The following is a 288,358-nucleotide window of genomic DNA, read 5'->3' as shown; positions in this document are numbered from 1 at the left end:
TACAGACCAATCATCCTTTCTATTAAAGATCCTTGAAAAGCTGTTAGACAGCTATATAAGAACGACAGCACTGGTATAAAGTATAACAAATAACCAAAAAGAAAGAACTCACAAAAATACAGACTTGTATGCATCTGCATAACGGGAACAATGAGAACATGTCCTACAATTAGCATGGAAAAAATACTAGGACTAATCCCTTTACATCATTTGGTAGAAAGGACAGCACAGAAAACCATCATCAACTTTATCAAAGAGAAACCTCCAACAGGAATAAAACTGAAATGAAGAGATAGCAACAAACTATGGAAAGACCATCCGTCACTCATGGCTCCAAGAGACGACACGGTTTGAATTTAACCAAAAATTCTGAATATATCTGGGTACCAAAAAAGAATGGGAAAGAAAGGGAAATAACTCCTTTAAAAATGGCACCATCCTCTGGTACACATATGGATCTAGAACACAAGAAGGTACGGGGGCAGGAGTATTTGGACCCGGAACCAAATACTCAGAACCCATGGGAAAACACACCAGTATCTTCCAAGCTGAGATTCATGCAATTGAAAGATGTACCCAATTCAATCTAAGTAAAGGGTACAAAAACAAGAATATAGCAATCATGTCACATAGCCAAGCAGCCATCAAATCACTAAGCTCAAGTACCATTAGTTCAAGGATGGTGCTGAACTGCAAAACCAAATTAAACATATTAGGTATGCAGAATAGTCAGCCTCTGCTGGGTCTCAGGACACATGGGAGTAGAAGGCAACGAGAAAGTGGACACCCTTGCAAGAAAAGGGGCTGCTACACCGCTGATACGACCCGTACCCTTCTGTGGCATAGGAATCCACAGTATTAATGAATATCTCAGACAGAAGGACAAAAAGAAAATGAAGGAACAATGGAATTCACTCATTGGACATAGACAATCCAAGAATCTTCTAACCAATTTTGGTAAGAAAGAAATCACAAAATGTGTCAAAGGAAGCAGGAACAGACTGCAAATCCTAACAGGACACTGCAGATTAAATGGTCATTTAAAGAAAATTGGAACAATCCAAGATGGCACATGCAGATTCTGCAAGGAGGCAGAAGAGACACCAACACATTTTCTAACAAACTGCGGAGCTACATTTGCCCGCAGGAGGAAATGCTTTGGGATGTATAATGTGACCATAGAAGAGCTTCAACCACTGAAACTGGGCCTATTAATCAAATTTCTTGGTGAAATAGGACTCACCGATGTGCTTTAGACTGAGAATGGGGGATGATACAATAGCTCTTAAAGCCATACCTGAAAAATTACATCTACATCTACATCTCTACATGTACTCCCACAAATAAGTCCTACAAAATAAGCAATAAGAAATAAGCAAGAGGAAAGCACTTTCAGTTTGCTAAAGAGCATTTAAGTAAGCCTGATTCATTTTTAGAGACTGTTATTTTCACCAATGAGATCAAATTTAATGTACTGGGGTCCAATGAAAGAAATAATGTGGTGGAAGCAAGAGTATTCTTTAAATTCAAGAATACTCTATCAACAGTTAAAATTGGGGGCGAATGGGGTGCCTGTTTGGTGCTGCATAGGCTATAAAGGAGTTGGCAAATTATAATTGATGGAATGATGGACAAATATGTTTACTTCGATGTTCTAAATACATACCACATTACTAAGAAGATTTTTCAGGTTTTTCAGATCGACTAAAAAAAAACAACATTGTATTGAATAAGTTTATAGTTGCAAGACGTATTGATAATCAATTTAATCCCTTATTATTTTCATTTAAAAGGTTTGCTTCTATTTCACTGAAAGTTTGGAAGCTTTTTTATACTGGGTCTACACAAATGAATGCATACTCAACACATGTATATCATGTTTTAGCCGAACAGAGCTTTTCACTAAGCAAAACCAACATTAATTTGACAACGAGCCAATGTATACCATTGTAATTTAATTTGGGTCTTCACTCAACTTATATTGCACCTGGATTATCTACTTTGATCTTAAACATCATCTAATGCTTAATTCAACAAAGCTGTTTTTTTGTAAAATGAAATAAATTTCAGTTAGTGTGAAAAAAGTGTGATATTTAATATTTACCATTAATCATGGTATACAAAGACCGTCAAACATTTTGACAAACTTGCATGTCTAACATTAACATTTTTCTTCAAGTTTGTCACAAATTTAAATTGCGGGTTTTAATGAAACAAAAATCGATCCTTTAAATTGTTCGAGCGTTATCAATCGGTAGTCCCTATTCTTTAGAGTTAAATTATTTTCTTTATAATTTGCTAATTTAAATGTTTTTTAGTGGCAGATCTCATTTATAAGTTTAAGATTTTATTTTTTCTTTGTTAATTTGAGTTGAACTGAAGATATTGTGTACTTTTTATTATCATCGATGTTGTTGTCGATATGTCGTTATTGATGCTTTGCAGGATTGGCAGATCAGCTGGATCAGCTGTAGTTAATGTGGTTCGGGGGTCCTCTGTCCACAGCCGACTGTCTGGTCGATGGTCGAGAGGATTTCGGCCGAGTTATTCGGTGGAAGAGGATTTCGCGGGACTCGGGCCATCTCGCTTCTCGGAGGGAAGGTCCATTCGACGGCTGGATGACCCGGGAATGCTACTTGCCAGTGAAAAGGGCTTAAACTTACGACGCTTATACCCGATCTTTCGTCTTGGCTTGTATTCACGGACCTTCTGACTCGTAGAATGCAGTATCAGTGCTTTGCCGAAGGCGGGGACTCTGCAGAAAGCGGGTCGGCCGACATCAAGGTGAAGATCGAGGCCTGCAACCCGGCCTTCCTTGACCTCAGGCAGATGTTCCCTGTCAAGGAGGAAATCCAACAGACCGTCTTTTCCAGTTCCGATCAGTTGGCCGGCCTCGTCAACAGATCTTTGCAGTAAGGCAGACCCACAGTTATTCTCTAACGTTACTGCTAAAAAAAGGCTCGGGGAATTTTTGTGGAATTTTAACTCCAAACACGTTTGGAGGTCACGATCTTGACATTGACAAATCAAGTCCGATTGTCTGCGTGTTTTCCAGCATTTGATTATAAATGACCAGTTAAACTTGTAACCCCAGCCTTATAACAATAAAATGAGGCTATGCAGTTAAAAAGAAAAAATCTTTGTTTCATTCTAAAAGCCTTGTAAGATATAAGAAACACATCTCTTTTTTCAAGAACGTTCACTGTAAAAATGGTCACAATTACTGATTTTTAAACAAAATAAACACTGCATATTATTGAGCAAAGTGTTTTTGCAGAGATGAAGATCCTAAATGGTGTCTTCACTTCATCTTCAAAGTTTAAAAGACAACAAACAGCATGAGTAGGCATTCCAAGAGGTGACCAAAAATAAATCTTGCAATGACAAGGCTTCATTCAGCTTGTACACTACACAATCCAAACTTAAAAGGAAACAAGTTAAACACAATTTAAAAANATATATATAAAAAAATTATCCCAAGATGGAAATAAAAAAAAATTGGTATTTAACAAAGAAGTTAAAGATACAGAAACATTTTACATTAATTCTCAAATTTATTATCTGAAATGTATTGACATGTATTGTTTCATTTAGATCTTCCCATCAATTGTAACCAATCAACTGTTTATCCTATCTGGTTGATGGATTTACACCTGACGTTTTTGAGTTCTGAGGTTTTTATTTAGATCTTTTCATCAATTGTACCCAAATCAATTGTTTATCCTGTCTGGTTGATGGATTTACGCCTGACTTTTTTGAGGTCTGGAGTTTTAAATGATTAAACAGCATCCTTGACTAGTACATTTTTAGGAATTTCAGCACATTTTCCTTGTTAATTTCTTTTAGTATTGTCAATGGATTTCTGAACATCCCAGCTAATGCTTCTTAGTACAAAAGATCTAACATCTCTGATTCTGCTGGTACAAACAAAAAATTGCATCTTGTCAAAGCCAGTAAATTACTGCCTTAATTTTAGGTGATATTCTGATGTGGGTGATATGTTTGCCATGCTAATGTTCTGGGTTCAAATTGCGGCACATACCATGAAATTTAATTGAGAATAGTATGAAAGAACTTTTTGAAGTGGCTTGACCGTTGTCCGGAACACCAAATGTGTAGTGCTTTGTTAAGCCCTCCTGTAAGATGGGAATTACGTTGCTTCATTTTGTATGTGACATTTATTTCATGGTAACTACTTTTGTCCTATTTCAGTAGGTGTCCTCTAAAAAAAGATAATTATCATCAGATAACACATAACTGTATTTATATGTACAGATATGTTGATTTAGAATCACATTTGCTCATGACTTTACCATAATTTAAAATTTTTAACAACTTCAAAAAACCAAAATCTGCTTCATGTCAAAGCCAGCACATTACGCTCTCAATTTTAACCATTTTTTTTACAGGTGATATTCTGAATTATTTGCCATGCTAGCGGTTCTCGGTTCGAATCCTGGCACAGACTTTGAAATTTAATTGAGAATAGTACACCTAGTGTGTAGTTGGACTTCTGTAAGACAATAATTTCTTTGCTTCATTTTGTATGTAATATTTCTTTACAGTTATGTAACTATTTTTGGCCTCTTTCAGAAGGTGTCCTTTAAAGATAGATATTTATCATCTGACATAACCGTCTGTGTATGTGTTCAGATATGTACATTTATAAGCACATTTGACTTTACCATCTTTTAAAATTTTTCCTACTTACATTTTGCTCTAAGCTTTAATTATCTATCAACTAATGTTTTTACACCAGGTCTCCCAGATGTTTCGTACAAATCAAGCACTTATTTTCTTTCCTTTTCCGTCTTGGGCAGGTCGGAGCCATGTTACATGAAAAAATTGAATGAAAACAAAATTTGAAAGATTATAAGATTGGATGCAAGGGGAGAAGTTAACAAAATCACAAAAACTCTCCAATTCATTAATTTTAATTTTAATTAATTAAATAATTAAATAAAATTTTAATCATAATTAAAATCAAGTTAAAATTCACACATTATTTATCCTACCTAAAAAAACTTATCTGCTGTCTCCTACTCAGTTTTCTGTACCATTTAAGAATGTAGGACGATTGACTTTAAGATGAGACAATGGTGTCCTTGTCCTTTATTTAGTTATTTAGGATGTTGTCCTCTAAGTAAAGTTTAGATACACTTAAAGTGAATCTTCCATGTTGGTAACTGTTCTGAAAAAGGAAGGATCCCCTGAATAGAAAAATCCTTTATGTAGTAAATTTTCTAATGTGTCTGTTCTAATCTGTCAGCATGGTTTTGACTCACCTTTAAACTCACTGAGTAGTTTAAAAGGCAAGGATTGCACAGTAGTTTTTTCTCAATTCCAGTTGAGGGAAAGATACTTGACATCCTTGGTCATGTTGTGGTTCTGTTTTTCTACTTATTTATGTTGTTCCATGTTCAGCAGACTCAGCATTGTGCTTGATTGTAGTTCTTGTCTGATAGGTGTGAATACTGCAGTTTTTTCCCCGAATCAGTTGCCTAATTAATTTCCTTCAGTTTTTGATGACCTGGGATTTCATCCAGGAGCATTTTTCCTCTTCCGAGATTTATTTATTTTGTTGTGAGCTTTAGAAGTAAGTAGATACTTAATGTACTAGAACTTCTTGTTTTTCAGAATAGAATTACCATCAAATTTGTGTATTGTTATTACTATTAATAGATTAATGATTTATATAAGCTCAAATCTGCACACATACATATGTATACATACATAAACATAACATATAAGTACAGAGTTAAGCCTATTAGTTCTCGTAGTTCCCTGGCAATTTCAACTTTAGTAATTTATAATAAATTACTGGTAAGCCTCGAGTATCACCTACCCACAGGTGTCAGACCTCAGCCTTATTCGTCTGGCCGAATACCAACAGCTAGGTCCTTACAGCCCTACTGCAATCTTCCTAAATCCAAACTCATTCATATTCTCTCTCACTCTTAAATACATTTTTTTTATTCACTCAGGGTGGTGGAGTAGTCGATATTCCTCCATAATCATTTTCACCTATTATACAGGGTGTCCCAGTTCCTTCTGACGAAACTCAGGGAATCGATTCCCTCTTCGTTTGGAGCAAAAAATGCTCAGGAGAAAATTTTCGGAAAGTTCTCTATTTTGAAGATATTTGTCAATTTAGGTTTTTTCAACTTTTCATTACCTCACCACATAAAAACGTTTACAACTTCCAAAATGTTGAGACTAAAACAAATCCAATTACACCATTTGAAAGAACGCTAAATTTGCTGTAAGATACTTCTATTTGCAATAATCTGAATGACATAAAATGTTAGCCAATATCAGTTGGAACATGTCAAAATTACAAAATTTAAAATTTTGGTCATGATTGCACGTTCTACTGAGGTTACAAAAAAATACCTACAACTTGTCAAATTTCACAAAAACTTCTTCATCTAATATGCTTTACGTTGATATATATATCCAGGTTTTTAAATAACGTTCTAGTAGAGTTGAAAAATAACAATTGAATGTTCGAAAACGTGAGCTAAGATAAATTTGAAGGGGGGGGGGGTAGAAATAAATCAATTAGAACTCGCTTTGTAAAATAAAAATTACATCTGTAATCTCACAAAAACCATACCAGAAAGCTTCATACAATAAAATGCAATGGTTCTTCTTGTAGCAAGCACCTAACAACAAAGGAGGAACTTTTCAGATGAAATGCTCAAAGTGTTTTCCCTCTTCTCGAATGCATAACTGACTTCTTGGACGAACTGAACTTACAGCCCTCGCAATTGGTTGGTTACTTCCTCTAACACTGTCACAAGCTTCTATTATCCGCAGCTCCAGCTGATTTCTGTTTTCTATTGACACGAATAGACTTTAACCTTCAAAGTTCCCCACAGATAGAAATCTAACGGTGTTAAGTCTGGGCTCCTTGGAGCCCTGCCAATCCATTTTTCCTCATAATTTTGTATCATCCAATGTGTCACAGCATTGTTACTGTGAGCAGGACAGCCATCCATCTGGAACCATGAATTCATTCTTTGCGCCAAATTAACATTTTCCAATGCAGTAGGTAGGTCATGTTGAAGGAGGTGAAGAAATGCATTTGAATTAAAACGGTCGGGAATCACAATGGGTTGAAGAAGATTGTCACCTAATATTCCAGCCCACACGTTGACTTTGAATTGGTATTGAAAGTCAGATTGTCTCACACCGTGAGGATTAACGTGGCTCCAAGTGTGCAAATTGTGGTAGTTGAAAACTCCATCCCGTGTGAACGTAGATTCATCTGTCCATAAAATTTTACTCCCGAATTGTGGATCTCTGTGAAGTTGGAGGTACAACTGGCAGAATTGAATGCGAGGTTCCCAATCTCGTTCAAGCAGCAATTGTAAAGGGGTGTCATGGTATGGTCCTATGCACCGTACTGTGGGGAATGTTAATTGAAGAGCTGCTCTCCTTGTGCTTGTGTCGATGATCCTCCGCAAATGTTTGAATAATTTCATCTTCCTGCCGGATATTTCTAATATGTTGTCCACTGCTGAAATTTCTACTTGGAACGGCACCCGTCTCCCATAGTATTTGGCAAGTCGACACAACAGTGTTTTTACTAGGAACTCGATGGCTAGGAAAACGACGAGCGTACTCCACCACTGCCGCAGTACTTCTGCAGTTACAGTACCCATACACCAGCATCATATCTCAGTACTCTTGATTTGAATAGTAATGCGGCATAACTTCTACCTCCATATAACACATTCAATTCGACTGACGGAAGAGTAGCGTTCTGTTGCAGTTTGATAAGAGCGAGGGCCGAGGTTCATAATTTTTAAGAAATACTTGTGCAAACAAAATCATGTTTCGGTAACACACCCTACCTGATACATTCTGTGATGATTATTGTTTAAACTTCGATCCCATCCAGCATTTTTCATTTAACCGGTCAAACAAGTGTCATTTTTATTTTACAAAGTGAGTTCTAATTGATTTATTTCTACCCCCCCTTCAAATTTACCTTAGCTCACATTTTTGAACATTCAATTGTTATTTTTCAACTCTACTAGAACGTTATTTAAAAACCTGGATATATCAACGTAAAGCATATTAGATGAAGAAGTTTTTGTGAAATTTGACAAGTTGTAGGTATTTTTTTGTAACCTCAGTAGAACGTGCAATCATGACCACAATTTTAAATTTTGTAATTTTGACATGTTCCAACTGATATTGGCTAACATTTTATGTCATTCAGAGTATTGCAAATAGAAGTATCTTACAGCAAATTTAGCGTTCTTTCAAATGGTGTAATTAGATTTGTTTTAGTCTCAACATTTTGGAAGTTGTAAGCGTTTTTATGTGGTAAGGTAGTGAAAAGTTGAAAAAACCTAAATTGACGAATATCTTCAAAATAAAGAACTTTCCGAAAATTTTCTCCTGGGCATTTTTTGCTCCAAACGAAGAGTAGAATCAATTCCCTGAGTTTCGTCAGAAGGAACTGGGACACCCCGTATAACTGACCTAATTGAGGTTGTTGAGGTACTCAATATTCTACCATTGACCCTCTCACTACAAATTCACACTGATATGTACGTGCACTCTCAACACACACCAGGGTACGCAACAATATCAATACTCACAACTATTTTCCACAAAACCATTATGACATTTCAAGAATAGCACCATACTTTATGCCCTGATGGTGACCCGAATAAAGGTTGAAACTCGGCAAAAAAAACTCATTACTATATACAATAAAACAACCCTGTTCATTCCAAGAATTGGAACAGGGGACCCAGATACTTGTTGCTGTGCTCAAGAGCACAATTTTCATATCGGGTGGTATCCCTACACGCTCTCTATATGGAGCCAAGGAGTTGCGCCCTTCAATTAGGTGTGACACATCTATGCTGGACACTTATGTGGAATTTGGCCCAAAAGTGTGTATGAATCAATTATTAATAGAGTTTATGACTAAAGAATGATTTTTACATTTCAACTCATGCGGAACCTCAGGGATTTCTGCTCAATCAGCTATAAAAGCCACTGCCCCAATATAATTTCACCTCTTATTTTCTTGTTTCTACAAGCAACATAAATATTTATGAAGCAAAAGGACATTAATACAGTACAAAAATTTGTGATAAACATTCAGTGAAATCAAATCTTAGACTAAACATATAATGTAAGACTTATGTAACAGTGTAGATTTGGACTTGTCTTTCCATTTCTTGTAAATTAAAGCTCTGGTCATGTTAACTTAAAACTGTGGCTGATGTCCAGTTGCACAAGGCAAACAAAACTTAAAATTAAACTTTTAAAATATTGGTTAAAATATTAAATATATATAGTTAGGTAAACAGTGTTTCTTTAAAAAAAATGTCATTCTACCTTTTAGCACAAGTGAATTATACATACCCACACATACATAAAAATTATATATATATANAAATATATAATTTTTTTTTTTAAATTACAGGCAAGAGTCAAAGAGAAATGTTGAATTAATTTTGGAACAGATATCAAAATTATCACCTTTAGAAAAGCTACTTCTATACCTGAAGCTCCCAACTGGGAAGGAATATCCCGATCCTCTTAAACAGTAAGATATTTACCTGTGGTTTACAGTCAATTTTGAAGGATTTTTTAAATATTTTTTCTCCAGGCCATCAAATCCATTAGGAAGTAGGCCAGAGATTAGCCAAACGATAGCTTGGATTAAAACCCACCTAAAAGAAGACAAGCACACATCACTTCCTAAACAGGATGTTTATAATGAATACTTGTAAGCTATTTGTCACTAGTGTTTTTTATAAGAGCGAAAACATAATCACATCGTTGCGTTTTGTTAACAGGGAATTCTGTAATGCTAGCAAAGTCAAACATTTATCCACTGCTGACTTTGGAAAAGTGATGAAACAGGTTTACCCAAGTGTTAGGCCTAGAAGGCTTGGAACCCGTGGCAATTCAAGATACTGTTATTCAGGAATGACAAACAGACTATCACTGCCATCACCCCAGCTCCCAAAAATAACAGTAATTTATCTGATATTAAAATTACTATTTGGATTATTAATTGTTAAACTAATTTTAGGGGAAGTTCTCACCTGAATTAGCACAGAGTATTTGCAAGGAAACGTTGACTTCTAGCGCTTCTTCGGAAGGGTCAAACGATTTAAATTGCCCAGTTTCTAGTGGTAAGTATTTATAATAAGGGTAATACATTTACCCTTGTATTAATTTTTATTATGGTTTTAGAGCTCACATTCATGATGAGTTCAAAAATTTGTCGACCAAATGAAGATAAATGTTTGCAGACTGATAGAAGGAAGCAGGATGTAAGTCATTGCATTGCTTTTGTTTTATTATTTAATTATTTACTATTAATTGTATTTGTTAGGATGAGTTAGTGAATCGCTCAACAAAAACACCTCCTGAAAGATGTAAAGGTAGGAAAGGATCCACAATTCCTTTGTCGGTAGGAAAGAAAGGAGCGGGTGGGAAGAAACCGAGATTGGAAGAAAATAATGAATCAGGACCATCAGGTGTCAAACTTCCGATTCCGAGACTCCCTAAAATCCCAAAGGTTGTGGACAATGCATCTTCACAGTCAGTAAAGAAGCAGAAACCTTTGCAGCCAAAGCCGGCAAATGGGAGGGAAACGGAATTTTTGGAAAGCGGTAATTCACTGGAGCAAGAAGAAGAACTTATGAATTACTTTAGAAAGTCTTCAGAGGAAGAACCAAAAGTGTCTCAACTGAGGATGTTGCTGGAAAGGAATAAAGAAGACAAATGTGCCAGAAGAAGGGTCTCTTTTGAGACTGTACCTGAAAGCCCAAATTCACAGAAAAAGTTTAGCTTCGTACCTATCTCACCGATATCTAGTTCTCCCTTTGCCCCTCCAACATCTAAAACTTTCTCCTCTCCACATAAAATGGTGCAGAGGTCTAATTCAGTAAGTTCGCCTTTGTATAAAGGTTCTAGAAAAGAAGCGGCTCAACTACTCCCACCACCAGTGCCGCAACAACAAATTCAACCTGTTTATTCGAACATGAACCAGTTCAACGAAACTGTAAGATCACAGAGTGTTCCAACGTTAGCTGATCTACCGCACATCACACCTGTGCCCAGTGATGTCACCGACTTTACCGATTTAGACACAGATTCTTCTAATCTGTTAGGCATCGACGAGTCGTCAAGTTCGCTCCTTGTTGATCAAGTTGGTACAGATAATTTAAATTCTATTTTAAACATAATCAATAATATCGATCCCAAATTATCAAGATCATATCCTAACACACCAACTTGTTCAAAAACCTCCGATCCGATTATAAGCGGGTTTATGACTAATTCAAAATCATATCCTTGTACACCGGTACAAACTATTTCAAACATAGAATCAAATTTTGACATGAATCATATTCCAGTGACACAACCCCCTCCTTTATTTGAAGGCACAATTAACCTTTTTGATGATGGTCTCAATCTTGACTGTGAAGACACTTTTAACGACTTGGCTAGGGAAGTCACTCAACAACTAAATTCTGATGTACTCTAGAATTGATTAAACCCTTCAAGCCGTTTTAAAAACTATGCAATTATTAATTTCTCCTTATGAATGACAAAATAAGCATATAATTATAACTATGTTTCTTTTTTTTAATGATATTATCTATAAGTTATTTTATAATGTTAATTTGTAAAACTATATGTGATATTTTTAGATACTTGTTAGCCTGTTATCACAATGTGATATTTGAGTTATATATAACATTTTGAACATTGATATTTTCACTTGTAGTGTGTCGAGTGGTTTAATTTCTCTGTTTAAATGTTCTGTGTATTCTTTTGGTAGTCTTGGATACTGAGCTTGTTTACTAAAATATTTCTGTACTAATCAACTTAGATGTGCCATATTGTGTGCAAAAATGATTTTATGGTGATAGAATTGTATTACTATTAAATCTGAAGAATAGGGCTACTCTTGGGAGAAAAAAAACTTTGTGTGTAGACTTTGTTCACTTTTCATATCACTATGTAGTTCATTTATAAAATTGTTGGCATCAAACAAACACTCATTGGTCCAAATCGAGGAAGGGAATTCTTTTGATATTCTAACAAAAATGTTATATTATAATAAATCTTAAAAATGAACCAGTAAGCATTATCTGCGAAAATCCGTTCTAGACTTAAAAGTATAATTAATTGCTATATGATGCTGGATATCACGTATGTGAGGGTCACCGTTCACATTGGCTATGTTTTCAAATTCTAATCAAACAGAAAGTCCTTGTACTTAGTCCAGTACTCATTGAAAATGTAAACCTTTTTCCAGGTAGGCCATCGTAGATCTATTTAATATATATAAAACTGTTAATTGCTTCTCAGTACATATTTCATTTTAATTGGGTAAATCCTCGGTTATTTGTGTGAGAGGAGTAAAATAATTACTTTTTGAAATTTTTTATTTGTCTATTGGATAAATTGAAATAATAAATGGCCGAAGAATTGCTCAAAATTTAATATTAATGTTACGTGTAAAATGCTTTTTCTCTCTCTATGGAATAAAGGGTATCTTTGAGGGACCAAAGGCAAAATTACAGTATCTACATGGTATATGTTTTAATGCTCACATTATTGCTGCATATACGAAAAGGCAAAATATTGGTGGGTTGGATTTTTGTAATTTTAACACTGGGTTAGTGCACACACTTTATTATTAATTTTAAATATAACATTCTATTCTAAACACATGAAAAAATTCTAAAAATTTACTCTAAGCACAGAAAAATACTTGGTGTTTTTACATACTGTTTTGAGACTTTATTTTATAAGACACCATATGCAATGAATTTATAATTAAGAAAATGTTTTCTCAATTTATTAGAATGAATTTTTAGCCACCTCAAAACAATTACAATTTTTAAATTAATAGCCAAAGGTGTTAAGATTGTTTTTCTCATAGACTGATTTGTTCTTGAAAACAGTTTTGTCTTTCCTGAATTGTTGACATTTCAATATTCGTATTTATTTTGTTAATTTATAAATAAACTGTTAGTACAAAATGCATACATTGTAAACAATATGGGGGGAATAATTAATTAATTTTAAGCAGGTACTGTAGGAAAATGTATGAGTTTGTGTGGTTGAATGTTGTATGTTGCAATTTATTTTATGCTATTGAGAAATTTTAAAAAGTGACCACCGGTCCGTCATATTTTTTGGAAATTTATTTTGATATTTTCCAGACTATAGGATTTAAGGACAAAAAAATAAATAAACAAATGCTGAACAGTTAAAGTTATTACTATCACACTTTGTCGTAAGCATTATAGTACTAATATAACCGATGAAGAAATTTAGCTACAAACTATGTACCTTTAACCATTACATGTTATTCCAAAAGTTTTTTGTTTTAGTTGTTAGTTCTTTTTCTCACTCAAACTTTTTGAACCCTTTTCTTTACAGAAAAAGCATACAAAAATAACAATTTTGTTGGGCTAAAACAATTTTGATATATCAAAATTTGTGAAATATGATGTTTGTGAGGCTTATGAGCTTGATCACCTATGATCCTGGCATGCTTATTCTCAGTGACTGTGAGTTATTTTGTTAATAATTCAACCAACAGTGATAAACGTTGACCAGGATGAACAGAGGCAATCAAGGTAAATATCAGAACAACAAAGTAATTTGATAAGAGTATGTAAATATTAAAATCTGAGACATGTAGTCACAAATTTTCATACTTTATTTTGGTTTTGGTTTTGATAAACTAGAACCTCATACTGAATTCCATTCTCTTCCTGCATACCTTGAGGCACTGCGTCGTCTCTGAAATAAACGATAAAAGCATTTATTAAAAATATAAAACTAGGTTTATTATAATTTATTTGCCTACTTGGTAACATCAAAATGTAGAGGTAATTCTGGAAGGAATGTATCACATTCAAAATTTTTGTAAATCTTAGTCAAATAAACTTTATCGCAACTTGGATGTTCCAAAGCTTCCTGAAACAAGTTATTTGTGAAAAATACATTTAAATTATTTATATTTAAAAAAAAGAGTACTTTATAAATCATAAGGCCACCAATGACCCACAGTTTGTTTAATTTTTCTCGCATGGTGCTCAATTTTTCAAGTGCTTGGGGGAAGCTCTGTGCATAAAGAACATTGTCAGTATCCTCATTCCTAAAGACAAAAAGTGATCAATGAAAAGGTATATGCCTCTTTTTTTTTCCTGCGTACTTTAGAGAATGTGATAAAATGACGTTCAATCGTCGTGGCAGTGGTTTGAACTTTTTCGGGATTGAATCCCACGTCTTTCTTCCCATGAGAACAGCATTTATCTTACCCGGCTTGTCGCATGCTGTCGTTATTTCTGAGAAGTACTCCATTTCACTCCTATGAAGTAAAAAATTAACATATGAATGTGAACGTACACTTACAAGAATAAAATTATTTAAATAAAATTATAATAATTGGACATATAAAGTGATTCCTGTCATACAGGAGAGCTTAACATCCAACTACCCATTGGGAGTCATGTTCAAGGGATCAAACCATTTTACAATACATGTTTCACACTACTTTCAGCTGTTTTCATATGTATGTACTTTTTCTTGACACAAATCATATAATTTTTACTATTAAGTAGATGACAATGTAAGGTGGACTAAGAAGCCCACTGGAGTATGAAGTAAAGATACATTAATCGCTTATATTTAATTTCAAGTTAGCAAGACAAACTTAAAAGAGTTTACACTACAGAAAAAGTTCATATTTCATATCAGATATGAGGTCTGCTGGGTGACAAACCTGAAGTTCGGTTTTTCCTTGCTTGTTTTGGTCTGTCAGACTGCCTCTCCCTGCATTATATCCTTGATGCCATGGACATACTCAGTACTGAAGATGGTGGGATGCCCGATAGACCAAAACAGCGAGGAATTGGCGAAAGCACGAGAAATGTTAAAAAAGTAATTAGTACTTTAGCCTCCATGGTAGTTTCCCTTTGTTTCCAATTCCTCTGCTCTCACATATAGCTACAATGAGGTTCAATTTCATGTTGGACTGCAGGAACTACACGGAAAAAATCTACGTTTGTGATTTTTTCTTACAAAGGTAAACTGAACCAGAGAGATAATGAAAGTTTATCAGGAAAACAAACAATTATAACGTAACAGCATATTCCCGGGCAAAATGATAAGAGTGTACGACTATGCTCCAACAGAGGTCGGTATGCAAGAAGACATGCCACTGAACTAATTTTTGAAAGTTTGGCGGCCAAACTTTGGCCATTACGGGTAACTGTCGACTGTTTCTTCAATTATCCAAATTTTAGTTGCAAATAAGTCAGAAAATTCCATGTAAAAGGTAAGATTCAAAGCTATATTGCACATATTAGATGTAGGAAAAAGGAGAATAAAGACTTACAGTTGTAGCAATAAAGCCAATCAAATATTATGTTACCTTTAAAATATCAGAACAAATTTACACTGCAAAGAGTATCAGCATGTTTCACTCGCGCAAGACTTTTTTGGTCAAGCCGTTGCAGGGGACAGTCAGAGACAATCTTTGTGCAAATATTGATCATATCGAATAACATATTGGTAATACCCAGCAAAAATAAACTTTCATGTTTGCTAGTTATTTAGATATCGTGAGATGCGGTCGGGAGTGATGTAGGTTTCAGAAAAACATTTTCTTTATCGTGCCAACGTTTCGATCTTTTATTGAGATCATCTTCAGGGCTCAAAGTGTTTGTNACGATAAAGAAAATGTTTTTCTGAAACCTACATCACTCCCGACCGCATCTCACGATATCTAAATAACTATAGATTAACGGTCACTAATCTCTACACATTTCATGTTTGCGTTTGGTTATTAAAACGAATATGCCATAAATTGTAACACTCATGACAAAAACAAATATGAAAGCTTTTAATTGCAATCAAACATTAGAGAAGAGGCAGCATTGGTGGCTGCAATGTTTTAGGTGTTGACACGGTGCTCATCACTGTAAGGTAAAGGACTCGGGTTCAAATCCAGCGGCCCTGCATTTTAACCCGACATACATACAAGTGTTGTTTTTTTCAAAAACGCCAGGATCAATTACTACTCCAATAGTGAAACTTAAATTTTACATGTTTAAGAAATAGAATGACAAAAGAACCTGAGTACCTGGCAAACAATTCTTTCAATTGAATGTGAAGTAGGTGTGCAGTCTTAAGAAAATTCAGCTGAACATAATTTTAAACTAATGTTAAAACAAATACGTAGGAAGGAGACTGCGGTAGCTGTGTAGTTAGGGTATCTGAGTCGTAACCATACTGGTGGTTCTGCCGGAGTATTTTTAATTGTAAATAATATGAAGAAAGTATTGTATGTATACAATCCCTCGACTGTGATACCCAATACTGTAGAGATGGGCAAAAGAATCGACTCATCTAAAAGAATCGATCCCCCAATCGATTCCTTTAAGTGAGTTGCGGTTCAGTTCAGGTAACTGGAGGGGACGGATACGTCATACGTTTCCGGACGATTCTTTTTCCTGTAACAACTCTTTTTGATTCTTCTAAGAAAATCTTCAACTCCCGGAGTCGGATTTCAACTCTTCGATTCTTTTGATTCCTTCGATTCCTCAACTCCCGGTGTCGGATTTCAACTCTTCAATTCTTTTGGCGACTCATCAACTCTGCGATTCCTTTGATTCTTTCGATTCCTCAACTCCCGGACTCCCAGTTTGATTCTTTCGATTCCTCAACTCNAAAAAAAAAAAAAAAAAAAAAAAAAAAAAAAAAAAAAAAAAAAAAAAAAAAAAAAAAAAAAAAAAAAAAAAAAAAAAAAAAAAAAAAAAAAAAAAAAAAAAAAAAAAAAAAAAAAAAAAAAAAAAAAAAAAAAAAAAAAAAAAAAAAAAAAAAAAAAAAAAAAAAAAAAAAAAAAAAAAAAAAAAAAAAAAAAAAAAAAAAAAAAAAAAAAAAAAAAAAAAAAAAAAAAAAAAAAAAAAAAAAAAAAAAAAAAAAAAAAAAAAAAAAAAAAAAAAAAAAAAAAAAAAAAAAAAAAAAAAAAAAAAAAAAAAAAAAAAAAAAAAAAAAAAAAAAAAAAAAAAAAAAAAAAAAAAAAAAAAAAAAAAAAAAAAAAAAAAAAAAAAAAAAAAAAAAAAAAAAAAAAAAAAAAAAAAAAAAAAAAAAAAAAAAAAAATCAAAGGACCATCACAGAAACTAACAGCATAACTACTAAATTTAGTATTAGAATATTTGGACTGCTAAATTTTCACTGCAGACTCCGTTGACATATATAAAGTGGCTGTTTCTGCACTTTTTTCTTGTCTGTGCAGATATTGCCAAGAAGAAACAGCAGAACGCGTCCTCTGTTGGTGCAAAGGCCTCTGAAGGCTGAGTGCTGAGCTTCCAAATCCAGGGCCTGAAGGACACATGGGAGCCCTTTGAAAAGCTTTGGGGTCTGGTAAAGAGCCTCGAGCTTAATGAGGAGCTCTACATTAAAAAAATGAAGATACACAATAAACAATATGGGTCACGGTGCAAAGGTCATAAAGAGGCCGGTTCCTATAAAAACTAATCCCTATAATAGACACTTGGGGAATGAAATATTGTGTATCATAGAGGTGATAACTGCTTTGGGGTAAGAGTGAACAAAATGTTTACTATTACAGATGGGCTTTCAGTAAATAAAATATTTTATCTATCACTGCCAACTGCAAAATTGAAGTGGGAAAAGCAGAACATTTTTATATAAAACATTTCGATCTGAAAATAAAAAAAATAGAAGGATATCAACAAATTTTGAGATAAATTCATTTATAAAAAAAATTTGAAACTTTTGAATCAAAATCTGCTTGATGATGTCATGTATTTTATTAAATTGTACTCTTTTAAAAACAACTTTCATCCTCCTTTATTTCTGTCGTCCAATTTTATACACATTTAAATATAATAATATATATATAGGGAATAACAAGTCTCAATCTCAAAAAGTACTTTAAGAAACATCAATCTGTTTGTGCTGTTGTTTGTTTAATGTTGAGCGTTTAATGATCATAGAAAATAAATTCATTCTCATCAAACAAAAATTTTGAAAATCCCATTACTTTTTAAAATGAAGAACAGGGCAAAATACATTTGAACAGAAAGAAAAATAAAATATATAGCAAATTTGAAAATAAATGTTCGACTGTGTCCTTCTACAGTTATCTCATTTTAGTTATGTGATCCAGTACACATAAATAAGAGAGAGAAAAAAAAAACAGTCATACTGATGAATATCGTATTTCGTTAACAAAATATATACACGTGTATGATTTAAATGCATATATTACACAATTAATCCTACAATAAACTATTACATTGATGTAGGACTTTTATTTGTAAATAAACATTTTTAATTGAGGATTTTATTTAACAATCGTCGTTTCAACCAGACTCAATTTTTTGCTCTTACAAAATAAAAAATAACTAGAACCAAAGAACTTTTGCTTGATACGTATAAATGTCCAGAAAAAAAGTTACATGAGGGAGAAACAAGATTTTTTTTTCCGAGGCAATTGGTAAATTATGTCTGGCCGGTGTGGAATCAGCTCTATTCGCTGTCAAGAGCTCCGAACTTGTTGCCCAATGCCAACGAATCTCCTCTGGCAGGGGCAGTGAGAAATGGTTCATACTTAGCTGTATGCGACCTAGAATTTTTCACTTCTTCAAATCCACCTGCACCTGAACTAAATTCATCTTTGCCTTTTCTGTTAAACAAAAAACACATCGTTAATAAAAATAATAATTTAAAGTACTCAAATGAAACTCAATAAAATAAAATAATAATTTAAATTGAAATTACACTAACCTTTTTCCCCAAGAAGAAGAAACGGCTGATTCCTGAGTATTGGCAGCTGATAAAGTAGGAAACAGTTCTTCACTTCTAACATCGGGAGCTATTTTTCGTCGTAACCATGCATCTAAAATTAATAAAATACATTGTTCAAATAAAACTGATATGGTTTTAACCTTTTTAACATACTGAATGGCATTTGTTGTTGTTTTGATGCAAGATTCCTCAAAGCTGGTGGAACGTAGCTCCCTGTGTTTTGAGTCGGTGGCGGAGCTTGATTCGGTGTGGATTCTTCTGTGTTCCCGTCATCGCCTGCGGCCGGGTTCGGAACGACTCTCCAAGGTCCATTTTTCTTTTTAGGCACTAGCTCTCCCGCTTCGTTCTCCTCCATTCCACCCTCATCTTCCCCTGGAAATGCCATAATTAATTTAAAGAATCAATATGTGAATGGAAAACTATAAAAAATACCTTCACCTCCAGAACCGCCTTCGTCCATGCTGTCATACTCGGCTAAAGTAAGATTCTGTATTTTAAGTCCGCTATAATCCTTCTTCTCTTCTTCAAACTCCCTCCATTCATCTTCATCCTAAATTAAAAAAATAAATATGATTAAGTTATTAAATTTGAAAAGCTGAACAAAGAAAAATAGCACACAATAAAATTCTCTATATCAAGGTACAATCTTTTGATCACTGATAGATCTAGAATGTTGATAAATACAAAATGAATTACTCCAAATTAATGGGCATGTACTGTATCTTTCAAGTAAATTTGGTAGAATTGAGGGATTTGTAGATACAAAACTAAAAATACAGCCTTAATGGAAAATAAGGCAATCCCTCATTTACTGAAAGATTAATATAATTGAAAAACCAAATTCAACAAGCTAAAAATAAAGACATCCTCCCCTTAAATCCAGGACACACAATAATGAACAAATGAAAGGAAAGGTCCTGCCATATTGCTAAAGGTGTGTTGAGCCCTCGTCCGGGATAGGAATGTAAAATGTAAGACAGTTTTGGAACAAAAGTCAAGGTTGTAAAGTAATAAGCATTCTGAGAAAACTGATTCAAGATACGAGCATTTTGACTTATGAGCTCAGTCCTGGAACAAATTAAACTTGTAGGTTAACGGCCTGTAAACTAGAGTTTAAGTATACATATTTAAAATTAAATCAAATGAATATCCTCAATATGTGTCAACTTTTTGACCCACATTCTTTAATCTAACGCACCAACCATATTCCAAGCCTTCAACACTCCTCTAAAACTGTAGCTCCTTCAGAGTTGCAGGGTCAAGACCTCAAGACTAAGGAATTTGCCTCTCCGGGAAGTACGCTCTGCTTCCTCGCTCGCTTGTTTCAGGTCCATGGCGTCTGAGCTTGTAAAAACGACATGAATCATCTCCTTTTCTTTTTTCAGTTTCCTTTTTTTCTCTTGCTGCTTTTCTTTCATAATATGGTTTCATCATTCGATTATAAATAATTAATATTTTAAAGAATGTATTATTGTCACTATTGTTTTGTATATTTCATTATCATTATTGCTGTTTTTATTATTTCATTATGTTTATAAAACTTAATTTATTTCTCTTATAATTACATTTAAGGGGGCCTTAAAGCCCTTATTTGTACCTTTAAAATAAATAAATGAACATTGAAAACATTAGATTTTTAACAATGTTAGAAGTGAATAGCGACTTTCACTTCTTTTCAAAAAGTTCAGTTTTTTTTTTTTTTTAAATAATAGTTTTTCTGAGAACACTTCTATTTTTGTCTCAATTAGTCATTTACATTTGACTTCCATGTGCCATATTTAAATGTTCAATGTGGTTAATCATGTCGGGTTAAATTCTCTTATGTTAAAAAAAAGAAAAAGTTAAACAGGAAAGTCAGGGGGTCGGTAACGTTTTGACATGTGAGAGAGAGAATATTTTACATAATTGACGTTGTAATGAATTAATCGTCGTCTTTATTCATAAAGAGAAAGCAATACTTCCCCGCTTATAGGTTACGTTCTGTAAATTCTTCCGACAAATCTGTAAAGGCGGCGTGTTTTGTCTAGCATGAGCACAAATCTTGTTTCCAAATTTTCACCCTTTTAAATATTAAGGCGTTCTTTAAGGGAAGCTTTTACAGCCATAAAGTTTTAAAAGTGGATCAGGACCATATGGAAAATTTCGCCTCTCGGTTAAAACCGTCTATAAAGTTTGACATTGGGGTTTGGACACTGACCGGAAATGTCGGGATCGAGAATGAGTACGAGATTAGATAGAAAGTAAAGGAACAATTACAAAACTATTTAAAATTAATTAATTAATAATAATAAGTAATAAAAATAGATAATTACTTGAACGGTGTTTCCTTGTTCGTCGACCTCCTGACTGCCGAGCTGGGATGTCTGGAGTTTTTCCTTTTTCAGCTTTTCCGTCCTCTTCCCTGTTTCTTCGAGTTTTTTCGCAATTTCATCGGCTGTCGCGAATTTCTTGCCCTTCGACTTTTTCCTGTCCTTCTTTGCGAAGAAATCGTCCAGGTCGGCCATGTCGAGATACCGAACGAGAGACGGTGGACGACTTGACAGAAAAGTGGGAACGGGTCCCTAAAACTGAGAAAAGGGCTGGGTGTTTGAAACGGAAATTGGAGAAATTGAAAACGGTGAGAAGCCGAAGCGCGTGCCGTCGCCTCGTTTCTCACGGCGACGAAGAAGAGCTCTGAGCGGAACTTGAACCGAGTCGGAAGGGGGCGAAGACGGGCGACATCAAATGTTCAGAGACGGTGAAACGGGCTCCACATGGGCCAGAACCGAGATGGGCCGAGACAACGACAAAGCAACCCTATTTGCTATTCGCTACCGGAGCAGATCCGCCATTATAACTTTTAACACGAAACAAAACAACAGATTGGCTCTAACATGTTTTAGATGGCGACACCGGCGTTTTAATAGCGGAAACATCTATTTTTCAAATTGTAGCGATTTTCTTTTTGCCCAATTTCAACAAATATGCCTTTGTATGAGACCTTTGTCCGCCTTTCATCTCACGTTTCAACTCAGTCCGTCTGTTAAGGAGAAAAATCACAAGTCAATATTCTAAAAAAACTTTTTTTTTTAAATTGTTATTTTTTGTACTGGTCAAAACCAATTTCTTAAAAAAAAGTATACACAAGTAAGGGGAAAAAACAATTCAATGTTTATAATTGACTGAACATTAGTAAATAATAGAACAATATGCTACACATCAATGAAAAAGGTAATAAAATCCTGAAAAACAAAACAACATAAAAATTTAATTAAACACCCTGTCTGTATAATTATAACGACTATAAAATAAGATACTATTTTTCTTTATATTTTTATTTATTTTAGGGATCAAAAACCAATTTCTTTAAAAAAAAAGTATACACAAGTAAGGAGAAAAAATATAATAAAATGCTTATAACTAACTCAGCTAACTAAAGAACAAAACACTATACTATGCATCAATCAAAAAGAAAATAAAATTCTTATAAATAACACAACACAAAGATTTTATGAAAAATCCTGTCCGTATAATTGTAACGATTAAGAATCATAAAAAAATATAAAAATAATATGATAAAGCATTATAACTACATACATAGTACATTTCTATCTTTTTTTAACTAAATAAAATTATTATGCTTTAATTAACTGATATTTTAATCACAGAAACATATTTTTATTTATTTTTTTAAAATTTTTAATGATTTTCTTTTTGCCAAATTTCCACAAGTACGCCCTTGGATTAGACCTTTGTCTGCCTTTCATCTCATATTTCAACTCATTTCATCTGTATAGAAGAAGAAAGGACACAAGTCAATATTCTTAAAAAAATATATATATTTTTCCAATTTTATTTTTTTATTTTATTTTAAGGGAAAACTAAGGAAAAAATACAATACAATGCTTATAACTAACTCAACATTAATAAAGAATAAAACACTATGCTATACATGAACGAAAAAGGCAATAAAATCCTGATAAATAAAACAACTTAAAGATTTAATTAAATACCCTGTCTGTTTAATTATAACGAGCAGGAATTATAAAAAAATATAAAAATAATATGATGAAGCATTATAACTACATACATAGTAAATTTTTAACTTTTTATAACTAAATAAAATTATTTTGCTTTGCATAACTGATGTTTTAATGAGGAAACAGAAGTAATAAATAAATCAACAGTATTGCAAATTAATCCATTTATGTTTATTGGTCTAATTAATTACTTCAGTTATTTATTCTTTTTATGTTAGGTCTTGGTTGAGATGAAAAGGTTTTTATTTTCAAATTAATTAATAATTGTATAGATTCCTCAGAAATCCTTGGTAAACTCCAATTTTATGTACTTCCTTGCCACCGCAGAAATCATAAAAAGTTTTTTTATTGAATATAAAGGAACAAATTTTTCACTCATTCCCTGATGCATTATTTATCAGGTGTAATACAAGCCTCCCGTCTTGGTCCTTTTCTCTTTCTCTTCCTCATTAGTGATATTCACCTTGCTCTATCTGGAACCGAGTTTCTTCTATTTGCTGACAACCTAAAAACATATACAAAAATTTATTCTGCCTTAGATTGCATCAATTTACAAAACGTTCTCAATAATCTTTCTGACTGGTGTTAAACTAACAAACTATTCTTAAATAACTCTAAATGTTTTACTAACACTTTTTCTTAAATCTCCTATTTTCCACCCTTATAAATGGTATAAGTTATTCCACCCTTATAAATACAGCTTGTGAACCAGAGTATCTTATATTAGAGAAATTAGCGTAGTGATCTTATCTTTAAGCTAAATTTACAAGAAATAAAAAATTGCCCCTTTAAACTGCTTGGCTTCATCATCCAAAGTACCTATCAGTTCAAAACTCCTTCATGCTATGTCCATCTATATAATTCACTTGTTCAACCGATTCTTCAATATTCCTCAACCATCTCGAATTCGCTCTACTACACTGATATAAAACTTCTTCAAACTGTTCAAAATAAATTCCTTCATAGATTATATTTCAAATTAAACTGTCACAATGATAAATCCTCTCATACTCCCATTAAATCTTAGTTCAATATTTCCAGTGTTAGCTGCAGAAGAAAGTATTTTGAGATTATTTTATGTCAGTTTCCAAATAAGCAAATTATGATTTTTTATAACTCTGCAATAAGATTGTTCAATTCTAATATAAATGGATGGATCCCAACAGTAATCAATTAATGTGCTGTTTTTTTGGTCCAATGTCCATGTCTCATGACCATACATTAGTACTGAGAGTACTGTAGTGTTCCACATTCTAGTCTTCAGCCAGACATCAGCTTCTGATCTAAAGAAGTTTTTGTTACCAAGCAACTTCTTCCAAGCTAGAGTGCACATAAAATAATATCTGGCAGTTATGAGTGTTTTGTACCAGAGATCTCACCTGAAAGTCCATCTAATGAGATTATGGCTGAAACATAAGTTAATCCTTCCATGTTTTTGTATCATGTTTACAATACAGCATTGATAGTCCTGTACAATTCCAATATACATGTACTAATTTTTTAAAATAATTTATTTTTATTTGATTTATTGCTATCTGTAAAAATATTGAGGAATTAGTTTAGTTATATACAAATCTGACTGATCTATCAGACCAGGAGGCAGTGGGTAGAGAAACCAACCAGTGCTGGAAATCTTTTTTATTTAGTTGGGTGGATTAAGATAGGTCACAAAGCCATTGTCATTTTAAACAGCATGGAGGATTTTGGTGAGACATTGAGGAAAGAGTTAGGGCTAGTGGGTTACAGTTAGGGATAGTTTAGAGTGGACATTGAAGAAGATGTTTGGATAAGATTTTCATGAAAGACATTTTAAGATCTTTATGAATTGTTTGATTGGTGACATAGAAGGGAGCATTGAGGATACAGTGGAGAACTTTAGATTAAATTCATTGGATACTGGATGATTTGGCAAAGCCCCACAGTTCGACTCCATATGTCTAAATAGGTCTTTTTTTTGTCAGGTTCGAATGCAGGGCCTCTGGATTCGAACCCAGGACCTTCACCTTACAGTGATGAGCGCCAAACCGTTGTGGCCACTGACGCCCCCCCAAATAGGTTTGATGAGTATTTTGTAAGCAGTTAGTTTGTTATGTATGCTTTGTGGTGATTTTGGTCCCACTAGGTGTCTAAGTGTCTGTATCTTTTGTTAAGTTCTTGCCATTTTAATCTTGTATTCTGTGTAAGTCTACTATCTAAATAAAGCCCAAGGTAGCGGACTTGGTTCGTGGACACTTGTTGTTAACGTTCACTGGTAGGCAGGTTTGACATTTGAGCGTAAATTTAACTCATTGGCTTTTTTGTTAGTTTAACCTGATCTGCCACTGATTGCACCAGTCGGTAATGATGTTCATGTCATTGGATTGTTTCTGTTGCTAGGATAGGATTGGAGTGTGTTTATAAGATTGCAATGACATAGGTTGTGAGTTGTGTGTTTAGATGAGTGGGTATGTCAGCAGTATAGATGGTGTAGAATATAATAAATACAAACAATTTTTTAACTGTATCTTCTTCTTTTTTTGGAGTATGATTAATATTTTGTTTTTTATTCTGTTGATACCCCCTAAACAACAAGGTTCTCTTTTTGAGGACATGTACAACAAATAAAATCACTATTATGTTAAATAATTAATGTTAAATAATAGATATAAGATGAAATGAAATTAGTTTCATTAAAGGATAATGGAGCTCCATTCCTCCCACTTTCCACGTAGTTGCGCAACAAAGATCGTGCCTTTCTGAGACCGGTGGGGGGAGGACGTCTAGTTCCTTTTCCAGGCGTCGTCTGCGTTTCAGCCGGGCCAACGTTCCGACAATCCGACCAGTACGTTCCAGATCCAGTTGCAGCAGTCGTTCTGTCGCCCTCTGATCCGTCATCTGGAGTCATTCCGAGTTTTTTCCTTTCCCCTCTTCACCGTATCTTCTTTCTTTTCCGGGCACAACAAGAGCCGTTCGGGAACGTCAGTGTTGAACTTGTGTTTTTCTTTTGCCCGTTCATCCGACCGTCAGAGGTTTTCTCCCTTTAAATTCTTCATTTAAGGTAAGATCATTTTTGTGAAAATTAAAAAAAAAAATTGCAAGAATTTTTCTATTTTAATTATGCCGTTAAAAACAGGATTTTTACACCATCTCTTTCTTGGCTTCTTGCATGCTTGTTCCTGTCCGGTAGTTCGATCTCGGACAACTCTTAATAATTTGAAAGAAAACTTTTTTCTCAACAAATTAATTTTTATTACACACCTTTTATCGAAAACCTTGTGCTGATTCTTCCATGAAGGAAATATCATTCCTTCCATGAAGGAAATGAACGCAATGCTATCTTACTTCACGCCCATTGTAACTGGAGTTACATAAAAAAGGGAAAAAGCCATATCCTCATTTGAAAATAGCAGTTACAATTTTACCGGCTTTCTCATCTTTTTTTTTAAACTTCACTACACAGGAACAGCAAAATAAATTATGTCGCTGTCCCAGCAGGGTGAGAGGTACCGGACGGACATGATACAGTTCAGTAGTTTAATTATTTAATTGGCCTAGTAAAGTTTAACAAAAAATTAATTTGGCAATTCTTCATTCCGAGTAAGAAGCCTTCCGGCGTCCAAATTTTTAATATAACCCAAGACATATTTTGGCCATGGTACAATGTAGAGCGTTTTATTTCAAAATAAAACAAAAATAACATAAAAAATTTGTTTTTCACAATAACAATTACATCTTGTCATATTTTCACCCGGTGTTGGTTCAGAAATTCAGAAATGACCTGTTTGGGTTTTTGAAAATTATACCTTTACACGCGACTAGCCGAGGGAGAAAAAACTAGTTTGTCTGAAGGATTTTTTTTTGCCTGCTGCATCAGAAATACCAAATCATAGAGTTTTAATAGATTTTGTTTTCTTCTCGTGTTTTTCCTCCTATGACAAATAAACAGGACGAAACACGGAGTTTTCAGTCTTTTCGCGTAAGAGTTTCTGCTCTTAACTTTTCAGCCTGAGGAACGAACCTGTTCGAAACAGCGAGATCACCAGTTTTCAGGCAAAAATATATCTTTCAGGGATTTTCATGGATTGGGATTTTCATTGTTTTCGTCTGGTGTTGAGGATTGTCCAGAAAAGATCACCACCTTTTCTTCTGGTAACTTTTATCCTTTTGAGAAATTCCTTCTATATCCTAACCCTTTCAGTCTCGAGGATCGTCAAACCTGATACAACAGGTTAAAAACAGCGAGAATATACGGACCGTCGATCAGACAGTATAACAAATACTTACTCATCGGAGTTTTCATAGTATTTCATAGATTTCTCTTCTCTCTTGAGAGATCCTTTTCTAACTTTATCAGCCTGATGATCGTTGTCATGTCCAAAAAAAAAAAAAAAAAACAAACAAAAAACAAACAAAAAAACAATAAAAAACAAACAAAAAAACAATAAAAAACAAACAAAAAACTGCGAGAATGGACCGATCAGAGATCCCCAATTTTCAGCCAAACTCTCTATTTGGTTTTTCATAGATTTTGTTTTCATTTGTTCATTCTTTCGATTGTTTCATTGTACGCTATGTCTAGAGTATCAAAAGGATGTTAGAAATGACAGACCTGAGATCATCTTTTCTTCTGGTATTTTTTATTCTTTTGAGAGATAACTCATATAAGCTAGCCCTTTTAGTCTTGAGGATCGTCAAACTTAATACAACAGGTTAAAATAGGAAGATGGGTTGGACAAATAACAATCAGCGTTTAGCAAATACGCAACCTTCTGGGTTTTCATTTAATTTTTCTCTTGAGAGATCCTCTTATATTTTTTAAAACCTGAGGATCGTTGAACCATATCAGAACAGGAGATTCTCTTAAAACATTGTATGATCTAATTTGAGTATCGTCAAGCCTGATATAAAGGCAGCTTTATCTTCAACCTTTGAATCCTTCAATAAGCTAGCCCTTTCAGTCTCGAGGGTCGTCAGACCTGATTCAACAGGTCAAAATAGCGAGATTGGACGGACTATCGAGCAATCAGTGTTTAGCAAATTACTCAGTATTCTCATTGTTGGTAGATTTTCGCCTAAGAGTTTCAGTTCTTACTTTGTCAGATTTTGTTTTCTTCTCATGTTTTTTCCTCCTATTTCAAATAAACAGGACGAAACGCGGAGTTTTCAGTCTTTTTCGCGAAGTTTTTTCTCTCAACTTTTCAGCCTGAGGAACGTCGAACCTGATCGAAACAGCGAGAATGCAAGGACCAGAGATCACCTGTTTTCAGCCAAAACTAAATCTTTCTGGGTCCCTTTAAAATATTCATTGTATGATCTAATTTTAAGATCATCAAGGCTTATAAAAAGAATAAAAGCTGGAGTGAATGGACCATAGTCGATTAGCTTTTATCATGTGTTCTATGTTCTGCGTTTTGGCCGATTTTTCTTTATTGAAATATTCCTTCTATATATTACTTTGCCAGCCTTTATTCTTGTTTTGAGTTTTTATTCTGTATCCTAGCTTTGTCAGCCTGATTGTTAAAACTTGATCAAAGGGAGAAACATGAGATTGGACGAATCAAGTTCCATTTCCTGAGATTTTGTTTTCCTTTTTTTTCTAATTTTTCCCTGAGATACATACAAGAACGATGGACGCAAATAAGCAGGACAAACAGCGAATGAGGACGTACCAGAATTCATTAGGATCGACAATTTTTAACAACTATTCAAGTTTCTCAGTTCTGGTCGGTTTTGTTGTTCTGATTTTTTTTTATTTTCCTATTAAGTGATTCCTTGTATGATTTAACTGTCAGCCTGGAGGATCATCAACTTGAAAAAAAGGTCAAACTGCGAGCGTGGACGGACCACATAGTTTTTAGCACATAATAACTGTACAGCGTTTTCATAGATTTTATTTTTTTCTCTTCAAAGATTTCTCATGTGTTTTAACGCTATCAGCCTTGATGGTCGTCAAAATCAGTCAAGATCAACCGCGAGAATGGACGGACCGCGAAGCAGTGTCGATCAAATTGGTAACGAAATAACGTTTGATTTCCAAGAGTGACAATGATTTTTGTGTGGTGATTAGTGACCATTAATCGATAATTATTCAGAAATCGTGAGATGCGGTCTGGTGTGATATAGGTTTCAGAAAAACATTTTCTTTATCGCGCCAACGTTTCGATCTTTATTGAGATCATCTTCAGGGCTAAAAGTGTTTGTCTTCTGTGTAATTGTGCCATTCTTGCGTGTCGTGTTGTTCTGTGTGAGTGCACTCTCAACACGACACGCAAGAATGGCACAATTACACAGAAGACAAACACTTTGAGCCCTGAAGATGATCTCAATAAAGATCGAAACGTTGGCACGATAAAGAAAATGCTTTTCTGAAACCTACATCACACCAGACAGCATCTCACGATTTCTGAACAATGATTTTTGTTCACTTTACTTGTATTTCTTTACGGTGAGTTATTAAAGTCCAAAAACTATTTCTCCAGCGGATGAGTTTTGCAGTCCCATTAAGGTTGTAACGGATATGTTGTAATTTTCACACCAGAAAAAAATGTATGTTTTATGATTCGCTTAGTTTTGTTTACACAGGATATTACACTATAGATACATTTCAGTAGAGGAAAGACCAAGCTATCCCATATAAACAACGATAATGGACGGACTAGAGACAGCTTTTGTACTTTAGAATTTGATAAAAACTGGCATGCTTGGTATTCGAAACTTGGACTTTACACCTTGATAAAGAAAACAAAACCTTTACACTTTTCTTCTGATTCTCCCCTTTTTTCTGTACATGTAGCTTGTCTATTTTAACCTTGTTAGCCTTATATGTTGAAAAATTTATCCTCCGTATCAATGCATTTTGAACAATTCTGTGTCTATCTGTCGTTCGTGTATGGCAAGGATGACGCAAGATTTTTAATTTTACGTATCGTCTTTAGTTCAGTGCAAGGAGGAGTATGGACGGGCCAGAGTTGGCCAGTTTTATTCAGATCGACAACAATAAAGCTTCTTTAACATCGAGGGTTAAAACTCTTCTTCTGGCATCAAAGTTTAGCAGAACTCTGACAGAAATTGAGCATGACGGAAGGTAGGATTGGTTCACATATTAGTAAAAATGTAAGTCTAGCTTTAACCGACATAAGTTCAAAAATGATCTACCAACTTGTACGAATAAAAATTATTTCTTCTTACTGATTTTCTCTACTCCTTACCTTTGTACTTAGACAGCCTTGAAGGACGTTAAAGAAATTGTCCACCGTATCGATATGTTTAGCATAATTTCACGTTTATCGGCCGTTCGTATATGGTAGAAGTGACGAAATTTCTTTTCATATTTAATAATTCAGGAAAAGGAGCAAGAACGGACGGACCAGAGACCGGCCTAGTTTCGATTGAATCACTTAATCTTTTGAGTTTAATTAATTTTTTATTTTCTACCTATGAGGTTTCTTTTATATGTTTAATTTAAATCTTTATGATCAACTAACCAATCAAACTAGAAAAACAGCGATAATAAACGAACAAGGGACTACCAGTTTTAGTAAATACTCGATTTTTTGGGTTTTCATAGTTTTTTGATTTCTTTTACTGTTTAGATATTCCTTGTGTGTTCTAACTTCATCATCCGAGATCCTGATTAACAGGTCAACAAGTGAGAATGGATCGATCATGTCAGTTTTGTAGCACATACTCAATTTTATTCTTTTCTATATATTGTTTTCTTCGTTTTTTCCCATTATTAATATTTTCCTATGAGTTCATTTAAACATTAAACCAGATAAATGGGACGTACTGCTAGATTGTGCACGGGCCATAAATCATCAACCTATTTTTAGGAAATTCGGTTTTCATAGATTTGTTTTCTTCTGATATATTTTTTCTCTTAAAAGATTCGTTCTAAATTCTATCTCTATCAGCCTCGAAAATTTTCATGGCAAAAAAAGCGAGAATAGAAGGACCAGAGATCATCAGTTTTTAGCAAATACCAAACTTTTTGGATTTTTACATATATTTTTTCTTTTAAGAGATTCCTTCTACATATTAGTTCCTACCTTCTAGTCACTCTCGGGGATTGTAAAATCTGTCAAAACAGGTTAAAAAAGCGAGAATGGTTGAACCAAATATCAAGCAGTATTTAGCAAATTTTGGTTTTCATAGGATTTTTCGTCTGGTTATTTTTATTTTCTTAATAAATTCCTTGTGTGTTTTAACGATATCAGCCTTGATGATTGTCAGATTTGACAAAACATGTCAAACACCGAAAATGGACGGACCACAGATCACGAGTGTTGAACCATTGTCAAACTTCCGGCGTCGATTTAGTTTACTTCTGATGTCATCCTCTAGAGAAATCCTTTTGTATCTTAGCTCTCTCAGCCTTGAGAATCGTGAAACCTGATACAACGGTTAAACAGCGAGATTAGGCGGACCAGAGATCACGAGAATTGATCATGTTTCCATCTTACAATATTCCATGTCGGTCCTAAATTGAGGAGCGTCAAGCCTTAATGGAAAACAGCGGGACAGAACATACCAGAGATCATCAGTTTTTCTCTGGCATCTTTTATTTTCTTGAGAGGTTACTTCTAAATCTTAGTTCTTTCAGCCTCGAGGCTTGTCAAATCTAATAAAACCAATTAAAAAGGCGAAACTGGACGTATCATCGATAAATCAGAGTTTTTCAAATACTCTTGGGCGTTCTTATATTTTCTTCTTCTGGTATAATTCATTCTCTGAAGAGATTACTTCTATATTGTAGCTCTTTCAGGCCTCCAGGATCCTTATAAAAAAGTAAGAGTGGACTCAATCTTCGGGATTTTCGTCGAATTTGTTTTCTTCTGCTATCTTTTTGTTCTCCCTAGAGATTCTTGTTTGTTCTAGCTTTGTCAGCTTTCCGGATCGTCAAGCCTAGATAGGTAAAAAGGTCAAATAGCGAGAATAGGCAGACCAGACTTTTACGAAACACTCAATTGTTTCAATTTTAATTGATTTTGTATTCTTTTGAATATAATTTTATATTTTCTTCTTAAAAGATTCCTTGTCAACCTGAGTGATATTTTTATTTTTTATTTTGGCCTTATGATCTTGCATATTAGCCATAGTACGAATTCTTGTGTGTTCAAATTGGGGGTTATCGGGAAAAAAGGGCCAGAGGCGACGGTGGGAATCGAACCCACGACCGCGGCGTGAGAATCTCTCATGCTAACCACTCGGCTACCGCGGTCCTCAAGAGTGATATTCAAACCAGATAAAAAGGACAAATAGCGACCATTTAAAAAAAAATCAAAAACTCAATCTTTGTTTCCGTCGATGTTGTTTTCTCTTAACAGATTCCTTGTGCGTTATATCAGCCTCGAGGATCGTTAAACCTGGTGCAATAGTTTAAAAACAGGGAAACAGATGGTCCAGAGAAAAACCAGTGTAGTCAATACTCAATGATCTGACTTTTCATAGGATTTCAAAGATTTTTCTCTGTAGAAATTCTGTTCTACCTTTGTCAGCCTGAGGAGTGTTGACTAAAAAAAAAAGAAGCGATAATGGACGGACCATTGATCACCATAGTTTCTAGTTCTTCTAGCATCTTTCATTCTTTTGACAAATTCCTTCTATATGCTAGTCATTGCAGCCTCGAGGATCGTCAAACCTGATACAACAGGTGAAAAGAGTACGAGGTTTCTAGAACGGACCAGATATCAATATGTGATTAGCAAATCCTAAACTTTTTGAGTTTTGATAGATTTTTCTCTTAAGAAATTTCGTTTTTCCTTTGTTTGCCTGAAGATCGTCGAACCATACAGGACAAAAACAGCGAGAATGGGTGGACCAGAGATAAACCAGAGTGTAACAAATATTCAATCTTCTGAATTTTCATAGGACCAGTTTTTTCAACCAAAACAATATCTTTTTTAGTTTTCACAGATTTTGTTCTCTTTTCGGTTTATCATTTAGTAAATCTACGTTTTCATCGATTATGTTTTCCTGTTGTGTTTTTGTCAAAATGATTACTAGTTTTTGCCAAATATTCAATCTTGACTTCTTGGTTTCGATTTCTTTGACAGATGAACCAGAGAACAATAAAACTCGTACCGAACAAGTATATTTTTTTACCTATTCTCACTGTATCGACTTCAAATACACTTACATTTATTTGATAACAACGTTTATAGAAAAACCATTGCTGGATATTTAAATACCAGTGCACGAAGGGTTTTTCGAGTCCCATGGGAAAATGTAACGAAAAACCTTTTCCCATTATCGCCTGTTATGTCAGTTCTGCATTACGCTTCAAAGAAGGCAAGGCGTAACGTTGAAACGGTTCTAACGAAAGTAAAAGTAAAGATCGAATCTCATTTCCTTGTAATAGCCACGTCTATATGGAATCAAGGCAACTGACCGAAGCCGTTACCGTTAAATAATGCTTACAAATATCTTCATATGAAAAAGCCTCAGGAGTCGAGAGGTCGCCATGACCTATCTCGACCCTAAAAGTCATATTGGGCAATGCAGAAATCGTGACTATAAAATACCATTATTAATAAAAGCCAGTTGTCTCGATACAGCACCAGCCTATTTTGCCGTTCAATTAGAGTTGATTTACGAACGGTTTCTCTCATTGTTAATTACTTTCGATGTTTGACACCTTTTTTTCGTCTTTCTCTCTGAAAAAGTGAAACTTTTGAGTTTCAAACCAAGAATGAACCGTGCCATCTTAAAAGTGGGACGTGAGTAAACTAACCGAATCCAGAATGAACGCGGTGATTTGCAATCTTTCCGTTCAGTGTAAAAAGCTCGTCCTGGGTGGAATTTTCCTCAAGGGTTATTCAGCCATTATTCACGTTCAAATAGTTTTATACTGGAAGAAGTCAATTAATCAATAGATGCATAGAAATTAATTAATTTAAAGATAAACTGTTCAAACTGCTACTTAGCACTTACACCTGATATATCCAGGCCAATTTGTAACTGCCTAAAAAAATTATAATCAAATCAAGAAGTGCACAATGAAAATTCTAAAACTTTCTTAAATCTGGCAATTTTAATAATCCTCTGCTTGGTAGTTTTTTAAAAGTACTCAATTAAGAAAAAAGTCTAAATCTTTTTGCACAGCACTCCCATACATGTTTTCATCAGATATTAAGGTAAAACCCTTTTACTGTGGAAGGCCCACAGCCATGTGCATGGAGGCAGATCATTCTTGAGACGCCATCCCTTGAAATCCCTAGGAAAAAATATGAGCATGGATAGTAATTATGTAAAAAGAAAAGCGACTAAAACAATGCAGTATTAAAGTTAGAAAGTCCTCACTGAGTCAGACATCTACTTTAAAATCCGTTGCGTTTCTCCAATTTGCAGGGGTTTTTTTAATACTAAAAAAACAATTTTCAAAAAATGCTTTAAAAACTGGATAATTCATCGTTTTTCCATTAGAAAATTGAATTTTCTGCTTCATTTATTTAAAACTATGTCAATAAGATTAGAGAATTATTTTTTATTTATTTATTTTTTGTTGAAATATAATTGGTTTTTAGCCCAGATTTATTAGACTATTTTTAGTTGAATAATTAAAAAAATTATAATGATAAAATTAAAAGTAATACACAGGTAAAAAGTATTTTAAAAACAAGAAAACTTCTTTCGAATCTTCTATCTTGGGTTTCTCTAAACGCAATTCTTTTCAGCATTTCCCCAAAATGATAAAAAAGCCAGCTTATCTATTTATAACTACTAGAATGAAATATAGCGACGAAATTAATAATAAAACGTAAAGATAGAAACACAGACTATATTGGTATAAATTTTGTTTTCCCTTCCTAACTTGCATTTTGCCCAGGACCAAGTCGATTTTAAGTTCGGACATTTTTCCAATTATATCAAAATTGACAATTGAAACGTAGTATAGTAAAAAATCCTCATTGACCCGCCAAACCTTAAGAATCTGCTGATCAGTAGCAGAGCAGCAAATCTTAAAGACCTTTCAACAAATTTCACGTACTGGATAAAGCCATATTAAACTATAAAAACTTTATTACCTTATCGTGATAATATTGTTGTTATCCTATTCTGTAGGTTGCTATTGAAATTTACTTTTTATTTAAAAGAACATTTTTGGTTTTCCCTATCTGTGGACTAGCATGGGCCTTATTAATCTATTTATTTTTTATCTAAATCCTGATCGATATTTTTGGATTATAGAAATAAAATCTGGTTTGCATTGAATCTAAAGTTTTCCCGACTGCATCGTAAATAGAATAAATAATTGGGGGCGTCGGTGGCCGCAGCAATTTAGGCGTAGACATGGCGTTCATCACTGTAAGGTAAAGGTCCCGGGTTCGAATCCAGTTGCCTTGCATTCGAACCCGACACACTTACAAATGGGCTTTTTTCAAAAACACCGGCACCCTCGGCAAATGACCTCTGCTGTTGCGAACCCTCATAAAAAATAATAAATTAAAATCATATTTACTGTCATAGTTCAGTTACGAAACGGTCAGTTTAATACAAACAACAAATAAAAGATTTAATTAGATTGAAAAGATTACGAACAAAAATACCCAAAGTTCTGCGTTTCAACCTGTATTAAAAACAGTTTAAAAAATTCGAAAAGCAACAAAAATGTTTGTTTCTCTTGGAATTTAGCAGACTACTGAAGAGATTCCATTTGTATTTTAACTTCGCCAGACCTGAAGAACGTTAAACCAGTTACACGCCGGATCGTTGTGTTTAGCATAATTTCACGTCTATCTGTCGTGTATTGAGAAAGCGATGCAACGTTGTTTTTATCTTCTCGATTTTGCGTCTTCATCTCGTTGTTCAGAAGAAAAAGGGAGAATGAAGCACCGGTAACGACCAATTTTTATCTACACTATTGGTTTCACTTTTCTTCTGATATTTTGATACTTTTCTCCTTAAGAGATTCCTCGTTTGTTTTAACTTTATCAATACACAAAAACAAAACCACATAAACAGCGAGTACAGACGGACCAGCTTAGTTTTTGACAATTATAGCTTTACAACAAGTTAAAAAAACAACAAACAGTTTGACTGAAAGGCACACGGGCAACAAACGAAGTACTCAATGTTCTGGATATTAGGCTGTAATAAAAGCAGTTAAAAATAATAAATTAGTCTTGAGTAGTAAGTCGATGATTTGTTTATTAATTCTGCACCGGAAAAGTATTTTGTTTCCCTTAGAAATTTAACAGCCTCATCTTCACTAGAAGCCCTTGATTAGAAAACGCTATGGCAGTAAAAAACTAGTCGATTGGAAAATCGTTTTCCCTTTGTACTGTTCCATTTTTTATTCTTCCAATTCGTCCTTTATTTTCTTGAGCGATTCCTTTTGTATTTTAATTTCGCCAGCGTTGAGGAACGTTAAGCCAGTTACCCGCCGTATCGATTTGTTTAGCATAATTTCACGTCTGTCGTCCGTGTATTGTGAAAGCGATGAAATGCTTTTTTCTCTTCTGGATTTTGTGTCTTTATCTGTTCAGGAAGAAAAAGACAGACTGACCAATGTAACTTTATTTTACTACCTACGTTTTTACTTTTCTTCTGATGTTTTTCAGTTTTCCTCTTAGGAGATTCCGTGTTTATTTCAACTTCATCACACATAAACATAAAACCGAATAAACAAATATAGTCAGTTTCTAAGAAATTCTTGTACACCAATATGCACAGGAAAATACTAAATTTTCTGACTATGTTTATTTAATTTCTTTTGAGGATTTTGTGGAAAGACAAAGAAAAGAAAACGGTACTATTTTATAATTTTTCTTACAGAGATTTCTTTATATTAACTTGGTCTCGACAAAAAGAGAGTATGAACGGACCAGAATCGACCAGCTTTTTTAAAATTTGTTCTTTTAAAATAACCAATCTTTTGGGTTTTCATCGATTTTTTTGTAACAGATAAACATACAAACAGATAAAGCAGATAAAAAACAGATTAAGATATTAGAAAGCCCTGACTGAGTCAGACATCGGCCTAAATATACTCCCTAATGATTATCTGAAGTCACAAATCTCATACAATTTTAACAAATTTTCAAACAATTTTATGTTGCTATTATTTAATCAAAATTTTTGTTATAAATTCATTTAAAAAAATAAATAAAAATCATGGTTCCAAGTTTATATTTTTAACTCAGCCTTGTATTAACTGTGCTTTTTTTTTAAATTATTATAATCATGTTAAAAATTATGCTTAGTTTAGAAATAAAATAACTATTTTCTATTGTAGTTGATAGATTACTTGTCTAGTTCAATGGGAAATTAACAAATATCCATTTTGAATTAAGTGAAATTGTAAGTTGTAGATAAGCCATAAAGCCTAATTTAAACATAAAAATCAATTACAAAAAATATATTTCGGGACACATTATACTATAAAAAAGAAAGTGCTACTTTGTTTTAATTACATGACGTCAGTTAATACTTATAAGGACCGCTATTTTACATACCTCACTTACCATTGTCACGTAACGTTAATACGGGCGACTGATGCCAGCTTTCCATTTCCTGGATGGGGTACAAAAATACAACCGATGTAGTTTATTTTACTAGATTTGATTGATCGTGATTTGCACCAGTTAAACAAACGATTTGCTTAACTAACTCAATTGGATCGTATAATGGTATAATATGGGTCAAATATGATGGTGCTGGTCGTTTTTTCTGGGGTGATCTATTTTGAATGTGAATATTTGCAAAATTTATACATTAAAGCTGAATTTGTTTTTGACCAAATTGGGCAAATAATTGTTTACTGATAGTTACTAGTATCGATGCTTTCAATAGTGTTTTTGTTGATTCTAAGCTATCTGTGGTCATGGGTATGTGTTCCTCTCCTAGTTAAACCAATTATCGACCAAACTCGTCCCTTTTGAATAATACAAAAGTAAAAGTCAATAATTGATACGACTGTCGGCGGTGTATATGGCTTTCAAAATAAGTGATCTTCCGTCACCGGATATGCTGGCGAATCATCAGATAAGGGCTTCCGGATGTCGAGTGAAAACGTCCTGTTATTTTCGGGGCGAAGTTGATATAAGGTTTTATGTAATTGAGCCACCTCGGACTTGTATAAAAGCATCAACATTTTCTTAAGACCACTCTGAAATTGGTCAGATGATGTCGTAAACAAAAAGTTAATTGTTTGATAAATACAGCCGTTTGGATAACGTTAGTTTATGCGGCTTTCTTTTCATAACGCATTCAAAATGAAATAGCGTTTATGAGACCCACGGATTAGAAGGATAAATATTGTAACCAAATTAAGCTTGGGCAAAATAAAATTCAAAGGTTTGCGAGTTATAAAACTAGAAAGTTCAATGATCTCTTCAGTTTCACTCATAACAAAACCATTTGACAAACCATAACCCTTGCATGTTTCCCACATAATATGATTTTGTAATGTAAAAGTTTTTGGTCTTTATATATCCTCCATCATGCTATTCAGTTGTTTTAAAAATTAAGACGCTTGGTGTGTGTCTTCGCGCTGTTAATAATATATACTCCACTCATAAAATGATTGCATATAATTACTGTACATACTTACGTCGATTATTTCAAGAGGGCATGTATAGCATTTACTTCACGGATTTAACATTCGTATATTTAAATAGTTTTCCATTTCTATGGCATGTATATCCGAACCAGAATTTTGAACAGGCCAGAACTTAAATGACCATGTAATTTATTATACCTCGCCATAGCTCGTTTTTTACTTTTCCACGTAACTGCTACAATACTCGATTAAATTGCTAAATCCAAAAGTTTAGCCAAATTAGGATTTGAAATTTGGTCTGCCTATTTTCGCTGAGTTGGACTGTCAGACGCATTTTGGCATATGCAGTGGTTTCATGTTTATCAGCCCGCAGACAACTTGGAGAAATTTCAACTTATTAAAATTATATTTTTCTCATTTTCGTTTAACCCTCTACATTGATACTGAGACTCTCCACGCTGTCTATGATATGTCTTATTCAATAAGCGTATTAAAATTGGCGCTTTTTCTAATTTTCGTTCTAACCTCTGAGAACTACTGTACTGCTAGAAACTTATGTTCAGACTTTACAGCTCTTGGAGCAAAAATTCCTATGTACTCCCTCTATTGCCATAAGTTTCATAACAACTACGTCCTGGACCTAACAATGAAAATGGAGTTGTGTCTACCAGCTCTTGGAACAAAGATCCCTATTTCCACCATGATACAATGCCATTGCAATACTTCAAGGACCGTTTTTTTCTCTTTCGTAATAGCAGCTATGAACTTGATGCTAAATTTGTGATATACCACTAAATTCTGTTGTTATGTCTGTAGCATGCCATTAAACCATAGGTTTTGACAGTCCAACTATTTAAACTAAGATCCCTTGTCCTCCATGATATGCCATAGCCATATTAGAAGGATGGCTAGTTTTCTAATTTTCGTTTTAACTGCTATGAAATCTTAGACTTGATATTGTGCTGTCTGCAGCATACCAAGGAACAAGAGGTTCCGACTGTGTAGCAGTTTAAACTAAGATTCCTTTGCACCCTATAAGAATGGCTAGTTTTCTCCTTTTGGTTTTAATTGCTACTAAATCCTATGCCTAAAGTTGAAACTGTCCAGCTCTTAGTACAAAGATCCCTACGCCCTTCATGCATAGCAACACTTTCAGCATAGACGTGAGCAGTTCAGTATTGAAGATTTTACAATGGCACAATAGAGAAGTTCTGGTTATTTATACATTTAACGAACCTTCAAAATAGATGTAAAGGTTCTATTAGGGTTATGACCGATCTGGTTCATCCTTTACACTTCAAAATTTTAACTTTCATTTTAGAAAATAAGATGGCAATAAAAAAAAGAAAAAGAAAAAAAAAACTACACCATCTGTAACAATCCTTTTTAAAAAGATAGTTCCTACTCACATAAAGTAAATAATACTAAGTACTTACTGTGAGTAGGAGCTAACTGTTTAAAAAGGATTGAACATCGCACTCACTCCACCATTCATCATTTCCATCTTAACGTTTGTTGGTCTACCAGTTTGCTGATCGACTGTTTCCTTCAGCTTCATTACTATTATGAAGCTATGTGATTATATGTACAAACGAAGCGTTGTACTTTAGACGTATCTCCTTCAGTCTGTCAACCTGAATAGATTTCGTTCATTTCAACGTCGTGGGGCCTGGTACTAGGACGTAAACCTGTGCCCCCAATCTTTTGTCTCCCGAAGAGGCGGAGGTCACTTTTTTTCTTATAAGTCGATGTTCCTCCATTTTTTTCCTATTACACATGCACACATTATGCAACAGATAAACCATAAAAAACACCTGTAAAGAGTTCGATTCGATAAAATGACTAGTTACTTAGGATAAATTGTGTGCATGAATTATGACGACCATTGCGACTGTCGAATTGTGCAGTCATTATTCTAAACAGCAGATTGAATCGGAACAACGTGGTTCTTACGAGCAATTTAGCCATTTTAAACGGAACGTTTAACAAGCCAAGAAGACAGCCAAACAAACTAAGACTGACGATACGTTTCCCTATCGAAAATAAAGAGACAGGCTTTGACGACAGCCTGGTATCGTCCCAATTAAATTAAATTATCCATGAATGACCTTTTACTGCGTTCTGCCCTTCGAATATAACAGCATTAATTCAATTCGTTAGGTAGTTACTGTTCAGATGGTGCGGTACTATGGTACGATGAGAATTTGTTCCATAGTGGATGTCGTTGGTGTTTGAATATTTGACTTTGAGGCAGTTGCCTCGACATTGTTTTAATCAATCCGCGTAGTTTCCAAGCAGGATCTGGAGGCGGAAAGATTTAAAAAAAAATGGGAAAACAAAAGTAGTCCATTCTATTAAATTTTGCGAAGGATTGCGTAAAGGCGAGCCGTGTGGCCGCGGAGCCTGAAGTGGGGGCCAATTGGATCTCTCTCCGTTCCTCCCAGCTCCGTTGGGAATAAGAGACGAGGAAGGAGTGGAAGTGAGCCTGGTACTGCCTTGCACCCCAAGGTCTTGTTGTGAAATCGAAAAATATAAATCTGCCCTCTTTAAAAATTACTGGCTCCCCCCGGGCTCCTTATCACGAGAGAGTTGTATCGTGAACTCAATGAGCGGGAATTTTATCTCCCTGTTTTTGGCATGAGCCTTTATCTCGGCGGGAGTGGCATGTAAAATAGGAAAATTCCGGGAAGTGTTGGCTTGATGTGATACAATTTCTGCTCTGTTTCCACTCAACCTCTACGTGGTTTGATAATATATTACACAAAGCCATAATTTCCATAATAAAACATATATTTTTTCATTAGTTTATGTCAAATGGTAATGTTACTAATCAAATGTAATTATGTCTAATAAATATATTGTATGATTTCATTTTTGTAGTTTCTTTTCAAAAGAAAATACGTAATACATATAATGTAATACGATTATACCTCCATTAATGGAAATAATTTCCAAAATTATTGCATTATTACTTCGGTTCATTAGTAATGCATACAATATTTTTATGAAAAAAATTGTATTTTTTGTAGTAGGATAAAAAAACCCACAATTATACACATACATTTAAAAAATATACTAAACTGCTGGACACAATTTCTCTCTCTCTCTCTCACTCTCTCTCTCTCTCTCTCTATATATATATATATANTATATATCAGTCTATCTTACTTCCACTCACACCATCACTCTCACTCATTTTTTTTCTCTCTCTCTCTCTCTCTATGTATGTATGTATACAAATATATAAACAAAAAAGACAAGCACAGGCAAGAAGAAAGAAAAGAGCCAAATAAACAAAAACACAAGCAGAGGGAAAATTGGCAAATGCACAAACACAAGCAAGCAAAAAAAAAGATACAAGTGAAATTATAGACAAACAAAATCAGACACAGGTGTAAGAAGAAAGAAAACAGGAAAATACAAAAAAACACTAGTACAGTAAAAAGGCAAATGCATAACACAAGCAGAAAAAAATAGATGTAAATGAAAATATACAGACATGCAAAATAGCAGACACAGGCAAGAAGAAAGAAAACACAATTAAATATAGAAAAAACAACATAAGCAGGGAGAAAACAGGCAAATGCTCAAACACAAGCAAGATGTATAAGTGAAAATGCTGGCACAGACAATCAAAATTCACACACTGACACAGGCAAGACAAATAAGGCAAGAAGAAATAAAACAGGGAAAAACACAAACAGGAGAAAAGAGGCAAATGCACCACTCAAGTAAAAAAAAGAACAAAAAACGCAGATACAAGTGAAAATAGACAGACAAGCAAAATGCACACCCATACACTGAATGGAAGAAAGATAACCAGTTACGCAAAAACCAAGCAGGGGGAGGACAGGCAAGAAATAAACAACAAAACAATCAGATACAAGTGAAAGCACATGCACAGATAAGAGGACAAAAATGCTGGCAAAAAACACGAGCTGCGAATAAACAGATTTTTAAAAAAATGTACAGACCAAGGAACTAAAAAATTGTATATATTTTTCCTTGGGTTATTTCTAATATAATTTAAAAATTATTTGATCAATGTCAATATAAAAAGCAACAACATAAATAGATTTGTATATATTTTTCTTTTTAATTGTTAAATAACTGTTGTTGATGAAATTATGTAAAACTTTTAGTTTTATTTGCAAGTGGTTGGTTCATTTATAGGAATTGAACACATGAATACATTTGAATAATCACAGCTAAATGTTTGTTTTTTCTTTTGTAGAAATCAGTTGACAATGAGACAAAAATGCAGTGAATTTTTTTTGTTTTTGAAATGTTTAACCAAATAGATTTTTAACTTTTACCATGTCAATAATAAATATTTTAGGACATTAAAATGTATTACATTTTTTCTTTCTGGATAAAAAGTTCACCTTATGACATAGATAGCAAAGATTCTAATGTATAAAAATAAAAAAACAGCATAGAAAATTTCCAAATTCGAGGAATATAAACATTTATTCGTTCCAAGGCCTTACAATTTTGTGCTAAAAGGTCTTTTTTTAAGAAACAAATTAGCCGAAAATACATCGAGTTACAAAATACTTACCATGAATGAGAATAAATACAAATAAAATCTAAACACAGTACAGTCGTGTTTAAAATATGACATAATAAATCATCTCTATGTCGTGGCCCTCACCTTTTGTACGGCATTGTACAGATGTGTTAAAAAAGTGCTAGCAAATAAAGCTCTATGATTTTCAAGGTTTAACTTTTTTTAGGATGAAGGAAAGATAATTATACAAGATAGGTAGTTAAACTGGGAATTTATGTAAGAAAAGATTTTCATTTAATTTTTAAAATGATTATCACAGTTTCCCTTAATACTAGATATGTAATAATTTGCATAGATATTAAATTTGTCAGTTTAAAAAAAAATCTCTACTTCTTTTTCAGCGATATCATGCGGAATTCTGCGCTTTTGAAGTGGGCACAAAATAAGAATGATAAAGGTCAGATTAATCCATTTATAATTCTTTCTATACCATTGGTATAATTAATTTTTAATTATAGGTAACAGGAAATGGATACATCCACCAGACACTTTACAGAAAGGGCACATAGCATATCTAGTGAAGGTAAGGATTGATCTTTATTTTTATAAATGTTAAATAAATTATTATATTTGTTTTAAGTTTATGGGAAATACCGAAGTGGACCAGCCGAAAGGAATAGATGTAGTCAAAGAAGCCATAAGGAAACTGAAATTTAATCAACAGATAAAAAAATCCGAGGGTACAAAAATACCCAAAGTAGAACTAACCATAAGTATAGACGGAGTTGCAATTCAAGAACCAAAGACTAAGGTATTACAGCGATATCTCTTCGCATTTATCAATCTGATGATTTGATTTTGCAGCGAATTATGCACCAATATCCTCTACACAGGATATCATACTGCGCAGATGATAAAGGGGAGAAAAAGTCTTTTTCATTCATCGCCAAAAATGGTTTAGACTCTGAAAAACACATGTGTTTCGTTTTTGTGAGTGATAAGCTCGCTGAAGAGATAACGCTCACTATTGGACAGGCTTTTGATCTGGCCTATAAGTAATTTATTTTAATTTTCCCCCCTGTCGTTCTGAAATTCAAAATCCAAACTTTCAGGAGGTTTCTTGAAACGTCTGGTAAGGATTTAGAAGTGCAGAGGAGGATAATCTTGCTCCAACAGAAAGTGAAGCAGCTTGAAAATGAATCGTCTGTCCTTAGGGAAAGACTTTCAGATGTGCTGAATGGTCAAGCAACGGTATGTTTGTTCCATATTCTTAAATATAATTATTCAAAAAGCCAGTTGGGAGTTTATGTTGCATGTTATGATAATTTCTTGTGTTTGAATTAAGACTAGGGCTGCTTGATTTTCCCTGATCATCCTGGCCTGCCTATTATCCCTAGTTTCATCTGTCTGACTTATTTCTGTGATTGTTCTCTGTTATATTGTCAATTAATATTTTATGCTTACAACAAAACAACACAATAACACAAAATAACAAGAGAATAGACAAACAAGATGATTAGGGATAATAAAACAGTCTCTTACCTGGCAGACCTCACATTGATATTTAATTGCAATTTAAAAATTCCTTACCCTAAACATGTTATAGAATTCATGTTGAACGGCATTGGGTCCAACTTCACTTGTGGATTGATTTAACAATTCAAATGCATTTTGGTATTGTGCCATCTTCAGTGAGGAACTATTAACTGAACTGAAACAGTTCCTCACAATGCCAAATTGCTTTAAGCAGTTCAACAAACCCAGAGTGAAGATGATCCAATACTGGTACAGCATGAGTTCACAGAGTCGTAGACCAACACCCAGCATATTACAGAATGTTATAAAGTGTGTAATAATCGAAATTATCTGTTAAAAACACTTCAGGACCTTGAAGGATACATGAGAAGGAATAAAATCACTAATATGTTAGTGGTTGATGAGCTACCAGCTGAAGGAAGCACTCCTGAAAAACTTAACGGAAACACGACTGATCACACCAATGGTGTGTAACAGTAATGTAATTTTATTTATAGTTGAATATTAAATTTTTTAAAAATATTTTGAAGGCCTTTTGTTGAATTTAAATGAAGTCCCTTCTGCACCAACTGGGCAGTCGGTACCACCAGTCCCACCGAGATCATTTGAGAGCTACAGCAACGTAAAGTGAGTCATCGCTTTTTAAACGATAAAGATAAAGACGCCAAGTAAATTTTATTTTTCAGTGATACAACACCGTGTGTCGGAACGAAGCTTGAAGGACTGCTTTTGGACCAACTGGACGACGATTTCAACCCCAGAGCAACAGAGGTGGAGCAAACTTTGCCCGTCTTCCCCCATAACAATCACAATGGGATGAACCATCAGAAGGCAACACTTCCAAACGCACCATTCCTGGCACCCCCTCCGAAAGCCGGAAGTAGAAATAAATTCAATTCGACATTTCCCACTCCGGTAAATGCGCCTTCGCCATTTCGAAACCAAGACAACTTTTCATCAGCAGAAAGCAGTTCGGATCCTTTCGGCATGGGAGATTTTAGTAATGCTCCTGTTGACCTTGAAAATGCCATCGGAATGCTCGACAAAAGGATTTTAGAAATGAAAGTAAGTCATTCAGGACTAATGTAATTAATGTTATTAATTTATGAATAATTTTCTTTTCTTTTTTACAGGATGGTTTCAGTCGGGGTTTGTCATTTGGCAATGAAGATTTTTCTATCGAGAGTCTAGACCCACTGAGAAAATCATGAAATACAGTGCTAAACTCTGGAACATATGAGAATCTCCAAAATAGAAATAATCATAGTATAAATAACTATATATTGTTCCTTCGCAGTGTAAAAAAAATCTATATAACTTTATGCTTTAAATGCAATATATAATTAATTAATTAAACAAAATTTATATTAAAACACAAATGGAAAAAATACTAGGGACCAATGAAATGCATGTCTTTGCCCAAATTTTTTCTTTTTTTTGGCAAAAGCATTTTATAAAAGTGCAACAATTTATTATATTTTTTTAATGTATAACTTGTTATAAAAAAAAATATTGTTACTATATTTATAAACTTTTTGAAAAGATAAATTAACTGTATAAAATATATTTAAAAAAAATTTAAATTTGTTGTGTGAGAGTGAAACTTTTTTATTTATGTTTTCACCTACTAAACCCATAGTAAAAAAAAAATAAAATAACACTAATGTTGAGTTTATTAAATTATTTATTAAAATTATGTTTTTGGTATAGTTGTCATTAATGTTTTTATTATTATCCATTGAACGGAATCTCTTACACCAAAATCATTCCTGGTATTGGATGGACATTAATATAATTGTGAGGTTAATATTTTCTTTGGTGATTGATCAGCCTTCTCAGTTTAAATCTACCTTTTGGAAAGAGAAAAAAATATATTTATAATTGAGGTGTTTAGCGACCGTTAGTTATGGTTATTAAGAGATCATGAGATGCAATATCACACCTAACCACATCTCACGATCTATAAATAATCATGAATATAATTCTGATACATTTTTTAAATTAATTAGACTTTGTTCGTTGTCATGGTTGAGATGAAAAAGCAGTGTCACGAGTGGGATTCGAACCTACGACTTTCGACTAAATACTAAATTGTTATACTTTTTTATTGTTATAAATAAAAGTAAACAGCAAAACTAATTATTGTTATGCAAACATATTTTACTGTACGATCTGTGGGACACGTTTTTCCTGGCAATATCTGCACAGACCCGTTTCCACCACTTAGCCATTACATACGCCAGAGTGCAATGCCCAGTTGGCAGTTAAACTATTATTCCAGACCTAGTACATCCTAGATTTAGTAGTTATACGATGGTCCTTTGATAAACTTTTTCGCATGCCTCTGCCCGGGCTAAATTCCCATTGAACGTAGGATTTATTTTTAGTGTTGTCTGATGGATCCAAGTTTTGGCAATTAGGTATCTCAAAAGGGATCTAGGCCAATAGGAGTCCTCATCGAACTTCCCTTGGACAATTTATCACCCTCTCCTTTACCCCTCTGCCATATATGCCCTGGTACCTACTTGCCCTGTCAATCAATTACAAAATAGCCTTTATTCAGTCAAATCATCAAGATAATCATGTACAGGATGAATGAGTGTAATTTATAATACTTAATTTTTAAATATTTATTTTAGCTTCTGATGGAAACTAGAACATTAATTAAATTGTACAAAAAAAGAAATAAAACTAGTTAAAAAAAAAACATCAATTCTAAAATTAAAAACTTTTAACTTTGGCCTAGTATATTACGGACAATGTGACAAAATGCCATAAGCAATGGAAAAAAAATTAATATTAAACGATAATACATTTTCAGTCATTATCTGCAACTTTTTTATTGTATACATTCACGAATGAAGAAGCAGACAGATAAATTAATAGTTATAATAAAAGTAAAAAATAAAAACAACATAAAATCAATTTAGATAATAGTCAAAGGTAATATAAAAATATTTACATTTTTTTCTTGTGATAAGTGAATGCTATTTACACATAGTGGTAATATCATACCAAAATGAATATCTAAAAAGAAAAAAAAAAAAAAAAAAGAAGAAAAACATAACTTGTTAAAGAATAGCACAACATCTGCAGTAGCGCTGTCTCGTACCGCCAGTGGAAGGAGGAGGAGTGACTGGGGCGAAATAAGCGTGCACCTTTATATTCGGCAAATGGCTCTGTAACATTAAATTAAATGGAACGTCAGTCATTATCGACACAAACGTCCCGTCGAATATTTACCCTGAGACGTCTAATTCCTGCCCTGGTTATCAGTTGACAATCGTACAATTCTACACGTTGAAGATTATGGCATGTGATGAGGTGCTCGAGTGATGAGTCGGTGATAAGTGGGCAGTTATCCAGCTCGAGTACAGTCAAATGTTCAGCTGCACAAGGGGAAGTGCCTAAATGTCTGATTCCATCATCTGTTATCAATTCGCAATGTGATAGGCTCTATTCAAATTATATGAAAAATTTAAAAAAATTCTCAATTTTTATTTAAAAATATTTGTCTAATAAACTATACCAATTTTTCTAAATGTGGACAACCCATAGCAAGGTGAATTAATGTTTGATCTGTAATAAGGACGCATTCTTCTAAATCCATCTTTTCGAGGAGTCGACAGCTCTGAAACAAAGAGAAAAATAAATATCAAAAAAATTCACTTAATAAATTTTTTTAAATACCCTTGATAGTGCTTGAAATCCGGTGTCCGTGAACTGATTGCACCTAGCAGCCTCGAAAGTGGACAGAAGGTGGCAATGTTGAGCAAGACTGACCAATGACAAATCTGTCAATCTTGCACAACCCGACAGGCTCAAATTATGGAGTTTGGGACAGTTGACTGCCAGTTTCCCGATCCCGTTGTCTTCAACATTCTGTTAAAATTGTATTAGTCGATGTCCTAAACAATGTTGAAGGTTCAAATGAGAAAAGATACAAACCACGCATTCCTGTAGGTTCACGACTTCCAAATTTGTGCAGTATTGAGCAAGGCAAGCAACAGCTTTGTCCGTCAACTGTATGCAGCCTTTAGATACAAAAGATTTAAGCTTCGGACAACCTCTAGCCAATGCTTCAACACCTTCAAACCAAAAAAGATTCATTCAAGAAAGAACATTTATTTTTTTAAAAAAAGTTTATATATACCATTATCAGTGATGTTGTCACACCAAGAAATATTTACATGGGTTAAATTATGCTGCCCATCAGCAAGGGATTTTAAAGATAAATCTGTTATTTTACAGCAAGAACCGACATTTAATCTACTCAGCTTAGAGCAGTACCTACTGAGTGCTTGGCAAGTACTGCAATAAAAAAAAATAATAATAAAAAATATATATAAACACATTTTTAAATTAAATAAATAAATAATAAATACCTATCTGTGATTTTTTTGCATTTGTTGAGATTTAAATCTTCAATGTTCGGGCAGAGTTGAGCAAGAGTCTTCATTGAGCCGTCTGCGATTGACTGGCATCCGTTGAGACTCAGTTTCCTGAGAAAGCCTCCACATCGTATAGAGATGTTCTCTATCACGGGTCCCTGCGCCAAATCAAAATCAATTTTTTTTAAACAATTTTTTTTTTTAAAGCAAACAGACCTCGACATCTCTCTGAAAGTTGAATAAGTCGATCCTCTGCCAATTGGATCCGTCAAGTGCTAGGATATTCCAGGATTTCGATACCTGGGCGCACCGACATAACGAAACAACATCGAGGTAAGAGAAAATCCTTAAAAATAAATTTGTTTAATAATCACTAATATCAATGTAAAATATAAGTGACACCAAGTAAAAAAAAATAAATAAATAAATAAAATAAAATAAATACCTTAGAAGTAATTCCTTTGGGAGTTTTTTATTTATTTGAGCATCATCCTCAAGGAATACTCTAGCTAGCTATAACACAACAAATAATAAATAAATAAAAAATAAAACTATTAAAAAATACTCTGCTGTTAAGTAGAAAAATCATCTTTAAGTAAACACACAGGAATAAGGCACTGAGTGGAAAATTGGAAAATGTACTGGATGAATTAGTAAAAAAGAAGAAAAAGAAAAAAAAGAAATGGTGTTTAATAAAGAAAAGGGATTAGAAAGAGAAATAAAAGTGTAATATCAAACCCACATGTATGTTTCTGTTTTTATCCTTCTTCTTGGCCTGGAAACGAAGAATCAATTAGCGTTACTAACACTCAAAACAATCATAATAAATAAACAAATCAATCAATTAAAATAAATAAACAAAGTGGAAAAAAGCGTGTACAAAAAAAAAAAATTAAAACAAATAAAAGTAAAAATGTATTTGTAACAGGTTGTAGATGTGATTGGGAAAACTTGGAGTAAAATAGTCGATCAGTAGGATGGGCTGGCCTGAGTTTGTTTAATTAGCAAACTTTCGGTAGATCAACATCATCATGGCTATAAAAATTTTGCAATTTCATCAGTTCTTCTTCAATTTCCTGTTATTTGGAAAGACCTTCACACCCATTAATTAATTGTTTTTAGAGCTCTGATGATGGTGATGTAATTACTGAAAGCTCACAAAGTAAAAACAGTCTGTTTTTGTAGGTCATTGTTAAATCCAAATTTTTAACCTATTACATAAAGCTGTTTTATTATATATTCAATAACTTCTTGGCTATTACGCTATTTCTTGATGGATTAAGTTTTAACCACTGCTAAATAAAATAATACACAGTGTAAATTCAATATCAGAAATTTTAATACACATTTATTCACTGTTTATTTGGAAATATTTTTAATTAAAAATTTTAATTTCAGACATCTCGTTAGATTACTTCAGAGATTTTACAAACTTCAATGAAAGTTATACATTCAGAGGACAGTATAAGTAGCAAAGGAACTTTTTAATGTTGAAATAAAGCTAGACTTAAGAGAAAATCATCAGAAAACCATGGACAGTAAAAAATTGGAGATAGCTATAAATCTGACAAAATGAATGCTAAATTATGACAAATTGTTCCTAACCATTCTGGAAATCGAAAATCTTGGGCAGATAAGACCCAGAATGGAAAATTAGTTTTATATAGTGTACTGATTGATCCAAATGAAAACTGGAGTTGGAGCTTATTTTTTCCTTATGTTATTCTACGGATTTGCTCCATTAACATGGAGACACACAGGAACCAATCAGAAAGAAGCGCAAGTAGTGTTAAAGCACAACATTTAGTTCTAAGCTGGTCTAATAATCTATCTGATGCAATTTTGATTAATTAGATATAAAATGAGTATGAAGGATTGAATTGAATAATTCAGTTGCCAACTTAAAGAAGAATGGAGAGTACCTCTTGCTAAGCTGAGAAAAATCTTAACACTGAAACAGATCTGCTGACAGCAGGAAGAAGCAGGATCATTGTGGCTTTTGCTTTCAAAAGTTAAAGATTGGAATCTGGCAATGTGCTTAAATTGGTAAAGAGGTAGGTAACATGTAGAATTGAGTCAAATCACAAATAGATGTTGAACCGCCACTGGGTTAATTATTGGGTCTGTCTTTAACTCTTTACTAACGGATTTGTTGCATATAACCTAGCCTGACTGGCTGGTCTAGCATTGGTGAACTAATGTTGAAGCAGCCCCCACTTATTGGGGGTCTGACAAACCTCGAGTAAACATGGACACCAATAAGTAAACTTTCAACGTAAGTTTACAGACTCGCAGACCAATATCCAGCATCAGATATAATTGAGCAGAAACAAGATCCTAGAAATTAATAAAATGGGGGATGAAGGAAACCTTTAGTTTCCGCCCATATGTCAAATTTTGTATTATGTACTTCCTCTTTGGAAATATGATACCTGAAGATGTTTAAAAAAAAAGGGGTGAAAGATGAAAGAAACCTTTTGATTCGGCATCATATTAATAATCGATGTCACACATCTAAAATTTTACTTGGGTCTGTCTTAGGAAAGCCAATAATAACACCTAAAGAAATTAATGAGGAGGCACTTATAAAAGTAGTCAAAATCTTAAAATATACAAGTATATGAAAATGAAATTTTTTAAGTTGGGATAACAAGCGTAATAACACATAATATTTCTTTACTGGAATAAAATAAAAAAGTAATATCAATTTTTAGGGCAGTTGTGAACGTTTACCCCTTCAAGAGCCAAAAATTGATAACAATCAAATAACTAAGTAGATTGTAAAAAGTTAGTACATGAAATATATTAATATTAAAAAAAAAAACTGATGTTAAAATTTGAAAAATCCATTATTCCTCCCTTCTGCATTGAACAAAAAATTGGAGTATCCATTTTCCTCCTCTTGTGAACTGAATGGCACTTTTATTCCGAGGGAAAATATATATATTTCTTTAAAGGGAGAAAGTAAAAAAAGGAAAACAACATAATAACACATAATATTTCTTTTATGGCATAAAGGAAAAAAATTACTAATTTTCAGGACAGTTGTGAACGTTTACCCATTCAAGAAAAGCCAAAAATAGACAGAAATCAAACAAATAAGTAAATTGTAAAAGTTAGTACATGAAATAAGTTTTTGTAAAAATAACTGACGTGAAAACTTTGAATATCCATTCTTCTTTCCTTCTGAATTGAATGGCACTTTTATCCCAAAGAGGCAAAATAACGTAATATTTCTTTAAAGGAATAAAGTAAAAAAAAGCACTAACTCTACCAATTGTCAGGGTAGTTGATAACTAACAGTTAATAAAAGTGAACAATTGACAAAAATCAAACAAAGTACATGAAATAAATGTTTATAAAAATAACTAACGTAGAAAATTTGAAAATCCATTCTTCCTCCCTTCTGCATCGAACAAAAAATTTGTGTATCCATTCGTACTCCCTTCTGCACTGAAAGGCACTCGTGTTCCAATAAGAAAAAACCACTTTCATAAACCGAAATACAAACAGAGGAAAAAATATATCGGGTTTGTTTTTAATTATCTTCGTTGCACTTTGAACAAGGGTCAGAAATAATCTGGCGTCGCATTTTCCAGGCCGGGTTTTCGTCGAAAAATCAACAATTACGACTTACTACCGACGTGCGGACTGCGGACAAAGGGATTTTAAAAGCGGAGCGTTACGCGACAAAGTGATTTTCTTTACCTGGACTACTGCGGAATAGCGGACAAAATGATATTTACCATTTTCCATTTGTGACAAAATAACTGTTCTCCGTCCTTTGGCGATTTTCCGTACTTGATACTATTCGTATTGCCACTTCTGGCCGGAAACAGAATAGTACTGGTAAGAAAGAAAAAAAAGAAAATAAAGAGGAAAAAACTAAAAATTAAGCAAATCGAGGGGGAAAAGGCTTAATTCCTTTCTGAGCGATGAGCGTGTCAAAGAACTAAAAATGAAACTAAAGGAAAAAACAAATGGAACAAAAACAAGGAATAATAATAATCTGAAGAGGTCGGGGGAGAAGTCCTTGGAACACAGCTGAGAAATTCCATTATCAACAAACGGACACAAACACAAAGGATAACGATGAGAGGGGAAATTAAAACGCAATTGGAAAATCGAACCGTCACCGGCCCGGGAAATCAATGGGGCTCGTTTGAAATAACAAATCTCACCTCGATCCTGTGTCTCGACGTGTGGATCATCGTTGTTTTTTTTATTTTCCCCCCGTTTCTAATCGGACGACGGAAGAGTGAAGGCGCCCGTCCTTTAAAGGATTCCTTCGACCGTTCACTTCAGGACCAGTCCTCTTCGGAATCCATCGCCCTCCTCGGCCCCTCGGGAAAATCTCTATTGCATGTCACAAATTCAAAAGAGACGTAGAACGTTCAAGTTCTCGGGCGAAGGCTGGCCTCTCCTTAGTGACTTCATGACGAGTAGCCGGGGCCGGCAAAGTTCCGCCGACTGTCAGATTTCATCCAGGGGAGCCGCTCGCCCTCGTCTCTGATTAGTATTTTTTCCCTGAGAACGTCCAATGTTATTACTACGCCAACTGAGATCAAAACAAAAACTATAATCAGGTGATAACAGACGACACTCCAGAGTCTCCCGGCTCTGGCGAAAGAGCGCACTTAAAATTACCCGCTTAACTTCAAAATCCCTGAAAAATGTTTTATTTTGTAACATACGGTCGAATTTCCCGATTTTGACGATGTATTTATAAATAATACATAAACTATTCACCTTAATAAATTATAACAACTATTTAATACAAAATAAGATAAACGGATTTTTTTTAACAGTTCAGCACAGCCATTTTACTTCATGTTTATTACAGTAATCCCTTAACATTCGCGGATGTTTGGTTCCAGAAAACCGCCGTGAATGTTAACTCCAGGAATGTTGATTCTATTTTCCCATGCTATAAAGGAGGTTTACATTACATGACACCAAAAATTGAGTTACAATTTAGTACCAAAAAATCAGTTTATTCAAATAAACTGAATAGAAGACATAACAGTGTTTGAACATGTTTTCATTGTTTGTAATTTTTGATGTGCAAGGAAAGAAATAACTATAAATTGTTCGCTGTTTCGCCGAATAATTAATTTCTTTAAGAATTTCCACATAAGGATTTGAAGCGGCCTCGACATCCCATTTAAACTTAAAACTTCGATTTATTATAGAGAGTCGAAAACCATTACTTTTTTTTAATAAGTTTGTCCCTCAAGGTTAAAATTTCCCTGAGCTGTTTTGAAGAAAAACTGGCCTGCATGGAAAATTTAAAAAATGTAACATGTTCAAATTTTTACTTTTTCATCAAGGGTCAGGACGGTTTTTCCGTTTTAGAAGAGGTGGCATTTTGCGACACAACTGCAACGAGAGAATAAAACAAACTGAGAAGAAATTAAGAAAGAAGCGACAGTATGCTGAAAGCAGGAAAAAGTCGACTGAGAATCAATTCTGAGCCTTGTCATCAGACTTCCGCAAATGTCAAAACTTTCCTCATTTTTCATACGAGAATAGTGAAAACTGCAATATCAAAACCGCGAGTGTTAAGGGATTACTCTATTTATAATTTGTTGAAGTTGTGAAGAGCAGTCAAGAATGAGGTAGTTTAGAAAAAACACCTTTTTCATTTTTTTTTCGCCGACGTTTCGATTTTTATTCGGGTCATTTTCAGGGCATAAAATGGTGCCATCCTTATGGTGTCACAACCCCAAACCCAATATGACACCACAAGAAGAGCACCATACTTTATGCCCTGAAGACGATCCGAATAAAGGTCAAAAAGTCAGGGAAAAAATGAAAAAAGTGTTTTTCTAAACTGCCTTGACTGCTATTCACAATTTCAACAAATTATGAAACAACAGGTCACTAAGAGACACACATTCATTATTTATTTTTCTTTTATTTGTTCTAAAGTATAAATAGGGCTTTATGCCTCCTTACATGTATCTATATGTACCCGAATAATGGTCGTAACATCGGCAAAAAAAAAAAAAAAGAAGCTTCTCGCGACTAAAACAAACTTAAGAAATAAACACAAATAATAAACAAAAGAAATAACCATAAAAAAACAAAAAGTTCAACAAATTTCACAAATACTTGTGCAGTGGTAATATCGTAATTAATGAAGTTCTACTGAGATGCTAGTTGAAACAAATTATTATTATTTATTTTAAGGATGTTTTAACGGCTAACATCATTTCACATCCTAACATTTAAACCTATCTTAAGTTTGCTATATCCCTTCTGAGTGCTATAAAGTTCTGACTACAAACATTAACTCATAAAATAATCTATCCTATTGCCATCCAAAGCTTTAATTTATCTTTTTAAAATACTTAATTTGGAAGGCCAAATGTTTGCAAAAAACCCATTTTAAATTATAAAATTTATTCCTGTTCTTGAATTAGAATTTCGAATTCTTGTTCCATAATTTAAACATTTCCGATAGGCTTGTATGGCCAATAATAATAATAATAATAATAATGGAGTCAGACTAGCAACAGTATGAGTATAGGCTTGATACCCTTTTATTCTTCCATTCAAATACTATAAATAAACTAATGCTTCTCAACAATAAATAATAATAAAAAACACAATAACACTTCTTTTCTTTATCTTCCTTCGGCAGTGTTCCTTGCCTGTTTCCAGAAATGCCGACATGACTAGGAACTCAAACAAATACATGATTGTTAAGCTTTGATTTCATAGATGTATTTGTGAATTTCTAAGAAGTATGGGTCAACTGAGAATTTATTTTTGATCGCTTCGAGACAACTCTTCGAATCAGAGCAAATAATGAAATTACAAATTCCTTGTGATTCCTTTATAAAGTTCAATGATCTTCTAGCTATTTAAAATTTGCAAGAATTCTTCCTCGATCATCAGAGAAGGTGTTTCATTGATTCAAAACTATATGAACAACAATTTGGTTTGACTTTGATCAATCCTGGTTTTTACCTATTCATGCTGGTTTTGTTTTTCAGATGGAATTTGTTATTTCGCCATTTACACAAGTGGGTTTGAGTGAATAAAGGAAATTACTGACAAAATATCACACAGACCAACCAGTACAGATGTTGGAATTCTGTAACAGACTCTGTCAGACAATACAAGCAAGAGTAACATCAGGATGATCACAGACAAACCAGCTACTGCCTTTTAAGTCCTATGTACCAGCAAATTTATTAATATATTTTTTTAAATCATAATTTTATAATGAAACATAGATTTTTAAAATATTTATTTTCTTTATTTGTGTTTAAGATTTATTATTTTTTGCATTAATTATTGATATAATTAATTATTATTTTAATTATTGATAAAATGACAAAAAGTTTACCTCATTAAATGTCAAGTTAATAGCCATTAATTAACACTTGTGGTGAAACGTAATTTAAGTTTTCTTCAAAATGAAGCCGTCGGCTGATAAAATTATCAACGCTGTTTCTAAATAAGATTATAAACTGTGACTTGGAATGATTAAATGAAATAAGGGCAAATTTTTTGAATGGGAATTTTATTGTACAATAGATATTTTATTATTTGACCTAATTGAACGTTCTAAAAATACTTAGCTTTGTTTTATTTATTTTTTTCTATCTCTTTTTCAAATTTATAAGTGGAATAATAGAATTTATTTTCATACTAAATTGCAAGTGTTAATACATTTAGAATATGACATTTTTTGATTAAAAAAAAAAAAAATTAAAATATTTATTCTTATAACATAACCATAAGTTGACTCATCCAACTCATCATATTCAAAAGCAAAGTACACCATCATTATTTACACATTGATATGGAAATGATTTGTCAAAATGGTTTTTTTTTCCAAAAACTAAACATTAATATATATTGATAACTTTTTATCTTTTCCAACATGGAATAAAGGTCATATTTTAATTATTTTTAATATGAAAGTGTAATTTGCCTTTTCACCATTCAACACAAAATATTAATAAAATTCAACCCAATTATCAATAAAAAGATAAAATCGTTTATTTATTTTGTAGCAACCTGCAAATGGACTAATTATGTAAATTACATAAATATTGCTTAATTAAAATTATTAAATTATTGCTAATATTTAATTTTATATACACAATTTTACATCATTCATATCTAAAGAGTATTTACAATGATAAAAAATTATTTTGGGGTATCTACATTTTTCATAAATTATTTATATAAACCTTACAATAATTAGGGGAGGGGAGAGGATTAAAAGATACATTTTTTCTTTTGAATACCTTCTATCATATTTTCTCTGTTTCAAAGAATAAATTTAGTAAGAATAAATAAAGTTTACTGCTTGGAAATAACTGAAGTGATTTTCAAATTGCAACTCGGCATGGGAGCGGGCGAACATTTATAAAATTTTTTATACAAATGGAATATTTTTTTGTTTATAAAAATCTTTTCAGAAAAATTATCACGATTTTCTTTTGAAGTGGATGAAGCTTGATGAGTAAATGATTAAAGCAAATGTTGAAGGAAAATTCTTTTCAATTATTTTTCCTATCAAACTATCAATTTACAATCGATACAAAATTGTCGAATTCGACAAATTCGTTTTTGCAAGTCAAATTTATGAAATAATCAAATTTAGCAATAATAGTGAAAATAATCCACTGAAACTATTATTAAAGTTATTATAATCAATACAAATTTTGCCCAGACAAAAGTACCAGATAGGTAATTTACTGCAAATAAGTTTTGAGGTATATTAGAAATAATTTAGGAAAAACTTGTAAGATCTGAATGTAATTTGTAGTGTAATTGATTTGAATAGTATTGAAAACAAGATTAGATAATTTGTAGAAAGTCAAATTTTAAAATACATAATTTGTAATTGTTGTGCAGAGTATTGAGACTGGAAACCTAAATTTATGAATGGAATATTTAATTAAAATTTTACGTTAAGTTTTATCATATAATCTATCATTTAACAATTTTTTTTATGTTGTAATATTTTAGTATAATAATCCTTCTATTATGCTCCATTGCAGGAAATACTGGTGCTTGATTTTGGAAATGGCTAAGATTTATTTAACCTTGGGTCTATTAAAATTTTTGAGTATCACAGAATGGATTTATTTGCTTTGTCTTAACCTTCATGAGGGCACACAGGCAGCATATCTACCGCCCTTGTCATAAAACGTGATCAACTCTTTTCTAAGTTTGTGCAGAGGGCCGTGTGAGGATTGTATTCTCAGCTTCCAATATATGAAACTAGATCGCAAAGAAGGTCCGGTATAAGGAGGAACTGTCAATTTATCATTTTGAATAAATTTAATGTTTGAACAAGTGTGTTGGAGCTTCTATCAAAATTACCCCTATTCAAAGGTTCGGGATGAGATATTGGATGAAAACATGCAAAAACGAGTTGGCAGTAGCCTACTGCCCTGCGCCCACGAGTGAAGAAAAAAAAGTTGCACCCACATGAAAGTTAATCATTTTATATTCTATAAAAAGTTTTCTGAATTTTTAGAAATCTATGATGGAAGATTTGGCATACTAGGTAACAAATAGAAACAACGTTTATCTAGATGGTAAAAAAATGTTTAAGAGAGTACTGACTAGTGACCTCTCGGCATATATACATTTAGATTGTGCCCTTTGAATTTAGGATAAATAAAAATTAAATAAACCCTTCATAGAAGGATTAGGAGTTGATTATATGTGATATCCAATCAACTGTGTTTGCGACACGGTGGTAGATTCCCGGCTGGCCTCTTTGAGCACAGGAATATCCCGCAGAAACGATCCCAATCAGGAACCATCTACCGCTTCTCTCCAGCATCAACGGCCCTCCCGAGTCACCCTGAAATAAAGTCGGGATTTATTATTTTGAGCCTGTGTTGAATTTAGTTTTAAAACATTTCTGACCTGGCAGGAATCTTTTCCCCCTCCTCGGTACCCTGCACACATCATCTCGTCGTAGATTACGACATTGATGCCATTAGATCTGTGCCACCTTTCACACAAGCGATTGTCTATTACAGGAACATCCACTGCTTGAAGTGTCTTTGGTCTCAATCTAGATCCTGTCAGTGTAATTTATTGTAATGAGCTGTTTAATCAATGATAGCATTGATTTATACCTGGCTGAAGAGCACCCCAGCCAGCTGCCCAGCCATACTGCCCTAGGAAATCTTCCCCTTTTGTAGGAAGGCAGATGGGAGCGATATGTGGCATGTACTGAACTGGCCTGTCCAATCTCAAAACAGCAACATCAAATCTAAAAATTATAATAAATTAATCATATTATTTTTGAATAATTACGGATTGCATCATATCATACCTATCTGCTTGGGGTGTAAATTTAAAATAAGGGTGCACTGAAATCTGCCTCACTCCGTAGGTGTACGCAGGTAGGGGTTCGACTGCCGAGTTGATTACATAGTCGCCAAGTGTGACCTGAACCTGCCTTGCATTTGCCCTTAAAATTTATAAATATTATACGTCGTCACTGAACATTTATCATGTGGAAATATACCGTGCTACACAGTGTCCGGCCGTAACAACATGGTATCGGTTGACTAGAGAACCACCACAGCGACTTGAACCAATTCTAATGTAAGCCTGGGTAACACAAATAATATTTTATCATTAAAATTTTCCAGAAGTTAAGAAATTGTAATAGATAAACAAACCTGCCAAGGGAAGCTTCCAAACCCTGCTTCATCTCCTCCTACAATTCTTCTTTGTGCTGCTTGATTTTTTACGGATAAACCACACCCTAAAGGACATTATTATTCATATTAATGGCATTTTATTTTCTCACTTGCCTTATTGTATTTACACACAAAACTCACAACTTTTAACATTCATAAATTCTGAAATGAACTATTTACTTTTCATCATGCTATTGAGCAAGAAGCTGTAGCCACTATATTCTTCTTTCTCATAGGAAAAAAAACGGGAAAATGTTACAGTTCCATGCTTTTAAGAGTGCATAGGGAATACAGTGACTGACAAACAAGAGACGCAAGTGCCTCTCTCCTTGTGACAAATAAGATTTTAGACAGACATGTTGCAATCGACCCCAGGAAGTGGTTTTATCTAGTCTCAAGTATAAAAAAAGTCAGAATTGAGAGAGACAAGTCCGTCATGTATATCATGCTTTAATGACATGCAAAGCTACTGTCAAAGTAAGTATTTCAAGCAGTTAAAATTGTAATTAATGACTGAAGACAATACAATAGCAAACTGGCATCTTTTTATCATCTATACATAATAATTTACAGAAATAAATTATAATTTTACAATAATCAACTGTAAATTTTAAAAAAAGTAATGTATGAGTCAGTCAGTATAATTAATGCTTAGAATTTCAAGATTTTAATTAATGTTATTTATGTACATAATTTATACATTTTTATATGATTTCAAGTTATCGTGAAATATTGCGTTGAGGTCTGCATGATGATGAACATGTAGCTTGTGTCTGAGAAACCAGGATGATCAGAGATTATAAATCTACAATATTTTAGTATTGTTACGATATTTATACATTTTTTTAAATTATTAAAATAAATTTTAAAATACTTACAAATATTGAAATATTTATTTTTTAAACAATAAAAAGTATTAGTATAATTTACGGTGATTTTTCAAGACATATCAACCTAGTTTGCCAATGTGATTGTAAAAAAATGCAGTTCAAAAGTTTGTGTCTACAGTATTATTATTTTTTTTAAAGTCCCACATCACCTTTTGGAGTGATTTATGTAATGAATATCAATCAGTTTCCTTACTGGGGTCGTTGACAACCGGTCCGTATGTCGGAAGTGGAGTTGCTTGTTGTTGCGAACTTCTGGCCGCATTCGTAGGTGAGTTAGTGCCGGAGTAGTCACAGCAATATTGGAGGAAACCATCACAAGGGGAGGTGACTCGCCCCCAGGACAACCAGCAGCCAACCAATGATTGACAGCTTGAACCAGCTTTGCAACCGTCACCTGCTAATCATACACAACTTCTACCCTTCTGAAAAAATCCCTTCTGCCAATTTGGCCTACTGCATGAGGGGGCGTTAGTGAAAATAAAGGTGGAGAAAATAGTATTGTGTATAATTGTTTGTATTGAGTATAAAAAGGTCTTACAATGGGAAAAAAAACAAAAAACTATTGGTATATATTTTTAAATTTCCAGTCAAATTTTCTTGCACACTATTTAGAACAAAAGTTTATAATTCAGCATAAATCAGCATCAAACTATTCTATTATTAGTGATGAATTAAAATACATACATATTTTTTAAGTGTGTAAAAAATGACAAGAGTAGTCCAACCTTCAAGAACAAAAAGTTACCTATTTTAAATTAAAATTTTATTTCATGAATTGCAATTTGCCCCTGAGTTATGAGGATTTCTTTGTTAGTCTTGGTTCGTTTAGAGATTAAGTACATGATAAGTGTGCACTTACCTTCGGAGTTTTCATTCTTCTTACCTTGAATATTGGTTTCTTCGATCAGAGAGTTATGGGACCAGGGAGCTTGTAAGCTTGGCTCGTGCTCTCTGAAGACAAGCCTTGGGCTCCTGGCCAACTCCCATGGTGGTCTTTGTGGTCCAGGAAATCTGACATATCTCCGTACCTATTATGGGGGAAAATCATCAGAGTTAATTTTTTATACAATTTTAGATCGGTTATTCATGAAAAAATTATTTTTATTTTTTGTGGTATGTATTACCTGCCAAACGGTAGCAGTAGCTCTTCTCCTCCTCTTTAAAATTTCATTTTTCACTGGTTCAGGAGGGTCGGTTGCAAAGAGCACTCCCTTCTGTTCCAGCATGAGCTTGTCCATAACATCTTTCTGGTCTACGTATATCTTGTCTTCGATGTTCTCATCGAACTTACTCGGTTTTCCATAGCTGGTCGGCTCCAAATCGATTGGGATGTCGGTTGTTGCAGGGGCGACAGTCGTGAAGTTGTCAGAGCTAATCGTGATCCCAACTTCAGTCGAGTTGTCACCAGAGCATCCTACTCCAACCGACAGGAGGCACCAGAGTCCCAGCCATGATACCAAACTCACCATCCCCTCCTTCAACAAACATATTTACTGATTAATTAAAGTCATACAAAGAAAATAATATTTTAAATTTAAATGTTCGGTCTATAATCATAGTTTAGTCAGGAAGACGCAGTCTAATTGTGGAGAGGTCAGCAAGTTAATGAATCTAAAGATTGCCAAAAAGGTCGTGAAATGGTACAAACCACAAAATAAGTGATCAGCGACAATCAAGCTACATTATATGATTATAACATCTATATTAATCAACACAAGTTGAGCTAGAGGGTTTAAAACATAAATTTAGAAAAATAAAACTTTTAAAGTTTTAGAGTAACAATAACCCCCCCCCCAAAAAAAAAAAAAAATATATATATATATTTTTTTTTAATTAAACTTTTTATTGTACTTCATCAACTAAGCCAAAAAAACTTGAGTAAATAAAATAATAATATATACTAAGATCATAAACCCAATTATCGTCGTGGTGTGCAAATTCTTGCTGGTTTAGCCTGACAGGCAATTGACGAGTCTGACTTACAGAATCAGCGAGAATGTGATGACCAGAAAGTTTACTGATTACTGTTTTATGTAAGGTCAAATCCGCACATGTTTGTTCAGAGTTGAGTCTATCATTTCTCACAGCTCATTAGCAATTCCAGCTTTGTGTAATTTACAATAATGCAGCCTCGAGAATCACCCACCCCCAGGTGTAGGCATTCTGGGGTCAGATCTCCGTCTTGTCTGTCCAGCCACTGAGGTTTGGCTCCAGGTGCTATCAACAGCTAGATAATTTCAACCCCCAATGCAATCAGTTCCCATATTCAAAACAACCCTGTTTCCTTCAAAAATGGGAATGGGGACCCAAATACTCGCTGCTGTTTGAATCAATATGTGAAAGCTTCTGTGCTGATCCTGTCCATTGATGCTGCCTCTTTCTTCTAATCATGTTTTTTATGCAATTTTAGCATAAAAGGGCTGGATTGTGGTAAGTTTAGAGGTTGAGAATGAATTTTATTATTCACTGTATTACTGATTTGTTCAGTTGATTATAATTTTTTTTTGTATATTTATTTCCTGTAATTATTATTGCATTTCGATTCCCAAATAAAAATTAAATAATTATTCAATTAATTTTCTGTATTTTTCACTATTTATTGCTAGATGATTATTAAGAAATTTTTTTAAAAAATATAATTCATTTCTTGCACTTACAAGCAAAGTGAACTTTGATTACCACATAAAAATTAAAGAATTATTCAATTAATTACAAAAAACTTTCTATTTCTTGAAGAAAGGAACAAAAGCCGCAGTGAAAAGGAGAACGAAGAATTTTAATGGTCTTAATTTTCACATTGATCAAAGAAAAGCTATTAGTTAAAAATTTTACGAGGTGTCATAAAATTCCAAGAGTAGGCGAAGTTTGAACCAAGGACCTCTATAAAAAATCTTATATTTTCATAAGCCAATGCAATTTCCTAGAGCTTTCCTAGTTTCCACATTGATTAGAGTATGAAATAATAATAATATTAACAATAAATCATTGTAACTCATGATTGAAACGATTTTAGAAATAGAAACTTTCGTTGTATTGATTTTTATATCTATCACAAAGTTTGTAATATTGAAGAAGAAAACAGCTTTGAAATACCCAATGAAGTGTTGAAGCATATTTAAATTGACAAATCCGCGTTGTAAACAAAATGATTCTGAAAATAGAAATGAGCCGATTGGTATATACGGCGAAAGAAAGTTCACGACTACTTTCACTCTTTACGCCTTCCCTTCACATCATCCTTTATTCTCTCTTTACGTACGTAACACTTCTCGTTTCCGTTTTCAAATACTCCCACGCTTTTTGGGCAGACTAGCTTTCTTGTGTGTGTGCTTTTTACTTTGTGGTCCGTACGGGTACCTCATTATCGGCCGATTTGTCGTTTTAGAGGAATAAATTTGGCGTTTGTTCCTCCTATTGCGTCCCAGCGAACATGATGACCAGCGGTACACAAATCTATGATTTCAGAAGTTCTATATATTTATTTAAGACGTGCAGAGGAAGGTTGCTGCCGGTGTTATGGGTATAATATAATATTATCAACTTATTAACAAGTAGAAAAGGATTAGGAAGGAAAGCAAAACTGAAATGAGAGCGAGAGGGAGAAAAATAAAGAGATAGATGTATAGAGAGTGTAAGAAATTGAGAGAAGGAGTGAAAGGAGAGAGAGTGTGAGAGATAAACAGTTAGATGTATAGAGAGAGAATGAGAAAGATAGAAAAAAAGGAGAGACCTAGAAGGTGAAAGAAGGAAAGAGGGAAGAAAGAGAGAACGAAAGAGATAGATGTATAGAGAGTGTAAGAAATTGAGAGAAGGAGTGAAAGGAGAGAGAGTGTGAGAGATAAACAGTTAGATGTATAGAGAGAGAATGAGAAATATAGAAAAAAAGGAGAGAGCTAGAGGGTGAAAGAAGGAAAGAGGGAAGAAAGAGAGAACGAAAGAGATAGATATATAGAGACTGGGAGAAATGGAGAGAAGACAGGAGAGAGCGAGCGGCTGAAAGAGAGAGCAAGATAGAGAGAGAAAGAGAGAACGAAAAAGATAAACAGAAAGATATATAGAAAGTGTAAGAAATTAAGAGAAAAAAGGAAAGAGCGAGAGGATGAAAGAGGGAAAGAGGAAGAGAGATAGATAAAGAAAGAGAGAGCGAAAGAGGGAGAGAGGGAGAGGGAGAGGGAGAGAGAGAGAGAGAGAGAGAGAGAGAGAGAGAGAGAGAGAGAGAGAGAGAGATTCTATAGTTTAATCCATTTTTTAAAATTATAATAGACAATTTACAGCCAATAAATATTAAGCCTAATGCCCAAAGGAGATAAGAAGAAAAGCAATACAACGAAGAGTGTGATATACAGATATATAATATGTATATTATGTACTATATGACAAAATTGAATTAAAACTAGACGAGGTATAAAAAACCTTACAATGAGACTCACCGAGACATTTATGTATATTAAATATAACTTAAAGTCTAAATGAAATAAGAAGATAACATAAGAATACACGTAGAAGAGACAGATAAACATATTACATATAGTATGTAAAAACATATTACCAATATGATCCTAAATCATAAGCAAGATTAGACAAAAAAAAAGAAGAAGAGGAAGAGTAATATATAGTAAAAAGAACAGGTAGACAATTATATATTTTGGATGCGCGTGTGTTGAACTTGAATGATGACTAACTCGTTTATGTTATTGATATAATAAAAAAAATTATAACCTTTATTTTTAGCCGATAAATGATTAATTATCACATTCAAAGTGACTAAAAGTTAATTAAAACAAGGGAGGAGAGTGCTAAATTATTTCTATAATTAAGAAATTCCTTTTGTTCCCTGTTAGTCCTGAGTTGAGATTCTCATGAGGGAAGAGGATTTTACATATCCAGATAAAAATCTGTTTAGGTACGAAGAATAATACATATGCATATAAAAAAATCTGCGTTGGCGTGTTTCATTTCCCAGAGAAAAAAACCGTTGCGAGGGTGGTGTTTATGAACAATATAAACGAAAGCCGAGTCCAAATACTTTCTAAGCTTTCACTAATGATGTCAAGGGCGAGAAGCTGGCTGCCGTCTTATGTTAGTATATCTTTATTTAATGCTTTCCTCCTTTGTAATAGCCGAAATGTTTTTTTTGAAATGAAACTTAGTGTTTAACTACTATTCAGACATTATTTATATATTCTTAAGTTTTTATAGATAGAAGTTTGTTTTCGTCCAGCCTTTAAATATTCAGATCAGAAAAAATTGGTTAATTGTTAAAAATATCTTGAAAGGTTTGGATCGTCCGGAGAAGTACTACTGTGAAGGAAATTTGGATCCGGGGTTATTCTGTTATTTTCACCTTGATGACTTTAGTTTGAAAACTGTTTAGATTCATTTCACCGAATTAAATTAAAAGGGCGAACGAAAAGGTAATAATTGTATATCATTAATTTATAGCTCAACTTGCAGTTTCTAAACTTAAAGGGAGTGAAAGAGCTTTTATTCAGTGGGAACACGCCTCTTACAATTCGACTTAATTACACCTCCAAAGCAACTTTATGCGGGTCACACTTTTACACACTTAGAAAATCCCATTCGTGGCAAGAAACCGTTTTGACATGGGAAGCACGCTAATTTTCTACGTGGACAGGCGCAGCCCGTAGCGTGGAGTGCTCTACGAAAGAAAAATAAATTCAAATAAAAAAAGTTAAATTTTGAACGGTTTAAGGGTGACCTTAGTGCCTTTAAGGGTGACAACACACGCGTAAGGCCTATCCTAACACCGTCAATCAATTTGTTAACGATTCTAACCTTGTTTCAGCCTATTGTTTAGTATCTGTGTATGTTTTTTTTTTTTTTTTTTTTTTTTTTTTTTTTGAAAAAAGCCCATTTGTAAGTATGTCGGGTTCGAATGCAGGGCCGTTGGAACTAAAACTACTCTAAACCTTGCGCAACAAGCAGCAACTAAAGGATTAAAGATTGAACCTGGAGATCCATAGAAAAACCACTAATGTAATCTACGGTAATATTTTAACATCCATCAATAACGGCTTGAGCTATCACTGAATCACATTTTCTTAGACTGTTGTCGTTAGCAGGAACAGTTAAGAAGGCTGGACTAAAGATTTAGCCTTGAACTACACCCAAAAATGGTCGCCTCTGCCAAATCTATCGAAATACTAAACAGCATGTGGCATAGTTAATTGCATAAGTTATCACTGAATCATATTTTGTTAGATGTTGTCGTTAGCGGAAACTGTTAAGAGGAATGGATAACGATTTAGCCTTGAACTACACCTAAAAAAGATCTATGTTAAATTTATGGCAATATATTAACAGCCAGTGGCATCAAAAACCTGAATCACATTTATTTAACCAGTTTTCTTAAACAAGAATGGTAAAGAAGGCCGGACTAAAGATCGAGCTTCAAGATACACCCAGAAAAATGACTATTGCTTTAAATCTATGGCAAAATGTTATCAGCCTGTCATCAATCACAATGTTACTGAATCATATTTTGTTAGACTCTTTTCGTTAATACGAACAATTAAGAAGGATGTAATAAAGATTGTGCTAGATACACCCAGAAATAGGACTATTGTAATTAATCTATGGCAATTTTAATAGTCTGTGGTATCAATCACCACAAGAGTCATCACTGAATCATTTTTTTAAACAGTTGTCGTAAATAGAAACAGTTAGGAGTGCCGGTCTAAAGACTGATCCTGGAGCTACTCTCACAGCATCACTTCTTTTATTAGATCAACGACTTTAATAAGTCGAAATTAATATAATAAAATTATATATTATTGGTTTATATAATATTTATATCTAACAATAATAAGAAATCCAATGTCTTCTCTATCTTAAGCCACTTCCGAAATCTTGTTAAGATTCACGAAATCGATAAGTGATCAATTTTCAATTTTTGGAATGTAAGAAGATAAAGATTATGAAATACGAATAACATGAGATTAAATTGTGCGAGCATATGTTTTTAAGCGCTTAAGCTTTTTTTATATTGTGCATTTCTTCTACTAATAAACATATGTATAAATTATCATTGCAGCAGGAAGAAAATCTCAGTGCAGGGCTCATTTTCTGTTACGTATTCCATTTTCTTTTTCTCTACGATTTCCTTTTATAAAACGCTCAATTTAAGAATCACTTCAACCGTTTCCTCCCCCCCTCTTTTTTTCATGAGATTAACAACAGTTAAGTTACGCAGTCCCGAATAATTATCAACAATTTATTTCTTTACGTGTATCTGTCCACATCGTTTTGCCCCACTTCGTTTGAGTCAAGAAAGAAAGAAGTGATTTCACGACTCATTTGTAAATCGCTATCAATTTTATTCACCATTAACCAATTGTCTGCAACGAGGATTTTCCTTTTTTAACAGAAAGATTATTGCTATCACCCCGTGAGCAAGCTGTGCCAACGTTAGTTTCCAGCAATGAACGAACAAATACCATCACAAATGTACATGAAACACTACTACAGATATCAATGACACAATCCCACTTACTCTCGAAGCTAAAACGTGATATCCTTAACGTGGCCAGAGTCGGTTGGTGGGGCAGAGAATCCTTTAAATGTTTATCGTTCTTCATGCAGACCAGTCCTGTAACATAATTGAAAAATAAAAATTAATATTTAAATTAATAAGTAAAACTTTTATGGACAAGCAATAAGAACCTTAACCATATTAACAACCAAAATAAAACTTCATTAATTGTGATTTGTTTCAGTTTGCTTTTCCCGTTAAATTTACCTTAAACTATTGTGACGTGTCAAAAATGAATTAGGAATATTATAAATTAATTGTTATCAAGCAGTACTTTTGATAAAACCAATTAACTAGTCAAAACGCAAGGGAAAGAGAATGCAGTGGAAACAACTTTGACTGTTTAACAAGACTAAAGTTATATGACACAATTAAGAAAAAACCTGGAGATTGGTAATGTTTAAGGGGTATTGGTGAGGGTTTGGTTAACCTCTGATTTAGCTTAGGAAGAAAAGAAGTATAGGAAAAAAGAAGACGTGACGGCTGATGGAGGTTTTTGCTAGCTAGTGGGTTTAAGGGTGTTGTGATAGTTAATCTATGATAGAGAGGTTAGTAGGATAAAATGAAGGAAGAGGGTTCGTGGTGAGTAGTAGTGGTTGATATTGGTTTGATGTTAAATCGGAGAAGTTATGGTTAGGAGTGAATTGTGACAGTTAACTTCCGATAGAGCTCTTAGTGGCTATGGCACATAGACCAAAATTCAAAAAGACGTAGTTGATGGTTTGGAGAGATTAGATCATTTATAGAAGACAGGTCTGGTATTCTGAGTGGTATATTGAGTGAAACTTTACAGTTCACCAATTTAATAAATATTTGATATTAATAAAACATTATCAAATAAGATTTTTTTAGTGTATTTTGAGTAAAATGGTTCTTTGAAAGGTTTTTAACAGGAGTCGAGAGAAAAAGTCGCATGTGAAAATGAGACGTGGATCCACGGATATCGGACAAACGGTCACGTATTATGCCGTATATTCACGTAGTTTAGACATAAGGCAGGTGAAGAAAAAGGAGAGCTAGGAGAGGTGCTACTTCGGTTTGACATTCAGCAACAACTTTTTTCTTTTCTCTTCATGTAAATGATAGTCCTGCTACAGATTACAAAGATCAGCATTTCGAGCTTTACACGCTCATCATCAGTTTGAAGGAGTTACAAACACGACATGAATTTTAAGAGTAACAGCTCAATTTTGAACATGCGAAAAATTATATTATTATAATTATAACATTATCCTAAACCTAAATATTATCCTAATAAATACCGTAAGAAAATAATTTTAAATTAGTGATATCACATTTATGATGATTTTAACCTGTCACATTTACCATTACATAGATTAAAATATGAATCAATTAAAATTTATTATAATATTTATGCATTTATCTTCATGTTTAATTTTACATTTTTTTATTTCAAATTTCTCAAACCAATCTGGTTCCCTCCATTTGTTGAAACTGTGCACACTGTTGTGTTTAAATTTTAATTTAAATTGTATTTCATTTAGATGGTCCTTAAAATCAGAAAATTGTTGCATTTAGCAAGTGTTCTTTAACTCTCGTTCTAATTTCTCTGCTTTGTCCTATTTATTTAATATCGCAATCATTACAGTTAAACCCAAAGTTTTTAACCCTGCTTTTTGACATATTGTCGGTATTGTGTTTAGATTTCGAGAGGATGTTTCTAAGTGAACACGTATCTCTAAAAGCTACTCTAAAACCTTCTCGTTTAAGAATTTTACCTACTTTTTCTGATAGTTCACCAATGTTTGGTAAGCAACGAAAACCTAATTATTCATTTTTGGTGGGGTGGTTGAGTCCGATTGTTGCTTCTTTTAAAGTTAATTTTTTAAGTTCTTTTTATTAGCAACCTATCGATAAACATTTCTTGATATCCATTGTTTTTAGATAAGGTTTTAATAGTTTGTAATTCTTTTTTATAGTTAGCAGGTGTTAGTGGGAGTTTCAACATACGGTCTATGAGCCAAATGAAGCCACCGACTTTTTGGGTCCAAGGTAAGAAGAATCTGCTGATATCCTAGTGTCTGTAGTGTGGGTTTTCTATTTATGTTTATTACAATTAGGTTATTTATTATGGACAGTTTAAAGTCTAAAAAATTTTAAAAAACCATCTTTATTTATTTCCAATGTAAGATTTATACTAGGGTATAAAGAATTAATTAATTGAAGTAATTATTTTCGATCCTCTAGTGTAGGAAAAATAGGACAGATTTAATTAATTTTGATTTGAAAATAATTTTTTCAAAGTTTTCCATGAATATTTCGGTACGAATGGGGGTAATGGAGCCCCATTTGTAATCCTTTCATTTCATAAAATTTATTATTAAATTTATAATAATTAGTTGGTAGGCGTATATTTAAGAGGTCTATTACATCATTTTTTACAAATTCGTTACTAGAGTTCTCCGTAAGTTTTTGTTTTTTGTTAGTTTAGTACATCCTTTAACAGGGATATTTGTAAATACATCAAATCACACTAAAACAGAGTTGTTAGGTATGTTTATGTTCTTTAACTATTTCATCAATTGTAAATTTAATAACGAATGTAGGTTTGGAATTGAGGTGAGTTTTAATTATTTTATCAATTGTTCTCGCTAGTATGTGGCATGGAGAATTATAAAAGACACTATTGGTCTTTTTTTTTATGCTTTTCTTGATGGATTTTGATATTACCGTATAACAATGGTAGGGAGGCTTCGGGTTCATTGGTATAAGTTTTTTAACCGCACATTGGTCATTTGAGAATAGAAAGTCAGTATGTTTTATATGTAGCTGTTTGAACTCTAGTTTTTACTTTTAATGATGAGTCTTTTTTTATTTCTTTACAATCGTTTATTGTTTAGAAATTCTTCAACTTTTGAAAAGTATTTTTGGAGTACAATGGTAATTATATTATTTCCTTTATTGGCTTATAAAATAACGTTGTTGTCACTTTTTAACTTTTTATCAATAGATCTAATTGTACTGGTACTATTGGTTATTTAATTTTTTTTTGGTTTATCAAGTTTGGTTTAATTACATAGCACATTTTATATTTGTATTTAGGGGTTGGTTTTAGAGTAGCTTTTTGAGCTCTGTGTTCCCATCTTCTCAAAAACCTCAAGGTTGACGGTATTTATCAAATACGGGGTTTACCAACTTAATTGTAATGATTGCGATATTAAATATATAGGACAAAGGGGCATAGAAAATTAAAACGAAGAACACTTGCATAAATCGAACAAGTTTTCTTCGCACTTTTGCTAGATGTCTAACGACGAAGCAATAAAAAAAAAATAATTAAAAAAAATTCTGAATTTAAGGACCATCTAAATGAAACAAATCGCAATTTAAATTTAAATCTAAATTTAAATCTAAATTTAAATGCAGGATTAGGTTAGATTAGATAGGAGCCGGCCTCTTTACGACCTGTGCACCGCGACCAGTATTTTGTGCATCTCCATTTTTTTTTTATTAAAAAGCTCCTCGTTAAGCTTGAGGCTTTTTACGACCTCAAAGCTTATTCAAGGGCTCCCGTGTGTACTCTTTAAAGGCCCTGGCTTTTCCTCTCCCAGGATTAGGAATCTCAGCCTACATAGACCTTCGCACCAACAGGGGACGTGTTCCGCTGTTTCTTCTTCTTCTTGGCAATTTCTGCATAGGCTTGTTTCTGTCACTCCGAGTCTGGAGTTACACAGTTGCAACAAAAGGAGGGAACTAGATTGATTACGAAATTAGAAATAAAAATTGAAAAAATAAACATGGAGATAAATGCCTAATAATACAATAGGTTATGATTTACCTCCTATTTTAATCATGTACCTAAATAATATTTGACATACAAATTAATCACTATTTTAAAATTATTTTCTTACAGTATTTATTAGGGTAATATTTAGTTGTGTTGTAACTCACGTTTTTCCCTAAAAAATTGAGCGAGATTAAAAACCAGCTTTTCATTGGAACGTCGCATTGGCGGGGTCTGGTTCACTCATTTCATGCCGAGAGATGTGTTTGTAACTCCTTCTCTCTGATGATGACCGTGATCGTTGTAAATAAAAAATCTGTGAGTAGAACCACCATTTATAAAAAAGTGAATCTACATACTCACCCCACCTTCATCATTTCTATTCCGCGACAACGTTTTAACCGTTCGTCACGAATACAGGGTTTCACTTTTTACCGATCCCGACGAGTGAAACATTTATGAGGGCCGAACGAAAGTGAAATTGACGACTGTTCGCCCACCGGAAGGAGCGGGCAGTCGAAAATTTTTTTGGAGGGAATTTTGACTCTTCGCTGAACTTTTTACAATGTCTTTTCGCAAATTTCTTTCAATTTCTTGTCAAACGTAAAACTTTTCTCTTTGCATTGTTTTTCCTAATTGCACTTAAACAATTTTCTCCTTTGTTAATTGTTTTGTTAATCAAAGGATCAAATCAAATCAAAACGAAACGGCTTATAATTGATAGTGGATTTTTGTGCTAAACAGTAAAACAATTTTATCCAAGGTGTCTTGTAAAAATAAAATATCACATTTTTTAACTGTCCTAATCTCCTTTCTAATAAATCTTCAGGCTGTTTATATGCATGGCGTATTATAAAGTTAACGCGCCAATCTGATAGAAAGTTATTGCGCGAACAGTGGTTCTTAAACATGTTTGTACTTTGTTTTCTTCAACTCTCGACCGAACGAGGGTTTTTCGTTTAATCTTCCTCTGTTTAAAAGTAACAAAAAATCTATTTTTCGCCTATAAATTTATTGGTTTTGCAATTAACCCTTAAAAAAAAGAAGAGAAATCGCAATGATCAAGTATCAAAGGATTATGAGTGTACACGAGTGCTTGAATACTACAGTGAGTGTGTACTTGTTTTCATCCACATACTCACGAACACAAGCACAAAGCATAAAACAACTATCAACTGATTTAAACATTAGTAATTAAGACTTTTTGTACCGCAGCTGGGTTTGCTGGGTTATCCACCAAGGAAAGAGTGATAGGAGAGTAGAAGTTCGAACCAAAAACAAAAGATTTTTCAGGCTGATTATTTGCTTGCTCGAACCACTTCGAAGAACAATTGTAAAGGCACTATGCCATGAGCACAGGATTACGTACAACAGAATAAAAAGCTTTGTCATATAAGGATGAACATCGAGTAGCACTGGTCGCGTGAAGAGTACGTACTCAGAAAGAAATAAAATAAACAACCGGCAAAACAAGGAATTTTGATTGGTATAAAGGCACAAGAAGGATTTAAAGACAGCACCACCTTGCTAAGAAGTCACCCACGTATGAAACCCTAAATGGGCTTACAATAGTGCTGCAACAAGCTGCATAAAGAGCTATGTACTTTGTAATGATTTTAACGAATGAAATTTGGGAGGAAGTGATGATTGGAGTAGTCATAACTGTTCTTTCTTTCGGTTCGTTCTAAGATGACTAGACATGTGCCATACAGAGACTAGATTCAGAATAAACAAAATTCGGTCAACAAATAGCGCATGTGACAACTTGGCTCAACACATCGAACACATCCTGTCTGATTAGGAACAAATTAGAGTGCTCACGAGGAAGATTGTTGTGTGTTAAAGAAATGAGTGATATATATTCAACAATTTATAACTTTTATTAAAATAAAAGAATGAACTTTTGAATTTTAGCTAATCCATTTTCAAAGTTTTGTGGATCCGTTTTTCCTTAAAACTTAACTAGTATTCCTTGCGAATTCATATAAAGAATTTTTCAATTTTAATATTTAAGGATTGTTTAAACAAAGACAGAAAGTAAAAAATACGTATTTTTAATAGGAGCGTGTAGTAATAAATTCTCCATCAGCAGAGTGTCCTGTTGCTGAGAAAACGGCACCCTGGGGTTGAATAGAAAACACTATATACAGAGTGGTCCCAAATGTTACGGCTAGAGATGTGAACTTGCAGTAATGATGGCGATCATGGGTATATATACTCTTACAATGGGTCAAAATCGCTACGTTTGATGTTTGTAAATATATCATAAATTGTCAACAGTTTTGAAAAAAAGAAGAAAAAGGTACAGAACTAAACGTGGTAGGGAATTAAATTTCATTTAATATGAACTGCTTTGTAAAATGAAGAGGGGTAAGATTTACTCAGTGGATTTTGGATTTAGAAGATGCAGGCAAGAATCCTTTGGACAGAGGTTAAACAGGTTAGGAAAGTTTTATTGAATTAATTTTTCAAAATGCGAATCATAAATTTGTTCGCATTTTTTATTTTATTGGGAACGAGATTTTTTTAGAATGGTGTTCCACAGCAAGAACGGTGTCACATTCAACATTTTTTAGAAGGGTAAAAAGGATGATTTTTAAAATAACAAATCAGTAGTTTATCAAAAATTTATCTTGTCATACATCAAGCATAGAAAGTTTTTCAGAAGTTTATTTTAACGAAAAATCTCATTCTCTATTACTTTTACTACACATTTGTTTAAATAGTTAATTTTTTCTGGTATATTTGCAAAAAAAGTTTTAAAAAAAATTTGGCCTTAAACGAATCGTTTTTGACCCAAGTTCATAAGATCTGGCCGAAACGTTTGGGACCACCCTGTCTAAAGGGCGCATAAAAGTACTGAAAAAAAACAATAAATACATTTTTTAGTGGGTGAGGGCGGATGACTTAGGAATATGATTTTTCAAACGTTATTTTTTTAAAGTACAATTCCGTTTGCTTTCAATTGATAATTAATTTGTTTAATTAATATGGTATTAATAATGGTTAAATAATAACTATGAATAACCTTGTGATTTTGAAATATGTACGTATATTGTAAACACATCCGCATATAAAGAAATGAAGTGGCAAGTAGAAAGTTTGAGGTAAGACTTTCGATTGACGATAAAATCACCGATTACTGTCGACAAATAGTGCCAAAAGTGCTAAAAACTATATAACGGCAGTAACAATTAAGGGTTCACGCAATACTAATAGCAATGTTAACAAAGCCGAGTTTTGACACCGGTTAAGAGAGAAGTGAGAGAGCGAGAGAGAGACGAGAAGGGTTTCACTTTCAAGGTTTGCTTCTTCCGTCCGTTGGGTACTCAAGGCAGTAATTTCGTTTCATCACCGCCACTTTTCCTTACTCAATTTCGGCAATATTCTGAACGAATTTCCCTTTGCCACACCTCTGCCGTTTTTGCCTCACGACCGGGTTGGTGGAAAGAAGGGGTGCTTTTCCGAAATTTTCCTTATTGAGACATACGGGGGGGGGGGGAGGTTTTCCCTGGCCGTTTTATATTACGTCCGTTCGCTTTCGAAAACTATTCAAATCTAACTTTATCAGCGAATTAAGGCTAAACAGGCCCAATGTTCAATTGTTTATATATATATATGTNGAGAGAGAGAGAGAGAGAGAGAGAGAGAGAGAGAGAGAGAGAGAGAGAGAGAGAGAGATCCAATTGATTGGTTGGACATTTTATTTAGCTCGCAATGTTAGGTCTCTTGATCTGTTAAATCCTTTAAGTGTGGGATTAATGCAAAAAATGATGGACAATTGAAAGCTCTAAGCCAATAATTTTAAATTCGGGATCAGAGGAATAAGAAGCTGTTGCTTGGAACGGTACAAAAGTGGTGTAAAATCTCAAGAAATATAGAGTAGAAAGCGATTTTCAACCTTGTTTGTGCAGACAAAAACCTAAAAATTTGATATAAACCAGATCGACGTTGCTTCACATATCAGCCTAATTTGTGCTGCGGTTGGCGTTTCTTGTTTCTCCGGGCGACCTTACGGCTTTCATCCGTGTCAGCATGCACGGTGGATGCCAGGAGAAAGTGAAAGTGATGAGGGCCGCCCTTAGAGCACACAGGTTTCTCTTCTCGATTTTACGCCGTTTCCGCCGTCTGTTCCGACTCCGGTCCTGAGAGGCTGCCTAAGGCGTTTTGTACGTTCCGTTCGGATGAGGATGATAAGGCAAACGCGGAAACCCGACCGGTGAAGAAAAGAAGAAGGAAGAAATGTCGAGGACCTAATCGAACGACTTGTTTTTTTCTTTCTTCTAAACTCTCTAATCGACCCATGTTTTGATTAGTTAAATAATCGAAACAATGGTTAAAAATAATGAAGATCAGCAGGCGTGAAATATCGCAAATTCTCCGCCGATAGTAACATATAATATTATAAGAATACAAGAGAAAATAAAATGTTTACATTAATTCATATGTTAAAGAAGACGCATCTTAAAACATATGAATGATAACAATGCTGAAAAAAGAAGAAACCAAATCAAACTATCATAAAATGGAACATATTTACAACCCGCCAGTTATAAAACCATTAAATTTACAGTAATGTCAATGACTATTAAGAGACCGTGAGATGCGGACTGGTGTGACGTAGGTTTTAGAAAAACATTTTTTTTATCGTGCCAACGTTTCGATCTTTATTGAGATCATCTTCAGGGCCTGGAATTTATAAACATTGTTTAAATTATACAAATACCTATAAGACATTAATATGAATTTCAACAATGATGTACACAATATAGGACTTTTAAGTTTAAACAAAGTTTTGTACTCACTCAAATGTGTGTTTTCTGTGCAGATATTTCACGGTTGTGTGTCGTGTTGAGAGTGTTCGTGAGATACTAAGATTTTTTGTTTATATTTATTTGCTTTTAAACGAGCGGGTAAAGAATTACGAGTGAGTGCGTACAAATCCTGTAATTAAACTTAAAATTTCTATATTGTGTACATCATTGCATAAATTCATTTATTCATATCTTATGTATTTGTATAATTTAAACAATGTTTATAAATCCCAGGCCCTGCAGATAAACTCAATAAAGATCGAAACGTTGGTACGATAAAGAAAATGTTTTTCTAAATCTACATCACGCCGCATCTCACAATCTCTAAATAATCGTACGAGAAATAGTTAATCCGCCATCGTAGGCGTCTGTCCTAGTGGAAATGACACATTTCTAGCGCCAAACATCTCCAATTTGTAGTAGGTTAGTTAATTTAAATAAACTAAATTTCAGTATGTTATTTTGTTGCTGTTTTATGTAACCTAGAAAACATTAGGCTTCTGATGGAAGGACAAAAGGTACGAGAAATTGTTGTTCCGTCCGGTTCGTCATCGTAGGCGTCTGTCCCAGTGAAAATGACACATTTCTAGCGCCAAACGGTCATTAAATATTACACAAAATAATAGCAATGCATTCCCAACAAAATGGGTTACAATAAACTTTACAGTAGAAAAGTAGAATAAGATATGTCGTTTTTAGCCAAAACCGATCCCGACAAATTAAGCAATATAAAGACGTCCTAGAAAATATGTGAAAGAAATAATTTTTTAACTTTACAGTTAGCATGAAGTCTATCTATATAATTTAATACAATTTAAAATGTGTAATTTGGTCGTTAACGATTTTTTTTTGTCCGCACGTCCTCGCTGGTTTGGCCCGCCAGACGCGTTTCGGCATTACGATATCTAAACTGTTTGTGCCTCATGCTTACATCCCTGACCCTACACTGAAGATGGTAAAATGCCGGAACAAGTTTGACCGATGTTGAAGAAAAAATGATCGGTAACGGCCAAATAACACGTTCATCACATTCAGACCACATGGAGAAATCTCACGAATTTAGAATGATTATAATGCAAACAAAATAAGAAAGTAAAAACGCGAAGGAGAGATTGACAGACAATTTATTTATCGGATAATGTATTTTAAGCCCTAAGCAACTAGAAGAAGGCAAATAATAAAAAATGCAAGAAATGATTGGAGTTCTGGATCAATGGATGATAAGTAAAGGATTGACTATATCTACACAAAAATCAAAGATATGCTTGTTTTCAAGGCAAAGAAATAATCCTTTTGACTCCAGTTTGGTCATGGGAAACTATAATTTTGAGGTGAAAGAAGCAGTAACCTTTTTAGGTGTACATCTGGACAGAAAGCTGAATTGGAATTTGCATATTAAGAATATAATATGCAAATCAGAGAAATATATAAATATTTTGCGAATGGTATGCCATAACAACTGGGGATCGGATCCCGACACAGCGCTTATGTTTTACAAAACGACGATACGAGCTAATTTGGATTACGGTTGCATGCTTTATGGGAACGCAAGTCCATCATTGCTTAAGAAACTAGATATCATCAACTCTCAAGAGTGAGAGAGAGGGAGAGAGAGAGTGTGAGAGTGGGAGGGAGAGAGAGAGAGAGAGAGAGAGAGAGAGAGAGAGAGTGAGTGAGTGAGTGTGTGAGAGAGAGAGAGAGAGTGAGAGAGAGAGGAAGGTTGAAGGTTGCTCATTGATTCCGAAAAATATTTAAAATTATTATTATAAAAGTTTGAAGAAGACTCGGCAAGAAACTCCCTACAAAACCTAGGATTTTAGCAACACTACGGTAACGAAAAACAAATCAAATTAGCCGGAAATAAGACATAATGAAAACTAGCAGTTATAAACATTTGAAATTTGAAGTCGTTTTTTGCAGACATTTTACAAATATAGATCAACTTTTAATAATAACTAATGCTTTACCAAAACTAAGTTGTGTGTATGTATACCAAATGTTTTTTGAACTTGACACATCACCTTATTGAAATATCAATAACGATTTTTTAAATATTAATGAGTCTATTAGAAATTATAATTTTTAGTAAGCAGATATTTCTGTAGTTGTGATTTTCTTTCGTTTTTCTAAACAAACTATGTATTTGTTGTGATAGTGTGGAGGCGTTTCCCAATTCTCCGATTTATCAGCTCTTATCCGAGAAATCAATTTTTTTGTTTCCTTCTCTAGTGCAACCGGCGGATAAAGGAATTCAGGAAAGAAAGAACGTTACAAGCTGGAAGATTTAGAGATTTGAGTGAGAAAGCTATTTGCCGGGGAGGATAATTATTTTTTGAAATATCCTGTGCGGTAGTGCGATATCGAGGGATTATTCGTGTAAAACTTAAAACTTGATCAAAGTTTTTTAACATAAATTTAAGGATCATTTCGCTTTTGGCAGAGGGATTTATGAAGTTCACGTTGGAAGATAAAGTTGTGTAAAAAGGAAATTTTCTTCTTCATCATTTTTTCTTTTCAGCTGGTTCATCTTAATCTTTCAATAGCTTCTTAAAAAGTTAAACCAAAACGTTCCGTTGATGAAATCCGATATACAAACAACATAACGTCTCTCGGGCGTTTTCAATATTTGAAAAACCTCAGAAAATTATCAGACTAATACTAATATATATAACCTTGGGGTGTCGGGTTCCTGACTTATTATGGTTTAGAAAGTTTTTCTAATAGGGCAAGGATGCGATTTCACATTTCTTCCGAGACACGGAAACTACGCCAGTTTCCTGAGCATGTCCCGAGCCCGCGAAGGATCCTCCAAAGGTCGGACAATTGTCTTTAAACTGAGGAACATACAAAATCGTTTTGGAACGAATTGAGGAGAAACGCTATTTTGGTCTCTTTTCTACTTGTTTAAACCGCGATAAAGAGTTATTATTGATAATAAATTTTATCGTGAATTTTGTCATAGTATGAAGATTGTTTCAAACAATTAATCTTTATATAAGGTATTGGTTGATATAAAAAAGTCAGTGTCACGAGCGGGATTCGAACACACGACTCTCGGCTAAATACGCCGCTGCTGTACCACTTGAGCTATCGTGACTTCGATCCACTCGGACACCAACTTCCCATCTCCTCCCCACCTTTCGAATTTTCCCTCCTTTTTGCCATTTTTCATTTTTATCTCAACCAATACCTTATATAAAGATTAATTAATTGAACAACGTTATTCGGTCAATCGGACCACGAACTCTAATGAATTGTTTCAAACATTTCTCTAGTAGGAGCGTATAAACATATTTCATCCCTTTATCGTATTACTTTTTTTAAATCTACATAGTATTCTATGTATTTTTTATATTTTTTAAATTAAATATTTTATAAATAGTTTCTTATTAAAATATTATGCTTATTTTTCAGAAAATCATAACAAGTAACATATACCCGATCAGGGTTTCATTTTCGACCACGTTCAGACAAATAATGAACATTTTACGCCATGCACATCTAGGTTTCGGTATAAAATATATATATATAAAAAATACACCACATATTTTTAAAAACAATAGCAGAATTGAACAATTGACGCTGATTACAGGTAGAATTTACCGAAACCCTTGCTCTTGGACCGATTGCGGTATTGCGGTCAAGTTACGCGAGCATGGTTTTGCTCTTCATATTATGTACAACTGTGTACTTAAATGTACTATGTTTGTCCTTTATTTGTGACGGTCTGATTGTTTAAGGACAGTGGGAATTTGAAGGTTTTTCCGTCCACAGGGCCCTCGTGGGCTTTGTTCGCCGACAAAATCCTCTCGGGTCATTTTTAAAAATCGTTTACTGTTTATCTTATATTTAAATAATCCTCTTACTCTTCTTATGATGGGGCACACGAATGAAATAATATGTTACGGAAAGAAGAGGAACAATCTGACATGTCCAACAGGATTTCAGAAGAACTTTCTTCTAGTAAAAGTGGATTTCTACCGACGTAAAATTTCGAACTCTAATCATCCTGATCCTGATTAAATTACACAAAAAAATAAATTATCAAGGAAAACCTCCATTATCAAAAACTGAATAATTAAATTTTCACTTCATGTATTTAACGATGTGATATCATACATACAAATCAGACGTTTCCTTTAACCGTGACGTATATTACTTTTGTTTTGTCATCTTGTGAAAGAAAAGAAAGTAGTATTTTTTTAAGAAAGTATTTTCTATCTAACTATCTTTTGATGAGTGAGCACAAGGATAATATAAGATCTATGTTTTATGTAACATGTAGGATCTCACCTAAGATCAAAGTATAAAAATAGTTAATAAAATATGTCCGTTTTTTGTTATTTTTTGGTGGATTTAAAACAAAATATTGAAAGATAGGATTATAGATCTTATAGAGCTGTGGTTTTATGCAAGACTAATAACTTAAGAAAACATCGAAATTAGAGTTAAGACGCGATAGTTGTCACATTTATTCAAGTTTATTATACACTCAAAGACAAAAAACTTGACACACGTATTTTTTTGTTCATTTCAAACTATATGTATGTATTTTTATCTTGACATTAATGACATCATACTAATTTTAATGTAAACCAAATTAAACGAGGTCAGAAATCTGTGAGTGTTAATAAAAAATAGTTAATTATAATGGTCTGAAAAAAATCACCAAATGACCGGAAAATCATTTAACGATAGATGTAAATTTTAATAACAATTTATTTTATCATCCAAGGATTTTCCGGTGTTTTGTTGAATTTTCTTTCAAACTATCATAATTAAATAATTTTTATTGAAACTCAAAAATTTCTGGTGTAGTGTAATTTGATTTACATTAAAATAAGTTTGATTTAATTAAAATAATGATAAAAATACATGTATAGTGTAAATTAAGCAACAAAAGACTAGTGTCCGGTCTTTGTTGTCTTTGAGTATATTTCATATAATATAAAACTTACTATTTTTTATGTATATATATTATTATTTTTATTGCCGAGAAAGAAAGAATGAGAAAGAAAATGATCAAACGAAAGAGGAAGAGGGTGAGAGAAAGTGAGTGAGTGAGTGAGTGAGAAAGAGAGAGAAAGAGAAAGAGAGAGAGAGAGAGAGAGAGAGAGAGAGAGAGTGAGAGAGGAGGAAAATAAAAAGAGAAGAAATTTATCTGTAATACAACAAAATAAGTAATAGTTTAAAATAATTATATAATAGAGTTTGTGTGTGTGGAGAGAGGGGGAGAGAGAGAATGTGGGAAAAGAAGGAGAGAGAGTGAGTGAAAGAAGGAGAGATAGATAGATAGAAGGAGAGAGATATAAAAAGTCATATGGCATTTAAAAATATTAAAATCTAGATTAAATCTACGTACATCTAGTGTGAAAACGATCTGTTAAATGCACAAACATTTTCTCCTGCTTGGTATTTTTAATTTTATTCCATCATTAAAGGAAACACGTGTCGATGATAGCGTAACTATCGTAATTACGTCCTTGCTTAACTACCTTGAAATATATGTCGAAAAATTTGTAAGTCAACGATTTCCTGAATGTCTTCACGGTCTACCCGATTGAAAATCAATGTAATTGCACCGAGTTAAACGGCCGGCCGGCTGAATTTAATTAATCGTCAGCACCCGTTGAAAACATTTAAAGGGCAGTGAAACACCCCGAGACCGCCTTTTCCCCCCCATTTTCTATCTGTCCCCTACACCGGGTTTTACAGTCGTAACTGCCGCCGGAGACAGTATAATTTTGAAATTGCTCCATTTTTCACGCTTTTATAGTTGAAGCCGCAGCGGGGATATTACTTTTCTTTTCCCGTTGCCCGTGACAATCGTTATTGTCCAGACGTCGGTGCTTTGTTGTTTGCAAAAACGAGAAAGAGTTCTGATCATTAACAGCTTCCTTTCGCTTTTATTCATCGGCAAAAGGTCCCTCTTTTTTCCACTCTGTCTCTCGCGAAGCGTCACTTTTCTCTGCAATCGTGAACAATCGTTTATTCAAACTTTTCATTTTTGTGGGAAACTCGAGTGGGATGAACCCACAATACACTCACATCATTTTACTATTTTTTAAAAATTTAATGAAAAAAATTATAAATGGGGTAATAGTACTTAAATGGGTCTTAAGAGCTTCAACGTGCCGGTTTATGGTAGAGAAGTTCATCGGTTCGATCCCAGTCGTTGCCATTGGAATTTTCTGACCCTCCACATTCATGACAGTAATAAAACTCCGCTGTTATTATTTATTAACAGGGCTATTGCTATTTTTTAAACACAATTATTAAACAATCAATTTATTTTTTATTCCAACTTTCGGGAAAGTTAATTTTTTATCATATAGAAAATAAAGTACGGAATGTTTAGATTTGATTTCCGATATTTACTTTAAACATTTCTTGTTTTCTGTTTTCACTAAGTCACGTTCTTCCAGAGAAAAAAAGTAGAGAAAAATATTTTTTACCATTGTCGAGCCAAGAGAGGGAAAGGTCTCTTCTCTCGATCCCCCAGTTTCCACGTTTTGCCTTTCACTAGAGCTGAATACCAACTGGCTTATCTGAGAACCCGAAAGGAGAAGAGTTTAATTATTATTTTTAGAGGTGCACAGACTTTCATTCTTACCGTGCTTAACAAAAGATCATCAACCGTCTTGATGAGAAAGACAAGACAAGAGCCCCCCTCGGCCCAATTTCGTTCTCGAAGTTTTAAAGCGTTTTCTGCTTGATCCCGTGTCGTAGCGTCAACTTGAATCGGACTTATTAAAATAGCCGATGATAAAATATAATTGCCGCTTCTATTTTATTTTAATTAAATGAGCCTTCGTTTAAGCAGTTCTCGTAGTATTTATGCACAGTGAAAACGAAATTGGAGAGTTAATGCTTTACTTTCCTATGAGAACATTCTGAATGCTAAGCAATCTACATTTTTTTCAATAAAAATGTATTACTGACTAGACAAACTTTAATTATTTCTCATTGAAAACTTTTACTCGGAGATTTCACTTTGATACTATGAACTTTCTGCGTAGTAGTAAACGATAATACAAATCACCATGCAACTAAAAACATTAAAAAACACAGTCAGTAACATAGAAACCAAGTTGAATGACATCAACGGCTAGGATGAACGGACGTGGATATGCCTCGTAAGGATTCTCATCTTTGATTATTTGTATGCGACGTGCAGGTGATGAGTAAGGGAATGTGCGACACGTACTATCATAAAACGTACAGGATGCGGTACGTTCAACGTGCGTGCATCCGTCCACATTCTCGTGAACCTTTCACCCCCCGCTGCCTGAACATTTCGTTCACCTAGGCCTTCTTTTATCTAACATTCGACAATATTGTCCGTAACAAAAAGCCTCTAAACTTAAAAACTATTTCCAACATTATAGGGGATTTTATAGAAACCAATAGATTGAAAATCCTACTTTTTCATCCTGTGGGCACGATTCAGTAATTTTTTGATAACTATTTGCTCGAAAACTTTCATAAACTTCTCCAATCTTCAAAATTCAACAATTTCGTAGCAGTATGTATCATGTTAATTATTCACAAATTCAATATATGTTTAATTTAATAACAGTAAGTATTCAGCCGATAATTTTAAAATCTTTTGTATATAGTTAAACATTTACTTTAACCAAGCAGAATCCCCTAAATATTTAATTTTCATGAAATGACATAAATAGTAATATATATATATAAATAGAGAGTACAGATAGACAGATGGAGAGATAGATGGATGGATAGAGGGAAAATTAGAGTGATTGATTGATAGATAGATAGATAGATAGATAAATAGATAGATAGAGAGTGTGACAGAAGATAGAGTGAAGGAGAGAGAGAGAGAGAGAGAGAGAGAGAGAGAGAGAGAGAGAGAGAGAGAGAGAGAGAGAGAGAGAGAGAGTAGAGAGAGGGAGATGTTTGCAATAGAGAGAAACATAAATAGATGGATAGTTAGTGATATATAGATAGGTAAATAGAAAGAGAAGAGAGATAGGTGGATACATAGATTGAGAGAGAGAGAAAAAAAAGAAGATAGAGAGATAGACAGATAAAGATAGAAAAATAGAAAGAGAAAGACTGAGAGAAAGAAAGATAGGTAGAATTAAACATATACTTTAACAAAGCAGAATCCCCTAAATATTTATCTATTTATCAAATAATATAAGAAAAAAGAGAGCGAGAGAGAAAGATAAAGCGATATACATATAAATAGAGAGATATAGATAGACAGATGGATGATAGACGGATAGATAAAGAGTAGATAGAGATAGATAGATAGAGAGGGAGAGAGAGAGAGTAAAAGAGCGAAAAGAAGATAGATAGTGATATATAGATAGATAAATAGAAAGAGAAGAGAAAGATAGATAGATAGATAGATAGATAGATAGATAGATAGATAGAGAGGGAGAGAGAGAGAGAGAGAGAGAGAGAGAGAGAGAGAGAGAGAGAGAGAAATAGATAGGTGGGTAGTTAGGTATAGATAGATAGAATAATAGAAAAAGAAGGGAGAGATAAAGAGAAAGATAGGTAGAATTATAAAGAGGTAGATATATATAGAGAGGGAAAGATAGATAAAAAAATGAACAAATATAAAAATAATAATATATCGTCATTCAAATTTAAAAAGTAATTTACACACCTGATTAGCAATAAGGGCGATAACTAAAAAAATGCATAACTTCACAAACACACACACACACACACACACACACACACACACACACACATACACACACACACACATACACACATATTATTTGAAATTTCTTTCTATTATTCTTTTTTTTACTTCGTCGTCTTTTTCTTTTTCTAGTCTCTATTAGTCATACCCAACATCCGCGTGCGTACGTTTGTATGTTTATATGTATATTATATTATCTGTTATTTCCACTCTCTCCTTCGATTTTTTTGTCACCTTCAGACTTAGGGTATAATCTTTATCTATAGTAGGGATATGTACATGGTTTGTGAGTGAATATGTGTGTGTTTTTATACATATATGCAACTGTAAAGGGATTAAAAGTTGATTTTATATTTATAAAAATCCACTAGCTTTGCAGCCCATTATATAAAGAGTTCTCTGACTGTCTGGCTACCATTCTGATTTGGTGTGTTTATTTAAATTATCCCTTTATATTTTTGTTCTTCTTATATCATCATGTATAAATTTTCTATGTCTGTGTCTGTTAGTTTGAGTCCGTGTGTGTGGGAAAATGATGGAACCGGGGGCCATCTGAATAAACAAGACATATTTTCACCCCTCGCCCCGCGAGAGTATAAGGATTTTTTTTTTTTATATTTAAAATCCATGACATTTTATATAATTATACACGCGAGAATCCCATTATAGACGGCTGAAATTTTATAACCATTAAAGAACTGTATAAACGCAATCTAACGAATTTCGTAGGAGACGATTTCCATTATTGGATTAATGCTTTATCCCTGACTGGAATGCTTCATGGGAAGAAACTAAAATCCACTTTGCTTCGGGAGGCACGAAATTGTAAAGAGAAAATCAAATGCAAACGTTTCTAAGGTACTTTTAACAATTTAAATATTTATATACATCTTGTATACAGATAGAGAAATAGGCAGGCACATAAACACTAAATGAAAATCAATTGTCAATGATAAATCTTTTATGATAATTTGTCATTTTTAGCGTGTTAAATGCCAAAACAAATCCTAAATGCAATTTACACAATTACATGCAGAAAGAACAATTTAGGGTTTATATATGACAAGAGGGCTAGAAAAACAAATAAAAAAGAAGAGGGTTATAGCGACGTTTACACAAATCTTAAAAGGAAATGCGAAGAATTGTAAGAAGAAAAATAATAATCAACAAAAACTACACATACACACACAAAATATACTTACATTAAACAATATAAAAATATTTTATTTTTATCAATATAATTATCACTTGTGTATTTATCACTTGTAACTCTTGAATTAGAGAAATTAATAAAACAAAAATAGGAAGAAAGAAAAAGACACATAATACAGTTTTTTTGTGTGTGAATGAGATAGAGGTATTGTTAGAAAAAAAGATAAAACGTAAGGGAGAAAATGGGGAAATTAATGTAAATTATTACATATTGTATATAAGCGTTCCTATATCTTAAAGACGTGTAGAAGAAAAGAATGGGTAGAGACCAATAAAAAATTATTATGTAATTTTTTGATTTTAAAGAATCCTAAATCCTGAAAGGAAAAAGAAAAATATGTGAGAGAATAATGTAAATAATTTTTTGAGAATGCGGTAAAATAGCAACGAAGAATCCTAAACCTAATTACGACCAAGAGAAGAAATTAAGAATACGAGCATGAAATATATANGAGAGGGTGAGAGAGAGAGAGAGAGAGAGAAGAAAAAGACAAATAGGAGCACAAGTTACTTTAGAAATACTTAGTTAAAAAAAGAATAGAGGATGAAAAAGGGGAAGAAAGTGACCAACAAAAAATGGATTAATTTATAAATATTGACATACAATACAAAAACATAAACGGGGAGTAGAAGAAGAATACGATTACTGAGGGAATATACACATAATTATTTTGATAATGATTAGAAGAAGAAAACAGAAAAATAAATAGAAAGATAGATAGATAAATAGATGTAGAAAGACAGAAAGAGAGAGAGAGAGAGAGAGAGAGAGAGAGAGAGAGAGAGAGAGTGAAAGAGATAGACAGAGAAAGAGAGAGACAGACAGACAGAGAGATAGATAGATAGCTAGATAGATAGATAGAGAGAGAGAGAGAGAAGGATATGAAACCGAAGGTAATTTATCTATAATAGTATTTAAATATATCTATCTTACTGCTATTTTTTTGCCATTTAAGTTTATAAGGGATTAGTCTTTTTATTGAACTTTACAGCGATTTTTACAGTAATTTATTTCACGTTTTGTCCTTATCCTCACCCAATTTTACAGTTTTTAGCCTTCCTCCGAGGAGATAAATTGATAAAGCACGAATCCAAAATATATTTGAATAGTACAATTATACGGTACTATAATAATAAATCTAAAAATAAAGGGAAAGTGATCGTCAAAAAAGTAAGAAGATCTGATACATCCTAATAAATTAAAATAAAGCTAGAAGAAACATACAACAAAAAACTTGATACAGCTACTATTTATTAAAATGTTTAAAAAAATGAAAAACCTGATATGAATGATAAATAAATACATATATAGAACATAAAGGTATACGGATTTATAATTTAATCGTCAATTTTTTCGTACGAACCAGAAGGATTTTAAAACCTTAAGGAGACAAACAAGATGAAAAGGAGAAAGTGAATTCAGACGAATAGATATATATTTATTTTTGTAATTAGGCAAAATAATGTAAGGAAGTATTATAATTATGCGTATTAATTGTTCATTTTTCAGACAAAATTTTCAAATTGATCAAAACATTATCAAATGCCATTTGATGAATTTAAGTAATTTTTTTAAATGGTTTCATACCTAAGGTAATACGGAATTCTGATAATTTTTTCTCTTTTCTGAGTATATTGTGAGACAAACGAAAACGTATTAAACTATATTACTTAATTGGTGCCACCAATGTTGATAATTACCTCAGAATTTTATTATCTCCAAAATAGTTAGCTGGAAGGCAATGTTAATCCTGAGTTCGACGGGATAGTGAGAGTGAGAGAGAGAGAGAGAAATAAAATATCCAGCGATGGGTCGTCGTCAGTGAGATCGAAGCACGACTAAATCAGAATCACTTTCTTCCCTCAGACGTCTACACTCACCTCTGCCATCGTTTGCTCCAACTCCGAAACAGAAGAGGGGATCGGCCGCGTACGGGGGAAGCGAGGGACCCCTGGATAAAAACTACTTTCACTCAAACCACGTGTTATATACAACTCTCGGATGTCACCTTTTGAATTATTTATTCTCTTAGTACATTACACCCAGCCTGTCAGATGTTTTTGTTATTGACGCTCACGAAGAGCCAACGTACTTGCTCTTCTGTCATGCTAATGTCTTCGTCCCTTGGTCATTTCCGTGTTTTAAGATGAGCTTTTCTTTAGGATTTAAGGACGAGACAAGTCATTCAAGAAGGCTTAAAATAAAGCCTTGTGTCTTCTTTTTATCTTATGTTATGAAAGTATTATGTTTCATAACAATATTGAAATTTACATCCTAGGATCATGCAATAGTCAAGCCCTTAGGTCATTTCCGTTTTTCTTATAACACGCGCTTTGCTTTGACCTAATGAAAAACAGTGCTTAATCATCAGAGGTTTAATTACATTTTAATTTCATATTATATTTACAAAATTTGTTTCATAACAAAATCCTGTTTGTATCCAACCTCATGTAATAGGCCTACGGTCATTTCCGTTTTCTCTTATAACACCAAGCTTCATATTGAAAAGATTATTTTTCGGATTATTTTTTTTAAGGGGCTTTTCATTTTATAAGAGTTCAATTTTATAACGAAATACCTCAGTTTCAGACTAGAACAACCTAATTGCATGGTTTTCGGCCAATTCTATTTGTGGAATTTTTATACCACGCCTATTACCTGTTTATGGTGTAATATGATTGATACCATAACTAGTAGTAATTAGCGATTTCTACGTCCGTTCAGCACCAGCAGGTATACCCGGGGGTTGATTTGAAATTATTAACGACACATGTTTCATGCGGTTTTGTTGTCGTTTTAAATTATAAACAGTGAGAATAGGCGGACCAGTTAAGTAGTCTAGAAAATGCGGGTACAAAACCTAAAAGAGATTTAATTTTTAATCTTACTTAATTCTAACATTCCGAGCTCTTCGAAAAAAGATCAAACCCCCCTGCCAAACGGCCGGAATTCGTAGGTTTGAAAACATTCAAAGGTAAATCTTGGGTAGTTTTTCCAGTTGGCCTTGGAATTTTGTTATAAAATGGAGAAGAAACAGCGAGAATAGGTAGACCAGGATGATCTTTAAATAAGTAGGTATCTTTAGGAAATACGGGTAAAAAATCTAAGAGACTTTAACTTTTAATTTTACTTGCTTCTGATTTTTCAAGCACTTCAAATAAAGATCAAATCACCACCAAATAACTGGATTTCGTTGGCTTTAAAACAATCAAAAGCCAAATTTTGGGCAGTTTTTGCAGTTGACCTGGTGTTTTGTTACAAAAGGGACCCGGGGGAAGACCGCGAGAATAGGCGGACCAGCATGATCTTTATATAAGTAGATATCATTAGGAATCAGGGGTATAATCCCTAAGAGATATTTTAACTTTTAATTTTCTTTATACTAATACCCCAAGCACTTAAAAAAAGGTCAAACCATCACAAAAATAACTAGATTTCGTTGGCTCTAAAACAATCAGAAGCCAAATCTTGGGCAGTTTCCAGGTGAGCTTATGTTTTGTTATAAAATGAAGCAGAAAGAGCGAGAATGGGAACCAAATAAATTTTGAGTAAGTAGATATCTTTGAGAAACACCATTATAAACCATAACAGAGATTTGAACCTATAATCTCTTCTGATAGTCCGAGACTTAAATAAACATATAAAAATCACCACCTAATAGCTGGATTTCGTAGATTCTAAAACAATCGAGTTTTTATAAGCGGACCAGGATGATGTTTACAAAATTAGATATCTTCATGAAACAGGAGTATAAACTCAAAGAGATATTTTAACCTTTAATTTCACTTTCTTGTGGTATTCTAAGAATTACAAAACTATCAAAAATTTTAAAAAAGAACCAAAGTTCCAGTAAAAATGATCAGATAGCTCAACTACAAAAGTTTAATCAAAACTGATCGTGGTCTGTTTCTCCAGTTGGCTGTGGAGTTTTGTTTTATCTTGGAACAGATATGATTCAAAAACAGCGATAGTAGGCTGACCAAGATGATTTGTAGATAATCAGTTATTTTTAGGAAACCACTATAAACGCTGAGGCCAAATTAAATTTTTAATTTGATCTGAAAGTCCAAGCACTTATACAACAAAAATTAACAAATCTGGGGGTTTTGATATGGTCTAAATTTACCAAATTAGCAAACCAATTGGTTAATAATTATTAAAAGTTTCTTTTAGGTAACACACTTGAAATAAGTAAATCTTGATGATTTTCTATTTTCCATTTAGTTCATGTATGGTTTTTTGCCACATCTTTTTGATTTGGAAAAAAGTCAGTACATAACACAGAACGCTATTGGAAATTTTGCTATGAATCGAACGTTAACTCAAATTTCTCTTTTATTATTTTTTAAATATGTATTGTATAATTAATTGGCATGTCGAAACGAATGTTTAGTATTGAACTTTAACTTTTTCCATGGAATCTTCTGCCACGTAATATACTTTGCCCAATTCTATCAGTCATGAAAATTTATACTGCTTTTACTGTTGGATGTATCTGTTGTGTAACCGATTGTTAAATTATTTTATGTGCATAGGCTCTTGTGCAATTCTTTTAGCATAAATACAGCATGCATAACAGATTTTCTTTTCACGTTTTTTCACAAAAAATCATATGAATGTAAAGTAATGGCTTGATCACATGACGATATATATAGTTGATAAAAAGTCTTATTACAATTAATTATTTTATGAAATAAAACCATTATTGCCTTGAACAATAGCTAAATAAAATAATGCATTTGGTTTATTGACTTTTTTTAACCAACATTCTACGCGAGACGCAATAACTTATCTTAGAGAGATAGATAACATTGGATCGAGGAACTGTTGAGTGATAGCACTCCTAAATCATTGATTAATTATCACTCTCTCCACTCTCTGAGGAAGAGTTCACCGTCTTTTTTAAAGGTCGGCGAGGATCACTGGGAAATAACCGGGAGGAAAGCTGTTGTACGTGAGGACTCACGAGATTAGAGGTTAGTGTAGAATTTTTTGTTGCAGGATTCCTAACTTAATTTGTAAAGGGAACATTTAGGTGTTAGTGGATGGAGTGCTGGGAAGTATAGAACGAGGCGTTGACGAGGGATCTAAGGAATCGTGATTGTAGGATCTGCAGAGATTGGAAGGTGTGGTATGTCCATCTTGGTTGCAATATTGAGTTTTAAATGAGTATTTTGTTGTAGAGGAGAATTAGATCCGTTGTCTAGAATAGCCTTTTAAGTGATCGGTTCATTTCTGCCTTTAGTCGTGAATGGGGAGTCCAGATCAGTCGCTTGTCTAGATACTCAAGATACACCAAGGTAGCTTGGGTAGGAGGGGTGCGGTTATAATAGATTGGAGATAGAGTGATGGGACGGAGAGAGTGGTGTCTTGTAGAAATGAGATCGAGAGGATCTGACCCTTACACTAAAGTACCTGTCCACCATACAGGATTGAGAATGAGGCAGTTGATGTCTTCGAGTTTCCAGAGCAAGCCAAATCCTCTCGAATCCTGTTCCGCATCGATGAAGACCCCTGAGCAGTATTGTTTCTTATCAAGGGAGGATGCGATGATGTCCATTACACCATAGCAAATTTAAACATTGGAATGTGGACGCTATACTCAAAATTATATTAGAAGATTCGAGAATTAGGAGTATTTGTTTACAAAAGACTTTTTCAAAGGGTTTATCAAGGGCCAATCATTTGATTGTGGTTTGTTCGTCGTTGTTGTTCGTGTAAACCATAGAAAACTTACGTAACGTTGGGAAATTAATGGATCAAAAAATTGCATTATAAAAGTTGGTTGGGTAAACTATGGTTTTTGATCATAATTTACGAAGGTTTGAAGGGGTAATTTTTGGTAGAATGTTTATAATGAGAAAATATTTTTGACCCTTAAGGAAAGAAATGATCCATATAGGAGGGTTTACCTTTTCCAGAACTCATAAAAGTATTTATTTCAGAAAAAAATTGAAAATAAGCAGTATAGATTAATGGAAACAATCCCGTTTTGTTAATTTAACTTTGCTGGAACTCGGAGTGTCAAAAGAAGGAGGTCCTAAATTGATCTAATTAACCAAATTGTCTCCCGGTCCGTCCCATTTCGCTATTTTTGAATCATGTCTGCTTCAAATAAGCCATGACCGACTGAAAAACCGACTAAGAAATTTTGATTCAACCTCTTCATTGTGCCATCGGTTCTCTTCTGGCTTTCTGGAGAGATGGAAGAAATGTACAAAAGATGCTTTGTGTTAATTTTTATTAAAACTTTGATATGATTCTTAAAAAACTTTTGAAACTACAAAAACCATTTGGTGGTAATTCGATCTTTTATTTAAGTGCTTGGAATGAACACGAAAGTAAAATTATAGGTTCAAATCTTGGTAGGGTTTATACCCGTGCTTCCTAAAGACATCTATTTATCTAAAAATCATCCTGGTCCGCTTATTGTCGCCGTTTATGCTTCCATTTATAACAAAACTCCTTGGTCAACTGGAAAAACTGATCATAATTTAACTTTTGATTGTTTTGGAACCTACGAAATCCGGCCATTTGGTGGTAATTTGACTTTTTCGTAGTACTTGGAATATCAAAAGAAAGTGAAATTAAAAATTCATATTTCTTTTATTGTTAATTTTCCTCCTTGGTTCCTATTGATACATAATTATCTAAAGATCATCCTGGTCCGTCTAATCTCGCTGTTTCTGCACCGTAGCATAACAAAACTTCTTGGCCAACTTGAAAAACCGTCCTTGGATCTGTTTTGATCAAGCTTTTGTCATCGTGTCGTCAATAATAAAAAAATCATTGTGACATATTTTGTCACAGACATAGAAATCGCCAATTACTGGGAATTAATTGTGACATCAAGTAATTAAATAATACATTAAGGAAAATTTTGCAATAAATAGAAATCCTTAATTTGTTATAAAAATTAGATTCAGGAATAGAATTGAAGTTTTATATATTTATTTGATATATGCATCAATAAAACCTCTTGGCTCATGTGCAGAATGAAAAGCTTTTTTTTTATTGTAGTACTATAAAATACATAATAATTAATATGACTTCCTGAATAATAAAGAAAAATTGCTAATAAAGTAAACGCAACTTGCTATTCTAATTCGAATTCATTGACGCCTAATTGGTATAGTTTCATACCACATATGAACAAGCTTATGATGTTAAGGAAACAGCGAGGAAATGAGGAAATAGTTATTAATTGGAAAAATTAAATAATTAATCATTGCTAAAGAAGAAGGAATATAGGCGAAGAATAAACACTCAGTTACTTCCATGATTACATTTGAAAGTGCAGGAATAGAGAAAGTTACATAACTTAACAGCCACTTTCCAACCTTTTCGGAGGCTAAACTTTTACCATACGGTCTTCCTCTTAGTGTCCGTCAGCCGAACGAAGGCAAATTTAGCGTATATCAATTTTCCCTTCATCGAGTCAATCCAGGTAAAAAATATCATTAATTTAAACCGTACTATTTTGTTTTCTATGATAATCTAACTGTAGTGTTGTTTAAAAAATAAAACCTCTGAAAGTATTAATTTTCACTTGACCCTTACAACTAAAATGTATTACATGCTTTTCTAACACACGATTGTAATGGTAATGATAGTTTTTTTAGGTCTTGAAATGTGTTGAATTGGACAGGACAACCTCTTAACCCTTTTATACCTGTGGTGAGGGGTACAGCTGGACCTTCTTATTCATATACCACAACAAAGACTTCATTGTCTCTAAATTCGTCTTGCATTTACAACCTCCTTTTGTTTTTAAACGACTTGTGCTTTCAATTTTCAATTTTTCAAAAGAGTATGTAGACGAATACGGTCTTTGCCCAGTAGTTGTTAATTTCACAATACAATATACTGTATGCCACCTGATTGTCTCACACTCCAAGCTACAGGATTTTATCTTCGTGTTTGTAAGGTTTATCTTATTTTGAATTTAGTTGAAGGAATGAGCAAATCTTCGAAGTTCTGTATAACAATTCATCATCGTTTGAGTTTATCTCGTAATGTTCAATCCGATGCTGGTGTATTTAACCATGTCGGACATGTCCTTGAATTTGTATGCCGTCTTGCAAACGATTGATCACATTACTGTCCCTTGCAACATTTGGTTTTTCAATGCTAGACTTTTTAATGTTGGCCGACATGTCCTTGTCAAAATTCGGTTTGGGTGCAGGTTTTGTGATGAAGGTAAATTTCTTATTACCCAATTAGAGATAATGGATGACTTCCGGTCCGTCGTGGACCGTGGAAAACACCTGTCTCTACTTCTCGATGTTACTATTGAAATATCAACTAGAAAATCTAAATCTAGTGCTTAAACTTGGAAAGCTGAAATTGATAGCCGTTTTCCAGGCAAGAGGGATGGTTTAACTTTCGCATTGTATCTCAAATCAACATTCTAAGTTTATTAACCGACGGGTTTCAACGGCTATCAAAATTGGTTTTCAATTTACCGCGAAACATGCAATAAATCGAAGGGGTGACAAGGACATTCGGTACAAAGCGTGGAGAAAGTAAAACGTTTACTCGGTTTCTGGCCTGGTGTGGAAAAGTTCTGAAAGTTTTTCACGGTAGTATAAACGCAATCCGAGCCTAGTGTCGGAGAGTGCGTTTCCTCGTCAATTAACAATTTCGACGTGCAGCCTGCCAATGATGTCGGTTACACTTCATTCCTCTGTTCTTCCAATGCGGAAAAGGCCGGGTTAAATCCATTTTGCCCCAGCTATATCAATTACGAGGATATGAACTATAGACCGGCATTTTCCGGCAGGAAATCCGCGACCTTTCCGAGGATTTAAACTTTCAATTTTCCAACAGGAAAATGACAGTGCTAATGTTTTCTAAAAGGGTTACCGATGATTTTTCAAATATTGCACACGGATCACATATGGGCAATCGGAAATCATTAATGTCCGTTCCAATTGAAAAACCAGGAGATTACAATATATGTAATATAGTAATCATTCTAATTAGTGCGATAGCAACAGTATATATTCACACATATTCTTCTATCACGCATCAATGATCATTAATTAACAAATCTAAAATTGTACACAAAGACAAACAACACACATTAATAATACTACTAATTTCAATTACTTAATCTTTTTATGTAAGGTTTTGGTTGAGATGAAAAGTTAGTGTCACGAGCGGGATTCGAACTCACGACCTTCGGCTAAATACGGCGCTGCTCTACCACTTGAGCTATCGTGATGTCGATCCACCCGGCCACCAACCAAAACCTTGCATAAATAGATTAATTAATTGAAAGAAGTAATTTAGTCAATAGGCCACTAAATATAATGGGTTTAATAAGTAAAACGAAGTATACATACGTTTCATTAACAGCTCCCCGTGGCCGCTTCATATGTCGCCGAGAATCGAATCCTGATTACACGACATTTGAAAAATGGCAAAAAGAGGGAAAATTCGAAAGGTTGTAGGTTGAGATGGGGAGTTGGTGTTCGAGTGGATCGACGTTACGATAGATCAAGTGGTAGAGCAGCGGCGTATTTAGCCGAAGGTCGTGGGTTCGAATCCCGCTCGTGACACTAACTGTTTCATTTCAACCAAAACCTTACATAAAAAGATTAAATAATTGAAAGAAGTAATTTGGTCAATAGACCACTAAATGTAATAGATTTACTATACACTACACACTACTAGTGCTAAATTTTAATACACCACTATAAAGCACACACACACACACTAATACTAATATCAAATCACACCATATTCTCACTGATGCTTACACTCATATTAACAATACAAATATCCTATAATACTATATATTATATTATCCTGATACTTGAATAAACTGATACTAATTTTAGTGTCTAATCACATTGATATCCATTACAATTATAATACACTAATATTAACACTAATTAATTAATCTTTTTATGTAAGGTTTTCGCTGAAATGAAAAAAGTTAGTGAGACGGGCGATATTCGAACCCATGACCTTCGGCTCGATACGCCGCCGCTCCAATCTCTTGAGCTATCTTGGCAAAATGGTTAGAGCAGCGGCGAATTGAGCCGAAGGTCGTGGGTTCGAATATTGCTCGTGACAATAACTTTTTCATTTCAACCAAAACCTTACATAAAAAGATGAATTAATTGAAAGAAGTAATTTGGTCAATCAGACCACTAAATCTAATGGAATTAACACTAATATCTACCAAGTTGACACTAGTTATAGGCCAATTTGCATCAAACCCCTGTTGCCAAAGGTTTGAAAGTATCATATTAAAATCTTTAAATCTAATATCTAGAAGCGTTATCATTTAAATTTTACATTGTTTAATTTGGAAAAAATAATAAAATAATTAACCGACTTGGCAATGTATTAAGACTCAATATTACAATATTTTTTCGAAGGTTTATGGTGTAATTTTTATTACATGGTTTTTTGCATCGTATTTAGGCAGTCAAAAGCTTAAAGTAGAAGTAAAATCAGTAACCTCATATAGTTTTTTAATATTTTTTTTATTGGGGCGTTTTCGAGAAAAATCTCGAAAGACCTAAACATTTTTTTAAGTTTCTCATGAAGCAAACAATTTTGATCTAACTCTTTAAGTTTTCTAGGTTCAGCGGATTCAAATCAACAACCACGATAAACACTAAAAAATTTTTTACATCTGTATCGATCCTTTTTCTTCTACGATTGGCTATTTTGCAGGCTTCAGTGCATAGGGTTTTAGTTTAAACTAACACAATCAGCGAACTAATTGCATTTTTGAAGCCTTAAAGGCTTCCTATTCAGAAATAACACAATTACATTTAAATTTATATGAGCCTGATTGTTTTTGTTCGAACGACAACCCTACATTCAGCATACCTTGGATTATTAAAATGAACTTTCAACTAGTTCATTTTTATATTTTTGTTATTATGTGCTAATGCATTTTCGGTTCATAATTTTCTTCCTATCATCAGGCTTTCATAGATATTGCAACCTACATCAAGTTCATTTAAAAAAACCGATGAAACATGAAGGAAATTGGAAAACAAGAGAAAAAAAAGAAGACGAGAAGAGAAAGAAAAAGCATATTTTGATATGGCCTAAACAGTAATTTCACTGCCATAAGACTGTGATTTTTATCCATTATTATAGATAAATGTTTCACACTTTTTATATAAAAAATAGTTGGAAATAGGACCGAATCTTGTGCTGCGTTTTTTACTGCAATTTCACTCAATCAGCGATGTCTCGGCGGCGGTCCTTTGGTCTCTATCATGGTGACGGGTTAAATGCCAAATTATGATTTGAATGCCGGAAGCAATTTTTTTGCCGCTTCCTAAAACGTGATTTAGCAATTGCTTTTTATAAAATTTCCGTATTTTTCATTCCGACAAGGTCTTAGAATTAAACTAGATATAGCTTTCAAAAAAGTGACATACAGTTTCTCACCTTATCTCGACTTTATTTCCGTAGGATGAAGGATGTAGCAAGGTCCTTGACGATGACTCTTTGATGTAAAAGTTCTTCTCCGAGCTTTTTAAGTATTAACTTGATTTTTTTGAGGTGGGAATATTAATTTTTGCGGTCTGAAGATACGTTCAACAGGTTTATTAGATTTTATGGTTTATACCCGGTTGGGAACAATTAAATTAGAAACGGTTAAGACGTGAAAGTGAATTGTAACCCGGATGAAATAATTATCATCGGTTGGTTGAATTAAAATTTTATAATGTGGTATCTACCTATTAATAATTTTCAAGTAAAAATTTATTCTTATTTATAGAAATTATTAATTTTCCCCCTCGTTTTTCTTTTCGTATAAAGTCAACTATTTGGAAAGTACAGCCCACCAGAAAGCTCTCCCTTTCAATTACGTCCCACAAACTGTTGGATTCGGTCTTGGAAAAACTGCTCTGTTCCGCGAACACCGCAGACCGGGATAAACAAAACGGACAATTTGCCGTTTATTAACGGGTGCAAGTATTAAAGTATAAACCGGTGGAGAAACAGAAGTGAATCAACACTTTCACTCGACCACTTTCTCTAGGCTTGACCTTACCACTCCTGACATAAACACTACTCACGGCCCGACTCCTTCGTCCGTGTCACCTACTACAAATTGGAGATATTTGCCGCTAGAAATGTGTCATTTCCACTGGGACAGACGCCTACGATAACGAATCAGACGGATTAACAATTTCTCGTACCTTTTGTCCTTCCATTAGAAGCCTAATATTTTCTAGGTTACATAAAACAGCAACCAAATAACATACTGAAATTTAGTTTATTTAAATTAACTAACCTACTACAAATTGGAGATGTTTGGCGCAAGAAATGTGTCATTTCCACTGGGACAGACGCCTACAATGGCGTATTAACTATTTCTCGTATGATTGTTTGGAGGTCGAGAGATGCAGTCTGGTGTGACGTAGGTTTTAGAAAAATTTTCTTTAACCTGCCAACATTTCGATCTTTATTGAGATTATCTTCAGGCCCAAAGTGCCTTCATAACAGGAAAGACAAGAATGACACATTTACACGGAAAACAAACACTTTGAGCCCTGAAGATGATCTCAATAAAGATCGAAACGTTGGCACGATAAAGAAAATGTTTTTCTAAAACCTACGTCACACCAGACCGCATCTCACGATCTCCAAATAATCATCAAGTAATGGTCACTAAACACCACACAAATTTCTCGTACCTTTCTTCCTTCTATTAGAAGCCGAATTTTTCCTATATAAAAAACAACATATGCTGAAATATAATTTATTTAAAGAAAGTACATGACTCTTTTTTGTAAATAAAAGCGTTAAAATAGTTTATGGCTACATACATTTCTTCTTATTTTCAATAAAAACAAGACAAAAATAAAATTACATATGTTTTCAATTCTATCTGAGAATATTTTTGGAAGACTTTCAGTCAATTTTCCGATTAATTCTAAAAAATAAGATCACATTTTTTCTCCTTATTCAATTTTGGATTCAGGACTTGTAAACAATACAAAATAATTTATTTTTATTAGTTCTCGTGGTCCGCTTGACCAAATATATTCTTTTCAATTAAATATAGCAAAAAGGAGGGAAAATTCAAAAAGTGGGGTTGAGATGGGAAGTTAGTGTCCTAGTGGATCGAAGTCACGATAGCTCAAGTGATAGAGCAGCGGCGTATTTAGCGGAAGGTCGTGGGTTCGAATCCCGCTTGTGACACTGACTTTTTATCTCTATCAAAACCTTAATTAATTGAATAAAAATAATTGAAATATGAAGATTCTGTGTGTTTTAACAAATGAACAAGTCAGTTATCAAAACTGACACGATTTCTTGGCCCAATTTTTTCGATAAGATATCGGAGTCAGGCGTTTTCTTTTAAAATATTTTACTTAAAACCGATGGCATTTGTTATTGGTTACGTATAGAATATGTACAACCTAAAAGCGTAACACAAAAAAAAGTACGTAAAAATTCAAAGATTGTTTCAAATCAGGCAAATTTTGAGAATTTTTAATATTTGATGTTTTTGGTGAAATATTGTGCTGAAGTGTGCGTGGTGATGAATTCAAACATCGATCTTCTCGAGTTACGAAATAACGCCATCTCCAGTGGTTGGTCTGTGCTTTATTATACCATTGGGTCCTTTTATAGGTTTACAACTTTGCAGTAATACACATTTTTTTTTTTTTTTATTTGTGCGAAGAAGTTATAATTTTCGAAAGATGGGTCAAGGTCGGAAATTCCAGTGGCAACGTTGGGAATAGAACCCACGACCGCGGGTTTACAAACCGAGAGCATGACGCGTTAACTCTCTCTCTCTCTCTCTCGTCTACCTCGGATCCGGAAGTACAACAACATTTAAAAATTTAAACTGAACTCTATACCAAACTTATAAACCATCACAAAATATAACTTTAAGTATTTTAACAGCTAAAAACAATTTCCAGAACAAACAACAACCCAATTTATTGTCAAACATAATTTACTTCAACTTTAAACATTAATTTAAATAATTGAAAAAAAGTATATATACACAGGGATGAAAGGCTGGGGAATATTTAAGAAGATAAAACCACTTAACTATCAGACTGATCAGTCTCTCTCTAGATCATATTCTTAAATAATTTTATTTGATTTCGTTCAAATACTATTTAATTCTTATTTATTTATATTTTTAAGCTCAAAATAAGTTTATTTGGTCTCGTTTTTTTAGAAAAAATACTGACTCTTCGTATCAACAGAAGGTTCAAGTTTTCTGTTACGTCAGTGACGTGACCAAAATTTTACGAGTGTGGCTAAATTTTGAGGGTCAGAATTTTTGTATTGCCTATCAAATTAAGTCAATCCAAAACGTCCACGACCCAAATTATTGGCTTTCGGTTGTTTTAAATGTCAGTGAAGAATAGGCCGGAGGGGATCGTGCCTGAACACAATTGTGTTGTTAATTACGGAATTCGTCAACAATTTTCTATCCAAGTCCCTCATCCTTGCCGTTAGACTTTCATCGTCCTTCACTCCGCCCAGACCGGCCTGTAAAACAAATTGAAACACGAAAATAGTCAAATCATTAGTTAACTCCTTGTGGAAAATCGTAACAAAGTACTTTTGTAAGAACATAAAAACGACATACTTACCATATTAAGTAAAAAGCGAATTATGCAATTAAGCACTCTCCCTATGGCTGAAATTATGCGCATATTCTATGTATTTATAGTCTATAGCTCAAAAGTAAAACAATTCATGAAATATTTAACCAATGTAGCTTTAGCATGGAAATCCAAAAATATCCAAAACCTTTTGAAAGGCAAAATAAACAAAAATTCCTAGCGAATGATTGCTTGAACAGCAATAATTAAGACAAGTAAAGTGTTCACTTGTAACCGAAAAGCCGCCTGGGCCTCATGTCTCTCCCTTGTGGTAGAAGTTAGCACTTTTATTTTTGAGTTATCTATATATAGTACAATTTAAAAAAGCTTAACTAATCTTAACTGTGATATTCTAATGTACCTGAGGAAAAAAATGNATTGTAATATATTAATTGGTCAAGCGGACCACGAAATTAGTGAATTTAATGATTTAAAATGAAGTATACTTCACTAAAGCTCTCCGTGGCTATTTCATTTGCCGTCGAGAATCCAATCCGATTACACGACATTTGAAAAATGGAAAAAAGGAGGGAAAATTCAAAAGGTAGGGTTGAGATGGGAAGTTAGTGTCCGAGTGGATCGAGGTCACGATACCTCAAAAGAAGCGGCGTATCTAGCCGAAGATCGTGGGTTCGAATCCCGCTTGTGACAATGACTTTTTTTATCTCAACTAAAAACCTTAATTAATTGTACATATTTAAAATAGGAGGTAAATCGAAATCTATTATATTATTAATGCATTTATCTCCATTTTCGATTTTTATATTTTTTAATTTAAAATTTCTCAAACCAATCTAGTTCCCTCTCTTTGTTGAAAATGTGTAACACTGTTGTATTTAAATTGAAATTGGGTTTTGTTTCCATTTAGGTAAGTTTTTTTTAACTCTTTAATTTTTCTACCGCTTTGTCCTATACATTTAATGTCGCAATTATTACAATTAAGTTAGTAAACCCCGCGTATTGCCAAGTTCGAGACGATGTTTCTAGGTGAACACGTACCTCTAAAAGCTACCCTAAAACCTCGTTTAAGAATTTTACCTACTTTTTCTGATAGTTCACCAATGTTTGGTAAGCAACGAAAACCTAATGATTCATTTTTGGGTGGAGTGGCTGAGTCTGAATGTTGCTTCTTTTAAATTTATTTTTTTATTCTTTTTACTAGCAACCTAACGATAAATATTTTTTGATATCTATTGTTTTTAGATAAGGTCTTAATAGTTTGTAATTTTTTTATAGTTAGCAGGTGTTAGTGGGAGTTTCAACATACGGTCTATGAGTCAAATGAAGGCACAAGCTGTTTAGGTCCAAGGTGAGAAGGTATCATGGTGTCTGTAGTGTGGGTTTTCTATTTATGTTTATTACAATTAGGTTATTTATTATGGACAGTGTAGAGTTTAAAAAATTTAAAAAACCACCTTTATTTATTTCCCATGTAAAATTTGTACTAGGGTATAAAGAACTAATTAATTGGAGGAATTCTTTTAGATCCTCTCGTGTTCCCGACCATATACATAAAATATCGTCTACATAAAAAGAACAGTTTTAATTAATGTGTTGATTGATTTGAGATTTTTTTTCAAAATTATCCTTGAATATTTCGGCACAAAATGGGGAGAATGGAGACCCCCTTGGTAACCCTTTCATTTCATAAAAGTTATTATTGAATTTACAATAATTATATAGGACGCATACATTTAAGAGGTCTATTATATAATTTTTTACAAATCCGTTAATAGTATTCTCCGTAAGCTTTTATTTTATAAGTTTTGTACATTCTTTAACAGGGATGTTTGTGAATAAATTGGTAACATCGAATGACACTAAAACACAGTTGTTAGTTCTTTAATTGTTTTATCAATATAATATTTAGTATTTATTAATATAACATTTAGTTGTGTTATAATTCCCGCTTTTCGCACGTCCAAAATTGAACGGCAATAAAAACCAGTTTCTCAATGGAACGTATCGTTGGTGCAATTTATGTCGAGAGACTTGGTTGTAAATTCCTTTAACCTGATGATGATGAGCTATAAGCATAAAATCCGGTCATTGAAAACAACTAACTGTGAGTAAGAACTATCTTTTTATAAAGATTGTACAACATACTCACTCCACCATTTATCATTTCTAATAAAGACACGTCTTGTCAATGTGTAATCTAAAATAAGTTCTCCTAAGACTTAATAACAATTAATTTTTAGCTCTAATATGAAATAAATACTTGCTGATCAGAAATTAATGTTTCTTCGTGATTTTTAAACTATTATTAATAAATAAATCCTAAGTTTTATTCGAAAACAGATTTAAAAAGGCTATACATGGCAATTTTGTTTTTTAATGTATTCCACTCACCAAAATGAATGGTTATATACATCCGCGTAAAACGGTGACTTAAACCCGGGCTTTAGGTGAAACAGTACTTGCCAAGTCACCTATAAATTGTATCTTACTTTTCACTGAGGAACACGAATCTAACTATATTTAATTGGTGCTTTTCCGTCAAAGATTTATCTAACCAACATTTAACTGGATGATCCGTAGTTTATTGGATAGTTTCTCGGCTTTATATAAAAGTTCATGCAAGTAGGTTAACTTTGTGGCTGTAATCATCTAAGAAATATAAATGTCATAATTCAGTTTTGATTCTAATACCAAAATTTCTTAAAAAGTCGAATTTCTAAAACGTGGCAAAACAACTCTGATACACCCACTTAATATACCACCTACCCAGTCCTTCATACTAACTCGTAATTTTTATGAAAAAGAAACAGGATCGAAAAAGTATTTTTAGGGCATACTGACGATTTTATTAATATAATTTAGCCTGATAAAATACATTATTCGCTGTTATCCTTACAGGCAATCAAATTTAGACACTGAAACAAGCGACATATGCTAAATATAAATTCACATACATTCAAAAACACATAGTTTCTGTGAGAGACTCAATACTCCCAATTGACTATCACAATATCTATTTACACTAATAAATACATTCACTCATTAGGTAAGCTATGTTTGGATCCAGAAGGCACTCTAATATTTCTACCTAGACTTGCTTATAATATCAATTTATGAGACTAATTTTATTCGTTTCATAATTAACCTAAATATGGTACTAGAAGGTATTCCATATTTCCCTTCCTTGTGACTTTCTCACAATACCAATGTGTGCTAATGCCCGCTCTGTACACAGAACAATTGTAATATAAAATCGTATGACTGACTAAATAGATCCACAATTTGACACCCTTTGTTTCTCGTCAAACTTTGTCTACATGCCGAATCAGATAAAACAAAAATTAACAAAATACATAAATAATCCGAAAATAAAAATGTCATAATTTCTAATCAACTTAGATCAAACAAAATATATTTTAAACTTATTAAAATCTTCTTATTTGTAAGAAATGGTAGTAAACTTGTTTTTAATATAAATAATTACCATTTGGCGAATGTTGTTCACAGTTTGATTCGTCATATTTCTCGTTATTTCTGCCAATTTTTGATCAACGTCGACCAAGTCTTTGTGTATCGTCTCTTCGACCATCTAAAATGTAAAAAATTGCAGATAGAGATTATACATCGTAATGCAGCTAATAACTTAAAGAAGTATAAACAAAAAATGGAGTAAAGAAATTATTGGAGAGAAAATGCTTTATTAAAAACCCAATAGATATAAACATAAATTTGTTGTCCTTCTAGCGGGATGGAAAGTTTGCGTTTTTACATTCACAGACTGTCAATATCAATAAACGCTGGATTTTTATCAAAAATCTAATCTTCACTTTGAATAATCGACCAGATGAAACATCAATACCGCTTTGTATTATTGCGCAGGATGACAGTGAACTATGATGATCATTTCAAAACTCCCAAAGGTCACCCTATACAAATCATTATCGGTGTTGCGATAATAAAAGTCATTACCCTAGACCCGGTTCAATTCAATTGATTGGCTCTTCCAACAAAAAGGATGGCATTGTAACTGTTTCAACCCTTTCGGCTTTAACCGTATACGTTAAATGTGACGTAGGGTAACTTTTTGTTTTTCCCTGTAACTTTTGAATTTACTCATAAAGCGAGACGAAAAATGTATACATATTTCTGTATACATTTGTACGCTTGTAATTGGCCTAAATGTGTTTATTTTAATACTAATCGCATGCCTTTCGTGTTTAAAGAAGCTTATTTTAGTGACCATTACTTATTCGAATAACCACTTAGCAAACTTAGCATGACGAAAACTCTGAACAAACATTAAACTCTCGTAACGTTCTACTATTACACAGTCCTGTATGTAAGCGAGAAAAGGAACAACTATTAAACACAACTAGCAAAAAAGCCTTGTTTAATTACATCGAGCATTCATGTTTTATGATGATTATTAATAAATATTAATAGTCTTAATAATTTTTAACGAAGGGATGTAAAGAAATGTTTATAGTTAGCGATGTGCCCAGCATAAATGACTTTAAATTATCAAAAGTAATACAATCAGTAAACGAATAATTTATAAATTTAGAAAGTAATTTTATCAGTATAGAAACAGTCATGAAATATATATAGCAATATCGTCAGTATAGAAATAATAGTCTTGAAATATAGATAGCAATGACGTCTGCATAAGAATTGATTTTAGGCAGCAGAGCCATCGGCATAGACCTAGAAATATAGACAACAGTATTTAGTGCGTAAAAATAATCTTGATATGTAGATAGTGATCTTGCCAGCATAGAAATAGTTTTGAAAGATAGCAATGTTGTCTAGAAAATCTGTTGTCTCGAAATGCAGACAGCAATGTGGTCTGTATTAGATTTTCTTTTTAGACAGCTGAGACATTGGCATTGAATATGTAAATATATGGACAAAAATATTGCGTAGAAATAGTCTTGAAATATAGATAGCAATGTAGTCAGTATAGAAATAATAATCTTGAAATATAGATATCTATGTCCTGTCCATAAGAATTGATTTTAGGCAGCAGTGTCAACCGCATAGAATAGTGTAGAAATATAGATATCAATATTGGCAATAGTCTTGATATATAGACAGTGATGTCGCCATCATGGAAATAGTCTTGAAATCTTGGTAACAATGTCGTCAATATAGAAATAATAGTCTTGAAATATAGATAGAGATGTTGTCAATATAGAAATAACTGTCTTGAAATATAGATAGCAATGTCCTCTGTAAAAGAATTTGTTTTCGGGCAGCTGAGATATTGGCATAGAATATGTAGATATATAGACAGCAATATTGCCAGCTTAAAATGTAGATAGCAATGTAGGCAGTATAGAAATAATAGTCTTGAAATAAAGATGACAATGTCCTATGCATAAGAATTGATTTTAGACAACAGTGACATCTTGTAATGTCAGTATCATCAGTATAGAAATTATATATATATAGATATATNATATATCTTAAAATATAGATAGCAATGTCGTTTGCATAAAATTGATTTTAGACAGCAGTGTCAACCGCATAGAATAGTGTCGAAATATAGTCAGCAATTTTTTATTCTTTTTATGTGAGGTTTTGGTTGAAATGAAAAAGTTAGAGTCACGAGCGGGTTTTGAACCGACGACCTTCGGCTAAATACGCCGCTGCTCTAACCGCATGAGCTATCGTGCCTTCGATCCACTCGAACATCAACTCCCCATCTCAACCTCCAACCTTTCGAATTTTCCCTCTTTTTGCCATTTTTCTCCAATTTTCTCGGCGACATATCAAGTGGCCACGGGGAGTTGTTAGTGAAGCTATACTTTTCCTTTTGCTTATTAAATCCATTATATACATTATGTACTCTAACTTTTTCATTTCAACCAAAACCTTACATAAAAATATTAAGTAATTGAAAGAAGTAATTTGGTCAATGGACCACCAAATATAATAGATTTAATAGACAGCAATATTGCCAGCTTAAAAATAGACTTGATATATAGATAGTGATGGCACCATCATGGAAATAGTTTTGAAATATTGGCAGCAAGGTCGTCAGCTTAGGAATGGTCTTTAATTATGTATAAAAGAATTTTTTTCTACACATTGATCACTCATGATGACAAAATTCAAGAGAATTTTCTTTGTTTTAAGTATGGATCTTCACATTGGCTTTCAGCATTAGTTACCAAAGCATCCCTTGTTCCACTATTTATTATTTTTAATAAAAGGACTTGTATTAATTTGTAATAATCATAAAAGAAATTATAGTAGGATTATTCCTGATCCGATTGATTAACTTGGTCCGCCTATTTTGTCCTCATACGTTTGGTACGTTTGGTCTGTTGTGATTCAACATAATTCTAAATTAAAAAAAAATAGTTTAATTTTTACAAACCACAGTTTGTCTACCTTGTTGATCCATTGGTAAAGGGCAGAGGTACGTTTCTGAAAGCTGCTGTAGACATTGGCAGCGTGCTTGTACCGTTCCGGTATCTGCATGTCCGTATAAAGGTATTCAAGAACCTGTAGTTAATATTTTAATCCTTCGAAATTAAATTTGTCATTTTTGTTTCAAGTGGTGGTCGTCACCTGGTGGACAGTTTGAATTTCCCTCTGTGAGCAATAGGGAAACTGTACGCCCGGAAGTACGGCCTGTCCTGCGTTAATGCAGAGCAGAGCCTCATGGATGCAATTTCTTGCCGCCTGTGCCAGCGTCCATCTGGAGTCTGTATTTCTATTTTTTAACAAAAAGTAAAAAAAATAATAATTTTATTACAATAATATAAGTAAACAAGTAGGCCAAATTATCAAGTCAACATCGTACTCAATGTGTTACTCAGCTTTATAAAAGAAAATTCTGAGAAAACCGACAACGTACACGCTCATAATAAAAAAGATAATAGTTATCCATTTGTATGTTGACAAGGCTCGTTTGGCCTACTTCAAGGGTATGTTTTAGGTCTCATCCTTTCCTCTCGTTGAGACGCCAGTGATTACCATTTCCACACATCCAATGTTGACTACCTTGCAGTTTCATAAACTTTTATCGTCATATTTAATTTTCTTAATTACAAGGATCAAACGAAGTTTAAGTAAAGAGTGGACATCGCCTTATTTATGTTTATGTTTATCTAGAATGAATTTGTGAATGAACTAGTATATCTCGTGGTCTTAGTTGACAAGGTCTAAAATGAAATTTAACAACTGGACTACCCTACTTACAAATGATCTCGGTTCTCTTTTAGTAATAAATGACCTGTATATAAATTAAACCCAATGGACATAAAACGATTGACCGCCATTGACAATTTACAACACGCTAAAAAATAGCCATGTTAATTCTTTAATTGTTTAAACTTCTTAAGTACAAGAACAACTCATTTGGGAACTGTTATCTCAGTTAAAAGGCCAGGCTGTGATTGTCAAGCGACCAGGTCAAATAATTGATGTTTTCTTTGAACGTTCCGAACCATTTGGTACTCACAGTGTGTCCTGAAGTTCTGACCAGCTGTCGACCCCTGACCTCCCCAGTGTGGCAGCAGCTTGGACGAGACGTCCTGCTTCCTTCCAGGAGAGTTCCCCGGAGTAAAGAGTGTCCCTGTAGCTCCGCAGACGGTCCGCTTCACCTCTAAGCTCGGATTTCGGAGAGCCTACACTGTCTGGACAGATATCCGGGGTTAATTCAGAAAAATAAATCCTCTAGGAAACGGTTTTATACTACTGACTTGTAAGAGTGTCGTGGTGTTGGTAGAGATTTTGAAGATGTTGAACCCGTTCGGACAACCTCGTCACCTCATCTTGGGCATCTTGTTTTCTCCTGTTCAACCAGAAAATACGGTGTTGCTTCATAGCCTATTTTCAAGAACAAAGCGTTAACTATCATTTCCTCATAATCACAATAATGAACGTTGTGCTCAAGAACCGTTAATTATTTGTCAATCCTTTCAAATAGAACTTTCTTAGTTGAAGCAAGATCTCAGCAACTCAGGCATTGTGGGATTCCATATAGACTTTTTTCGATCATTATTAATTTCATTTTAATCATTGATCTCTCTTGCACTCCTCATGGTATTATCACTTTACTGGAATGTTACCAGTTAATTTACTGGGTTCAAATGAGGTTATCGTCGGTGCTTCAAATATCGTAGGTCGCAGTACGAGCCTAGAATTGCTATTGAGCAAGCGATATGTTTGTATTTGTTCCAGCAAATTGAAAAGTTGGCTGTCTTCGGACGGTTGACATGACGCCTTTATCTTCAGTTGAAGTTTGCGTATATAAAAAAGATTTTTATTATCTAAGAACTGGTCGATTAGTTAACCCAATTGTGTCAAAAACAAATTTATAAAATAAGGATTGCAATCAACTTAATTAATTTAAAATACAATCTAATATTAGGAGTTCATATATAATTTATTATTTATGGGTATTGATATGTATTTTATATGGCTTAACTTTAGTAATATTAATCCATTTATGTTTAGTGGTCTAATTGACCATATTAATTACATTAATTAACTATTCTTTTTATGTAAGGGCTGGTAGAGGTGAAAAAGTGAGTGTCACGAGCGGTATTCGAACCTTCGGCTCAATTGAGGTTAGAGGTTAGAGCAGCGGCTTATTGAGCCAACCAAGATCTTACATAAAAAGAATATTTAGTAATATTGCCAATGGTTCAATTGTCCAAATACCTTTCGATTCAAAGTGGATATGAATTCCTCGTGTTCCATCGCCTGGTCTGGCATCCTATTCAAAGAAAGCTCATGTAGGACTCTCCTTATTGAATCGTCGTAGTTTTCCAGCCGACTTTAATTTAATTTTTTTTTAAATTTATTAATTTTAACAAATATTAAAATAACAAAACTCACGTCGTGTCAATCTCAGGGACAGTTCCTGGTACGGCTATGTGGTGTTCATCATGGTCTAACGACGCGTCCATCATTGCCAAATCCAATTGTGTTGTGAGCCTGTCCAACTTCACCATTGCATGGCCTTAAAGTTGTTTGGAAAAAAAAATAATAGAATGATTTGCTTTATTGTCTAATATAATTCAAGGCTGGTGTTTAGCAAAAATAGATTCACTATCCATTGATTTATGTTACAATTGTCTTGTCTTTTAAGTGAAACATTTCCTGTAGCTTGATTATCCTGCCTGGATTTTGTCTGTCATTCGCGTTTCGGTGTCATCTTCAATGAGGTTTTGGCATATATGTTTGGGTGTTTTATTGTGGTAACAGGGTCACGTTTGTCAAATTATGCTTCGAAAATTTTTTATAGGTCCCATTTCCCTATTTATCTGTTGGACTCAATCAAGGTACTTGGATAAACATGAACATAAATTGAATATATATCTGTATATCTGTCCTCGCTGTTTGTCGAATGTAAATCAATTTTCAACACCCACTGTCTTTGTAAGAGAGAATTCAATTCATCCTATCTTCGTGTACACCAAGTGGCAAATTGGCATGACCACTTCAAAACTGGGATCTCACGACAAAGATTAGGAAACCGAATTCGCAGACTGTAGTTTCACTCTCTTACGCAATTCCCCGACCAGGTCGTAATTTTGTGACATTTTCTTTTGATTTCCGGCCAAAAACAACGCTGCACACAGCAGTCGCGAAGATCCGCTTCCTGGTTCGTGCTGTTCGAAAATCCATCAGACGTTTCGCCTACATTAAATGGCAGGTTATAAAAGTCAAATTTATAGTGAAAAAATATGTATTCGTATTAAACATTTGGTCTTCTTGTACTCGATGAGGTACTCTGATTTTTTTCATATTTCTCCCCTTCCTATTTTTTTACATTTGCAAGCAATTCTTTTGCAGCAAAGCAGATTCAGTACAAATGATAAATGTTGGAGTAAGAGTGTTGTTCAATCTTTTTTTAAATAGTTCCTTCTCCCAGTTAGTTTTTAACGTATTTTTGATGTTCAATGTTAATTATACTATTTCCTTTTATCGGCTTTTAAAATAAAGTTAATAGTTACTTTTTAACTTTTTATCAATAGACCTAATGATATGTAGGATATTTAATATTTGGACGTTTAGATTTTTGTTTAAGTTTTGTTTAATTTTAACTTCTGCACATTTATATTTTATATTGTATTTACGTTACAACAATCTACCGATGAACCAAGGGATAGTAATTTTTGTATCTAATTCCGTTTTTTGGGACAAATTTTAAGCCTTTATTTAATAAATTGTTTTCTTCTTTATTTAGCTCCATGTTTGTTAAGTTTATAAACCTTGGGTAAAATTTAATTGGAGTTTCCTGGTCTTCAGGAATATTATTATTTTTAAGTGTACAGTACTTCATGTTTTTAATTTTTTTAATCCAATATACTTTGTTTTTTATCAATTATAAATTTAACTTTTGATCGCGTATCATAATCAAATTTATCCCATTCTACTGGAGACAATAATGAGGCAAATCTAATGCGTACAAGACATTGAAAAAAACGTTTTGTATCTCTTTGACAGTGCAATTTATGTAATTCATTATTTAATATGGCTTTTTGGCATTTATGTTGTAAGAGAGTTGAACAGTTCTTAATATTTAATTTAGCAAGAACGAATTCCAAGAGGTATTATTATTAATTGCGTTATAATCCATTACTGCTTTGACTAGCGTATTAATAGAAATGATAAATGGTGGAGTGAGTGTGTTGTAAGTGGACTAACTTTGAGTAGGAACTATCTTTTTAACAAGGAAATTCAGTTCTACTTCAGATCTGTTTTCTTATATTTTATGGCATCCCAGGCATATGGGAGGCATAGGCATGCAGTATGACACAATTGACAGGAAAGAGTTTTTATTTTTATTTTGGGGAAAATTTTCTTATTAGATTACTGAATAATCTTCAGGCTTTTGTTAACCCCTCTTTGATTTCCATATATCCATATCGGAAGCATTTCTTCTCTGTTATAACTCTGTGGTTAAACATTCCAATATAGGTTTAAATATGTGACTGAGGTCCCGGATTTCTCATGAAGACTGGGAGGTGATGAACGTTTACAGAAGAGAAGATCAAGAATTTAATATTTCAAGATTGGATTGGTCAGTTAAATTCAAGCATTAAAATTACACTAGAAATTTTGTTTTGCGAACTGACTTCCGACTTTTATACTTAAAAAACATTACCTAAAGCCGGAGCAGGAGGACTTCGCTCTTCCCTGAAAATGTCCCTGTCCAGTCTCATATAGGTGTCGAGCAAATCCGCTCCTTCCTCCGCCGTAAGTTTTCCCTTTATATATATTTAAACAAAATCATAAAGTACGGAAAAAGGAAACTACACACAGCTCTTTGATAATTACGTTCGTTTTACTCTTGCTGCTGCTCGTACATCCCATATCACGTATGGGAGAGATCCAGCGCGACGGGACGGTCGCACAATCGGCCGACAGAACCAGCACTGAGGTCTGCAGCGGTACGGCGTTTCCCAGAAATTCCTCCGCGTCTTGTTGTCATAGCAAACCGCAGCACAACATTTGGAGTCGAATCGATCTATTTGTTATCACCTATGATTCCATCAAGAGTCGCTTCTCAATTAAATAACTAATAAAAAAAGAAAATTATTACTAATTAACAGCGTTCAATGCTAAAATCGTGAATACTAACGATTTTTATTTTTCTACTAACATGTCTGAAGATCTGTAAGTGCTAAAAAGAAAAAAAGTCCTAGCTATAATCAGTTCTGGTACATAAGAATCAAAAATGAAGAAGTTTAAAGAAGCAAAAAAATATTGTTGTCGTTCGTCTTATATATATATATCTTATATTCTTCCTGTTTTATTTGCTGTTGTTTAACTGGCTATTTTTGTTATTGAATTTAGTAAATGTTCGTTTGCTAACTTTGTTTTTTATTGTTATTAACATACCAATAACTTTGTTCCAATGTTGCCAAATACCTATTCTTCAAAGGAGAAATGGAAAATGTGCTATAACCAACTGAGATAATTCAAGGTATTGTATGAAGATGCAAAACTTGATTTATAAAAGAAATACGATTTTAAAAAGCTGTCCTTGATTTATTATTGTTGTCCGTTAATTTTTAGTCCTGTTCTAGTTGTTGTTGGTGTAGATGTTGTTTGTTGTTCTTATTTTTATGGATTTTGTTCCACTTCTTTTTATAATAGCGTTGGCAACAGGATGTTTTTGTTCAAGACCAATGAACTTCGTATCATATATTTCTGATGTTTCGTATCAAAGTCTAAAAAAAGTTTAAAAAACGACGATTTTAAAAAGCATTGTTTATTATTCTTATTCTTGATTTGTTGCTCATCTTTTTCTTGTAATTGTTCATTTGTCGTCTTCTCGTTCTAATTATTGTTGATGTTGTTTTATTCCGTTTTCTTTTGTCAATAATTGTTAATAGGATTGTTTTTCACAAACCCCCAAAAAAATTTAAAACATCTGATAAAGCTAATTTTAAAATTCAGTAAAAACCATGAACGTCGTTGTTAAAGCCATTTCTGATATATAAAATTGCAAAAATTAATTAAAAACGACCATTATAAAAATATTTCGTTACTATTACCTTCTTGCTCTAGGTATTGGTGTCTTCTTACTGTTCTTAAGTATTGTATGGTATTGTTATTTTCTAGTACCAAAACGTCAAAACTTTTTGTTATAATATTTGTTCTTGTCAATTTATTGCAATCGAAAGAGAGAAGAGTGAAAGATTGAGAAAGAGGGTGAGTGAAAAGAGAGAGAGAGAGAGAGAGAGAGAGAGAGAGAGAGAGAATTTAACCAATCTGTCCATATAATATTCAGTAAACAGGTAGGGTTCATTACAGAACAAATCAATACTAACTTTTACCACTGAACGTGTCAAAAATAATATGACGCACGTCTCTTAATTTTACAAAAACATGTACATTATGGATCATTTGCTTGCCAGTTATTGATCATTTATTCATCCTCTTTTTAAGTCTATTTGGAATATATTGTGAATATCCTGCCACAAAGGTACCAACAATTCTTCTTGGCCTATCCATTCTTCCTTTATTTTGCCATCTCAGTAGTTGGTCTGTGTTTTATTTCGTTCTTTTTTATGTTCATCTCAAATCTAAACGCAATATTTATAACTTTTATATTGCTAACTTCAAAGAATATAAATTATATTGAGATTTCTCCGTGTGGTTTGCGGAATGATGAACCTGTAATTTGGTCGATACCGGTGGTCACTAATTAAATTTTTAAATAATAACACCCATTATCAGACTAAAAATTACTAAAATAACTAAATTCCCAAACGTGTTTGATAAACCGACCCATGGAGGATAGGCAGACCAAAATGATTGATAAAGACCAACATATAGAATATAATTATTTAGGCTGATTAATACTAACATAATAAAGCACTTTAATAAATAATTCGTACGGATAAATGTATTTACTTTTTTAAAACCCTTTTTGTAAATTTAGCTAATTTTAACTTTCCTTCAAAAGGAGACAGACCCGCTTAGGTAGTTTCAGAAAATTTCTGTTGCAAAGCTGGGATTCGAACTGCAACAAATTCGACCAGAAGTCACCAAAATTCCATATAAGATAGTTTTTTATTTATTAAATTATATTTTCGAATCCTTGCAATAAAAACATCTTACAGTAACATTAACACAAAAGTAGGAACTTGAGGACAGACAACAAACTATAAATTGATTTATTTAATATATTCGATCTTGGATAAAATTTAAAATGATATTTTTACATTAACTTACAACATTCATTAAAATAATAAATATAACAACATATTAAAAATTAATATATAGCATGTAAAATCGTGAATTCTGACGTTATTTTTAAATTACGTGTTATTTACATTAAAAATATGCAATTTATGGTTGTAAATTAAATGAAAAATACTACAGATAGTCACATATTATAATTTGTTTATATAAAATACCATATGGACGTTTTGAATATATAATTTCAACAGGAGATTTTTCTTTAATTACATCCTTTTTTACATTTTTGCAAATTATTATACTAGTCGTAATGATTAATTATAATGAATAATAACCATTTGTGACGATTACCGCAAGGATTTAATGAAAGGATGAGATTAAAACCGTATTCAGTTTTTCTACAAATGTTAAAATATCCCCTCAAATATATATAATGACTTTAGTTTGTAAATTTCTTGGGTCTCCAAACGAAAAACATTAAATATATTAGAATATTAAAATGTAGTAACAATTTATTTTTGGTCACTATAACAATTTAATAGATATCAACAAATCAGTTGCCTAATGGCAAAAAGGATAGTTAGGGCATTGATCTCTAGTCAGGCCCACCGGATATCCTGGGGGTGTGAAAAGAAAATGGTTTATTTCGATATCCCTTGCTCCTCCGTTGTTTCTTCCGCTACCAGAACCACCTCTGAAACAAACAAAAACATGATAAACTTATGGTTAAAGAACTCTTGTAAGTTGAGTTAAGCCTCCTTTGTCCCATACTGTCAGTAGTAGATCCCCATGATCTGCAGTCTGTACTCCATAGAGCAGGTTAATTAAAATCTTGTTGATTTGTATTCGTGTTTGTTTTTAATAAAGCGGTTACAATTTTTACCTAAGCAGTTACTTATGGCAATTAGGCATATTATTGACCTTCTTACTAGATCCATTATATTTCATGGTCCGATTGAACCCAGAAGGTTGTGGGTTCGAATCCCGCTCGTGACACTAGCTTTTTTATTTAAACCATTTCAACCAATTCCTTACATAAAAAGATTAATGAATCTTATTAGATTTAAGTATGGGGTAAATCAACTCCTATTCTGAGAGGTAGTTGCCCTAGATTTCCTTTGCAATTTTCTGCATTTTTTCAATTAATTTATTTTTTTATTTATTTTTATAAATTGCGACTTAAAATTCCCTTGAAGAAAAATTTGAATTAATTGAAATTTCTTTGTTGGTGTTGGTATTGTAGACGGTCAGCTTGTTCAGAAAATCGTTGGAATGTTTGTTGTAGATACCCCTGACGGTAAGGTTTAGTTTGGAGTTTCAAAATTATCATCAAATTAAAATCTTTTTTATGTCCCATTGACTATAAACTTTGTTTGATCCTGACGCTGTTACCAACAGACCATTGTAAAGTTTGGCTTGTAATCCCACCTCTGCCGTTGTCATCATTTTTTGTGTTTTCCACTAATTGGTTTCTCTAAGATTTCTTGTACAGCTACCAACTAATATTTGTCTTATCAAATCTTGGCCACCAATTGTATCGTTTGTTTTTCGATCCCACCGCTGTCACCAAACGATACGTTTTTTTATACCACAGTAGCCACCAATGTCGAGTGGTATGTGAAAGTATTGATAATTAATAAATCATATGATGACAAAAATATATGTTATGTACATTGTATGCATTAACACACAAACATATGTAGTGCCTTCGGAGTTGACCTTATACAAATGGTACTCCGTTTCATTTTAAACCGAATGATATTGTTTTGAAGATTATTTGAAAACTTTACCTCATGAATGGCAACGGGTTTTTACTAAAAGCTGCCAGGATGGCGTTGTCACACTGAGGATAGTTGGGGCAGAGCCTCGGGTCGATTCCAGCTGGGAAATGTGCTGCTTGGCTAACAGCTAACGCCAGAATCATCGACCAACAGAACGAACCCTAAAAAAATGACATATTTTTCATATAGGTTAAATATACTCATTTATGTACATACACAAAACTGTCACAATACAGGCACAATGGAACAATGACATACCAAACGAAACATAGCTTTCATATTATTAATCTTATTGCAAGTTTAAAGAAATATTTAATAATAATGTTGGAGAATGAACAATGAATCTGCAAATGTTTGGCCTTAAATGTTATTTAAAATAGCTAATATGTCACACATATGGTGTATGATTTATTTACAGGGATCTAATGGCTGACTAATCTGAAACATGTATAATATGACATGCTGGTCCTAGAATTGAGGATGTTCGGTTCCAGTCTAAGGATTATGCTATTTTGTAAGAACACGAATCTTATTACTTCGAGCGCGCAGCATATGTAAATGAGCTTTTTGGAATTCATATTGTCGTCCTGACAAGATCTTTATTATGGATATTCTATTCCAGCCTATTGTCTAGTGTAAGTCCTAGGTGAGCGAAAGAGAGAGAGAGAGAGATAGATAGAGAGAGAGAGAGAGAAAGGAAGAAAGAAAAAGAGAGAGAAAGAGACAGAGACAGAGAGACCACTCATAAAACACGCACGCACACACAAATATACTTCTAGATCACTGAGCGTATTGAATTCTGCTAAGGACATAGAATTGAAACGTTTCGGCTACTTACTATGAAAATTCCCATGGCTGTGCAGAAAGAAATGGTATCTGTAGACAGAAAGTCTCTTTATAAGTAAACCATGATTCGGATCATTGGGCTTGCCCAACATCCCCCTCCAAGTCTTTTAAGATTTTACGTAAATTTCACCAAAAAAAAAAAAAATTAACGTGTCGATTGTGCTGCACTGTAATGAAAAATATTGATTGAAATTGGCCTCTTGATTATGTCGAGCTCATCGAGATTAAGGATGCTGGCGAAAGTATCCTAATATCTATTCTGTTTTTAGTACCTGTGATAATCTGATCATCTGTACTTTTTTGTTCTTCTTCCGGATCACTGGTGATTAAAATTACTCTTTCTTCCACTAAGACCTAAAAAAATCTATTGTGGAATTGACCCTTCTTTGTTTCCAAGCCTCGAAAAAGGATTGTTAGCAGGTTGTTTAACAATTTCCGAGATTCCTCTTCGCTTATTTCTTTAGGCGTTAGTACCACCATTCCGAAGAGGCTGTATGCACTTGGATCGAATTAGTACCAGCCATCTAGCAAATACCACCATCGACAGAACCATCTTCTAAGAAATTTCAATTTATATCATTTGCTATCGTCAATTTTGTGTCATTTTCAAGAAATAACGCAAGAAGCTTTCATAATTGTGTCAAAATTTAATCTCAATAACTCCTTAATAAGTATTAATATTTTTACACTACAGAGAGCCTGCAATTTATCACGATCCTTTTTCTTTTTTGTCCTGGACGAACAAAATATGGACACGCTTGATCATAAATCCAACGATAAAACCATCCGATTCGAAAATCAATTTGTTTTATTTTTACTTTTATTAACTTTCGAAACAATCATTCTATTTTTATTCGTGAAATTTTGAAGCAATTATTGTTTAGCGTCGAACGAGAAATAACTTCGGTCAACCGCAAAACACGGGGCGAGTAAAAACTTTCAACGCTCGTTTTCAAATTGCGCAACCCCTATTGCGAACTTAATAAGAAATGGAAATTCGTCTTTTACTTTTTGTTTAAATAAATGGTGTTTACCCATTGACATTATAATTTAGAAATATAAATTATCGTAGACACAAGACGTTTCAACGCAACTTCAACTTTTCAAACGGGAGTTGGCTGTAATGGCCCAGTGCGCTTCTCCGGGACATGTATCCTCTTTTAATATTATTCAACCTTCAAGAAAAAAGATGTGGATAGTAAGAAGAAAATGAAGAAAGCAGTACACGTTCACGATAATGAAAGGTTATATGAAATTATAATAATAGAGATATTATGAAATTACAACTTATTAAATAACCGAACATGGTAATAATGTCCTTTGTGTACCATGGCACTGATTAGGTCTATTGTGCTCCTCCTTAATATTATTTAACGTCCAAGAGAAGATTTAGAAGAAGAAAAGATACAGCCAAGAAGGACAAAAGATTAAAGGAGAAGAAGGATGATAGGTGTCATTTCTGTTCCTACGCGCCCGTGAGTTCATAAAGAGAAGTAGAAGGAAATAAGGAGATAATAATAAGAGAAGCATAATAAGTAAAAGGTGAACAATGTGGTGAGGTAGAACCATTAGGAGAACATAGAAGTAACAGGTAAAAAATATAAAAGGTGGCTAATAATAAAAAGATTGAACTATTTTCGATATTTATTTATAAAAATTCAATCTTAATCATGTTCATAGTTCATGAGAAGAGAGGTAGAAGGTGAGAAAGTGTTGGGTTGTCCGGAAACTAATGCATAAACCTGCACCTGGTTATAAAATAAAAATAAAAAACAATTAGATAAATTATTTGGAATATTTTTTATTATTCACTCTCAATACATTTCTTCCAACATGAGGGCAACATCTCTAAACCCTTTGAATAGAATTTTTAGTCTTTATTATTAAAAAATTCTGTAAACGAATTTTCTAATTACTTTTGACTAATAAAATTTTTATGTTGTAAACGTTATCTAGGGGTCTGATAAAAATGGTATTCAGTAGGCAAGAGGTCTGCAGATTAAGGAGGGTTAGGAAGAACGAAGAGCCAACATTTTTCGTGTTGGACAAACATGTGTGGTGACATGGGGCCGAGCGTTGTCGAGAAACATAATCGGCCTTTTTCTAATGACCAAATATGGCTTCAATAATGCCAATTTCTGGTGCGTTGGTTCAATTTGAGAGCAATAAATTTCGGCATTGATGGATTTGTGATTCGGGGTTTATTCAATATTGGAAAGGAAGTTAATTAATATGGGAAATAACGAAGGAAAGGGAAATATAAAAATAAAGTTTAATGGTTTATTTGCTTTATGATGGCGTAGCTACGGCTAAGTTTGCATGAATCTGTTCTGTAATTAATGCTGTGAGTTTCTCTGTTAATGTAAACCATTTCTAGAAAAAAAGAAAATGAAATAGTTAGTTCAAAATTTATAATTACTTACATCTTTAGGGGTCGTCGGTGGCCGAAACGGTTTAGGCGTTGGCACGGCACCCATCGCTGTAAGGTAAAGGTCCCGGGTTCGAATCCAGGGTTCCTGCATTCGAACCCGACATACTTACACCGGTTTTTGAAAAACACCGGCACCCCGAGGGTTGATATAACCTCTGCTGTTGCGAACCCTCGTTAAAAAAAATTACATCTTTAGTGTACTTTTTCTAATTAACATGTTTTGTAAATCACCCAGGCCCTGAAGATGGTCGAAACGTCAGCCAAAAAATGAAAAAAAGTGTTTTTTAAAAAAATACTTCTTCCTTGACCGCTCCTCACGACTTCAGTAAATTAGTTTTTGTGTAATTATTTATTTTTAGGACGTTAGGAGGAACAAAATTGTTCAACATAATTAAATATTTATTTTTGACTAAATCGTATTGCAAACTAGTTAATATGATACAATTTACAATTATGACACCACGCTTTACAAAATATTTAACAATGGTATATATGTATATTAAGTTTATGACAAAAAGAAGATATTATAAAGAAAAAATAAGAAGGAAAAGTAGAAATACTGAGGAACAATTTAAAGAAGAAGAACATAAAAAGAGAAAATATCAGTGATGAATATTGTGAAAGAGGTACAGGTAAGTGTACAAAAATGAAAATGTTAGAAAAGGTTTACCACCATGATTAGATTTATGATAAGAATATGAAATTATAAAGAAGAGCATAATAATAAAATGTAGAAAAATGCTGAGGGCCAATTAGAAGGCGAAGAAAGCAAAAAGAAAAAAATAGAAAACATCAGTGATGAAGAGAATGAAGGAGGTGTATAAACTGAAAAGGATCTTAGAAAGCATTTAGTGGCAATATGGTTTACCACCTGAGACAATATTGGTGAGTTACACACAACTCAGTGCGATATGAGTTGCTTAGCTTTAACAGACAATTTTCAAAAATAAAACTCATATAAAAAAAATTAAACACCTCCATAATAAGTTATAAGTTGAACAAGCAGTGAAAATCTTTTTTCACTTTTTAATATACTTTAATGTACTAATATACATTAATTTAATACTATAATGTCAATGAGTTTTTAATTTTGTTCAATTTGTCTTTAGTTAATATGATAAAATGGCAACGATAAAAACAATGTAAAAGGCGAAAGCTGAAACAGCAGTCTGGGAAGCAGAGCTTTTTTCTTTTGCAGGGCTGACAAAAGACTGGGTTATCGCTTCGTTGATGGCTCGAACCAGAGGGTATTTGGGCTCAGGATCGCCTGGGAAGGAACAGTCTCCATGGAAGTCGTCCGTGTCAATCGACCACGTCAGGATACCAGCCAGGCCCATTTCCATGGCGTAATTGACCTGCAAAAATTTAAAAATTTTGTGATGAAAAATACATGACCGAATTGCAAAGATACGCACTTTCAACTTGATGCTCATGGCGTTGTCATACACGACAACTTTGCTGCCTGAACTAGCCCAAGGCGTGTTGGAAATATTGTCCCAGTGTCCTTTCCACTCAGGTGATCTCAACTCGTTACAGATCTTTGGAAAAAAACAACCAAAAATTAGTATATTTCTGATATATCTTGAGAAAGTTATGAGACTGTCATTAAAATCAACTGATGTAAAAATGCATAAGAAACATATAAAACACAAATAAGTCATATGCAATTATACACAGGCACCTAATTTTTGCCAAAGCATAAGGCCAGACAATAGAAAGGTTTCGTGCGTTGGCTATATACAGGAAGAAAGTAAGCATGACAATTATTATTTAAAACACCATGTATTTTTGTCATCTGTTCCATGTTTAAACTGGCTGTGTGTTTTAATCCAAGGAGAAGCCAGAGCAGCAGCTCACAGGCTCATAAATGGGCAACCATCTGCTAGGATAGGCCATGTAAATAATGCCATTCTATGGATGCCAATTGATGCCACTACTCCAAAGTACAACTTCGCCAAGATGTACAAAGTACTGATACCAGAACGGGAAGAATGGGCCAAAGGAACACCACTAAAGGCAAATTCCTGCTGGTATAATCACGGCTCCAAAACCGACAAGGGTACGGGAGCTGGGGTCTTTGGGATGAACCACAAGACCGAACTGACGGTAAACCTAGGCAAGAATGCTACAGTTTTCCAGTCTGAAATTATAGCGATTGAACAATGTGCCAGAGAAATAAAAAGGCTAGGTATACATTCCCGGAAGATAGCCATTTTCCCTGACAGCCAGGCATCTCTCAGGGCTTTAGCCTCATGCGGGCGAAGGCAAAGAGTGTTTGGAATTGCATGGAGGCCCTGATGAAAGTCAGCGACACTAATGCCCTGACACTGGCATGGGTCCCTGGACATTCGGGGTATAGAGGCAACGAAAAGGTTGACATGTTGGCCAAAATGGGAGCCAACATGGCTCTATGGGCCCAGAACCTTACTGCGACCTAGCAGCCTGCCGCAAAAGAGGATACATCTTAAAAAGGATCCTTAATGAGTCCAAAACCTGGTAGAACAATACCACAGGTATGAGGCATGGGAAGAGATTCATAAAAGGGCCATCCGCAAAACTTACAAAAGAATTACTGGAAGGCAACCGCAACCGAACCAGGATTCTGGTTGGACTCCTGACTGCCACTTAAGAAAATACATGCACCGGATAGGAGTACAGACAGAAGAAACCCTGTGCGGATACTGCCAGGAAGAGGAGGAGACCGCAGAACACATTTTATGTTTCTGTGAAGGTCTATGTAGGTGCAGGTTCTTGCAACTAGGATAAGAAAAGCCACAAGCAAGATCCTACACTAAGGAACTGCTGGCAAGGTTGTGTAGGCTGGTTGATAGCCTGAAGCTGGCCAGTGAGTTATAAATAACGGAGGACCACAATAGATCTATTCAGGTCGAGGTGTAGTAGGCCTTATGGCCGCCTCTCTTACCCCTATCCCTATCCCTAGCTGTGTCTTGTAAATGTAATTGTTCATCTTGTGTGAATGAATATATTGATTAGTATGAATTTGTGGAATGAGAGGATCAATGGTAGAACATTAAATACCAAATCGGCTTTCACCGAGATTAGTTAAATAATGGATGAGGAAATAAATTATGTTTAGCTTGTTATTGGAGGCTGAAATGATCTATTCTTTGATAGGTTCGAAGCATAACTTTGATGACCCCAGACTGCTAAGGACACTGAGTAGTTGATGCCTTTACTGCAATAAACTTGTAATTATCACAAGTTTGACCGTTTCTTTATAAAATAAATCAACTGTCATTACATTGAAATAGGGCTTTAATTATACTAATAATTTTTTATCGAAGTTATTCATTCTTTAGAATTAACGCGTTTTCAGAGACTGATTACACGCTTGAAGCGTTGTGTTTCATTATAGTAAGAAATGAGTTATCTGCCGTTTTGAATGTCTCCAGAACAAATAAAATATTTTGAAGTCACTGATGCAGCACGAAAGATATGCGAAGGTGAAGATGCCATTTCAACAATCTCTGTCCAGAGAACCAGTTTTCGAAATTCTGAGAGGGAGGCACGAGCCTTGAGAATATATTTATCCCAGGCTGTTCACAATATTAATAGCTTTGTTTTGGTAAATAAAAACAATCCTGATACTCGAAAAAACAGGAAATTCATATGTAATTTGTCAGACATTGAAATCCGAGAGTTGGAGAAGCAACCCGCCACAAGAGTAGGCACTTAAGTAAAAAAGTGGGTTTATTTTTACACCTCTAACGCCCTTCAATAGCCGTAAAGAAAACCTGGGCTAAGACAAGAAAGCTTTGCCAAAGAGGTCTTGTATAATAAAATTTGATGGATTTCTCAATTTAAAGTAAAGTTAGTTCAGGCTGACTACGATCTTTTCTATGTGCGATAGGTGAAAATGTCATGATATACAAAACCTCAGCTTTTGGAAAATGTGAAGGTAACTTATTTGCATGGCATGGAAGTCGTCAAACTGTCATAAATACGAATGCTCTGGAATTCGAGCCAGTCCAGCATACAGTATCTCATATCCCATGACTCATATTTTTCTTGGCCAAGCATTAAAGACATATGAAAGATTCAACTTGAAAATAAAGTTAGATTCGGCCTACTGGGATAGTTTGATAGGTGAAGACATTATGATGAATTTACATGACTTATGAACGAAAAAGCCAGCTTTTAGTTAATCAAAAGTTTCTCTCATCAAACCACTTCAAAAATAAAATAGCTCTGGAATTAGAGCTTCTCCAGCTCTCATCTCAGACACCACTTCAAAATACTGCTTCTCCGATGGATCACGTTTTTCAGGACCAATCATAAAAATCTGAGGAAGAAGTGAGTTGTGCCACGTTTTCCCCTCTAACGACTTACCAATGTACTGAAATTGAAATACTAGGATAGATGATTGAAAACAGCTACAGAATATCAAGGTCAACTAGGAAGTAAAGATTAATTAATTTATTACCCGGGATCTTTTGATGTGAAGATGTCATGATGACACTACACAATATTCCGGACGAAAACCCCATCTTTTCGTAATCAAAAGTTTCCTTCGACAAACCACTTCAAAAATAAATGTCCTGGATTCCATAGCGCTCTCATTCTGTCCGAGTACAATTTAACCGTTTTGCTTAGCTAAAGCTGAAGAACAAGGAAAAGCTGGTTGTATCGAGCTTCTCCAGAATACTGTTCTTAACTCTCTTCCGAACATCACTTTTCCTATTTCTCTCTTTTTTCTATGCAAAGCATTCAAGATTGATGATCTCAATTGAAAGTTAAAGTTAGCCCCAGACTACAACTGTACATGACATTATGGACGAAAAACCCAGCTTTTGGGTATATCGAAAGCTTCTCTCATGTTACCTCTCAATAAATGTTCTCGATTTTGAGCTTCTCCGGCATTCAGGCATGACATAATTTTGGAATAACCTTATCCGATCACGTTTTTCTGAGCCAAGCATTCAATGATTATGAGTAAGAAGTACAGTTATGTCACATTTTTCACCTTTATGACTCATCAAAGTACTGAAATTGTTGAAATTGTTCAAAGTACAGGTTTTTGAAAAGAACGGAACGTTTTCTCATCAAATCATTAAAAAAGTAATATTCTAGAATTCGAGCCTCTCCAGGAGACAACCCCTATTTTTATTCATCATTTCGCCCTACTAAATTATCTACTAAAAGCTCAGGTTTTATCGAGCTATGGCTGAAGAAGAAATAAAAGCTAGTTGTGTCAGCTCAAGTTGGTCAAAGCTCGCGTGATGCTTGAATTGAAATTACTCACAAAATGTTCAGGTGTTTGAATGTTGTTTTCAAAGAATAGGTGCATGATCGCCTCACCTTGACATTTTCATAAATAATTACTCATCACTAGTATAGACTGTAGTGCGTTCCGAGACAACAGCCACCAGTTTCATGGTTTTCCTATTAAATTACTTTTTTACTTAATTATTCAATCAGTATTGTAAAAAAATGCCAATTATTAACCGCATGTCTATTTTTCACCTTTATGTTTTGTATGTTTTACCTCATTGAACCCAAGGAAGCCGTTTGTTTTTGTAAACGGCCCCTGGAAACCCTCATTTTCCTTTGAAGGCTCTCCCAGTTTTCCGCTGGTCTCGTTCACTCCGTCAAGGATGAAGGTCCTTCCGTACAGTGGCACACCCATAACCAGCTTCTCTTTAGGTACCCCGTGATCCAGAGCGTACTCGACGCTCGCCTCCTTCCGAAACAAAACAAATTTGTAAATGGCGGATATGTTTTGTTTTTCTTTTTATAATTACTCACGACTGTCAGTAAATCCGTATCAGGAGTAAGTGGAGCGTTCGGCCCCGTCTTTTTCTCCCAAGACCCATGATAATCGTAGCACATCAGGTGGACCAAATCCAAATGTTTGTGAACCTCTGGTAAATCATATCCTGTCGATAGTGTGTCAATCGCAGCACTAACAGCCGCAGTTAAAATATAACCTTGTTGTCTTAACGACTGACCGAGTTCCTGAAAATACAAACCAAAAATAATACAAATAATTCAAAATGCTTACAGACTTAAAACATAAAAAAATTACAACTATATAAATAATTTCAATATAATAATTTTATGGATCACCACAAAATTTTTATTATCGCTGTATGTAATGACGCCATAATCGGTCTAAATACATGCATTATATGTTTTTTTTACAACACATAATAATATTTTAATTGTACAGGAAAACAAATGGAAAACAAAATTTATTACGACAGATATACACGAATGAACAAACAGATAATTGGTTCTTAATTATCCTCATTAGTTAAAATTAAACCGGCTTATTTATAATTACCTTTAGCAAATATTTACTTAATTTGGGTTATCTATTTGGGGTTGTAAAAATGTTGTTTTCACTAACAGGAATAAAAATGGGAAATGTGCTCGTTTCAATCACAAAATTTCTCATATTGTTTTCTATGTATATATTAATACTCGCTTTCCCTCAGAAGTTGGCCAATTCTTAGACAACACGTTAGAAACTCAATTAACTAGCTTTTAAACATTAGCTTTCGTTTTGTCGACCGATATAATTTCTTGGCTAATTAAATAAATAACGGATCGGTGCAACTTCTGACAAAAGGTGGACTTATCTCCTTTTCTCATGAATGAAAGGACTTGAAAAGAAAACTAATAAAAATTGTTTGAACCAAGAAAAAAACAATTAAATTAAAAATCTTAATGTTATTATATGTGGGAAACATATTAATCTTGCCTTAATCAACAAAACGAAATTAGTTTTGTCTTCAGGTTTTCCGCCTCGCTTTGTGGGAAACTCCCAATCTAGATCTAATCCATCGAAGTCGTACAGTCTGTAATTAATACAAAAATTAAGCAGTATTTTTTTAAATTGAAACAAAGATTTAACTTAGGCGTACTTCATAAACTCAAGAACACTTTCAATGAATATTCTTCTGCGATTAGGATCCTCAGCCAACTTTGAATAATTGGCCGACCCTTCGTTCCATCCTCCGATGGCCAATGTGACTTTCAAATGCGGGTGGGATTTTTTCAAAGCAGTCATTTTTTTATAATTGCCTGTAAATAAATAAATTTATAATCGATACAAAGATCATGTTGACGACGAGTTCTCACCTTTTCCAAAGTTTTCTTCAAGATCGTTATAAGGGTCTAAAGACATGATTGTCCAGTTTGAAGGGTTGAGCCCGGCAAAGGAGTAAACGAGGTGGGTGCAGAGGCTGGGATCGATGCTGTCAACCGAGAACATCCCCCTTCCTGGACGGTAAATCGCCCAGGTTCCAACATAGCATACGACCACTTTGCCTATAAATCATATTAAAAAACATGAAATGACAATTTTCAAAAAATCAAAAGTTAAATGTTTGTAATATCATACATAAGTGGAAATGGACCTTCCTTTAATGTAATTTAGCATTACCATTTAGCCCCCCAAGCTACCCAAAAATACTTGATCTTTTGAACTTTGCCTTCCATTCCGGATTTTTTCTCTACATTTTTAACACTGTCTTGATTTTCTAGATTTTCTATTAGAATTGTACATAATAACATATTCAATTTTATCAATCAACCCAACGATATTTTTAATTTACATATAAAACATTGAATCAAGCCTTAGTTTATGAAATTAATATTTATAACAGAAATTATGGAAAACCTCTGTTACTTAGTTGTTTCTTAGTTTTGTAGATAAATAGATAAAACAGATTAATACAAATTAGTGGTAGCATAAAATCCAAACAATCAGTCCTGTAACAATGAATTTTCCATTTTCTTACAAGATAATTATCTGGGTCAAAAGAGGCAAGGTTTATTTTTTAGATTAAACACGTTACCAACATGTAAAATGTAATATGGTAAGAGAAGGATAGACAAAGATAGACAAAACGACAAAGACAAACCATTAAGAAAATGTGATAATTTAAAATAAATTATAGAAAACACTTCTGAAGATTGTAATTCGTAAAAAAAATGACAAAACGTATGGTAATTTATCCAGATTTTTACTGTTTATTTATATTGAAGGATATCTTTTACTGAACATTTACAAAGAGGAATTAAATACTGAAAAACAATTATATTAAGCTTGAATCATAAAATGGTTACTAGTTTTTGGAATATAAAAGATATTCTTGCAAAGATGGTGGTGTCTGTTATTATTTTAACTGTTTTTTTAAGTTTAATGGAACAAAAAAAAAGTTATTGAGCTATGAGCATGTCTGTGAAAGGTTGCACGTTGCTTCGGCATAAAAGCAGGGCAAATGATATAACGTGACATTAAGTTCGCAGAAAAAGAAAAGAACCGGAAGAAACTCCAAAAGAATAAAATTTAAAAAAACACGTAAAAACCGTTAACTTACCATTTCTTTCGATGGAATCAACGTCTCGGTAACTTAAAACGCCGAGAATCAGCACTGAGGACAGGATCTTTACAAAAATATCCATCTCAAATTGGTGCCTTGGTGGAAAGGCGTTCAACCTTTCACTGTCCGGTTGTTAGTTGGGTACTATTCCCCCAGAGCCCTCCTCAGAACTTCCCAAGGCTTTCTACTCCTGACTGTTCTGCCCAAGGTCGGTGTTTCTCCCTTCACTCCTACGTTTTCGAGAAATTGTATCAACAGCATTTGTTGATGACAACAACAAACCGATTTGAGTCAATAATTGACAGTAGTGATCTCGTAGAACCTAAGATTTGTTCCGTTCAACAGATCGTGATTGGTCCAACTTGTTTTCACAGAGAAACGAAGAGACTTCAACGCCGAATCAAACAGAAGAGCGATGGGGGGAGGGGGAATATTTACTGTCTTTATTTATCATTAAAAAAATATATACACATCAGTAAATATTTAGCAAATAACATTCTAGCATCCCAACATGATAAAGATATCAACATTTATAAAAAATCCATACTGTGTCGACAAATCTCGAGAATAACACGAGACATGCACTATCCTAAGCTGAATCGACCCTTGATCCACTGGTCGTTCTACACTCTAGACCATTACCATTAAAGGATGGTCTTATCTTTCCCAGATATCTATCAATTGTGAAGAGAGTTATGATTTGGTTTCCTGCTTACTTTTATGTGTCCTGCAGGAAAATCAGATCGTATATCATGCCTCTGACAGTGTACGTGCATTTCTGGAGAACGGTTGATTTCCGACTATTCCTGTGTGTCCTGGAACCCAGGTCTTGCAATTAAGAACCACGAGTGTCGATGTGCATATTCGGTGACATCTGCTTGGCTTGTCACAATTGATAAAACTTTGAGATTTTTTGATGCAAGGTGATGAACCTGTAATTTGTTGGATTGCAGTCGACCAAATTTACAAATTTTTATACTTAAATGATATTAAAATTATTAAAAATTTTATTTGTGTATACCCTCTCGTCAAATTTAATCGCGTGAAAAATATTCAAATCTGGCGAATTTCGGCTTGTAAGACAGTGATAGACAGATAAAATAGAATCATTTATCAGTTTAGGTGTTGTATCGTAACATATTTGTAACACGCCGAGTTACAAATAAATTAATACAATTAGACTTAAAAGTAATTACAAAATTATCACAATAATCTCCTCGAAGAACTAAAAAATGCATTTAGATCACAATACAATTTTCTCTGGAAATGGATCTTCAAAGCCCTTTTAAACTATTAATCATTTTGATACTAACAGGGAGAGCATTGAAAATGTACGTTTCCATGTGGGAAACACATTTATTAGACCATCTAATATTATTTTGACCTGATCTAAAATCATTGTTAGAGAGAGTATTATAAGAATGAATTGTCAAATTAGTAGAGAAAAGGATATTATAGGGATAGATGTATTAGTCGGCGTGCACACTGCGCCCTTTATGAGCTATTGTATCCCCGTTCTGTGTTTAAAGCACGCCGGTAAGTCCTAGTTCATCAAGGAACTTCATTAATAGGCCCGGTTTCGGTGGTCTAATCTCTTCTATGGTACGTTGTATGTCCCAAAAAACTTCCTCCTACGAGCAAGTGAAACGCCATGGTTTGTCAAGCGGACCACGAAAACTAGTGAATTTGTTAATAACGTTGGTGTCTCCTCTGCACATGCCATGTTGTGTTATACTAATCTTCTTCAGATGTCCATTTAGTTTGCAGTGCCCTGTTAAGAATCCTGTTATGATTCGCAGTTTTTCCTGCTTCCTTTAATACATTCGGTTACCTCTTTCCTTACAAAGTTGAAAGACAGTGTTGTGAGTATTTGATTTTAGAACCGAACTGCCACTCGACCTTTTCACGTTATTGATCTAAAGATTCTTCCTTGGTAAAAGGGCTTGAACTGAAATTTCTGTTCATTCCTTCGTGCATACTTATTGAATTGAAACTCATTCCAGGTTTAATCGTTCAGGGTCAACGCCGGCCACCTCAGCCGTAGATCGTACCAACAAATAGTACCGTTTTTGGACAAGCAAACTTTTCCTCAGGCTTTTATTATTACTGAGGTAGTCTGGAAGTTTTACTTGAACTGGAATATGCTGTTCATCCCTTGGAACATCTTTATTGGATTCACCTCAATCCAAGTAGAATCGTTCTTGTAAAACGTCTGATAACTTAGAGCAGTAGATCTTACCAACAGATTAATAGACTTGAGACCTTTTTGACAAACTTTCCCCCCTGATTGTTTTATTACTTAGGTGGGTCAGGAGGTTTGAATTAGAATATCCGATTTATCCCTTGGAGTATGCTTACTCTAGATTAATCCACCTTCTTCCAATCGTTGTTGGTAAACGCCTGGAACCTTATAGCCGTAGGCGTACCAACAGATTAGTACCTTTCATGAAAAACTAGCTTTTTACTCTGACTTTCTTATTGAGTAATAAGATACGTGGGTCCGGAAGTTTGGTTTGAACTGGAATATCCTGTTTATCCCTTTGAATATGCTTACTCTAGATTAAACCTAGTTCCAATCGTTCTTGGTAAACGCCTGGAACCTTTCAGCCGTAGATCGTACCAACAGATAGTACCTTTCATGAAAAATGAGCTTTTACACTGACTTTCCTATTACCCAGTTGGGTCCGGAATTTTGGTTTGAACTGGAATATCCTATTTATCCCTTGTAGTATACTTATTGTATCTTACTGGATCCAACTTCATTCCAAGTTTAATCGTTCGTAAAACGTATGAGACCTAAGAGCAGCAGATCGCCCCAACAGATTAGTACTTTCTTGACCAATGAACTTTTCCCCTTCCTTTTTATTACTTAGGTGGGTTTAGAAGTTTGAACTGAAATATATACTGCTCATCTCTTTGATACTTAACTCAATACTAATTTGACCGTTAATGGTCAATGCCTGGGACATTACAGCCGAAGAACATACCAATAGATAGTACCTTTCTTGACAAACGAACTTTTCCTCTGACTTTTTATTAATTATGTGAGTCCGTAGGTTTCCCAAGTTATTCTTGGGTCATTCTTGGTCTTCACCTGGAACCTTGCGATCAACGAACCTTAAGTAACATTTTAAAACAGATAAAATATAAAAACAAAAACAACATAGGTTTATTTTTACTATTGAAAATTCTTTAAACATATCTTTCAATAACACAATAAACATTACTTTTTATCGATATTATTATGGCTTGGAGTTACACATCTTTGGAGTTACAAGCACGTATTTTAAATATTGTTATTGAGTCATGAATTTCTCAATTGACCTTTAAAACACAACAATAAATTTGCATTCTATGTAAACGTTAGTACAGTTATATAGAATGCAATTTATTGTCATTTTTGTATAGATTTTTAGCACCGTTTCGTTGCGTGCTCACGTGGCCATCGATGCGTAATGTTCACACACGACCTATTTCTGTTTGGAGTACTGTTTCTCTTGTCTCCTTGACAACACATTTTGTTTCTTTTGAGCAGTTCGCATGTCGTGATCAGTTTTCATCTTCTACCTCTCAATCTTCTCATAAACGTTTCCTAGAATGGAAGAGAATCTGTTGGAACAGGAAGCCGCCTACCACAAGCTCAACGCAGAATTGGAGCTGAGGACAAGAAGGCTGATGAAAGACGTCGAAGAAGCGATGAAAGGAAGAAGTGATACGAAAACATGGCCCAACTACAGCTATGACTATTACGACGTAAGCACTGCAAATACAGTAATGAAAAAATAGACAATAATAGGACCCTAAGAAGTAAAAACTGGGTTAGATCAATTTGTAGTAAATAAAACGAAAAAAATGAAGCCTTTTTTGACAGTATGTATCTTGAATAAGACAAAAATCACTTATCTTAGTGTTATTTTTTATTGTTTTCTAAATAAAATTTTCTTTTTTAATTAATTTTAGAATTTTACTATTTATTGATAATTGTGCTTGCCAAAATTATTTTACTAAACTAGTAAATGATTTTTACTAGGCCAATGTTTTGTAATGTAGGTAAACAGTTTTGAATTAAAAAAATATAAATAAAATACTACAAATAACCTATAATGGAATAGGAAGGACAATAAATGAAAACACTAAAATATCACTTTGATGTAGATTCTTTATTATTTAATGAACCAAACTATTTAATCCATGTGCTTATATATGCAACAAATATTTCTCTGCTTCTCTTTGTTTAATGTATTGGTGACCATGTTCAGTGTGTGTTTTCGGATCGTGTTTTAATATAAAATTAAATCTATTAATACCATATCTACCAGTGTATTGTGTTAAAATTGAATGAGTAATGTATATTTATCATTATAGGATTATGAAAATGTTGTAAAGCCAAGAGGGAGAGAGTTGACATCATCATCATGTGGGTACAAGAGGTAACACGCAGAAAAAAAGTGTACTACCCTACAAGTTTATTTACAATAATTCCTGTACATAAGTTATCTTATTTTTTGGCCAACTCTCTTACATTAACACTCAGTTTTATAGAGAAAGCTCTGGACCAAGTTTTCTCTTGTGCACAATGCATTCAAAAACCAAAGGGGGGGGAGCACAGGCTCTGACACAAAAAATTCTCTCTTGGCAAATAGGCCACATACTTCCCTTGAGAAAAACATGTTTCTAATAAGTTCTGAACTTAATTGTAATTTTGGAGTATGAATGCCGTTCTTAGCAACCCTGAAGATGTCAGGATGAAACACATAAGCAAATATAAAAATAGTATTTTGAGATTAAGTATGAAGTAGTTTACAATCAAATTCAGAGCTACTTAGATTCGAAGCTAGGACATTAGTGATGAATTCTGCCCCCCCCACCTTTAAAGTTGAATTTTGAATGGTTAAAAATATATCTTTAACAAATTTTGACTGTTAGGATAATTTGTAAACCAGTTACTTTTTTTATGTAACAATTCAAATTTAGTAATTTTGAATCACTGACCATCTAGTCTTCCTAGCCTAATTGTGTTGTCTGTCAACATTTTCTTCAGTATCGGGACAGTTGTCAGATAAATAAGACAGACAGTATGATTGGTACAGGTTCATCACCCTACAGTCTAGAAAGAGAGATCTCACTATTTTTCCATCATAATTCTTTTTAACACAATGCAATGTGTATACATTTTCAGCCCGATGTCGGATGTAACAAGTGACCTTTCAGATTTACGTTATGAGAAGAAAATCATGACTGTTAGTTCCATGTTGAAGAAAAATGCTCCTGTCCGTAAAAAACTTCCTGCAAATGAGTATGCAAACTATCAATCCGTTTTGTAAATTCAATTTGTAAATAGTGTGTACATTTGTAGGTCGACATTGGATTGCGGGGACCTTATTCCAATGAGCACTAAAGGCCTGAGTGCTGAAAGTGTGGCTAGGTTTCTCAAAGCTAAAGGTAAAATGTTACAAGAGGAACTGGCCAATACTAAAAGAGAGCTAACAAAGAAGGTATTTATATTATTAAGTATAAAAACTATAAGTACTATTAAGTATAAAAAAAAGTTTTAAAAAAGTATATAAGTATAAAATACTTAATATAGTATGTATGTATATGTATGTATGTATGTATTAAGAAGGTATTGATTATAATAATAATAGTGCTTTATTGTGCATAAGAAAAATGACAATTGTTCTTTCATAGCATTTATGCACATAGATCTTGGATCCGTCTGCCAGAGATCGTTAATTAAAGAATCAGAAATAATTTTTGTTTATGTAATCTGATTAAAAAATATATTTTAATCAAACAGACTGATGATTGGAAACGAATTCAGAAGGAATTGAAGGATTCTGAGGACCAAAGGATAAAACTGGCGTCGGATTTAATGAATGCAAGGGAAAAAATTAAAAGACAAGAAGGCAATTTAAATACAATCAACGAACGATTGTCGATGAGAGATTCTGAAAATGCTTTTCTAAAAAAAGTAAATTTTCATACTTGTAAAAATAGTACAAAAAGAAAATTTAATAACACTTTTACAGGAAGTAGAAATGTTAAAACAAGACTTGAAGAAAATAAATCAACAATATTCTAACAACGATGTTAAACTGAACAAAGCAAAAGAAGAAGTGGAAAAGTTCAAGAACCTTTTAAAGATGTCCCAACTCAATGAAAAGGTCTTAAAAGATCCCCCCCCTTTTTTTAAATTAAAATAAATCTATTGAGATAATTTGAACCCTTTTTTATAGGAAGCCAAAGAGAAATATAGAGCAAAAGAAGAGGAAATGAATCTCACTGTAAATAAACTTGAGAGGCATAAAAATGCTCTGCTCTCTGCAATTAAAAAACAGGTTTACTTAATAGACAACCTTAAGACACAAAAGGTAAAAACTTAAAAAAAATTATATGCGATATAAAGTGCTAATCATCATTTTTTTTAAAGGCATACTTAGAACTAAATGGTATCACAAATTATTGTGAAGAGGAATTTTTAAGGCTGTTAAATTGGAGACCAAATGAAGTGTAAAGCTCAATGAAAGACTTTTTTTTCCATACATGTAACTTATAATAAATGATCTGTTCGTAGAAAACTATATTGTTTTATTGGCTCATTGTTGGCTTGCTGCCTTTTTCTTTGACATGCCTTCTTTCTGTTTTTTCTGTTTCTTCGTTTCTTCCTCTTCAATAGGGGCAGCTTTCACAAACGTGATCTCGTGATACTCTATATTAAAAAAATAATAATAATAAAATAAAATACAAAATAAAAAATGAGAAAAGCAAATAATTATTATAAAACCAAATTATCTTTACCTGGTGGGAGGAAGGGATGAAGTGCAGCTGGAACTTTAATTCCTGTTTCAGTCTGATGGGTCTCCAGAATAGCACAGATAACTCTTGTGGTAGCACATGCAGTTGCATTTAGCATGTGAACATAATCAGGCTAAAACGGTAAAGTATAATTATTTTGTCAAAAAAAAAATCATATTTTACCTGTGCATTCATCTTCTTGGTTTGACCGTATCTGACTAAAAGTCTTCTAGCTTGATAGTCTAGACAGTTACTACATGAAACCAACTCTCTAAAAGCGCCTGGAAGATAAGTACTGCATGATTTTTTTTTCTTTATGGGTTATAATAGAAAAACCAACCTGATCCAGGGAACCAGGCTTCCAGATCTAACTTCTTAGAGGCGGCATTATTCAAAGCACCTGACACAATGTTGACGATTCTATAAGCAATTTCAAGTTCTTGATAAAATCCTTCAGCATTTGATATCATCTCTTCAAACATTTCCCATGATTTATTATCAAATGGTGATGTTAATGTAAATTGTTCTACCTATGTTAATGTATGAGGTGATTAGTATTTCCTTAGTGTCTTATATAATTAAAAGGTGTACCTTTTCGAATTGATGAACCCGGAAAATGCCTCTTGTATCCCTTCCATGAGAACCCGCTTCTTGACGGAAGCATGTGCTAACTCCAACGTATTTTATTGGAAGCGAGCCTTCTGAGATCCATTCGCCTTTGTGCAGAGCGGCTAAGGGCTGTTCAGATGTTGCAATAAGATATTGCTCCTCACTACCCTTGCCACTAACCTATGAGAAATCAATGTAAACCGACTTGGGGAAAAAATACAATTTGAAAAATACCTTATACAGTTCCTCGTCAAACTGTTGCAACTGTGCAACCTGTTGCATTACTTCTTTCCTCATGAAAAATGGAGTGTAGATCGGTTTGTAGCCCATCTTGCACCATCTTTGTAAAGCATAGTGTATAAGAGCATATTGCAAAAGTACAGCTGGCCCCTAATAAAGATTTAATTTAATATTTAACATAATTGATGAATTAACAATTTTAACCAAAATGTGAATTACCTTCAAATAAAATCCTCGTCCTCCAGCAACTGCAGCACCTGCTTCAGATTCAAGGCCATCAATCATATGGATCAAATCGACATGGGAATATTTCTTTTTTACACTTGTGTCGCCCCATGTTCGCACTACTGCGTTTTCATCCTAAAATGAATAATCCCTGTTGAATTGTGGGATTTATTCATAAATTAACAACAAAAATCTTACTTCATTGTCGCTTATAGGCACTGAAGGATGAAGATGGTTTCCTAGTTCGCTCAATGCTTTGGTTCTTTCAAGTTCAGTTTCCACAAGACCTTTTTCATTTTCTATCATTTCTCTATCAATTAAAACTCGAATCTAAGGACATTTTATTAAAATTAAAACAATGAAATTGATTTGAGAGTTTGCAAGTAGCACCTCTTTAATTTGAGCAACAGACATGTCTTTGAGATCATCTTGGCTTTGGATGCTTAATAAGTTGAAATCAGCAGCTAGGCCAACATCTCCACCATCCTGTTTATTCTGAAAGTAGTTATGATAATAATTATCAATTAACGTGTGGTCACTAATCACCACATTGATAATAAACTTATTTTAAAACACTATTGAATATAAATTAAGAATAAAAAATGTTAAAACTTAACAATAAAAATAGTTACAATAGAATTTTATGTAGTTTGGCTGTTTCTAAGTTTACGGCGAGCACTGAAGATAGCAAACTGCTGACCAATCCAGCGAGAATAAGCAGATAAAATGATCATAAACAACCAAACTACAAGTACATTACTCTGCCATAAAGAGACTACATAATCACAAAATCTCACAATATATTTTCATCTTAACTCATAAGCAAAAAAAGCTTTATTAAACTACAAATCTTCTCCTTTTTGTAGAAAAATGACCCAGAAATCAATTAATCAACCATTTTTAATGGAACTCGGCTGAACCAAAATGATTTCAATAAAAAATAGTGTATGAGAATTGTGTGTTATGGCAAAATTTAGCCGCTAATTATGGTGTTGGGATATCAACAGTATCAAAATGGGTAAAATCAAAATCTAAACTCCATAAATACAATTTTAAAGTGCTGAACCTCAAGACAATGAAGCTAGCTAATCATGAAAAAATTAATGAAGTTCCTACTTTTCTCTGGTTTATATTTTAGCTACAGTATATTGTATTTCACATTTGTAGATAAAATACATGTATTGTTCTGTTTTAATCGAAAATTAGGTGTTTTTGTACATCTTTTATCGCATGCCAACAGCCTCCATGGATTATATTATTATAAATGGCGTTATCCAAAATGGCTCCATCCCCTTTTTTTTTTTTTTTTTTTTTATATAACTTTCCTTTAAGGAAAGCTAACTTATGGCCTTACGTTAATCATATTGGCCAATGATTATAATTATGGATAATTTTATTTAAGAAAAAGCGTTCTCTTATTTTTACGTCTGTTATATTATGATTTTGTTGCGGTAAATGTATTTAATTAAGGGTTCAATTATATCAGATCTGTGGGAGTAACATAGGAGATTGGACACTGTGATGGGAAGAGGTATGCCGGCCATAATCAGCGACCTGTAAAATGCTTCTCTGCTTGAGGCGGTAAGAGGGCACTCAAGAAGGACGTGGTTGGCATTGGCCACTACTAAGTTGTTGCAGGAGCAGTAAGGGGAATTAAGGATTTTGATTTTATAAAGAAGGACAGGTAGACTATTGTGGTTTAGTCGGAGACGGATTATGGAAGTAAGGGATTGTCGGGGATAATTCATAGAATGGAACCACGAGAAGGAAGGAATATGGGTTTGAATTGATTTGTAAACCTTGGCATTACTTGTGGAGCTAAACTCCCTTTGCCAAGATCTCAAGGAGTGCCTATACAAATGAGATCTAATAGAAGTGATTGGTTTTAAGGGTACTGTGGAGGGAATGGACCACACTTTGGCTGTCAGAGAATATAATTAAGTCAGAAGGGTTCATAGTTTGAGCATACTTTAAGGATTCCAAGATTGCTAACGCTTCGGCAGTAAAAATGGAGGCGACCCCACTCAGTTTAATTTGTAAGGCGAAATTATTGCAGGGATCAAAAAATGAAGCGCCCACCAGATTGCCCTGCTTGGATCCGTCCGTATATAGGGTTAATGCCGCGTCAGATTGACCCCTCATGGCTGCCTGTTCTACATAAGGAGGGAAATGAGACCATTCAGGTACAGCTAAGGGATCCGGTATAGCGTAAGTATGGCTAAACAATAAAGGAAAAGTTTGGGTAAGGTACCTAGGATGATTTGGGGTTGGGGGGATGGAGAGGGTCAATTGAGAAAGTTTTAAGAAAGACTGGACCAGCAATGGAGTTCGTTTGTTTTGCCAGTATCGATTTGTGCTAGCAAGCATAGCTAAGTGTCTGATACGAGCAATAACAGGGTGATTTTCAATAATCATGCAGGAGGATAAGAATCTGCCAGCCACCAAAGATCGTCGCATGTTCAGAGGCATAATTTTGGCCTCCACCTGGAGAGCATTTATTGGTGAGGAATGCATGGCTCCTAGACATATTCTGAGACATTTATTTTGAATTTTGTCCAATTTCGACAGATGAGTTTTGGCCGCATCGCCGAACAATAAAAATCCATAGTCTAATCTAGATAGAATGATAGCTTTATACAGCATGAGAGCAATACTTGGGTGCGAGCCATAGCGGACCTTCATGACACATCTTATATTTACTGCTTTTTCGCATATATCGACCAATTTGGTTATGTGGTTCCTCCATAATAGTTTGCGGTCGAAGGTGACACCAAGTAACTTAAATTGGTCCGTTCTTTTGATCTTATGAGGCCCCAGTTCGATGTATTCACTGGAAATGATCCGTCTCTTCCTTGTAAAGATAGTCACTGCACTCTTAGACTCTGATATATGGAAGCCGCTGTTTCGATTCCATTCGTTGAGGACATTCATTGCTTCAGACAATTCAGACAGTGCTAGGTCTAAATTTTGGTTAGAGCAGTAAACAGTTATATCATCAGCAAAAAGAAGTGTTTTGATGCTGGGAGAAAACGCTGAATCAATCGACGAGACATAAATTGAAAAGAGAACTGGGCTCAAAACTGCTCCTTGAGGTAAGCCAGTATATACCGTCCGTGGGCCTATAATTTTGTCGCCGCATCGGACTAATATTTTTCTGTTACACAGTAGGTTAGTAACGGCTGTAACTATTCGCACCAGTATCTTGATATCTCTCATACGGCTGATTAAAAGAGTGATGTTGACACAGTTGAAAGCATTAGTTAGATCTAGAAACGCAGACACTAAACATTTGTTTTGCGTGAAGCTTTCATAAATATCTGACGTAAAGGAAGTAAGCACATCAAAAGTGTTATGCCCTTTTCTAAAACCTACTACTAAAAACTAACTGGAAGTTTCATATTTTTTTCTAACCACCATTCGATGCGTGCCTTAATCATTCGCTCGTAAGTTTTGATAAATACGGACGATAAGATTCTGCTTTGTCAGGAGGTTTACCTGCTTTTAGGATGGGTCTGATAATTTGAGTGGACCATTCAGGAACATAGACATCATTTATCCAAGCAGAATTAAATATATTGAGGAGATATGTTTTAGCTATCTGTGGAAGTTCCTTCAACATCACATATTGTATACCATCCTGACCAGGGGCTACATTTTTAGTATTTTTCATGGCGAGGTCTAGTTCAGTTGGAGTAAGGAGCCATAGGAGGAGCTAGAGAGTTGGTGAAGTCCTCAATCCAGTCTATATTATTGGTTGGATAAGAGCTGCGGGTTACACCGGTGGACAGTCGTTTCACTCTCTTCCATACCATTGATAAAGGGGTTTCTCTGTTCAGCGAGTCACAGAAGCTACGCCAGCTATCAACTTTTTTTTGTTTAAACAATCTGGAGCACTTTGCTGCTGCTTTTTTGGCCTCAATGAAGTTAGTTATATTGGGATGTGATTTATATAAAGAATATTTCCGTTTACTTTCATCCCAGGTGGATTTGCACTCAACATCCCAGCAGAATTTGGGAGAACGTGACTTGTTTGAAGTCTCAAACGTCGATAAGGAATCGTTTTATCAGCTGCTTTTTGGATTATTTGCAAAAAATTGTCAAAGTCTCCTGGCGGGTTTTCTGAACAAAGTGCACTGATTGTATCTCTGTATGTAGGCCAATTAGCTTTTCTTGTAATCCAGCCCTCCCAAGAGGTCGCAATACGCCCCTCGACAGCAGAGCCTACTTTATAATCTATGAGAATAGCTAAATGATCTGATCCTAAATGTGGTCCAACACTTTCCAGGAACAATGGGGAGTTAGAGAAGCGGATGTTAAGGTAATATCTGGTGCTGAGGGGTTTCGGTCTGGTCTAGAGACAAGGGTAGGAGTACCATCATTGAGGAAGCAGAGGTGATGCGTGTCTATAGGTCCATGAGGTGTCTACCTGGGTGGTCAGTATACGAGAACCAAAAGCTGTATGGTGGATATTGAGGTCGCCTCCGAGAAAAAATGGAGAGGGAATTAAATTAAGTAAGGAGGACCAATCAAAAGAAGATAAATTGAGAGCTGGTTTAACATATAATGACACAAAAGATACAGGGATATTGTTAATATTAAGAGATATTGCACATATTTGGACATTACAACCAAAATTGTGCGAAATATTTATTATTCTGTAATTATAAGACTGTTTTATTAAAATGGCACATCCCCCGTAGCCATCTTGGCGGCCATCATGGATAAAATCATAGCCACTAAATGTAAAATTATGGTTGTTGGTAAGCCAAGTCTTGGATAACAAGGCTATGTCAATATTGTGGGATGACACTAAAACTTCTAAGTTAGGCTTATTAGCTCGAACTGATCTAGTATTCCATTGTAAAATATGGAATTTGTTGCTTGTTGTCATTAATGAAAAAATAAAATAGGATGAATTATTGAAATATGGATAGAAGTTTTAACATTAGCTTTCGGCAACTTCTTTATGACAGTATCCCAGGTTTGACACGTAAATTTATTCCTGAGGTTATTGTAAACAAAGAAGATAGATAAGGGTTGAGAATTTCGAACTTGAGTTTGGATCCTGGTATTCATGAAATCTTCTAAGGGACAGGTGACGTCTATCTTGGTAAAGATTAAATTATTTTTAATCAGGATTCCAACACCTCCATATTCGTCCTTCCCATCCACTCTAAGAAAATGAAAATTTGGAAAATGAATTTTTTGTTGTGGGCGAAGCCACGTTTCAGAAAGAAGTACTATATTGATTGAGGAATTATCAATAACTTGTTCTAAAAGTCCTTTTTTTGGAATTATTGAGCGAGAATTCCATTGTAAAAAACGTAAGTTTAGGTGTGGTGTTAAACTCATTTTAGATTAGGTTTATTTATAATTTTTGTTTTGAGGATTAAGTTGTTGCAGTTCGTATATAATGGTTTGATAAGCTTTTGAGATAGTTTGAATTATATCTTCTGGGTCTATATAAGTTTCATGGTTTAAATCTGCTAGTGTGTTTTTAAGCATGTTTATGCTGTAAGAGAATTTTTCTTTGATTAAGGGATTAAGTTGAGAGTTGGCTTGAAGGCCAAAGTCAGGAGCTGCCTCGGGTTGGGTGGCGGTTTTTCTCAGTGTTTGAGAATTTGAAGACTCTTTGTTATAAGTGAGGAGAGATGGGTCTTTTCTGCCAGGTTCTGGTTGTCCTGGACGTTCGTATGGTTTTTTTTTATAAGATGTCAAGCGGAGTGTCCGGGATTTTGTGTTGTTTTGTTTAGTACTTGTTAAATGGGTTTCTATGTCAGGAAATTCCTCTATGTTTTCGAGAAGATTAAATCTATTTGAGGTGATAGTTGAATAAAGAGTACTAGCATTAGCTTTTTTCAGTTTTTGTTCTGTAATCCTGGAATATTCAGGGCAGGTTCTATCGCTAGATTTATGCCTGCCTGAACAGTTAGAACATTTCGTTTCTCCTTCACAATTATTGGTGTGATCATGTTGGAGTCCACAATTCTCGCACCGACTTTTGCTTTTGCACTGATCTTGCAAATCATTAAAACGGAAACAGTTGCGGTACTGCCTAATTGGAGGAACGTAGGGATCTACCCGGCATCTCATTCCATAGATAGATACATTCTCCGGGAGTTTTTGAGCGTCAAACGTAAGAATACATGTACCTAACTTGGATACTTTTATTGTGGAGTCCTCAGAGATTGTTTTTGTAATACATCTAACATTTTTAATTTTGATTGGAGATTGGATTACTGACAGAATTCCTTGATCTTCAAGATCTATATCGACATTTCGGATCACTCCCATCTTATTTATAAAAAATGAGGGGATATAAGCATAAAAATTGTGTTGGTTTAAGCAGGAGGCATCTACAAAATAATTAGCTGTTATCTTAGTTTTGAATTCAATTTTAATCCTATTCCGTCCTGTAGCGATCATATTTATTATTTCGTTATGTTTAAATCCTGATGAAAAAATAATTTTTCCCAATTTCATGGGATGAATTTTTCCAGCATTGCGGTCGGGACTCTCCACAAAAACAACAAACGGACCAACATCATCTGTCTTATATCTGTTTGAGGCTAACGATAGCAAAAAGGATTTTTTGTCTAGTTTATTTCCGTCAATGTTTATTCGTTTATCATTGGGTGTAACTACAGTGACTTTATTAAATCCTGTAACAGGTGAAGCGGGTCTTTTTAGTGAAGTTCTTTGTTTTTGATTGTTATTGTTAATAGAATAACCAGTACAATTTTGAGAAAGTTCCATGTGTTCGGAAAATTTGTCTGGAGGATCTTTCCCCCCGCTTGAACTTGACATGGCAAAATGAAATAGAAATTAGACAAAAATATAAATTAAATTAGAATAATTATTCTATATAATCCTTGTATGGAAGAATGATTTTTAGATTGTTCGAGGTAAACAGCACAATTATCCGTGAACGGAGATAAGAACAGAAACACGTCCGCACCTTATCGAATCCACAACACGACTTAGTTCAGTTAAAAAGGGTTCTACAGTAGTAAACAATGGCACCCTTCACTGGAAGTTTCAAAAGATTATGGTGGCTAAGTGGTCAGTATTACTCTTGTTGTGGGTTCAATTATTTTCAAGAACATAATTTATTATTAAAACTTCACATGGACATGTTATGCTGTCTCTTCTTCTTCCTGGCAATATCTGCACAGGCGCTTGTTTCTGCCACTCTGAGTTTATATACATGCCTCTGGCAGGGTGCAGTTAGCAGTCCAACTATTATTCTAGTCCTAACACATTATAGATTTACTAGTTCTACCATTAATATCTGGCATTATAAGAGATCCACCTGAAGAATTTATGAACTTATGAACCAAGAACAGAAGGCAATCCCTTCAATTTTTCATACATTACATCAGATTGACATAGCTGGTAGCCAATACATCAGATAGCCATGTCATGCCAATTACTCCTTGATTTGATTCCCTTCCTTCAATTAGTGGGTTTCAAAATCTAGTGAAGTTACTCCTCGATTTTATTTTGTTTATTTATTTATTCTTTAATAATTTCTTGCCAAAGAACTTTTATTATATAATAAAATGAATAGACTAACTTTAAAATTAACATCGTATAACATTTATATAAATGTATTATTATTGATAATAAATACCTTCATTTTTTCTCCGATCGCTTTGCTACAAACATTTTTCAGCCGATTCAGCTCATCTGCTCTGTGCCTCACTGAAAACAATTTAAAAATTGACGTCACTCGTGGTTTATGTTTACAGTAACAAATGCCTTTTAAGAAAACTTTATTGCTTTGATTAATAAAATAAGACAATTTTGTACTAATTTATCACAACAAATTTATCAAGTTTAATAATATCATTCAATTAATTAAGGTTTTAAGTTGAGATAAAAAAGTCAGTGTCACAAGCGGGATTTGAACCCACAACATTCGGCTTGTTACACTGCTACTCTACCACTTGAGCTATCGTGACTTCGATCTCCTCAGGCACTAACATCCCATCTCAACCCCACCTTTTGAATTTTCCCTCCTTTTTGCCATTTTTCAATTTATTAATTGAAGGTAGGTGCGTGAAGGTTTAGGTGCAGCGGATCACGAAAAATCGTGAATTTAATAATACCATTTTTATCAGATGCACCCTTTCTTTACCTCCTTTAATGAAATACACAATTTGTATGTTACAAGAAAACATACTGCCATGAGTATATCATCGATCGTCACTACCTACATCACTTGTTTATTGATTTCAAGCGTGCATACAACAGTCTATCCAGGCAGAAGATTATTGATATGCAGAAAGAGTTCGGTACCCCCACTAAATTAATCAACTTTATAAATATTTGCTTTTAGAAAAAGTAAAGGAAAATATTGAAATTAACCAGAAAGTATGATTTTCAAGGGATCATCCAGACAAGGTATGATTTTAGTGGTGAGGACTGTAAGGCTTAGGAGAGAACCACAAGCGACAAGAAAGAAAGCAAAGTCTATGGGATCAAGAGGTATTATGAGAAAACTAAGTATATGCTAGTTTGATGTTTGATAACAGAAATGTCCGTTGAAAAAAAATGGGAAAAAGATCAGAAATGTAAACACATTCAAGTATTTGGGCACCACATTCATCAAGCAGCAAGAGTTAAAAAGTGAAGTAAAAGAAATATTAACTGTATGTAGCAGATGTCTCTTTGCGTTGAATCCGTTAATGAAGACCAAGTCTATAAATTAATTTATAATTTTAATTAATTTATAAAACACTCCTCTAATTTTATATGCAAGTGAATCATCGTTACTTAGTCAGAGCGACTGTGACATGATTATAATTTGAGTAGAAAAGTATTGAGAAGAATATTTGGTCCCAAAGAGGAAAATAAGAGCAAATAGGGAGCTTAGCGAGTTGTACACGTCGCCTTACTTAGTGACAGATATTAAAGGAAAAAGGGTCAACTGGTTGGGTCATATTGAAAGAATGGATACGGACAAGACGATGAGCTAATTGTATAGAAATAGAACTGAAGGAAGAAGGAAAGCAGGAAACAAGACAAAGATTGTTAGAAGAAGTAAAGGAAGATTTGGGGAAGGCAGATAAGTAGACGGGGAATGAAAGCAGTTGAAAGGAATGAAAGTTCTCCTTCAAGGATTGTAATGCAAGAAAATTTACCATAAAACAAATAAAATTGTCAAAAGAATCATCTTGAAATATTAAAAGATTAAATTATTATTTAGTTTTAATACGTTTAGACTGATTTAATACAATTGTTCAAAAAGAAATGAAAAATGTTTAAATATACAGGGTGAATTGCTACTCGTGCTACAAACTTCTCCAGTAGATTCTTCACCCTAAAATGAACAAAAAAGTTCATATTGTCCATGGTCCNGTTGAGAATCGGACCATGGACAATATGAACTTTTTTGTTCATTTTAGGGTGAAGAATCTACTGGAGAAGTTTGTAGCACGAGTAGCAATTCACCCTGTATTTGGAAAAAGTTGAAATATAAATAGATAAGTAAGGTCTTCAGACCTATCTGTCAATTGACCACTAAAACATAAAGGGATAAATAGATAAGGTTTAACTATCATTGGAAAATGTTTGAAGTAATGTGAATTTTATTAATTTATTTTTATATTTTTTATTTATGAACTTATCTCTTTCTCTTTTTAATAAATAAAAATTATATTGATTTAATTAATCATTTTAACAGTAAAAAAAGTAAATAAATTAAGATTTTTTTTTAAACACTATGTAGACGATTTTTTATGTGTATGGTCGGGAACACAAGAGGATCTAAAAGAATTCCTTAAATTAATTAATTCTTTACAACTAGTATAAATTTTACATCGGAAATAAATAAAGATGGTTGTTTAAACTTTTTAGACTTAGAACTGATCTTAATAGATAACCTAATTGAAATAGACGCATATAGAAAACCCACAACGACATACACTATGATACCGCCAGATTCTTCTCACCCATAGACTCAAAACGCCATTGGATTCATTTGGCTCGTAGACCGTATGTTGAAACCCCCATTAATACCTGCTAATTATAAAAAAGAATTAGAATTACTTAACTAAAAACAAAGGATATCAAGAAATATATATCGATAGGTAGCTAGTAACAATACTAAAAAATTAACTTTAAAAGAAGCAATAATCGGACTCAGCCACCCCACCATAAACGAATCATTAGATTTTTGTTCTTCCCAAACATTGGAGAACTATCAGAAAATGTATGGAAAATTCTCGAATAACAAGGTTTTAGAGTAGCTTTTAGAGGTACGTGTTCACTTAAAAACATCCTCTAGAAACCTAAACCAAGACTGACAACTTGTCAAATAGCAATGTTTACAAACTTTGGGTTTAACTGTAATGATTGTGATATTAAATATACAGCACAAAACGGCAGAGAAATTAAAACGAGAGTTAAAGAACACTTGCCTAAATCAAATGGGCTTTCTGAATTTAAGGACCATCTAAATGAAACAAAACACAATTTAATTTAAATACGACAGGGTTACACAGTTTAAACAAATGGAGGGAACTAGATAGGTTTGATAATTTGAAATTAAATAAAATTTAAAAAATGTAAATTTTAAACATGAAGATAAATGCATAAATATGTAATATATTTTGATTTACCACCTATTTTAATCATGCACCTAAATAATATTTGCCATATAAATTAATCACAAATTTAAAATGATTTTCTTACAGTACTTACTGTACCAGTTAACTAGTGACACCTGAGGGATACACTAGAAGTAAAGGAAATAGCAATCTGCGCATTCTTTGATATTGAAGGAGTCTTTGATATTTGCATCTCAAGTATCCATGAAGGTCTGTTCATAAAAATAATAGAGAAAATCCTTGATAAATACATTAGACATGACTGTGGAATTAATCCCAATCAGCATGCCTATTTACCAGGAAAATCAGTGGAAACTGCTTTGCATTCACTGGTAGGAAGGATAGAGAAATCATTACTCAATAATGAATACACATTAGGGTGCTTCTTTGATATCCAAGGGGCGTTTGATAATGCAGATACTTCTTGTATTGTGTCAGCACTAAATAGATATAATGTTGACCATCACCTCACAGGATGGGTGAAAACCTACCTGGAGGGACGGATCGTAAATATGTGCTTAGGCAGTAGCATTCTTAGTACTAATGTCAAAGGAGGCTGTCCACAGGGACCTCACCTCTTCTGTGGTTAATCACAGTAAACAGTTTAATAGAACTTCTGAATAATTCAGGCTTCTACAGCCAATTATTTTCAGATGGTACCATAATGATCACAGGTAGAGATCCCCTGACTCTTTCACTGCTGATGAAGGATGCCATGGGGTTGCTTTCTGAGTGGTGTTGTGATAAAGGTCTTTCAATTAATCCAGCTAAACTGGAACTGATAATGTTTGGTAGGAGAAGAACATTAGGTAATTTCAAAAACTCTAAATTTCAGGGCATCGAATTAAAATTAAGGGATTCAATCAAATTCCTCAGGGTGACGTTTGACAGGAAACTTGATTGGAAAGGCACATTATCTATGGTGCAATGTAGGAGAATTGTTGGTAGAACATGGGGTATCAAACCTTGGGTGGCCAAATGGATATATACTGCAATTATTCTACCTAGATTTCTATTCGCAGCCCTAGTATGATGGAAAGGGCTAGAAAATAAAGGGAATATTACAAATTAAGGTCATTTCAAAGACTAGGCTGCTTGATGATGAAAAAGAGATCAACATCTAGGCTGGTAGAGGAAACTGTTGATCTTATCAATAGGATCACTTCTAGGTATGAGAATAGGGTAACCCTTATTTGGATACCAGCACATAAAGGAGACTATGGCAATGAAGAGGCGGATAGCCTGGCCAAAGAAGGCTCAAATACTGTGTTTGTCGGGCCACAACCGGTACTACCCCACTCTATAAGCACGGCGAAAGAGAGTAACAATAGCTGGGGCATGAAACAATTCCTTAAAGAATGGAATCTGTCCCCCGGACATAGGTAATCGAAGGAGTTTGTGAAGGAGATCAAACCAACAGAATCGAAATGGCTATTCTCTAACTCAAGGAAGGGAATTAGGAGGCTGATAGGTATCCTGACAGGCCATTGCCCTTTGAGAAGACCCCTCTTCGTAATGGATATTTTACCAGACCCCTTCTGCCATTTTTGTGAAATAAAAGAAGAAACCGCACGGCACTACCTCGCAGAGTGTGATAGGTACACCAGGTATAGATAACTTTTGAAGGAGAGGACATCACCAAATCACTCCCCGAGATAAAATGGTCCAAAATCTTAGGATTTGTGAACAAGTCCAAGAAGTTTATGTGAACATGTGAACCGACCAAGTTCCGGACCCTTTAGGGATGGGGAACGAGTCTACCCAGGCATTTAACCCCTCGGTATATATATATATATATCAAAACACGTAGACCAAATCACTCTAGATAGATTGGAGAAATGTTAAGAACCAGAAAAGCTGAAACAAGCGTAAGAAGAGACTATATAAAGTCAGCCTAACCAAAGGATGTCCGCAAGGAGGGGTACACGGTACACTATCATTAATGGATCCTAACAATTGACAAATTGCTCAAAACTCTCGACCGTAAAGGGATAAATTGTCAGGGCTATGCGGATAATATAGCCCTGACTGCTGGGGGAAAATTCAATCATACAATAGCTCTTAAAGGGCACGGTATAAAATACACACTGACTAATCATCTACATCTACATTGTTGTAATTCACGTTTTTCACATGTTCATAATTTAACGTTATCAAAACCAGCTTCTCTTCGGAATGTCGCTTTGGCAGTGGATCTGTGGGTTCACTCTAAAGCTGCGAACCCAGTATGTTTGCGAACCAGCGGAGAGCCAGGTTCGTCTTTAGTGTGTATGCTTCTGTGCTGAACTAACAGTTCGCGAACATTCAAGAGCGTTCCAATGGTTGTCGGTTTTTGGGTGAACTCAAAGGGAGCACACTAGGTGAAGAACGTTATATAGTGTGTACTACTCTTGTAACCTAACATCACATTGTGCAATCTCCAAAACCATGAAGTGGCCAGAGGAAAAATGTCTCACTCTTGTCGAACTGTACCAAAAATACTCATTATTGTGGGATCCTAAAGATTCCAATTACAAAAAACAAAAACCTGAAAGAAGACACATGGCGAGAAATTGGTTAAAAAAAATAATTAAATTGGAAGTCATGGTTAGCTCTCTTTTTATAGAAATTTGCTCACCAAAAATGACAGGGCCTTCTATAGTCTTCAGCCAAATAGTGGATAATTCCTGGCCAACTCCTGGACGACTCTTACTGCCTGTGCTCCACCAAGACAGCTCTACTCCAACTGTCTCAGATTCGGTAAGAAAACCAGACAAGTCCTCACCTCAGTTGAGGTCAGACCTGAGTGCTCAATGGACAACGATTTTACATTTTACGGGAATGATTTTCACTCAGAACATTTGAAACATTAATTGGTAAACTGAGAAGTGATGAAACGAAGTCCTTCAATTATTTTTGAACAACAGCATCATCTTTTGATGTTTTTGTTTGTATTCATCTAGGGTTTTATCCCACAGTACAGGTCTCTTTTGGACCAGCAAAAGTAAAATTTCTTCTGATAGGTCTGAAATACAGAATGCGAACACCAAAATGACCCGACGTGATTCTTATACCCTCTATACTCCTTCCAAACATTCTGAGCTACCTAATGAATGGGCTACGCAGTGCAAAGCTTGTTCACATTACACCAGCCCGGGCATTTTACCAGCTCTCCACAGTGACAAAACCTCTGAAGAAAATGCCGGACTCGGTATTTTTGCCGGATCCGGCTAAATGTGAACTTCATATAAAATGTACAGCCAATGGCCCTTCCAGCAGTTTTACCGGTCCGGTATAGTGGGAAAGGGGCCTTAGAAATGAGACCCTAGCCAGTTGAACCTCTGTATTGTCGACAACTGGAAAGTTAAGTTTCAGAAATTCTGTTTGCATTCAATCACACCTCATGGACTTCTAAAGCCTTTATCTTTATAAATACCTTCTGTAGGAAAGAGCGTGTTTAATTTTGTTATCATATCGCACCAATTAATCATCTTTGCGATGAGCGGTATTGTACTCACTCTGCCTCCATTTGACATCGTTGTCGACGACAGTATCGACGAGTCCGACGCTTTTAAATCGGTCCCGTTGGTTTTTGCGGATCTTCTCCGGGTCTCCGCCTTTCTCAGCCCTGAACAGGTCCAAATCCAACACCATGGTCGTATCTTATCTGACGTACCGGTGGCGAATGAAGATTGAAGTTGAAGAACGCGTGGAACCTCCGCCGCTAACCTGCGACCTGCCGGCCATCCTTGCTAACCTCCGTTCCAATTTCCAATCTACGTCGTCGCGTAACCATTGACATCGTGTTTTTTCTCTGGATCGCACTATTACGAAATCTTTTTTTTTTTAATTTGCGTTTATTTGTTTAACATTATAAATAATATTAAACGGTATATTGATTTTTTTAAATTGAATTGATCGTTGATGTTAATTTCTCTATGTACAATATTGATTTATTAGATAGACGTTTCGCGGAAAGACAAAAATCTTGTCCATTTCCTCGTAAAACTCATCCATTAACCTTGTTTAAACCTTGAAGAACCGATTTCTCATCTATCTTATAAATTAAAAAAAAAAAGGTAAACAAAGACACCATTTCCCCCCCAAATTGTTTTTAAAAACAAACGCAATTGTTCGTCCTTGGGATTGCAGATAATTGCCTAACTACGCATTTTTTTCTTTCAAGAAAACCTTATTTTTGGCGTTCGCACTTCGCAGAGTAGGTTAATTTCCGAATGGACGGCTCAAGGTCCGCATGCTCATGAGTCAAACCCACGGTTGACTATCTCACGGTCCCGTACCTTAAAATCCAATCAAAGCACGTTTTCTTCCAAAATTTATCTAACATTGTTTTTTACTCTGGAAACTATTGTTTAAAAATAAAAGCAATAGGTATAATAAATAAATAAAAGTGAAAAAACAAACGGGGGCACTCGCTACTCCTACCTCTTCCACAAAATGGACTCAAAACGTCGTAATACTTTTTTTAACTTTTTATTCAAAAACCAGTTTATATATTTTTTTTTACAAACAATTTACACTATTTGTTTAAATATTGTAGTAAAAAAAGTATGCATTTACATTTTTTTCTCTCTCTAAAAAGGATTAATTAAATACACATTTTTTTTTAAACTGTACAATTTGATTTTCAGGTGATCAATTGGAACAAAATAAAAATACAAGAGGTTAAAAATCATCGTTCACTTTATTATTGATGTAATATTTTATTCAAAATTCTTGACATTGTTTTCTCTTTATTTTTTTAATAATTTTTCTTGTCCTTTTTCTTCTTGTAAATTTTCGATAATATATACTTTAAATAATTAATACAACAAGTTCGCTTACAAATACAACTTGAAATAAACCTTCTAAACAACTTGCAGGACTCCATGTGTTTATATAAAAAAGCGTAAATTCGAAAGTTATCGTTTTATATATAATATATATATATAAACATATATAATATATAAAAGTTTAAGGAAAAAAATTGTATTCTTTGTGTCAATAATATAAAAAAGGAAATAAAACTGCTCCATACAAAAGAAAATTGCTTTTAATTATAAATTCAACGAAATGTGTAATTACTGGAAGGTTTAATTTTTAAAAAGGTGTTGGTTTTTTTTTTAATGGTTTTTTTTAAGTTTTTTTCTCTTCTCAAAATCTTCCTTCTTGATAAATCTTTAACGTAATATTATTTTATTTCAGCCGGTGCTGTTTTTATTGCATTCGCGGCTGATGTGTCCGGCCTTACCGCAAGAATAGCAGGACCTGACGGATTCGGGACAATCCCTGGCGACATGTCCCTGTTTGTTGCAAGTGTAGCAGGCGCCTCCGCCGCGTGAGTTCTCCCTCTGCTCGGGACAATCCCTGGCCATGTGACCGGTCTTGTTGCACGTGTAGCAGGACGGCTCGTCCGGGTTCTGTTGACATTCCCTGGCGATGTGACCGACGCCGTTGCAGCGGTAGCACCGGTCCTGGTCCTCCTTGCAGTCCCTGGCGAAGTGGCCGAATCTGTTACACTTGTAACATTTCTCCTTGCTCCTGAATCCTCCACGTTCCCGGTCTCCCGACTGAGGGCAATCCCTGGCGTAGTGGCCTGAGCGGTTACAACGGTAGCACGACCCGCTGTTCATCCTTCCTTCCGCGTCCCTCTCTCTTTTTTCTCTTTGCTAAAACGCAAAAACCAGTGTTAAACGGCTGAAAAGGCCCTTTCGCCGTCGTTCGGACCCGTCAACCCGAACAATCCGTAATACAGGGTAATACTCACGTTTCTTTCAGATGCGTGAACGCTAGGACAACACGTGCACTGTGTACGTAACGCGACTCAAAGGATGCTGTGAAGGCCTGGTTTACCAATCCGCCATTCTTCACTGTTTACGGTATTCACCGTTTTCATTTCGACGCGGGACAAACGGACGACGACGCCCGGGCCCCGGACGGATAGAAAAATAAAACCCTTGAGTAAAACAGACTCGGAAAATTTTCCCCACGGCTCTGAGGGTGGAAAATCCGACGTTTTTCCTCTGGGAAATTTGCTATTCGTGAAAATCAGAGCCACCTGGGCACGGAACGGCGCACTACAGCCCCGGTATAACAGTCCGTCTCCTCCTCCGGCTCTAGGGCCTTTCTTTTCCTCCGGGATGTCTCTCTTCCTGCTGCGGGTCGAACACCGATGCAGCCTCCTGGGCAGGAGATTGCGTTGGACGCCGGGGGCGAGGAAAAAACACTTTCAAACGGACGCGAGCCGAATACGGTCCGAGCCAAATGGTAACCAACGCACGCACTTTTATACCTCTTCTCACTCAGATCATATGAGATATGGTCATTTTCAATTTTCTTTTCTTTTGTTCGCCTTTGTTTTGTCACTTTGTCGTTTTTCATAGTCGGCTTACTCAATCAGAACGTTCAAATTTAGCCGGCCATGAACATAAATATAGACTAGCAAACGTTCAATTATTTTATCCCTTAATGACCATTCTATCAATATTTTGACGTTTGACAATTATTTCATTTAATTTGCCACTTCCTCCTTATATCTCAAACTGACCATTGCAGACATTCATTCCGCTCACACGGGTCAAGTTTGTTAATTATAAATAACTCAAACCAAAGTATTAAATCTCTTTTAAAAAATAGTAAATAAAAATATAAAATTGTATGCAACGCTAAACACATACAGTATTATCTAGAAATCAAAACAATACAGTTTATGTTTTGTTTTTATTCTACAAAATATATAAGACTAAAAGTAACACAAAAATTATGACTTTTTTTTGCCTAGTCTTGACTGTTTTCTCTAAGACACTTTTTCATTAGTTTAGCATTTTTCCTTCTTTTCTTCTGTCATGTCCATTTTATGCGCTTGTATAATGTTTGTTTTCTGTATACTTCTAGTACTACTCTCATCTACACAGAAAACAAACACATTGAGCTCTGAGGATGATCACAATAAAGAACAAAACGTTGGCACGAAAAAGAAAATGTTTTCCTAAACCTACGTCACACCAGATCTCATCTCACGATCTCCAAATAATCATTTATAGTTTACAATAGTTATTGGTGTATACATTTTTTAGATAACATTTTTTTCCAAAACCAACTCAACTGTGTTAAATGTCAGACCTTGCATTGTTGCTATACAAAGTTGAGTAGTTACCAATTATATATGATGATGTTTGCACTCCCATACAATGGTTTAAATTAAATTTGGGCACGGAGTAATCCACCCTTCTTTGTGAACTTGCCTTTTTTCTAAATTCATGTACACTCAAAGACAAACACCAGACACTCGTATTTCGTTGTTTATTTAAAACAATGTATTTTTGTTGTTATATTAATTACAATTTTTTTAAAAATTCATTAATTTTGATGACATGAAAGAAAAAACATCAGAACACGAGAAAATCATTTAGTTATAGATTAAAATTTAACTAACAATTAATTACCTAGTTTTGCTCTTACTAACACGTTAACTCCTCTGGCCTCACGGAGGGCCTAAAGTCTCCTTGGCCTTGAGTAAATAAGTGATCGGATTTTGTCTTGTGAAACTGAATCCTATTCTTAAGAGCAGTTTGAATCTGTTCAACTCTTGTCTCTGAACGTTGTCTAACCCATCTCTTTATCTTCCTATAAGTGTTTATAGGATTCATGTCATTTTGGTAATCCCTATATCCTTCAAGGAATGGGTGGCAACTCAAGCTAATGGTCAAGCATTATCATAAACACAAAGTTATCCCCAATAAATGGAGCGAATGCAACCACAGCTTCCAGAACTTCCTCAATGTACCTTTATTTCCATACTGTATGATAATCAGTTCGGTATGATGTTGATCCACCCTATACCACAACTGTCTATGAAAAGGCTTTTATGTATAGCACATAAAGCAAAGCGTTTCCACACACACACACACACACACACACACTGTCCCGGTCATCTGATTGACACAAACCAAACCGACATTCATCCGTGAAAAGAACAGCTGTTCAAGTGTCCAAGTGAGATACTGATTTGCAAAAAACTAGGCTGTTTTCACAAAGCCTTTTGATGACTGTTTTAGAGCTCGCCCTTACATTACGGACTGTTTGGAGTTGGCTTGAAGGAAGCCTTTAAATGAAAGGTAGAGCAATAAAATGAGCCTCTAGCTGGAGTACATCACGGTTGACTATTACCTTCTTTTTTTTTTTTTTTTTTTTTAAGCTTACAAGCTACCTACATCGGTCTTTGGCCAAAACATCTGCTTTTTTTAATGTACTCATTCATTTTATATATATATATTGTTATTTGAGTGTAAAAGAGATCAATACTTCATTCATTTGCCACTTATTATTATGAATTAACTTGCTCTGTGAATTAAATCAGTATATGTAAACAATAATCTGTTTCCAAATATACTGGAAGGAATTTTTGTTTTTTCTTTCTTATCGCCGATTCTTAATCGCCTGTCTAAATCCGATTATAGATAAAATATAACTTTGTTTTGTGACCTTTGAGGGTAAAATTCCTGCAAACAGTTGGAAGAAAAAATAAAAAGTAAAGTATACATAATATTCAATTTATGTACTTAATAAAAATATATAATTGTAATATATAAAATATTTATACAATATATTTTATATAATATTTTTTTAAACAAAGAAAATGTTCATATTATCCAATTTTATTGGGTATAATTCAGAAGGGATTGTGTTATAAAATCAATGTAAAATAAGTAGGGACATATCGTTTGAACAGTCGTCTCTGATTATCCTGATCTGAAATGCAAGATCAAAGCAAACCAACATAATCCAAAGATGATCAAGCTGCCGACCTCAGTACAATGTTTAACTATTATCTAAGCCTGAGGATAGTACTATTTTTCTACTTTTTAAAAATTTGAGTCATCATTTTTTATCTTCCCTCCCCCCCCCAAAAAAAATAAAGGTGTCAAAATAAATAAGTTATTTAAGTTGCCCCTCTATCGGTACAATAAATTGAACAAATTCTTAGAGATTTGCAGCGACAAATTGATTCCCCATTAACTGTATATACAGGATGGTTTTAGTCTTATATTACAACAGCTTAAAATGGACTTTTATGCAAGCAAAATTTACTTCAACTAATTATACCTTTTATCTAGAGGCTTGGTCGAGATGAAGTTAGTATCACAACCAGGATTCAAACCCACGGCCTTCGGCTAAGAACACCGCTGCCGACTTAAGCTATCGTGTCTTCGAGCTGAAGGTCATGGGTTTGAATCCCGCTCGTGACTCCAACTTGTTCATCTCATTCAAGACCTTAGATAAAAAGTATAATTAATTGAAAAAATTACATACATGAAATAATTATTAATAGTTAATTGTCTTGACTCATAGAAATAGAATTAATTAAATTATTTGAAAAATCCACTTAGGACATTATATTTAATTTTTTGGATAGCCTTCATTCAGAAGAAAAAAAATTTCAGCTAACTGTACTAGCTAATTTTCACAACTATCACATAAATGACCCGTAATGTGCCTAATGAGTGAGCCTATTCGTTTCCTCATTTTCAGAAAATCTTATTGTATTTTCTGATTCAAAATGGTAGATGACATCACAGATGATTGATTTATTTAAATTAAATATATTGCTTACTAAGTGGACATCACTGCTTAACTTGCTACGATGCCCAAGTTGGGAGTACTTGAGAGAATCCATTATTTCTTTATAAAGAAACTATTTGCCCTACCTTCTGCCACATCTCATTACGTGTTACATGTTGAAACTGAGGTGGATATTCTTTTTCTTCACAAGCATTCATAAAACACAAAAGTTCCTGATACATCCCACTGTATTATTATTTATTTATGGTTCTGGTTATTTTCTAGATTGAATTGATTCAGATTGCTTTTGACCTTAAAATTATGTTAAATTAGTGTGTGTTAATGTAAAGGAAACTTTTGATGTTTTAAATGTATTTTAATTATATGATAATTTTTTCTCATATATTTAATTCAATGTTCGAGCAGATGCGAGTGAAGCTAAGAACTCTTTTGTAAAATTTGAGGATATGCTGACAAACAGGAGAAGACAGGCTGCACAGAGTATCATTGTTCAAGTCCAGTCAGAACTTTCTTGCTCAGAACTGTATAACTTTTGCCAGACAATTTCCCCGGTCATCAGCATGTTCCATTACAATTTTGAAAAGAATGTAAGCCGTTTCGTTATGACAATCTCTTTTTGTTCAGTCATTTAATCCATTATTTCCCCTGCAGCACTTTGTCCTCGTAGAATTCACTGAAGACGTGGTGAACACAGTTTTGCCAAAATGTTCTCACGGGCCATTGAACACCTCAGGAGAGATCAGGGTCCCTGTGACATCGCCTGTTGTATGGTTTAAAGCTACCGCAAAGAATAAAAAGTTCGAACCTGCCGAATCTACCAGTCCACCACTCAGGCAGGCCGAAACTCCAATTGCTTGGCCCGAATTAGTCGAATTAATATCTGCTGCACCATCGGTGAGATGAATGTCACCCTTTTCTTAAACTTAGCAGTCCTTGGTACAAGGAAATGCATCCTTACATTGTCCAGGTTTCAGATGGCATGAAAATTTTGTTCGAGACGACTAAACTTGGTGAACTCGGGACCAGGCTGCGTTTCCTGACTGCGAGGCAGTTGGAATTGCCCTTCACTGGTCTTTTTCCTCACTGTGCTGCAATTCCCTTTGGTTCCTCTGTAAACAGTTTTGGGAGGCATGGGTGTGATGTGGATCTTGTATTTCAACACTATTTTCTCCTTCCGGTAATTATTGCATTATTTATCGCTATAGTTATAAATAATACTAAAATTTATTATTTATATTCTTTCCAGCATTGTAAAGACAAATACATATTTGATTCGCGGTTTATCTACCAATGTAAAATAAATTCAGGTGGCTCAAGAGTGCACACTCAAAGGCAGATGGAAGTCCTTGCTGATGTGATACAAGTATGTTTTATAATTTTATTTTATCAAATGCAACCTTCAGAATGGAAATGATTAGAATTATAAATGATTCTGTCCAGTTACCTGTAACAATTAGCCTGCTCTACCTGATATGGAAACAAAACATGATCTTTGTTTTGTAGAATTGTTCTCCAAAAGTCATTCAATTTATCAATTCTGAAATTTATTTGGAGCATATTTTATGATGCTTTAGTGAGACAACATTTTAAAACATTTCAGTATCTTACATCCACACTGCATTTAACATACCAAACAAAAAAATTTCTAAAATACCCATTCCTTGAAACTTTGTTGTTAATAAATATATTTTTATTTTGTTAAGGTATACCTTCCAGGATGTACTGGAGTGAAGCGAATATTGCAAGCAAGAGTACCCATTGTCAAATACACAAATGGTATAACTGGTTTAGACTGTGATGTTTCTATGTCAAATTTGTAAGTAATTTGTCGAAATAAGATTATTTATTGTACTTTTTTAATTTATTGTTTTTATCTTATAGAACAGGAGTGTATATGTCGGAAGTCCTCTACCTGCTTGCGTCGGTTGAACCTGATTTAAGTAGAGAGCTAGTCTTCACTGTAAAGCAGTGGGCGTTCTCTGTTGGTTTGACAAACCCGTCTCCAGGCAGATGGATCACCAACTTCACATTAACCCTTCTCTGCCTTTTCTATATGCAAGTTCATTCCATTATTCCCTCTCTGGATAGATTGAGAAAATGTGCAAGTAATTGTTGTTTATTCAAGAAATTTGAACAATAATCATTTATTCCATTTAAGCAAGAATCATTCTTTGTCCACAGCTAAAGACGACTCAAGGACAACAGAAGACATAGACTGCACATTTTGCCGGGACTTATCGCAGTTCAGCTGGAAAAAAAAGATCAAGATGGATTCTGCCTCGCTCTTGAGAGGCTTCTTTGAATATTACACAAACTTTGATTTTTCAACTCTCGCAATATCGTTGAGCACTGGGAATCCGTTCTCGAAGCCAGATTATTCCCCGATATACGTTGCGAACCCGCTTGAAAAGGGTCTCAACGTTGCAAAAAATATGAGTTCTGAGGAAGTTGAAAGGCTGAGAATGGCGATGAGAAATGCATACTGGAATTTAGAAACCAGCAATTCACTGCTGACGATAATCGGGACAAAATCACAGGAACAAATCTTTGAGAAGTTGATTAGAAATGATACCAAATTCATTCCTAACAGGATGGTCACAATAAAAGATCTCTTTGCAGAAAGATAGTATTTTCAGATTTTAAAAAAATTGAAAATAAATAAATTTGATTTAAAATAAATTGTAAATAAATTTATAGAACCAAAAAGAAAGAAACTGTGTTACTTCTATAAATACTATGAGATAAACCCTTATATATTTGTATTGTTGTTACAAAATATTGGTGTTTCATGAAGTTCGACTATTCTGATTAAATTTTTTACATGTTTAATAAAATTAAATTTTTGTTTTGAGTTTAATTATTTTGAAAATAATACTATTTTGAAAACTAAGCACTTTATTCCACTGAATACCAATTAAGATAATTATTGTATTATAAAGAATTTTATTTTTGATTTATTTTTCAAAAACAATAGCACCCCAGGGGTTCATATAACCTTGTAGTTGAAATACCCTCGTTAAAAAATAAAACAATACGCTAATTATTTATAAAAGTAAGTGAAACTGAAATTTCAAGGAAAATAAATTCCCTTACCCTCCTTTTAAGCCTCACCTTCATGAGGCAAGGCCTGAAGAGGATGATAAGCTTAAAATTTCCCCCTTTTCATGTGTCACACCCAGTTTTTAGTTTCGTGTGGTTTGTCAGAGTATAGTTTCTGCCTAAGGTATAGGGAAAAAAAGAATAAAAAAACTTGGTGTGTAATAAGTCAATTTACCATAATGATAGGTAGGAGTAAAAATGTAATAACAAGTATTTATTATTGGAACAAGTATTTATTAGCTGATTTTTTTTTTTTTATAAAGGATTGTTTACAATATCAAATAATTTAATTCTTCTTTTGGCCTGGAGGAGGGGGATGTGGGATGTTGAGGGCTACTTTAACAAAGTCATAAATAAACCACTGTAGCGCTGTTAAGGTACCTATCATAAAAATTCTCGTAGTAAGGCCCTTCCACAAATTGGCGAAGCCCAATTTTTTCGCTATTTGCATTGCAGTCAACCCCTTTTCCTGGTTTAATCTCGAGACTATAGTATCGGCCGGGTGGGAAACAATGGCGCAGAAAATTCCAGCAATGTATCCAGCAGCAAAGGTGACGACAAGCTGAAGACCTTTGGAGCACTGTTCCCGAGGTTTAGGTATAACTGTTTTGTAAATTAGCTCAACAGTGCGTTCAAAGCAGGCAAATTTCATCATCGTGTAAGGGATCTGCCTCCCCCAAAGCGGGATGAGGGATTTAAAAAAGGCATTTGCTCCTTCTTCTTGGTACATCTTGTTCAACGCCGGTAACAGTTTTGTTGGAAAGCCTTTTGTCGTCTGCATCTTGACTCTCGTCGCTTCCCATGGGCTGAGAGCAATATCAGCCAGAAACTCTGCCGAAGCTGAAGAACAGAGATACAGGGTGGTCCTCCAATCGAAAGCGATCTTCTCCCCGACGACATTTGCATAGAAAACCTTAAAAAACTCATAAAATCCAAACTTACAAGCACCCTGCATCGAGTAGCCGATGACAGTTGGGACCCATCCTTTTGTCAAAGCTCTGGGGCCTTCTTCTTGCACGGTGACCCTGAAGCCGTTGAAAAGACCCTTGTACTTCGCCGGGTTGACCTGCAGCCTGGTCTTGACCAGGTCGAGAGGGACGACTATCCCGTGAGTAACACCGCAGGACGGGATACCGCCCAAGGCGCATAAAAAGAAATATTTTGTACTACCGTACTCGACACCTTTCGACTCAGAAACCAACTTGGGCGAAGGTGCGGGTGCGGCAGCAGCTATTCTCCTCCCTGAGACAAGATTCAATCCGTCTTCGCCCTCCAATCTACTCTTGTAGCAGCTTTTCACCACTTCTCTTGACGAAAGATACATTTTTCTACTATATGCCTTAAAACCACCGCTACACACAAATTAAAAAAAAAACTATTTCACTCGCCCCTGAAACTACAGTATTTATTAAGAAAATACTTCGATTTTTGAGGCCTTAAAACTTCAATTTTGCAGTCCAGCAATCACATGTTCAATAATAGTTTAACCCTTGTCCAAATGCCTGTAAATTCATCAATTCGAAATTTAGACACATTTATTTTATATTTTTAACAACAAAATCAAAACAAATATTAAGAGTATTTTAATTACAAGGTATTTAAAAAACTAAATGAAAAATCCACCATTTTGTTAAAGACGTAAATATCCCTTTTTTTCCACTAAGTTCTCACATTACAGTACGATTATAAAAATTACGTATTGGTTTATTTATAATTTATTTATATTTCGTAAATAAAAACACTTTATAAATATTAAAACTATAGTCGTACGTAAATGCTTAAAATGATTAGAAATTATATTAGTCCTAGACATTAAAATTAAATGCAAACCTCTTGATTTGAAACATCGATTATTGAAAGTTGGAAGTTTGGCACTGTCTCAATCGTTTTTAAAAGTGAAAAAGAAATATTTAATTCTTTATGACATATTTTACTAAACAAGGCTAGTCAACCTGCGTAAAACAACTATAACTATAGGACAATTACGGATTCATTGGAAGGACAACTTAAAAAAAAATTTAAAAATCTGTTTATTGATTTATTTAAGCCCAAATCTACGTACACGTAAATACATACACGCGGGTACAGAGCTAAGCCTAGTAGCTCGTCTGCAATTCCAGCTATACAATACATTATAATTATTTTTAGTATAGTACTTTGGACAGTGAGAATGAAATTTGGTCTGTGAGATTATAATTTATTTGCGGGAAAGCAATCCTTGAGGAATATTGAGTAGTATGGGGCAGTGTGAATGAACTGTTGTGTTTGTGACTGTAATTTATTAGTGTGAAAGTAGAGACCCTGAGGAATACTTACAGGAAGTACTCTGGGGCGGTGTAAATGAGTCTGGTATGTATGAATGTAATTTATTAGATTCACTAATTTCGTGGTCCGCTTGACCAATTAATACTATACAATTAATTAAGGTTTTTGGTTGAGATGAAAAAAAGTTAATGGCACGAGAGGGATTCGAACCCACGACCTTCGGCTTGATACGCCGCTGCTCTACCACCTGAGCTATCGTGACCTCGATCCACTCGGACATCAACTCCCCATTTCAACCCCACCTTATGAGTTTTCCCTCCTTTTGCCATTTTTCATTTTTTTCATCTCAACTAAAGACCTTAATTAAATGTATAGTATTAATTGGTCAAGCGGACCACGAAATTAGTGAATTTAATTAATTAAAATGAAGTACACTTCACTAAAGCTCTCCGTCGCCATTTCAATTGTCGTCGAGAATCCAAACCGATTTCACGACATTTGAAAAATGGCAAAAGGAGGGAAAACTCATAAGGTGGGGTTGAGATGGGGAGTTGATGTCCGAGTGGATCGAGGTCACGATAGCTCAGGTGGTAGAGCAGCGGCGTATCAAGCCGAAGGTCGTGGATTCGAATCCCGCTCGTGCCATTAACTTTTTGTCATCTCAACTAAAAACCTTAATTAATTGTGTAATTTATTAGCGTGAATAGAAGGGGTTCTTTCTCAATCACCCCAAGGAATAACGAGTACTTTGGAATGAAGTCTGGTGTGGAAAAGTAATTTATTAGAGTGAATGTAAGGACTTCAAGTGAAGTTACGATAGCTTATGTGGTTAGAGCAGCAGCATATTGAGTCAAAGGTCATGGGTTCGAATCCTGCTCATGACACTTGCTTTTTCATCTCGACCAAGACCTTAGATTAAAAGTATAATTTATTAAAATAATCAATATGGTCATTATGACTGCTAAAATGCATATATGGATTGATGTATTATCTAAACTAAAATTTCATCCCAATGTATAAACAGAGGATTCTTATGCATTTGAGGTTAAGTAATAAAGAGCTGATTATAATATATTTCAAAGGTAACAAAATATATTAAATGAAAATAGCAATATTTTAATTTAAAACAGGCAAGAACCTGAAACAATTTCAAATGTCCAATAAGTCATTGATATTTTTGTCTTCACTATTATGGCTTCAAGATTATGAGCCTTCTGCTTAAAATGAATAATACACAAGTTGATAACATGTACAGGAAGAAAATTCATTCTTTATTTTACATTAAAATGTAATACTTGTTTATTTTATGTAACGTGTAATACTTGTTTATTTTATGTAACGTGTAATACTTGTTTATTTTATGTAAGTGTTTTTGTTTCATCCATGTAAATGAGGAATATTACATTCAATATCAGATATGAAATAGCATATATGAGACAGAGATTTACATGGCTTGTGATTAACATTGTGATCGGATGGAAGAAAAATCTCATGTAATCACTCAGGCATTTTGTTTTCTTGTAACTGAGATATTTACTTATAAATAATAAATAAATAAATAGTGGCAATGTGTCAGATATTTTATTTGCACTTTTAGAAAAAGTTTTGATTTGTTAATTTTCAAATAAGAAAGATTTTTAATGACTTGTAGAATAATTTGCAAAATACCTTGGATACCAGAATTAATTTTAGTTACCATATTAGTAAAAATGCTGAAAAGCATGGGCCATTTAAGGAGTTCAACACTGGTTATTAATAAGTGTTCATGTATGGTTGGTAAAAATAAAAAACTCATTTATGAACTATACATACATCTGTTAATAACTTATGGTGCTCCCATTTGGGGAAATATGTTTAAAACCGATTACACTAAGCTGCAGATGGTTCAATTCCCTACCGACCCCAACCGGGGGTATTTCATGTATAGACTCAATTGCAAAGGTTTTCTCTAGTCTGTTACTTCATCGCATGGAAGATTTTGTACACGAAAAAAATATTTTAAGCTAATTTCAGGTCAATTTTAGGAAAGGCTACTCCACAGTTGACCATGTCTTCTTGCTTATGAATTTTGTTAATCTGGAAATGTCAAAAAGGAGAAATAAAACCTTTGTGTTCTTTGTTGACTTTAAGGCAGCTTTTGACTCAGTTGACGAAAGGCTTCTTCTTATGAAGATCGCAAACTTAAGTCTCTTCTGCTATTATAACATGCTAGCTGTCTTATTTGACCATTCAAGTTTTGCTGTTAAAGTTGACAAGGTCTCTCAATATTTCCCGATATGTTCTGGGGTTAGACAGGGCTTCATCCTTAGCCCCTTGCTGTTTTTGCTATTTATTAATGATCTTCTTGATGCTTTAGAGTTTGAAATTTGCTGTTCTAGTGTAATAATTAAAAGCCTGCTCTATGCTGATGATGTAGTCATTCTGGCCACCTCTCCATCTGTCTTGCAAGCGTGTAGTAATTATAATAATATTATAATTATTATTGTAAGTAATAATTATAATAATATTATAATTATTATTGTAAGTAATTGATGCTTTAGAAAATTATTGCTCTCAGTAGAACCTGACAGTAAATTTAAATAAATCCAAAATCCTAGTTTTTCATAAAGGGAGCAGGATGACGAATAAGGAGCGCTGGTTCTTTGGTAGCAGATGAATTGACATTGTGAGTGAGTATATGTATCTTGGGGTTGTACTTCACCCCCAAACTCTCTAATACCTCACCTAAAAAAGAAATTTATACAACAAAATATACAATCAATTCTGGTTCAACCTTCTCTCAAACCTTTCAATTCCACCTAACGCTAAGTCCAAGGTTTTTAAGGCTATGCTTCCCAGGTTTGGGGGTATCAGCAGTTCAAACTAGTTGAATCTTTTTTTTTTAATATTTGTAAATTGTTTCACCTCCCGAATTGCACACCTAACTATATATTATTCTTAGAAACATTAGCATTTGTTTGTTTATACCTTCAAACTCCTATCATATCTAAGGACACTCTCACTGCAGACTATCCAAAATTACAACAGTTAAAATAATTAATGTTAATTTATCATGGTTTCTAATTCTCTAGCCCAAGATTTAATATTAAGTATTTGTTTTGGTTTAACTACATATCATGAAGACTGGGTCTCCAAATCTTTGGCTTTTGAATCATCCATTTGTTCAAGGCATTTTGAACTGGCTCTTAGATCCAATAGATTTCTACTCTACAAAGAACGTGATCATTCAGACATTTTATAATAATAATCTAAAGTTTTTCTCTATCAATTTAAGCTGGTTCTTCAAACTCAGGTGCAAACTTATCAACCTTAATTACTCCCTTGTGAGAGATGGTTGAGTTGAGTGCTGCTCACTGTCTAACTCCTGCATGAGGGAAGACCTCTTCCATTTTTTTGCTTAGTGTCCCATTCTCTCGGAGTTTCAAGTTTTTTTTGGGAACTATAGTTTTGAGGTCGCAAAGCTCAATTCACCAGATTGCTCAGACCTGGTCGGATTTGCAGAGTCCACTGGAGTATCGGAGAGAGCTCATGGAGCAGTTTAATTTTCTATATTTATATTGAGAAGCACTAACAGTTTTAATCTAATTTAATTTTGTTTACTTTTTATTATTATCTTTGTATGTGCGAATTACCTTCTATACAAGTGATTCACAGCCGACCACCACCTCCAGCAGACGGTTTAATAATTTATACTGTATAAGTACTGTTTTTATTTTAATTTCGGTTATACTTCCTTAAGTATATAAATGCATTTTCTTTTTGTAAATAATGTTCTTTTTTCGTTCATTGAATATTGAATAAATTCATAATTGTGTACGTTTTTTATTTGTTATCATCAGTAATAAAATTATAAGCTGAGTTTAGTTTGTAAAGTGGATTAGTAGAATTGAAACTTCCCACGAGGCGCCTTTCTGGATTTCAAGGTTTTCTCCAAACTTGACAATTCCTTCTAACAATGTAAAAATTGCCTTGTGAAAATTATCGTACGGTTACTTTCTGTATCGTCCATTCCTTGTTTTTTAATTTTTTATCTTTGTTAATATTTTCCCGAATAAAAATAAATCTAGGGCGAAGGTGGATTGTACAGACTTGTACCGAGTTGTACTCGAATCGGACCGACTGCGCACGGTGGTGGTGGTGTAGACTTGTCGAGGCTTCAGTCTCGTAATGTTATTGAATTGAATAATTCGTCCTGAGTACAGACTCGGTCAAATTAAAGTCGTGTCGTAACGTGCCATCTTCCCAGTCGAAACAGGAAGGACGGAGACTTTTTATCCTGCTGTCAGATATCAACTGCGAGGAAGACGGGTGGCGAGTCGGGAAAGTCGGCCTTTTCGAAACCTGCCAAGGGAAAATATGAAGAAGGATAAACTCATTCGGACTATTCTCCTTGATTTTATGTGCCCACCCATTTTTTCGATGTTTTGATTAAAAATCCGTTCTCCGCCGTTACAATCCCACTCGGAGGTCCGATGCGATGTGAAAAGGAGGAAAGGTGCATTTTCCACAGTACATTAATCGATTGTTTTAATTTTTAAAAATAAAAACCAAAATCAGATGTCGGCCACTTTTGACAAATTATCAACTTTTTCAATGTCACGCTCCGTTCGTTTTATTTATAAAATTGGCTTCTGATTCCGCCACCCTTTTTTAAATATTCCAGTTTTACCGTAAGCTAACTTTTCTTTTATGGACTGCCAGGGATTTTGTCGTTAGCGCGTGTTGAGTTTTTCGCCCTTGCGTCGCGGGTGCATTCAATTCCGAGGGGGAAAAAGGATGAAATGATCGAAGTCGACCGCTAGGGAGACGTTTACGCATCTTGAGTATTTTAAGTGTTCGCGACAGGCAAACCTCGTCCAAAATGGTCAAAGACATGGACAGCTATTTGCCATTGATCAGCAACACGACGGACACCAAACAGAAGCTGGTCATCGGACAGGAGCTGCTCCTCTACCTCCAGAGGGACGGGTCAATCGAGTGCCAGGACATCGGGCACGTCGTCGACTCCCTCATACCGTGGATGCAATGCAGCAACTCGAAGGTAACATCTCACACCCACCATAAAATTCAATCGACATATGTTATCAAATACCATTTTTCTCAACGGTTTAACACAGTTTCATGGTCTGTGCCATTTATTTACATTATAATAATCATCACAGAAGGTGGTTGGTGCAACAGATCCTTTTTTTTACTCTCAAGGCAACTGTCCTTCAATGAAATAAATTCAGCTCGTCAACTATAAAAACATGAGCCAAAGTCACTCAATTTTAATTAAACAATTGGAAATAAATTTACCAATCATAACAATATCCATCAAACTTCATACTGGAGTGTGGGCTGGCATAGAACCCGCCCATTATTGGTTAATTTCCAATTCAATTTTCAGTAGTTTCTTACTAAAAGATCATCTTAAAAACATATTTTCCCGTTTTTTATTAACATAAGGGACAACATTTTTGTCGTGAAGTATTGTTCTGAAGTATGTGGTACGATAAACACGTAGCTTGATCATCCGCGATTGTCCTGGTCTTCCGACTCCTGTAGTTTATTTTTTATTCGAGACAGCAACATTGAATGAATAATGGACAGTCTTGACGATAACCATCGCACATAGTACGATATGTTGGATCACATCTTGAGCATTGTTACTTAATATTTTTCAATTTTTAATTCCATTTTCAGTAGTTTCTTATTAAAAGATCATACTCGATATGTTTTTTTTTTTTTCATTTTTCACAAATAGAAGGTATAAATTTATTCAACATTTTTGTTCTATAATATTTTGCTGAGGTCTTTGAGATGATTGTGTAGTTTGATTTCCTTCGATCATCCTAGTTTCTAACCTCATGTAATTTATTTTTTATTCAGTACATGAACAAAGAACGTCTTACTTTATACCAAATGCAGGATGGCTTTAAAACTGTTCTGTTATTGATTAATTTCCAATTCAATTTTTAGTATTTAATTACTAAAAGATCATCAAATAGATAGTTTACCATTTTTCATAAACAGAATGTACAAATGTATTGAATATTTTTGTTGTGAAAATGATTCTGAGGACTATGAGATGAGTTATGAATAAATCCAATAACTTATTTCTTGTTTCGTACTGCAACATAAATGAACAAACAACAGTCTTATTATATACCGACTATGGGATATAAATGAACAACGGACAGTCTTCATGATAACCATCACACTTTACACCAAAATATTGGATCACATATCTCCATTGTTGGTTAATATTTTTCAATTTGCTGTAGTTCCTTACTGAAAGATCATTCTGAATACACATTTTTCATTAACATAAAGTATATTATTCATTCCATATTTTTATTGTGAAATGGTGTGCTGAGGATGGTAGGATGATGAACATCTATCTTTGTTGTCTCTATCGTCCTGATCTTCTGAAAACAATATTTTTTTTTTAAATTTGATACGGCAACATAAATGAACAACGAACATCTTACTTTATACCAAATTTTGGATAGCTTGAAACGTATCTATTATAGGTTAATTTCCAATTCAATTTTCAGTGGTTTCTCACTAAAAAATCATCGAATAGATAGTTTACCATTTTTCATAAACAGAAGGTACACGTTTATTCAATATTTTTGTTGTGAATTATGATTCCGAGGACTGTGAGATGATGATCGTTTATGGTTTATAATCATTCTGGCCTTTCTTAACTCCCGTAATTTACTTTTTATTCGGCTCTGCAACATAAATGAACAACATAGAACAACCTTAATTTCCAACATATGTGGGATGGTTCAAACATGTCTGTTAATGGTTAATTCAAATTAAACTTAAAGTAGTTTCTTACCAAAAGATCATGTTAAGAGTATGTTGTCCTGTTTTTCATTAACATAAGGAACATGTGTGCCGAAGTATGTGGTGTGATTAACATGTTGCATGCTTGTCTTCGATCATCCAAGTCTTGTGATAACTTGTGATAATTAATTTTTTTAAATTTTATTTGATACAGCAACATAAAAGAATAATGGACAGCCTTGATGATAACCATCACACTTTATATCAAAGTAGTTGATCATATCTTATTCATTTATAGTTAATATTTTTTCATTTTTAATTTGATCGTCTCTTACTAAAAGATCATCCTGAATAGATTTTTTCCATTTTTCGTAAACAGAAGGTACAAATTTATTCGATATTTCTGTTGTAAAATATTTTTCAGAGGTCTGTGAGGTGAAGATGTGTTTAGATTGATCTCAAATCATCCTGGTCTTTCTAGACGACTGTAATTTATTTTTTATTTGGAACTGTGACATAAATGATAAGAATGGTCTCGATGACTGCCATCATGCTTCATACCAAAGGGATGGCTCACATCTTGTCCATTATTGGTTTAGTTTACTCAATTTTTACACAATTTTCTTCATAAATTTTTACCCAATTTTCTTCGTAATTTTTAACCAATTTTCTTCTTAAGTTTTACACCAATTTTCTTCTTAAGTTTTACACAATTTTCTTCATTATCATAATTATAAATAGAACAAATTCTTAAAATAGTTCATCCTTATGTATATTTTTACATTTTTTTATTAACATAAGGTACACAAGTATAGTGTTTTGAGGTGTGTGAGGTGATTGTCTTGTTCCCGTTCAAAGAAATTTGCTGTTTTATTAAAATACTGGAAAGCAAGTTAATAATAAACAGCTTGGTGAATTTTGGGACAGTTCACATCTTGTCACATTATTGGTTAATTTCTAAATCAATTTTCATAGTTTTGTAGTAAAATATCATCCTAAATGCATGTTTTCCAATATTTCTCAAACGTAAGGAACAAATTTATTCGATATTTTTGTTGTGAAATATTTTAACGAGGTCCATGTGATTATGTACTTGTATCTTGATTGTCTTCAATCTGGTCTTCCTAAACTCCTGTAATTTATTTTTAATTTTATTAATTTTATTTAATTAATTTTAATTCAGTATTGCAACATGAATGGACTTACTAAAAGATCGTCCCAAAAACATATATTCACGTTTTTCATTAACATGAAATACAAATTTATTATATAGCACGATCATCATACAGTGTGATTTTATGGCTCACATCTTGTCTTTTATTAGTTATTATTTCTCAATTTTCTATAGTTTCATACCAAAGGCTCATCCTAAATATATACTTTTTCATTTTTCAATAACACAAGGTACACAAATGCACACCACATTTTTGTCTAGAAGTATTGTGTTGAATGTGGGATGATGATCTTTTAGCTTTATCATCTCTGATTGCCCTGGTCTGCCGTATTTTTATTTATTTATTTTTTTATTTGATACTGCAACATAAGTGAACAATGGACAGTCTTGACAAAAACATCATACTTTATATTGAATGTGGGCTGGCTTGAATCGTGTCTGTTATTGGGTAATTTTTCTCAATTTTTAACTCAACTGACTTCTTACTAATAGATCATCTTAAATACATGTTTTTCCATTTGTCATTAGCGTATGGTACAAATTCATTCTGTACATTTAATTATATCGAGGTCTGTGTGGTGATTGCGTCCTTCCTGTTTAAAGAAATTTACCTTTTTAAATTAAACACAGGAAAATAAGTTATAATTAACAGTCTTGGTGTTAATAATAACACTTTATATCAAATTTTAGGATGGTTCACATATTGTCTATTATTGGTTCATTTTTAATTAAATTTTTCTCTAGTTCTTTTTCTTTTACTTTTTCTAGTTCCTCAGATCACTTCAATTGACTCGATGGTTCTTTTAAGAGGTAGTAAGTAACTGACTGTCATTGTTTCACTTCTTTTTTTTCCTCACGTCTTTTTGGACCCATAAAAATATCATTCTAAATTCTTGTCGATAACCACTTTATATCAGTGTAGGATCATTTGATGGCTCACATCTTTTCTATTTTTGTTAATTTATGATTTTTCCTTCTTGAAGGTGGGATAATATATCTAAAACTGTTGAGGTCGAAATTTTTGTTAATTTTCATCAATTTTCAGTAATCTCTTACCAATAGAATACAATTTTCTGTTTTTCATTAACAAAAGGTACAAATTCATTCCATATTTTTGTTGTGAAATATTGTGCCGACGGCTCCGAGAAGAACCAGTAGCTTCATTATTTTTGTACTTCTAGGTCTGCCTCATTCTCTGTCTATTTTTGTTTAAAGATCTTTCTATTCATTTTATTTTATTTTTTTAGCTTAAATCTGCAAAATATCAGTCATGAATTTATTTTATTATTGAATAAAAAGTGATTCTGTAAGTTTTGAATGTTTTTTCTGAACAAATCCTTTAACAGCCTAGCCAATTACATAGATAGTATAGTATTAATAAATGAAAAGTATAATGTTACTTATAAAAAATAATGTTTATAATAGATGTATATAGATATAAGGAAATATGAGGTCAATTTTTTTGTTTTTGTCTTACAGGGATGAAAATTTTAATTAATACAAGAACCATTCTTAACTTATCGTGGCACAGTATGACCCATCCTTAGTTTTCTCCCATTTTTTAAATGTTTTTTCTTATTAATGTATCTTCCAGGCTGCACGTTTTTCCAGTCGTTTTTAATGTAAAAGGTCTTTGGTCTTGTCTTTCAATCAATATTGTTATTTTATTTACAAATCTTATGTTGGACAATTCAATCGTATTCTAACAATTTCAAAAAGAGTACAAAGCAATATATTAAAAGTATAATATTCATTGAATATTTAGTATTAAAAAAGTAAATAAATCATCAAATTTACCACTGCTGGTTGAACAGTATGTGGTGCCATACTTGTGTATGCTTGTACCTTACTTGTCCAGTCCAGTCTTGGTTGTTGTTTTTTTAAATCCAAATTTTACTTGTATGCATTTTCTTGTTAGAATATCTTCATGACAACATGTTTTTCCCTTTCTGCTAAGGTCTGTTGAATTTTAAATCAATATTTTCAATTGATTCCATTCCACTCAGTGTTTTTTTTCTTCTTCCAGTTTCATAAATAGTTTACATATGAACAGTAAAAGGTACAGCATGAGTGTATGTAAATGTTACAATTATTCATAATAAATATTTACAAAATAGCAAGATTATGAAATAAATTGTAACAATGGCGATTTTTGTTCCCATTTCAAAGCCATTCACAAAGCATTCTGAAGAATAAAGTAACATTTATAAACATGTACCTAGGATAAAAAAAAGAGCTATCTCTCTTTCAAAATAAATAAATAGTATCATCAATTATCTTTCATTCAACAAAATTTCTCTATTCAACAATATATGAACGTCTTAATTTTTATCATCATAGTTTGTAACCTTGTATGAAGTACTATCTGAATGTGATTAATGGCATACAAGTATGTCTGTACATGTGTCTGGTATAAGTTTGTTGTATGTTGCGATAAATAATTAAAATAAATAAATTGTTGGTCAGTTTTAATGGCTTGTCTCCTAATGGATTAGATAACTGCTTAGGTGGTAATAATAAAGTTTTTAAAAAATTGTATGGCAAGAGTGTTCTGTGAATATACAAAATGCCTATTACACAGGGAAGAACAAAATTTAAATGTATTTCTTGTACTGCAAGAAATTGAAATTTTTTTTATACTGTAGCATGAATGAAACATTCGTTCACTACTACACTTTAGAGAAAAAAAATATGCCATATGTCCGTGTGTGCCACATGCGTGCATGTGTGTTGTGTGTTTGGGTTTTACTTTTGTTTATGTTGTTTGATTATTATTACCTTATAAATTTTGTTTTCCCTTTCATTATCTGTATATTTTTATTTTCACTCAATATTATCACTTCTGTGTGTCCCATGACCAGAATTATTTTCAGCTATTTATCTTATTAGAAACTCTTCCTGAATAAATGTTTTCCTATTTTGTTATTAATGTACCAGGTACTCTTGAAAAATATTTTCTTTTTCTCTAGTCATTATTTTCTAGTAACTCCCTGATCTTTTTGTGCCATCAACCATTTGACTTTCAGAGAAAATTTAAGAGTATATGTAAAGAACATTATTTTTAAACTATTTATCTGTACAGATATTTCAAGATAATTATGCAAAGTACAAAAATCTTTTTGACAAGTCGGTAAAGGTGTTTTTATTTATGGCAATTTAACATTATTTGTACTGTTTAACAAGGTTTTTTCTTCTTAAAATCTAATTTTATGAGACAATTTCACAGATCAACATTAGATTATGATAAAAATTAGAAGACAGTTCTACAGTTGTTACAGTTGTAACAATAAACTACAAAATAAAAATTGAAAACTCAATTTTCAAGGACACATGCAAATTTAGGTTAACTAAAAAATAAATTCAGTTTTCTTTTGAAATTGAACAATAGATCTCATTACTTATGCAATACTGCTGTGGTGTGTGTGTGTGTGGGGGGGGGTGCATGTATGCAATTCCGGCTGATCTAGATTTAGTCCAAGAATTTTTTTTTTTAACTGCAAACGATCATGCATTTGACACGGTTAAGTACCTTTGGCAGAGTTTTAACATTCCGATGTCAGAATAACTACAAAAGGCATATGTCAAAAAGACAAGCCTAACGTTGACCACTTAAGAGTGGTTACAATTTGATGTGCCTGTCAGTCATGCGTTTTAATATTAGGTCTAATTGTTTGTGTTTCTCCTATCTTCTGTACAAATAAATATTTAGAGTTTGTAGGAAAAAAGAACTTCTTTTGAGCAAATAGAAATTCAAACATAGAAAAAACTAGATGAAATATGACATAAAAGTTATTATTTCTGTCAAACCAGTATGCATCCAGCATGATCTCTAATCTGAATCGCTAAATCTTAGTTGTTTACTTATTCATAATGCAACATACAATTTTAATTGTTATGTAATTTATTTGAAGTGTTTTATTGTTTAATTTACCAAAATTGTGTTTCAGGTGTCTCAAATGGGGTTAGATTTAATGACAGAGCTTGCAAAGAGAATGGAGCACTATTTTAAACCTTATATACCGACTGTAGTCCCAAGTGTTATTGACCGATTAGGTAATTTAAACAAAAGTCATTTACACAATTAACTCATAATGTAATTGTACTGCCTTTAGGCGATAGCAAGGAGTTAATTAGGGATAGATGCCAACTACTTCTGAGTCAACTAATGGATGTTGGAGTCATAACGCCACAGTCATTGTTTGACAGGCTACATCCGGCTTTTTCACATAAAAACAGCTATGTTAGAGATGAAATAATGAAATGCCTTAACAACACGCTTAATCAGTGAGTGCTTCTGTTTTATTTTTGTGTTTATTGTTTGTCATTGTCAATGTTACAATGACGGTCGTGTTGCAGGCATGGAGCGAGTTGTATCTCTGTATCACGTCTCGTCCCGAACCTGGTCAAACTACTGAGCGATCCAAATGCGGCTGTGAGAGACAATGCCCTGAGTACACTGGCCAATGTCTACAGGCATGTTGGAGAGAAGCTAAGGACAGATCTTATCAAGAAACAAAGCGTACCTCCTACCAAGTAAGTTGTTAAAATATAAATAATTTCAGATTTACACAATTTTCTTTTTGCCTTTATTGTACAATCTTACTACAACAATTACTACTACTACGTTCAGTAAAGGCCAAGGGTGTTTAGTAAAAACACAGAAATCACTTTTTTAATTTTGGTGCTGTTTAGATACTACTTTAGTACCTTCCTCTGGCAGAGGTACGCATTAAAGTACAACTTGTTATTTTGTTGTCAAAAATTCCAATTTTAAATTTCTGTACTTTACTTTCTTTCACACACTTTAATTTCTATTCAATTTCATTAGTGTGGACCCTAGTTCTCAGTATATAGGTTAATGATCTACTATAATCATTAAGATTTTATATCTTTATCGACCAAAAAAAAAAGAAAAAAAAAAGAAGGCACTGTTTGCAACGGTTCAGGCATTGACACTGCTCTCATCGCTGTAAGATAAAGGTCCTGGGTTCGAAGCCAGTGCCGCTGGACATTTTAATAGCATGCTTTTTTTTTCCTCCTTCTTTCTTCAAAAACCGGCACTCTGAAGGTTAATATAACCTTATAGTTGAAATACCATCGTTAAACAAATAATAATAATAAAATAAAATAATATAATAATAATTTAAAAAATAACAGCAATATATTTCTTTTACAGGATGCCAATTTTAATGGCAAAATTTGATGAAATCAAAACCGCTGGTGACTTTTTTCCCACAGCTACTGCATCTAATAGTGAGTTAACATTATTTATTTTATTTTTCTGCAATTCTGCAATCTTTTAATTACTTTTAATGCTTAGGTTTTAATATTTTTTATTGCCTATAAGGATCATTAATAAAATCAATTGAATTCTGAAAAGTTAAGTTATACATACCAATTTAAATTTGGCAGTTAAATTATAAACACATTTATTACAACAAATTTGGTGGTTTGTGATGTCGTAGACTGCACAATTGTGGGTTCAATTTCCATCATCGCCCTTGCTTTTTTCACACCCCCTTCCTCTTTACACTTATATCATCATTCTTGTCTCTCTGTCTGGCTAATATGGAAGACATAGAGCCATTTAAAAAAAAGGTTTGTTTTAAAAAATCCAACGGTTTTATGTTTAAAATGATAATGTAAATATAACTCCAACCTGTTTCTTTATATATATTTATAACTTTATATATATATAAAATGTTTAATTTAAAAACAGATACTTGATTATGCCAATTATGCACGTGCAAATGTTGTAGACCTTGTTTACAAAATATTTCATAAATAAAAACTTGAGATTGTGTATGCTCATAAAAAACAGGTTTGTTTTTATTGTGTTAATTCATTAAATACACATTAATTTTTCTNATATAATCTCTTGACTTCTGTTTAGATATTTATTATAAAAAAAGGCTCATAAATACAATATAATTCTTCTTCTATAATTTAATAACTTTTCAAAACAAACAGTTGTTGTAGTTTAATGCCAATTTTTGTATGATTTCTGTTAAGAGTTGAAATATTTCACAATAGATAAATTCAGTGTTATTCAATTATTTTTAGAAGAGTCAATAATCAATTGATGAAATATTACCCTATTTTATTGACTTCCCTCCATTATTCAGGCAATTTCATTATGTCAAACTTGTCAAAAGCTTTTGTCAGAAAAGATTTTCACAATGCTGTTTTCTTTTTTCTTTTTTTTCCATCGATCCATCATCCTCGTTCTCGGTGTTTTAAAGATTATTGTTGCCAAACACTAATAATAAAACACTGTCTTGTTTCTGTATTTAATCTTTGTTTTTGGTTAAATAGGTTTATGTTTAATATATTAAGATATAAATCGATTTAGTAAAAATAGCTTTTATAAAAGGTTTTAAACTTTTCACAATAGGTTTTGTTTTATTCTGATCTCTGAGAACAGTTGGAGAAGTTTCAATTGTGTTTTCCCCAAAAATTGGGCTAATTTGGTGTTTGCAAATAGCAGCACAAATGAAGAGATAAGGAGGCTAATCGTTCACCTACCATTAACCGTCTAAACAATTTTCCCCACCAATTTGCCCACCACCCCACACGATCGTATCTCCCCCACTTCCCTTAGGCCGTGCTCCCCTGTTCAAATTCAATTGTAAACTTCGACAAAACCAAGTCTTTTCAAATTTCAAGAGGATTTATATACCAAGAGATTAAAAATTTTACACAATTTTTTTAAAATTATCTGTAAACATGTAGTGATTATACCTACGCATGTGTCAATTGCCAAATGGGGTCTATTGACTGGGGAGAAGAAAACAAATGGATACAGCAATGGGACAACATTCTTAAATCGCTAGAACCAAGAGAATGTAAGAATATTTGTATATGAAATAATTATAAATTTTGTATTATATAATTTAGATATTGTGGGATGTGGTCATGATCTCTAAATAAATCATTAATTAACGGTCTCTACATATTACACATTAATTATATTACAGCAAATATCATTTTAGTATATGTATTTTCCCTCCTGAAATTTAAGAAAGCTAATCCTTGAATCTGTGTATTCATCACTACTCATGCATGATTTGAATTATGGTAATTAATGTATGAGTCCTTGAGGTAGTCATCGTGTTATTGTTAGACAAAGTCTCTTGTTTCCAAATTGTAAACATATTATATAATTAATAAAAAAAATTATCTAATGATTAGACGGTTTAACAATGGGTGTCATCATAGCAAAAAAACTATTTTATAAATTTTACCTAGTTAGTTATTTAACGTGCAAAATGTTAATTTTACAGTGTTTATAGCAAATAGCGGTTAAAATGCCATATATTTATTTACCCACAATTAATAGTGTTTGCTCTCCACACTAGATAATGTTTAATTTAAAAACAGATAACTTTATTATGCCAATTATGCACATGCAAATGTTGTAGACCTTGTTTACAAAATATTTCATAAAGTTATTCAGATATCGTGAGATGCGGTCGGGTGTGATGTAGGTTTCAGAAAAACATTTTCTTTATCGTGCCAACGTTTCGATCTTTTATTGAGATCATCTTCAGGGCCTGGGATTTACAAACAATGTTTACATTTAACAAATACATTTAGGATGTGGATAAGTGAATTTATACAATGCAAAATATATTTTATTATATATTATATTTTATATTTTGCATTGTATAAATTCACTTATCCACATCCTAAATGTATTTGTTAAATGTAAACATTGTTTGTAAATCCCAGGCCCTGAAGATGATCTCAATAAAAGATCGAAACGTTGGCACGATAAAGAAAATGTTTTTCTGAAACCTACATCACACCCGACCGCATCTCACGATATCTGAATAACTATCGATTAACGGTCACTAATCTCTACACATATTTCATAAATAAAAACGAGATTGTGTATGCTCATAAAAAAAAAACAGGTTTGTTTTTAGAGTGTGAATTCATTAAATACACATTAATTTTTCTTTTTTTCCAAAATATTGAGACCACATGTTATCCCAAATTTGTTGTGGAAGGGGGATTCTTGAGATAAAAAAAAGAAAAAGAACCATAAATTCCTCAGTCCTGCTTTTATGACCAATCTATCAATTCTTTGAACAGCAAATATTTGTGTTGCATTAGGAGAACCCATAAAACTTCATTAAACATCATTTGTTACTTATTTTTTCATTTTGTTGGCTATTTATTCAACACTAAACCTTGTGTTTTCTGTTTCAGATTTACTGGAGGAGGATGAAACTGATAGGCTCTCCGTAAGTAATTGGATTGTGCTTGATTGGATTTAGAATATAACTACATTTTAACCAAATTTAATACACTTTTTAATTTATTTTAGCATATTAAAAAAATTAAGTTTTTAACTAATATGTTTTTATTTTAGTTTTCAACAGCCCCCAAGAGACCGCCAAATAGTGGCTCGACCCTCAAGCGAAATGTTTCTAGTGTTTCTGCTAAATCTGTCACTCCAGGTATTTTGTTGGTAGTGTAAAAGTAATCGCCTAATTCTAATATAATTTTTGTTATTTTTTCAAAGCTGGTTCAAACACTGCTGCTGGTGCTGTTGATGAAGAGGGCTTCATTAGGGCATTTGAGGCTGTGCCCACGGTCCAAATATTTTCCTTGAGAGATTTGGAAGATAATCTGAACAAGATTAAACAAGTGATATCCGACACTGACCAGGACTGGAATAAAAGGGTCGATGCTGTAAGAAAAGAATTATTGTTTTTCTTCATAAACATAATTACAAATTATTGAACTAAATTTTCTAATTGTATTTTGTAGATTAAGAAAATCAGATCCTTACTCATTGCTGGAGCAAATAGTTATGACGAGTTTCTTGTGCATTTAAGACAATTAGATCAACCTTTCCAATTATCAGTAAAAGATTTAAGGTGAAATTATAATTAATTAATTACAAATACAACATATTTGAGAATATATGTCAATGTGGAAGTCCGAGGATTGTTTTTAATATTCTTCCATAATAGAATATAATTTAAGATTTAAAATTAAAAGCAGTGATTAAGTTTTTTTATGTTTTATCTTTTTTAGGTCTCAAGTCGTTAGAGAAGCTTGCGTTACAATTGCATTTATGTCTCAAGAGTTAGGAAATCGATTTGACATTTTTGCCGATAGCATGCTTCCAGTGCTGATCAACCTTATTCAAAATTCCGCCAAGGTAGTCATAATTTTTACTCATTGTTTAGTTTTATCTACCTCATCCCTGCATATTTTAGGTGGTTGCAAGTGCTGGTCAAGTGTGCATAGGATTTATTGTTAAAAACACACCATCTTCTCGTCTACTTCCTCACATATGTGCAGCGTCAAATCATAAGTCTAGAGAGATAAGAAGAGCTTCTATAAAGTATCTCCTTCAAATCATCTCATCCTGGCCGACGTCGCCATTGCATAAGCATTTAACTCAACTTCAAAATGCTCTAAGCTCTGCCATCACCGATGCCGACCAAGAAGTCAGACTTACAGCTAGGAAGTTAGTTCTCATTTTTGTTTGTAAAACATAAATTTTTATAATTTTATTGATTTTTTTTCTGCTTGATTTAGAGTTTATTGGGCATTCAAGGAACACTTTCCAGAGCAAGCAGATATTCTGCTTAATAACTTAGATGCTAATTATAAGAGAAGCTTGCATTCTGATATGTCGAACTCTTCGTCTTCAAATTCTCTCAATCAGCCAACACCTTCGTCAAAATCAAGACCTCCTCCAGGTATTACAGGTATTTAAATGGAAATACTTACATAAATGTGCTTATTATACATTATTTATTATGTATTGAGAACAAAGCAGCATAATTTAAAACAAATACACATAAAAATATATGGGAAAACACTTGTTTTATGTATTCAAGTTGTAGAAGTTATTAATAATTATTACATTGTAATGTTTGAAAAAAAAGTAATCAATTTGAGTTACCTTGCTTCATGAAATTAATTTGTATTATAGTTGCAAAAGAAAAAAAAAAAGAGCAAGGGTAAAATTTAAATTAAATAGCTATTTGTTCCAAATTACTCCTAAAAGCAAAAATTTGATTCTGTTCATCGCAACGCTGGCCGTTCAGGAGGAAGCATGGAGAATCTGACTGGGTCTGGTTACGGTAGGCGCAGCAGTGGCTCCAGCATCCCAGTTTTACATAAAGGAGAATCAACAGGTCTTTAAAAGAACCAAAACTGTGAAATTAAAAGCACATAACAAAATTACGAGCGCTAATTGAATTAATTTTTTTTCTCATGTTTTACCCAATTAATAAAACATTTTTCTTTATGCTTTGTCTAATGATCATTTTGGAAGGATTGGTCAAATATGTTTCAGTGATTAATTTTAAGGTATCTACTTTAAGATATCTGAAGTGTCAAGATTGTTTTCTTTAAATCAATTTTTTTTTGGAATGCCATTTAATCTTAATTTCTAAAAATAATTAACAAATTTAAAAAAATCTAATATTTAATTGTTGCTGATAATCTTAGTGTCTGCCATTTCTATCTCAAATATGATTTTGTATTAGTTTTAATTGATTGAGCATGCCAATCCTCTTAATTTCTGTTAATCTTAGCAGCATTATCCTTTATATTTACAAATCTTAGAGTCATTATCAAATTTATAAAGGCTATTAGTCAAATATGCAGTACATTGCTTAATTCTTGGATTGATGTGACTTAAAGGGTTATTCAAAAATAGTTCATGGGTGTGAGGAGAAAGTAATCACTTTACGCTAAAATAAATAAAGCAATTCTATCGATGTATATACATCTATTTTTTTAAAATTTCATAAGTAGCCATCTGTATGCGTAACGTGTTGACTTCACATTAAAATAAGTCCTGGTGCTGGATATTAGGTTTTTTTCTTACATAAATAAATCTAAATCTGTATTATTTGTATTTTTTACTTCAAAACTAATTTGTTATACGTATGAGATGCTATCTTTGGCAAATAGCATACATGTCTGACTATACATACTTTGCAAGAGGAGGAAATGACATTTATTGTAAACTTTGAGCCTCATAAAGCAGTTGGCATTGGTCCAAAACTGATAAATGTTAATAATAATAATAATTATAGCATAATAATAGTTATTAAAAATTTATAGACGAAAAACAAATATTTATATGACCTCATGTGTGGCACTCGACTTCCAGCATGATCTGAGGACGTGCGAATACTCTGTAATCAATATGTTAAAATAATATTGATAATAATTGTTAATTAATAGAATAAAACACCTGTTAAAAAAGTATTCATTAACAAAATAGATAAAATAATTTAGGATGGAAGAGTAATTTTAATTTATTCTGTTATGAATTAAAATTTATTTATCAGCCAATAAAGATTTTTTCTCTTTAATTTTAAATTGAGAAGTACAGTTTTCATTCTACAGATTGTAGAGAATTTATTAACCTATTTGTGTTCATTTTATTTTGACAATGTGGCAGTATAACATTTACGTTGGTGTATCAAGAGATTGTACCTACCTGGAATTAACTCCATTTCTTTCTTTTTTACAACTAAAGTGGTCTGTAAGTTTTGTTTAGAACTGAAATATCTGATCCTGGGGTCTCTTAGATATTACCCAGGGTGGTTCTATCGTTATTCTTTAATCCCTTTCTAAGATTCTTCTGTAATCATCTTCAATTGCAGTACTTGTGATTTAAAGACTTTTTGCCATTGTACACATCATACAGGTGGTTGTATCGAGTTCTTTTTTGCGAAGCGTCTTGGTTGGTTTTGGTCCTCTGGGCAATATTGGTGATTTGTCTCACCAATGTACTGTACATAAGACCAGGATTGGTTTGTTTATCGACAGATGTATTAAAAAATGTCTTTGTCAATTATGTGAAAAATAACGAGTAAATTGGAGGTAAACCTGGAGATGATCAGCAACATTTTCTCAATACATTTCAGCAAATAAATATATATAAAATATTTTATTTAAATGAATCAGCAAATTTGTTTTGCTTAAAACAAACAAACAAAAACTTTTTAATTTTTTAACTATTTTTAGATCTACTGAAAACTCAATTCCATCTTAAAATGTGTTTTATTATTTTTATAAGGAACAGGAATGTTGACCAGGAACAAAAAGACAGCGAAACTTTGTTTTATGTATTTATTTTTTGACCTTTCCTAGGTGCTTTGACTAATGTGTGACTTTAACTAGTAACACCATTAACAAAGCTTTTAATATTTATAAGATTGAGATGAATCACTGTATCAATCATTGTATACAAATACAAAACAATGATAATAAGAAAGCTAGAATAAAAACTAGACAATTTTCACTATTACTCTAAGTAATAAAAGAGCATAAGATGAAGCAATAAAAGATAGTTTAAACAATTATGCGGTTTCTTTAATTAAATCAATTTTAATAAGTTTAGACATATATTTGTGGTAATTTTAATATAAACATATATTTATTATATGTGCCCTGTATTTATTTCTGTATAATATTGCCTAATTATTAGCTCATATATTTAAACTTTATTTTATATAGAAACCCCAGTCAACAGAAGAGGTTTCTCCACGCCAAAACCAGTCTCGTTAAGGTCTAACTCAGCTGTGGACCTTCAAGCTGCACAAAGAGCAAAGGCGCGGGCACAGTATGCAGCGATGGCGAGGCAAAAAGTCGGATCGAATGCCAGTTTACGTAAGTTAACAATCTATTTTAAAAAAGTGTTAAAAATTACGAGTGCAGTTTTCTCTGGAATTACATATAAAATTTGCATTTTTTTTTAAACGGTTGACAATTATAAATCTTGTGCTTTGTACAAAAGCAAACTATGCTTGCACTTTGCAATTGGAACCAATGCACAAAAACGTACGGGAGATTACGATTGGGTTTAACAAGTTCTTGCTTACATGCTGCTTACTCTAGAGGATGGAGGTACTTTAAATAAAAAATATGTATATTCTGCATATTCAACTCCTTTCTTCCTACAGACTGTGTAGGATAGCCCTAATTCATACATTTTTCATTTGGAACACTTTGATATATACCAGCTTTATATTTTGTTTAAAAGTTTTTTTTTTCTCTTTCTTTTTCATTTTCCTCTCTATTAAGCTTGAACCTTCCTCAATTAATACTCTTCTTGAAGAATTAAAAATGTGTCAATAATAGTTTTTCATTTTTAGCTCGGCCAAAGAAAACAACGGATTCTGGACCAAGTTCTCTAGTCGGAGCTCCCTCCTCGTCATTATTTTCCCCAGAGCATTCCCGTCAAGGTAGAAAAACTACAAGGGTTTCTCAATCTCAGCGTAAGTCAATTATAATGAAAACTTGTAAAAGTTAATAAGAAAATAATAAGTAATTACATCTGAATTGAAAAATTCATAGTATTGTCTTTATTGTAAATACTTCATTCAATATATAGCCTGTACATAAACATAACTGTCAAAACCTCACCATCTGTCCTCACAACCCTTTTGTTATTAGTAGTTAGTAAGGTTGTTAGTAAGTAATTTGGAGAGCAGATTTCTAGTCAGATTGTTTGATTTGATGGTAAAAAAAAAACTTCCTAGCTTCGACATTATTAAGTGGTGTCGGTGGCTGCATCGACACGGTGTTTATCACTGTAAGGTAAAGGTCCCAAATTCAAATCCCTGCATTTGAACCCAACACACTTGCAAATGGGCCTTTTATTTATTTATTCCAAAACTACCCAGATGATTCATATAACCACTTAGTTAAAATACGCTCATTAAAAAAATTACTTAATTGAAAAAAGTCAGTATCTTTTAGTTATTTACATAACTCATAACATTTTTCACAAGTTTGTGGAACTGAACTTTGAAAATGTTTGACCAAAGTTGAAAACTTTTTTTAGTATTTGACCAAAGTTGACAATTTTTTTTTTTAAATTTTTAGCATCTTCAAGGTCTGGATCTCCTTCTTCAAGACTGAATTATGGCGGTTACGGGACAAATTCAGCCATAAATGACCGTAGCCGTCGTTCGCCATCATTTGGAGGTTCGAGGGAAACATCTCCAGGCCGGTCTGGTACCAGTCTTATGCACCATCATCCCCATCACCACCCACTCCTTCCCCCATTGTCCCTAAAAGGAAGGAGCAGTATGTCTGGGAGGAGCATGCTGCCAACTAGGCCGCCCATAATGTCACAAAGGGTCTTGCAGCAGTCACTCGAAGCAGAGTCAGCTCTAGCAGACGCTCTGGTTTGTTAATTTTCACTTTAAGAAAAAAAAATCTAAATAAATTCTTTCCTTCTGACTTGTTGTTTTTTATTCTTGTGTTACTTGTGTCTGTGTGAATGTAGACGTACGAACCAAGGGAGCTGAGCATGGTAACTTCGCCAAGGCGGATACGCGGGCTCGACGATCCATCTGACGACAGTGAAACTTCATCCGTTTGCTCGGAACGGTCCTTCGAATCATCACATCGCCGCACCTCTGATGTAACTACAATCATTATTCTTTCTTTACACTTTTAATCAGAAACACTTGCACATTTAAAAGTAAGTAGGAGAAGAAATCTTGTGTATACGGCAAAGTGATTTAACAATTATTCCTGGCCTATTTTGAGTTAAGGCATTCGTACTTAGCATGGTGCATTATGGGGATTATGTGTTCTTAGCAACCCCCTCCTCACAAATAAAAAAGTCATTAAAAAATAATGTTATAACATATAACGATCTTACAAGTAAACTTGAGGAAATTTAAATTTTCTCATGTTAAAGTAATTTTTTCTAAATTAGTAATATTTATTATACCACTTATTAGCCCTGAAAAAAATGACATGATAAAAATAATCCATAAAGGAATAAATAACAAATAAAAAATATTTATTTTACACATAATTACTAAATATTAAACAAACAAAAATAAATAGAGGAAATACAAAACAATGCTTGCGTCTGATCTTGCAGAAAAAATTAAATTACCTGGTGCTATGTATGGCAAAGCTTTATTTTATTTTTATTTTCTTGCCTGAATTTGCTGTTGAATGATTAATGCAATATAAAAAATTAACATCATCTAAATAACTAATTCCATGCAGTTTTCCATGTGATGCTAAATAGCCTGTTTTATTATTATTTGGCACAACTTACAAATTATTTGTTAATAATAAACAATTAAAACAAAAATCAATAAAAAAAATTTTAAATTTAAAATTGCCAGTTAGTTAATTTTATTATTATTGTTGTTGTTTTATTATGTTGTCTTCATAATACAGACTTATTGAGGACATTTTTTGCACTGGGATCGACTAGAAAATGATTTAAACAATCCACCTCCATTTTTTACATTAAAAATACTTAATTTATCAGATTTGAAACAATAAAGTTTGTGTATGGTTGTAATTATATAACTCATACAACATGTATAATTTATTCTCATTGTGGAGCTTTCAAAGCTCTGTTGTCAATCTTTCACGTGATATTGAAATGAAGCCGGTCAGAGTTTGAAAAGTACTACAATCTAAAATTTAATAAATGTATAAGATGTAAGAGCAATAATTATAACCCCACACTGAGGAAATAACCAACAAAAAGAGATAAATTATACTTATTATAAAATAAGTAGCTTTATCTGCCTGGTTTTGTCTGTCATTGAGTTGTCATCTTCAGTGGTTGTTATTTTGACCAAGTGAAGATGTCATTAGGAGTCAGTCGGATAAAACATAAGAGAATAACTTGGAGACATTAATGTTATTTTCTTTTAAGGGTGAAAATACATTGCTATTAAAACTAACTAACAATAAAATAGTAAATATTTAATAATGTGTCATGTTTAGTGACCGTTAGCCAATGATTAATTAGAGATCATGAGATGCGGTTTGGTGTGGCGTAGTTTTTAGAAAAACATTTTCTTTATCGTGCCAACGTTTCGATCTTTATTGAGATCATCTTCAGGGCCTGGGATTTATAAACATTGTTTAAATTTTACAAACACATGTAGGATGTGAAAAAAGCAACATACCTATGATTGCCCCAAAAAACCCAAACAAAATCCTACCCACCACTTTGAACACCAACACAATTTCGACTTCAACAATCCAAAAATATTGCACACAGAACAAAACAAACACAAACAACTTTTTAGAAATGGTTTACATCAGCAGGGATAAACACAGCATCAATTACAGTACAGACACATGTAAACTCAGTTGCAGCTAAGCTAATATCATTAATCAAATTCAATATCGATAACATACATCATCATCACATCACATAATGCAACGTATAAAAAATCATCACATTCCACACATCACATATTTCTACATAGTCTAATTCTTCGACAGTTTGGCTTTCCTTTCCCTAATTAGCCCTGTCTATATAATCCTGAAAAAATAATCAGGCCCGAACCATTCCCCATTTTTTCCTATTGTTGGCTCTGTTGGTTCCTTTCACATCAAAGAAGCTGACTCCTCGTATAAAAATGTCTTTCTATTCCCGACTTTTTTTTCCCTCCCCACCCCTTCAAAATCCCCAACGTATATAAACACCAATATATCACTCGCACTGTCAACGAGACAGACAAGAATGACACATTTACTCGGAAAACAAACACTTTAAGTGAGCACAAATACTTTGATTGAATCTAAAATTTTCTAGCATTGTATAAATTCATTTTTTTATCTAAAATTTTCTTGCATTGAATAAATTCATTTTTTTTATCTAAAATTTTCTAGCATTGTATAAATTAATTTTTTCACATCCTACATGTATTTGTAAAATTTAAACAGTGTTTATAAATCCCAGGCCCTGAAGATGATCTCAATAAAGATCCAAACATTGGCACAATAAAGAAAATGTTTTTCCTAAAACCTGCGTCAACCAGACTGCATCTCACCATCTCCAAATAATCATTGTTTAATAAGTACTTATTATTATTCTTTCATACCTTCTTGTATTTCTGTTAACTCTCACTAGATTCTTTTTAATGTTGTGGTGTAAAATGCGGCGTCTATTATCTATTTTATTAGTTGAAAGTGAGCCCTTAATGCACGTTTCTTCTTGAATGTTTTTATTTTTTTTAAAGACAAAAACTCTTGAATGTAATTAAAATATTAGTTTTTTTAAAGTATTGTTTTGTAAAATTGCCTGCATACTCGCTCTTAAAATATGTGTGTGCTTTTTCATTTGTGTGCAGTCGTTTTCATGGAGTGGCTCTCAGTCGAGACTTTACAGGGAACCTTGTGAGCTTGGAATCAAGGTTTGTTGACTTATTCTAAAATAATTAGTATAACACATAATTATTTTAATTAATTAGCAGTAGAGTATGATTATCTAATATCAACACTTCATTTGTATTGAATCTTTCTTTTTCAAATTTTATTTTTCAGTTTCAGAATTTTGAAAATAGTAATTTTTTTAACTTTTAACTTCGGTAACTTTTTCTGAATTATAATTTTAAAAAAGTAATATATAATTATTGATTTAGGAAATAATGCAAGCATTTGATTCCACACATTGGAGCGATCGTAAAGAAGGTCTTGTTTCCCTCTCTGTATATCTTCAAGATGGCAACACATTGTCACCCCATCAGCTTACAAGGATAACAGAACATTTTACAAAAATGCTAAGTGATTCTCATACAAAGGTAGGTGCAATTTGTAAATATTTCTGTTTTAAAGGAACTAATTCACTTGTTTTATTTAGGTCTTTGGACTGTTCCTTGATACCGTTAACGATTTGATCAAGACACATTCATCTGATTTAAGACCTTGGCTTTACGTACTTTTGACCAGGCTATTTAACAAACTCGGCTCCGATTTGCTAACATCGATTCAGGGTAAGATTGCCAGGACATTAGATACGGTCAGGGATTCATTTGGGGCTGAGGCTGTCCTCCATTGGGCGCTGAGGTTTTTAGTCGATCCGACACAAACTCCTAATACAAGGGTGAAACTGGCCGTACTTCAGTTCCTGGCCAAAACAGCACCGAATGCTGATCCGATGGCAGCATTCCCAGTACCATCAGGAGGGTCCAGTCGTGACATTACAACTGCCGCTCTGACAAAACTAATCGGTAGGGCAGTTTTTACCACCATATTACGTTCACATCATTCTGATAAATTTAATAAAATTTTCAGGTTGGACAATGGGGGACAGTATAAAACAAGGCAGTGAACTGAGGAGAGCATCACAAGAAGCCATTCTTGCTTTGTTCAATCTGAATCCATCTCAAGTCACACTACGGTTTACTGAACTTCCAAAGGAGTACCAGGTAAGAATTCGGTATAAAACAAGCAGATAAAATAGACAAAACAAAACTTTACTTGCAGGAAGCAGCAGCCAGTCTAATACAGTGTAGAGTTAGGAAACCAGTATCGAACAGTGAATCCACACCAGTTTCATCGAAATCAGAAACTCCTTTAAGCCCAGATCAAGTTTATAGGTCTTTAAGGAGGACAACGGCTGAAATCCAGTCTTACTCTTATGATGGCAAAGTAACTGATACAGCATCCCATGACAGTGGTATCAGCCAGATGTCACTTAATGAGAAACAAGATGTCGACCTCATTACAAATTGGGTAAATTCTTCTGTTTTTATCATATGATTGAACTAATTTTTAATATTACAAAAAAAATCAAAACAATTATAATCTTAATCCTGCTTTGGGGGAGTATAAAAAAATTACAGAAGTGATAGAACTTAGTTCTCCCCATTTTGTTTTTCATTTTTTCCCTTTAAATCATGACAAAAGAGATTTAAAACATTGAAAGTTACCTTAATATCACCACATTTTATTGATAATGATATACCATCATAGGAACAATTAGAATGAAAAATATAAAGATAAGCATTTATAATATAAAAAACTAGCTAATATGACTGTTTACATACTTATTTAAACAAATAACATAAATTTCGCAGTATTCAATTTTTATTGATTTGTCATCCAACCTTCAATTTTCTACATTTCCTTCACGTTTGTTTTGTTTCCTTTTTTTATTACCACTAAATACATTATTCCAAAACATCCATTATCTCATTATTCTTCTTATGTCTTGCATTTTTTTAATCTACACATTTTTGCTTTATTGACATCAAAGTGTGTATTGTATCATTAAACAGATCCGTAGTGTTAAAAGGCAAAAATGTGTTAAACCAGTACATATCCTGGCCCAGTTCACACAAAATTAATTGAAATGAGAGATCGGTATCGAGGAGACCAATGTAATGTAGGGACAGTTACGGTCATTCAGACTGGGGGACTAACAGGCGACTGGTATGAGATAACAATTTTTAGTCACTTGAGATGTTCAGTCAGATGATTCTTTTTCTGTAGGAAGGTAACATCGTGCAGCATGGTATCATTCACACAGGTTGTCCGACTCTTGTTTTCACATGCCTTCTTTGAAACGTTAAAAAAATGTATAGAAGTAACATTTTTGATCACAACAAACGAATTTCATTAGTTCATACATACCCCACGCTTTGGAACAACAGTGACTACCATTATGCGGATAAAGTTAAAAAGAAAATGTGGGCGAACCCACACTACTTTTACTTGTTTTTCATTTAATTAAATGCCAAAGAGCTACAGCTTCTAACTCTTTCATTATAAAAATATATCAGAATCAAACATCAAGATCTTTAAGTCACTTGGGAGAGGATCGAGAAGAGATGGAGGGGAGGTGACTGAATCTTGTCGCCAGGAGAGTCACCTGGATACTTTTTCTATCTCATACTGGTCTCTCATACCGATCGTGAACTGGGCTAGCTCTGATGGGGCCTGGTAAAGGTTTTATAATATTTTTTATGGCAGTTTTATTAGTTTTATGGCACAAGGCAGAGGAATTGCTTATCCATAGTGTATCATCACCTTTTGTGATGAAAAAAGTATAATCAGTGTCAGCATTTTCTACATGTATGTTTGCTTTATCTATTTCATCTTCACTGATAGCTCCAATTCGCTGCCATGACTATCTTGCATTATTCTGTTTAGTCTCATCTGTATAATCGAATAAATTGAAGATTGGAATCATGTACGTTGTCTAATGAAGTAGTATGAAGTGTCTTTTTTTTCTACCAATATTTTTTTATATATATATTTTTTTTATTAAGCCTTCCTCAGGGCTAAAGGAAGGCTTAATAAAAAGCAGAAGCTTGGCAAAAAAACAAAAAAAAAAAACTACTATTTCATTTTGGACAACATACTGATCTGAAACATCGCTGCTCAATAATTCTGTGTGATGTAAAATCTAAGAAATTATCATCAGATTCATCCAAAAGTTGTCAGAGGACCTCCAAGATTGTTTTAGATTTGTTTTACTAATTTTCAGACTTAAAAAGTAAAAACGATAATTTACAAAATTTAAATAAAACTAAAATCTTAGATATAACCAAAGAAAGATTATTATGATCACCTAAATCAAAATATTTAATTATTATACTTTTAGGAGGTGCCAGCAGTACTCAGTTCTAAAAACACAAGTTTCTTCTTTAACGACTCCATAGCACTAAGATTAAGAAAAGTAAAAAATAGCACAAGGCACTCCTAGTTCTTGAAAACGTAATGAATGAGTAGTAACAACAATTGGCACAATCAGTACAAGAATTCAAACTAAAACTACAATAAAATAGAAATTACAGTACACACTACTGCCCACTGCAGGGTTTTTACTTTTTTCATGATAGTATTTTTAAGTTGAAAGTAAAACTGTTTATTTGTAAAAGCTTTTACTTGAATTAGGATTTTTTCCAGACTACATCTTTATCATTATCATCACCAACAAAAGCGCAGAAAGACTGTAATGGAATAGACAGCACTGATTCAAATAGCCTAGGCAATGGTTTTTCAATGAACGGTAAGTCATATTTTTGAATAATTATAAACAGAACAATTCTTTGTTAGCCTAGCAAATATATCCAATTTCTGAACCCTTCTTAACAGGCACCTCTCTACAATGACCACTTCTCTTAACGGACAATGTTTGCATTCCCTGGCAAAAAAGATAGGATTTCTATATATTTTAAATCCCTCTATACTTGTCATATACACTGCATTAGTCCCCGTCAGAATAATTCACTCATCTAGAATGGATGTAAACAGTAAAAATATATTAAATGTCCATATGAAAAAATACTTGTCATTTAATTTTTTTTTTTAAGTTAGGTAAGTTAACTTCAAAGGCTCAGTAAGTAAAAATAGACCAGCAGGCAGCTGTTAGCAAATTTTGCGTACTTCTTCTCTTTGCCCTTTTCAGTTTTTTTATTTTTATTTTAGTTTCTTGCAGGTTATATTCCTCCTCACATCTTGCTCTGTGTTCATTTACACATGTATTGGTAATCCATTTTTGGTAATTAAATTTAATACATAGGTAATTTTTAAAAGCTTCTCTCGTGTTTTTGGAGGGCTAAATTTTTCAGACATTTGACAACTTTTTTCTCCCTGTTTTTCTCAAAACCATTTTGTCTTATATGTTCTGTTTTTTCTTCAAAATCTTCTCTTTTTTAAACCACAGTTTCTAATATGTACTTGAAAATACAGTTAACTTAAAAAAATAAGTATCCATTAAATTCTTTTATGCTTAGACGGTGGAAGTACAATGGACGGAGATCTTCTTGGGAAAACATTGGACACTTTAGACAGTTTGGCCGGTGAAGAAAAAAAGCTCGCTGTTTCTCTAGTCGCCACACTGGTGAAGGAATCCGATCCTGTTGTAATTTCACATCATTTCAAGTAAGTTTGTTCTGAGTTTTCATGTTGAACGATATCTTTCATCGTGTCAATATTGTCAGGAGGGTGTTGAGGGTCATCTTACCATTGATCGATGCAGGCGACGTCGAGTCGAGGCAAACAGCTCTGCTGGCCCTTTCGGAGATGCTGAAAAAGAAAACCCTCGGACCAATGTTCCAGTCATACTCAGAACTCCTAATTCTTAACATAATTAGAGCATACAGTGACACAAATAGAGATGTGAGCGAATTTTCTGTTTTCCTCTTTTCTAAATTGTTCAGGTTATATATTTTATTTTATTGTTTTAGATTGCAAAACATGCAGAGCCTTGTATCGAAGAAATGGCAAATGCATTAAAGCCAGATTTGGTTATGAAGGTATTTATATTTATATTACAATGTGCACATGCTTTTCCAGTGTATTAAATTGACTGCAGTTGTCGACTCGTTCTATCCTGATTATGTGGATGTTGATGTTGACTTGGTTGCTGCATTTTTAAGGGGGGTCAACCAATTCTCAGATTCTTTTTCCCAAACATGATTGGGCTCAATTTATTCACGTCTTTCTTGTGAGCATTTTGATATATTTTTTAATAATGCATATTACTACATTTTAGTTGTTCAACGTTAATAAACTGATAATGCATTTCAAAAAAATTGCCTGTTTAGTTTACATTTGATTTTCTACTTTTTGAGTGCCCTTTTTGTAATGTTGTTTTGTTTAAGCCACACTGACTGCCGATGTTGAGACATTTCCGCCTGATAGAAGGGTCCCTGTTATATTTAGATTTATCAATTCATAAAAGCCATTCTGTTCTGTGTAGACCATTTAGTTGTTAAATTGAGCACGTCCTGTGCCCAAAATTGCAAATCCTTTATACCATCGACAAAAATATAGTTTAATAAATAAATACAAAATTAAAATTGTTGGTCTCAATTTTCAAAAATTTAATTCCGATGCATAAAATTGCAAAAGTTTTACACCAAATGATGCAGAAAAAAATTCTAGTTTAATAAAAAAAAGGTTATTAATGCCAGATTTGATCGACTGCCTTAAACCATTAAATCAATTTAGCACAGAGTTCACACAAAGCCGGTCAGACCTTCATTTAAAATTGTTAGTTCTAATTTTATTTTTAAGCATGCATTTATTATTATCGAACTTAAGCGTCATACAAAAAAGTTGAAATTTTGTGCAATCACAAGTGTTGATACAAACAATCAAATTATGTAAAAAGGGAAGAACCCTTGGAAATTTCTTGATAAACATTTTGTGTAATCATTTGTTTATAAGAGAAACCACATTTTATTTTTTAAGAAACATAATGTATGGTGTGAAAGATTATATTGTTCACCTAGTTGCAATTTTAGGTGTTGATACCTCTGATGAGTGTCGAATCATTTCCTCACAATCTGTCGGTCATCAAAGCATTAACCAAGGTAGTTGAAGCCCATCCGAAACAACAGTTCCTCCCTTTTCTCTCCGACCTGATGCCCGGCCTGATACAGGTAACATTTTTTAAATATATATATTTTTTAAATATGATTAATCTAATCTTTCTACCAGGCTTACGGCCACGAGGAGAGCCTTGTGAGAAAATCGGCTGTTTTTTGCATGGTCGCACTCCATGACAAACTAGGAGACGGTTGTTTACGCCCATACCTCTCCACCCTGTCTGCGTCAAAGCTTAAACTCCTAGATTTGTACATAAACAAGAAACATCCATCTGGACCTAATTCGCCCAAATCCTCATCGTCTTCAACCTCGTCGACACCTAACAATACGGCTACAGCAGCGACGGCAGCCCATGTATGATCAACAACGAACATCCACCGACATAGACTTTATCATCCATTTATGGATTCGCTATTTAACCATAAAAAAAAACAAGCCTGCGATTAACAAAGTGAAATAACACTTCGAGTCAAAATATTATTTAAAACTTAAAAAAAAATTTTTTAAACACAAAAAACTTGATATGTATAATGGCTTACTTGGTTTTTAATGCTTTTTCTAGTTCATTAAATGGAAAGAGACAATGAAACAATTTAAGATTTGCTTGCTTAACGAAGCAATCAAACAAAGTTAATGTTTTGCATTAGGTGTAAATTTTATTAATTTATATTTTTATTTTACTATTAATAATGCTTCTGTTATATGTATGTAATAATTGTCTTCTTGATAAACTTATTCATTACAATAAACCAGCTCTTTTGTCTCAAATTATGTACTTGCTAAGTTTTTTTTATTTTTAATTTACATAATAATAATAACTGAATTAATAAATAAACAGAAATTCAAAAAATGGAAATGGTATAAAAATGTTTATATATATATATATTAAGGACATTAATAAAAACATCATTTGTATAAAATTGTAAAAACGAAAAACTATGTATAATTTCCGATTGGAGGTTAAACAAAATTTATTTACACTACTTCACTTTCATCAAATTAAACAGTAAAAATATATATATAAATAAAAGTAAAACTGTTACCTTCATTATAATTTTACAAATAACATTGGCCAGGCTTGCTAAGTCTAAATGTAATAATGCAGTGTAATTTCTATTTGCGTTAATAAAACTATTAAACTTAAACACATTTATTTTCGTGAAATTTCCTCTTATGGTAACTTCTATTTGATCTGTACCAATCATCTTGGTTGGTCTCATTAGGCACAATTGTTTTATGGCACACTGAAGATGACAAAATGCTGAAACAAATCTGACAGATAGTCAATCAAACTAAGTCAATCGGTAAGGAAAAAATTACACATTCAATATTACACAGCCCGCCATTCACAATCCCAATAGCAATTCTGGACTGGCGAGGCATGGAACACCAAATATTAGACTGGACGAAATTCCTTTATGCCTCTTCAAATTATTTTATGAGAAAACTTTTCAGGTTCAAAGGTTTATTAGGTTTAAAGAATAGGTTTTTAATAAAAGACTGCTCATTTTGTGACAATCTTAATATTTTTGTAAAATAATATTTTTTATGGCGTTTCTCTTTTATTAATGTTATAAAAGAGAACGATACAAACAAGTTTCCGTAATACAGCTAAACTGGGGTATTTGTTAAAAAATGGATCTACTTAAAACTATGAATAGGGATTAGGAAAAAAAATCTGGTGGTTTATTATTTGTTACAAAAATAAGTTTTTAGAAAAATTGGTTGTTTTAATACAGCATTATATGGCTTTTGATAATTGTTTTTACATGAAAACATATACAAAATATGACTAATGTGGCTTATAGATAGTTGTCTACACTAGATTTAAAAATAGTAAAATTATAGAGCTTTTTTGGGTGTTTCAGGTTGTTAAACATCATGTAAGCCTTGGTTGAATTATAGCGGCTTTGGTTCAATGGTGTGGTTTTACTTAACCTACAATACAAAAAACTTAATAAACACGAATCCCAGAACTCCAAACCTGACATTCCTGTTAGACCAGTAGTCAATAAGTTGCATGTACTATCAGTTTGCTGCAGTCTAAAATCTGAACAAAAAAATTCTTTATCAAGGATCAAAAACAGATTCTTTCGTCTGTTTAGGAGCCACTACACCACTTTCGAGGAAGTGAACAACTAGCTTAAAGACTTGATCAGAGCGAAGTTTTGGTCAAACGATGCAGCTCAGTGTCGTTCCATTTGGAGTGATTGGTAAAGGAGGGCTGGCTTTATAGGAAATTCGGATGAATTAAACTTCAAAGGTTGAAGAATAGGTTTTTACAAACTTGAGACGAAATGAGTCATACAAAATATAATTTATTGGCAATAAGTATAAAACGAGATTTCATCCCTATCACAATGCTTTAGAAAAATAAAAAGGTCACTTTTTTAAAAATGTTTTTACATTTATAAAATACAAGGACAAATATAACATACTTTGATTATAAAAATAGTGCAAAACAACAAGAATAATCTGTAATAAGGCATTTTAAGGACTGATGGATTATAAATGATGAATCATTACATGATAACCATGTCCAAATCACAAAAATAAAATCAAGATACCCCTCAAACCGAAACAGTTTTAAAAAAAGTTCAACAACAAAACATAAACACAGGGTTTGCACAGTGATTTATTTCACCGTTGAAATTAAAATTAGGTATTAATTCCAAGAAATATTTTAAGATTTAAAATAATATTACTTTAAATCACCCTGTTATGTCTTAATTAAAAATATACAAAAAAAATGAATACAGTTTAAATGAAATCAAAGAATAATCTATAACATGTAAAACAACAAGAAAACAAATAATAAATTGTATATTGCTCAGACTAGAGTTAATATAGACTCAATATGACTGATATCGAACATTTTAAAATCCTCTCTAGGAAGTTGAATGTTGAGCACATCTGTTTGAAAGTTGTTAACGTCTTCTTTTCCCAGCCCTTCTGTGTAGAAAGTTTGTGCCACCGGATGCGAACAGTTTGATTCAAGAACCATCATGAGCCAAAGCGTCGACTTCGGATCCTTGCAGGTCCCGCGGCTTAGTTTGAGCCTTGCTGCGTTTTTCACCTCTTGGAACTTTTGCATGTTCACATTGATGTCGGGAATCTCTTCTTTTGAATTCGGCATGCTAGTATATTGCGAATATCTGATAACCTGAAACACAAGTTTCGTCACTGCCCTTTGTTCTTGATAATGGGCTCTATGACACTTACTAGTAGACTGTACAGCTTTATCTCTGCGTAAGAGTCAAGGCAAGAGCTAAGGATGAAAGCAAATTCCAAAATAGCATTAACAAGTTCGTGAAATGGAGCGATAAAAACATTGCGGTTGTGATGTGTAGCAGCAGCAAAAAAATTCACAAAGTTCTTAAAACAATCATTTCCTTGATTTTTCCAAATAGTGTATTTGTCTGTAAAATGTAAAACAGAACCTAAGAAAANACAATTTGATAATGATTTTTGAGATAATAATATAGTTAAAAAAGTTAAAGAAACTCAATTGAAACTCTCTTAAAGGAAACGAGCGATAGTAAAACTTACAAACTCATATTTTATGAATTTAGCAAATAAATTATAAATAATAAAAATTAATTAAAGAAGGTACCCACTGAAATGACAGAACAAAGCAATATTATTTGCTTAAAAACAACACCATGGCACAGGGTCCATTTATGAAAAAAATGCTGTTTTAATGAGGTTGCAATAAAAATAAATAATTACCATTATAATAATTTTGCAGATACTTATAAAATGTAGATCTAATGCTGTGTCCTTTGCTTTGATCACGACTCAGAATGTACAAATATTTACAGATAGGGACTGCATTTGAAGGATCGAGCAACATATTTTTAAAAATAGCCTCCATCATCGCACTAAAATTTAAAATAAAAATCATGTCAACAGTTTAATTTTTTTTTTTTTTTTGTATGGGTACTCACTCAAAATAAATTTGACTGTCTGCTTCTTTGAAATACACACTAAGGACTCTGTAAATGACCAGATCTTCTATTTTCCCAGCGAAAATCAGATCTAACTTTGAAAGCATTTGGGAAAGCTTGAGATCCGCAGGTCGTCCCATTGGTGAAGGCGGTGTGCTGATGTGCATCATCTTGTACTCGGGCTTACTGTTAAAAGGTTGTGCCGATTGGAAACTATCACCAGTGCCGCCACCAGGCCGTCTAAGAGGTGCGTTCAGAATCTCTGGAGGGACAATGACCGGACGGTTCCGACCCCTACCTGCTCCGTCTCGAAAATCAAATAACAGAATGTTGTGGAAGATTATCTCAATAAAGATCAAAACGTTGGCTCAATAAAGAAAATGTTTTTCTAAAATCTACGTCACCAGACCACATCTCACTATCTCCAAATAATCATTAACTAACAGTCACTAAACACCACACAAAAAACCAACAAGAATAAGCAGATATGAGTGATCGGAGACAATAAAGTTATAACACACTGGATAAATCTATGGTCATGAGCATAAAAAAATAAAGTTAAATTTTCTACAGAAGGTAGAACTACCGCATAATGAAATGTGGAAAATTTGAACTGGATTTCAGTTAACTTGTAGGGAACAACGGCAAAAACAATCTGATATAATTGAATTACCTTGAAATAATTGCCTTTTTTTTTTTTTTGAGGCCTTATTTCCAAAAATTTTTAAATGCAGTTTTTTTCCTTTCCTGAAGAATCACTTTTTCTGAAGTAGTCAGGTTTTGTAACAGGGCCTTATTTGAAACACCAAAATAGTCAATTGCAGTCCTCTTTCATATTTTCAACCTTTCAAAAGTGGGAACTTCATTTCTAAAATAGCAGGTTGGATTTTTCCTTTCAACGCAAAACAGAAATTAGCAGGAATTATAAGAGAAATTAAAAACCATCTTTAACAAAAAGAATAAATTGCTTGAATCGTCAAAATTAACTGTAAAATTGTTATAGAGGGAATCAATAATACAATTATTTTTCTTGCAAGTATGCTCTCATCACCTCTATCATTGTTATTTTTTTCCAAAGTAAAAATATTTGTTGAGGGATAAGCCCTGTAGTTTTAGAGAAACTAACTTTGAAATGCCATTGAATTTACTTAAGCTAAATTATTTATTTTGTATAATATTTCAAAATATATGATTTTTATGTGTGAAGATTTTTCTGTCTTATTTGCTTTTTTGAAAGGAATATGTACTAGACCAAAAATGTGTCTTGCTTAAAAAAAAGTTTTACTACTTAGATGACATCTCCAACATTCATTATTTTTGTAATTTTAATGCAAATTAGTTCACATATTTGAGAGTTTTTTAGAGCATATTATATATTACTTGATTTTTATTGTATATAAATCCGAACTCTTCATAGAAGAAAAAAGTAATACGGAGATCACTAAACTATATCACACCCTCATTCTAACCGACTGGATAAAATGTCATTAGCCAAGCATCAGCAATAAAAACCAACTTCTGACTTGTACAATAATAGTTTAGGAAAAGGAAATGAAACTCAAATTTTCTAGAGAATTTTAACAAAAACTATATCTTACCGAATATATCAACACCGAGTGGATTGACTGCCGTGAACCAAGACTCAGCAATAAAAACCAATTTCTGACGGGTATAATAAAAGTTTAGGAAAAAGTAAACTAAATTCAAATTTTCAAGAAAGGTTTAACAAAACTACAAAACTAATATCTTATCCTGATCAACACCGAGAGGATAGATTATCGTTAACGAAGACTCAGTAATAAAAACCAATTTCTGACGTGTACAATAAAAGTTTAGGAAAAAGTAAACTAAATTCAAATTTTCTAGAAAAGGTTTAACAAAACTTCAAAACTATACCTTAACCTGATCAACACCGGGAAGATAGATCACCGTTAGCCAAGGCTCAGTAATAAAAACCAATCTCTAACATGTACAATAGTCTGGGAAAAAGAAATTAAACTGAAATTCTCTACCGAAGGCTTAACAAAAACGTATAAAATAAAAAACAATTAATGAAAAGTGTTGGAATTGTCGAAAAATGCATAATAAAGTTAATTTTAGACTTATACTTACTAAGCTTTAATGATGGTATACACCACACCAATTCTAACATTAGCCAAGGGTCAGTAATGAAAACTAATTACTGACACACTCAAATAGTCTAGGAAAAGGAAATTAGACTCAAATTCTCTACTGAAGGCTTAACATAAACTGCCATTAATGAAAAAAGGTATATCTTACCCTAATCCGCAATGGCTAGATAGATTATTACTACTTAAGGCTCAGAAATCAAAACCAAATAATTGCCTGGACTAGGGAAATAATGACATTTTCGGTATAGGAAGCTTACAAAATTTTATGATATAAAGAAAACTTGTTGACAAGGTGTTAAAAAAATTGAATCAAAAAGGTGAGTGGATTATGAGCAATTCTTAGGTATAGAAACAGTTAAAACTGATTAGGTCAATGAAATCACATTGATCTAGTTATTTAAGACTTCCCTTGTGAAATATTATATTTGTGTGTAACACATAGTAAATATAGTGTTGATACATATAAAAGCCTCGTTTGAAATGGATTACATGAAAGAATTAAGTAATAATTTCTGTTTAAATTGCTCAAATGGGACACGTAATGCCACATTCCTGAGTTGTCCCAGGACGGCTGACCCTGGAACATCTGATGTCAAAAGTGAAAACATCCCAAATAATAACGGATTAAAGGAAATTTTAAAAAAAGTGGCCCACTTACTCATATTTTCGAACAATGGACGAGCCTCTAGTTAAATGAAGGAAGGCGGATCGGCCGTCGAACCGGTGTAAAATTGGACAATGCCAATTGTCAAACCAGCGTTCGTTGGACTGACAATTGACCAGTCCTGATCAGCCCTCGGTCGAACTGGAAAGTTTCCGCCGATTGTCAGCGACCTGCAATTCCCCTTTGAACAGCCGCTACGGCGAACTGATAATTCTTATGATTAACAACTTGACGCGGCAAAGCTAACGGGAAACGTGGTTTTTTGAAATTCGCTGAATATCTGGAACTCCAAAATTACAACTGATTATTTAACATTTATTGCATTTATTTTGTCGTTAGGGTGTCTCATATACACATACAAAACTCAAAAACATAAAATGTATAATATACATACTAATATATACGTACAAACTGACATGACCTTTTAAAATACGACAAACAATATCTATAGAAATATAAACTTACTATTAGCACCTTATAAACTACCACTAACATAAATACTAACAAGTATAATAAATACCAGTATACTAATACTAAAAATTCATAATATATCTAGAATTATATCCAATAGAGTTAAGTCCAGTTGGATAAGTTAAATTTCCTAAACACCAACTGTCGCCATTACTGTTACAACATAACAAAAAATAACATTGGTATTTTGCAGACATCATCATTTTTCACTGTGTAATCATCTACTTCAATCCTCTGTTGATAAGCTGTTTAAAATATCTCTACGGAACTAAACACAAACAAATGTCAGCAAATTTCAATTACCATCCTTTATATCAGGGATGCAAATTATTAAATTGACTGAAATCAGTACTTTTGCAGGTGATACCAAGATATTTGCAAAGCACTTGACTGTATTCACTGAACTGCAAATGAGCGTTGATAAGATTTCTGCCTGGTCGATACTTATGGGGGGGGGTCTTAGTTAAAAAAAATACAAACTTGAAGGTAGTTTTTTGTCCTTTACACCATTTCAAATGACTTGGGGAATAACAATATCAGAAGACATAAAATGGAATATGTCCTGGACATCATCATAAAAGGAAGCTTTCTTGCATACCAAGTAAAACTCTGTCACCTTCTCGTGAATTACTTAAAAAAATTATGTTACCAATGTTCAACTTGAACTAAAGTTTGCAAGTAGTATTTGGATCCCCTACTTTCAAAAAGACAATACACTCGTAGAAAAAGTTCAGACAATTTACCAAAATTTCCAAAAAATTAAAGCCGTTTGGCTATGTTTAATAAATTATTAGATTTATTATTATTAAGATAATAATTAATTTATAATTATTAAGATTGTAGAGAAAAGCAAGATCTCATCGAAACCTATAAAATTCTCTCAAATAAATACGACCCTTCACCTCCATGTTTCTCACTACATACATCCTCAAAAACTCAAGGCCATAGCATGAAACTTCATAAACAGCACTCCCAGAAATTAGTTGGATTCTTCTCAAACCTCATATTTGTAATGTCTTTCTACCGAGGCTCTAAAAAAATTCTGCTCTTCTTATAATATTAATAATAATATTGCTTTAAACATCAATTATATTAAAGACTTGGGTGTCACGTTTTAGCCCAATATGTCCTATTCACTACATATTTCATCGATAAATCTTTTAAGTTGCTAGACTTCTCACAATACTCATATTTAAATAATATTATTGCCTTTAAACACTTCTTCTATTGCGCCCTTGTCCTTTCTAATATTGAATTCTCGTCTCCCATTTGATCTCCTTATCTTCTCTGTCAGAAACATTCTTTAGAACAAGTTCAAAATAAATTCTTTAAATTAATTTCATTCAAATTAAATATTCCTTATAGCTCACATAATATTCCTTGTCTCCAATCTACTGCTCACTTATCTTCATTAGAATATCATCATGATTATTTATAAATTAATAAATAAAAGAATCGATTATCCTTTATTAATTTCTCACCTAAATCTGTGAGTTCCACTCCATAATCAACGACTTTCTTCCAAATTCTTCATTCCTCACGTTTCTCATGATTATCTTCTTGATTCTGGTATCAACTGACTCCAAAAAATAGTTAATAAACTTCTTCAAAAGTTTATACAAATAGAAATATTCAGTACTTTACACACCATTAGATAATATCTTCTAGCTATTCAAAATAATTAGATTTTGTCTATTGTCTTTTTTATTGTAATTGGAACTTTTAACTCTATCACTGCTTAGCAGAATATAAGATTTATTAATCAATTATTATATAATTATAATGTCTATGTTTATACTGTATAAATAGGTTTTTAATAATTCATTTTTTATTAATATTTTACAATTGTACAATTTACTGTCTTAACTAATTTTCCTTTCTGAACATACTGTTTAGTGCAAATGTGTTTTTAGTGTTTTTTTTTTTAGTGAACGGTTGTTTAATAATTTGTTGGATTTGTCAAAAGCGATAAAAAAAAGTGTTTTTCTAAACTATCACAATCTTGACCACTCTTCACAAATCCAACAAATTATGTATAATTTAAGTTATAGTTTTTTCTTATGGACAAATTTATATTTTATAGTTGAAAAATGTATAATGTATTTTGGTCGTCTGCCATTTAAATAAATAAACAAATAAAAGGAAGGTCCCACTCCAGACATTAGGAAAGAACGGGTGTGTCTACAACGTCCTATCCTATGTGTGGTGATTAGTGACGTTAGTCGATAATTATTCAGAAATCGTGAGATGCGGTCTGGTGTGATGTAGGTTTATACTTTGATTGAATATAAAAAATATATTTTGCATTGTATAAATTCACTTTTCCACATCCTAAATGTATTTGTTAAATGTAAACAATGTTTGTAAATCCCAGGCCCTGAAGATGATCTCAATAAAGATCGAAACGTTGGCACAATAAAGAAAATGTTTTTCTTAAACCTACATCACACCAGACCGCATCTCACGATTTCTAAATAATTAGTCCTATCCTATGTGTAGCAATGGTAACATCTTCATGTTTGGATCCTCTGATGGACGAGATCCAAGGTTCACATTGATGATGCTTTTTGTTAATCAGGAATGTTTGCTTCAATAAAAGCTTTTTTTTATGAATAGCTTTGTGTATATGAAACTTTTCAGTAAATGGATGATCAGTAAGTGTAGTCTAAAGTCTAAACTGATCATTTTTACCTAATGAAGAGATTTTTTTTTTTAAATTATTGACTTATCCTAAATGCAAACGTCGACATAAAATTTGGACTTTACAATGTGATTTTGAATAATAAAAAACATCTAGTTGTTTTTTGAATAATTTTAAAGAGCGCGGCGGCTGTTGGTTTGGATGTTTAGAACCTTGACCAACCCAACCTCTGAATTTGGTGATATCATCTTTCCTTTGAGAAATAATTTTCGAATAAATCAACTACATAAGGAATCGAATTTCCATCATTTTCCCATTTACTAGCTCTGCCCGAAGAGGGAAAACGACAAATTAATCCAACAAGTTCGGCATAAACTTAAAGACCTAAGTCACATGATCGATAGTCTCAGGGTCGATTATCCACCAGCCACTGTCCACAATTCATAATGATAAACACTATAAACAGACATGAACAACTGAAGAATCTACTGCACCCATAAAGTTCGGTTATGTTCTTATGCTGCAATTTCTGACTAAAAATAGCTTAAAATATTAGGAGTTTTTATTTAAAATAGCGTTTCCCTTAGCCGGCACGAGGCAAAAGGCAGACAACGAATTCTGTCGTATTAATACACTACTGTAAGTTCACCTGGCACTAAGCAACATAAAATAATGCTTCATGCAATAATTGGCTATACGTTTGTTCAAAGTATTAATAAGAACTGATAAAATATGTATTTATATACTTAAAAAAATTATATTATAAAATATGTACTTAGCAATCATGATGATTCTAGAATCAATCAAGCCTTAATGGCGTAAAGGGTTGCGATAAAACATGGTTTTAGGCAGAACAATCTGACCTACACTATTTGTAAATACAATCCTTAACATCTATTAGCATCGTGTCAAATTGAAAATTGTACTGTTCAATGTTTAACTGCACCTAAACAACATTGGTATGTTTTAAGCAGTAACGTTTCACTATTTTGTAGATCTCTGAGTAAATTCTGTCATACGATTGTACTATTTGTTTTTAAATTAATTAATTTTTTAATGGGGTTCGCATCAGCAGAGGTCATATCCCATTTGTGAATATGTCGGGTTCGAATGCAGATAGATTTGAACCTGCGACCTATACCCTACATTGATGAGCATTGTGTCAACACCTTGCCCATTTAAGGAACATTCCCTTCAGCCTCGGTCACCAGAAGCTTTTTTTTTTGAAGTACATTCCCCAACTTTGAGTATACTTCACCAATATTCTTCTTAGTTATTTCTTACAATATCAATAAAGCCTATAGTTCCAACAGTTTATTAGTTTATCAGAGAAGCTTTTTAATCTAAAATTTTCTAGCATTGTATGAATTCATTTTTTTTATCTAAAATTTTCTAGCATTGTATAAATTCATTTTTTTATTCTAAAATTCTCTAGCATTGTAAAATTCATTTTTTTTATCTAAAATTTTCTAGCATTGTATAAATTCATTTCTTTTTGCATCCTACATATATTTGTAAAATTTAAACTGTTTATAAATCCCAGGCCCTGAGGATGATCTCAATAAAGATCGAAACGTTGGCATGATAAAGAAAATGTTTTTCTAAAACCTACGTCACACCAGACTGCACCTCACGATCTGCTAATAATCATTGGCTAACGGTCACTATACACCACACACTCTTAACTTAAATTGAAAGCATCTTCAGCCTTATCCTAATCTTTACACGTACATAAAATAGATTGAATAAAATAATTACATATAATAAAAATACAGTAATTTAAGTCAGCTTACAAGAGGATGTACTCTGTTTTTTGTTATAAAACAGCCTATATTGATATAATGGAATAGAATAATATAGAATACTCATATTCCCCGAGTCTCATACCCGCGAGGAAGACAGACCCAGTAGTGCCCATGTGCCAGTTCAACATGAGTTCACCAACTCGCAGACCAAACCCCATCATCTACTATACTCACATTCTTCCAAATTAGATATAACTGCTGGGTTCTGGTCTTTGTGATCGATCTTTTATGATATATAACCGTTTGAGTCATTGCACTCTTTTCTGAGCTCATTGTTTGGTTTACAAGCAATTTTACAGTGGGCTAGCTTAATTGCTCAAGCATCAAAGTTTAGTTGTTTGCTAAATTTAATATTTTAATTTTTCAAATTATTATTTTAGGTTTCAAGACTACTAGGAACTATTTGGTCTAACAGTATGGATGATTTAGCCCAAGTAAACAGTAAGTTACATTATTGTCTAGATATAACTTTTTTTGTTTTAATTTGAAACCATCGATGATAAAATGAAATTTTTTTTTGCCTTTTAAGAAAACCATTTTCTCGATATAAGTAATATTAGCCTTCAATATCAAAATTCTGTTTTAAACAATTAGAGATAAGGCCTGTTTGAAAGAAAACTCTTAGCTTATTCATCAACCTTTTGTTGTTCCCATAGCATGTTCTCTTCATCTAGACTTTAAAACTATTACAGTCGAATCATAGTAATTAGAAACCCAAGGGATCACAAAAATAATTGGAATTATCAAGAGGAAAGAAAAAAATTGTTAAGGGTTGATACGCATTTTTCCAAGTTATTATTTAAATTGTACATATATAAAACATAGTAAAAATAATAAAAAAGCGGAAATAGATCAACTGTAAAATTGAACATTGTTATACATTATTCTCTGCTGATCTGGTCCAGTGATGCTGCCACTTTATTTTAATCATATTTTTATGGCAGAGAAAGAGAGAAGATATAAAATGATCCAATTTAAAAGTAAAGCATTATAATAAAACTATCAATGGATGATTTAGTGTTTTAAGAAATGAATATTCATTTATTTCATTGTTAAATTTATGAAATATAATTAATATATTTTATTTAGTGTTGTATGAACTATGTTTTATAAATAAAACAATTTTTTTTTCAGAAGCTCAGAAGCGGCCAAATGAATTTGATGATGTGGAGGAAAATGATATGGAGTTAGACCTTGTAATCCCATTTCTCAATAATTTGAAACATTTATTTGGGATGCCAGGCGTTCGATCTCAGTGTGTTTTCCGTGCTTTGAGAAGCAAATTTGATGAAGTGCACGGTAGTGATAAATCATTGTCAAATAATGCCACGGGGATATTGGAAAAGACGAAGCGTTTGGCTGTGTTTTCAGCAAAGCAAGAATTGAACCGAGAGAAGGCTGCTCTCATACTAGTCAAGATGGCCTTTAAAATTTTAGACGTCTTTGATTATATTTTTCCCCAGGATATTCTCAGATATGATTTTTATTTGCCAAGCGAGGAGGCAGGTCTTATAAAACTTGCGGAGGAGGAGATGAAAGAGGAAAGAGAATTCAAGGCGTCCCGTCGCGCTCACATGTTGGAAGTCAAGAGCCATAGGAATATCCCAGTCTATCCAAAGAACACAAGTATTGTTTCTTCGACGAGTGATGACACTTCAAATTCAGGTGATCAATCTGACAGCTCTGAATCATCCGATACGACAAGTTCTTCATCATCATCATCATCATCATCTTTTGAATCTGCTGATTCGGACAACGACACCACAAGCAGCGATGACAACGTTTCTGTTCATAATAGGAATGTTAGGAATTCTGTATCAAAAAACCACTGTGTGTCTTCCACATCTGACGATCTGGGCAAGACGAATAACAATCAAAACGGGAAAAATAGAAGTCATAAAAAGTATAGTCGAAGGTATTACAATGAGCGACATCGGAATAGCACAGCTCATTCTTTAAATGAATTAGGAGTTGTGTCTTCCACTTGCGATGACTTACCCAATAACAATGGATTTCAAACTCGCTTGCATATATCACAAGACAATTATGCTTTTGTTGTGGAATCAGATGATGTGCCAACATCATCTGTCGTATCTTTGTAAATTATGTATAAATAATTTTTCTTATATTAATATTCTGACAGAAAGATTTATTTTATTCTATTGTAACCAGATTAATTATTTCTTATATTGATGCAATAAAAAAAAATAAAAAAAAATCAATTTAGTACGTTTTGATTGTTACATGTAACAAAATGTATGTATAAACAATACATACATTTATAAAAACTGTAATTCTTTTGTGAATGTATTGTACATACTTTTTTGTAATATTGTGTCTGAGAGGTTATAAACCTACAGTTGAATAGTGTGAGATACTCTTGGTCTACTGTCACCCCCCTAGGTGACACAATTTTTGATTGGTAAAAATAATAATTATCGCTGATTAAAATTTATTGAACTGCCATCGGAGGTTTGCCGCACTGGAGGCTCTGCCCTCCTGACATCACAGGGGCTGGAATGGAAAAGAATGCTAGATCGATAATGTATAGCAGGTAGGTAGCAGGTGAAAGATGTTGGTGCAACAGGAGAGAACATGGGAATGGCCAAAGATATGTCCATAAGTTATTTATTTTAAAACATATACTCACATTATTTGGCGAAATTTTAATTGTTTTATGATTTAATTTAATTACACCTTTCTCCTCTTTAGAGAGAAAAGGAACCTCTGGTATTGGGTCGTAACTCTACCTATTCTCGTAATTTTGTCTGTCAGTTGTTTGCCATACAGCCAATGGCCTCAAAACCAGTGAGAATAGGCAGATGAGGGTGATCATAGACATTTATTGTAATTATTGAATAAAATTTGTACTGTAAATACTGATCATATTTTTATTTGGTACCTTTCATGGTTGTATTAAACTTGAGAAAAAAATGTAAACTTTAAAAATAATAAGATATGTATGTGTATATAAATAACTAAAATATAAGGGGAAGCAGGAAAGAAGAAGAAAGAAAAAATGAAAAAGAGAAAGGAAAAAATGGCTATGTATTGATTCACTCAAGTGAAAAGTGTTCCAGACTCTCATCCCAGCCACGTGGATGGAAAGATTAAGTGTCATGATCAATGGGAAACGAGACTCACTTGACAAAGTGTTTTTGAGATGCTTTGTGACAGCAATTAGGGATAGAGGAGTTGGTGAGAATTTTGAAAATAACCAAAACAATCTTCAATTTGTAATAATTTTTTAGAGGAATAACAACTAAAAAGGTCTCAAGAAGTGATGTATGATCAAAGCGTGCAATTTGATATGCATAACGAATAACTGAGTTAAAAATGACATTAAGCTAGTGACTTCAGATTCAGTGTAGGATTCACAATACAGAAAACGTAGAAAAATGAGAGATAGTGCTAGCCTATGGTGTGTTTCATGAGGTGTAGTTTTTTAAGAAAGTGAAAACTAAAGTAAACTTTTTTATAGACTGCAAAAGTGGCCAGGAAATTTTTGCACTCAAAATCATCTCCAAACGGTGAACAATTGTAGAGTATGGCTTTGTCATCACCGACTTCAATGGTGTCCGGCACAAAGTTTAAGGTTGAAGCAGAGAAATTGCTTGGGTCTCAGATAGTTTTAAAGCGAAACCATTTATTACTGACCATGTGGAGATGGAATTGATATAATTCATATGACTAATGCCATTAATATTACCTGTTGAAAAATTTGCAAGTCAACTGCAAAAAGGTGGTACTAAGAGTACTGGAGTACTTGAGGCAAATCATTAATGAATAATGCAAATGAAAGAGGGCCGAGTCAAGAGCCTTGTGGAACTCTGAAAGTTAATGGTAGAAAAGGAAGAGTGATCCTGCCTGTTACTAAACACTGTGACCACCTAGTAAGAAATGATGTTAAAAGTAGTACAGGAAAAAGAGAAACAATGCTGATTATATCATTGATGACGTTGTTTTCTATCCTGTTAAAACGCTTTTAATTTATTTAACGGTTTGGGCTCATCACGGTTCGGGTTTGAATGTAGAAATACCCTTATATAAAAAATATAAAATATTAAATAACAAAATACCCTCATATAATATGAAATACGAAATACCCTCATAAAAAAAGAGAAAAAATATTTAAGATATATTAGGGATCTTTTAATTGGCTTAATTAACAAAACAATTACCTGATACACAAGAAGAAAAAAAATAGGTATTACATATTATTGATATTATATATTATTGTTTTTTCTTGGTCGTTTCAGCCCTGAGCACATGCGAGATATTACAACACAAATTCAATACACATTCACACCTAGACACATTGCATTGATTCTATTTGGTAGATGGTGTACCCACTATTCCTCTATCGCCCTGCATACAATAACGAACTAATCTAATTGGAGTTGATGGGGTACTTTTATAAATATTCTGCCATTGACCCAAGTCATGTACACAGCTTGAGGGGCGATGGGGATGCTATTCCACCATCACCCCCTCCCCATTCACTCTAATAAATACACTCACTCATACAAAATTATAATTATTCTTGTATGGAAATCGATGTTGTGATTTCAAAGACGAAAAGAGAGGAAATTTTTTTCAAATTTCATCAATATTATTTTAAAGGTTTATAATTTGGAATTTGATTTTGGAATAAGCCACATCCATTCATTAGTTTTAACCCCATAAAATTAGGTATTATAGACAGTTTTGTTGTTTAAATTTCAAGAATCATTTCATAAAAATAAATTCACCTACCTGATTTGCTTAAAATAGTTACAAAGACTAAGTATAAAAATGTAATTGACCTATTCTATTCTAGTGGTAGTTTTTTTTTATAGGTGTCTTTGGTCCTAGAAAAATCGATTTCCTAATTTTAGCACATAACTATGCTTGTATAGTTGGGCTAATTAATGAATTTTAAATACATAACTTTTTATTAGAAGAATCTGAACCAATGTTCTAATTTAAGAATAGCCGTACTCGTTGAATATTTTATATCTGTTTTGCTTATCACAATCTGATAATATGTATTATGTAAAATTTTGATAATTATCTTATCCTAACTATCTATCTATTCATTATTATCTAAATTATTTATCAGTTTGTTTTTTAATATATTCATTTATCTAGCAATGTAGCACTTTTTTCAATCTAGTTCAATCCTAAGGGCCATTATTTAAAATCCGTTTCCGCTGAAAGGTATGCAATTCTGGTGATTTATGATTACAAGGCCAAAAAGAAAGTTAAAAAAAAAGATCATCCATTTAGCCACATAGAGTACCTGCAAACAGGATTGTAGCGGTCTGTTGTGGTGGCATTGAACGGTTTTTTCACCGTCTGGCAATTTGATTGTGGATAGTAAAAGCTACTACGGTTACTACTCAATTTTTCATGCCACCTTCTGAATGTCTCTATATGGAAGTTGTGAAAGTACAATAGACGTGCTGCATTAAATACAGAAAAACGATGCCTTAACTGGACTGTCCATAAGCATGGGAGTGGCAGAAGGTTGCTGCTTGCACATTGGATAGATGACGAACCATATGTTATATTGATCTGTAATGTTATTTATGTAATTTGTCTGTCCATTTGCATGTTGAGCCTTGGAAAAATGTTAGGGAGTTACATGTGTGCCTATATAAGTTGAAAGAAGGGGCCACTTGTGGGTAAAGAAAAGATCAACCTAGCTAATAAAAAGCCTGAAGCTAGATGAGCTATAAAACATATGTGGAAGAGCATGATAGCCCTACCTGATGGACGTAGTGAAGCTCTTTAACCTCTTCAGCAAAAAGCAACACAAGTTAGTAGAAAAGTCTGTTTATTTATAGAATGCCGTCCTTTTTTGTTAGAATCTGACTCATCTAAAATTATATTAACAAAATTATCTTACATATATAATTTAGCTGTTTGAAAGAAACAGTGTGTAATAGGAGAAGCTATTAAGTGTCGCGGGTTAAAGAATGCGAGAGAAATGGCAATAAGCCATTAGAAATGAAGGTAAAAAGAGAAATGCTTTTTATAGGGCTAAAGCTATTGGGTTATTCATGTTATTGTTAGCTTGCTAAAATTGGCCAACTACCCACAATTTAAGTACGCTTTTTTCTTGTCCAAAAAGCTATAGCCTGACCTACCAAAACACTCAATCGATCTTATCCTACTTGTTTTTATTGTTAATAAAATTTGTGTATATTTCTTTTAATGCAATGTTTACAGTAAAATCGAAACCTAAGCGAATTGGAACAAGGATGGCCCGGGTCCGCGGTCGTCAGCCGGCGTGGTGGGGCCGGCGATCCATGCCAAAAGAGGAGGGGACGATCTCCGGAGATCCTGGGGTGTAAAAATACCTCCGACAGCTTCACTCGAGTCAGATCCCTGTTGCAGGCAGCACCTAGCTCAACTCCCTAACACAACATCACAATGGTATGTATGAAGCTGATAAAACGAGGGGAAATTTGGACAAATTGACCAACAAACGGGGTGGACATTTTTTTATCATTCTCGATATAACTTTGACGAAAAGGATTTCTCAATATGCAGAAGTTTGTTTTTGTATCAAAAAATTAGTAAAAGGCTGAAACAGAATTATATTCATATATATATTTTTTTAAATAGATTCGATTATTGTATAATTTTTACTGTATAGTTGACTGAAAATAATTTTTTTTTCTTCTAGGCTGATCTCAGTGACAAAGACGTCGAAAGTGAGTATACAATTTAAAGTAAATTGTATTATAACATTTATCAATAGGCAAATCCAAAATCTATAAAAAACGTGCAAAAGAAGCTATAACTAATAATAGAAGAGTCGGTCCCACTTTATAAGGTTCGGTCTGGAAATAGACCGAGTGTCTTAGGTTTCAATAGAACTTTTGGCACAAAATCAAATAGATAAGCCATTGTCTTTTTCCAGAGGCGAAATTCGCTTTTGGAATCTACGACTTCGAGGGAGTTGGCACCATGGACGGTTTCTACGTCGGAGACTGCCTGAGGGCCTTGGGTCTCAACCCGACCAACGCCGTCGTCGAAAAGCTCGGCGGAAGCAAGAAGAAAGGTAAGTCGGTCAAGAAACAAAATTATAAAATCGAACTCAATCAAATAACCTCGCCCAGGTGAAAAACGTCTGACCGTCGAGGAATTCCTGCCCATCTACAGCCAGGCCAAGAAGGACAAAGATTGCGGAGTCTACGAGGACTTCATCGAGTGCCTGAAGCTTTACGACAAGCAGGAAGACGGTCTCATGGTTGGCGCTGAACTCAACCACATTCTCATTACTCTCGGTAAAAAAATATACGAAATTTTTTTATCAATTAGACGTTATCTAATTAAGAAATACTTAAACTCGCAACCTGCCGCACTTTAAACACACGAAAACAATTTTTTTAAAAACTTCCTATAGTCGTGTTTCATAATTATTAATAATTTTAAACAGTACAAAATTTAACCCAATTTGCACACATTCCCACGTCCAATTGTTGCCAAAACGCCCTTTTCAATCCTCATTTTATTCACATTTTAATGTGTAATGTGTAATCTGTCTCAAATTTCTTTCTCCTCTCAGAGAGGAGGGAGAAATTCTATATCATATTTCTCCAAGAAAGAGAGAGAGTGAGTGAGTGAGAGTGAGAGAGAGAGAGAGAGAGAGAGAGAGAGAGAGAGAGAGAGAAAGAGAGAAAGAGAAAGAGAGAGAGATAGAGACGAGAGAGAGAGAGAGAGAGAGAGAGAGAGAAGAGAGAGAGTGAGAGTGAGAGAGAAGAAATTTGGTTTTTGTGATTAATTATATCGTGAAAATTTGTTATGTTTTGCATAATTGCCTCACATTTTTGATATCGAAATAAATTTTAATGGAACGATTGTTTCCCAGCCACTTAAAAAAGTAGTTACTTCTTCTCCGTATATAAAATAAATAAATTCCGTGTGGACAAGGAAAATCAAAATTTTCCTGCCTCCCTTATATTGGTCAAGGTAGATTAAAAGAAAATCGTTTCCCGAAATAATGTTCTACTGCCTTTTGACTCATTCGACAAGACTTGGAATTGGCCCAATAACCCACAATAACCTTTGGTCGAAAATAACTCATTTGATTGGTAGGATGTGAGGATACGGATTATCCACTAGGGGTGAAACGCCCGCTGTATCAGTTCTATTTTAAAATACCCGTATTTTTTTTAAGAAAGTCTACCTTTTACAAGAAATTAATTCGATCAATAATTTCAATACGTTTGTCGAATTGTAATTTTAGACGGGTGTTGGCTTACCTACCATATCAAATTTCTTTAATAGACCTGCTACAGTTTTTTTCCCTTGAGGTTACTGGATGACTGATCTACCTATACTACTATATATATACCGGTCATTGGTATCTGAGAAATCATGCATGTGTATAATCAATAATGACCCCATTTGTAAGTTATGCAAAGAGGAGGAGGAAACAGCCATGTCATCTTCGAATGCAAAGAATCTCGCAATGGAGATATAACCTGGAATACAAAGACTTAATGCTTCTTAAGAGAAAGATCGAGTCAGTTTAACTAAATTAAGGAACAAGGAAAAGTATAATACAATAAGCTGCAGGACTTGGGGAACTTGAAACCCCCACTAACCAGATTTCCATTTCCATCATCTATCCATGGTCTACTTTCCTTTAGCTGTGCTCTAAAAGGTGTTGTGTAATTGATTATTTTTATTTCCATACCCCGAAATGTACTTAACAACCTTAAAAAATTTCTTCGCTAATTTCTCCAGGTCAGTATCACCTTTTCAAAGAGGAACCATTTCTCGGCTATTGCTCTTCAGTCACGTAGGACATGTTCCAATGTTTTTAATGTTTTATGGAGTCCACAGGTTTCTGACTACTTTCCTATTAAAAAAATAGGTGAAATTCTATTATTTTCCTGAATTCTTGTTGCTGATATAAAAATAAATTTTTATTTTATTGGCTGAGATGTTAAGGAACTTCTTTGATTTCTTAGCAGCTGATGAATTCATCCAGTGATCACCTCTTTCTCTAACCTTTTGTCCAAATTTTAGCAAGCTTTGAGCAATTGCTGTTCTTGTCCAAAGGGTTTGAGGGCAGCTCCTGCTTCAGCCTGCCCCAGTGGCGCAATTGGTTAGCGCACGGTACTTATCCTGCTTCGAGGTTGTCAGCATGTTCGTTGCCTTCACCTCGTTTCCCGGCACCCACATCAGTGTTCTTTTTTCCAGGCATTCCCACACCAACTTTGAGTTGAAGGTGGAGGAGTCAAAACCTTCAGTCCTGCTTGGTTTTCCGCACCTTTTAATACGTTCATAAGTTTATCTTGTCCATAAGTTCTATTGCATGGATCAGCTTGGAATTTGATGGTGTGTGGATTAGGGTTTTTTCCTAGATTATTGGGTCTTCGACTCTTGCCCATATTCCATGTTCCATTTTAGCCTGCTTTTGTAGTATTTTTTACAAGTTTACGCCCGTGCAGATTTGCTAAAAGCCTAATGCTCGTTCTGGACTTCCTTATTTAACAACTTGGGGACTTAATTGTTTTTTATCGGTGTATTGTTAGTGCGTTCTTCTAAGGTGTGGTACTTAAGTTCCAATAGTTTAGTATTAATTTGACTGACAAGTTCAAAGCTTGGGTGGAGTCTAATTGACAGCCATTTTATAATGATAATATCAATTTATTTTTTAGCCGTGTACTGTTTAAGTATTTCTTGTCCATGGATTACAAGAGAGCGTATACGTCAGCTTGAAAAATTCATGCTGTTCGGCTTAGACATTTACCTAGGTCAAATTTGGTACTTTGACTGACTGCTGTCCGCTTTCCATGTTTTATTTTAGATCTATCTGTATACCGTATTATTATTTCTTCTTAAAATTGATCAAAATCAAAATATCTTTGGTAAACATTTGATTTAAGGAATATTCTTCGGTTTGGACTATAAGAATTGAAAATTAGAAAACAATTGAAGAGCAGTGTGAAAAGGATTTTTTCTAATTTACAAAGAATAACCTCAATCTATCTTAAAAATTAAATATATTATCGTATTATGTACTAAAATCTAATTAACATTACGATGTCAAAACAGGCCTTGATTGAAAAAACAATCCTTCTTAATGAACAATAATTAAGCTGATTTCCCTAGCCATATTTTTATAAACGCCACTCGTTTTCCTACCTTCAGTCATAATAATTAAAACAAATATTATTTATTAATTAATCATTTTTGAACAAGATATTATCCAGCCGATTTTCCCTCATTTGAACACGCGATGTGGCGCATGGCGCGAGGGCCTATGCAGTGTTCGCCCAAATCCTTTTGTCTATAATATAATTTATAACCGGCTTTTCCAGTGCATCATGCGGCTCCAACTATTTCACAACGACTTTTTTTTCTCCTTTTTTCCAGGTGAAAAATTAACTGACAGCGAGGCCGATGAAGTCCTCAAGGACTGCCTCGACCCCGAAGACGAAGACGGTATGGTCCCCTATGTCCGTAAGTATCCGCAGCCTATACCATGTTATAATAATTTATTTGTAAGTAGAGTCTTGAATTTTCAACCCCTTGTATTTAAAGAGTATTTTTTTAAAATTAGCTTGTGGTTTTACCCCGTAGTTTTGTTGTACCGCCACCTCTTAATTTTACAGCCTTCCTTGTAAACATTCCAGGCTTCGTTATTTGGTAAAATCCAAAATATTTAGAAAACAAAACGCTATTATTTATTTAATAATTAAACTTATTTTTATTTAATTATTTTAATAAAATCAAGCTTAGAGCTAAGTAAATTCTTAAAATGGTAATATTTAAAATGTTTGAAATTTAGACTTTGTTTTAGTTGTAAAATATTTTTAGTTTAAGTTTAATCATAACACTTTACTTCACACTATTACATATCGCATTTTTATAATAATAAATATATATTCTAAAATTTTAAACAAAATCAAATTAAGTTCAAAATATTAACTTATGGACTCAAACGAGAAAGACCATCATGATTGTTCAAATTCTTTACAACTTTAAATATCCAACTCTAACCATAGTTAAACGATAGGATTGCATAGACTTTTTGGCAAGTTAAGCCATGTAATAATAATATGATGTGTAATAAATGTGATATATATGCTACATATTAATAAACCATATAATATGATTTTTGAAACTTTAAGGAGTAGCGACAGTTTTTCGGAAGAACAGACGATTTTTTACGTCTTTTTGTTTAACTCCCCTTTTACTCAGTGAACTTTAATTTTAATGCGGTTTTTTAAAAGAGATTCTGAACTTTCTGTTTAAGCATCATACTCTAAAATTTACCGTATATCGAAGTCATTTAGTAGTTTAAAGAGAAGCTAAAGAATAAAGTTGCTATTTTTCTGTACCATTTCATGAAAATCTATTTGGTCTATTACTACAAATCTTGTTTTTTTTTCTTAGTACAATAGGCATCAGTAGCTAAGGGTTAAAAGTGATTGGTTATTTTTTGGCAATAACTTAAAATTGTGACAAAATTTGACACCTTTTTTTAAACAAAAAAGTCTCGTCTTTTCCTTGTTCAGGGGTGTTGTTAAGAACATTTCTCGCTAAGATTGTTCGATTGTTATTTTTCTTAAAAGAAATAAAGAAATAAAATAAAATAAAAATCATTTTAATATGATATTTAGAGAAAAGTGTATCTTTGTAAAAATACAACTTATCAAGAGAAGAAATTTTTGGATCGAGCTCAAATTTTTCTAATGCTGGTCAATTTACGCCGAATTCTCTCCCAGTCAGGAGTTGTTAGACGATATTTTACTTTGGAATGTATTTTTCGACATCGAATATATATATATAAAAAACGAAAGTCTTAAGTGACAATAAGTCGTAAAGTCATCAAGGCAAGATACACAATATCACTTGATTCGCAACTTTCAAAAAATTATTTGAACTACTTCTAAAGGTTGATCTTGGAACCAGTTTCATTCTAGTCCAGAAAAAATAAATATAAAAAAAATGCATTTTTTGGTCCGAAAAACGGTCGATACTCCCTTAAGATCAAGTAGTATCATGTGATTTTCAAGTTTGTTTCGCATACACGCACATATATTCAGACATGAGCAGAATAGTTTAATGTTTTTCAATTACAATCCATTCCCTTTCAAAGTTTAGTTTAACATAGCCCTTTATCGTAGCATAACCTATATTTTTTACCGTTCAAATCCATAATATTTGACAATTATTTAACGTTACTTCACATACCACTCTTTGAAATTAGCCAGTTGTTACCCAGTAAAACTCAGTTTGCCAAGTGTGCCCACCATATATTTTTTTATATCAAGTTTTCTATTCCAAAGTAGTAATTTTGCCAACCCTTGACGCCAAAAAAGTAGTTTTAATACCTGACACACAATAACACACTATTATGGATAAAAAAACAAAGCACGATATATCCTGTTTGCGTATCTAGAATGCTAACCCTTACCTATTGTTAATTTTATCTATTGCAGCCTTCGTCAAGAGATTTATGGCCTTGGTCTAAACCATCATCAACTATTTTATAATTAAAATACATTTCGTAAGTTTAGAAATAAGATTTTTTTTTCAAAGAAGAAAAAAAGGATTTTTTTGCTTTTTATGTGATCAACATGCACTCTGTCTATTTTTATTTCTACTATTTTTTTAAACTTCAAAAAGAGCTTTAAAAAATATTTAAATTGAATGCACACTCTCATTAATTTTTGCACATCAAATTTTTTATATTTTATTTTTGCGTGTATTAAATTTTTTTCAATAAATAATTTCTAATTATTTTTCTGTTTTTGAATGTAAGAAAAAACTGCATGAAATTTTAAATCAAAAACGTTAAAATTGTTATAAAACTCACTTTAAATTTCTTTTCATGAACATGACTGTCAATTAACGGAATGTTTATCCAACAGTACAACTAAAAAAGTGTTAATTCTTTTATTTTTTGTAATTTCAGCATTTTTGGCCAGAATCACCGAAAGGCCCATTCCAAAGGAACTCAATCCGCATATGAAGTGAGAGGAGCAACGTCACCGCTCTATTTAACACTCAACAACGACAATAACAACTAATTCAATAATAATAATAATTTAAAAAGAAAATCTCAATTGTAATAAAAAAAAATTCACTTAAATATTTGAACATGTAATACATATGACGTAAATATATAACAAGGCGTGATTATTATTTTTGTCGTTTGACAAACGTTCCAGTATTTATTTATAAAATTGTTGGAAATACATGCAAATTCAGGTAGTTTGATTTTGTAAGGACTGTCTGTGTCTTATGTAAAATCCATTTCTTGTAAAGTTAAAATGGTTATTTACACGAACATAGCAACAGAACGATGATTACCTAATAGAAAATAATTTCCTTTTGAAAAACTTCAATTGTTGTAACAACTTTTTGTTTTCATGGGTTCGACTGAACTCGCTGTTCATTCAGGATCGACTGAAACTCCGGAGTTTTGACAATCCGGGGTCAGACCTAGGTCTTATCCATTCCTTCACAGCGACTGTCCACAGCTAGTCAATTCTGCCCCAATATTTGAAGTTTATAAACCTAAACACCTCTCACTTATTATATAATAAATTCTTTCCTATTTATATACCATTGACTCAAATAGGTGGTAGAGTACTCGGTATTTCTTCATAAACCTTTAGGATGCGCACGAATCATTGAATGAGATCTGATTTCTTTCAATTTTTTCTAGTTAATTAAAATTTATACGAACCTTTTAGAAGAAGTGCTGATTCTGTAAGCCTGGTATGGAAAATCTTTTATAATGAATCTTTTTTTATGTAAGGTGTTTGAAATGAAAACATTAGTGTCACGAGCGGGATTCGAACCCACGACCTTCGGCTGAATTCGCCGCTGCTCTAACCACTTGAACTATCGCGACTTCGAGCCGAAGGTCGTGGGTTCGAATCCAGCTCGTGACACTAACTTTTTCATTTCAACCAAAACCTTACATAAAAAAAAATTTGTTGAAAGAAGTATTTGGTCGATAGATCACTAAATATAATGGACTTATAATATATTCAACTTTTTTGGATCTGGTATTTAAAAAAGGAAAATGAACAATACAAGGCGGAATACAACATCGATTGAAAGACATTTTGAATCTAATGCAAGCTTATTTACAACTGCAAATGCTCAGTGAATAATAACAAGTTTATACAGTTAAGAGAATTAAAGAATTAAAATATTATTTATCAAAATGTTATTCATGTTCTTGCCATAAGTTGAGAATTTGACGTCAATAAAGTTTTAAAATATTCCAACTTTGTACAAATTATACCAGTGACTGGAAAAGATCCTTAATGAAATTGAGCGACTTCCGCCAGTGACATGAGTTCCGTCGAGCTGGTGGAGTGTTATTATTCATTAGCATGAAATGAAATGAGAAACAATGAAATTTTTTCCTCAGAAAAATCTGTTCCCCCCCCCAAACTTATTGTTAGATATCTTCCAAAATCATTCCTTCATGCCATACTTTTTAGCAAGCCTAGAAACATCTAAAACACTCCAGTCGCTATTCTACTATAAATTTAAAACACCAATTATGGAATTCGAAATATATTTAATTTTACTGCGTCTTTGATATTTGGGAAATTTTCGTGAACAAACATATTTTCGTAAGTTTTTGCCTTCCAATTTGCGCAAATCCATCTCCGAGGTCGTGCTTTGTAAAGTTTATTCTCGTCCTATTCCCGTGTAAATAGTTTTATTGTTGCGGTCTTGGCCGCAGCGTCAGCCGCATCTTCAACGGCCCTCTTGTTCGCGATGTTCGCATGTGAGACAATAATTAATAAAAAGCCGCAGAAAACGACCTCCCTACCCTAGCAAATTTCTAGCCAGGTATAGTTTAATTAAAGGGGCACGCAAAATGCCGTGCTGTGGCCAATGGGAAGTACCTTGGCGAAGCCAAATCCGCGACCACGAGTCGGCGGTGGTCAGGGCTTTACCAAGATACGGCCAATTTCCTGGGACGATTATTCCCAAAATCCATTTATCACTCGGTAGACAGGGAGATATTACCGGCTTGTGGGCTATTTACAAAATGACTTCGAACGTCGAATAAACCTAAAGTTGTTAAAAGCATTCATCACCTCGAAAAAAGTGTACTAGTTTTATTTAGGTTAAAGGATCGGTTTCGTTTTAAAAAGTGTAAAAAGTATACGAATGTTAGTAAAACTACGCTAACTAAATTTCACATGCTGGTGCGTTTCGCTTGCAGTCAGCTTGACAGTGATCTGCGCATTTTTGATCGTATGCTTCTAACCTAACTTATTCACAATATGACCAGGAGGCTTGACTGAGACTTTTAACACTTATTTTTGGCCATTAAAAAATCTCATAGGTCGCAAGATCAAATAGTACAGAGTACTCAACTCACGCATGGCATGTTGAATATAAATTTAAACAATTAATTGGTCAAGCGGACCACGAAATTAGTGAATTTAATAAATTTAAACATTGAGATTAGTTAAGGATCCAGAATCGAAACTTGTTAAACGACAGGTGTCCCTGAGAGAGGGTGAGAGGGAGAGAGGGAGAGAGGGAGAGAGAGAGGGAGAGAGAGAGAGAGAGAGAGAGAGAGAGAGGGAGGGAGAGAGAGAGAGAGNCAGAGAGAGAGAGAGAGAGAGAGAGAGAGAGAGAGAGAGAGAGAGAGAGAGAGAGATCTGATCACACTCACTAGGTATTACTATATTACAATTAAGTAATTAAATATTATTATGTATGGCTTGGTGCAAAATTAATGAATGCTTTGCAAATATGTTTCATTTTTGTAGGTACTCGTCATGTAAACAAAGCAAAATCCCCAAATCTAATTTATGGATTATAATAAAAACCTTTAACTTGTTTATAGGTTTATCTTATATACAAAACATTGTTTATATTGAAGTTGATAAGAGTGAGAACCTGCGAAATTAAATATGTCCAACCTAGATTTTCGTCAATTTTATTTGTACGAATTTAAGCTTGGGCGAAGTGCGGCCCAAAATGCGCGTAACATTAATACAGTTTAGGGGGAGGGAAGATTAACGCATGCAAGGTTTCAAAGATTTCGACTTGGAGATTTCAATCTCGAAGACAGGGACGGTCCCGGTAGGCCTTCAGTTGTGGACGGCGACCGACTCAAAACATTGACTGAAGAACATCCACGTAAAATTCCAAAATGATCCATTTCTTGATCGAATCATCACGTGCGATGAGAAATGGATATAGATCTGTGGTTGGTCAAGGATGAAGTGCCAAAACTTTGATGAAGTTTCCGAAACTAAATCTGCACGCAAAAAAGTTTATGGTGACTGTTTGGTGGTGTATTGCTGGGGTTGTTCACTATAATGTCATGAATTATGGTGAACCTATCACAGCAGAAAAATATTGCCAAGAAATAGACAACATGCACGGGAAACGTCTTCATCCAGTATTTTGTAAACCGTAAGGGGCCGATTCTTCTTCACGATAACGCCAAGCACATGTCGCAATGCCAACCATGCGGAAACTAAGAAAGGACTTAGGATACGAAACCTTACCGCACCCTCCACATTTACCCGACCTGTCGCCTACAGACTTCCAATTTTTTAAGCATTTTGGTCACTTTTTGATGGATAATTTTTTTAGAGAATGCGTTGAAAACGCATTCCAAGACTTTATTGTGAGTCGAAATGAAGATTTTTATGTCAGCGGATTAAAAACGCTTATTACACGTTGGCAAAGATGTATAGAATGTGATGGAAAATATTTCGAATAAATTTTCTCCATTTTATAAAAATTAAAAATAGTTTTGATTGCCTTTTCAAAGCGTGCATTATTTTTTCACCTGCTTAATATATTCAGTAACCATCGAGACGTTCAAATGGCTGCAGTTTAAAACAAATACGCGTTAAAGACCAGAAAAAAGGAAAACACGTAAATGGCCGACAATGACCTCAGATACCACTTTATTATTCTTATTATAATAAATGTTGCTAGTTCATAGGAAAAGGACTCCAGATAGATTAAAAAATTTCAAAAACGTGTTTGTGTGCATAATTTTCACTGCGAGCCAGGGTGTCCTTTTTAGATGTCCCGGCTGAATTTCACTTGAACCATTGACACTATCAATAAAACAAAAAATTGTCTTTAATATTTTTTAGTCTAGTTTCAAATTTTTACTTTCTTTTGAAGAAAAATTATACAGGGTACCTCAGGTCCTGTTCAACTTCAAAATTTCAAATTCGACCCTATATATCCTAACACATAATTTTAAAGGATTTTGTACGCTGAAAACAATGGTGCAATAAGATTTTAAATTAGTCAAAAAATGACAATGCTGATTGTAGCACCACAGTCTGCACATCTTTGCCAACGTGTAATAAGCGCTTTATTCCGCTGACATAAAAATCTTTACTTCTACGCACAATAAAGTCTTGGAATGCGTTTTTGGCTTCACTGCGTTCTCTAAAAAAATTTATCCATCAAGACGTGAACAAAATGCTTAAAAAATTGGAAGTCTGTAGGCGAAGTATTTTTCTTTTGTTTTATAGCGCCATTGATTCAAGAGAAATTCAGCCTGGCCATCTAAAAAAAGACACCATGCACATAAAATATATTCGTCTGATTAAATTATTTCATGTTGAGAAATAATATATAATAATTTAGATTCAAAAATTTCAAATACCAAAAGTGTGATGGTGTGTTTCATTTTCCACTGTGGGCTACTTAAAATTTTTACTTCTTTCGTATTTCTCTATTCAGATTAAAATAAGAGGAAAGTTAAATTGTAAGTTACGGACTATAATAGTAACTTAAAAAAAAGTCAAATTCGAAAAGGTAGCTGATCGATATGGAAAACCATTGGGGAGGGGTCCGCAGCACGAGGGAAGGACCCAACGATCCGAAGTGAGAAGAGCGCTGGCGTCAGTCTTGCCGTGTAACTCGCTCCCGACGTTCGCCGAGCCGAAGAGCGATAGTCGACGGTCAACTTTTCGTTGGCGTATCTGCTGTGCCCGTGGAGAGAAAAAAATTGTTCATTGTTCAGTGTTCTCTGAAGGGAGAGAGAAAAAGGAGCCTCGAACATGGCAGACGCCTCCAACAAACAAGGTGAGCACCGGACAGGGGTGTAGACCGCCGCCCGCAGCATCCTCATTATGGATCTGTTCGCGCCGGGAGCCACCCCCAACAACCCCCTTGTCTTATCGTTTTCCAGTTGTGTCCAACAAGTGATTTTCAACCCTTATTACCCTTAAATAATGTAAATCCATGTGATAGTCCTTACTCCTTACATACCCTCCAACGACGGAAAAAAACAACAACAGACATATTGGTCCTAGAGTTTTATGTTTTTAAATTGGAATTTATATCTAATATAATCTAATTATTATATTTTCTATCTTGAATAACATTGACAATCCATGCTTTCAGTCTGTCAATCAAATCAACGATTTTTGACCCCAGCATTTGCTAAAAAACATAACATACAATACACTATACATGTTATTTTATAAGCCAATTGGGGCTTGCCAAGAAAGTATGTAAAACATAATCAGCACGGGATATACAATATATAAATAAATAAATAAATAAATAAATATATATANTATATATATATATCGCCGATTTTATTAAACAAAATTAACTTTTTGATAATAGTAGATCGAAAAATATTAGACACGTTCTTGCCAGTTAGCCCTAAAAGCCCAGATATATAAAAAAATTTAATTTAAACAACTAACTTTTTAAACATGATTTTCTACTTTACTGTGCATATATGTCAAGGTTATTGCATTTATATAAATAGGATATATATAAAAAATAAAGAGTATCAAATCAATAAAACGTGAATTACTGAAAATTACCACTTTGCATGAGATTCGTACGAAAAATAGAATCCAAGGAGACAACAGGCCAAATTGATAAAATATATTAGTTCTAAGAAATAGATTCTCTAGGCCCTAATTGTAACATGGATTAACATTTATGTCCATAATCCAAATATAAGAGCATATTATTTAAAGATCGTGAGATGCGGTCTGGCGTGATGTACGTTAGAAAAAAAAAATTCTTTATAGTGCTACGTTTCGATCTTTATTGAGGTCATATTCAGGGCCTGGGATTTATGAACATTATTGAAATTATACAAGTATATATAACATATGAATATAAATTTATATGATTATAATTATTAATATTTATCATATGTTGTATATATCTGTATAATTTAAACAATGTTTATAAATCCTAGGCCCTGAAGATGATCTCAATAAAGATCGAAACGTTGGCAAGATGAAGAAAATGTTGTTTAACCTTCATCACACCAGACGGCATATCACAATCTTTAAAAAATTAGTAATTAACGGTCACTAAATATTAGCAAGAGCACAAGAGCATAACAATGGGAGGATATTTAAAAAAAATGAATTTAAATAACTAACTTTTTAAACATGATTTTCTGACTTTGTTATGCATATTTGTCAAGATTATTACATAGCAGCTATTTTATTTTATTTTATTTAATATGCAGAATTGTATTAACTGTCGTTAGATATATAAAAAAGTTAAATGTAACCAGAACTGATTGTCTTTATTGGAAGACCTTGCAATGATAGTCTTTACTACCTTTTCCTCTACTTCTGTTTTTATCATTTAGCAAAATCATATCTGCCGTACACTGTTTTACTAAGTTTTTTTTAAAATGGTTTTTTGCCTTTGTTGTGGTTGTATTTCAAGGTTATTATATATCAGTATATTTGCCTTTTTCGCAGGATAGGAAAATATTGAAATGTGATTTAATATATAAAAAGTTACAAAGACGAAAAGATGCGACCAGTAAAATGTGCAAAACTATTTACCGTTCGGTTTCGTTCTAAGCCCCCTTTAAAGCTGTTAAATACGAATTTGTATAGCAAAAAAAATAGACATTTTTGGATTGGACCAACCAAGACCATTTTTGGTTTCCTGATAAACGGTGTTCCACTTAAAAATTTGTAACACTTCTGGATTTTCTCCAATGCTGCATTTCTCGTCTTTGCGACTGTGTTAAAAATACGTGAATATTAGAACATTAAATTTAAAAAAAGTAATGTAATTTTTGTGGATCAGGATGGCTTAACGTTCAACAACTCGTTGGGTGTCGTCGACGAGGTGTCAAACCCCTTTATAATTTTGATACCAAGGGGCATCGGTGGCCGCAGCTGTTTAGGCGTTGACCCAGCGCTCATCACTGTAAAGTAAAGGTCCCGGTTCGAATCCAGCGGCCCTGCATTCGAACCCGACATACTTACAAATGGGCTTTTTTTTTCAAAAATACAGGCACCCCTCTGCTGTTGAGAACCCTCGTAAAAAAAATACAAAAAATTCAGGGCAGATTCCATTACTACAAAACCAATAATTTCAGAAATTCCAATTTTAACTATAATCCAAATTATAACTATATAAATCATAACAGTAGAAATCGGTATTCGAATTATTACAATTATAAACAATCTAACAGATACAATTCAAATGATAAGTATAGAAATTTTAATGGACACCAAACATACAATAGAATTTTTTAACGTGATAACAACAGTAACTCTAACAATACACAAAGTGAGAACTATTAAAAAAAATGTTAAGTTAAAAAGTTGAAAGTTATTAATCAATATATCAATAAAATTATATAAATGCGGTGTTTATCACAATATATTATTTTTAAATGAAAACAGAATTCTGGCAAGAGGAAAAAGCCAAGATCTTTGACATGATGTAGTAGTCCTAATTTCTTCAGTCGGCTTAACAACATGGGCACGTTTGAAAAATACAATAAAAATAATAATTTTAAAGATCCACTTACAGGGATTTTGTAAATTCTAGTTTCGTTCGTTTCTATTTATAACAATTGAATCACAAGCACATAACAGTTTAAAAAATTATCTTATCAGCATTATCAGTAACGCTCATGTTCTCCTGAGCAAATGTAACTTTGAGTCGATTAACATATTGTTACCTACGTTTAAATTTTGCATTCTCAAGCTAATCATTTTATACTTCAATTTTAACTTAATAATAGTTGTTTTTAGTTTAAATAATAATTTATCAACTTTAATACGCTAATATGGTAATGAATATTTCTTTTCAAATTAAATCATTGAAGAGTAATTTTCTCTTTGACGTGTGGTTGTTAACAAGAAGCCTCAGATACATCGTCCTGTCAACTAGGTTTTAAAAAGGATTTCCGCAAACAAAACCTGCCCCAGTTAAATTTCTAATTGGCATATTCCTTTCTAAAGACGGTTTGTTTCTACCAGCTTTATTTCTACAAATAAAACAAATATAATAGAAATGTATACCTTAACATAATTTAACAAAAATCTATTTATATAAAAATATATAGTTAATATTGTGCGCATTAAAAAAAATGTCTAAAGAAATAAAATACATCTGGAAAAGTAGATTTCACTCAATCCCAATAAGCATGTATATTATGTGCTAATCTCTAGCTTATTTAATCTTGAGAACAATTTATTTAAAAATATTATACTTGGAAGTCTCACTTTCAAGAGTGTGATAATCCGAAGTTAATTTAAAACAAAGGAGTAACTGAAGGTAGTTAAAATGACGATAAAATTGTGTGCGCTTTTTAATGTTTTCTACTAATTGATTGTCAGGACATCGACGATTCAATTGATTGGGCAAATAAGCAGTGGTTATTGTCTTTTCGAAAATAAAACCGATGAATAATCATGCTCTAAACTGGCCTGTTATCTCCTTTCGCCGTTAAGGAGATAGGTTTCATGTAAACTCCTCCGCGGTATCACAAGTTCTACTTTTTTGTCCTTTAAAAGGTACTTCAAACAGACCTCATCGTCTGATTTGTTAGTGTAAAGTAAAATTTAAAAGGAAATCCGGTTTGATTTACTGTATTTAAAAAATTGGTTAAAAATATTTATCTTTACTTTGTTGGGTATGAGTGTTCACTCGAAGAAAGCAACAATTAAGTCAAAAACCAAAAAAATTTTGAATTTAATAAATCTATTCAATTACTCTCCAATTTTGATAAAAGGTCGGGCTCGGCGAGGAAGAATTTCTTTTCCGGCCGTTTATAAAAATATTCACACGAAAAGAATTTCGTGAAGGTCTTGGTATATTTCCTGTGTAATTGAAAAAATAGACTTTTCATTCTCAACAGTTTACATGACAGTGGAATTATATGGAGATTAACATCCGGTCCTGCTCTCTCTCTCTCTCTCTCTCTCTCTCTCTCTCTCTCTCTCTCTCTCTTTCTCTCTCTCTCTCTCTCTCACTATCTCACACTCTTTCTCTCTCTGTTTCCCCTGCCTTTCTCTGTCTGTCTATTGGTCTATCGATATGTCTCTCTTCGCACACACTCCGTAGATAACAGTTAAATTTCATATTGTCTAAATCTATTCAACAATATATCTCACACTATCTTCCTTTCTCCTCTCTTTCTCTCTTTCTCTCTCTCTCTCTCTCTCTCTCTCTCTCTCTCTCTCTCTCTCTCTCTTTATCTACCTATATATCTATATATCTCCCCACAAACAGATCGTATAGAACATAGAACAACTTCACATTTTCGGTTTGGTAAAATCATACATAGGTAAAACACAAAAACGAGGTACTGAATGCTCTTAGGGCAGTAACAAATACTGCTGCAATTGCATGTCTCTGTATGCGTGTGTGTGTCTGTGCAAACTAGAACTACAAACTGAACTACAAAGCGACTACAGATCACAAATCAACCATAATCAAAGCTAAGATAAGAAAAACTCCATCACCTGGCCTAGTTGAATATAAATTTAGATATGTATATTGACAATAGCTAAGGATCCAGAATCGAACCTTGAGAATTGGCAGATGATGAATAGAAATCTTGGTCGTTTCTCTTTCTGTAAGTGAAATTCTGGTAAACCTACCTCCACTGGAAACGTTCGTCTAAGGAGAAGCTAGGAAAAGCTCGTTTATGCGCCAAAAACAATCAAATTCGATGGGATCTAAACAATTTTGGCATTCAACCATAATTAATAAAATCCATTTCCGAGACCCATTCTAGGAAATACGATACATGATCCCGGAAACATTCTTCACAATGTCCTATGAAGTCTCACAGACTATAAAGGAGAGGAAGAATCCAGGAGAGCGTAGATAAAATAATATGATATACACATGGCTCCAAAACAAACGAAGGAACCGAATAGGGTGTTTTCTGTCCAAGCCCAAAATATGAGCACTCAAACTCATTATGGAATTGCACTTCGGTCTTTCGATCAGAAATAAATGCCATCAATTCTTGTGCCCTAAAAAATATTAAAAGAAGTTACACCAGTCAAAAAGTCCTCGATAAGATTCCAAGTCGCGTGTAAAAAAATAACATAAAAACTAGTCAGTGATCGCTTCCAAAATTTACAAAACTTGGGAAAACACAACAACCTGATATCTTGTGCCAGGGCAACAAATTTTGGAGATACAAAAAACCCATGGAACGAAATAGTAGCAAGACTGCCAATGTTCTAATACTTCTGATAAGAACGATTGAGTCGATTGCACTGAATTAGGGAACTAGGAATGTACTGAAACCAGAAGGCTGTAGTGCCTGGGAGGCGCGTTACCTCCCTTCCTAGTATCCATCACCAACATCATTTTTCTGTCTTTGTGGTTGTGAGGAGAGAGATAGAAAAAGAGAGAGAGAGAGAGAGACAGACAGACAGAGTGAGAGAGGAGAGTGTATGGGAAGTATGAGAGATGAGAATCAATCTCACCCCCTAGGGAGTTGTGCCAAGTTCAATGCTAAGGCTATTGCCTTGGCAACGCCTGGCCATTTACACGTGTACTCGGGCGGGCCCCACGTGGAAGCAGATTTACCTCCTCTCCTAATCTATTGGGATTACAATTTAAATCGATTTTATTCCCTAATATATAAAAAAAGGATTTACGATAGCTTTTTACATGTTTTTCATAATCACGCAAGCACGGCCACACGCACGCTTTTCCCCTTCGTAGGTAGAAGTCACTAATCCACAAACCTATTCCCAAGCTCACTTTCACCCTTTACACGTTTATTGAAATAAAGCCGATTTATCTTTTCATAAAAGGATCTCGTTTCATTATTCAAAAGAACACTTGTTCAATCGCAAAACAATTCTAGAACAAAAACACGACAAATATGCCCATTATAATTTTTCTTAGTTATACTTATTTACGGCGGTACATCAAGTCGGCTTTAATACGGATAATTTAACCAGGGAAATTTACTATTGTAATTATCAGAAATTACAACATTCAATTCAGTTAGAATTCCCAGGAGAGCCGTTAAAGAATTCTTTACTCAGACCGCACTCTTCAGACATTCTTTATTCACTAAGCTCGCCGTCTTGTGAATTATTCTGATTTCTGATCAACAATGGTTGTTTTTTAATACAAGGAAATTTATCTGGACGTTTAATTAATTAAAACAGAGCACACATTAACATGTATTTCATTCAGTAATAAATTTACGAAATTTTCAAAAAACCAATCTTACATGAATATAATAAAAAACTCAGAAAAATAGAAAGCTATAAAATTAATCTATCTAAATAAGTTCTATTTATGAATATAATTTTAAACAGTCCAGCCTGTTGAAAATCAATGGGCAGGTCAAGACCGCACCCTTCCATCGATAAGAATCCGCCCTTAAAACCGTGTAATACACCCTTTCTATCAATTATTGATTTATTTAATTATCAATTCAAAACTCAAAAGTTAAAAGAAAACATAATGTCACGCTTAGTCTCGAGTTTTATGGATAAATAAATTTAGAAGTTTCTGGCGTAATTTTGTTGTTACTGTTTTATTTATCTTAATATACCATTACTACTATTATTATTTAGTGTAAATGCGAACCTAGGTTTTTATTAAATAGTGAATGGTTCAACCTAAAGTTGAAACAAAATTTTACACTTTTTGATTAACATTACTTATCTGGAGATAGTTAAGAATACAATATTAAACTTTGTGGAACAGCTGGTGCCCAAATGTGGAGTGAAGAAATCTGTGAGGAATATCAGTTGTAAGTACAAAGCTTGTGTTGTGTTCGTTCATTTTTCTGTAATGTGTTTGTGAGGAGAGAGAGAGAGAGAGAAAGAGANATGCTAGGGAAAGATTTAATACTTTCGAAGGAGAGGACATAACCAAAACACTCCCCAGGATAAAATGGTCCACAATCCTGGGGTTTGTGAATAGGTTCAAAAGGTTTATGCAGGACTCGTGAGCCGACCAGGTCCCGGACCTTTTAGGGATGGGGTACGGGCCTACTCAGGCTTTTAACCCCTCGGGTCCTGGTCGCCCGCCCTGTGTAATATATATATAAATAGAAGATAGAAAGATAGTAGATAGATAGATAAATAATAGATAGATAAATAGATATATAGATAGAAAGGAGAGAAACGAGAGAGAATGGAATGATGTGCGATACTGTTAGAGGATGTGTGTTTGTCTGTTGTTTCCAAAGACAATTTGTATTATGTTTTCTTCTTTCCTTTTTATTTAGTTGGTTTTCTCTTTTATTTTGTGTAAGTAAATTTTTCTATTTATATTTATACATTTTGTACTGTTGGAAAATGTTTTTCTTGCAAAATAAACTTCAGGAGATATTATCCAATGGGACAATGCTGAAAAGCTCATTACATTTGTTCTTGATTTATTAAAAATGCCTCCTTTATTTAAAGATTTAAACCTACAATAAAACAAGTATTAAGTTGTTTTATAGTCTGCGAGTCGTTGAACAGTTGCCAACAAAAGAAAGGGAGAATTTCATAGTCCAAACACTATAACATAAGCACCAAGTGTGAAGAAAACAAAATGTTTCAGGTGATAATAAGTTTTTCCCATCTGTTGCTAATAATTGAAACGACTAATGACTAAACATTTCATTGCCAATAATTTTTTTCAAAAACTTTATTGTTTAAATATTGACTTTAATTTATAAGTTTTACAGTAGGCAGGCCTATTTCACAAGGAACGTTTGTTAGGTACAGTACTTTGACGGTCCTCAGTTTTTAGAGATCAAATCTTACTTCCTTTTCTCTGTAGATAATAAATATATAATTAATGGAACATGTATTCAATTGAAGCACTACAAAACACCTTTGTTATAACTGTTCGTGCGTGTGTGAAAATTGTCTTAAGGTCTTTTCGCCTTGGCTTCTTGGTAGGTCGTAGTGGTGGGGTTCATTATCTGAGAAATGAGTAGATTTTTGTGGCATTTTCTTTCCCCGTTTGGTCAATATACATTTCCTTGATAATAGCAATGACAACAATGACAAAGGGTGTATATCTGCTTGTGTGCTTCTGTTCCTGAACTCTAATGCACCAAAGAACATTGCCAATTCGGTCTGGTGATGATCATAATGGCGACTTATTTCCCAACAATTGCTTCAGTCGATAGATTTTCTGTATGATGCAGACAGAGCTACTGAATCGTACTGCTTGTTAGTATATTTGTTTAATTAAGGCTGATGTTATTAGTGTAAATCTGTCTACGAAGAAATCGGGACAGGACTTCAGTGACCAATAATTTTCCTTTTATCAATCTCGTCCAGCCGTTTTTGAAGTATGCTGTGCGTATTTTCTTGTGACTCTGGAAGTTGATTATATCGTCGCAAACTGAGCTACTGGGGGTTGGTCAGAACATAGCAGATTATGGACATAAACGAGGCTCAGAAGCATACCTTAAGACACTCCAGAGAGCATGATTTTACATGTAATTATATAAAACAGGCTAGAAAACATCTAATGAAACAGAACGAAATATTGCTGGTCAAAAGACGATAATTATTTTTATTTTTATCGTATTGTGAAAAATAATTTTGTTTTAAAATGTACCCCTTGTTGAATGAAGCTAAGGATGGAGCAATTTCAAAGGTCTTATCATGGTGTTGAAAATAGTTATTTCCTAGGTTTTCTCTTGGCTGAAATTGTGTTGCTTTCTTAATGGACATCTTCTTGTACTCCAAAAATACTAGAACCTGCACCAAAACAGGCCACAATGATCTTTCATAAGTGCATCTTTTTAAATGCATAGCCAGAAATAAACAAAATAATTGGTTGAAGCAGTTCAATAAACCACCACACTGATCTGGTTTCTGAAATTCGTTAAAAAAAACATCATTTTGATTATGGACAAAGGATTTTTCAGACTTTGTGATTAATATTTCCTTAGTTTTATATTTAAAATAAATCTTGAATATTTTGTATGTATTCAACGTATGTTCAACTTTTATGGAATGGCAGTAAAGTATATCATTTGTTACAAACAGGCGATTCAGTTTTGAATGGCGCCTTGTGGCCAAAGAAAGAGTAGAACGGAAATATAAAGCAGCCGGCCTGTCCTCATAAAACAAGAACAACGGGATGAACTGTTGCATAATATCAAGGTGCGGCCAATATGCCTTTAACGCATCGGGATTACGCATAAAACCGTTTAAAGGAGAAGGATAAATGTAATTGATTCAGACGTCTGTCTCATTGATGTAGACAATGGGCTGATTTAATTTTTTTCAGGCGGAGGACTTTTCACATGGTTCGCATTAGACGATATAATCGACTTGTCTCAACTGATTACATGCAGTTTAAACGTCCTAAAGACCGTGGGATAAAATCAGAAAAGTTAGTTTTTTGGATAAAAATTCAGGAAATTTCATTCCTATCAAATACTCAAAACACTTCAGTGACCAGGGTGACCAATGACAAGTAATATAAAACACACACACACACACACACACCACAAGTTAATGCATAAAACGGTGATGCTTGCGAAAAATTCACGCTTCACACAAGTATATTTTCTCTGTTTCATGAAAAAACTTAACTCTACCTAAGCTAACCTGTTCTTAACCTTAACCTTAACCACAAACTTACGCCTACCTACTAACCCTACCTATTCTAACCAATCCTGTCACTAACCACAGCTCTACTTATTCTAAATATTCTTAAGCTAACCTATTCCTAACCTTAACGACAAATTTACGCCTACCTACCAACCCTACCTATCCTAACCAATCCCGTCACTAACCACAGCTCTACCCAATCTAAATATTCTTAAGCTAATCTGTTCCTAACCTTAACTTTGAATTACACGAGCCCGAATTCCCTGTATCTTTATGTAATATTATTAATAATAAGAATAAGTAATGTAAAAAATAGAAGAACAAGGTGTAAGTTTCAGAAACCATTCGAATAGTAAAGTTAAGTACGATAGGAAACGTGTTCTTAAAAAATATCCCACAGGATCTTATAAGTTATTGTTACACAACACGTTGCATATTCATATTACAGTACTTCTTGTGTGTGATTAATTTTGTTCGTCTTGATATTTTTCGAAAAATTGTATTACTGCTGATGACTTTTCTTTTTTTTTAAATTTTAACATAGCTACAAGAAGTGCAGTAGCCTTTTTCACAAGTGGGCTGTTTAGGGTGAAACAGAAGGGAGGCAAGAGAAGCTCTTTAACCGAAAAGCGTTTTTCATTTGTGATCGATATCTCCTTGGCTGGTTAATCACCGTCGGCCTTTCATTGTCACATTTCATCGACCCTTATGGTCCGTTGGCTTCGCTGTTTATAAGCGTCTTTTTTCTCTCTTGAAAATTTCGAAAAAGTCAATTTAAAGCAGGACCTATGAGAAGAGACACTAGGAGATTGAATTTAAATTTGTTCCTAATGTAAGGATAATTTTGAAATTATCTGAGAAACTTTTAATAATTATTCTCTTCTTGTAGGCCATTTGAAAACTCAGGCTTACATATATACAAGTTTATAGAGCCTTTAACACAGTTATATATTTTATTATAGTAAGTTACGTTTTTTACAGTTTACAGTTTTACAGATTTAGGATCGTATTTTTGGGGGGTGGAATTTACGGTGTTCGGGGAGTGTAATGAAGCGGATGGGTTTATGCTCGACGGAGGCTAAAAACTCGAGGGGGACCATTTATGTAAAGCCTTTTAATGCTCGTTGATGCAATTAACCGTCGTTCTTCTGACCCTCGGTCGCTTTAATTAAAGCATTTCGAGTATGAAAGTTTTTAAAAAAGATGATGCACAAAGGAATTCTGGCTTGAATTCAAAACCGTACTGCGCGTGATTCCCGGCCAGGCTCATGGGTATATTAAAGCCCAATGTTATGGGACAAACAACGACAAAAGCAAAAACAGTGCGGGTATGGATGAAATATAAAGCACATATGCCAAATTTATAAGTCCTTTAAGATATAATAAACCGATTCACACCGAAAAGCCTAAGATTCAGATTTTATTTTCAGAATTTCAATGGTGGGTATCGACTAAGTGATGTTTAGTTACTTGGGTATACAACTCTTCAAGCATTTTCCCACAGCCCTCCTCCATTTAGAATATTAGACAGAAATTGGATTCTGTAGAGAAAATAGATGATGGGGGACAGACGAAACTCCATTAACCATGTGGGAGGAATTCATCCAAACTAGATCATCTTCCGGAGACTTGGCGTTTTAGAGGGGGAACCTTTTAGTATGACCCTCCCAGATCTACTCCATCAGATTCATTTTACAAGTTTTCCTGTAAATATAGAGTAAAACACTGACACATGATCATGTGACAAGTTTGTAACTTCTCACATCTTTCCATATAAATGTAGGAATGTAAAACTGTTCTGACAGTCTAAATCTGGAAAATAGGTATGACTATTATGAAAATTGATGCAGCCGTCCAGTTTGATCAAAATTGATCGCCTCCGGTCCGCCCACTGTCGCTTTTGACACTGGTCAAAAGTCTTACAGTTCAACAATTCATTTTCAAAATTTCAAAATCCTCACCACTGATTGTAATTTTGTTGTTATTTTTCATTGATTTTTACGTTCATTCACATATCGGTTGTTGAAAACCTAAATTAAGAATAAAGAAAAATTTCTCTAAAAAGCAAAGAAAACCTTTGAGAAAAGATCATACTGAAATTTTACGATTTTTTTTTTTTCTGCATATATATTTTATTTATAAAAATGCTCAAATGCGACCATTTGTTCATTTTATACTGGCTAATAAACAAAATAAGAAATACACTAAGTCCCCACCTTTGTGTCATAGTGTAACTATATTGGTGATACAAATTTAACGCACCACCGTTAAATTTGATTTATTTTTATTGTTCATTTTTTGAGTACTAAAATAGGTTTGGTTGTAAAAATGAGGCATTTAAAAAAAATTATTACCTAGTTCTAAAATAACACAAAAAACAACAGAAATTCAAAAACAAATTAATATGTAACAAAAAATTATGGTTATTATTTTTATAAAGTCAATTATTAGCTGTGCTTCAAAAATATACAAGAGACTTTAGCACTTTAACTTTAATTTGATATAAAACTGACTTTCTCATGGAGCCAAACGAAGAATGTTTCCGCTAATTATTTTTTCAAAATTTAATATAAGGCGAAAAGAACTTGAAGAAGATGTACCATAATTCATAAATTCTAGAAAACCACTAAATATGATGAAACCTTAAAAAAGACAGTCATAACGCATTAACTCTGCAAAAATAGCAATTTAATGTCACAGTAAAGTATTTTCACAATTCAATAGATCACGGGAGTACCTCAGGGCAGTGTGCTTGATCCAATCATCTTTATCTTTAACACAACCGACTATCTACCCTCTCCTGCTTAACACAGTACAATCCTCTGATCCCGATCCTACAGTTGCTCGGAAGATCTAGAATCACGCTTAACGTCGGATCAGCATAACTTCACACATAAAACGACAGGATATAAACAGACACTACGGACTTTCTCTATATTTTATACCGCCGACGACACCTACCAATCTCCTTGCATCCTTTGGCCAAGACACATCAATACTATCAAGTGACCCGATTATACAATTGCTTCGGAAGATCTGCAGAAACTGTATAGCAGATGGATGTAATGTAGACAATAGAAAATGAAGTTCAATGAGAGGAATTGCGTTCATATCACATTTACACTAAACGGCAAATCTCCTGTCTCAGTCTTCTGAAACAATGTTGATTTCGTTTCCTTGAGTTAAACCGAGACTCATGCTTAAGATAAAATCAGCATAAGCGACTTAAACGTCAAGATCTAAACATATGCTACGGTCTACTCGACAACTTAAGGAAGGACATTCCAAGCGGTTGAGGAAAAATTACAATCTTCACGTTTTGGAAGTATGGTATATCACTTATTTCCAATATCCAACGATTCCAAACTTTTCAATGTAAAGTCCTTAATGGGACTTATTATATGACCTTCATTACCCACCATAAAGACCTGAAAGTCCTTTTATCCAAAAACTAATTACACAAAAATTTACCAAGTCCTACAGTTTTTAGGAAATTCGTACAAACACAATTCCCCATCACCAATTCGGCTGTCGGAGTTGCCACTCAACTTACAAGCACATCGCATAATCGACGTTATTTCCACATTCCTTGAGCTAAAACAGTATTGCTCGGGTGTGTTCTTGGATATACACCAGGCCATTGACCGTGTATGGCACTCTGAGCTGCTGTGGAAGCTCAAGAACATCCTACCCGCAACCTTAACGATCGTTACTTCCAAGTATCCCACAGAAATTCATTGTCTCCTATCCATCCTATTCTAGCAGGTGTCCCACAGGGCAGCGTGCTCGCTCGTTTCCATTATTCAATTTATACCTCCGACCTACCTACGCAACCTAACACCATCACCTTCACCTTTGCCAATGATACCGCAATCTTTTCTCCTGATAAATATTCTGTCACACCTTCCCGTAATCTTCAAAATCACCTAAACATCCTAGAATGCTGGCTCCGTCAGTGAAGAATCAAGATCAACGAAACCAAATAACCAAACATAATATTTACCCTAAACAAGAAATCTTTCCAAAACAAGGAAAATCCACCAGTATACCTCAACAATGTTCCCATCCCAATTGCGAATACCTCGGACTCTACCTGGACAAACGACTGACGTGGAACCCCCATACACGACTTAAGCGCACAGACTGTAGTATACGATTTTTCATGCTTAAACGACTACTCGACAGACGAACAAAACTCTCACTAACCAACAAAAGAAAACTTTACATTGCCCTCCTGGCCCCCATTTGGACATACGGACTTGAACTTTACGGTACTGTTAAGCGTTCCAACCTCAATCGAATCCAATCCCTTCAATCTAAAATTCTCAGAACAATAGTCAACGCCCCTTTCTATATATCCAATCACACCATCCATACAGACCTAAATGTCCCCCTTGTTACCGAGCTACTCCAATCCCGCTACAAAACGGTCTATTCCAAACTTCCCCATCAACCCTTTCGTCAAAAACCTGTCATCCACCTCATTACCTAATAATCCAAACCGAAGACTGAAGCGTCAGTGGCCCCGCGACAACCTTAACACTTGACATCGGTCTCCTAGGATGGAGAACATCTCGCTCATCATATTGATGTACTAACTGTTCAAGCTTTCATGCTACCGTTAATATGTTTATATGTAAATATTATCTGTTTTACTTGTTGCGTCAAAGAATGCAGTTGTAAAAAAACAAATAAAAAGTTTAAAAAAAAGGCCTACAGTAAATACCAATAAACTTGCCCAAGCATGTGTAACAGATATCATCCTTACAATCTTATAAGGCGTTTAAATTGAAACAATTTTAATTGGTTTTTGTGTATTGTGATAACATGAAACAACACAATGGAAGATAGAAAGTACTAGTCTTATGCCAAAGACTTTAAATAACACGAACCCACCACTGAAGATGGCGGAATGCCTAAAGGCCGAAATACGCCAGGCAGGTCAAAACAAGACTAGTTAGAACAGAATGATCTTGATTAAGATAATGATAAGATTTAAAGTTTACTAACGTTTATTTTCTATTTTAGGATTATAGGAAGTGCGTGGTTATAATAGGGGCTTTTAACGGAAACGTGACAGCAGCTTTAAATAGATACAAACGGCGAATGAGGTCGATTACTCTTCCTTCAAGTAATAAGTTAAATGACATACTCACAAGGGAATACTGTTTATCTAGTTAAATTCCTCGTGCGATCATACTCAAAAGGCTTTCACCCCTCCCCCAAGGAGAAAATCAAACGATGCAATTTTCCAAATAAATAATAAATCGTGGATATACGCTCGGGAGGTTGGATGCAGGATGTTTGTCTCAATTACACGTAATTTGTTTCTGTTGCACAGGCGAGGGTGGAGGATACCGCAGTGAATCGTTAATGGTTAAAATATACATTCGGGCTCCGGAAGTCGAAACGGGAACGTTTTCCGTGGGAATTGGGTAATTTCTCAAAAACTACTTTCGAACAAAGGTAACAACATAGAAACAACAATCGCAGTAAAGAGATCCACCTATCTCGACTTATGTAATAAATATAAATATCACTATCGTAAACTTTCTTTAAATCCAAGACTCGGAGAGAAGAGAATCAAAGTTAACGCAAAGAAATGATAACGTAATAAATTATCCTGTCTATAATTTCTTTCTACGTTAAAATGGTCCTAGTCTTTATTGAATTATTTCATTAGTTTTGTTTCGAAGACTAGAGTGCAAAAATGTTGACCCACTCGCTATTTGGCAGGGCATCAAGCCTTACAATGTGAATCCATTGACACCGCTGTCTGGGCCTTGGATTAAATTTAAAATCGTGACAAATATCTCCAGCCTATTTTTAAGTCCTGTTCGTTTAGAAAAATATATACATTATACCTCCTACCTAAAAAGATTTCATTGCAGGATATAGAAATAAATTATTTTTATAACAAGTATTGACAAATGGGATCGGGGTCAATTTTTGAATCAATTTTTACGAATCAAGGTAACAGGCAATCAAAAACCAGAAATTTTACTACTATACTTTAGAGAAAAGCTGAATTTCAAGTTCAATAAGTAATAAGTCAAATTGTATATATTGCATAAATTATGTTGCACCATATAGACTCAGTAACATGTATGTTTAAAATTATTCCTTCATTTTACTTGCCTTCAAAGTATATGTAGAGATTGGTGACCGTTAATCGATAGTAATTCAGATATCGTGAGATGCGGTCTGGTGTGACGTAGGTTTTAGAAAGAGTTTAGACGTAGTTCTGGTGTGTCGTGTTCATAAGAATGACACATCTACACGGAAAACAAACACTTTGAGCCCTGAAGATGATCTCAATAAAGATAGAAACGTTGGCACGATAAAGAAAATGTTTTGCTAAAACCAACGTCACACCAGACCGCACCTCACGATCTCCAAATAATCATATTTCTTAAGGTCTTTAATAACAAAAAGTTGATTTGTTCGGAAATTTATTAAATTTTATGTAGGGATTGTATGCGATTTGTCGCTGGTTTGGGGTTCGAGAAGATGGAGGCTCTGAATAGTCGATTAGCGAACACAACAAGGCAAAAAGTTAAAAGAATAGGCTATTTGAGGTTGACACTTGGTTTGGGCCATATCCTACATAAACGTTTAGAAACGTCGAGTCGTTCAACGATTGAAGCGTATTATTCCTTGGCTTCACATAAAGAGCGTGTAGGCATGTTACTCGATATGAGAATTTTGATTGCAATTGTAAAACCTGTTTATTTTATTGTATATAATACGTTATCTCGTTTTGTGTTACCATTTGTTTTCACCCTCTCTACCAGTTTCCACCTAGCGGAGGTGGATGTAGAGAGTAGGCAAAAGATTAAGGAGGAAAAATAAAAATAACAATCCTCGGTTATAAATAAATTATAACTGACATTTAAATATTAACAATCCCTTCACCAATTAAATAAACAATATTAGTTAAATTAAAAGTATTTGTTTGGCCTGCCTTCAATTTTATTCCCTAATGTTTCCTAGTTTAAGGATTTATGAAATAATTTGTATATAAACATATAAAGACATGAACATGTTAAAAATAATTGTTATAAATTAAAAATTTTAAATTCCTTGTGGGGTAACTTTGTGTTGTATATTCGCGATTTATTTAAAATTATTTTTATTAAACAATTTTGAGTGACTTTTAGGGAGTGTATATTCTTACTAGTTCCTCCCCACACAGTAATCCCATAACCTTAAATAAATGAAATAAACAGACTTTAGAGGAGATAAAGGTAAATTGCTTCCTTTACGTACGTTTCCTGATTCTCTTCTGCCAATGTTTCGATCTGAAAATTAAAGTTAAAACTTTTGTTTTCCTTCATGTAAATTTATGGGATGATTGTTGTTTCAGGTGAGGTAACGCGCAAACAAGAAAGAAACAAACAAGGTAAACCTTTCTTATAACAAATTTAGGTCTTTTCTCCTGGGCAAATTGTTTTGAATAATTACATGTATGGAGATGGAGATGTTACATAAATCTATCTTCCCGTGGCTGATCCGTATTTAAAAAAAAATAAGCTCCAAAAGAAATAATCAAAACCGATCTCAAACGTGTATGAAAATTAGATGATTTCTTCTTGAAGCCTGCGGGTTGACGAACCTACAGCTCAGACGCATCCGATCATTTTGATCATGACAGACAGAAGTATGAAATCGCGTAATTTTCTTTTAAAGATATAATAGAGTTTGCAAATTACAACGTTGATGTCCTCTTTTTGACTGAGATTAGAGCCAATTTGTAAACAAAAGGGGGAAAGACTGTGTTTAAAGAGAATTGTTCGTGACAACTGAACATATCCGTTTCATATTGTCTTGGCTTACTCGGCACCTGTTGGCTGAGCGATAACCGGCTCCTCGTCTCCATTTCATTCCTATTAAGTTTCCATTTGGAGTAGACCCCAAAATCTCGACATCGTGTTGTTTCGTACGTCTTTTAATTCTATGCCGGGAAGCTTAATCGATGAAAAGTACGAACAAGGGCAGGGGGAAAAGATATGTCAAGGTTATTTTGATTAATGACTAGAAAGGACGTTGATCTGATCTGGACAAAATTCTTAAATCTGAATTATCTTATTATATATTATTGATCCGTTAGAAATATCAGAGAAAATATTGGAGGTGTTCTCACAAAGGTAAAAGATTGAAGCAAAACACATGAATTCTTCACTACCCATTTTTAATTTTTTTGAAATGAAATATCAAAATCTAGCTGGTAAATAGTCATACTTAAACAAGTTATGCCTGCCAGTTAGCAAAATATTAAATTGATTAAGAAGAAATCGGCCACGACGATTAATGTGTTTGGGATCTGGTGCCTGGTCAGGTTGAAAAAGAAGTAGACTCTGTGATCACTTGCCAAGCTTTCGGCTTTTATAAGACTATCATCAGGGCCTGAATAAATATTATAACATTATATTATTTCATTAATTACAAGGTTTTTTGTTTGTTTTAACTTACAGCATCCTACGTCTCATATTAACATTGCAGAATTACGAAAAAATCCCGACGACATCGACTATGACGTCTCGAAGTACACGAATTTGGTTAAGTTGAACTAAGACAAGTTTTTTCTGTTTTTTTTTTCTATAATTTTACTATTGAAATTGTTGGTATAATCTAGTTTTAGGTCAATCATACTTGAGGATTGATATGACCTCTACTGTTGCGAAACCTCGTAAAAAAATAATAATTGAATTAATGAATTAATAATCTAAAAAAGGAAAAAAATGTAAATTTCTAAGGAAAATTTAAAAAAGACAGACAGATAAAATTTGTTTTAATTAGATTTTTAATTAGCATTTCAATATCCGTATTTCCTTTTCTTGCTTTAATTCCATCTAGAAGACGCCCCGCCCCGCCCCGGCTGCTTTCTACCAGTCTGGAAATGTCTCTTTGCTGGACGTTGGTCCATTCTGCACGAAGAGACCTTTCAAGATCGTGGAGTGTATCAGGAAGTGATGGACGAGCTCTTATTCGTTTACTGAGATTATTCCAGAAATATTCGATGCGGTTAAAGTCTGGAGAACGGGCTCGCCAGGCAAGACCTCATGTTATGCTGTTGAAGTTACGTTTGTACTATGCGAGCGACATGTGGACGGGCATATCGTGCGTTAGTTTAGAATTGTCACTGATTTCATCGAGGATAGGCAACGCATGATGTTCCAAAATTTTGAGTTCGACAGCGAGTGGCCGTCTAAGACCCTCCACGAACAACAATCAACTCTCTGGGACTCTCCAATGAAATTCCCGCCCACATCATCACTGGGCTACGTTGAAAATTTTCCCCTTTTCGTATGGAACTCAGATAGCAATAGCCGCATACCTGATGGAACGTCCATCATCAATAAGTGCCACACACGCGCAACATTCTCAGCCATAAGTATTTAAGTTTAAATATTGAAATGAGGAAAACAAATATGAAAACTAAACAGTTTATTGCTATAGAATTTAAACGAGACTGGATAAACATTTTAAATTCCGTAAAAAGTAAACATCGAAAAATCCTTGTTTTGGATTAAGTGATTAAGTGTAACTCTAATTGATATTACCAATTTAAAACGTAGCATAAACAAATATTTATTGGTAAAAATAATAAGAAAAATTAAGGGAAAAATTTCTTTTATCGAAAAAAAAAAAAATCAATTGGGTAGAATATTTTGCCAGGCAGTATATGGATCATTTTGTTTAGAATTAACGATTTGTTTGGTTGGAAGAAGCTCATAATATTAAAACACACTTTTCCAATCCCACCAAACGCGCAACCTTTTTGGGATGTAATCCCGTTTTTAGAGTTATTAGTCGCAGCGTTTTCCCCAGGATTTGCCTCTCCAACCATTGTTGTAAAGGATCCACTTTTCATCCAGTTACCAATCTTTTTAAAACTGAGATGTTCACATTGCGTTTTAGGAGAGGGCTTAGGTTTTCAGGATCAATAATTATTTTAATTATGTGGTGTTATTGAAAAAATTACATCTAAGAAAGAAATAGACACAACCTATCACAACTAAAATGTAAAAATGAACCAGTACCCGACTGTTAAATAATTATATCTTGCCTTAAAAAATGTTGATTATTTGAATACATATCAACATGAACATGTTTGGGGAGCGTCTCACGGAATAATTCATGTTTAGGCTTTAAAAATATATTCCTTCTGTTCCTCCTAGGTATGTTAAAAAAATGCCAAACAGATTGCGCACTTTTTATAAACGTTTTAGGGCCATTTAAGGTAGAGTTAGAGAGTAAACTCTAAACTCTAAGTACAAACCTGTATATTATTTGATGGAGTGAAAGCAAGAAACTGCTGGGGCTGAGGCAAATTCAATGTTCGACCTTATTAAGTATATTTTTACAACTATTTTATATTTGGCAGTTAGATTTAAGTGCAATTACTCAATAATAATGTAAACCTCTATACAATTTTATAATTTATTTACCATCTACGATAGGAACTAATAGACACAAAAACTCGAAAGCTATTTCCGTAAAAATTGAACGAAGGTTTAACTGGCCTAACCGTTAAATAATTATGTCAATCTTTACGAAATTATGTTGCTTAATACATAAGCCCCTTCCAAAATTCATGTCTGAGTCTCCCGATTCCTACAAAATGGGATTTCATTATATTTACAATCTGGGGATCCTAGTAGCCGATTGGTTAGGGTATCCGGGTTCTCATCTCGGCACAGTCCATGGATTTTTAATTTAAAGTGGTTTGGCCCTATCCTCCGCGAAAAACAATGGGTTTGGACGTTAAGCCCTCCTGTAACGTATACAAGAATTACTTCACTTATACATATTTACAATCTTTTATTATCAATACTGATGTACAAAGATTATGTCAAGTCCCATAAAAATTTTGCTAATGGTTTTCCCAGAAGATTTTCGTTGCTTTAATGAAGTACGGCATTCTTCTCAGAGGTATGGTATCGAAGTGTACATTATTCAAGAATGGCGTTCCTAGGTACCATAGTCCTTTCTTTAGCTGTTGCAGGGCAGATGCTTAGGATCTGCTGTGTTATTTCTCTCTCCTCTACACATAGCCGACATTGCTCACTTGCTAATAGTACAATTCATTTAACCTTAACGATTCCAGTATCTGTTGTATTCCTTAGGAACCCAAGATTCCAGGTTATTTTTAAATGTGATTATAATTTATGATACAAAATGGATTTGGGCTTATATGTTGTTTCGAGGCTCTTTTTTTATGCTAGAATGGCTCTGCCTCATTGTCTAAAATTCCCTCATGACCTAGGAACCGCCTTTATCTGGCTAGTCGTTCCTTCCAGTTTTTTGGGTATTTAGGCAGTGCCAGACTGTTTTGAGACTTGAAGAGCTTTTTAGAGCTGTCTGGTCATCTGATAATATTATGGTTGTTGCTCTTTCGAGAATTTTATTATTTCACGTCCACTATGGTTGACAATTCGGCTTGAAAGAGAGTTGTGATGGATCCGAAGGTAGTTTTGTCGTTTATGCTCATTTATGCCAATTCCTCTACCATTTGAACCATCTGAAGACCATAGAAGAGGTTTATCTTGTTTTACCTTTCTGCTATGTTCTCTTTTCGGTAATTATGTTCAATTGCTTTACAAAGTTTAATTTTTTTCAATGATAATTCAGAGATAATTTTACCAATATTTATTTTAACTTTGTTTTTCTTTACTTTAATTTTTTTAAACGTTTAATGTATACAGTAAGGATGGAAGCTTTAGTATACGTTCCATTGCGACTGTGGGTGTTGTAACTACTAAACAATCAGTTTTTCCGATCGAACTTTGTTCGTTGTTCTACCAGTTCTTCTTTAACGAATTCGATACTAAATAAATAAACACGTGAGGTCATTGGCTTTTTAAATCGATAAACCAATAGGTAGAAAACAGCTACTACAACGTCATAGTTGTTTTTTAAATTATTCTACAATCTATTAGGTTTCGTGGTCCGATTGACCAAATAAATTCTTTTCAACTAATTAATCTTTAATTAAGGTTTTGGTTGAGATAAAAAAGTCAGTGTCGCGAGCGGGATTCGAACCCACGACCTTCGGCTAAATACGCCGCTGCTCTACCACTTGGCAAAAAGGAGGGAAAATTCAAAAGGTGCGGTTGAGATGGGAAGTTGGTGTCCGAGTGGATTGAGGTCACGATAGCTCAAGTGGTAGAGCAGCGGCATATCAAGCCGAAGATCGTGGGTTCGAATCCCGCTCATGCCATTGACTTTTTTATCTCAACTAAAAACCTTAATTAATTATATTATGTAAAATATGCACGTTAACGACCAACTGATATTTTCATCCAGTAAGTAATCCTGTTCAGGAAGGTTTTCCAATAAGTTAATTGATTTATCTGTTTTTATAATTTATTTATTTAATTGTATCCCGACGTGAAAACTTTTTCGACGTTCAGCATATAATTCTAAACCAAAAGCCTAAAGTTTAAATTATTTGTTATCAGTCGACTTTAACACTATTAGCACAGTTTGCGTGAATATTATAATAAAAATCATGAATAATATTCACGTTGGTAAATTATTTCTGTTGCGTTTTCACGCCAAAGATTTTTACAGATTTTCACGAATTCTACACTGATAATTAAATATCTGATGAAAAATTTTTAATATCAAAATAACACGAATTTCAAGTAAAATGATTTTCGTTGTGATGCAGCCATGTTTGAAGAAAGGGCCGATTGTCTCTTAGAGGAGGAAAGAAATCAATATTGCTATGTTCTGGTCCATCGCCTCATGCCGTAAGCCTGTAAAACACGTAACTGGTAGCACATATAATTATTATTATAGTTTACTTTTTACTACAGTCAAATTAGAAAAAAGTTTCCCCAAAAATAAAATCAAGTAGCGGAAAGGATTTAAATTAGATTCTTAAAATTGTAATTATCAGTTCATTCTAAGACTTTATTAAAAACTTTTAGTCCGATTTAATTTTTCCCCAGATTAATTATAACTAATTATTTCTCAATTAATTCTCCCAATAAGCTTTATTTTCCTAAAACCACGAATTAACTGTTTCAACTCGTGTATTTTTCTGTTTTCTCAACCATCTGCCTTACTTAGAAGGTGTTTTGTTCTCTTATTTCGTTCTTTTTCAATTTCACACGGTTCTCATTGTTTTACAAAATAGTTGTTGGTCAAAACGTGACAATTTATCTACTTTGGAATTAGTTCTACTTTATAAAACACCGTTTCTACTTTCTTCCGGATTTCAAATCTTGTTAGGTGCATTGGAAGTGTTTCTGTAAAAATTTCGCAAGAAAATCGACAAAGGTTCCAATTTTTACTAATCAAAAAGATTTTAAATATAATTATTTTTATCCATATTTGTATTTATTAGTCATAATTGACCGTAATAATTGTCTAAATAACGTATATACAATCCGCCTTCATAGTTCTTCTTATATTATTATGTTTTAAATATTTCTATTCTTTGACATAATAAATAGCCTTGGTATACTTTTATTATATTTATATAGGAAAAAAATACACTTAAAATATCTACAATATCGGAAATTGGACGGAAGTCGTCCAGTAAAGTTTGTAGGAGATATATTAATAATAATTTAGAAGGATTCGTTAATATTGTTGTGCAAATAAATTGATCTACTATACTTCTTTGATTTTTAAATGTAAGAGTGGCTGTAAGAATATGACCATCAAATTTTTGCATTTCTTCCGATGGGAGAATCAGCTCGGTCTCGTTTTCTATTAGATTCACGATAGCTCAAGTGGTAGAGCATCGGCGTATTTAGCCGAAGGTCGTGGGTTCGAATCCCGCTTGTGACACTGACGTTTTTATCTCGACCAATACCTTAAATACAGATTAATTAATTTTCTATTAGGTATGTTTTCTTCGCGTGTAATCCGTCGATTTCGGAAAAATGTGTATTTCACACTTGATGAAAATCATAAACCAAACAAGTAACGGTTTATTTTAATTTATTTTTTCCCCGAATATCACACATGGTATTTTTTTGCTTCTTTTTATTGGGCAAATGACACTTTATGGTTTAAATGTTGAATAAAAGTCGACTGTATAGTATATTAGTTTTTAATTTTTAAAATTAACAAATAAAGACGTTTAATAGGAGAAACAATAAAAAAATTCCCAAATTGGCTGAAAGGTAGCTCATAGAAGTTTAAAAGGGCCTTCCACATAAAATAAAAAAGGTAGAAAGTGTGTAATTCAATAAAGCTCGATTCTCCTTAAAAATAAATAAATAAACTGAAAAAAGAGAAAAAAGTACAGTACGTTTGATAAACACTCCTGTGATATTTGAAAAATGAGTCTTCAAGTTTTAACAATTCAGTTCCCATTGGTTCAATGCCGAGGAGGCTGTGAGATATATTTTGCCATGTTTCACGCCTTTAAACCTAAAAAAGAATATCTCAATGAATCCGAAATTAAATTTTCTTTTCTAATTGGCTTCTCTAAACGATTTTGGTGTTTCATGGTGATTTAAAACGTCCAAAAAGTGAATAAAAAAGGAACAGAAGTTCGTCGACCCCATGATTTTTTATTGGCCAATTCCTCTTCTTCTTCAGAGGGGGTAAAGGCCCTAAAATTCTCTCAAACAATACAAGGGTTGGGCCTTGCTGAGTTGGGCTTGGCAGTAAGATTAATCCTGAGGGAAGTGCATCGTAGAACAGTCACGGGCCAATGCACATTCGTCTCAATTGAAACTAGGCGAAATTGTTTTACCAACCGGACTGATATTATATTTACACTATAAAAGAATCATTTTAAGATTTTATTATATTTAACCACAGCAATAAAATATTAACTAGAAAGAACTTAGTCCTATTTTACCTATCAGAAATGACTCGTTAAAATGTCTGGTCGCATGTCTAGTATGGGTTTGTAATTGCTAATTGAAACCTTTCACGAATTAATAAAAACAGCTTGGAAAAAGAAAGTTTGCAGTTAAAAGGATTCCCGCTTTAGACTGTTGCGTGATCCAGGAGGGAAGAAACGGCAACTTTGCCCGGGCGGGAAATGATTTCCCCTCTCGATAGGATGCCAATTTATACTGCCACAGGAAAAACCATTTTAACGCCTGGATTCCTAGAAGGAAAGAGGAGGCTTTTATGTTCATTTTTCAAATAGTTCAAAATGTTTATGACAATGATAAGCGAAATCGAATGGTTTCGTATTATTTAAGTTAGAAAATACAACAATTTTATAGCTATTTTGTTTCTAAAACAACAATTTTATAGCTATTTTGTTTCTAAAACAACAATTTTATAGCTATTTTGTTTCTAAAACAACAATTTTATAGCTATTTTGTTTCTAAAACAACAATTTTATAGCTATTTTGTTTCTAAAACAACAATTTTATCGATATTTTATTGTTTAGAAAATACAACAATTTTATAGCTATTTTGTTTCTAAAACAACAATTTTATCGATATTTTATTGTTTAGAAAATACAACAATTTTATAGCTATTTTGTTTCTAAAACAACAATGTTATAACTATTTTATTGTTTACAAAATACAACAAGTTTCTAGCGATTTGGTTTCGAAAACAACCAATTTATAACTATTTTATTATTTAGAAAATACAACAATTTTATACTATTTTGTTTCTAAACAACAATTTTATAGCTATTTTATTTTTTAGAAAATATAACAATTTTATAGCTATTTTGTTTCTAAAACAACACTTTTATAGATATTTTATTGTTTAGAAAATATAACAATTTTATACCTATTTTGTTTCTATAACAACAATTTTATCGATATTTTATTGTTTAGAAAACACAACAATTTTATAGCTATTTTGTTTCTAAAACAACAATGTTATAGATATTTTATTGTTTACAAAATACAATAATTTTGTAGCGATTTGGTTTCTAAAACAACCGTTTTATAACTATTTTATCATTTAGAAAATACAACAATTTTATAGCTATTTTATTTTTTAGAAAATATAACAATTTTATAGCTATTTTGTTTCTAAAACAACAATTTTATCGATATTTTATTGTTTAGAAAATACAAAAATTTTATATTCATGTAAAATTACGAGTTGTTAGGTTGCTCCTTGTGATTTGCGGGGTGTTTAAAAATAGAGTTAGGGATTGATATAGAATTATGACAATCCTTTCCTCCACTGTGACAATAGATCATTTTTCCAAGTTAAACACCTATTCCAGTGCACCTACTTGTGGTTCTGTTCCCATGGGTGAGAGGGCTGCCCTTATGTTCTGTACAACCTGGTCTATTTTTCCAACAGCCACTCCTGGATGGCTTCGCTCAATCATCAAGAGCTCCTGGGGATATTCTAGATATTCTGGACTAGATTCTCTCTAACTACATATACCTCGGTTAAGCTGTTCCACCTTGGCAAGGAGGATTTAGTTAGAATAGTTAGATAAGAGAGATATAAAAAGATTTCTTTTTAAATTTAAATTTATTTGTTACCTATACATGATCGTATACTATACAAATATGTACACATATCACACTGCTCCACACTAGCACTAATGCCAGCACTGTACCAGTAGAACCACCGTCGGTTGAGGCTGGGGGTTTATTATGATGGGAATGAGTGGAGAGGGCTCGACCAGTATGGTTAGGATGGTTCGAATGGTTGGTGTGGAAGGTTTGGAATCTGGACCGGATCAGTTCGCTGATGAAAGGAATGTTGAGGTTTTTGAGGATAGTGAGGTTAGTGACATAATAAGGTGCTTTGGCAATTAACCTAAGGACTTTCGATTGGATGGACTTGTTGCGCTGGATATTGAATGGCTTGGCAGTAAACCACAGTTCCACTCCATATATCCAAATGTTTTTTTTTTTTTTTTTTTTTTTTTTTTTTTTTTTTTTTTTTTTTTTTTTTTTTTTTTTTTTTTTTTTTACTTAACAAAAGTCTTGTGTGGGGATTCACGTAAGTCAGCTGTCGAGATATAGTCCCAGGTATTTGACTTGAATACAAACTGGTATGTCTTTGTTGTTGATGTACAATGGAGGGCTTTTTCAGCGTAAAAGTACACTGAGTGCATTTTTCTTCGTTCAGTCTTGCCTTCATTTTTTAAACCCGTTTTCGATGAGCTCAAGCTGTTCTTGGATGTTAGAGGTAGCTAGGACAGGATTCGAGTTAGAGGATAGGATTGCGTGTCGTCCGCGTAGGTGGTAATAATAGTTCAGGATATATTGGTAGGTCAGGAGTATAAATGATATAAAGGATAGGACCAAAGATACTACCTTGCTGCACACCGGCCTTTATCTGTTTGACTTCCGAGAATTCATTGTCGTACGTCACTCTGAAACAGCGATCAGTTAGGTAAGATTAAAAGGTAATAATGAGAGGGAAAAGCCTTTGCGACGCCTAACAACGCGCCCAGGCAAAACTCTTTTTTTTCTAGGGCCGATGAGACGGTATCGACTACTCTAAAGTATTGTTGGATAGAGGAATGTTGAGGATGGAAACCGAATTTGTGAGAGGGAATGATAAAAAGATGTGTGTGTTTGTATAGGACATGTTTCTGAGGGTTGGAAGGGATAGAATAGAACCTTAGGAGTACCCGTATTATTGTGGACTTCCTATCTACTTTCTGGCTTGCCAGACGCGCTTCGGCTTTGCTGGGTCTAAGTTGGTCCCCCACCCTGTTTATACCCTTGCCCCTCATAAACACCCACCATCAAATCTAGTTTAACTAGCTGAGTCAACTTGGTATTATTGGGTTGTCCGGAAAATAATGCAGGATTTTAAGTTTTCATTCAAAAAAATCTATATAAAATATTCTGTTTACGTTTACAGGATTACTCATTTGTATGAATGTCAACACTTATTAATCCTCTTCCAAATGATATTGTTNTGAAAGAAATTGACACGGCACTCATCAATGGAAGGGGCGGGATCGGATCTCAGCGACCCTGAATTTGGTCCCAACCCCCTTCAAAAATGAGTTTCTTCGATGGAAGAACACCAATACAACGGGGGCTCAAGTTCACATTTGTGTTGCGAGCCCTCCCCCAAAATATGAAGCCAGGGATAAAGTACAATAAGCTGCAGTGCTCAGGAGGGAACTCCTCCAGTCCCTGGTATAAAAAAAATTGATTTTGAGTTGTATACTGCCAAATTTTGGTTTTCATTGTACAAAATTGTCAACTCATTGTGTGTTCTCTTGTCGCTAGGAAAAATCCAGACTTGGAGTAGATCTCGTTCGATTTCACCCCCTGCCCCCGACAATTTGTTCTTCCAACGTGTACATCTAAATTGCTAACCCGGTCGGGAAAGTCCTGGGCGGAGGCAAGTGTGGGATAAATGGAAGCTAGGGTAAAGAATAATATTACGTGTCAAAGATCCAGTTATATAAGAGGAACGGGCGTGCGGCACGGAACTTCCTCCTGCTGGTAATGGGCAAAGTTTGCCAGTGACGTCCAACGCCATGGGATAAGCAAATAATGCAACGTTCGATCCCGTGAATGACATTTCATTCCATTTTCCCTTTAGGCGGTTGAAAATTAACAGCAGCTCTCCATAACTCCATAGCTATAAAAAGTATCAGATTATTTTAAGTAGTTTTAATTACCTGACAATGAACAATAGGTTGTTTATTCTGCATTGTCTTTGAGACTCAATCATTCTATTAATAAAATAATTATAAGAAATTGATTCAGTTCACTTCTATCCTTTAAAAATTAATTTTATCATTTCTTATAACAATTTGTTGGATTAGTGAGGAAAGGTTAAGAATGAGGCAGTTTTGAAAAACACCTTTTTAACTTTTTTGCCGACGTTTCGACCTTTATTCCGGTTATCTTCAAGGCCTGGGTACATTATAAAACATATTTTGATTGGACAAATTACTATACAGATGTAAATATAAACTATGAACCAAGTATTTCATACTCAAAGTTTATATTTACATCTGTATTGTAATTTTTTCAATCAATATATGCTTTGTAATTCACCTACGCCCTGAAGATGGACTCGAAAAAAGGTCGGAACGTCGGGAAAAAAATGAAAATGGCGTTTTTCTAAACTAAACTCATACTTGATCGCTCCTCACGAATCTAAAAAATTATTAAACAACCGGCCATTAAACACACATTTCTGAAAATTTGTCACGATAGGTCAAGTGGTAGAGCAGCGGCGTATTCAGTCGAAGGTCGTGGGTTCTAATCCCGCTCATGACACTAACTTTTCCATTTCAACCAATACCTTACATAAAGATTAATCATTTGAATGAAGTTATTTGGTCAATCGGACAACGAAATATAATGGATTTGTTAAAATATTTAAATCATCATTAAGGAATTCCTACCTCAGATTCGATAAATAAATATTTTTTTTTAAAGAAACGATTGCTTTCGTTTTTTAAGTCCATTAAGCCATCCTATCAAAAGCGGTTAATATTTTGATCGTCAAATTCCTGCAATTTTCACGTAATTTAAACTGATTTAAACTTCCAGCAGGCCGACGCCTTTCGTCGTTGGCACTCCTCAGCCTTCTCTGTTTACCAGAGAATCATCTACTTATTTAAAACTTGAGAACTCTCTTTCTAACAGCACATTTTCACTTCGTGCTTCAGAATCCAAAAAATATTTACAATATTTTTTTTTTAACAACCAATAATGGAGAGATTTGCCGCCAAACTTCTAATAGCAATACAGCATCCGTTTTAAACTTAAATGTTTACTTACGAGTTAAGTTCCAAAAGTTAAACTACTTAATTAGATACGTGGGTTAGAGATGTATCATGATGAACACAGTACCTAAATTGTCTTTAATAGTTTAAGGTTGAGTGGGTCTGTCAATTAACAGGATGGAAAAGATAGTTCTACTCACAAACTGGTTTTAGCAGTTATACATATTTCGAGCATTGCATGCTCATAATCATGCTGAAACTTGAACTGTAGGACGTGACTTGCAAATCCACCATCAACGCGACGTCCCAAGAAGCAGCTGGTATTTTAAGCTCTTCAATTTTGAACGTGCAATAAACTAAATAACTACTAAACCAATAATAATATATATGCAATAAACTAATAAACTAAATATTAAAGAAGAAAAATCATTTTCTCTGCCCAAAAGGTACTCGTGGGAAAGTCCACTATGCCCAATTCTCAGTCGTATCAAAATAGTCTCTTGGAGCCTCGACTTAGAGGGACACTAGGGGTCATATTCGCTTTATTTATTACCTCATACTTCTCTCCATTCTTCCTGCCATTAATGCCAGGTCGTTTTTTCTGCCAGGGCAAATATTCTGTACTAAAGGTTGCACAGAGAATTGGTTTTTTATTAGCAATAGGGCCAATAATGAGTCTGTACATATTATGAGCAAATTATCTCTTTGAATTAGGCGTGTTTAAAATAACCGAACATTTGTCCAAGGTTGCTATGGAAATAGTATTTTTGTAAAGGGCAGGCTAGAACTTATTTACCGAATATTTTGAGTGAACGAAGAAAAAACAGCGCAAAGGTAACGCTAAACTTGTTTTACTTCCCTTCAACTAAAAACAACACTATTAAATTGTTGCTGTAGGTATGTTTAATATTTATTTTCTTGACTAAATTTTAGTGGGAAGAAAATGCTCAAAAAGGATTTTTGCTAGGTAGTCGCTTACTTATTCAAATAATTCTGTCATACAGAAATGCAGATTATAATCGAGGGTTCGATTACTGCGTCCTTTAAGAGCTATTGTGTTTCTTTTCTGTAGTTACGGAGCACGACAGTCCTAATTCATGTAGGAATTTGATTTTTAGGCACAACTTTCATGTCTTTTTACCAACAGGTCTTTCTAAGCTCAAACGTGCCAAGTTTACTGAAATATACTGACAGGCAAAAAATTTCACCCACTTGTAATATAATTGTATATTGATTTGTATATATTTTTATATATTAATCAAAGTTTCACGTTTTTATGTTTAATAATTGAGCCTTTGACTAAAAAATTTTTAAAAAAGTGAATTGCTAAGGAAAATTGAAAAAAGACAGACAGGTAAAATTAGTTTAAATTAGATTTTTAATTAACATTTCAATATCGCGTATTTCCTCCTCTTGTTAATTCCATCTACAAGACGCCTCGGCTGCTTTCTACCAGTCTGGAAATGTCTCATTGCTGGAGGTTGGCCCATTCTGCACGATGAGACCTTTCAAGATCGTGGAGTGTATCCGGAAGTGATGAACGTGCTCTTATTCGTATACTGAGATTGTTTCAGAAATATTCGATGCGGTTAAAGTCTGGAGACCGGGCTGGCCAGGCTAAGACCCTCATGTTATGCTGATGAAGTTACGTTTGTGCTATGCGAGCGACATGTGGACGTGCATTAGTATAGAATTGGCACTGATTTCATTGAGGATAGGCAACGCATGATGTTCCAAAATTTCCACAGCGAGAGGCCGTCTAAGACCCTCCACGAACAACAACCAACTCTGCGACTCTCCAATGAAATTCCCGCCCACACCATCACGTTGAAAATTTGGCTGTGGGAAAAATTACAGGCTTTGTACATTTCATTTTGTCTTCTCCACACACCCATCTGGAGATCGTAGAACAAATCTACACTTATCTGTAAAAGGTACAGCAAACCAATCGTCTAAATACCCAATGGCGTGTTCTCAAGCAAATGAGAGCCGTGCAACTCTGTATGTTCCAGTCAATTTTGGTCCTCTTACTGTCTCTGGTCTCTTAAATGCCATCATTCCACATTGATTAAACCTTCTACGAGTAGTGCGTTCAGACATTTGTACACCTCGAACTTCCTGGAGCTGATGAATCGTTTGAAAAGTTATTGGTTTCGGAAATTCTCAAAATAAAAAAACGGTAATCCTGTCGTTTTGTTACCCTAGGGCGTTCAGAACCGGGCCATCTATGGTACGACCCAGTTTCTCGAAAATGTCTAACGGCGATTCGCGGTGTTTCGTAGGGAACTCCGGTGGCAATAGCTGCATATCTGATGGAACATCCATGATCCAGTGCCACACCACGCGCAACGTCCTCAGTGCTAAGTGGAATTTTTAAGTTTAAAAATTGAAATTAAGAAAATAATGATGAAAACTAAACATTTTATTGCTTCAGAATTCAAATGAGACAGAACAAACATTGTAAATTCCGTAAAACGTAAATACTGAAAAACCTTTTATCCCTGTTTTGGATTAAGGTTTACAGATTAAGTGTGTTTACCTCTAATTGATATTTCTAATTGAAAACATAGAATTTATTGGGATAAACAATGTGACAAATTAAGGACAGAATTTGCTTTTATCAAGAAAATGAGAATATATCAATGGGGTGGAATTTTTTGCCTGTCAGTATATATTTGTGTGTTGATAGGAGAAATCTAGTAATATAAATCATAATCACATCGTCATTCCCTTCCAGGATGCATTTGTTACATTATTTTGCAACGTGTAGAATTCTTTAGAAAACATGCCGATATGTAAAATTCCAAATTCAAACACTTTTATGAGAAATTAATTTATTGTAAGTTTATTGCTTTGTCGGTCGTTTATTAAGAAGGCCAGGTCCAATTTCCTTAAATGAACAGATTATGGATGTGGTGACCGTAATTAAATGGATACGGGGTTGAACGGCCGGTTGACATGCCGGACCCTCCTCATTTCTATCGATCTGAGCCTAGCCGTGAACTTTCACGCCGACTTTTCCAGCCAATTTAGTAACCAAACAAAAATTTCGCGTGTTACTAAATCGTAATAATTTTAAATAAAGTCATTGCGTAACGATTCAAAACAGGCCTTTTCTCGTAGTTCAACTAATAAAAAACACCGAAATACACATGGCATGAGCAAGGTCATCAACCTTAGCAGCAATTTATCTTATCAAACTATAAACTACAAAGGTAAAAAATCTCTCAGAATATACAATACATTTACAACTGTTATTTAGACGATTGGAAAAAGATAAATATGCTAATTGATGTATAAAGAATATTAAGGCCAGGAGTGACTCATTATCTCCAAATACATTTCACCTTGTCCCTGTCGTAAAACTGCATTTTCTATCTAACAGTTGTATAATATTTAAACAGTTTGTTATATTACTTAGAAGAAAACAATAATTTTGAACCAAAACTAGGTCTAAAACCAAAAATTTACCAACAAGCATATTCTGACATTTATGTTCTTCTTCCGTTTTCATTATGAAATCTTAGCATGTTCATGTTCATTGTCTGGTAATTAGATCATAACAATAGCCATTGTATTATACGAATAGTGTGTGTAAAAAAATCTATAAAAACAAAAAATTTAGAAATCCAAATATTAGCTTTTTATTCTACCATTTGTAACTTTTTCTTTTTTTTAACTTGTGCCCATACTGCACTGTTCATTTTTGAAGAATTTTGAATAATTAAATACAAAAAATTACACTTAATATTAACCAAATGGAAAAACCCTGTCTGAAACACTAATTGAAAGTACATTTATACTACATTTACATAAAGCACTCTCTTCAAAACATAACCTGTCTGAATTTCGCCTGCCTTTCAGCTAAAATTTGAAGCTTTTCACTAAAACGTCTCGCAGTGTTATTTCATACGTGTTCATAATTGTTGAAATTTTTATTGAAAGGTTGTAATATCCGGAAAAGATAGATTTTAAATGGCTGTGACGTCCCGGTTATTAGCAGAACGAGGTATATGCTCTATTAACCGATATGCAATGATGTGCTGCACAATTATTTTATTTAGGTCGATTAAAATTAGATATTTTATTATAGAAACTTAATAAATTTAATCGTTGAAAGCAAAGCTCGGTTTTATAGCCCTGCCAAAATGAGCAACATTTTATATTTAATTTACCCATTGTCTAGTAAGTTCAATGTTTTAGCCCTACCAAAATGGACAATCCTAGCGGTCTGGTTTTTTTCCAAATTTAACCCTGCATCGTCGCCATGTAAAAACTTATTCATATTTCACGTAATCCCATAAGGAAAAAGTACCTTTTGTTGGCTTATAGACCATAGCTTGATAGTGTGACTTCAGGTTTATAAGTAGGCCGAGGCAATAGCTGTATCAAGCGCGAACGATATGCATGCGTGTTGTGCTGAACCGTTGCTCTATTTTGTTCTTAAAAAGGAAATATTATATCTATGTAAACTTCATGTAAAAATTCATTCATAATTTTCGTAATGCCTTAATGAAAAAGTGCCATTTGTTTCTTTATACTTTTTATAGAGTGTGGACGTCAGGCTTATAAGCAGGTCAAGACTTTTACTTATTCTAATTAAGCCAATGGAGCTATTAGAAAAATAGTCTTGTTGCACCATTTTGAGTTTGGAAAATGCAATTCTATTCACAAATTTTTTTTACTACAGATAGAATTTTTAATACATACTCCTTCCATCACATTATAAAATTTTTCGTCAACAGCTAACGGATAATAGATAAACCAAGGGGACTTTGCATCCTCTGATGTAAAAATAAGTCATATTATTAATAAAAATTTAGAGTTTAGGTTCTTCCATATAGGATTGTTGTAATTGTTTTCGTTAACAGTTTTTCAGTTTTTGTTGGCAGGTTGTTAGTTTTCAGGAAGATTTAGCATTTTTACAATAGATTGGTATGTAAGTTTAAAATACTGCTTAAAATGATCAACATTTTTTGATAAGATTGAATCAGAAAAAGGTAATAAAGGTAAAAAGAAACAATTGTGGCGGATAAACGTTGTTTAAAAACCAAACAATCTTTATTATCTCCTGTAAAAATTCACAGTTTGCAGGTGTGCCTCGAGTTATCGTAATGTGAGAACATAGGATTAAAGAAGATTTGCACTTTTTTACACGACGTCATAATTAATTTTAGATTGGGCTTCATGTTTTACGTGAACTGTTGCTGTTATTAATGTCATTTGAGGTAAGACGCAACTTCGCAAGCGGTCCAAACAATTGTTGGTAAATTAAGTTTCAGACGTTGACCTCACATTCTAGTCGAATAGTGTCAATTGGCCCCGTTCCGTATTAAGCGCAAGCTGTAGTTAGGTAGTTTTGTACATACCATCCCATTGTCTTCTTCAATGGACTTGTACGCCGTTATTTCCGAGTTCAAATAATCCGCAAGCGTGCCAAATCACATCAAATCTCGATGTTAACGAGGAATTTCGTATAATTCGCCCTGGGACGTGAAAATGATGGTAGTTGGAAGCATAATAAAAACACCAAAGCTAAATTTGAGATAGTTTAAAAAACCGAGAGCTAGCAAGTCACATTCTTCAGGTCCATTTTATAATTGATTTATATCAATTCCTCAAAATAGGATAAGGGTGATGCTTTTAGTATATTTATCTCTTTTTTATTATTAAATCCATTAGGTTTCGTGGTCCGATTGACCATTAATTAATTGAAATACTTTTCAATTAATTAATCTTTTAAGTGAGGTATTGGTTGAGATAAAAAAGTCAGTGTCACGAGCGGGATTCGAAGCCATTGAAAAATGGCAAAAAAGAGGGAAAATTCAAAAGATGGGTTGAGATGAAAGTTGGTGTCCGAGTGGATCGAAGTCACGATAGCTCAAGTGGTAGACCAGCGGCGTATTTAACCGAAGGTCATGGGTTCGAATCCCGCTCGTGACACTGACTTTTTTATCTCAACCAATACCTTACTTAAAAGATTTTTTATTATTGTTTATAAACATCAAAAAATATATTTTCAAGTTTAACAAACCGCGAATGTGATCAAGCTATCGGTTTTGAAACGAACCTCGAGTAGGAACTCTTCAAGACAGTATTTCAACATCACGCCATGTACTTCCATTTCCAATGTGGTTTTCTCATCGTGGAAAACACGGCTTTTCTCAATTCTGAGTTCATTATATTAGTTTATAGAGAGAAAAAATATACAAACATAACACAAACACCAAATTTGAACAATCAATTTGTCCTATGTATGGTCCTTCATTCAAAACATGCCCGGCGATTAAATATTTTCTTTTATAACTTGCTTGAACTTAAATATAATCAGAAATTAAATTGTGTTATCGTAATCGTTACGGGTTGATCAAATTGTATTTATGATATTATAATCAAGACAAAATGGACATAAAATCCCGTCATATTTAGTAGAAAAAACTTGGTTTATCTAATAAGTTTGTGCCATTTTATAAATACTTGGCCTCGAAATAAGCGCTGGCTCGTTTCCTAAATGAAAAATTAATCAATCATTAAAACAGTGGATAAATAATGGCGCAATATTAATTAAAAGGCCCACTAAGCGGTCCTAAAGATAATCTTTATAATATTTTTTCATAAAGGTTGATAAACGACGTTTTGAAGTTTCAGAATCAAGCGTCATTTGCGAATTAATATTTTTTTTAAACGTCGACACAACTATTTTGAATATTTATTGGGGAGGAGGGGCAGCAAGCTTATTTTACATAATGTATAATACAATGTTTCAGTATATAAGATGAAGGTATATAATGTCAAAGGTAGCTTATAATATAAAAACCAATTTATATACTACATTAGATAATGTAATTTATTTCAAATATATTATTATCGAAACGAAGAATGGTAAAAATAACTCTACATATAAACCATATACACTCAATGGCAATAAACCGGATACTCGCATTTTGTGGTTTATTTCAAAGTATATGCATTTTTATCATTGTATGAAACCGATTTAAATGAGATATGAAATTCATGAGTTTTAATAAAAATATTTAATTATGATGGTTCGAAAGAAAATTCACTAAAATACCGGAAAATAATTTAGTAATAGATTCACATTTAATTAACTGTTCTTAATAATATTTATTTACCTCCTCTGTGCCTCCCGGAGGCTCTTAAGATCCTTCTCCTACAACAAGAGCGGTTTGAAGCTGTTCAACGCTTGTTGGATACTGCAACGATTTCTAACCCGTCTCTTTATCACGTGTTCTATGGGATTCATTATGAGAACGTGAGAAGTAATGGGTGACAACTCGAGAAACATGCGGTCGAGCATTATCACGCATTAACATGAAGTTGCTACTAGAATCCCGATGTACCTTAGTGCAGCCAAAGATCCATGGTTGGACGTTGACACATGGCACATGAAGCCAAGCGTTCTCTACATCTCCACACACGGTACCGGCCATCTAATTGTCACAAACCAAACCGGTACTCATCTGTGAAAAGAACAACATTTTCAAGTCTCCAAGCGAGTGGTAGAAAACCTGATGCGGGACGTCTAGAGACTGAGCTACTGATGACTGTTTTAGAGTTCACCCAAACGTACCGACCGTTTAGAGTCTAACTTTAAATTACGGTTCCGTAGTGCAATAAGTGTAATAAAATCATCTCTCGCCGTCGTACATCGCGCTCCATCACTACCTTCCCTTCGATCGAGAGTTCCGGTAGCCCTAAACCGCTGTAGACAATCTGGACTGTAGAGCGCGGCCCACCCAGGACTTGGGCTATGTAACGGATCCCTTCGTTGGACAAAGCATCTACCCTGGCGTGATCCTCTCGACTTAAAGCCATGGTTTTAAAAGAATATTAATAATTAATTTTTTATTCAAATTTATTGTTTTAGTAAAGAAAATTAAAATAAAAGAAAATTGTTAAAAACAGAAGTATTAACTGACTCAACAAGTTGGCTCTAGAAAGGATGAAATTGAACTTATTTTTTTATATTTAATGTAAAGAGTGTTAAAGTATCTCTCTCTCTCTCTCTCTCTCTCTCTCTCTCTCTCTCACTCAGAGAGTTAAAGACTCTGTAAAAGTATACAAGTTATTAACATTGTGTCTACGTTTCAAGTCAACTAATATTTATACCTAGTTATTATGGAAAATAAATTAATACAAGTGTTTGATCCTTTTGTCTTTGACTGTATGTTCTAGAAATGAAACCATGAATGATAGCCAAAGTCATAAAAAATAGAAAAAAGAATGTTTTAAGTAAATCCATTATATTTCATGGTCCGATTGAATGACCAAATTAATTAATTTAATGGTAAACGTGACTTCGATCCACTCGGACACCAACTTCCCATCTCCACAATTCGAAAGGTAATTCTCGAAAATTCGAAAGGTAGGTTGAGATGGAAATGATTTTTTAAATGAATTATAACTGCAAGAATATATCAAATTTATCACAAACAGGTTAGCTTGTCGCATGATTTAGAAAACAGGTTTATGCTAACTATAAATTGTTTTAGTAAATTCTGGTCTTAAATAGGTATGTTTATTTCTACTAATGAACTAAATAAATTTAAAGGGAAACTTCTTTTTATGTTCAGATCTAACCAATTCTTAAAATGTAAATATCTTATGTCTTATCATTTGATATAATAAGGAATAAATTTAAAACAGGGAAATATAACTGAAAAATAAACGTTAGAAATCTCCTTTTTAGTACAAATTGGCTTTATAAAAAATCTTAGCATGTACAGAATACATTTCGGAGTTATTTCTCTGTGTTTATAATTCATGAACGTTATGATTTTCATGTTAAACGACAATTTTTGTTTCTCACTGTGAAGAACAGCTGTAGGAAATCACGAATATAATTTTCTATAACGTGGCGAACGGAATGCACGGCGGGATGAGTTCACACGGACAAATTCGAGTAATCAAAGGATATTAACATAAAAAATGTATCTTCTATTATAATCTAGAAACCATTTCCAAGGGAAAACAATCGTACGAAACTTAAATTCGAAAAGGTTATTTTTTTTAGGTTTTAACATTTTAAGATATCTATTGTATATATATAAATAATATTTATATATATGATATTTCAACTCCATTTCATGCCATTCATGAAACTTCCATTAAAATATATCTTGATACCAGTCACAATTTTAAAATTTTAAATTAAACTACCGCCTTTCGTATTTTTCTTTGTTAGATTTTTAAATTGAGAGAAAATGTTTTTTTAAACGTTGCTCTATTACAATTAATTATGTATTTCAATATCTGGGATACCCATACTAAGGATAGCTATCAAATACAATTTCGACGTAGTGACCGAGCGATTTAGCAAAATAGATTAAAACAGTTCATTTTTAACGAGAAACATTATTCCATTTCTGCACTTCCAAAAATCCCTGAATATAAAATTTTGGGAAAATCAAAAAAGATCTTTTCCCTTAAAACATTTGCCTTCCAATGTGCCTCCAATTTTTTTCGAAAATCACAAAAATTACAATGTTTGTCGTACTGCGTCCATCGAAATGGACCAATGAGAACCTACGTTTAGGTAATGCTTATTATTCCAGTTGTAATCTTTTTATTAGACTTGATAGGTGTTCCTCGTATATATATTATATTATTGTTGTATTATATTATTGAGTTGGCATTTTGCTGTTACAAACCTGAAATGATTCTGAGTTTTGTGTGGCCTTGATGGAGCAGGTCCATAGTTTAAACAGAACCTTAATGAAGACGTACAGAACATGGCGAAATGCAGAAATGAATGTGACAAACCAATAAGTGTAAATAGGAAGACCAAATTGGTCTTTAACGACTAAATTGTGTAAACATCTTAAAACACAACATGCCCAGGTAGACAGACATGCAAACCACAGACATACAAAATGGTGAGGATCTTTTGACTTTGAACTCCCTTTCTTTGAAAATATTCAAAATCTGTCGTTTCCATAGCCATCAATTGTTTCTTCTAAGGTTTTAGCGTAGTGAACAAAATATTTGTTTCATACTTGATTAAGAAATTGTTCAGTTTTGTTTGTCACTTTTTACTTTATGCTATTTTCACACTATTAATAACGATTATGAAACATAACAGAGAATTTTAATACACTGCAAGAAATTTTGATTTCTTCACGAACAACTTATATAATACGGTGGCTGTACAGCATTTTAAGAATTTCGGTTATAAGCCCATAAAACACCGAGATTCTTCTTTTTTATTATGATAATAATATTCTAATTCAACTCTACTCCAAGGGAATCTCTTCAGGGTTATGAAGTTAGGTGGTTTTTTATCTATAAAATATTCTATTATTAACCGACATCAGTACATTAAGAATAAGACCGATTTTGTTGAATTTGATCGTCAACCTGGTCTATTCATTACTGGCTATTGATAAGGCTTGGCGAAACCCCGTCATGACATTTAAGCCCCGGTTTGGCATTTCCAAAGGCTTCCTTTGGCATTTGTCGCCACATTGGAGGACCACCTTCCCACCAAGCAATGCCGGTCGTCTGCGGAAAATTTCAGCCGCGGAAACCCGACGTTCTGAGCTAGCAATAGCAGCACCCTCGTGGAACGGGCTGGCACTAGTGCGACTCTTCAACAGTTCGTGTAGATAGGGCAGCTTGTAACTATACACTCGTTTTCAAATATTTCTTTAAAATTGTCGGTCTGAGCTTTGAAGACTTTGAAAAGACTTAAAATAAGCAACAAGCCCATTGGTTATTTAAAAATTAACTAAGCATTTGTAGTTTAATAATCCTTTAAAACAGTTAGCATCTGTCGGTTAAAGAATCTAAACATACTTGCACACATAAATTATGTTTAAACTTATAAAAAAAAGTTGGTTAATTTTCGGTACATAAACAACCCAAATACATAATGGAATAACTCCCATACATTTGAAAATACACAAAAGCAAGTATTAAAAAAGAAAAACCTTACAAAATTTCTAAATACCTATAAATACCTAAAATTACAGAAAATCAATTGCTTAGGAATTATAAGTTATATCGATTGATTATTGTAATCTATAAAAAAAATTGTTTATTTTAATCTTTCTTATCTTTTAACTAACTCTGCTGATGCACTGTCAAAACAATGTTTTTGTCATTTTTCTAGGCAATAGTTTGTAATTTTAACAATATAGTGATTTGTATTTTAACAATTTTTATTGCCTAGCCTGTCCTTAAAGCACAAGGTTGTGTAGAGGACGGGTTATGTTACATAAATAAAGAAGTACGTTATAAATGCAGTTCCATTATTAATACAATGAGGTACTGGAACACCTGAACTTATGCTTTTTTTTATTATACCGTGCTTTATATAATTATTTAGAGTTAGAGTTTTTGTTTACTAGAATTTAAATAATACAATTAATATCTATAATTTAAAAAAAATCTTTTTAATATTAATATCTTACATGTGTCACAATTAATTAGTAATTGCTTTTTAAGGAAGGGATGGGCCCAACCTAGACTTTGTCTAGGTCCCAGAGGAAATCCATCGATCGGTCTGACTATAATTTTTTGAAATTTGCCAGATACTTTTTTTTAAATTGATTTTACCTTTAACAATAAAATTGACCTTTATTTGCTATAATGGATAAATTTTGAAAAGTTAGAATTAAAAGAAATAAAATACACAAAATTAAAGTTTTGTATTTTTAGAAAATTATTTTCATAGTTTAAATATTACAAAATAAAAGTGAAACTTTTAAGCAAGATGAAAAAACAAATTAAATAAAATGTAAAAAAAAATAACAATTTAACCCACTGGTTTTTCCTTTTTCAAACTTAAAATAACTATAAAATTAAATTTACTGACAGTTGAAGGAATAGTATTTTGTTTTACGCATAGGACCAATTATTAAACGGAGCGTCCTACTCTGCCGGAGGTCTTTTGTTTCACTGGCTTAAATCCCAAAATGAGTAAACAAAACAACATTAAGAGGGATTGTCTCACACATCTACAGTGTAATATGAATGCAAGAGTTATGAGAATTATTATATCAATATCATATCAAAGAAAACTGTCCGTTAACAATCATGCTATCAATAAGTTTTTTAACAATATTTTTAAAATCATTTACGTTGAACCAAAATGAACTGCTGTCATAAAAACATGTTATAGTGAGATATTTTAATATTAGTTTTCAGAGAAGTTTTTGTACAATAATCATGATCAAAGTAATTTCCAGATTTATCAACTTTAAAGAGTTGAAGCAGTGATGATGTGAACGATTGCTTATCATTGTATACGTTTGCTTGTTTGAACAACATATCATACTTTTTGTAAATGATGATTCTACTCACTATCTAAAATCTGTGAGTAGAACCATCATTTACAAAAAATGAATCTACGCACTCATCCTACCTTCATCATTTCTAAATATAAGTACTATATCGTGATGGCTTATTTAATATTATTTTTAATAGTGTTCTATGTGCAATATCTAATTGATGTAATATGAAATTACTAGTGTTGTTCAATATTAAGATACCATAAGAAAGCCAAGATTGACATAGAGCGAAATAAATATGCCAAAGTGATCTCAAATCGACAAACTGCTTCAGCTGACCAAATTTTAAGAATAATTATCCTTTCATTTTAGTCAGATATTCAACGTTTGTTGCAAATTTAAATTTGGATCTATTAATACATCTAAATATTTACGTTCCATTATAAACTTAAATGTGGCAGTTTATATAGTATCATCACAATGTGTAATATGATTTACCGTTTTCAAAAGCCTTTTTTTGTTTTTATTTATATTAATCAAAAGGAAGTTGTCATTAACGTTAGATTTGTAGATATTTTGTAAATATCTTATCTGAAATTAAACAAATATTCTTCTACTAAAAAACTGTTTAAAAAAACCTAATTTGAGAAAGTTTTGGCTAAAACATTTTAGTTTTAGTTGAACCTTCCCAACACAGAATGCATTGCATGCCTGCCCTGTCATTTTTATCGATCTGTTTAGTTTACCTTTTTCCTTCTGATCATTTTGGTCTGCTTATTCTCGCTGTTTTAGTCTGTCGGGCACATTTCGGCCTTTCCCAACCATATAACCAGCGGTGGGTAAAAGGAGAGTGAGGTGCCAACACAGACCCCACACTGAAAGCGATAGGTGGTAAAAGACCAGAACGCCTCTGACGGACCAAAATGATCGGAAACGACCACGGAAACGACCAAACCGGACATTTACCTTACGTCAATTACGTCAGGATGTCAATTTTTTAACTCTGGTTTTCATTTATTCAGATATCGCAGTTAGCTATCGACAATCAATTGACCAAGTGTACGAAACGAAGTGGCATTTCAGTTCATGTTGACAGCAAACATTATTACATTTCCTTGTGCTATTTTCGTCGTGTGACGCGTCACTGACAGTCCTTGGGAATTAATTAGAAATTGAACTAGCTATATTTGTCGACTTTTTGAACCATTCAATAGTCAATTTAATTTACATAATTCCACCCAATAATCTACAAGGCTTTACCTGAACTTTTTTTTCATTAGATTCGGTTATTCTGGTTACTGGAAATATGTTTTAAAAGTTCTCGCCAATTTTAGTGCTCAATATAGGCTAATAATGTAACCACGATGCATTGCCAGTAGAGCACTACTACGTGATATAAACTTAAATTAATCCAATAAACTTAATTATTGTATAATAATATGTAAGTAAAGGACTGTATCTGTAGCAATCTCAAACTGTGTTGAAATGACGAACATTTGCGAAAATATGACACCATTTGTGTGGTCTATATTCTGTCCGATATAATACAAGAAACAATCAAAAATGTGGACCCCACCCATATGCTGTTTGTTCTGGATGACAACAAACAGTCTTTTTCTAGGCCCGACTGTATAAAACTAAAAGTTAAAAAAAAAGAAAAAAGAAACTTGTTTGTTTTATGTCAATTCTAAGAAATATTTTTCATATCCTTCACAAAAAGAAGGAAGGTAAACCTAAAAGCGTTCACTATAATATAAATATAAGCCCCTGACCTAAGGTTCAAGCGGAGAAGTCATACACACAACATACTACATTAAGCCAAGGCACTACTAAGCATTGGTCAGAAATTATGCAGCAAAAACCGGGGAATAAAACCCAGGACTGGTTATCCTCAACGATCAGGACCTTGGTCGCATAGGAAGCACTAGTATGCTGGCCGAAAACACTGCTTAAGGAGGCACAAAATAAACTGAAAAGTTTACAAAGACTAGCCAAATAAATACTTTAATATAATACTATAATTTGATGACTGTATGAGTAAAAAAAATCTTACCTTATTTTGCAGCTTTGTTGTATTTATAGTTTCGTGTTACAAATCGTGGGAAGACGAAAAAAAGGACTATTTGACTACATTTCGCAACATCAAATATTACAAGGAAGTTAATTAATGTTTCTTTCTTAAAAAATATCTAAATGAAGATTTATGGGAAAACCAGACCATAGTGTTCACTAGGTTATAAGCAGGTTGGAGCTAAACGCCAAGCCACATTCCGTGGTGTTACGTTTATTTATTTGCATGTTTTTTTTTGTTTTTTTACGATAATGTTTAGAACTAACCAAAAACTAAAAAAAACTGCTGTAGAATATTACCCTATTGTTTAGTCAGTTCTGGCTTATTCCTTCCGTGACATCTTCATTGCACTGATTATAATTAAGATATCGTTTTTGCCCCGGTGTAACTGAACCTTTAGTCGAAACGTTTGAAAGCTCAATCTTCAGGATAAAATTATACGTAGAAAATGAAGGGTGTTTCGAGTGCTTTTCAGCCTAAACCTGAGGGATGAATTTTTAATATGAATGGCTGAGCGGTTCGCGTGGATTTCGGTAATTTTGGAGCGAAATATGTGAATGTTACTTTTCCGAAACAGCAACATGCGAACTGATTGTAAACAAGTTGGGAAAGAAAGTATGATCATGTTTTTGTATCCACTGATAGTATGTCTCTCACAACCGAATCCTAGTGAACAAAGCAATACCGTTGTTTGATTAATAAAAAGTATAAGGTTGCATGTTTACGATTGGGTTTAAACCGAATTGGCGGTCGGATTGAGAAAAGCAGTCAATTATTTAGAACCTTCTTTGGAAAAAGCCCGATATACCTCGACCGACATTGATTGTTAAATATTTTATTACAAATTAGCTTGTTAAATTATTAAATTATTTGTTAATTATTTACTTGGTGTATCGATTTATCATTTTCTTCAACTTTTCTCACTGACATTTTACTTCAACCGGTGAGAATTTCAACTATGTACAATACAACATTACATTTTTTTAAATTAGTACTCATAATTGTTTTTTTATGTTTCAGGTGGGTCAGGATTTAAATAAAAGAAAATAGTAAGTCGAACTTCAGCGAAGCCAGTAGGATCGTTGTCTCACGACGAAAAGAAAGGCAAACCAAAAAGGTCTTGATGTGTGTTTTTATGATTTCTGACGTCACTTGTTGCCACGAGAAACGCTTCGATTCGAAAAAAAAAAAATCATGGGCTCTTCCGACTCGCCTGAAAGGGCAACCCACAGGTTGATAGGAAAACGCGATGATCCGGTCATGAACGTTTAAACGAAAAATCAAGAACTTTAGACTTTCTTTTTCGAAATTATTAATTTTAAATCCGAACGTCCCAAACAATGGAAGAATAGCAAGTCTATAAATCCGGCACCTGTGTATACTAAGCCAGGTGAGCAGGTAAGATAGGCGGGTTTAGCATCACTGAACTTTATAGCTGTTCAGACCTTTTTGTTCCAGACAGACTGGGAAAGGAAAACCCAATTTTATTATAACCGTTGTAATAATTAAATTTTAATTGTCTTTCGTAAAAAAAATATATTTATTTTTAATTGTTACGTCAATGGGACGCGAAAAAGCAAAGTGTAAAAAAGTCCATTAATTAAAAAGTTGCTAGCTTAAACTAGCTTTCATTCAAATGCGCAATTTTTAATAGATAATTACAACAAAATATGAACAATAAATAATGACAATAAATAATATATGACAGTAGAATAACTTAGCATAATCAAATCTTGTAGACAATACGAATTAATATTATAAAAATAAATTTAAAATATTTTTATTCTTCTAATGATTTCGGCAAAACGTGCATTAAATAAAGTTTTATACCTCCAAAGGTTTTCCCTATTTTACTGAACTGATACAAAAAGTGACCAATGATAATTCCTTAACATTTTTGGATAAAATTTTTCAATTTTTTTCCGACATTAAGTATCATCGACATTGACTTCACTTTTTTAATTTCAAATGGAATCCAAAAATTTTCTATTTTTTTCTGAAATGATTGATTCGCAACATTGGAACACCTCCAAAATGAACATGCTTACTTGAATGTAAGTAATATATTTGGCAGAAGGGGTTTCAATTTGAACAATTTACTGGTGAAAGCTTCACAAGATAAAATAAAAGTATCATATTAATTGTTTAAATAATCATTAGGTACGTTTTTGTACCCTATATAATTTATTTACTAAATTAATAGATAATTACTACTCGTTAATTTTTATGATGCGAAAACGTATGATTTTTTATTATTATGTTTATCTACCGACCTCTTGGAGGAAAAAACAAAATGGGAATTTTCGTTTAATAAACATTATTTATAGAATTTTCTTAATTTTGTAATATTTTCAAAAAATCCTAGAGCCGTCAATTTTGGAAATAGTCCAAAATGGTGGTACCCATTCTTCTCAGAAAAAATCTAGTTTCGGGGAAAAAATAAAAATTTAGAGTTCCCATTTGAAATTAAAAAATTGACGTCGATATTTGAATTCGGAAAAAATTGACGACGGTTTTACAATCTGCGCAAAAATGTAAGGGGGTTCATAGATTACTTTTTGCATCCGTCCAAAAAATAGCGAAAACCGGCTGGTGCATGTAACAAAAGTCACCCTGTATACAAAATTAAAAACAAATGTGGAGAAAATACCCGTTATTAGTACTCCGATGAAGCTAGAATGTCGTTTGTTTAATTAATACTTGTGTCATTATCACTTTCACTATGAGCACCATCACTTCCTAGCAGATCTCGCGGCCATCATCAGTCGGGTTCGAGGGGATGCGATTGGATGGGCTAATTTACGGTGATTGGGATTTAACGGGAATGGATTATTGGGATTTATAGGGGAAGGATTTATTGCAAGTACATGCCTGGAAAAATACTTAAGTAATCGCAAAAGGAACTTTCCTCAACCGATAGGGGCTTGCACAAAGCGGTGCCTTAACTGCTATAATTATAATTTTTTAATTTTTAACCAGTTGTTTTCCTTAAGGTGATTTCCTATAAGTCAGTGAGATGAGCCAAATTGTGCGTCAGTTTGTTTGCATCCTGACTTCACCACAGATCATGAAATCAGATTTGTGCAAACGAATTTTAACCTGGGTCTTGCGGTTTGTTCGATGACGAAGAACCAAAGGCCACAAGTTTATTGAAACAAATTCTAGAAAATCTTTCTGCACATCACTAACAATTTATACTGCCATCACAGGACATACTTGAAGAAATGTGGTCAACGCCAGTTCCAATGATCATATAATTAGGGGTAGTTTTCATCATTCTCAAGTCAGCCAATTTATTTGAGCCTATTCTAATAAATCAAGATACTGCCAATCTGAACACAATAAAGTAAAGAACTATCAATGGAGGGGAGAAGTTCAAGACGGGATTCCCACGAGTTTCATTTATTTATTAACAGGTAGATGCCCACAACCATGTAGTATATATACAGCTAAATACTATACATCGGTTACGGCCTCTTATTGATTCAATAAGACGGACCCAACTCTGAATCCTGTTTATTAGGAACTGAGCCCCAGAGGTCTTGATTGAACCTGAAAACAAACCGATCAGGTGCCTTTTTATAATAAAATTTAGTTCAAAGTTTTAATACAATTTATTAATTAAACCATAAAATAACAATTAACACAAATTAAATTTTCTTTTTAAATTTTACAACTTTTTAAATTTGAATGTACAGGAATTTCTTGCAAACCGTTTGCCAGACCATTTGGAACACGGGTGGATGGGTACTCACTATTTACAGTTACAATCCACTGTTGACCGAAAAACTTTTTTAGGCATTTCAACACTTTTTAAACTCATTTCTATGATGTCACAATTCTTTCTCATTTACTCGGACTGGGCCCCTCTTGGACTGACTCTCTCTACCCAAATCTTGGAAATGCTCTTTTTTTTCCTCTAAGTCTAATCATGAAATCTAAATCACGACATTGCCACTATGAAATAAATTGAAATGTGACACATCGGTAGATATACTAAACAAATACGTTGAATATTATACACTAAACACTTAACAAACCAAAAATTATTGTATAAATAGAACAAATTTCACTATTAATGACTAGATTTAATACATCTTTCTTTAGGTTATAAACAGAAGTATTGAGCAAATCGATTTTCTCGCATTCATTCACTTGTCTTACTATTCTTAGTATCGGTTGATTTTTAATACACTGAGAGGCAAAAAATATCACCCACATGTAATATAACTTGAACAGGGCTGGATTCGAACCCTGGAACTTTACCTTATGTTATGCTCAGTGATGAGCGCCGTATGTTATGCTGTTGAAGGTACGTTTGTACGATGTGAGAATATGGACGGGGATTATCGTGCATTAGAATAGGATTGTCGCTGATATCATCGAAGAAATCAACGCATGATGTGCCAAAATTTTATTTCATTTTCAAGTTTAAAGCTTTTTGCCTCAGAATTCAAATGAGACTGAATAAACATTTCAAATTTCGTAAAAAGTAAACATTGAAAAATCCTTTATCCTTGTTTTCGATTAAGGATTAAGTGTGGTTACCTCTAATTGATATTTCCAATTTAAAACATAGCATCAACAAATAAATCTCATAACAATGAGACAAATTAAGGGCCGAATTTTCTTTTATCAAAATGAAAAAAAAATTGATGGAATTTTTTGCCTGTCAGTGTATAATTTGTATCGCCATGTTTCTGATTAAATAGGTCCTTAGATCTTGAATGAAAAGTAGCAACTTTAAATTGGATCAATGTTACCAACTTGGAACAATCGATTACATTATTTAACAACTTATACGAAAGACAAAATCACACACCAATCTTCCAGTGCATAATTTATGCAACTAAGTGCGCTTAGAATCGTTTCATAGGTATGAGGATCCCTATGTACCTTAAATTTATAAGAAACAAATTGGAGAACTTTATTCTATACAAGTTCAATTAGACTTGGCCAGGATGCTGTTAACAGTTTTCCCCCCCAACAACAATTGGAGAGTTTATTTCTCCATGCTTCTATAATAAATACATGAAATTTTACTTTTTTTTGTACATGATTTTAATTTTCTGGATTTATGATAAAATCAAGGAAAAATCTGACATACTTACACGAAAAACAATAAGTTTAACTACATGTGCACTAATTTAATAACGTATATACTTTTAATAAAAACTTAAATAGAAACAGTCTCTAATATTGCCTTTTAAGAAAAGTCTTTCGTGTGGTGGCCATTTTCCCCAGTGCACAAAACCTTCCTCATGAGTTGCACTCTATTCTTTTCCAGGAGAGCACAGTCCCAAATGATATGCCCGATGTTTTAGGCCGTGCTGTTCCCAGATGCGCAATTTGGCGACGGAATTTTGCGTATCCTGTGGAGGTAGCTTGTGAATGGACCATGTCCAGCCAAAATGATGATCATGTTGGGGCTAAGTGGCAAACCGTTTATTTCTACCCTCGAGCGAACTGAAGGAAAAAACAGTTTTCCCTTTCTGCCGTAAACAGTTCCACGTAAAATTCTCAAGCGGGAGATTGCGTTTTGAGTTGCGCCGAAAAACAACGAAGACATTGTGAATTGCATACTAAAATAATTAAACGTATTGGACATGATATCGTTTCCTCCGTAGAAATTTTTTTCATATCCATATCTTCCCTTGTGAAATTTGTCTATATAGGTTTGATGTACAAACAAAATGTACAGACAATCTCACAATACTTTTCCAAAGTTAGAAGTTTCCGATTTATATCTATATAGAAAATATGAAGAGAGGAATATGCCAGGCGTTGTAAAAACCCTATATTGTAAAAGAAGGATTGCAACTTGTGGAGTAGGGGGGCAGATGGGTTAAAGAGATCGTGCTGGCTCGTGTCACGTCAATCTTCGATCTCTTGCCAAACGTTCAAACCGCGCTTCTCTTCTAAAATAGGAAATTGGAAAACCTGAAAAATATGGGAAAAAGCGACCTATTATTTGTAAATTATTTATTGAACGGGGTCGAGCCGAGGCTCAAATGAAAAGGGCTCCGTGTGCACACAGCCGTCCGGGGTTGTGACAATAGACTAAAGAGGAAACGTTCCGGTCCCGTTTCCCCTTTGATCCGCGTTTCGTCAAGAATTGACGAGAAGCCTATTAATATTATTCTGTAAACAGTTGTGCAGAATGGAAGACAGAATAAACAGAGGAAATCCAGGAAGAAAAGCCAAGTTTGGAAGGCAATTAATAAAACACCTGGAAAAATTAGAAAATTTATCAAAAATATCTGCTTGGATAGAAAAAGTATAAATACTGTAGAAGCTAAAAAAAGTCTGAAAAACTCGTGATTCAGGAATCAAACATTTTGTCGTTTCCTATCATTAGACGTGTTTCTGTTCTTCGTCATCTTCAGTGGCATTCAGTCTGACAGACTAAGCATAGGTAGATCAAAAATGATCGGTAACCACTTTCTCTCACCTCTCTCTCTCTCTCTCTCTCTCTCTCTCTCTCTCTCTCTCTCTCTCTCTCTCTCTCCCCCCGTTTCTTCCTCCTATCTCTCATGCGTTTTTTCTCTCTCTCCGTTGCTCGCTTTATCGATCAAACTAATTTTATTCGCTCACTCATTATTCACTCTGTTATTTTTATCAAGACTAATAGAAAGAGATACAACAAAGAACTAAACATCTATTCAACTGAGGTGTTATAACCAAAATTGCGAGTCCTTTTCAATTTCAAAAGAAATATTCAGGTAAAAAAGTTCATGTTAAAAAAAAATTGTTTTAATATTAAAAATATATTGTGATTTATACCCGACATCTGTACAACCTGTGCGTGCCCGATTGTTTCTGAAAAAGAAGGAAGGACTGTATCAAGGCTAGAGAAACTAGGTCGGTCTTGGATTGTTTCAAAGAATTATTACCCCGGGCCTTGTTGTGATTCATATTTAACCCAATTTTGAATTAAATCTGAAAAGTTTAACGGAAAAATCTCTGCGATTTATCTTCGCAAGCAGGACGACCTGGGTATAAATGTTAATTTGGCTAGCACATTTTTTTTTTTCGAGAAAAATTTATTTATTGTAAACTTTACTAGCATGATCGTGATATGAATGTTGAAATGTTTGCAAACGTAGTGTTAAAATATTAAAACTTTAAATATAAAACATACGCCCAGTTAGATACTCATTGCGATTTAAAACATTTTACTGTCCTTCTTCCTAAGGAGACTTAAAACTTTTTATTTTAAATCACACTGGTACTTGATGATGATGGTGACTAAGAAGCAGGATTTTTGCTCCCCAGGCACTGCAGTCTTCTGGCTTCTTGTACCTTCCTATTCCCTAGTTCAGTGACTCGTTCTTCTTTTCAGAAGAATTAGGCGATTGACTGTCATCGCTACAATTTCATTTTTTTTTAATGGGTGGCTGTTTCTTCCTTCTCATTACTAATCTGCAAATGGGATTATTGTTGAATATGCCCATGTAGATTTTTTTATCAGATTCCAGTGACCGGTTAGTGGTCCTATCACTCCTCTGAGTCGGCCCTTTCCAGTTTCAGCAGTGAGTTTGCCAGCTTGTTGGGGTTTGTTTTAGCATAAATTTACTTTGTCCAGCGCCCCTAGAGTTTATCCAATTCTCTTTTTGTTCTATTTGGATCCATTCGTGGTGGAGGATTTTGTATTTGTTTTTGTTATCCCTAAGTGTACGTTCAGGGTGTATATATATATATATATATATATATATGATCTTGAAGATCCTTCTCTGGCCCCTGTGTCTGCTATTTCGTTACCCAAAATTTCTTGGGTACATCTGATGGTATTAAAGTGACAGGATTTTTCTAAATAATCCATATTTTATCCATTACAAAGGTTTATTTTACAAATTAGTTAGGATTTTAAACGATATATAGATTAATAAAGAATTAGTTCGACTTGGATCTAAAACTGCACTAAAGGTTTACAAATCAAGCATATTTTCATGGTAAAGGATTTTTACACAAATTCAATTTAATGAAAATCGGCACAAACGTTTCAAGTCCAAACTGACTAGATTTATATAACATAATAAACGGGCTGACTTTTTTGTGTGTGAATTGACCTCAGTTACCTTGAAATCTGGTATGAAGAAAGGTATGTTGTGTTCACCCTCGTTGATACAGGGTCACAAACTTTTAGCAATAAATACACTTTTAGAGTAAGAAGAAAAATGGTCCCACTATTCGCAAAACGTCAATTTGAAGGAGGAGGATAGATAGGCGAAACGACCCGAGAACATTTATGACTATATGACATGCGAAAAGGTTAACGTCAAGTGTAAGGAGATATGTTTTTACGGGCCGATGCAAAACTCAGTGCTAGGGACGAAAGGGCACTTAAAAGGTGATTTCCCTGAACCTTCGCATTCATTCTTTTTTAACCTATGTTCGTCTCGACGGTGGTTTTATGAAAATATTAGTTTTTGTTGTTCCACGCGGGAAAATGGCCGTACCTACGACAATGACCTTTACAAGTTGGCGTGTTGCGATTACCCTGAGGTCAATCGGGTGCATGCTCAAAATAAATCTGCAAATTTCCTCTCTCGGGCTAAAGACCCATTTGGGTAAGAGATCGTAAACAATCTCGGCTCTTACGGATGTCGTACAAACGACCAATTATACTCAGATCGTAACATAAACATGTGGTGTTCCTCCATTTGTTCACTGATATTAATGGAACACTGATAACTTGCCCAACGATGCCAGAAAACCCTTCCACCGTTTCCAACTAAAATAACGATAAGAACGCTGTTTTATTCTTCTTATGGTTGGGTAAATGGACTCGTTCAGCTTAATTATGCAGGATGTACGTCTCTTTCTCTCTCTCTCTTTCTTTCTCTTTCTCTCTCTCTCTCTCTCTCTTTCTCTCTCTCTCTCTCTCTCTCTCTCTCTCTCTCTCCCTTACGAGTTCTATCTATCACACACACCATTAACTCTTTCCAATATCCCAAGGTTCTATCATGGGACTTATACTCTTTTTAATATATCTGAAAGTATAAAATTTTGGGGCGTGTACTCATTGTTAAAAGAATTTTATCCTCTTTTTCCCTCTTCTCTCTCTCTCTCTCTCTCTCTCTCTCTCTCTCTCTCTCTCTCTCTCTCTCTCTAAAGCAATGCAAACCTTAGCATATCTTTAAAGACGAACGACGACATCGACTTTGCCATAGAACAGTTAACATCCACAATAGCAGACGCCATCAATGCCTCGAAGCTGCACACCTACGAACACACCTCAGCACAACACATAAACCTACCGCTTTACATACGCTAACTGATCAATAGGAGAAGACATTCCGCTCCGACAAATTCAGACTGTACACACAACAATTAACAATAGAAAATAAGTCGCTCTGGGTGGCTACTCGAAAAATACTATCTTACCATAAAGTATCCTCCCCTGTTCGCCGACAGGATGGATCTTGGTCCAAATCGGACGAAGAGAAAGCCAATCATTTTGCAGACCACCTTTCCACTGTCTTCACCCCACACGCCAATTTCATTGACCCCGATTATGTCCTACAGATCGAAGAATTCCTAAACTCTCCTCTCCCTTTATCTCTTCACCCTAAACCGTTCTCTCCGTCAGATGTCAGTATGCTATACGCGAGCTCAAACCTAAAAAAGCTACTGGATTTGACTTGCTAATTTCCCAAATCCTCAAACACCTTCCAAAAAAATCCGCAATATTCATCATCTATATATTTCATTCAGTCCTACGCACAACCTATTTTCCTAGTCCCTGGAAACATTCTGTCATCCTTATGTCCTAAACCCAAAAAACAAACACATTGTCCTACTTTCTACAGACCCAATAACCTGCTACCGATTTTAGGAAAAATCCTAGAACGGCTTATTTCAAAACGTATCCAATCCTTAATTCCAAAAAAAGTTATCCGCGACCATCAATTTGGATTTCGTGGCGGTGACTCAGCAGTTCAGATGCTATTTCTGCCTCTTTTGAGTTGGGACAGTATTGTTCGGGGGCCTTCCTTGATGTGGCCCAGGCCTTCGATCGAGTATGGCACTCAGGGTTGCTGCTCTCGCTCAAGGACAGCCTTCCCTCAACCTACTACCTTATCCTTCGAAGCTACCTCACTGACCGGTACTTCCGAGTCATTGAAGGATCGGCATCTTCCCCAAACTACCTTCTCCTTGCTGGTGTTCTGCGGAGCAGTGTTCTGGCGCCCGCACTGTACCAAGTGTACACTGCAGACCTCCTATCCCATCCTTAAACTACCACTCTAACCTTTGCAGACGATATAGCGATCCTTTCAAGCAATTCTGATCCTGTCATTTCCACTCGAAACCTTCAAGAACACCTCACTCTAATGGAATCATGGTGTAAAAAAATGACTAAAATTCAACTCAGAAAAATCAACACACATAACCTTCACCCTCCTCCAGTCTACTTCAATCAAATACCCCTCCCAACTGCGGACGAGTTGCGCTACCTGCTATACATTGACAAACGTCTAACGTGGAATCTCCACACACGACTGAAACGACAAGAAGTTATGAAACTTTACAGAGCCCTTTCAAGACTTCTTGACAGACGTTCTAACCTACCTCTCTTAAACAAAACACTACTTTATATCACCCTAATGAAGCCGATATGGACTTATGGACTGGAAGTGTGAGGTTCAGCCAAACGGTTCAGGCATACGGTTTGATTTACAATGCGGACCCGACCACTCGGAATGGGCAAGCGGGGAGTGAGGTTCGTCTTGGCCCCTCGGGGCTGGGACAGCTTCTACACCAACGCTTGCGGCTGTAACACCCATTCAGTCATGAGCGGAGGTGCGTCATCTCTCATCTTGAGAATCAAAACGTCCGATATGGCCATGAGCCATGTATGGAAGCTAAAGATTCTCATTGTTCTTTTTAGGACGACCGAGTATTTGGGAAAGACTGCACTTAACGGAGCACGAACTAGGGCATTGTACGCATCCCCTGTTCTCGGTAGACTTCGGCGCCTGCTATCACTACACAGAACAAACACGACTCGTTAGAAAATATAAGGCGTTCCAATTGGTGTTCTCTTCTAGGCGCTCGCTGCACCATATTCTCCTGAGTTGCTGCAGCTCGTCTCAAAGCGGCATACGATGTGAGGCCAACTTGATAAAGGCTTTGCCAAAACATCTTGTACTTCATTTAGGATCGGGCGGGCTCAATGGAAATGGTTCCGCCTTGCAGTAATGACAATACTTCTGTCCTCATCTAGCGTCTTAATGAGCTAAGAACAAATACCAGGTCCTCCTATTGGCACTTCCTAAAGCCCGGGAGATCACACTCTGAGAAACGCCAACTGCCTCTACGATATCCACTTGCCCATGACCACAATAATAATGCGGACTGGTATTAGATGATGTCGTTCCATAGTTAAAGAGAATACAACTAGATTAAAATTGAGAAAAGACGAGAAAAGGTGTTTGTTTTCAAAATGAATAATCTTCATGTTCACTATTCTTAAGTAAATCCGTTATTAAAATTGTGGATTTTTTTAAACGAGGGTTCGCAACAGCAGAGGTTATATCAACCCTCGCGGTGCCGGTGATTTTTGAAAAAAAGCCCATTTGTAAGTATGTCGGGTTTGAATGCAGTGGCACTGCATTCGAACCCGGGACCTTTGCCTTACAGTGATGAGCGCTGTGTCAACGCTTAAACCGTGAGGCCATCGACGCTCCTTCGGGTCTTATTCAAAAAATATTTAAACAGATTGATAACTAGTGTTATTTCGGCTGGATTCGAACCTGGGACCTTTACCTTACAGTGATGAGCTCCGTGTTTACGCCTAAACGCACCTCAATTAAAATTAAGGATTAACATTTGTTAGTTTTGGTTTGTTTTTTCTGTTTTGTTTTATCCAAGTAACAAGAATATATCGGTTCATTCAATGAAAATTAATAGAATAAGAATAAATTACAGATAACTCTCATTTTTTGAGCAGTTTATTTTACTAATCGCTTACTTTATATTTTCGATTGTTCAGGATGTATTTTTCCGTTCTTGGCGGTTCGACCCCAATGCCGGCTGTAATCCGCGTAAAAACCCCTTCGGACATTATTTGTATACTTTTGTTTACTATCGGATCGGTCACGTGAGGGGTTGACGTCATTGTATCCGCCTCTAGCGGGCCGTGCGGCCCTCCTCAGTAGTAGCTATCCAGCCGCCCCCAGAGGATCAGGTAACGTTTTTCACCATTTGTTCAGTCCCACATAAACCACATGAAACAATAAAACCCGTCCACACTTGTTTCCACAGACACGTTTCCAACTAGTCCGTGACATGTGCTATATAAATAATTGTTTTTTGTTGCGAATTTTGTCTTGTTTTTTGTCAAATTCGTAAATCGTTTCACCACCTTGTTGCCTGTCTTGTTTACTGCATGTCGTACAGAAGGTGGCGAATCGTTTTATTTTTACTGTTTTACTTTTTTTTGCCAACTTGGTCCTTTGTTCAAATAAATCTTTTAAAAAAATCACTACCTCAGAGTTGATGAAAAATCTATTTACTTATAAATCGATCTATCACATAAAGTAGAATATAATTTAAACGTCCGTGTCTTGTACGCTACCAAATTGATTTTACACCGTTGCTTCATTATTTCAAACCGGTAATACACTTCTCAACTGTTGCTCGCTATCATTAATCAAATAAACAACTATAAAAAATTTAAGCTCTCACAATTATCTAGTATTGAATGTATGATAATTGATTGTTAAGCGTTTAATTTTATCACTTTATCTTTTTGCATTGTTGCCCTGATTGTGATATTCCATTTTTTTTAATGATTTACAATCAATTTTAACACAAAATTTAACAACAAACCTTTTTACTTTTTGTAGTTTCATCGTTTCTGATCATTTTGTTCTGACTGTCGTCGATGTTTTCGTCTTTCGGATAGGTTTCAGCTTCCTTCGGTTGTCGCTCTGTCAGACCCAAAACAACAAGGATAGACAGGCCAAAATGATCGAATTACACGTTCATTACCGGGTAGATAGTTAAACTCTTATAATGTTACTATTTCATCTTTTTTCACGCAGAAATCTTCTGATTGACTTCTTCTAATTCATTAAATTAATGTTTATACACCACAATAAAATGGATCTGTTTTGGATCAGGATAAAAATATATAAAACCTGGTGTTATTCCATGTTTCGGTAAATCTCAAGTTTTTTTTTTTTTAATCTAATCATTCAACGATTGTAATTCAGTCGTTAGCAATTATTCTAATATTTCTCTCCTTGGGACGATTTGTTAGACGGATTTCGGCTTCTCATCAAGATCAAAAGCGACCAAATTTCTGGTTGATTCTCATAATTAGATTGTTGCTTCTTTTTTTGCGCAGAGATCTATTGATTGATTGTCCTTTTACTGAGGAAAATTAGTCAGTATAAAAAAACCATTATAAATTAAAATGGAATAAAAATTGATGCAAAATTTAAAAGATCTTTTCGAAGCGGACATTCCCTGTAAATCTCAAATTTTTTAATCTAATCATTCAACAATTAATTTATAATTTTAATTTAATTTAATTTATAATTAATTCGGTCGTTACAAATTATTTTGATCTTCCTATTCACGTTGAGTTGCTTTATCAGCTGCGTTTCGGCTTCTCGACATCTTCGGTTGTGGCTCTAATAGACAAAAAAATTTTATTCCAATATAAAAAATGCTGTAAAATGGTATATTCAAATAGTTGATTTGAGTCACGTCGAAATAAAAAACGGACAATTTCAACTTTCACAAATATTTTTGTCGAAACAAAGGCCTATTCGGAAGAAGTGGCGGATACGTGTCCGATATTTCAGAGTATAGAATCATCAAAAAAATGTTTTTTTAGTTTTTTGCAAGGGCTTGCAAGTAACTTTATTTGCATACCCAATTTGTTTATTTTAGTTATGCAATTCAGCACCATCTTTGAGCTAATGCTTTGATGGCTGCTTGGCTATCCGACATAATAGCTATATTCTTATTTTTATAACCGTTCGTTCAAATTGAATTGAGTACATCCTAGAGTTTACTTTTCCATGGGTTCTGAGTATTCCAGGACCGCACACTCCTGCCGCCATACCTTCTTGCGTTCAAGATCAATCAGGTACCAGCAGATGGTGCCGTTTTGAGCGGAAGAATCATTTCCTTTTTTCTTTTCTTTTTTGTACTACACTGTCCGGAAATTTTGTTTGAGTTAAAAAATCTTCTTCGTCTCATCCCTCGGGGATATGGGTATCGGTGACCTCTCTCATTAAGCTGATATTATTTCTCCATTTAAGTCTTAGCCCTGCTGGAGGTGTAAGTATTACAAAGAAATATAAATGTTGGATGTGACATAGAACTGTTGTTTTGACAGTAATTAACTTCGTGCCAATAAGCCCTGGGCATTTTTGTACTTCGTTGCATTGCGTGCGATCTGGTGATGTGTCACCTAGTGTTTCTGATATACTATGAGTCTCAGTATTCTGATTTGTATCATTGTGAAGAGGCCATCCCTAATTACCGAACCCATCAAGCCGCAGGAGCGGACAGTCGAATTGAGACTCGCGTTTCTATGCGTGGAAAAGTGTTGGTAGTTGTTAAAAACATATAAATTTACTATTTCATAAGCTATTGGTCCCAAGAAACACTTGTTGATAAATAATAACAACTGAACGACACTTTGCTTACATAATAATTACATAACGTTTATGAAAAAATATACACCGATGTCCGGAAGTGCGTCAATTGTATAACGTCAGTTTGTTATACAATAAGCAAAAAATAAAAGACAACGAACAAGATACGTAAGTTCAATGTTAATAATGTTAAGGATTGAATTCGAACGTTTAAAATTTAATTATTGATAGATAGAAATAATATAAATATAAAAAACAAAACAGATTTAGAATTTCTAGCTGACTGGTGTTCCTATCCAAAATTCTATACTAGATCTCACGCCATTTTATATTAATTAAAATTATTGTAGTTTAAAGATCGTACGTTATCGTCCCTTGGGGTTGATTTTGGCACAAAAGATCAGGAATTCACAACTGTTCCGTTGGAAAATGTCCGGTCTGAAAAACCGTTATAAACGATCGGAGGAGCCTGTGAAGTATTTACAAATGGGCTTTTTCCAAAAACTCCCGAACCGTTGAGATCGATATGACCTTTGTGAAACCTCATAATAAAACATATTTAAATAAATAACAATAGTAAATTTAAAAATTTAAATTCAGGTTAAGTTTAATTTTTTTGTCTGGAAGGCGTAAAATGATATTAAAACCCAAAAGGAGAAATATTTTTGGACAAATGGCCTTAATGTTACTTATATACCGTAGACATGAGTATGTGTGTATGTTTCATTAATTGTCATAGGTTTGATCTTGATCATTTGTTGTTCTCTCTTATTTTTCTATTCGATAAAAAAGAAGAAAATTCATAAATATAATAGTAATTCAGATATCGTGAGATGCGGTCGGGTGTGATGTAGGTTTCAGAAAAACATTTTCTTTATCGTGCCAACGTTTCAATCTTTTATTGAGATCATCTTCAGGGCTCAAGTGTTTGTCTTCTGTGTAATTGTGCCATCCTTGTGTGTCGTGTTGAGGGGGCACTCTCACTATCAATTAACGGTCACTAATCTCTACACATAAATTTAATTTTTTTTAAATCGTTGATTTGGCTTCAAATAAGTTCTACATCTTGAAGGCGTCCTAGGTCAGAAAATATCTATGATGTAGAATTATCAAATTGAAGTAATCGTCTAGGTACTTTGTAGAACGATATGAACTACATTTTTGATTGTTCAAAGTACTAAATTTAACTAGTTTCGTAAACCAAAAATTCTTGCTTCTAAAACACCAATTTTGATAATCCTGATTAACAAAGCTAAATAATAAATAACACTAGTTAGCAATCTGTTTAAATATTTTTTGAATAAGACCCGAAGGAGCGTCGATGGCCTCACGGTTTAAGAGTTGACACGGCGCTCATCACTGTAAGGTAATGGTCCCGGGTTCGAATCCTGTGGCACTGCATTCAAACCCGACATACATACAAATGTTGTTTTTTTTTTGTTTTTTTTTTTTCAAAAACACCTGCACCCTGAGGGTTTATATGACATCTGCTGTCGCGAACCCTCGTAAAAAATACAAAAAAAAATAATAAAAATAATAAGACCTGAAACATGCCTTCCAATCTCGACGATTCGTTAACTTAATTGACGACAATTTTAATTTTTATTGGCTTATTTCCAGTAATGTTGAAATACAAGGTGCAGAACATATTTTGATGTTTCTGTTAGACGTTCATTCCCTTGTATTTCATTCTAATTTTTTTTTGTTTACTTATAACTGTTTGGTTACAATCTTGTTGTGTAAACGTCCCTTTTTTAACAGCTTTCATTGAAAGAGCGGTTTCCGAACCATCCATTGCGTGACTCGATTAACTAAATATACTTTTTTTTACTAAAAGTTTAAATTAAAACAGTATTTTTTCTAACGTAATCGGTACAACAACGATTGTGTTTAATGGAAAAAAGAATTCCCTCTCGTTTGCACAATAAAAGTAGAAAGGTTTTTGTTCATTTTCTTTTCTAGGCATCCTCCCAAACAAGTTCATTTTACAATATAATTATTAAATAAAAGGTAAAGTTATTAGTAACGCATTTATTTCGGACGTGGATAAAATGTTTACATATCATTCATTAAATATGGATTGTCGTGTAGCAAACAAAAATCGAGTAAATGATCCATATTCTAATATCACATCTGATGGTTAAGTCAATATTTTAAAAAATATCTGAGTTTTATACCAACATCTAACAATAACAGTTGATCCTGAAGTGAATATCTAAAAATCACATCTGACCTTTATGTCAATAACTAACAATAACAATTGATCTTCGAGTCAGAATCACGACTGATCTTTATGACATCCAACAATAACAGTCGATCCTCATGTGAATATCTAAAATTCACAGCTAATCTTTCCGTTAATATCTGACAATAACATTTCATCGTCAAGTTAATACCTAAAAATCACATCTGATCTTTTTGTCAATAAGTAACAATAACAATTGATCTTCAAGTCAGAATCACGACTGATCTTTATGACATCTAACAATAACAGTCGATCCTCATGGCAATATCAAGAAATTACAGCTGATCTATAAGCCAATAGCATCCAATTCTCAGGAAAACATCTAAAAATTACAATTTATCCTCAAATCATTATTTAAACATTTTTGAGCAATAGTGTTTGCTTATTGATTTGTAAGATATTTTGGCAGTCCAAAAATAAACAATTCTCAAATGACTAGAATCAATTCAGTATTTTCCTGCAAATGATAGACTTTGTTTAAAGCTTTTATTTAATTGATTGAAAATGCACAATTTCTTATGCTTAAAAAACACTAACACGAAGTAAATTAATAAAGCTAGGCCCTATTGTATATGGGCGTGTATCAGAGGCGTCGGTACGATTGGAACCGGTAACCATCGCGTGGCAGAATCGTTCCAATGTTCCATATCAAGCTTGGCGATGACGTCTCTGTAAAAACCCAGCAGGGGAAAAAACAAAGGATAAAAGACGATGAGCTTCCTTTCTCCAGCACCCATGCCAGTCCGGGCTCGTCGCAGGTTCGCATGCAATCTGCAGCTGTCTGTCTGCTGAAAGCTCGGATTCATACATTCCGCTTGTAACCCAGTTTTGGCCCATATTACTTTTATTCGACATTTAAAGTATTCCGTTGTTGATATGGAACGTCAGCGAGTCAAAACATGAATAGAAACTGGTTGATTGTAATTCTGTACAGAAACAAGATTGCATACACAATATATAAATTTTTTTTATCTATATATTTTTCTTCCAAAACAGTTAGTAAATTAAATGAGTTTATTAGTCCAAGAAAACTGTTTTAATTATGCGTATAATTATTATTTTGCCGATTCTCAAGTCAACCTATAACAATCAAAACTCACCTTTAAGTCAATATCTAATAATCATGATCCTCAAGTTAATAACTGAAAACCACAGCTCATCTTTCTGCCAATATCTGACAATAACAGCTGATCCTAAAGTCAAAATTTAAAAATCACAGATCATCTTTATGCCAATATCTAACAAAAATGTCGGGTGTTTAAGATAAGTTAATATCTGAAAAACACATCTGATTTTTTTGACAATATCTGAAAATATCGGCTCATCCTAAAGTCGAAATCTAAAAATCACAGATCATCTTTATGCCAATATCTAACAAAAATTTCGGATGTTCTAGTTAACTTAATATCTGAAAATCACAGCTCATCTTTCTGTCAATTTTTGGTAATAAAAGCTGACCCTAAAGTCAAAACATAAAAAAACCCAGATGATCGAATAATTAACATATCAATGTCAACAAAAAATATCCTATCTCAAACCCATGTCTAAAAACTCCTGATTCTTCTAATATTGAAAAAACTATGGATTAAGGTATAGTTTTGAAGAAAAAAACAAACAAATTCAGTGGTTAATATCAAGCTTCAAGTCATCATCAGGGGCTATATTAATTTCACATTATGAAAAACATACTTGCAAAATTGATTTAATTATTGTAACTATATAGAACTTTCAAAACATATTTAAGTTTTTTTACAATCTCTAATTTTCTTTAAGACCGACTCCTAACATTGCCAAGGACAATCCAGTATTGCAACTTTTCCGGAGTTTCTCCTCTCGATATCAAAGACTTTTTTGAAAATTAATATACTGAACTTAAGCCCACATATCTGTTTGTAAGTTTGGTAGTAACAACTAAATTTGCTTTTTTCATTATAACCTCAGCCAGTGTTCGTGTGTGAAAAAGTGGTCGATACTTCTAACACTGAAAAAGTAAAAAAAGATCGTACTTCAAATATAAAACCAATATCTAAAATTTTCAACGGTTCTTAGGTTCATAATATAAAAAGTAACTAGACTAAGCGTCTCTTTCGCTCACTCTCTCTCTCTCTTTCTTTTTTTCTTTCTTTCTTTCTTTCTTTTTCTCTTTCTCTCTCGTTTTACCTACCTCTCCTGTTGGATGTCACTCTTTTCTCTCTCGTTCTCTCTTTCAATCTATCTATATTTCCCTCAATATCTCTCTTTCTTTCATTAACCCTTTTTCCCTCAATCTGATGGGATTATACCGTTCAATGTTTATTTCCTGCTTTTTCCGGTTATTTGTAGCTTTATCGGTCCCTTGTAATCTTCTCGGCTCTGCTAGTCTGAATCAGTGTCGCTGTCGTGCTGGCAGTAATTTTGGCTAAGACGTTTTCAGACTTTATAAAGTTTCTAATGGGCTTATTGCGCGGAGAGCGGTTACAATTCGAATGAATAAGTCAATTATTGACGTCGGCAATCGAAAATTGTCCTTCCTGAAATTAATTCATCTTTCCATTACAATATGCCTGCCTCCCCTGATTTATATCAATTTGACAACACTATAATTTGACTTTAAAAGGTTCTTAAAAACCAGGGAAATTTAAAATTGTAGTATAATCATCGTACAAACTAGGATCTAATTCTAGATGGTAATTATTATTTTGTTAGGAAAATATCGGCAAGATATCGTGTTGGCCCTTCGACCGGTTACATTTCGTTTAACCTCCTTTCCCCACAGGCGGATCGATAAGAGTTATATGCGGAGCAAAACACCTTAAATATTACTATGGAATTTCCTATCCTTGTCGCCGATGTTTATTTGCGAAAAAATTAACCCTTTCGGGGTAGTAGAAAAAATGTTCTATGACTTGAATCATTAACTAGGGAAAAACAAAGGTTTTATTTAAAAATATAGCAATTTACGAGATTTTTGCCAGAAGATTCATGTTTGACTGTTCTGGCAAAGCAATAAACATACGAACTCATCCATCAAATATCAAAATTGAGCGAAAGACAAGGAATACCTTAAGTACTTACGAACGAATTGTCAGCAGAAATTTGAACATTCTGATCTCTTTCGCGCCTTCATTGGTAATCTTCAACACGGCGAAAATAGACGGACCGGAAATTATCGCTTTCCACCTGATGAATAGCTTCTTTAGTAGCTGGTTCGATGAATTTCATCCCCACCGTTTATATACAGAAAAATAATCAAAGACATTTTTTCCTTTGCTCACAAGTTATAACATTTTGTTTCTTTGCATTTGTAACATTCTGATATCTCTTCTCACTGGAGGATGTGTTATCAAACCTCGTGAGAAAAGATGGAACCGAGTTGGTTTAATAGTTATGCTTACACAATAATTGGAAGTTTTATGTTTTATTCCTTGAACGTTTACACGGATACCCGTCAGCAGAGAAAAAAATCAACAGACTTTTTGTCCACAACTTTATAAAACGCAAAAAGGGATCTTTAATTTTATTATAATTGATTGGAAGAGTCTCTTTATCCGTAATGTTTGTCCTTTAATCCATTTAATAAACTCAAAATATTGCGAATTTTCAAACATGAAAAATAACAATGACTTTTTTTATGTTCCTTTAAAACTACATCAAAAATAACTTTACCCAGGATATGTGCTTTTAAAATTACCGCGAGAGGAAGAGAAAGAATAATTGATGCGATGAGCGTATTAAGAAATCGATATGTTCGCCTGACCCGAATCGAAACGTCAACTTTTACCTGAAAATCAATACGTTAAGACAACTGGTATGCTATTTTATTGCCCCACATTTTGCAAGTAGTACCTCCGGTGGTTTTCCTGATTCTTACACGTGGCCTATGTAGGCTTCGCCGAAGGATCGCCCTTGAACCTCTATCTCCTGACAATTCAAAGGCAATCAGACTGCTAAGCGTAGGACGTTCGAGTTTAAATTGCCACTTCTGTTTTATCAAGATCAACCCCCAACATCGGTGTTCCTGTTGAGTTTTAATTAGAAACCTCTTTCGTGCTTTAACACTCATTTGATCATTGGTCCAATACCTAGCAATGTTAGTTATAAACATAGATCTTTCAAATTTGAAGAGAAAAAAAATCAAAAGAACTAAACGTTCATCCCACACGTTCATCAAATGTAAAAAAAATTAAAAACCATATAATGTATATGGATGTACACAACAAGATTTTCAAAACGTTAGTGTTGTTAGAATTTGGAATAAATAAACTTTTCATCGAATGTGATGATTGTTTTGATGAAAACAGTCGGGATATTTAAAGATTATACACAGTTCAAATCAATCATTAGCCTGTTGATATGTGTTTGGTTACTTCTGCACAATTTGTGGACTATTTCATTAGTATTATTTTATATTAGTGTTTATATGTTTTGCATAATTGCAAAGACCCAGTCTCTCTCTCTCTCTCTCTCTCTCTCTCTCTCTCTCTCTCTCTCTCTCTCTCTTTCAAGAATCAATGATTCCATATTTTTTGAAAAACCAATTCTGGGCAATTTGAGGAAATAAAGTACAGTTGCTGTCAAAAATCATTTCAAGGATCCCAGACTTTTCAAAACCAATTATAAATTGTTTCAGACAAAAAAATGCCTAGCTGAAATCAAGAATCAGTAATTTCTAGGATCCCAGACTTTTCAAATCCATTTCTGGACTGTTTCAGAAAAAAAAAGATCTAGCTGTAATCAAAAAGCAGTACTTTCAAGAATTACAGATTTTTCAGAAACCAATCCTGGGCTGTTTCAAACAAAAAAGCGCAGTTACTATCAAAAATCAGTACTTGTAAGGATCAAAATTTTACATATTTTACAAAAACCAATTCTCTGTTGCTTCAAGAAAAAAGGGCAAATTTCCTTTCAAAAATCAGTATTTTCAAGAATCAAGGATCTCATTTTTTTTTTAATTAATTCGGGTATGTTTGAGTAAAAAGGTCTAAATATCTAAAATCAATACTTTTAAATATCCACGATTTTTCAAAAGCAGTTGTGGGCACTTTTGGGTTGCACAATTATCCCATTTTTACCACTTTATGCACGTAAAATTTCTTAATTGACTTCAACGTGACTTATGTACGGCATTCGTTATTACTATTCCATCGTCAAATTCCTCTTAAAATCTTAATCTTAAAAGATATCTCGAAATATATATCTCGAGATCATACCTTGAACCCACGCCGTACCTTCAAAGTGCTTAAGCGTGCATCACGTGATGGCCCCTTGTTTACTTGCCTAATGAAAATCGCCTGCAATCACCTCTCTCTAGACGGAATACAGTCGTTCAGCTATTATCGTTGAGCAACGATTGCTGCGAATTTAACAGGTGGAGTTCCTTTCTCGCCAATTCATCATGCGTTATTTTTCAGTAAGTGTGTAAACAGAATTGATGTTCTTCTAACCAGACTTGAGATATTTTCATTTATCAATGTAATTTGAATATACGCTGTTGTTCAGTTTTCTGTAGGTCAACAGTCTAGGGCAATAGTATTCATACAACCATTCTTGACCTCTTAATTAAGCACGAAGCAGACATCAACCC

General features: G+C 33.7%; 17 protein-coding genes, 3 long non-coding RNA genes and 1 pseudogene across 46 annotated transcripts; 8 read left to right on the top strand and 13 right to left on the bottom strand.

Annotated features, from left to right (window-relative positions):
- Positions 1-2,441: 2,441 nt before the first annotated feature.
- On the top strand, positions 2,442-13,383 carry LOC106672204 (probable serine/threonine-protein kinase DDB_G0286465). Its single transcript, XM_014403426.2, has 7 exons — positions 2,442-2,912; positions 9,455-9,577; positions 9,641-9,760; positions 9,831-10,011; positions 10,070-10,172; positions 10,234-10,313; positions 10,376-13,383. Exons 1-7 carry the CDS (start codon positions 2,722-2,724, stop codon positions 11,531-11,533), a joined length of 1,956 nt encoding a protein of 651 aa, XP_014258912.1. The 5' UTR covers positions 2,442-2,721; the 3' UTR covers positions 11,534-13,383.
- A 281-nt stretch (positions 13,384-13,664) lies between these two features.
- LOC106672207 (dihydrofolate reductase) lies at positions 13,665-16,736 on the bottom strand. 3 transcript variants are annotated; one of them, XM_014403434.2, is made up of 5 exons: positions 16,157-16,736; positions 14,225-14,380; positions 14,047-14,167; positions 13,877-13,986; positions 13,665-13,809 (listed from the first exon to the last, which is right to left on the bottom strand). In XM_014403434.2, exons 2-5 carry the CDS (start codon positions 14,371-14,373, stop codon positions 13,719-13,721), a joined length of 471 nt encoding a protein of 156 aa, XP_014258920.1. In that variant the 5' UTR covers positions 14,374-14,380; positions 16,157-16,736; the 3' UTR covers positions 13,665-13,718. The 3 variants fall into 3 exon arrangements, with proteins under 3 accessions (XP_014258920.1, XP_014258919.1, XP_014258921.1); XM_014403433.2 differs by lacking the exon at positions 16,157-16,736 and adding an exon at positions 14,964-15,353; XM_014403435.2 differs by lacking the exon at positions 16,157-16,736 and adding an exon at positions 14,795-15,351.
- A 1,252-nt stretch (positions 16,737-17,988) lies between these two features.
- On the bottom strand, positions 17,989-21,713 carry LOC106672206 (protein CDV3 homolog). 2 transcript variants are annotated; one of them, XM_014403431.1, is made up of 5 exons: positions 21,163-21,713; positions 19,283-19,400; positions 19,004-19,222; positions 18,830-18,941; positions 17,989-18,728 (listed from the first exon to the last, which is right to left on the bottom strand). In XM_014403431.1, exons 1-5 carry the CDS (start codon positions 21,352-21,354, stop codon positions 18,572-18,574), a joined length of 798 nt encoding a protein of 265 aa, XP_014258917.1. In that variant the 5' UTR covers positions 21,355-21,713; the 3' UTR covers positions 17,989-18,571. The 2 variants fall into 2 exon arrangements, with proteins under 2 accessions (XP_014258917.1, XP_014258918.1); XM_014403432.2 differs by having other exon boundaries at positions 19,289-19,400.
- A 3,931-nt stretch (positions 21,714-25,644) lies between these two features.
- LOC106672205 (PTB domain-containing engulfment adapter protein 1) lies at positions 25,645-45,979 on the top strand. Of its 2 annotated transcripts, XM_024229019.1 has the most exons (11): positions 28,776-28,859; positions 29,784-29,932; positions 43,262-43,317; positions 43,379-43,443; positions 43,501-43,671; positions 43,725-43,915; positions 43,973-44,111; positions 44,745-44,862; positions 44,927-45,023; positions 45,083-45,461; positions 45,530-45,979. In XM_024229019.1, exons 1-11 carry the CDS (start codon positions 28,791-28,793, stop codon positions 45,605-45,607), a joined length of 1,512 nt encoding a protein of 503 aa, XP_024084787.1. In that variant the 5' UTR covers positions 28,776-28,790; the 3' UTR covers positions 45,608-45,979. The 2 variants fall into 2 exon arrangements, with proteins under 2 accessions (XP_014258915.1, XP_024084787.1); XM_014403429.2 differs by lacking the exons at positions 28,776-28,859; positions 29,784-29,932 and adding an exon at positions 25,645-25,906.
- A 1,196-nt stretch (positions 45,980-47,175) lies between these two features.
- Positions 47,176-52,515, bottom strand: LOC106672264 (F-box/LRR-repeat protein 20). Its single transcript, XM_014403552.2, has 11 exons — positions 52,161-52,515; positions 49,530-49,562; positions 49,233-49,300; positions 49,004-49,133; positions 48,782-48,945; positions 48,550-48,707; positions 48,345-48,484; positions 48,087-48,278; positions 47,926-48,027; positions 47,640-47,852; positions 47,176-47,575 (listed from the first exon to the last, which is right to left on the bottom strand). The coding sequence occupies exons 1-11, from the start codon at positions 52,221-52,223 to the stop codon at positions 47,468-47,470; spliced, it is 1,371 nt and encodes a 456-aa protein (XP_014259038.1). The 5' UTR covers positions 52,224-52,515; the 3' UTR covers positions 47,176-47,467.
- A 4,361-nt stretch (positions 52,516-56,876) lies between these two features.
- LOC106672192 (testisin) lies at positions 56,877-88,289 on the bottom strand. Of its 7 annotated transcripts, XM_024228966.1 has the most exons (12): positions 83,096-83,220; positions 82,938-83,030; positions 67,885-67,980; positions 61,496-61,846; positions 61,231-61,399; positions 60,565-60,768; positions 59,461-59,546; positions 59,304-59,389; positions 59,109-59,246; positions 58,909-59,045; positions 58,694-58,851; positions 56,877-58,628 (listed from the first exon to the last, which is right to left on the bottom strand). In XM_024228966.1, the coding sequence occupies exons 4-12, from the start codon at positions 61,838-61,840 to the stop codon at positions 58,470-58,472; spliced, it is 1,482 nt and encodes a 493-aa protein (XP_024084734.1). In that variant the 5' UTR covers positions 61,841-61,846; positions 67,885-67,980; positions 82,938-83,030; positions 83,096-83,220; the 3' UTR covers positions 56,877-58,469. The 7 variants fall into 7 exon arrangements, with proteins under 7 accessions (XP_024084734.1, XP_014258883.1, XP_024084737.1 ...); XM_014403397.2 differs by lacking the exons at positions 82,938-83,030; positions 83,096-83,220 and adding an exon at positions 88,079-88,289; XM_024228969.1 differs by lacking the exons at positions 82,938-83,030; positions 83,096-83,220 and adding an exon at positions 88,079-88,289 and having other exon boundaries at positions 60,565-60,765.
- A 2,957-nt stretch (positions 88,290-91,246) lies between these two features.
- LOC106672197 (testis-expressed protein 9) lies at positions 91,247-134,570 on the top strand. 6 transcript variants are annotated; one of them, XM_014403408.2, is made up of 10 exons: positions 91,247-91,354; positions 91,403-91,504; positions 131,576-131,793; positions 132,406-132,470; positions 133,220-133,336; positions 133,397-133,535; positions 133,838-134,011; positions 134,070-134,204; positions 134,277-134,411; positions 134,471-134,570. In XM_014403408.2, the coding sequence occupies exons 3-10, from the start codon at positions 131,638-131,640 to the stop codon at positions 134,552-134,554; spliced, it is 1,005 nt and encodes a 334-aa protein (XP_014258894.1). In that variant the 5' UTR covers positions 91,247-91,354; positions 91,403-91,504; positions 131,576-131,637; the 3' UTR covers positions 134,555-134,570. The 6 variants fall into 6 exon arrangements, with proteins under 6 accessions (XP_014258894.1, XP_024084777.1, XP_014258897.1 ...); XM_024229009.1 differs by having other exon boundaries at positions 91,403-91,509; XM_014403409.2 differs by having other exon boundaries at positions 91,249-91,354; positions 91,414-91,504.
- Positions 99,561-112,340, bottom strand: LOC106672195. Of its 3 annotated transcripts, none has more exons than XM_014403405.2 (10): positions 112,259-112,340; positions 112,086-112,188; positions 109,811-109,934; positions 109,634-109,748; positions 108,670-108,796; positions 108,429-108,603; positions 107,534-107,678; positions 107,354-107,467; positions 104,442-104,546; positions 99,561-100,880 (listed from the first exon to the last, which is right to left on the bottom strand). In XM_014403405.2, exons 1-10 carry the CDS (start codon positions 112,292-112,294, stop codon positions 100,743-100,745), a joined length of 1,182 nt encoding a protein of 393 aa, XP_014258891.1. In that variant the 5' UTR covers positions 112,295-112,340; the 3' UTR covers positions 99,561-100,742. The 3 variants fall into 3 exon arrangements, with proteins under 3 accessions (XP_014258891.1, XP_024084762.1, XP_024084766.1); XM_024228994.1 differs by lacking the exon at positions 99,561-100,880 and adding an exon at positions 102,908-103,023; XM_024228998.1 differs by lacking the exon at positions 99,561-100,880 and having other exon boundaries at positions 104,482-104,546; positions 107,340-107,467.
- Positions 114,911-116,791, bottom strand: LOC106672198 (cuticle protein 1-like). Its single transcript, XM_014403413.2, has 3 exons — positions 116,671-116,791; positions 116,422-116,573; positions 114,911-115,325 (listed from the first exon to the last, which is right to left on the bottom strand). Exons 1-3 carry the CDS (start codon positions 116,689-116,691, stop codon positions 115,193-115,195), a joined length of 306 nt encoding a protein of 101 aa, XP_014258899.1. The 5' UTR covers positions 116,692-116,791; the 3' UTR covers positions 114,911-115,192.
- Positions 120,068-128,193, bottom strand: LOC106672194 (probable chitinase 2). The gene is made up of 8 exons (XM_014403404.2): positions 128,038-128,193; positions 126,794-126,982; positions 126,577-126,736; positions 126,414-126,510; positions 125,456-125,665; positions 125,196-125,390; positions 121,105-121,227; positions 120,068-121,044 (listed from the first exon to the last, which is right to left on the bottom strand). The coding sequence occupies exons 1-8, from the start codon at positions 128,120-128,122 to the stop codon at positions 120,799-120,801; spliced, it is 1,305 nt and encodes a 434-aa protein (XP_014258890.1). The 5' UTR covers positions 128,123-128,193; the 3' UTR covers positions 120,068-120,798.
- LOC112127689 lies at positions 132,182-133,479 on the bottom strand. Its single transcript, XR_002910685.1, has 2 exons — positions 133,389-133,479; positions 132,182-133,326 (listed from the first exon to the last, which is right to left on the bottom strand). It is a non-coding gene; the product is annotated as an uncharacterized LOC112127689 (long non-coding RNA).
- Positions 134,545-150,279, bottom strand: LOC106672193 (serine--tRNA ligase, cytoplasmic). Its single transcript, XM_014403403.2, has 11 exons — positions 150,020-150,279; positions 143,543-143,613; positions 136,300-136,404; positions 136,108-136,239; positions 135,904-136,044; positions 135,679-135,834; positions 135,427-135,624; positions 135,176-135,365; positions 135,019-135,116; positions 134,839-134,968; positions 134,545-134,749 (listed from the first exon to the last, which is right to left on the bottom strand). The coding sequence occupies exons 1-11, from the start codon at positions 150,153-150,155 to the stop codon at positions 134,637-134,639; spliced, it is 1,470 nt and encodes a 489-aa protein (XP_014258889.1). The 5' UTR covers positions 150,156-150,279; the 3' UTR covers positions 134,545-134,636.
- Positions 150,280-151,536: 1,257 nt separating this feature from the next.
- Positions 151,537-152,825, bottom strand: LOC106672199 (CCHC-type zinc finger protein CG3800). Its single transcript, XM_014403414.2, has 2 exons — positions 152,269-152,825; positions 151,537-152,170 (listed from the first exon to the last, which is right to left on the bottom strand). Exon 2 carries the CDS (start codon positions 152,132-152,134, stop codon positions 151,703-151,705), a length of 432 nt encoding a protein of 143 aa, XP_014258900.1. The 5' UTR covers positions 152,135-152,170; positions 152,269-152,825; the 3' UTR covers positions 151,537-151,702.
- On the top strand, positions 152,612-158,940 carry LOC106672190 (poly(A) RNA polymerase, mitochondrial-like). Its single transcript, XM_014403396.1, has 8 exons — positions 152,612-152,768; positions 156,489-156,670; positions 156,735-156,977; positions 157,051-157,260; positions 157,330-157,446; positions 157,787-157,899; positions 157,965-158,188; positions 158,265-158,940. The coding sequence occupies exons 1-8, from the start codon at positions 152,642-152,644 to the stop codon at positions 158,708-158,710; spliced, it is 1,662 nt and encodes a 553-aa protein (XP_014258882.1). The 5' UTR covers positions 152,612-152,641; the 3' UTR covers positions 158,711-158,940.
- On the top strand, positions 154,264-154,904 carry LOC112127669. The gene is made up of 2 exons (XR_002910677.1): positions 154,264-154,496; positions 154,559-154,904. It is a non-coding gene; the product is annotated as an uncharacterized LOC112127669 (long non-coding RNA).
- A 455-nt stretch (positions 158,941-159,395) lies between the features above and the next one.
- Positions 159,396-160,689, bottom strand: LOC106672196 (annotated as a pseudogene).
- A 4,673-nt stretch (positions 160,690-165,362) lies between these two features.
- LOC106672219 (CLIP-associating protein 1-A) lies at positions 165,363-193,652 on the top strand. 7 transcript variants are annotated; one of them, XM_014403460.2, is made up of 28 exons: positions 165,364-166,488; positions 173,346-173,451; positions 173,511-173,682; positions 173,755-173,931; positions 174,575-174,651; positions 177,613-177,647; positions 177,776-177,863; positions 177,929-178,098; positions 178,177-178,286; positions 178,447-178,573; positions 178,632-178,885; positions 178,957-179,120; positions 179,472-179,561; positions 181,903-182,055; positions 182,541-182,663; positions 183,274-183,578; positions 183,680-183,817; positions 186,516-186,578; positions 186,807-186,965; positions 187,025-187,394; positions 187,459-187,592; positions 187,651-187,899; positions 190,078-190,180; positions 190,908-191,055; positions 191,115-191,292; positions 191,361-191,429; positions 192,423-192,560; positions 192,619-193,652. In XM_014403460.2, exons 1-28 carry the CDS (start codon positions 166,309-166,311, stop codon positions 192,865-192,867), a joined length of 4,329 nt encoding a protein of 1,442 aa, XP_014258946.1. In that variant the 5' UTR covers positions 165,364-166,308; the 3' UTR covers positions 192,868-193,652. The 7 variants fall into 7 exon arrangements, with proteins under 7 accessions (XP_014258950.1, XP_014258946.1, XP_014258945.1 ...); XM_014403459.2 differs by having other exon boundaries at positions 178,957-179,129; XM_014403464.2 differs by lacking the exon at positions 192,619-193,652 and having other exon boundaries at positions 165,363-166,488; positions 178,957-179,129; positions 192,411-192,499.
- A 1,661-nt stretch (positions 193,653-195,313) lies between these two features.
- LOC106672248 lies at positions 195,314-200,108 on the bottom strand. Of its 3 annotated transcripts, none has more exons than XM_024228935.1 (7): positions 199,716-200,108; positions 199,245-199,536; positions 198,567-199,172; positions 196,455-196,761; positions 196,237-196,388; positions 195,730-195,926; positions 195,314-195,670 (listed from the first exon to the last, which is right to left on the bottom strand). In XM_024228935.1, exons 3-7 carry the CDS (start codon positions 198,604-198,606, stop codon positions 195,338-195,340), a joined length of 1,029 nt encoding a protein of 342 aa, XP_024084703.1. In that variant the 5' UTR covers positions 198,607-199,172; positions 199,245-199,536; positions 199,716-200,108; the 3' UTR covers positions 195,314-195,337. The 3 variants fall into 3 exon arrangements, with proteins under 3 accessions (XP_024084703.1, XP_024084705.1, XP_014259016.1); XM_024228937.1 differs by having other exon boundaries at positions 199,245-199,530; XM_014403530.2 differs by lacking the exon at positions 198,567-199,172 and having other exon boundaries at positions 199,245-200,102.
- Positions 200,109-200,940: 832 nt separating this feature from the next.
- Positions 200,941-210,005, bottom strand: LOC112127652. Its single transcript, XR_002910671.1, has 4 exons — positions 209,918-210,005; positions 201,203-201,297; positions 201,092-201,127; positions 200,941-201,022 (listed from the first exon to the last, which is right to left on the bottom strand). It is a non-coding gene; the product is annotated as an uncharacterized LOC112127652 (long non-coding RNA).
- On the top strand, positions 202,787-207,025 carry LOC106672249 (suppressor protein SRP40-like). The gene is made up of 3 exons (XM_014403531.2): positions 202,787-203,001; positions 204,548-204,608; positions 205,302-207,025. The coding sequence occupies exons 2-3, from the start codon at positions 204,584-204,586 to the stop codon at positions 206,267-206,269; spliced, it is 993 nt and encodes a 330-aa protein (XP_014259017.1). The 5' UTR covers positions 202,787-203,001; positions 204,548-204,583; the 3' UTR covers positions 206,270-207,025.
- Positions 210,006-210,488: 483 nt separating the features above from the next.
- On the top strand, positions 210,489-217,403 carry LOC106672261 (myosin light chain alkali). 2 transcript variants are annotated; one of them, XM_014403549.1, is made up of 7 exons: positions 210,491-210,587; positions 210,841-210,868; positions 211,078-211,218; positions 211,277-211,444; positions 214,548-214,634; positions 216,620-216,687; positions 217,096-217,403. In XM_014403549.1, exons 1-6 carry the CDS (start codon positions 210,585-210,587, stop codon positions 216,649-216,651), a joined length of 459 nt encoding a protein of 152 aa, XP_014259035.1. In that variant the 5' UTR covers positions 210,491-210,584; the 3' UTR covers positions 216,652-216,687; positions 217,096-217,403. The 2 variants fall into 2 exon arrangements, with proteins under 2 accessions (XP_014259034.1, XP_014259035.1); XM_014403548.1 differs by lacking the exon at positions 216,620-216,687 and having other exon boundaries at positions 210,489-210,587; positions 217,096-217,325.
- Positions 217,404-288,358: the final 70,955 nt, after the last annotated feature.

This window comes from Cimex lectularius, unplaced genomic scaffold, assembly GCF_000648675.2.
Source record: "Cimex lectularius strain Harlan isolate CLEC.00 unplaced genomic scaffold, Clec_2.1 scaffold17, whole genome shotgun sequence".
In the NCBI taxonomy this organism is placed as follows: domain Eukaryota; kingdom Metazoa; phylum Arthropoda; class Insecta; order Hemiptera; family Cimicidae; genus Cimex; species Cimex lectularius.
The sequence above is the reverse complement of the archived record's forward strand: the minus strand, read 5'-3'. Positions and strand labels throughout refer to the sequence as shown.

Excerpts from the sequence above, each read along its gene's own strand:
- LOC106672190 (XM_014403396.1), top strand. The coding sequence starts at position 152,642 with ATGTCTCTCTTCCTGCTGCGGGTCGAACACCGATGCAGCCTCCTGGGC. Across the intron at positions 157,261-157,329 it reads AACACTATTTTCTCCTTCCG|CATTGTAAAGACAAATACAT; the intron begins GTAATTATTGCA and ends TATTCTTTCCAG. Across the intron at positions 158,189-158,264 it reads TAGATTGAGAAAATGTGCAA|CTAAAGACGACTCAAGGACA; the intron begins GTAATTGTTGTT and ends CTTTGTCCACAG.
- LOC106672205 (XM_024229019.1), top strand. The coding sequence starts at position 28,791 with ATGGTCGTCAAAATCAGTCAAGATCAACCGCGAGAATGGACGGACCGC. Across the intron at positions 28,860-29,783 it reads AAGCAGTGTCGATCAAATTG|TTCAGTGCAAGGAGGAGTAT; the intron begins GTAACGAAATAA and ends TATCGTCTTTAG. Across the intron at positions 29,933-43,261 it reads GAAATTGAGCATGACGGAAG|CGATATCATGCGGAATTCTG; the intron begins GTAGGATTGGTT and ends CTTCTTTTTCAG.
- LOC106672249 (XM_014403531.2), top strand. The coding sequence starts at position 204,584 with ATGGATGATTTAGCCCAAGTAAACA. Across the intron at positions 204,609-205,301 it reads TGATTTAGCCCAAGTAAACA|AAGCTCAGAAGCGGCCAAAT; the intron begins GTAAGTTACATT and ends TTTTTTTTTCAG.
- LOC106672199 (XM_014403414.2), bottom strand. The coding sequence starts at position 152,134 with ATGAACAGCGGGTCGTGCTACCGTTGTAACCGCTCAGGCCACTACGCC.
- LOC106672197 (XM_014403408.2), top strand. The coding sequence starts at position 131,638 with ATGGAAGAGAATCTGTTGGAACAGGAAGCCGCCTACCACAAGCTCAAC. Across the intron at positions 131,794-132,405 it reads ACAGCTATGACTATTACGAC|GATTATGAAAATGTTGTAAA; the intron begins GTAAGCACTGCA and ends TTATCATTATAG. Across the intron at positions 133,337-133,396 it reads AAAAAACTTCCTGCAAATGA|GTCGACATTGGATTGCGGGG; the intron begins GTATGCAAACTA and ends GTACATTTGTAG.
- LOC106672248 (XM_024228935.1), bottom strand. The coding sequence starts at position 198,606 with ATGTTAGAATTGGTGTGGTGTATACCATCATTAAAGCTTA. Across the intron at positions 196,762-198,566 it reads TATACCATCATTAAAGCTTA|ACGGAGCAGGTAGGGGTCGG; the intron begins GTAAGTATAAGT and ends TTGATTTTCGAG. Across the intron at positions 196,389-196,454 it reads GACAGTCAAATTTATTTTGA|TGCGATGATGGAGGCTATTT; the intron begins GTGAGTACCCAT and ends TTTAAATTTTAG.
- LOC106672195 (XM_014403405.2), bottom strand. The coding sequence starts at position 112,294 with ATGGGATGTACGAGCAGCAGCAAGAGTAAAACGAAC. Across the intron at positions 109,749-109,810 it reads GTCCCTGAGATTGACACGAC|TCGGCTGGAAAACTACGACG; the intron begins GTGAGTTTTGTT and ends ATTAAATTAAAG. Across the intron at positions 108,797-109,633 it reads TATCCACTTTGAATCGAAAG|GCTATGAAGCAACACCGTAT; the intron begins GTATTTGGACAA and ends TCTTGAAAATAG.
- LOC106672194 (XM_014403404.2), bottom strand. The coding sequence starts at position 128,122 with ATGGATATTTTTGTAAAGATCCTGTCCTCAGTGCTGATTCTCGGCGTT. Across the intron at positions 125,666-126,413 it reads ATTTCGTTTTGTTGATTAAG|GAACTCGGTCAGTCGTTAAG; the intron begins GCAAGATTAATA and ends TTGTATTTTCAG. Across the intron at positions 125,391-125,455 it reads ATACGGATTTACTGACAGTC|GAGGCGAGCGTCGAGTACGC; the intron begins GTGAGTAATTAT and ends TTGTTTCGGAAG.
- LOC106672204 (XM_014403426.2), top strand. The coding sequence starts at position 2,722 with ATGCAGTATCAGTGCTTTGCCGAAGGCGGGGACTCTGCAGAAAGCGGG. Across the intron at positions 9,578-9,640 it reads TATCCCGATCCTCTTAAACA|GCCATCAAATCCATTAGGAA; the intron begins GTAAGATATTTA and ends TTTTTTCTCCAG. Across the intron at positions 9,761-9,830 it reads GATGTTTATAATGAATACTT|GGAATTCTGTAATGCTAGCA; the intron begins GTAAGCTATTTG and ends TTTTGTTAACAG.
- LOC106672206 (XM_014403431.1), bottom strand. The coding sequence starts at position 21,354 with ATGGCCGACCTGGACGATTTCTTCGCAAAGAAGGACAGGAAAAAGTCG. Across the intron at positions 19,401-21,162 it reads AACAAGGAAACACCGTTCAA|GATGAAGATGAATGGAGGGA; the intron begins GTAATTATCTAT and ends TTTTTAATTTAG. Across the intron at positions 18,942-19,003 it reads ACAACAACAAATGCCATTCA|ATGCATGGTTACGACGAAAA; the intron begins GTATGTTAAAAA and ends TATTAATTTTAG.
- LOC106672207 (XM_014403433.2), bottom strand. The coding sequence starts at position 15,040 with ATGAAATTGAACCTCATTGTAGCTATATGTGAGAGCAGAGGAATTGGA. Across the intron at positions 14,168-14,224 it reads ATTTTATCACATTCTCTAAA|GAATGAGGATACTGACAATG; the intron begins GTACGCAGGAAA and ends TTTTGTCTTTAG. Across the intron at positions 13,987-14,046 it reads GTGGCCTTATGATTTATAAA|GAAGCTTTGGAACATCCAAG; the intron begins GTACTCTTTTTT and ends AACTTGTTTCAG.
- LOC106672261 (XM_014403548.1), top strand. Across the intron at positions 211,219-211,276 it reads CGGCGGAAGCAAGAAGAAAG|GTGAAAAACGTCTGACCGTC; the intron begins GTAAGTCGGTCA and ends AACCTCGCCCAG. Across the intron at positions 211,445-214,547 it reads CCACATTCTCATTACTCTCG|GTGAAAAATTAACTGACAGC; the intron begins GTAAAAAAATAT and ends CCTTTTTTCCAG.
- LOC106672264 (XM_014403552.2), bottom strand. The coding sequence starts at position 52,223 with ATGGATACACAAATTTTTTGTTCGATGCAGAAGGGAGGAAGAATGGAT. Across the intron at positions 49,134-49,232 it reads CCAAAGGAATTACTTCTAAG|GATTTTCTCTTACCTCGATG; the intron begins GTATTTATTTTA and ends TTTATTTTTAAG. Across the intron at positions 48,485-48,549 it reads TGACAACATCACTGATAATG|GTGTTGAAGCATTGGCTAGA; the intron begins GTATATATAAAC and ends TTTGGTTTGAAG.
- LOC106672192 (XM_014403397.2), bottom strand. The coding sequence starts at position 61,840 with ATGGTGAGTTTGGTATCATGGCTGGGACTCTGGTGCCTCCTGTCGGTT. Across the intron at positions 60,769-61,230 it reads GAAGAATGAAAACTCCGAAG|CAGGTGACGGTTGCAAAGCT; the intron begins GTAAGTGCACAC and ends GTGTATGATTAG. Across the intron at positions 59,046-59,108 it reads TTTACACCCCAAGCAGATAG|ATTTGATGTTGCTGTTTTGA; the intron begins GTATGATATGAT and ends TATAATTTTTAG.
- LOC106672219 (XM_014403459.2), top strand. The coding sequence starts at position 166,309 with ATGGTCAAAGACATGGACAGCTATTTGCCATTGATCAGCAACACGACG. Across the intron at positions 187,593-187,650 it reads AACTTCCAAAGGAGTACCAG|GAAGCAGCAGCCAGTCTAAT; the intron begins GTAAGAATTCGG and ends CTTTACTTGCAG. Across the intron at positions 191,430-192,422 it reads AGCCAGATTTGGTTATGAAG|GTGTTGATACCTCTGATGAG; the intron begins GTATTTATATTT and ends TTGCAATTTTAG.
- LOC106672198 (XM_014403413.2), bottom strand. The coding sequence starts at position 116,691 with ATGAAAGCTATGTTTCGTTTG. Across the intron at positions 116,574-116,670 it reads TGAAAGCTATGTTTCGTTTG|GGTTCGTTCTGTTGGTCGAT; the intron begins GTATGTCATTGT and ends TCATTTTTTTAG. Across the intron at positions 115,326-116,421 it reads AACCCGTTGCCATTCATGAG|AGGTGGTTCTGGTAGCGGAA; the intron begins GTAAAGTTTTCA and ends TGTTTGTTTCAG.
- LOC106672193 (XM_014403403.2), bottom strand. The coding sequence starts at position 150,155 with ATGGTGTTGGATTTGGACCTGTTCAGGGCTGAGAAAGGCGGAGACCCG. Across the intron at positions 136,240-136,299 it reads CTGTTGCTCAAATTAAAGAG|ATTCGAGTTTTAATTGATAG; the intron begins GTGCTACTTGCA and ends AAATGTCCTTAG. Across the intron at positions 135,835-135,903 it reads GACGAGGATTTTATTTGAAG|GGGCCAGCTGTACTTTTGCA; the intron begins GTAATTCACATT and ends AATCTTTATTAG.